The sequence below is a fragment of the Falco cherrug genome, chromosome 7, assembly GCF_023634085.1.
Source record: "Falco cherrug isolate bFalChe1 chromosome 7, bFalChe1.pri, whole genome shotgun sequence".
NCBI lineage: Eukaryota > Metazoa > Chordata > Aves > Falconiformes > Falconidae > Falco > Falco cherrug.
The window spans coordinates 32,266,342-32,471,157 of NC_073703.1; the positions used below are offsets into that span (position 1 = coordinate 32,266,342).

At 42.8% G+C, this 204,816-nt stretch overlaps 1 protein-coding gene and 1 long non-coding RNA gene across 3 annotated transcripts; one reads left to right on the top strand and one right to left on the bottom strand.

The window, feature by feature from the left end:
* Positions 1–54,384: 54,384 nt before the first annotated feature.
* RTN1 (reticulon 1) lies at positions 54,385–175,285 on the top strand. 2 transcript variants are annotated; one of them, XM_005439048.2, is made up of 9 exons: positions 54,385–54,935; positions 121,076–121,813; positions 126,205–126,987; positions 170,036–170,243; positions 171,307–171,445; positions 172,312–172,381; positions 172,767–172,813; positions 172,904–172,962; positions 174,486–175,285. In XM_005439048.2, exons 1-9 carry the CDS (start codon positions 54,746–54,748, stop codon positions 174,526–174,528), a joined length of 2,277 nt encoding a protein of 758 aa, XP_005439105.1. In that variant the 5' UTR covers positions 54,385–54,745; the 3' UTR covers positions 174,529–175,285. The 2 variants fall into 2 exon arrangements, with proteins under 2 accessions (XP_005439105.1, XP_005439106.1); XM_005439049.3 differs by lacking the exons at positions 54,385–54,935; positions 121,076–121,813; positions 126,205–126,987 and adding an exon at positions 158,102–158,464.
* A 20,930-nt stretch (positions 175,286–196,215) lies between these two features.
* LOC114015805 (uncharacterized) lies at positions 196,216–198,775 on the bottom strand. The gene is made up of 3 exons (XR_003559933.2): positions 198,370–198,775; positions 198,157–198,240; positions 196,216–198,011 (listed from the first exon to the last, which is right to left on the bottom strand). It is a non-coding gene; the product is annotated as an uncharacterized LOC114015805 (long non-coding RNA).
* Between the last annotated feature and the right edge of the window lie 6,041 nt (positions 198,776–204,816).

Here is a 204,816-nt window from a genome sequence, read left to right on the forward strand (position 1 = left end):
GCAGAGATGTGACTGGGAAACAGCCTTACCAAAGGCCAAGTGTTGCAGGTTGTGCTGCAGACAGGAAAGGCTAGCAATATTTCCCTATTTTAATATACAATGTTATTGAAAATGACAGGTGCTAAGTTATCTGAAGGGTGGACCATAATGGGTGGGACTGTGAGATGCACCACCTTCAGCCCTTTCAGGAGAAAGTCTAGGCCTGACATTCTGAAGAAGGAAACGCTGGAATAGAAATTTCCCAAGTGGAAATCTGTCTTTTTTCCTCGTAAAGAATATGACTGTTCTTGCCATTACTGGGTAAATTCAGTTTGCTTGACATTCTCCTGCCATTTCATCATCCATTTCATCAGCCCCATTTCGTTTCCCACTCTGTATAACCCCTTGAAAGCTGGTGTAAAAAATGTCGTAAGTGCAAAAATACTCTTTTCTGTCAACCACTGAAAACAGAGTGCATGACTGCACCATATGTACTAGGGCTCCAACATGCCCCTGGCTGCTTCTTTGCTGTGTTTCCAGCTCTTGCTTTAGACCAGAAACTGCTAGTTTATGGCAAAAGGAAGTTAAGGAGCATTTAGAACTTACACTTTCCACCTAATCGTCAAGGGAATATTTATGAAAACATACTGTATGTACTCTGTTTTCAACTGAAATTTAGAAAGCCACATTTTTTTAAAAAAACTAACAACAAAAAAAATGTTTGTTTTCATTTACGTTTGATGCTACTTTGAAGCTCACCAATGCTAAGATACTTAAATACACGAAGCTGAGATCCTACAAACTTCGTTCAAACACTGGGCCCCACTGAGTTCAACTTGTCCTTTTATAGTTACCAGGAAAGCCTTTTCTACTGTGTGAAAGAGTTAGCTGTCTTCTGCCCCGTAGCTATGTATTCGTAAAATCAGAAAGGCTAGAGTCTTCTTTACCGTGTTCTAAGACTTTGCTTCCAGGGATAAAAAAGGTAAACCAACAGTACTATGCTGAAAAACAGAAGCATGTCTGGAAAAAAAGAAATCTGAAATTTCCCTTTGGGACTTTTTCAAGGAGTGATGAGCAGAACAACAAAAAAATCGCTACTGAGCCATTTTAAAAATGAAATCCAGTATTTCAGAAATCTTTTAACATTCTTTGATCTTTCTTCACAGATCTGACCTGCTTTGGAATATTGAAAGGACAGCCCATCACTGCAACATAGTCACGCAAACATCTACATTTTAAATTTATCTTGCATCACTATGAAGAACCGTATGCTGAAGAATGAGTGCCTGCTGATCACAGTATGGCACTGAGACAGGCACAGTGAGGCAATGTGATCATCACGCATAGTATGGAGCTTTCAGCCTTGAAACAATAATAGCAGATACTTAGGAATGCCCTGGTTATGGAGAAATTATTAATAGGTTTAATGATTTAAAAAAGTAAATATTCAGTGTATAAAATGAAATACACATCTAGTTTGTTTGACAATGCAAACGAATATACTGACTGGATTTCCATGTTTGAGAGCACCTTTAGACTGGGAATAACTTCAAGTTTTTCTAGTTCAGATGATTCCTGTCCGAAAGTTAAAAAACGTGCCATATGTCAGGAGTTCTCAAAAACCTTGCAACTGTTATATATATTTTGGGGAAAATACTGGTAATTTTACACAGTCCAATCCATAGAAGAAAATGGGAATTTTGTCTGAAAACAGTCCGCCTCATTTAGCCCACAGAATCTACACAGAATTAACAAAAATACACTGTACTTGAATCCTGTTGAAGTCCAGAAAGAGTCTAATTTTAGCAAAGACTGTAAACTGTTCAGCCCTCATAATTGGTTTTGCTCCAGATGAAGAATCAGAAGACCAGTCTGTCTAGCAAGGAAACCTTGTGAAATCATTTTAATGCGGTTATGGTCCAATACCAACTCCTGCAGAAACTGGAGACCTTCAAGTCCTTCATTTTGGCTCATTTACTTTCCTAATACAGCAAAAGTACATGGAATCATCTTTAATGGATTTGGATTCCTTTCCAGCAAAAAATTATCTTAAGCAAAAGCAGTTCATAAACTTTCTGAATTACCTGTGTGCTGGTTTGGGCCACTTCAGTCATAGTGGAAGACAGCATGTTTGATTTCATCTATCTATCCACTGTCTCTAAAGGCAATTATCTTCCTAAACAAAATCAGGGCATCTTGAAGAGCAAGATGTAGGTCAAATGTAGGTTATTGCTAACTATAAGCAATAACCAATTATTGTTGGTATAGTTAGGAGGAAATTTCCTCAGTGTGGAACCTGCTGCTGGCCATCAGCTGAAAAATGCATCTTCCACATGCTGGATACCCTGCTCTGCCCCTTGAAGAGACGAGTGAGGCACAGAATTTCACTGTTCAATACCTGAAGGATCTTGGACCCAGGGCAAGAATTAAAGCTAAGGTATCATTCTTATTTGGGTCAAGACCAGAGAAGACTGTCCCCCACAAATCCAAAACACAGTGAAGACTGAACATAATGAAAGTAACTGTAAAATGCTTGAGTGCATGTACAGAAAAGCTGCTACCACCTACCCTGCAAAACTAGAAGTTTCAAGTTTTCTGTCCTGCTAAGCTATATATGGGCCATGTTACTAAGTCCATTATAGCCCAGATGAAAATCTTCCAAACTCTGCATTATGAGGGGCAGGTTTTCTCCAAATTCTGCATCCCTAAACCAATAAAGCACACAAGATGATGCCACTATCTTCCTTGGACAAAAGAACTTCAGCACTTCCCACTCCCCCAAAAAATATAATTATGAAGAGTATATGCAGATGACTGCAATCTCACTAATCACTGGTACAGGTTTCATAGGAATTAGATCTGTATATGATAAAAAAAAACCTGATGAAAAATGAAACAAATCTACTTGGATGTGGTAATACTACATATATACACTTCCACTATGTGGAAGCTAGGTCAAGTTTTCTGGATCCAGACCAGGAAAATCAAACAAATAAATAAACCCCCTCCTCTGCTCACAGAAGTCTGAGGACATGAAAACAGCTATAAACAGTTGTTTAATTAAGTAAAATACTTATGGCAACCTTTGTGTGTATTCCCACAACAGCTGAATGACAAACAGGCAAAATAAAACAACATGTACTGTTCTACTAATTTGCTTCTCAAAGCTTCATTTTTGTTACATCTGACCTGTAATTTGGTAGCATGAACTAACAGATTAAGAAAGAGAAGGGAAAAATGAGTTCTAATTTTAGCTTTGCCTCTTCCTTATGACCCAGCTAATGAAACAACATGCTTAGCAACCTCAATTTCCAAAAACCCACTGAATATTGGTGATTGCTGAGCAGGTAGTGGACTTGATTACACTCATACATCACAAACAAAACAATATCCAAACTGTATGTTAATATGTACTATTAATTTGTTAAGAGGTGTAAATGTGTACTATGTATATCTTATTCTTTACACAAGCTTACTTCACCAGGCTACAAAAATTAAGAGCTAATTCAACTTCCGGAGAAAGTGCTAAGAGGATCTGGGGAAGGTTTAAGACCATTTTTGTTCCTAAAATATCTCACAATTGAAAAAGAAGGCAGCAGTCATTGAGAAGACAGTATCTATTTAGTGGGAAATTAAAAGCAGTGTAATAAATGGAAAAATAATGAAACTGACAGTTAGAAGTAAAAACTTCCAAAAAACTGATTAAAAGAGCACATGCATGTAAGGGGACAGTGAGAAACAGTTTGAAAGTATATCAATAGCAAAAGTAATCTTGACAATGGTACTGGATCATTACTAACTGAAAATGGTAGAATTATCAATAAAACTGAAATGAAGCATAGTTGTTTATTAAATACTTTTGCACTGCACTTGTGGGGGGAAAAAAGGGTCAATGTTATTCACATCATACAGTAATAATAATTTCCATTCCAGTGTTGACTTAAAGGTTGTTAAGTAGCAGCTACTGAGCTAGAATCTGACATGTTTAAGTCAGTGACTCTAAGTAAGTCACATTAAGAGCTGGCTGAGAAACATCATGGAATTTTTATGTTGATTTGCACTAACTTTGGAAACATCAGCCAAGTTTCACTGGCCTGCAAGAAAGCTAAAATTTGTCATTATTTAAAAAGGGAAAGAGGAGGAAGCTCGAAGGCATTAGTGTAAAAAAAAATAAAAATCCCTCCCATCAACAAGAGGGCCATTCCTACAGCTACTGAACAATTATTTCAAGTCCTTTTTGAGCCCCTAGTCTGTGTAAAGAATGTCTATCTCTCATGAGGAAGTAGATAACCAAAATGAGCACAGAAATGGAAGCCCAGACAGCTCATATCCATGTGTGCTTCTGACAATGTCCCTTTCCCCCAGAAAATCTGAAAACAAATTCATATTTTTCCCACACTCCAGATGCTGAGCGTATGCAAAGAATGAAGACAAGAAGAGCTGGGTGAAGTCTTGAGAAGTAGGCACGCAACTAGGTTTTGCAGGATTCTCTGATGCTCTGTCACTGTTACTTTTATAAAACTTGACTAATGTATAGTGGGAATTCTGCACAGTGACTTTGCAAGACTTGTCTGATATGATAAAACTTAATTTGACTATAAATGCTGCCTCATATGTGCAGGAATAAGCAAATTAATCCTGACAGGTCATGGAAGTTTCAGTCCTGAAAGAGTGCACAGATGAGAAATGCATACTGAAAGGTAATTTGAAGATGCTCTTTAGGACACAGGCTGATCTAATGTTGACGGCAAAAGGAAGAAGGAAGTATGACAGTCTCCTTCAGAGGATGCTGAAAAGAGTATCACTTACGAGATGAGCAAAGGAGAGGAGATTTAATGGCAGGATAAATGACTGCTTAGACTACACACAACACTGCAGAAGAACTTTGGATGTATACACAAAAGCCTTCTTTACACTCATCAAAGGTACTGTAGTCTGAACTGGCTGAACTCATTGATTCTAACAAGGGGTTGTGATTGCCATCAGAAAATCATACAGTGTTAGGCAGCCGAATTGTCACAGGAGGGATTGAAATACTATCTCAATATATTCCTCACTATATGAATATATTCCTGAAATTTTGTAGTGTAATGTACAAATCTAAGTAAAGAAGGCAAACAGAGCATCAATGATCAATCTGATCAGAGATACATGTACACACTCTCAGAGATTAAACAGGCAGCCAGAGAGAGGCAGGTTTACTTAACCTTACTCAAAATGAAATCCTTTGTAGGAAGGTGAAAAAACTTCAATGTATGCCTAAGTACTTATGCAACAGGATCCAAAGAGCAGACAACAGCAGCCTGGTATGGTTAGTTTGATGAAGAAGTGGCCTACAAGTTGTTCACAAAGAATTTAGGAAAGAAAAGCCAACCAGATCATGCCAAACATACTATATAGTGTGCAAAATGAACAAACAAACAAAACTGATGTACTGGGTTTCTTCAAGCTAGGAGGAGAAAAAAACCAGGGAGATCCAGAGCTACTGACACCAAAGGGTCCTCTTCCTCCTCAGTGGAGTAAAGGGAAGATAAAAATGTTTTTTGAAAGCTGATGGCCCTTGTTTCCTTCAGCAAGTCCTTGCTCCATCGCCACAAAAGGCCACCCTTCAGTACAGCTGCTGCCTATTTGTTACCTGACTCAGAAGCTTTTGCCCAGGCAGTATTGATTCAATGTGACTGTAGTTTAGGCACAATATATGTATAAAGGAAACGTAAATAATCAAACAGAATGTTCCTCTGCTAACACATTAGCAAAACTGCCAATTACATTTTTCTGATTCAGAAATTTGATTTTTAGAAAGATGATTGGGCAGTTTAAAGTGCTTAAAAAAGTTCAGGGCAATTCATTGATTTTGGATCAGATTACTGCAATAATACTGTAAAATTGAAACAGTGGTTGCAATCAGCTTTGTGATGATTGATACTGTTATCAAAAAAATCTACAAGCAACAGGGTATTAAAGGAGATTAAAGACCATTTTCAATCAAAGGAAATCAGTTTATCATTAATATTATTATGGAAAACAGAAAAGACTGTGTCATGAACCCACCTTATCATTAGGAATGAAGATTAAACCACTGAAAGACATGAGATCGTTGTTTTGTAAATTCATGCTGCAGACATTTCTAAACTAGTCTGCTAGCACCAGCTCTACAACTCTAAATTAAGTAAAAAAAGACAAATATGGATTGAGAATACAAGCAACATGGAAAAATAAGATGGAAATGAAGTATGTAGCATGCGCAGATCCATAGCATGCTGGCTTGGGGCAAAAAAATGCAACATGCTTCTATGAAAGGAGCACCCTAATGAAAATCTCACAACAAATTTGCAGTTCTTTTTTCAGTAGTAAACAATTTATTTGATTCTGACACCAAAGGCAAGGGCTTTCAACAATCTGCTCTGTTTACTTCTATATCCCATTGCTGAAATTCCGGTTCCCCAGCTCTTAGGCTGTTTTCATTGCTTTCCACCAGCACTAGAACTGCAATTGCTCAGGTTCCAGAATTGCTCAGAATGGAGTATTCCATTCTCCACTTACCCTGGGGTCTGCCAAAACACCACACAGACTGTGATAGCGTACCTCAGCTCCATCAAAGTCTGCTTGCAAGGTAGTTCTTATTACTTAATAGTAGAAGTAGGATACTCCATTGGTCAGAGAGACATTCCTCAAGTAATTTTTAGGAATTTGTAACTGCTATTGATATATCTTCAAGAAATTCTAGGCTTGCAATTGTAATACCTTAAAAGGCACATAGCATTACAGTATTGCTCTACAACCTTTTACAACAAAGCCTACAAGGAATGAATACCCTTGCAGAAAATATTCCTGACGAGAATGTTTAAATACTTGTACCTGTCCTCACATCTTAAAACAGTTTCTTGAAACCAACAGTCAAACTAAAAGGAGTTATGATTTCTTTATAAGCCAGATCTACTCAATCCTACGAGAGCACTGACACAAATATTCCTGGCATACCGTTGCTGAAGGCCTTCTAGGCTATTTTAGATCAAGAGATGTAGATCATGGACTGTGCCGTGAAAATTGTCTTCAGATGTTACATCAGGTAGAGACTTTCACTGACAGATGCGGGATACTGGGAAATAATAAAATAGAAATATGTCTCTAAGAAGACAAATACATGCATACAACCCATAGAAATACATAGATTAATATTAGGGGTGATGTTTGCAAAAAAGCATGAGTAGTGCTGCTAAATATGCTAAATGCTGCTAAAATACATTTGTTGCAGAACAGTGACTGTCCCGCTGGGTGCACATACTAGTATTCAGTTAAGGATGCATTTAACGCAACCAATTGCAGGTTGCTCATTCTTGCTCTAAATTCCGGTAGATCTACAATGGACAAGGCAGCTTTTTCAGAAATCAGAAGATTTCAGAAGCAGCACTGAACATACATACATATCTGTTCTCACTTTGACTGAACTTGTTCTGAAAGGGTTTTGATCAAATAAAATCTCTCTTCTAGATATACTTGGTCTGGAGCCAGTACGCTATCTCTCCTAGACATTTTTTGTCCAACTGTGTGCATGCACCACTCCCTAAATGAAAAATGGAAGCATCTAGAGAAAGAGTATTTCCTCAATGAAACTGTGGAAAATAATCCTTTGGGATGAAAAGTTACACTTATTTTATGGATCAGCCAAGGGAATGTGTCCTACAAATGCTAGGGAATTAGCAGGCATATTTGCTAAATACAGATTCTAGCTTTAGATTTTCACATTCTATCCCACAGTATTAGATGTTATTTTTAATAAATAACACAATTCTGAAAATCACTGCACCCGATACTAGAAGCTGTCCAATTTAATGCTTGCATTTCTATGAATTCTGTGTGTCTACCTGCAATCATGTCAGAGGTGAGTTTGCCTCCAAATGAACCTTTTGCACTTTCTCCTTCTATTGGTTCCTGTTAAATACATTTGAAACGATGTTAGCTATATAAATGCAGATCTAGAACTATCATAGTAATACAGGCAAGAAACATTTTACAATTCAATGAACTAAAAATGTTTTAAATCAAAGTGACTTAAGAAGTGTTATTTTGTCTTTATAAGAGCAGACCTGGATACTGTTTTCTTATGGAACAGATTAGTGGAGATAGTCTGTGTACTCTCAGTTAGATTACAATATAGATTTGTCAGCAATGTCCACTAATTATATAAGTGTTGGAAATTATTAAGCTCCAAAATTACAGTTAAAGCCTCAGGAACCCTAGCAATGGCCAGGACACTATTGTGCTAGGTATATAGTCAGTAGTGATCTTGTTTCCAGACTATTCATTTTTTACTCATGTCCAAAACTATCAGATTAGTTAAACCCTAAGTAGAAAAAAGCACGGATTTATTAATATAACTTTTAAACAACCACATATAGGTGCATTCAGATTACTTTGTTTTCAGCTCCTTCTTCAGCCTTCATCTGCATGACTGAAAACTGAGAAATCACTTGAAGTCCAGATATCTTCATTTAGATTAACAGTACTTTTCAACACTCAAGCCACAAAGAAAGCCCTTACAGTGAGTGCCTTAAAAGCATTTGTGCTCTCACACGGTTTTACAGTCTGAACATAAATAAGAATCAGGACCTCAGCCTCCAATTAGTGTGTGAATCCAGCCAGCAAAGTTATAATATATACATTAGCATGCCAGGTAAGCTAAAAAGAAATAGAATGACTGCAGGTTATAGTTGTTTGTTATTTGACATGAGTTGCAGAATTATTCCATGGATTGTAAACTTTGATTTAGCCTACCTGGTATATGTGATGTTTATCTCTGCAGAACATTTTGAGCCCAATCCACCTGGAGAGTTCAATATGTCCTTTTCTCAGGAGTGAGTATCAATCCAAAAATGTTAGACTGGCGTTCTCATCAGCTCAGATTCCACTGTAACGCTGGATGAAAGCATCACCCACAGGCTGAACCTCCAGTTATGTTTAAGTAATAGCTTCCTCTATACTTGAACAAGTGGGGAAACGCTGTATTTCTAATGTAATGAAAAACAAATTGCTTTTGAAATAGTAAATATTTACCTTTAAATGATGTATCTCTTGGTTGTTATAAACAAAGTTATTACTTATGTATAGCTCTATTAGGAAGTAAGTTTTCTTTAAACCAACAAAAGATGTGATTCTGCTGTTCTCAATGAAAACATAATGAGGATAAGACAGATTTTTAAACACATGTCTTTGGAGGCTGATAAGATGGTTATTATTTAGACTACTTCTTGGAAGTTTGGTAAGCCTTGAAATTTCTGGAAAAATAAATGAGATGCACTTAGTATAAAGTGAACTGTAATAGAAAAAGATGGCTGATACAGAAGATAAAACAAGTAACAAGTGCCACACTTTGTGTTACTGGGTTCAACTGTAACTAGATCGGTGATTATTAGATCAATTAGATCATTAAGCATAGATAAATATGCACATTTTAATAAGAAATACTTATTTTGCTGGAACATAACTGTTCTGCCTCACTCCCTTTCTTCAGTTCTGCTAAAGATACACTCAGATTTTTTTAACATTTGAAAACTTACTCTGTTAGTAGTGATTAAAAAATCACCCTCCATAATATTTCATTATAAAGAAACATTTGTACTGTGTTCCAGCGTAACAGCCTGTATTATCACTACTATAATAAAGACAGTACCATCTAGTGTTGAAATGTAGTCTTCATCTAAAGTGAGTTCTTTCAGGTTAAGACAAGACCATCCCTTCTATTTGTGTGAGATATTTGCTAAATGATGCACATCTTAAATGTTTCCATTTTTCTAAGTTGGATTTGAAGAGTGTTAGTCATCCAGATTTAAGACCATGATCTGTAATAAAACTCAGTACTAGAACTGAAAGAAACCAACTAGTAAATTAATCTGTAAACTAATTCCACCTATTTACTCTGTGCTCAGTTTCTATGTGTACATTTCCTACTAATACCAATGATGACTCCTTGGATGCAGGATGTGGTATTTCCCTATTATGCAACAGAGCTACTCATTTTTAATAAATTTCACAAATATTCAGCTTCTCCTCCAAAAGCAAGAGCTCTGCAACGTAAGTATGCCAGCACCCAAATATACCTTTGCAGTTGAAGCTATCTGAACATAGACATTTCTTTCTTGTCTGCATTAGATCTTAGATAGTTCTGTGCAATTTAAATCCTTTTGCAACGCATGATTATTTGATTGACTAGTCTGCTTTACACATCCTCATTCTGCAACAGGACTTCAATGGAAACAGGATTTCAGCCTAACACCAAGGCTGGATATTTAGTCTAGAAGAGGCTGAGTGCAAAGTCAGAGCAGAATTTATTCTGACTCGATAGTTCTTCATGCTTTTTATATACAAACTAAGTACTCTTTTTTTCTATATCATAAATAAAAAAATTAGTAATTTTCTTGTTTGAAATATTCTTGGACAGAACCAAATAAATGTTGTTAGCAAACATGTATTTTGTTCCTCAGGTTGTGAAATGGCTTTCTTACACAGGATCTGACTTTAGACACCTGGCAGCAAGCTTCCTGTAAAAACAAAATTGTCAGTGATCCTATCTATAATCTGTTTCTATGGCTATGACTCCCCCTTTCCCAGAATACTATACTATGTTAGTCAATCATTATACAGTGGAGAAAATAAAAGATCAAAGTCCCAATAAAAAAATTCAAAATGCATTGTAGGGGCCCAAAATATCCAGTATTGTATCTAGGTTGTAACTAAGACAAATATATCATTTAAATATTCGGTACCATTGGATTGACTTTGGTGATGACTAAAGAACATTTTTGGGCTGTATTATTTTATTTTCCCAAGTATTTATCATACTCTTTATGAATCCTTTCTCTCTGGTGTCACAAAACATATATGACATATGCTAAATCATTAATTTTCCTGGCTATTTTTCTAAACACAAATTCCCTAATGCACACAGAATGAAACGCTATGCTTATCAGCAGAAATGTGTTTTCCTCTAGCTATTCTGTGTTCTAATAACAAATTGAACTGACAGAGGAGCTTTTAACCTTTCATACTGGGTAGATGAACACAATTTCAGCTGATGGATCAGAACAGGTTAGGATGACCTTGGATCTTCCTCTGCTGACTCTTGTGGCTTTTTGCTCATTCAGTTTCCTAAGGAAACAAGGCTAATGTGATTGTGCTATCTGTACATCCATCTGCCAGTCTTACCACTAATTTTTAAGGGTATTGGTGACTTTAGGCCCAATTTGTCAGACAAGCACTACTAAACTTCCTACAAATTCCATGAAAATGAGTAGTTGAATTAAGAGTTATAAACTGATGATCTCAGTGAAGAAAAGGCTGCAACATTCACTCAGCTACAATGTCCAACACTAGAGAATCCAGGAGAGACCTGTTCTGAATGATCTGAGAAATTCTGAGACTCACACCTGATTAAGACCTCGATAACACAAAGACAAGGCTCCTTCTTAAGGCAAACTAATTTCCTTCAGTTTTGCTGCTCATCAAGTGACTGCTTAATTAGTTTGTAATTTTAGCTAGCCTTTCAAGGTGAGAGATAACGTTCATAGGGTTATTCTCAATGTTTGCTGGTTTGAAATTAGCCCTACGATCTCTTTTCTTGCAATCTGTTTTTCCTATTGGTATTTAGTGGAACTCTGAAATTTTAATCCTGCCTGATCACAAGAAATGGATTAGTATAGAGAGTTCAATATGCACGTGGCAAAGCTCATTTGACATTAGACACGAAATATGCCTAAATCTCTAAATTCCAGAACAGGGCATATTTGAAGGGTCAGTATTAGAAAATTCTGTTGCTATATGCATTAGAGAATTTATGTTACAGAATTTGCTAGGAGAACTAATGTTTCAACATTATGCTTTTGTGACATCTGAAAAAGGTTGGGTTCAAAATTGGTAGAATAAATAAGTTAAGCATAGCTACTGAATTTTCTAATGAAAAATTCTCAGGGCCAATCTCTACTGATAAGGGAGAAAATGCAAAGAGGCTGGCTGCAACCTCCTAGATCAGTCTGGTTCTGTCATTATCCTTGCCACCAGTGTCCTTGCTCTTTAAAAGATTGCTCAGCATTCTTCACTGACACTTCACTGACACTCTCCTTTGAAATAGTTCCAGACCACTCGGAATCCCTGGAATCCTTAAATGAAGCAAGTAGATTAAGGACTTAGGAGGCAATTCTTCAAAAAACACAAGCAAATGTATCTCATAAGCACGTGCTTTATATAGTTTTCGGTGTTTTAACAAGGGCAATTTTCATATGCTGAAAGCACTTACGAGCAAAACTAGTGACACAAAAACTTAAGCTAAAAAATATGAAGGCTAGTTAGGAGAGGTTTAAAGATGCAGAAGGTTAAACACTAAACACTTCATCATTACGCACTTTTTCATTTACAGATAAATAAATCTTTACCCTTTTAAGTTTACAGACTAAATCAAATATTCATGAGCCCTACTGAACCAGGCCATGGCCCTTTTATTCCACTACAGCAGAAATGATTGAAAAATAGGAAAAATAATAGCAGTAAGAATAAAACAAATGTTAGAAACATGGATTACTGAAAATGAAGCTAAAAATGTTAATGAAAATTTGATGGCTAATACAATCAGAGATCATGATCAGGACCTAATGAAATTCAAGCAATGCTATAGGCTTGATCCTATCTAAGGATTTTAGAATAGTCAATCAGAATACAGAAGAGAAAGATAGTTTCAAGGTTATTTTTCTTTGCCTTTTGGAAGAACCATGAGAAGATGTTCATAATTTACATGGATTAAAAAATACTTTGTATTTTGTTAATAACTAAAAATAATCTAAACCTGGAACTATTCATGTTAACATTTTTAAAGCAGGCATTTTTCAATCAAGGACATAAATGAACCAGCTGAAGAACTTTCTGAGCCACCCATCAATTAATTTTATACAAATGATATTATGCTTGGGAAGTTCTGGAAGGTTATCAACAAATTGAATTATATTATAAATTATTATAATAATAAATTATTATAAAACAAATTATAATAGTATTGAGGATAAACAGGATGACCAGGATAGGTCAATTAGCTCGGTATCATCTTTAGGTATCACAGAATGGCTGATACACAACACAGTAAACAATTACAAGGACATAACTTCTGTCTTCACAAAAAAAAAAAAAAGAGAAAATGAAATGTTTTAAAAAAAAACAGGTACAGAACTATTCCTAAAGCTTTCCTTTTCCATAGAACTTGCTGTAAGCTACAACAAAACACAACATCAAACCTGGGTCATCTTTGATCCTGCAATATATTGTAATGTTTCTGCAAGGTCTTAATTAGAAATCAGAACTCCATCTGGGTTAGTGAGAGCCTTCAACTGGCCAATGACAGAGCTGAAGTGAGGTTGGCTTGAAGAAAGATTTTTTTTAAAAAATTGCCAACATAGTTTACATACAAGAAAGAGGCTTGCATTTCCTTTCTGTTTAGTGTACTGTCATCTCATGGATGTCAAGAGCTAGAGCTCTGCTATGATCATCAACAGAGCCACTGTGTCATCCCTGCTTACAGTTTGCCAGAAATGCATGAGACAAGGTACCTTTGGGCCAGTTTTGATTGTCCTGATTTTATGTGACATTGATGGTAATAAACTGCTCTGGAGTCACATGGGCCAACTCAGAACTTCACTAATCTTACAAAGCTCACTAATATATAAGGTGTATTAGCATTTGCTTTTACATCTAGGAGTTTCATTTGACCTAGAAATACTACAAAAAACAAAGAAAGCTTCATAGAACATGTGAGAAATGTTTAAAGGATTTAAAGAGGTGTCACCAAAACCTCAAGACAACACCACAGACCTATCCTGTACATACAGAATATATTAGACTGCCTAATAGTTTAAAATATAATATATGAAATACACACTTCTCACATGACGAACACTAACATCTTTGTGAACAGAATATAGATATATTTTGACAGCCAAACATGGCAAATGCCATCACTTACATAGATGGCAGAATACCCTCTGAGAGGCAGCAAGGATTTTCTGCTTTGCTCTGAACTGAACTAACTAGACATCGTGGCTGGATGCCTAAGAAACTCTGGGGAGGCACAGGTTTAGTGGTGTGTAATACCCAAGAGTCAGCATGTTGACACACAGAGCTGATGGCAAAGAACACAGCAAAATTAAAAATGTAATCTGATAAAACCCCAAGTAACAACAACAAAGAACCAGAGACTGGAACTGGTAGCTCTTACTATTTCTTTTTATATCTTAGCATGTACTGAGAAGATTCATTGAAGCTTAATTGATAGGCCAAACAAACAAGGTTTCCCATGTTGGCTTGTTGTTCACATTATTTAAGAGAGATATTCTGTTGAGATAATATCCGTTTGCCTGACTTTGACTTGTACCAAATATTACATTTAGTGTTAAATGATCATTAAAAAAGCTTTTTCAAGAGTCTTTCAATGCCTCAAATTTGTAAGGTTTAACTCTGCTGATTCTGACTGAGCTCTTTAAATAATGTTAAAATGTGCTGATTCAAAGGGAATAAAGAAGAGAGAGAAACATTTGTTCCAGAAGCTGTTTGGGCAATAGGAATGAATGAGAGGCAGTAAAAGGGCTGAGTATTGGCTCTCTCACCAAAGCTGCAGCCAGTGCAGCTGTGCTGCTGCAGACGGATACATGCAGACTAACAGTGTATATGCACATCACCAAGGCTAGGAACTGCCTCTGCTCCCACCCCTTGTTCAGTGCAGCTGAGACACCAAAATTAAAGCCAGGGCTTGGTTTCTGATATCTGGCACAAGCCATCAATAAATTTGATTCTTATGGGAAGCAAAAAAGAAAGGAATTATGCCTCAGAGATGTCTCTAAGCAAAAATGCCACAGAGCTTATTCACTTGGTTAGGCTGTGACTACAAAAAGAAGTGAAGGCCCTATGAGAACAAAGATGCCGTAACAAGATCATAAGGCTTCCTACATTGCAAGGCCCTTAAAATTAATAAAGTGCAGGACCAGATTTTAAGCCTTTATAACTGTGGTCATGGTTAGGGTGCTTTTACAGGAATTTCAAGTGCTGATACGTACTTTATGGTTGTGTGTAATGACAAGACTGACTATACTGGGACTGTGTTTATGTAAGATGTTTGTATCTTACCTGGACTTTTTCAGCAGATTCCAGCTCAGATTGAACTGCAGTTTGCTTAAGCCTCTAATGCCCTCAAAATCACATCGCTACGGCTCACATCAAAATATTCTCGGCTGGTCGGCAACACAATGCAGGTTTGAAAATAGTTGTATGGCCAAAAGTGTTCCAAAAGAAACTGGTTAACGAGACACATTTAATATTTAAACAGATTTAATTGCATCCAGTGGCTGGGACTCCGCTTGCTCAGTCATTTGGTTTATTGAGGGAGAGCTAGTGTGCTCAAGATAATTTACTCTATTTGTTAAAATGAAAAGACCATTATAAAGGTCAGATGGGTGATTAAAGTGATACCACTGTAATACTGTGATTCAAACTGGAGATAATATCAACAGGCACCAAAACTGTGGGCTGCTAATAATACTCACAGTATTCGTGATCCTAGTTTAGTCCCCCATTCTGTTCCCCTGTGTGCATCCTGGCCCAATCCTGTCTTGTAAGCACACCTCAAAATGCAAGAACATTCATGCTAGTAAATGTTCCTTGAAAAAAAAGAATTGGAACTTAATTTCTCACCAGGTTATAAATATTTAAGGAAGTATATTTATTAAAGCTGATGATAAGCTTTTGAAGGGTTTTTAAGTCTAGAGATGTCCTGCAGTGTGTTCAGGCTGTTCCCATTCAATTTCAAAACCTAGGTCAAACGTAGATCAGAAATAACAATTTTAGGGGACTTGCAGCCAAAATCTGTAGTACTCCATAGCTGCCTTTAAAATGAAAAAGTGTGTGAGATGGCGAGTGAGACAGTCAATCCACAGAGAAGGGAACAGATGCTGCTGATGCTAAGGAACTGGCAACTCTTCCATTATGAAAGAGCAGTATGGGAAGAGTGGAGCCAAGCAAAGAAAGACAGGCAACAAATCCTCAGAAAAAGGCAAAGTGAGACGAGAATTGCTAGTATCTCATTGCAAACACATGTCCTGGTTTCAGCTGGGATAAATTTCTTAGTAGCTGGTGTAGTGCTGTGTTTTGGATTTGGTATGAGATCAATGTTGATAAGACACTGATGTTTTTAGCTATTGATGTGTAATGTTTATACTAAGTCAAGGACTTTTTGTATTTTTGGGACCTGCCAAGCGAGAGGGCTGGGGGGGGCACAGGACATTGGGAGGGGACACAGCTGGGACAGCTGACCCAAGCTAGCCATAGAGGTATTCCATAACATATGGCGTCATGCCCAGTGTATAAACTGGGGGAAGAACGAGGAAGGTGGGGACATCTGGCATTATGGCGTTTGTCTTCCCGAGTAACCGTTATGTGTGATGGAGCCCTGCACTCCTGGGGATAACTGAACACCTGCCTGCTGATGGACAGAGTGAATGAATTCCTTGTTTTGCTTTACTTGTGTGCGTGGCTTTTGCTTTAACAATTGTTCTTACCTCAACCCTCGGGTTTTACATTCCTTTCTGATTCTCCTGTCAGTCCATCTGGGTGAGAGGGGAGTGAGCAAGCGGCTGCGTGGGTCTTGGCTGCCAGCTGGGGTTAAACCACAAGAACACAGATCACTGGGAAGGTGGTGCTGTGGTAAAATAAGAGAACTGTTATTGTCCCCTTTCTTAACATTGCCTCTAAATAAGCTCGAGGAAAAAAAAGTTTATTTGAAACTCTAATGTATACCATCAAGTAGAAGAAGTAACAGCATCTCACAAACTAGAGTTAAAAACAGGACAGTTCAGAATCAGTTTCATGTATCAGATATTTAGCAGAGCTACTTCATCAGAAAATGGGGCTAGTGAAGGTGTCACACAGTAGTTATCCATATGAATGCAATGCCAGAATTACGCATATTAATGTCCACCTGAAGAAGTGTTTTTTCTGTGCAGCTATTATAACATGTATTTCTAAAGCTAAAATCTGTAGCCTGCTACAGTTTTGATGTGGTTTTTTTTTTCCCCCAGGCTACATTCTTGTGATGTCAAATCTGACAAATAAAACATCTTTTCAAGAACAACTGGCATAATGGCATGGAGTCATGTATTTCATAAAATTCAAAGGAAAGGCTGATAGTTTAGGTCATGTCCTGTTCTCAGATGCATTCTTCTTAAACTGTTTTTCATTGAAGCAGTGTCTTTTAAACAATAGGAAATGCAATTAGGATTCAGCCCAATTATTGTAATTCACATTGCATAATAACTGATAGGAAGAGGAACACAAGTTCCAGTGATGTTAAGTAATGTGATCAACATTTCAGAATCAAGCCCAAATGGCAACCTTAGTTTTCAACTTTTGTGTTTGGTTTAGGTCATGAGTCAACCTGAATAACAAAGTAACAATTACACAATACATTTATTTTACTGAAAATTTGACAGCAATACTTCACCTGTACCTGAATAAATATGGGCCTTAGCTACTGAAAATACTGAGGTTTTTTCATTTAAGCAAGTAATATGAGGCCTGACCTTTACTGTCAGTTCCATGTTCAGAACTTCATCATCATGTTGCAAATCATGAGACAGAATAAATCTTTCTGTGCCTCTCTTTCCCTCTTCAACAATTATATTGCATATAGAAAACAGACACTGGTCTTTGAGCTATATAAAATAAAAGGCATTTGAAAATCATAAACTTTCTAATTTTTAATTAATGAGTGTAAAATTTGAGAGAAGTTTGATTAGGAAATTAATAGCAATCAAGTCAGGAAATAATCTTTCTGTAATGCAGATCTACTAGAAACTGGGTTTAATTGCCTCATAATCAAAGCACTGCATAACATTTTTGCTTGTATGGGTTGTTGTGTACCATGCAGAACTCTGGCTAGAGTCAGAAGAATACACCTGTGCACTGAAATTCCCAAAGTCCAAGAATCACAGTAGAGCAGCCTAACACTGGACCATGGGACCAGGCAGACCTGACTCATCAGTTTATTTGACTGGCTCCCTCCTTTCCTCAGAGCTGAACACCCCACTTCCCCATACTTTCTTGTTTCTAACAGAGTAACTTCGAGTCTGAAATGAGTCCTTCTACCCTGGCAGCAAGTTATGAAGTTAGATGAGTGAAACAGCCGCATGCTTGTAAAAATTAACAGAACAAAACAAGGAAAAAACTTGTTCAGAATACCAGCTGAGAATAAAATAATTTTCTTTTTTTCAAAACTGCACATCTCACAATTTAAGTTAAACAACTAAAGATCATTTATTCCTCTAAGACCCCATGAAAAAAAGATCCTTTGCATAGGCAATACTGTAAGTTTTACCTTGCATGGTACCTCAGAGAAAGTAGTTCTTAGTGAGAGAGGACCTAGTTTTCAGCTGCAGTTCACTTAATCTGTTGAAATTTAAGAGGACCTTTGCTTTCATTGTTATGCTTTCACAAGCACAAAGTAAGAGCCTCAGCCAAATCTCACTACAATTGAGTGGGAAGTTTCTTACTGACTTCCACAGAAGTTTTATCTGGCTCTGACAGAATGGACAGAAAGAGAATCAACCTTAAACCTGAGCTTGTTAGGTCATGTTAGCAGAACAGAATTTAGTTTTACCTACATTTATTACTTCTCTTGATATGTGAAATCCAAAGCTTGTCTTCTAGTATTGTAGTAGGAAAAACAAAGTTCACAACAGTGTCATGTACTCAAACTCAGCAACGTATTCTGTCAGGACTAGTTCATGGTCAAACACAAACCACTTGCAATGGCCAATGGCTGCAGTCACAATTCCTCCATTCCAAGGAAGCTCACATTTCTAAAGTGGACAAAACAAGGTAAATATATTATTGGGTTTTTAGCTAAGTTTGCTAACAATCTCAGAATATTAATGTCAAAGGTATCTCCTTCCATGAAGATGCATCAGTTTTATTCCTTTCTACCATTAGACTTTCTTTGCCCTACAGACCCACACAGGCTAGTAAAGGAGTTTAACTTGGCTCTCTAATAGCCTATGTAGAACAAGCAACTGTCAGATTCCAGCATGAAGATCATAGCCTGTCAAAGACTAGTCTAGTTCCTTGAAGCCTGGACAGCTCTCCTGCAGTGCTTTCATTGCTGCAATGCCCAAAAGTTCTCCATCATATTATAGTGTGATCACCTTCCAAATTAGCTGTCATTTCTTCCCTTCTAAGAAACCAGAAACAATCCCAGTTCCTTTACAAAGAGACAGATGTTGCTCCCAGCTAGCATTTGAAAGTTTGGAGGGTGTATCAGAGCTAACAGGTAAAACTATTACTCAATTCCCATTCTGTTCTTTTGCAAAAAATGGGGTAAAGCAGAATCTATCATACAGAGATTTAATGTGGTTACTTATAACAGTGTATTTCTCAGCAGTACTGATTTTTATTTTGCTTAAAGATGAAGTTTGTGGATTTTAAGGGTGAAGATTTCCTCTGTGGTATATGCATATTGCCCTTTGCAACACTCACTCAATCCCACTGTACAAAGAGTAGGTGTGAAACTGCATGAAACAAGCTATTTTTAGTGTGGACTAATGGCTAAATAGCAGTGTGGCACAGATAACTTTCACTCTGTGACCTAAACAAGCACAAATATTTATTCAAAGAGGAATCTTCTTGCTTGTTATTGTCTTTGAAAAAATGCACTTCAGCTGAGCAGAGACTGTGTTCTGAGGAAAGAAAGCTCTTGACATAACCCACAGTCAAAGATGAGTTTAGAATAAAAATATTAATTTAACTTTATGCTAACAAGTGCCTAAAAATACATACCATTGCCAGAGGTAGATGCATCACTTTCTAGGCATTTCCATGGCCTGAATACTGAATTAGATTCTGGATAGTTGACCTGATAGATAGGATTCATTGCGCAAGCTGGAGCACTGTGGCCAAGGAAAACTTTTGCAATTATCACTTTCCCTAAGTGAGGGAGAAAAGACAATTAATGCTTCTAATTCTAGCTTGGGGGTGCAGACAGGGTAATACAGCAGTGATGCTTAATGTAACAACAGGCAGACTACATCTTGGGCTGGCAAATGAATGCTCGAATATGTATTTAATATTATTAATAAAAATATGTATTTTAAAATATTATGATTCTGTTTCTATGGGGTTTATGAAACAAGTCTACTTTGCCAAAAAAGATTACACTATAAAATCTAACATTTAGAGCTGGCTAATATTTAAAGCCAGTGAAATCCTAAATACAAGTAATTTCATAATGACAATTAATATATAATTAATACAATTAAATTCATAAGCAGTGGAACCTGTGAGGCCAGGTATCCTTTGACCTTTGTGTCTTTCAACCTCTTCTACACTGCAGTAAACTCAGCTTCCCCAAACTCCTTATGACACCAAGGGCCAGTAAGAGGTAGTATGTGCAGTGCCTAGGCTCAATCTATGCATATGCTGACAAACTTGCCAGAAGTCCATGCTGACTGCCCTGGTGGATAGAGTGAACCCTAGAAAAGCTGAGAAATACCTTTTTTCTTTGTAGGGAGGAGAAGAGGGAGATGTCTTAAATTTATGTTATGCCACATTTCTATAAAAATCATAAATACTTAATTACCTTTAAGACTTCTGTATGTTTTTGAAATTTGGTTGGAATTATAATTCCTATGCCACTGCAATGACAGTCGCAGAACATGACTGGTGTTTTTCCCTTCCATGCCCTGTCCTGGACTGGGATCAATTGACTCAATGTATTTGTGTCTTTCCTCAAGAAGAGACCAGACATGCATAATTATTTCTCCCATGAGGACAACTCTCATAGACTCTTTAAACTCCTGTCTGGGAATTATTCCCAGTAGCCGAAGCCCTTTGTGGAGCTTCCTAATATACAGAAATGCCGCTGGGACAGATTTCAGCAGTTTCAGAGCTCTTTCAAGGCTGCATATGCCACCTCATGGCTATCTACAGTACTTGCAAGATGTCCTTTCTGTAACAGCAATTATACACGCCATACAGCACATACTTTACAAGACCTTTCCAAACTTTGAATTTCCATGCTTGAGTGACTTCTCAGGATCACTGCTCACTTTGCCTTCTGCCTTAGCTTACTGTTTCAGGCACCTTGTTCTGGGAAATTCACATATGCTTAGACTGTTACAGAGAAGAAAAGCTTTTTTTTTTATTCCCTTCGACTGCTGCAAAGATTAAAGCAAAGGCCAAGTATCTTTATTTGGCCAAGATTATCCCTTAAAAATGTAAACAAATTTAAGCGGTAGTAAAATATAGCTATGAATTATGATAAGGGATGTCAGGCAAGGAAAGCAAAGAATAATTAATAAGAAAATAGTTTATGGTGTCATTATTCCAACAGAATGAGAGAAGAAAATCAGACTGTTAGCTCTGTGGAACAGGGCCCATTGTCCTGTATGTTTATAAAGCATTTAACACCACGAAAAGGAACCTCAGTGAGGCCTCTCCAAACTAGCATTATATAAACAGTAAAAAAGGCAAACCAGGACAGTACTGCATTTGAAGATACAATCTTGCCACTCAAAAATCTGATCTCTTCTCAGAGTAAAAAGAGAAAGGCAGGTGTGCAAAAGGTTGGAAAGAAGAAAAGGAAAGCAATGGGGACTAGAGAAGAGTTGCCCTGAATTAATTTTCCTACTTTCTATCCTTTTCCTTCATAAGTCAGAATGAAAAGTCCCTTACCTGAAGTAACTCCATTCTTGGAGATATGCAAAAGCTGTCTGGACGTGGTCCTGCGCAGCCTGCGGTTAGGTGACCCTGCTTGATCAGGTGGGCTGGGCAAAGTGACCTCCAGAAGCCCCTTCCAACCTCAACGATCTGTGGGTCTGTGAAAATACTTCTTCTATTCATAATTTCTTACTCAGCATGAAATAATATATTCCATCTGCCTGGCTGTTTTACAATCCAGAGATGAAAGGGGTCACTGGGACATAACCTTTCTAGGGTTATGACTGGTCTGATGCCTAGGATCCATGCCAGAGGGACCCTACATTTTAGGATATACCAGAGATAAATGGGCTAGGATTAAATTTAAGATTAAAGAGAAAGAAGGCAATGATTTAGAGTTATGATGAGGCTTGCAAGCCAGGACATTGGATGCTATATTACTAGAACAGAGACTGAAAGAACTGAAACCCCATGCTATGCTTTGTGCTAGCACTTACAGGAAGAATAAAATAATAGCAAAATATTATGTTCAAACAAATACAAATGAAAATTATAAAATAGATGGCTGAAGAAACCACTGAGCCAATCTGTTCCACAGGCAGTAAATACAGATGCTGTTTCTGTGGAGGCTTCCAAACCGGTACTGCAGCAGTCCCCACAAACTCTAGTGGCGGGCACTAATGAGGTGTGGTGAGTGAGAAGAGAAAATTTTCAACAAAGAGAAAGGGCAAGGAAAGGACAAGAAGATCATGAGAAAAACTGGAAAGCACTAGTCATGCCTTTGCCAGATACCAAAGTATGAGAACAGAGGAAGAAAACAGGAAAAAGATGAATAGAAAAATGATGAAAGGAGGGAGGAAAAGACAGCAGCACTTTTCCACTTGCTCTCTTCTGTGCTATCCTTTACTAAACAACAGCATTCTTCTGTCCACAATGCAGCACATCGTATACACTTCCAGACCCTGGAAACTATCCTCCAGCATTTGTAGCATCTGCTTCTCCTCAACTGGCAATTCAGGGTTGCATATATAAGAGAAAAATTCATAAGAAACTATAAAGAAATAGGGAAAGACTCCAGGTTTTCATTACGCTGTTGCAAAAGCAGGCAAAAGACAAGAATAGACATTCTGACCATATAAAGTCAAATGTGAAAAAGAGGAGACAGTCCACTGGCCAGCCAGAAACCTGGGGGCAGAAGTTCACCTGTTCCCTGTGGTACAGGAGTCAAATAACTTTAAAATATGTGGCCATTTTCTTTGTGTCTGACTAAGAAGACAACAAACTCCCATACTTCCACCTGGTACTGTAAGATTCCTTAAAGATTACTGGGTAACCATATACCTTAGAAAGGGAACCAACCTAGAAATGCAGTAGGTTCCCCAGTTTTTCAGTCAATGGAAAGTTTTCTTAAAAAAGAAGATAACAGTGCAAATCATAAATACAACTAATAAAAATATTGCTCCTTCTCAAAAAGATTCTGTGCTAAGATTACTTATCCAAAACCCTTTGGTTCCCTACAAGAGTAATTTAGTAATTTCTCCTTGACAAAACAGAAAGATCCTTGGCTTGAGAAAGTGGTATTAAAAGTAAGCAGAATGCTATTTATAAACAACCTCAAATGGAAACTGTAAGTACAGGACTACCTGCAGCTCTAACAAACATCCCTGAACACAAAAAGAAGGCATACCTGAGGTGGACAAGCTTAGAGTACTCAAGCAGAAAACAGTCCTTGAAATACTGCCAGTCTAAATTTGAATCTCCCCTCAACTGAGCATCAAGGTTATTCATACAGAGATTATGTAAGCAACTTCTAATGTTTCTTTACAAGTAAAGCTGTGTAGGAACTTAGAATAATCATTATCATTGTCGTCAAAAAGCAACTGGACAACTTGCTTATTCTTTTATCTTCCTTTTTTTAAATCAAGGCCTTCATAAATAGGCAATGAAAAAATAAAGGCAGAAAAAATCCCCAGGCTTCGGGGGCTCAAAGCTTCAGCTTAGTACACCACCAAGAGAAGGAGGGGGTAGAGAGTGTTTCCTTTCTTGTCAGCTATATGCACAAGGAGTCTGTGGAGCACTGATACTTTAAAACACTCCAGAGCCTTGTAATCAATTTGTTTTGTTAGAAGTTATTAACCTGGAATCATAATAAACTGGTAGGCTCTAGTTCGAAGTATCTTTAAAAGTTTACCATGGATTATTTGATAAACCTTCTTAAAAGTGAAGTTTCCCACTGTTTCCAAAAACATCAACAAGAATTGCACTACTAAATCAAAACTTGTCTTCATTTTCACTTGGAAATCTTTTAAAATTCTGCCTGGAACAACATATCAGGACAAATTAACATAACTTTGATTCTTTTTTTAAACTACAAATTTAGACAAATGAATGATTACAAAATATTTTTTTTTTTTTCATCTGAAAGTGATAGATGTCAGACTACAGCTGTGGATACACTGATCTTAATATATGGATATACCGGTCCTATACTGATCCATAACACCAAGCTTCATCCACTTCACCCTCAGCATTGTTCTGCAATGATTAACTTGAGTTAACAATGAATCACCTCCTCAAGTAAAAGAAAGTCGTAGTTTGCTGTGTAGTAATCCTGATGATGTCAGTTCAAATTGCAGCACTAATGAAACCATGCTGGACTTGGGTGCAGTATGAGGCACTGCCATGAAACCAGTGGCAAGTAACAGCAACAAATTTCACAATATGATTAAATTCTCCCACACATCCATCAGTTGTTTCATCCTTCAGATGATGAACAGTCTTTCCCTCTCTTTATTAACGGGCTTGAAAACAGTTCCACTCAAATGCAGAATCTAAATGATTTGATTCTTTTGGGGCTTGATGGCTTAACACCCACCCTCCCCCCCCAAAAAAAACCAACCCTACCAACCAACAACCCCCCCCCCCAAAAAAAACAACAACCAACAGTCTTTATTCTTGGTCTTAGACACAAAAACAGAGCAATAACTAGCCAGATGAATGTTATGTCTTAGCTGTCCTACAGAAAAACAGAGAACAGACAGCTTTCTACTCATCAGAAAAGAGCCGTCAAATTCCTCCACCATAAAAATTCTGTAGAACGAGCTTCAGACCCATGCTTGCATCCAACACTAAGTCTATGGCATCACTGACATCCTCCACGTGCTCTATTTTGAATGATTCTCTGTATGTAGACTTTGTGCTAGCCATTGATTTCAGAGTGAATTTTACTCATTAAGTCCTAAGCCAGAATCAAGAATGGCAAGAAAAAGAAGCCATTAAAATTACGGGATGGGGAGGGGAGAGAAACGGATGACAACCCAGAAGCAAAAAAACCACAGCACAACACTTTGCTGGATCTCTACTGTTTAAGGACCCAGAAAACTTTTCTAAGCATTGGTCCAATATAACTACTCATCCCAGCTATTTTTGTTCAATCCTTTTCCTATTTACTGAGATCACTAGTAATGGGAATGACATCATCTGTCTACTAGAAGCTGGCCTGGATCCAATAATTCAGACCACATAAGAGCTGCCACTTTATTGATATTTGGAATACTTCTAGTTTGGACCTTATAAAAAACAGGTATGAGACAGACTTCAAGTCCTGTCATTAATCTCCCAACCACCAGCCACCACTATAACCAATTATTAATGTCTGAAAATATCAGCACGCTGTTCTTATACAATCCACTAGATACACTCATTCAGTTTTCTGTTCCAGAATGTTATTCTTTCCTGCAGGGCATTTACTTTTTGTAAGAATGCCTTTTCAAGACACGTCTTCTCTGATCTTCATTACCGTGAACTGAATTTTAAGCTTCCAGATTCTTACTCTTTAAGAGATTTATTTCTTGATATTTTACCCAACCTTTTCAGCTTGACAATTCACATTCCAGCTCATAAAAAGACCCCATTAGGATTCAGAAGGAAGCAGTTATGTTAATGTATGGCAGGAAAATAATCATACTTGTTTTTCCTCAAAAGATAATCGCTCTAGATGTGTACTAAAAAGCATAACTGAAAAAAAAAAATCAAACCAGAGTATTATTTGAATAAATTCAAACTCTTGATGCCAATAGAAAAAGCTGAATTACTTGTCCAAAGGGACAGCTCTGCTCTGAGCAACTGCACATACTCTTCTGTTGTATACTGGCTCATATCCCAGTCCTATTCATATAAATTAGACCATTGTTTCACTCAGGCAGGACCAATGCCTCAATGTGACTTCATTATGATGCAAGTCTCAGCAATGAAAAGAGTTAGAGGGTACAGTCAAAATGCAAGTGCAGCTTTTCTTCAGACACCTAAGGGCAGGGATCCTTTCTCTTCCCATTTTTGATCACTGTGTGGCATAGTAATTACTCTCTGTGGAAGCAAAACTCTTCGCATTTTTTGAAGTGGTTAATCTTTAGGATCAATCAAGTCACTGCACAGCTGACATTAGGTAAAGCAAGAGAATGAACTACTCATTCCTTTGGAGTAACAAGCAAGGATTTGGCTCCCAAGTATAAAAATTCCATAAAACTCTTCTTAAAGAAAGCAACTTAGCTCACTCTGCCTACACAGCCCAATGTGAACATTATTTAAGATATTCATATATGCACTAACTATAGGTACTTCTGACAAAGAGGTGAGGTGACTGAAGTGTATGTCTGCTTCCTAGACACTACCTGACCTATATACAGCAAGCAAAGGAGGAAGATACGATCATAAAGGCACAAGTCTGCACTGGTAGAGTCCTTGGTCTGAACACCTTTAATCAAAAGAATCTGTTGACTTTTAAGGGGTCCTATTTATGTAATCAGCAATATTTTTTCAGTTATATTTGTACAGACATATGTGCAGAGCTCGCACAAAGTACTTTAAAGACCTACCAGGAATGTTTACAAACTGCTGTACAGAAAATCTGGGACACAGGTCTTTTCATTTTAGAATAACTGCTGTGGCACCGATGCAACTACAGCCTGACTCTGATCCATTATGTTGCTTATACTGTTCTTAAAGGAAGAGGAACAAACAAATCAGTTGGAAATCAGAAAAAAAAAACACATAGTAACTTGAGATTTCGGTGAGAAAGAGCTTTCTAATCTCCAAAACACGGACCTTTCAGAAATGTTTAGAGTACCAACTAGAACAGGCAATAATCGTAACAATCTGGAAACTCAGTAGGAAGGTCCTCTGCAAACACCTGTACTAGATGACTAAAAGCAACAACTTAAACTGGGTTTACCACATTAGGTGAGCGTCTTACCTAGTCCACTGTTCTGGACTGGGTATCTAAGGCTTCCTTCCTGGTGCAGTTGCATTTAAGAGCTTGTTGGTCAAAGCACCCACCTAAGGCTTGAGACACCAGGTTCAAATAAGTATGAAACTGGCAGAACTGAAACTGGAAATGGATCCCCTGCAACACATCAAGTGTCCTAGAAACTTGGCTGTTGACTATTCTGAAGAATAATTACCACAAACAGTGACATATGTAATGTATTATTTTCTATTTCCACTGAAAGTGCAGGGATAGCAGTTGGAAGATATTTTTATTACAGGTAAAGATAAATAAGAAAAAATAATAGATTCTGTAGTATCTGCTTAGAAATGCAGTCATTGTTTACATTTCCTTTTATAACTGAAGAGGTTTGATTTAGATTTAATCTAAAAGCCCTTTATACTAAAGGCAGTGAAAATTAAATATATGCAGAAATCCTACTGATATCTATTTCCTGTCTTCTTTGACATGACTACATCAATGGGAAGGAGTTTGGAGTAAACAAAAATGAGCCCTAGGGAGTTTTGACACAGACTTTGGGATGACCGGGGCTGTGGATATTGGATATGACTCTGAACCATGCAAGATGTTAGGAAATCTTTATTAGAATGAAAGATTAAACCATGTACATAAATCCTTGGTAGTAATCAGAATAGTCACGCTAGAAATGCCAGACCTATACCATCCCCCTATTTTTTCTACTAAGTTCCCATTGAGGTTGACCTCTTGCAAATTCTGCAGAGTATGTAAGCCCTGTGAATGTTTTAAACAATACAGTTTTAATCTAATATAGCACTGCAAATGCTGAAGAGCCTGTAGGCTAAGAGGCAGATCATTCACATGTAAAACCAAATTTGACTGGAGTCTAAACAATGTTGGCCTCTGTGGTAAACTATAGCTTTCTTTTGACATGGAAAGAGAGAATGCATTTTGCCAAAAGCGAATTAGCTTGGAAAGCCTCTGTAAATGATACTGCAATGAAAATAAACTTAGTATCCCCGCCTTAGTTTCACAGCTGTGCATGAGAAACCTAACAGATCATGCCTCATGTCATGAGTACTCATTAGCTTTTGGCTGCAGCCCATGTCTTGGCCTTGGGATATCATGAGAACTAAGTCACTGATGTCAATCATCTCTCTCCATGATGACACTGCAGTTCTTTGCAGTGAGATACCGCTAGTGTGCGTAGTGTCCTTGCTAATAAATAATCATTTCTGGAAACACTATACTGCCTTTACACTTGTACTTTGTCAGCTGTAATTTCTGTCTTTCCTGTCATTATGCCCAGTTTCAATTTCTTTCTCCTCTTTTTTATAGCTTTGAAGGTTCACAATGATTTGGTCTCATTCATCCCTATGAGCATCTCATTCTGCTCTAACTACTTCTTATCTTGGTATCAGTATCTCCCTGTGCCTTTTTTTCAAGTACTCTCCCAGGGAAAAGGGAGTGAACTGCAGCAACTAGTCTCCCTGCTAGGGCATAAAGAGTCAAGTAATTCAGAAAGCTACACGGTCTTTTGCTAGAAATGGACATTTACATATTTCTTCTCCCTTTACATGCCAAATTGCTAATTACAGGGCTCTCACTGGCTCTGGGCTAACCCCTAACGCAAAGGTTAGCACAGGGAGAAACTAATTGGTCACAGGAGCCAATTTGATATATGACAGCATAAGAAAAAGCCAACATAAAGCTTCTCCTGAACAGCAGTCAATCTCTCCAAGTTATAAACAAATAAAAATTCCAAACATTGTAATAACAATTACATGGCAAGTCTTTTACATAATATCAAAGCACAGGCAAAAATCTGCAGTTGTAAGAAAACTGTAAACATCTCTTTTTTCATCAAGAATCTCAGAGCTCTTTGAAAATAAGTGATTTACTTAATTCTGCATATGCAGAAAACCTTGACAGCTAATCCATTCCAAATAACGTCTCAGCCTTAATTCTTAGAAATTGAAGTTTTCCTTTCTGTTATTTAATAATTCTACAAGTGAGCCCTACTTTTTAGACACATTTATATACCACACTATTAAAATACCATACATTAAGCAAAAAAGAGAAAAGAAATCATAATGACACCAGACGGCACCTCTATATTCTTGATCAGGTTATTATTCAACTAAAGTAGATTCAGCTTTGTTAGGGATTTCAGATTTTCAGTCCTGGAAATTTCATTGCAATAATGATAAAGCTTTTGCAAATTTACACATTCTTGTAGACCATCTATTTTCTATTTTCTCAGAAGTTTACTTTGCAGCACTGAACAACAAACTCTTTTTTGTCAAGATGCCATTAATTGCACAGAAAATTGTTAGATAGTTCCAAACAATTTGAGACCAAACCCTCTGTACAGAATACTGCTGATTTAGGAAGCTTTTCAATTAAGCCAACAAAGTAGTAGCTAGTACAAGGTTCATGATAAATGATTATGCCTTCTTTCTAACCAGTTTCCTGGGAAAGGTTTCAATGTAATTATTCTGGGTTTAAAAATACTGTTTCCAATGAGAGAGGAAAAAATCCAACAACAGGTTCCAAATTACAAAAATCTGTAATAAGTGACAGATGTAATTTGATCCATATCTAAAATGGGATTTTTGGATACTTAAGTAAAGAAATGCCAGATCCTGACTTTGAATAGTGCCTTCTTCCTTGAACAGACAAAAGGAGTGTTTGTGGAAGAATATACTCACCATTGTAAGGGACTGGAAATTGTGTAAAGTTGCCTAGAAAGAAAACTCATAGTTAACTTACCACTACACAGCATTCAGCAATCCACAACCCTCTGAGCAAGAGGCAGTACCCTTGGTCTAAAATCTTTTGAATACTTCGTCCAACAGGAATGAGAGTAGTTCTATTTGGGAAATATTTCATGCCAACAATTCTGGGATAACCTGAGAAAAACACCTCCAGTGCTGTTGTTTTTAGTCCCTCTTGATCAATGTTCTCTAAGACAATCCATTACATATGTACTGGAAATGAAATACAACTATTATTCTCTTTATGCCCATGCTGTAAAAAATACATTATGCAGTAGAATGTCTTACTGCCATTACAGTCAATTAGAGATAGCTGCTTAACATCAGTTATGTCTTTTAAAACTTCCTCTGCATAAAATGTGTTTGCAGTTTTGGCCATGTTCAGCATACAGCAGTTAAGTAGCTTTCTTCTGCTTGCAAAGCACATTTGCAAAGTATTACAAGAGTGCTTCGTATCACACCTCAGAATGCACCTTCAGTTTAAAACAGAATAGTTTTCAACTATGCTAATTTTAATTAAAATTAAAACCTAGAAATCCATAACTCTATCTATATACATATATATATGTATGAGGATAGATGGTGCGCTTTATCAGTTGTGTAGTTTTCCACTTCTGGAATGGTTGTATCAAGTAAATACAGTAATAAAAGCTTTTGGCTAGGAAAAAAAAAAAAGTTTACATGGAATTCCGTTAACGGTGAGATTCAGTTTGAGATTAAGACACAAAGCAATAGGTACCCACGTGTGCCTCTTCCCTAAGCCCTCGTATTAGTCAAGAGATTTAACCAATATAGCCAAAGGATCTTGGAAAGTCATTCAGATGACCATACAGGAGATGTTTACATTACACTTTATTGACTTATTCCATAGGTTCCCTTGACTATACTGACTAAGGATGGGATGCAGACTATCTGTTGCAATTTCAGAGACCTTAAAGATGCTGCAGCTGTTGTCCCAGTGTGGTGCAGTTTTCTGTACACCCTCCTAGATACGTGCGATGCCTTAGATAACCTGAGGCAAGTAAAATGCCATTGGATAGCTGTATCTGTGCAGCTGAATCCTATCCTTGATTTCCACTGACTGTAATGAGAGCCAAGAAATGAAATGCGTATGTACACAGCTACCTGTAGACACCTAATGAAGGTGTCTTAAACTGAAGTGGAATCCCATTTTAAAGTTCTAACCAGCTCATAATAGACAAAACTTTCACCATCTTAGCTAATTGACCAATTCTGCTCACAGATATCCATTGTCTACAAAAATGCCGGACCGAGTCAAAACTACAAAATTGATTTTGATCAAATTTCTATAACAAGCTGATTTGTTTCTACATACAAATATTTCTGCAAAGCACTTCACAAGAAACAGAAACAAAGCAGGGAATTTTACCTTAGAAGTAAACTACTCTGCAGGTACTCTCTTCAGAGATCCTCATTTCTACATCTTAACTACCAACATGTTTCCCCCGGTTTTGAAACGTTCAGATCACCACAGTGTCTTACTAAAGCACGAGCTACACCACGGCCGCGGCGGGGAAGACCGCCTCGCTCCGCCCACCGACAGGCTCAGAGCCAACCAGGGACAAATGCCTGAGGCGGTGACCTCTCACGGGCCAGGTGGGGCAGAGCAGCAGCCAATCGGAGGCGGCGGGGGGTGGGACGACAGGGCTCTGGTGGGGCAGCGGCTGCGGGCGTGGCCGTCACTTCAGTGAGGGGCGGCTGAGGGGCGGGGGCGAGTGGCGCGGCCCGGCGGGCTCGGCGCGGCTGGGCCTGGTGAAACGGGCCTGGTGTAACGGGCCTGTAGAAACTGGGCTCTGGCGCCCCTCAGCCCTGCTAGGCCGGCGGTCTGGCAGCAACGCACTGGAGACCTTCCCCATCCATTTGCTGGGCACCTGAGCCACTGCTGGTGATTAATTTAGGCTGCAAATTACTTTTCCTCTTTGGTAGTGTGTGGGGTGGTGGAGTGTTGCTGATAAGCCGGTTTGTGAAACGTCAAAAAAAGAGAGTTAGAGCATTTGGTTCTGGTTTGTGTGTCCCCTCGATCAGGGAGGGTGTCACGTCTGCGCAGCAGTTTTATCTTCAGGGGGCAATGTGAACTCTGCCAAACTGCAGCAGAGAGGCTTATTGTGGCCTAACTTAGAAATGTGAGATAAAATAGGCCATTCTTAAACCAAAAAGACCATGTTCACTGAGCTATTTGCAGTGGATTAGTTTTACAGTTTAATAACAATTATGAATAAATCACTATTAATTTTTTTTATGCAATGAATGTTTTCCAATGGTAGGATTGCTCAGCAGAAAGTTGGATCCCCACTGAAACAAAGGTCATCAAGGGTGTCTGATTTGTGAGTAACGAGGTTATTTTTATTGAAAATAGAAAAAATATCTGTTAAAGTTTTTGTATTAATGTTTCTTAACTTTTTTAATGGAGAGGGAGAAGTGCTTAAGCAGCTTCTGCAGTTCTACCAAGGCACATCAACCTGTCTGTTCCTCATTACTTGCGCTGCTTTTTCATGTCACCAGATGTCACTCCAAGTCCACATAAAGCAGACACCTTCCGTTTATTTCTATTCTGTAAAAGATGTTCTGGCTTGGTCTTAGACGTCCATACGCATGGATGCTACATTTCACTTACCCAAAGACAAAAAAAAGAACCACCCCAAAACCAAAAAGAACCACCAAAAACCCCACTGCTTTTTTTAGGAGATGTTTGTAACAAGGTAAATGTATGAGTCCAAATATGCCTTCCTGAATTTGCATATTATATCAAGTACATAATGGAACAATTTGAAATTTAAAAAGGCATATTAGTTCTCTGAAAACTGTGCACACTTTCTAATTCAAGGAAAAAAACCAAAGCAATCATATACTCTGAGCCTTCTCCAGAGAAATTTTTATGCATTTTTGCTTAAGGGGCGTGTTTCTGTTCTCTTTATACCAGATCCTGCAAGAAAGAGGGTCTGGTTTAGTAGATCAGTCCTTCTTTTTCCTTTTTCATTGACAAAGAACCTTAGGAGCAACCTTCTCAGTAAATTAGTTTAGGCAGCTATGCCAGCTGATACCCTTTTGTGATCTGTTTAATATTTTTTGAACAGTAATTGAATCAATAAGCATTAAAACTGGACATTGCATCCAAATTCAGTTATTCGTTGGAACTATCAGTAGCAAAATGCCACTGCTTTTGTTTCTGAGCATCTAACAGACTGACTGACTGACTCATTGGCCATGAGGAAAGCCAAATGATCTAGTTTGGGCATAGGGTTTTCTGTTCGACTGGAAAGCACTCCTCTCGTACCAGAAGGGCATTATTGTAAAAAATCAGCATTACTGTACAACACTTTTGGTCCTTTCTGGGTGATTGATATCTCTCAGAGCGACCAACTCTGGCAGCCTAAAATCTGTGTGCGTAATATTCCTAATCTCTTAAACTGCAGCAAACATGCAGGGCAGCATTACAATATTAGTCATGAACTCAGCTCATTAAGAGCTAGCTAATGCTACTGCTAGATAATCTTGTGTTGGTTTATAAAGCCATTAAAATGTATATTTGCATGTACAGTATTTAAAAAATGTCTGGCAGCAGTTGCCAAGTTTCTCTTTTAGTGTAAAGGATTTTCAAACCTATTTGAGACTGAATTAACCATTCCCAGTGTTATCTTTCACCTTCTGCTGTGGCACATTCTGCTCTAATTCTGCTAAAGCCTTTTAGTATAATTTGCAATCATTTCATAGCGTAGTTAAAGCAACTGTTCAAGTGCTGATGGTGCTTTGCATGCTGTATGATTTACTTTTGGAATTGTCCTTGCCGTTTTGCTGAATGCTGTAGAAACTTCTGAAACTAATGTTCATCAGATTCTCATGGATCACTGTGCATCATAGCTGTGTGTTTCTGCCTCTGCTTTCTACTGATGTTGGTATTTTTATAGTCTAGTAGATGATTTGGTTTCACTGGCATTGCTAAACAGTTGTCATTGTATTTCTTTGTTGAAGGGTCTCCATCCTTAAAAAAATACTGTATGTAATCTATGTGCAGCTTGTTGTCTGCATCTGCTTTGTTATCACTGGAATATTTCTGACTTCCATGGTAGCATTTATTAATCTTAAGTGCTTCTGGTATCATCTCTGCAAATCACTGCATGTTTAGATGAAATGTCAGATCAAGTGGCAAGAAGCAGTCATAATAGACCTTGTGTAAATGTTTAAGAGGGAATACATTTTAGAAACTAGGTGCTTTATGCTTTAGCATTAGTAAAACTGAAAGCACTTTAGCTGGCTTTAAGTATCAGGTAAGATACATGAGTAAGTAAACTGAACAGAAAGATATAGATGAGTATGTATGCAGTATTTTCTCATTGCTTTGGATGACAGGCCATAAAAAACTGGGGAGTGAACTCAGATGGGCACTGGGCGACTACATGAAATTCACTGTGGAACAGGGCAAGCTGCTTCTTACCTATCTGTCAATAACATGTGGGAAGGAAGACTGATACCTTATATGACTGTCATGGGGATAGCTGCTGAAAGTCTCTTGTAAAGAGATAAAAAGACTCAAACCAAACCAGTAAAATGTCATTAGTGCTTCTAAAAACAATAGGAGACATTACTTACAGAATTTTTTATTATTGCAGTAACTTCTTCAGCCAGCTTTGGACCGGATGTCATGCTAACAGACAAAAATGAGCTCAGCATTGATCTATAAATTAGCTGTTGCCTAGTGACTCATGATCTTGGCACGCTGGCTTTATGCAAACAAAAAATAGCACTATGCAGTAATGGTTATATGCCAATTTTTTGTTAGGGTCACTGTCCCAGAGCTTACAGCAATTTTTGACAAATTTTGACAGGGAGAGTAACTTGAAAGTAGAAAATGTCAGTGAAAGCAGACAACTGCTCAGAAACAATCAGCTAGGTGCCTACAAAGGAATGTTACTATAAATACACTGCAAGGGAAAAAAGCCACGCACACAAAATGGCCTGAAATATATGAAAATAAGCAATGTAGTATAAAATAGAATTTGCAGGGCACATACTAAATGGATTAGAAATTGGCTTAAAAGCAGATCTCAAAATGGGGGAAAATCATTTTAATGATATGTAATCACTTTATTGGCCATCCAAATGGTAACATAGGTCTCTGCCAATTAAATCTGCAGATGGCACAGGCTTGTTGAGTAGTAAGTAATGAAGTTACACCTACAAAATTATTTGAATTGCCTAATTAAATGGTGACAGACCAGCAATATGCACTTCAATACAGCTAAAGTCAAGCTGATACGCTGGGGCTATATGGGCTACAACTAAACTATAAGAAAACCTCATCTTCAAATGATTTGACTCAGGAAAGGGATATAGGATCATCCATAGCAAACTACTTCAGTCTGAGTTAATTTAACTGGGGCCCTGTAGTGCCCCAGTTAAATTAACCAAGATGATCTAAGGATTTATCAAGTAGATGAACACAGAGAATAAGACAGAGAAGGTTGGTTGGTTTTTTTTTTATATGCAGCACTGATAAAACAGCTCCTGTAATGATGTGTTCATTTAATATGCTTTCAGTCCAGAGAATGAGGCAACACACTTAGCCATGGACTGGGAATGAAGCCTGATCATACACTGCTAACAGATCCTCACTGATCAAAGGAAGGTTGAGGCTGAACTGAATAGTGGTATATGGATAGCTATGAAAAACTACAGTTGATAGCAGAGGGCTGTTGAGTCTGACAGGGAAAGGTGCCACCATATCCAGCCACTGAAGTTTTAAGTTGAACAGTGTATTGTAACATGCATCTACTGTGTTGCCAGCATTAGTGGGGTAGTGTTGTGTCAATACTGAATTATTCTGTACCATTCTCGATGGGATCCGGGTTAGGTTAGAAATCAGCACCTGTGAAACTTCATCCTGGTATTTTCATGGAAAATCTTGAAAAAGAAGTTGCAAGACTTGCTTTTTATTAATTTCAGTTTTATCCCTCCTTGTAATCTATTGGTAATACCCAACCCATTAAGCTCTTGGAAGTTTATAATCTATATTTTTCAATGCTTATGCATGGTAAAGTAAATAATTTCTCCAAGAGGAGGATCAAATTCTTCATGCTTTCTGAAGAGGATCTGCAGATACAGGAATCTGAATATGCTTCTTGTTTTAGTGGTGAATACTTCCAATTTTTGTAAGAGAACAGACTCTGCTTCTACCAGTACTTTGAAAAAAATCCCTTTTATTTGTCTCCATCTTTTTCTTTTCTCTCTATGCATCAAGGGCCTGAGCAAGCTCCACTAAACAAAGTAAATCTTCTATGGGATGTGATGTCCTTACAGGCTCATGAAGTCACAAGGAAAGTAATTTTGGCTGTAGTCTGCAGTCTCTGTGTACTCCTGTAGCTCTGCTGAATCCTATGGAATGATGCTACTTTTGTGCTGGCTGAAGGCCAGAACTGTTTTATAGTCATATTCTTGTCTGCTGTTGGCTTTATTCTACACACAGGGCATTAAACCCAACCACCAGAGTAGACGTGGAAGAATCATTTCAGTCTAGTAAAGCATCATCATGAATCATCTTTTCTCAGAGCCTAGTTACACTGAGATCAAGACCACTAGTTACAAAGTGGTAGGGAGGAGCAAATAAAAATATTCAATAAACTTCTTGAGCATATGTTGCAGTCCCACTGTAATGTCAGTTATCAGAGGCCTCTGAAACATGAACCTCAAAAAGCACCACAGAAGTAGCATTGGAACATTTTGTCTGATATCTGGGGCAAAAGACTTGCACTTGAAAGCAACAGTGAAACACAGTGAGGAAATTTCACCTGCTTTGCTTTTCTTGCCTTTTTCCATGGTGACTAGCACATCTCTCTGTCTCTGAGGCACAATGGAAATTGAAAACCTGCTGGACTGGAACAAGTACAGTCAGCTTTCGAGGATGAAATGATACCTTAATTGGTCTGTCTGCGTGGCTGAAAAAGAGCCAAGCCCTATCATCCCCATTTGAGAGATATAATGAGAAAAGCATCCTAGATCTGATACTAGCAAGTCTTCCTTGGGCTGTTTGTATCTTTTGATGAAGAGATCTGGTAACATAATTCATGGAAAAAGAATGCTGTAAGACTTATGTATCAAAACATTGCTTTGAACATGTAATGGACTTCTTACATAATCGCCTTAAGGAAACCTTAAAAAGTTTTGGGGTTTTTTTTCTCTTGCCTTTCTTTTTTTTCATCAAACTTTTTTTCCCTGAATTGCAGAAACAAGACTAGTAAGCACCTGGAGAAGTCACCTAATCCGCCCCTTTTCTCCAAGGTAGAATGGACTTTTTCCAAACCTTCCCTGTGTAGTGTGTATATAACCTGTTTTTAAAAGTAATGGAAATTCCAAAACCAAGGACTAATGGCAAATGTTAATCCAATGAGAAGAGAAGGTTAGTGAGTTCAAGAGAAAATAGTGGTATGCTCAATGGCACTTTGATGCTACATTACCTTTTAGATTTTGCTGCAGGAGAGCAAGAACTTGGAAGTGTCAAAGGCTCACCTATGTCAGGAGCTTCCGTCATGTCTCTGAACTGTTTGTACAAGTTTATATTCCTTTATGTTGCATAAGGAATAAATTTCTTGTTCCAATTCCTGAACTGAAGGTTAATAGCAGAAATGGAATGAATATGCTCTTGACTTATTACTGTTATAGAGCAGAAACCCCCTAATATATAGTTTTGAACAGGTTAATGTATCAAAACCCTCCAAAACATAAAGCCATTTTAAAAATCATCTAACAGGGAATCATATTTAGCTGTTACTAGGTGTCCACTGTAAAAATGTTATAACACAGTCTAAAGGACTAAAGTTAACATTCCAAGTTAATATTCTGAATAAATAAGTTAATGAAACATCCTAAAGGCTGCTAAACATTGTTATATTTTGTGCAAAGGAAGACTAAGTAATTATCGACTTAATTACTATAAAACATTTCTGCTTTTCAAAGAAGGATTTAAGGCTCTTTGTATTATAGTTAATTTTTTTAAAAGAAGTGAAGAACAATTCATGTATTTATTTTGAAAAGATGCAGCAAAAATGTGTCTTTAATTCTTCTTGTATTGCCATAGGTAAAAACGTTCTAGGGCAAGAACATTACGTATGAGTTTCTGTTATGGAAGTGACTGCGCTCTGACAGGTTGAGATACTGATATTGCCAAAGCAAAGGAGAATTTCGAGAAGCCCAAGTGACTTGAGTCCATCTGAAATGTTGAATGACTCTGTCAATAGACATGCCAGGCATGTGGAGCCCCTGAGTATCAACACTCCTGACAACTGGCTTCAGTTGCTCTGAGAGGGAAATTACGGTTTCAAAAATGCAGCTTGCAGTCACATTGCTGGGAAATTATTTTAGCAGTATAATACACCAGTCTTTCTGAATGTAATATAGAAACTAGGTATTAGGGCTCAGGACATTCTATTGTTTCATTTTTGGAGTGAGGAATGTGTCTTTCTCTGATGCTTCTGTTAGTTCTGTGACATCTGATGTTGAAAATTTCATGTACACATTCATTTTACCACCTCTCTGATCATCCGTAAGAGTCGCACTTGGAGCTGGATCTCCTTGCTCTTTTAAATGCAACTGGAAATAGAACAGGAAGTAAAGCACCACCCCCCTACCCCAACAAAAAGCAAAACAAAGAAAAAAGCCCACTGAAAAAGCAAAAACCACACATGAGGGCCACGTGGTCTAGTGTCAGTCAACATTATTTCCCAGAGCAAGGTAAATCTTGGGTGTGGGTCTCAGGGAATTGCAAGCCATACAACTGAAAGAATTTCTGTTAGGGGAGGAAACAAACCCCGATAGCATCAGATGCTTTGCTTCTTGCAGAAAAGAGGGAATGTGGCTCCCCAGAATGTTGATGGTAGTACAGCATCGTATTCTTGACCACATCATGGGCCGGTTGCGATTCAGATTATTTCTGTCACTAAACTAAAGTCCTTATAGAAAGCCCACTACAGCAACAGTAGCAAAGGCTGGTTTGCTATCTACAGCAAACATATGCATGGGAGCAGAAAAAGTGCCTTCTGGAATTCAGAGGGAGAGCAGACGTAATGAAGACAGCTGATGAGACTTGTTTCTTGGTTGTGCTTCCCACAGACCAAATTCCAACAGATGAGTAAAAGATGGAAAGACATGCTAATCAGCAGCTTTTTTTACGAACCAGTTCTGTACTTCAGGATCTAATCAGCTTTCTAGATAATGCTTATGTTGTCTGTTTTCTGAGGCAAAGGTGGCAAAGTTTCTGTTTCTCTGGTATGAGGGTTATGTTCGTGCATTTCCAATGCCTGCAGAGAACTGCTTCAGACTGACGAATATTTACTTCTGTAGTCCATATATGCCCTCTAGACGATGAGAGCCCTCTTTCACTACACCTCTGGGGAATTACGCAGCACAATAGATTCTACAAAGGCAGAGAAGGTGAAGGGAGCACAAAGGGTTAAAAATATGGGTAAGAGCATTATACCAGAGTGGTGGAGAGCAGTCATGGTTGTGAGACAATAAACAGAGGGAGAACAGAACAGGGGGAGATTCTGGGGGGAATCACAGTAAGAGGAGAAAACTCAAGAAAAATAGGCAAGATCTTATTGCTTTGTCTGCAGTTTATATGTTGAAGGAAGAAAAGAAAAAATATTTAATGGAAAACAAGGATGGAAGGAAAAGAGGAATCTAGAGAAATACAAAAAAGAACTTAGCTAGTTAGATTAAATTGGCTATGAAGATAAGATAATTTCCTGGGAAATGTATGTGAGTAGTTGTTTGTATCCCAGCTCTGTAAATTTTTGGGAAAAAGATACGTATGATAAATAGTTGTGCTTGAGACCTAATACTCTTCTGTTCACAGCTCAATACACTGAATTTACTGTCATGGCGTGTGTGCTTAAAAAAATTCAAAGCCATGCTGGCAAATAATATCTTCCCAATTTTTATGCTGCAGTTTGTGATCAATTAAGATGTTTGAAAACAATTAGGAAAACCATGAAGAAGGCTGAAATGCTAGTTCAGGGCCAGACTTGTACTAAATTTTGCATCAAGCCTGACTTTAGAAATACTCAGATATTTAGAGATAATGGGATGTTAAAATGTTCACTGACTCATGACATCAATTAATAAAGCCACAGAGGAAGTGTATGATACTGTACTGTAATGGTAGTAGCATGTAGTAAATAAAACCTTAAAGACTGTCTTGGTATGATTGGAAGGCAAGCTCTGAGCCTCAAGACCACAAAAGCAGAGGACAGAGGTTAATTAATTTGTTACTGCTACTTGGCTTTGGTACTGGTCAACCACAAAGGATGCGTTAAAAAGCCCACCCAACACCCCAGCAGCTTCTCTCAGTGTGACAGATCTTGGACTGTGCTGCCACAGAGGTAATAAAGACAGGCTCAAGCAGCAGCTTTCCTCTTCCAAAACTAGCTCACATTTCCAGGGAAATACCGAACAAAATACAGAGGAAAGGATGAGAAAGATGTTAAATTTGGCGATGATAATGAAACTCTGCATACTGAACTAGCATCAGGTTGGACTGATTCTCTCTTGCCAGGCAGATTTGATTGCTTTTTTAACAGAAATGGAAAATGTAATGGATAGAGGGAATTTAAGTGAGGAGGCTGTCACTGTAAGAGTGGTAACACCTGTACAGGATCTTATAATCAAACTGGCTTTCCAATAAATCAAAGAAATCTCAGCTTACTGTTTTGAAGTACTACTGAAAGTATAATGCAGCGCTGCCTCAATCAAATCAGTTACAGAGAGTACAGGACTATGCAGACAAATGCTGCTTCTACTGCAGGGGAAGGAATGGCCATGCTGATTTTCATACCCAGATACATCCTGTGAGGGGAAACATGAAATGCAGTCCACAGTGTCTTGATCAGTTCCACTTAAAGATATGGCAAAATTAATCTGCCTGGATGACATGTCTTTGAGGATTATTTTTGAGATTATGGTGTGACAAATCAGAAACCGGTGATGTGTGGATGGGGAAGCAGCAAACTGTGCAACATGCTCCTAAATTCTGGATCAATGGTTAAAACATTCACTACTCACTGACTGCAGTGAGGTTTGGCACTGGCAGTACTCTTGGCAAAACCAGTTTCTTCTTTCTGTCCCTTTCTAATGCCTCTAGAGTTTCAGTCACCAAAGGAGATACCAGAGGTCCAAGTTGGGTGGAAGCCAGGCAGAAAGCAACTTTTAGCTTCTTTTAGCATTAGTTTACATACTGTTCTTAGTTTCTAGTCTTCTGGGGTTGCAGCTGGACTCAAAAGAGGGTTATGTGGGTTAGATCCTGTTGCCCCTCTGCCTACTGTTTCACGAGAAGAGGAGGAGATGGGCCAAACTTCTGTTAAGACAGTTGTATCAAATACAGGCAGCCTCTCCAGCTGTTGGGATGTGCCTGCAAAGTTGCAAACCCTATGCTCCAGCCTCTCCCACAGGACCAAATTATGACTAGGCAGAATCAGTGAGAGGTGATCTTCACCCTTTTGTGCAAAAGGAGTTTGGTCACTCACCGTGCCACCAGGGAAAAGATTAATGCAGTGAGGCTCAGCTTAGCAGACATGGAGCTGCTTCATGCATGCCTGGATTTAGTGCTCATGTGATGTGTAGCCACATTTGCTGTACATGTGCAGTATGGTCTCTCTGCACAGTGTGCAGTCCATGACATGCCATTCCTTACTATGCAGGAGCAATGGCTGATGTGTATCCAGAGGGGTGTTTCCACTGCTGGGAAGTCAGGGTCTGAAGCAGCCTGATTCCGTCATGATCCCTAAAGGGCAGTGTCTCCAAAACCAGAGGACACAAATAGCTAAAATTCTCTCTGTTGCAGCAAAGTGCTGGACACAGATTTAGTGCTGTGAGAAGAATTAGCAAGCTGGCCACGAGGGAGGGGGGTGGGGGGGAGCCTTTGTGAGCTGAGGGGCAGAAGACTGGGGAAAGGAGGCACGGGGGGCATAGTGTTCAATGGATAGATCCTCCTGGTAATATTCAGGAGGGACGTGCTGGAAATGTGCTGCTTGTCATACTCACAAATGATGTGGAAAACAGAGAACAGTGATGTGACAAGGATTATAAATGATATGGAATTAGTCAGGGTAGTAAAAATGAAAGCTGTCTGCAAAGAGTTGCAAAAGGGACCTCATAAAATTTGAGCAACCGGATGGTGAAACTGTAGATGAAACTCCATGGCGATAACTACCAACCGCTGCATGTGAGGAGAAACGGCCATGACTACAGATATGCACCAGTGAGCTCTAAATTAGCTGTCACATCTCAGGAAAAAAGATCTCAGAGTCATTGTGGATAATTAAATGAAAATATCAGTTCCATGTTTGGGAGCAGTGAAAAAAGCAGATGGAAAGTTAGAAAGCACTGAAGGGGAAGACAGTAAAGCATCACTGCAGCAGTAAATCGCCAGTGTACTCATACCTTACTTACATCATACAAACAGCCTGGCCTCTTCACAGTTCCTCCTTCTGAAATTTTAAAAAAAATATTCCTAGAGAATGCTCAGGGAAGAGTACTTAACATGACCAGCAGTATGGAATAATCTCCATGTGAGGAGAGCCTACATAGAAGTGCTCCCCTTGGAAGGCAGATGACTAAATCGCAGATGTACATAATATATATATATATTTTTTTACATTAAAAAAATACATATAAAGTATGCCACATAAGTGGCATGAAGATGTAAATAGAGAACAATAGCCATTATTTCTTACTATACAAGCATATCATGAAATTGTCAGACAGGTTCAGAACAAACAAAAGGAACTATTTCTTCAAGCAGCATATAATCAAATTGTGGAACTCATTGCTACAGGATGCCATGGAAGCTGAAAGCATAAATGAGTTAAAAATGAGATTAGACAAATTTATGGATATACCTCTATCAAAGGCTGTTAAACAGAAGGATGCAGTTTCAGTATCTGGCTTGGGAAATCTTTCAGCAAAGATTGCAGGAAATCTGCAAGGGTATGTTGGGGAAGGAGAGCAGAGGATTGTCACTCCTGGTTTCCTGGTGCACATTCTCAAATCAGCTGCAACTGGACCCTGTCAGAGACAGGATCCTGTGCAATACTTCGGCTTGACTCGTTATGGCTTTTTATAAATCTTACTTTATTTCCTTTCCCTTCAGTTTTTATAACCTGTCTTCAGTTTTTATAGCCAAACCATTGGATTAGCTAATACTCTTAGTAGCATAGCTCCTGGCTGACCAGACTTTACAACCCTTTTTGACTAATGGGAGTGTGGGACAGTTTGCCCATGTCTTGTCTTAATGCTCAGCACCTGGCAAAATGGGGAGGATTTTTAATTAGCTCCTGGGTACATGAGCCATAGAGTTTGGTTTCCTTGATGCATCCTGGAAAAGTTTTTGAAGACGCTGCTTGGCAAGTGTGGGCAGTTGTCTGAGGCACACAACAAACCAGAGTTACAGTTCTAATGGGTGGTAGTGTGCTTTGGAATGGCTGTGATAGTGCACAGTGACAAAAGTTAGTGAGTTTTGCTAGGCTGAAAAAAATCTGTATTAGAGCTACTCTTCTTGAATGAATTTCTGTTACCTAAAAGAGCACTTAAAGGCACAATTGATCCAGCTCTGGAGCAGGATGCAGACACCAACTGGGGGAAAAAAAAGAGCAACTAGGAAATGGAATCTGGAAATTAGTTTTAAAAAATGACCTCTCTTTTGTAAACCGATACCTCTGGGAATCACTCTGCCCTTCCTCCTCCTCGTATTCCTATTCTCAATGGGAAGTAAAAATGTTAGTGGGTACATACAAAAGCAGAGGTTAAGTGAACAGCAACAGGAAAATGAAATTATGGTGGGATATTGAAACAGAAATGGGCATGTTCAATTTGATCTGCATATACAGATGCATTATGTCATGAAGTCTCTTTTGATTTAACCATAGTAAAAGCATGTCTACAACACTGCAGCTAATTTCAGAAGGACTGTTAATAATGAAACCAGAACAAATTGCACAAAATTTAAAACCTGCAGCAAAACGAAAACAGGGAGTGACTTTTGGGAAGCTATGAATACATCAGCAAAGAAAACACCAGGGAGGGGGAAAAGTTGTTTAAGCTAAAGTACACTGTTGGCACAAGAACAAATGGCTGTAAACTGGCCATGAATAAATTTAGGCTGGAAATTAGCAGAATTTGTCAAGCCCTAAGAAGAGTGAACTTTTGGAACAGCTTTCCAGTAGAAATGCAAGGGACAGAACACTCTACCTTATTTTAAAATGACAGTGAACAGTTGATATGGTTTTCTTCCCTGAAATGGAAAAGGACTGTGTCTGGCAAGCCAGAAAGTCCCTTATATTTGTGTATTTTTAGCAATTCTGTATTATAAGATGAAGGTAGATATGAGAACATAAATATTTGAAGGGCAGAGGGAGAAGTACTTTCTTGGGAAACTTCTTGAGAGTGAAGTGGTTATGTAATATTTACTCAAAGGAACTCATGGGTGACTCATCATTTGGGTTGCCTAAAATAGGACTGAATAAAGCAGTAATCCAGGTACTTTCAAGATGTGCCCTGTGGTGGCCAGTGTAATGAACAAGGCAATCTTAATTGGCCTGTCTGCATCGTGAGTCATGTTGCAGGGCATTGAAGGTTCAAACCCTGGAACCCACTGACAAAGACAGGATACACAGGAAGATGGCTTCTCTGAAATTGCTGAAAAGGAGGAAATAGTGACTTAAAGTCATGGTTGTTGGGCTGCAGGCCCCTACCTGCTCGCCTCTGCATCCTAGAGACAAGCCTGCAGGGAGGTATGGATTTCAAAGAGGAGCTTCCAGACCAACATTTCCAGCTACATGGTTCAAAATGTCATGAAAGAACCTCACGTTCTGAGTGCACGTGGCTTCAGGAAGTTCACATTAACTAAGGCAATAACCATGGAAGTCAGTATCTAAAAGATCAGACCTCAGGTACAAGGATTGTCCAGCACAGACTACAAAATTAGCTTCTAATTTCAGTTTTATCAAACAGCTTACCACATCTCTCTGAAAATGCCTTTTCTTTCTTTTTTTTTCTTTTTTTTTTTTTTTTTTAATATTAAGCTGCCATCTAATCTTGTGTTTCACTTCAGGGAAAGATGATGTTGGAAATGCTCAACAATCCCCTCTCCTCTTCCTCAGGCACACAGGAGGGACTTCTGTCATCTAGATGACAGACAGCAGTGGGTTTTCTGTTCAGAGCTGCTGGAACATTGTTTTCCAGATCAGTGGTGAAGGTGATGGTATGCAGACTGGAACGTGGAAGATACAGTAGGATGGAAAAACAGGTCAGAACATTTTCCTCTTACAGCAGGCATTGGTGCTTAGCTTTAGTGCATCTTTGAAATAATAGACTGGATCCTTTGTAGTGTATCACTGTGGCACTAGGCACAATGCATGTTTTAGAGAGTGTCATTATTACACCAACAGGTAATGGCTTCACAGTAGTGTTTTTAGTGAACTAGAACAGACATCTAACAGGAGTAAGATACAAATTCTAACTTCACTGATTGTCTGTTTTAATGGAAAATAAGCCATAGTAAAAGCAGACTTATTTGGGAAATTAAGCTCTCTGAATGAGTTTTCTGATTTTACTTCAAACTAAAGTTTTGATTCTTTACATTTTAAGACTTGTTCCCACGCATATCAGTATGTCATTTCATTGTCCTCAGAGATCTTTTAATCTGCCCCCTTGACATTTGATTCCTTGATTAAATAAATATGCACTGGGAGCATTTAGTATCTGACCATGCCCACTTACACAACAGATGTCAAGCAGCCCTTTTTTCTTAATACACAATCAAATTTCTAAAAGCATGGACATTTTGGGCAGCGTCCAAGACCGATGGATGAATAATTGAAGTAAAAAAGACTTGAAGTTCTCACATTTCTTTTTCATGAACTCACTTGATGTAACTTTCAATACTGAGAATACCAGAGCTGGACAAAACCCTTTCGGCAATACTTTCACCATTAAAAATACAGGTTCAGAATCAGGAATTATCTCCTATTCATTCTGCTGAACTGCTTCAGCTGGAAGATAGAAATGCAAATCCTGAATCCAAACCACTATTTTGAAATAGTGTCATTTAAAACATTTAACTTTCACAGAAGTTATCATGTTAACCAGAACTCTTTCAAAACTTACCTAGAATAGCGAACATTTAAAGATACAGGAAACAAACACATGTATCCACCATTAATGAACACAAAGGCAATTAATCTAGTAGCTTAGTACTGCTGCAAGTAGGAGATGCTAAGAAGGTTCTGAGAAGTCAGAAAGAAACAGAATCACAAATTATTCCTCCCTGTTCCCACAAGGTAAACCTCAAGCAGCCTTATCACGTTTTCTAGGTTTTCAACTCCATATTGAGTCATGGTCACTTACTATGCGTTTAGCTCATTTTGATGTCTCACCACTAGCTGGAGAGTCAGACTTGCCAAGATTCCTCCCTTTTTCAGAAGCCACCTTAGGAGTGTGGCAAAAATTGTGTATGTGACAGGGAGGAAGTAATCAATCCTCACTTCCACGTTAATTTTGTCCAGAACGGTCTTGTGAAGCCTGTTCTACTAGCAGCTGAACGGAGACATTGCTGACCTCAGATGCTTTCTATTGGCATCACAATCCTCCTTCCATTTGGAATTAGCCTTTCTCATGTTGTCCTGGGAGCCCGGTTACCCACCCCAGCACCTATCTCCAGTTTGCTTTGTTGATTGAGGTCCTACACAGCTCACAAAGCTCTTCCTGCCCCGGGGTAGCTGATAGCATTACATGAACATATGGTCTTTCCACCACTTGAAGGCAGGCCGATCGTTAGGAAGGGTTGATAAGATATCCAAGTGTAAAGCACAGAAAATACTCAACTCAGTTCCACTTGCTTGAATTTTTCCTCATAACCCCCCCAAGCTGTAAAAAGGGCAAGAGCTCATTTCCTCTTACAGCATCTTTCATTGGCTCTAATCTACTTCTGTTTTCTTATCTATTTCTCCACCACGTTCAGCTGTAATGAGTTGATAAGAATTCAGATAAGGAATTTACAATGAATGGGACCTTTTTTTTCTTCTTAGGCACAAGGGCAGATTCCTGTATGCCTTACTCTGGGAAACCTTGGCTGTAACGTTGCTTGAGTGGGAAAACCCACTTTGTTGTTACTGGTATGAGTTGTAACCTGTAGTTCTGTTTTCATAAAGATAATGTTGATGGGCAAAAGTTATATGTTGATGTATATTATGAACTTTACAATGCAGCAATTCATCTCAGCGTTTTGAGGAACTTTGAGGAACAGCGTTTTTCTTCACTTTCCAGCAGAGGGCCCTGGATCTGATGTTGCCTTTTTTTTGGCAGATTACTTTGTACAATGGGGCTGTTCCCGGAAAACCAGCAGAGCCCTGTATTCAGTTCAGGTTTTGATTTTTGCAGAAGTTTTAGGTTACATTAAGAGAAAGACATGCCACAAGCTATAAAAACAAGTAATCGGCCTTATTTACTTATCTAGCCACTCTACTGCAAAATGCAGCGAATAAAAATGATGATTTTAGGGGTTATTTATATCAGGGATTAATCCTGCCTGGTTTTGCTTTTTCAGCACTGACATCAGCTAGAGTTTGGGGAATGTAGGCTTGTGTTCATTGCAGACATCTAATTCACAAAATAAAGCCACAGATGAGCAGAGCTGGTAAGAATTTGCAGGTTGTTCTCTCCAATTTGAATAATGCGATATACAGAATGCACTACAAAGTGATTTTGAAATGTAAAGCAATAATGTTCCCTTTGAAGAGTTGATATCAAGTGCTAAATGATATATCAATTAAATGCAAAAACAAATCCCAACCCTGCAAATATTATACAAAAAATAGTTCTTTGAAGTCAATGGGACTAATTACAAATATAAAATAGAGCCTGGTTCTACAGCATTTCTGTTAGCTGGAGTTTAATTTCATGAATTTAATAAAAAATAGTTTAAAGGTCTCAGAACAACTCTAGCTTGGCTTCACACAGGCAAAATGCAAACCCTGCCTGTCTCCGCCATCTGTGGGTCTCTTCTAGCAGCCAAACACCTGAGTTATGTTTAACTTTGCACTGCAGAGCATTGCAGTTCTTATATCATAGATGAAGTGTGTGGGCACCTAATGGCAAAGGGTGATATTCAGTATTATAGCTGAACTATTCAGTAGTATAACACCCAGTATTTAGGCAGGTAGAGCCAGCTCAAAAGGGCAACTAGACACATCTGTTATTTGTTGTCTGTTTTGAGAGAGTAGCTGTGCTCAGGGTTGACTGGGCAACAGGCAACAGCCTCTTGCTCAGATAACTTATTCTCCTAAGAAATATTTAAATGAATAATTAGAAATGGGGAGTTATGAGCCTGATTTTGATTTATGGATTGGCCCAAGTGACTGCTGTAAAGATTATTTTGGTTCTCATTTGTATACAAAGCAAGAAAATTAGGTCTGTGCTATAAAAAATGGAAAAGGCAAGTATGTTGCTCGTTAGGGGAATATAAGTCCCAGCTATCAAGGTTACACTGAGGCAGCTATTGGAATATTCAGTTTTGTCATATGCAGACTTACCTGGCCTCAGACCTTTTACATTAAACTTGACCTCTCAGGTTACCTATTAGCACTGTATCTTTAGATGAGCCAGCGGCATGCAAGTAGATATCCTCATAGCAACCTCATAGCAAAAATTGAAGCATTGCTGATTACCTCCAGGTGACAATTGCTTAGAGGCATCTCTGGGTGCAAAGCATTGTGTGTATCACAAATGTGTTCACTTTCACTGTAGTTTTGCCAATATTTGCATATTGCAGGAGTTCTGGATCTTAAGGTGGATGTTCCTCTCAGTTACACTAAAAGGTGTAATCTCTTGTGTGTTTTAGAAGTGATTGCAGGTCTTTTCTCCACATAGGCTGATTGTTCAATAACCTCTGTGCCATGCCAAATGCTAAATGAAAGTTCGTCAGCCCATTTCTGTTTCTTTCAGCATGCAAGCTGTAATCTTTAGCATCTATAAGTTTCCAGAGATGTGCAAATGGTACATAATTGACAGTCTGATAAATGCATGTACTGTATCAGCATAAATCAGAGAACTCAGATGCTAACCTCTAATGGACTTGCTGGGGAGCTATGCAAGTGCACAGAGCACTCTGTGCTTAAATACTGCTGAAGTAATGCAAGGGAATGAGAGTTCATAGAAAACCTGTTTCTGCTTCTCTGGCAGCTGGCTGTACCTTTTGGGTACCAACCTAACTATCCTATGATGGAAAAGATTCTGGTTAGACCTTTATCTCACTTTCTTCTGCTTCTCCCAAAAGCAAATTTGCGGATATTTTAATTATAGTTATTTTTTGGTTTGCCTTTGCTGTTTTACCAGTATCAGAACCATTGCCCATATAAACTTCTGGCCACTGTATGATCTGTTCAGGGCTCACATAGACTGTCTTGTCTGATACTTTCTTTTCAGCTGGATCATTAACAGTGAAATTAAATAGCAGCAGACCCATTGGTGTCAGTCAGAACATTTTTCTCAGTGATGACTGGCCTCTGAAACTGCTCTGCCAGGGCTTAAAGAAGGAAGTCCTGTTCCATGCAGCTGGGAATCTCTGACAGGACAAATTCTAATGCTTCTTCTTTTAATAACTCTGGGCTGGGCTCCCAGGATGAGCACTGTAAAAAGAGAAAAAGATTACTGTTCTGAAGATGCTTGTGAACAACACTTGCAATAGCACACAGAGATCCTGCTGCCGCATGGAGGATGTACTTGCAAATAATACCACCAGCTAAGATCATGGGTTCAGGTTCAGACTCCTGGTCCAGTGTCCTCCAGGATAGGGAGTCATTTCAGTAGACATAGATTCTAGAGGTGAGTGCAGAGCCTTTTGGACATAGCACTTGGATGGCAATTCAGCTACCAAGTACTGCTGAAACTAGGCCACTACTGAATGTATCTTGCATGTGCAGAGCTCCCACCTACTCACCTGTCTGCTCTGCTCGGCTGTCCTTCTCTACAAAGGTATTGAAGCAGGGAAGAAGGGGGAAACAGACAGTGTTAGTCAGAGGCCTGGTGGGTATTCTCCTCTCTGACATCTGATACACAGACATACCATGGCTTTGCCTGCTGACGTGGTCAACAGTTTCACTGTTTAAGCCCCTGTCACTGGATTTCCTTGTAAAACTCCCTTTGCAGAGAAACAGAGGTAATCCTCACTGCTTCTAGAGCGGCTGTTGATGTGGAGGGGATGAAGGACAGAGCAGTCAGTCAGGCTTACCCGGGGAAGGCACCACCTTTAATCACATTTCATTACAACTGGAGGGCTAGAGATGCTGAAAGCTTTTGCATGATGTAGGAATTAAAGGGCTAGGCAGGGACTTTATATGCTGCTGTGGTACAGCTATAGCCAGGCAGACCTCAGAGCAGTGAACTGTCCACTAAAGAATGGCTGGAGCTTTGAAAGTGAAGGAAGGTTAAATTGCACAATATGCAGTAAAAATGCTACTATTTGAACTCTGGTATTTTTGAAATTGCCCTTACTAGGCACCCCAGTTGAACTCAGTCTCCCCATTTTACAGCATGTGGTAAGAGATGGTCCTTTCCAGGAGATCATTTTCAGAGCTGTAGTTTTGGACTGAGTACCTGTCTCATCTCTGCAGCTGTTCATTACAAAGGAGAGCACACCCTACGCAGCTGGTTTTCTATGAACTCTCATTCCCTTGCATTACTTCAGCAGTATTTAAGCACAGAGTGCTCTGTGCACTTGCATAGCTCCCCAGCAAGTCCATTAGAGTCTCCATGCTTTTTAGGGCAGGCATGTGCCTGATTTACCCCACAGCATCACTCCAGGGGTTTCCACCTTTCTGTGTCTGAACGAGTTCTGATTGCATGCTGTGGAAGGAAATTCATGCATGCTGACCAGGCCAGTGCTGTCATACACTCCCAGAGGTTTGCCTGTTTTAGGGGAGAAGATGTGAGACATGCAGAAATGGGGTGATCTGCAGTGCAGATGTGGTGAACTGAAAACCAGACTGTAGCTGCTACAGTGCCGTAGTGTTTTCTGTGGGGTGGGGTGAGGTTACTTATATTCATTTTCCTATTTATGTCAGAAGCTTCTTTTCTTTTTTTGCTTTTCTTTTTCCTATTGCATTTCATTTATTCTAAAACCTCAAAAATGCTCAAGGAAGAGGAGATGATTTTTTCTATTGCTGAATCAGTTGATATACCCTTCCAGGTCCTATGCTTTTTCTAGTAATGTTACATCTGAGACCACAATTCCCCTCAAGGTTCAAAGTCACTTTGGCCCGGCAGCATACATCAGCCCCAGAACACAAAGGGCTATAATGGAAAGAGAAGCAATTTGTGTATATAAGTTTTCAGACTTCATGCATTCAGAGACTTATAATTTCCAAAGGGAAGAGTGAGAGAATTAAATACCAATGAGCAGAGAGAGATGAGCCCTGCACAAGTCAGTTTTCAACACAATATAATACAAACTACTGGGAGTTTTTGTAAATTCATTGAAAACAGAAAGAAATCATCTTTGTGCCTTTGTGCCGAGTACTAAACTCACACCTCTCTTAAGCACACATTTGATTAAGTCTTCATCCAGCCTGATCTTCCTGTGGGGATCTTAAAAAAGCCTGTCAAATCTCTAGTGACTTAACCTTATACATGAAAGGCCATGTTGTGCCAAGTGCAAAGTTTTCTGTACAAGCATGCAAAATGGATCGATCAAGCTTTCTGAGTATTGGTGCTATTAATTTATTTTTTTTTCATTCATCCAGGCAAACCAGAGCTTTGCTATCAGAAACATATATACCACACCTGTGATGGTCAGTAGAGGCCCAGTATTTGGATCCAAGTTTTGAAATCAGACCTCTAGTTTCCCACCTGATATTACATGGTGATGAGCGGGGCTGATTGTATTGCATGAGACTGTTCCAGGTCACCTGGGGACTGTACAGGAACTGATGAAATAAAGCACTGGGTTGCACTACAATTGGGATCCCTGGAGCAAAACCCACTTTTTTTTGCTTTATTTATATACTTACCTCTGCTTGTCCTCATTTCTCTTCAATAAGCAGAGCACGCAGTCCACACTGTTCCCTCTAAGTCTTCTACTATAATAAGTCTGTCTGAGTTCGTGCCAGTAGCCCTCAGAGCATGGTAACCTTTTAGGTCTGTAGAAATGCATCATTCCTAGGTATGACTTGGTATATCTCGTAGGGGAGAACATGAGTTAGGTAAATTCATCTCCAGTGCTCATAAAGTGAGCTTTAGGTGTGGGATTTGGCAAAAACTGATGATGACTAAAATCGTATGCGACTGAACTGCAGCAAACGCCATCCTACCTTGATGTAAACAAATAAAGAAAATCCAGTGAGCCTGTGTATATAAGGCAGGTTGAGCACACTGGAGAGGCATGTTTTCACCATTGTTCCATGAAGAACATGGATAATGCTTAATTAATAAATGCTTTATGTAGGGGTTACAGGAGAGTCAGAATTCACAAAGAGGGGTTCAGCGGAGCTGCATGGTTCAGGAGCTTTTTCCATAGTGCTACCCTCAATAAAAAAATGGAAGCTGATACATTTTCTATCTCAGGTGTCTTTGGAGTATGGATTATCTAGAAGTAACTCACAAGTAAAGCTGAATTTGATAGACTTTGTTGTGTGACACTTAACTCTGTAATTGTTTTAACAAAGCAGCTAAATAGGAGATGCCCTGATAGTCTTTACCCTCTGGATAGCCATATTTCAGCCAAGTCATTTGGAGCAGTTTTCTTGTTCTAGCCCAGATGGTCTTGCATGCTGTGTTAAAGCATATGTTGCCCTGAAAGTAAAATGACCTATATAGTAATGTTGATCTTGAAATGGGGTGTGAAGCATAGAAAAGGGAGAAGTGGGGTTTAGGTCATTGTTTTTCAGTAATTAATCATACTAGGAAGCTCAAAACAAGAAGGAAGTTATTGTTGGTGAAGTCCATACTATCTGTTGAGACCTGCCTCAAGTACTAACTCACCAACCTATACCATAGGTTTTCAAGCGTAGCTGTCAGGGCAGGCAGAGCCTCAAGAGTCCATGGGACCTTGTGTTTAAAAGTGCAGTAGATGATGGTATGTCATGAATCATGTTTGCAGAAGCTGTCCCGCAAGACAGCAGAGCTTACAGGGCAGACAGAAGACTGTACACTTGGTTTATAGCTACTTCTGAAGTGTTTTTTCATGACAATATAGAAACAGTCATGTGATTTTTCTTTTTAAAGCCAAATCTTGCTGGTCTTAGCCTACAGTATCTCCACAATAGAACTGTACCATGCAACCCCAGCCAGGATAATGTCTTATTCTTTAAAATCACCCTTACTACTTAGAGCTTGAAATAGCAGAGTTTATCTGAATTCACAGCAGTCACTTCACTTCCAGTGTGATTTGGTGAATCTTGAGCATGTTGATCACACTGGCACCTTTGACTGCAGGCCTCTAAAAGGACACCCCCTGTCCCTGGTGCACCCCACCGTGCTGAGAAGCCCATCTTTGAAGGGCTGTGGGGAGCTGGAACTGAACAGCGTGGACTTCAGCAGCAGCAGGATGGCTCCCAGAAATTGAGCCTGGACTGGAGCAAGGATAAGGGTGGTGATTCCATGAGAAGATAACACACATGGAAATGCTGGAAGCTACTTCTGAGGCTTTTCATCTTGCATTGAGGGCTTACCCTGAATTTCTTCTCCACTTGCCTGGAGAGAGTAGGAACATGTTAAGTTTTCAAAGCCAAGCCATAAGCGTGCTGGAGCTAGAGTGTCCGAGCCATGCCCAGGGGTGCTGTGATCAAAAGATCACAGCTGGAGATCTTTTGCTGCAAAAGGCAAAGAGCCAAATGAGGGTAAAGTCTTCCAGCTGGGGAAATTGCTCTCTACTTTGTAGCTTGACTTGTCACATCACAAAATAAAGGTCCTTCTGCAAGACAGTAGATTCCTCACTTTGACCTGTCAGTGTCAGAGCTCTGTGCAATGCAGGAATGATCCCATACCACCTGACTCTGTTTCCTCATCTAAAAGGATGGCAAGGGTACTGGTTGCCAGTGCACCTGAGAAGTGTCACAGATCCTGCCTGTACTTTCACCTTTGCTGTATCTCATGCCACCTCTGCTCTCACTAACAGCAAGGATCCCTGGCAGTTCACATCGCCTTTGTAAGCATGCATTACCTCCATGAGACAGTGAGCAAGCAAATAACAATGGCACACCAAAAAAACAGGAAAGAAAGAAAGAAAAAAAAAGGCACACAGACACCTGCTGTGAGTTTATTTTGACAAGTGTCATTTAGATGCAATAAGCTGTGATCATCTCTCTGGCATGGCTGCGAACAGAAAGGAGCCAACTGGATAAACAAACCCAAGTGCTGCGGAGCAGAGTGTGGCTTCTTTCGCTGGGTTAGGGGGCTAGCAGAGAGGGGGAGGAATGGGGAGCTTTTAGGATGCGCTTCGCTGGGGGCTGTCTTTCTCCTCTCCATCAAGCCTGGAGGTGCAGGAGGAACCAGTGGCGCGCATAGTGCCCGGTTGCGGCGCGCTGTGGGATCCTCCAGAGGGGAGGGGATGCAGAGGAGGGGGATGCGCGCTGCGTGGGGGGCCGCAGGAGAGGGGAGGGAGGCGTGTGCCTGCCTGGAAGGGGCATTTCTTCCCTTATACACACAAGCTGATGCCTACCCTGCTGAAGCAGTTAAATGGGGGAGAGCAGCAGCCAGGCTGGCAGATTCCTGCCCTGTGATATGCCAGCCACAGGGTGACGCAAGGGCTGGAAGGCTCCAACTAACAAGCCATTTTCACCTGCGTAATAAGCGCTAGTGGAGATACAGCAACAGCAGCAGCAGCGGCTCCGAGTCCCCGCAGCCGGCCAGACTCCAGCACGGCCGCAGCACCGTCCAGCCCTCTGCGGCCACCGCAGCTTTTTCGGTGGCTCCCGCTGCAGCCTGAGAGCCGGAGACCAGCGGCCGCCTTGCAGGCAGCATGTCAGCCCCGCCGGACCCCCAGAACCTGCTGCTGGCGGGCGCTGGGGTGCACTGGGCTGCGGACGGGGCAGACCAGTATGCAGCTGGGGCTCCGCTGCGGGATGGAGATGGGGCTCAGCAGCGGGAACAGCTGGTTTTTGGCTCCGCCAGGGAACACCCGCCCGTTGCCATGGCGACTGCATCCCCAGGTAAAAGGCGAGGGGTACCCAGGGATGCTCAACAAAGGGGCCCTGGCCGCAGCATCTCCTGGTTGTCTCGTTCCTGTCCCTTCCCCGGTTCTTCTCCCAGCCTGACTGCTTGGGAACATTACTAATGAGTTAGTGAGCGCATGTAGGAAAACAGAAAATAACGAGCAATTGCGGCCTTTGCAAATAATAATTTTTGCTGATGTGGGGGAGGGGGGATGCAGGACCCAGCCAAGTTCCCTAAAGCCCTTTGCAGTTTGCTAGACACAGGACATCCAGATTTCAGTCAAATGTTGGAGGGCATTTGATTTCACCTGACTTGATGGGGCTCTGTCCTCATTTGTTGTACACCTGTACACATCTAGAGTGACAGATCTCAAAGGAGTTACTTCAGCTATTCCCCATGCACCTGGAATTCCTGCATGGTCTCATGTTATTTCAACATGGAGCTTTTAATGGTGTGCCTATTCTGAAGTGTTTGTATATTTTCTGCATGCTTTTGAGATATGTCCATTTAATTGTGGACTTTCTGGTTGCAGTTTTCCCCCCCTTTTGCCTTTTTAGGTGTATTTAACTTAAGGTACATTTAGTTTAGCTAAGGTCTGCAGGTTCATTGATTTTCAGTTTACTTTTGGGATGTATTTGATTTTCCTTGGTTTAGGGATCCTTTCTTTAGTGGATGTTTTAATAGCAGGTGTCTATCTATTAATGAACCCCAGAAGGCTTCAGCTTGCAGTAGCTCCTGGTAGAAATATTTTGGAAAAAATTACTCTGTTTCCTTCTTGGTGACACTTCCGTACTTTCCCATTGCTGCCCATCAGAGAACCCAAATAACCAAAGAACCCAGCCTGGGGGAGCTGGTGGATCCCATCTAGATTTCTCTTCACTGGGAAGTAATGTTTCCATTATACAGCCTGACAGCATTAAACTTGTCTTGAGGAAGTTGAGGGTCAGGGCTTGGGATGGGAATCGGTCTCCGTTATGCAATAGCTGCAGGAGCATTAGGAGCTGCGTTTTTGGGCTGAGTCCTTTCTAATCCCCTCCAGTCAATCAGCACAAAGAGTAGCTGGGCAGAAAAAACACAGTCTGCATAACTGCGTGTATTATTCCACTGATACCCATCTGTATGGTTTTTTCGGGGTCTGAGTGTGAATCTGTGCATGTGTATGCTCTCAACATGGATGTTTCCCTGGTGCTTTTCTGACTGCTTGATGCTACGGAGTTCAGTAGTAAAATGGGATCTAATGCCATCGGCTGATGTGGGAAATGTTTTGCTGTTTTGCAGCTTTGGGCAGGCAGCTAATCTGCTAATGTGCTGCTCATTCGCTGATCTGAGTGGTAGGTTGTGAAACGTGACTTTTTACTGGAGAGAGAGAGGCTGATGGCTTGTAATTTAAGGCTGTTCTAGGTGTGGCGTGTGTGTGTATGAAGAGCGGTAGGATTGGGGTCTCCAGGTAAGGGTTGCCTCAACGGTATAATGACATGAAGAAGGGAGAAAGATTGTATTGAGCTTTTGTTGCTCACTGATGGATAAAAATATGGCCATGCTGAATCTTAGCATACAGAACAAAGAGGGGTGGTCTCTTAAATTGTGTAAATCTCCATTAAGTTGAATGATTGTGATACTGCTTACATTTAATGAAGGCTCAGGCTTAACCTGATCTGTAGATTCAGGCTTATAGAATGAAGAATAGAAAGAATGAAAGAAGGAAAAGGAAAAGGAGAAAGAAAAGGAAAAAGAGAAGCAAAGAAATAGTTTTTGGCTTTTGGATTCCTCCGCAAAGGGGCTTTAACATGTTTGTTTGCATGTGTCAAACTGTGGTGAGGTGGAGGCAAAGTAAGCAATACAAACCTTTCTTGGTGTTCGCTAGCTGTGGATTTAGACTGTCAAATTTGCAGTATCATAAGAGTAGTAATGTGTTTTAAACATTTCCCATTTTGTTCTCCCTGTAACAGTAAAGTCACTGTTGTGTGGTTGTGTGTGTGTCTAGCCGACCATGGCAGACAGAGCAGCTTCCCAACCAGTGCAGCCCTGCACACGCAGTCTCCTTTTCTGTTTGTGGCTGCAGCACCTGTATTTCTGTTCCACGTTACCGAGGCAGCTACAGTTCCCACTCTATTCACTAGGTGAAGTAAATAATTTCCCTGTTCTCTCTGTGTGACTAAATATTATTAAGTAGCTGAATATCTAAAACTGTCAAATATTTCAGAATACTCTTTTAATTCTCCTGCTTAGAGGGGGATTCCTGTGTGTTCCTAAGCTGTAGGAATGGACCCAGTGGGAGACTTCAGTAACTTAGAACACTGCCATAAACGTTCAATACTCCCTGTACAATGGGGAACCAGGGGACACTTTAGACAAGGAACAATGCATCCAGACAAGAGTGAACTGTACGTTCTCCAATAGTTTCCCAACACATCCCGTATCTTTCTCCACACCTTTCAGAGCAGTCTCTTTTTGTCAAAAATATGGTTATGCTCTCTGAGGCAAGAGCAGCATTTGGAGACTGAGATTCGCCCAGCATGAAAATAACTGAAAGTAAATGGTGGGAATTTATTACAAGTTGTACAGAAGTTCTCTTATACAACCTAAAAATTTGCAAACTTTCCCTGATCTCGGCTTTTGTTTTAAGTTTGAAAGCCAGCCAGGGATTGTTGAAAGGTTCAGGAATATTTTCAAGCTGGCCATGGGCCCAGCTGTGAGCCAAACTGGCTTTGTGTCAAAACCTTGTGAGTGGTTTCTGAATGATGAAAAGCAATGGGTTTCACTCTCCGTTCTTTGGATCAACCAAAATTAGCAATGATCAGGACTGCAGAAAAAAATTCCCACAAGGAGTGGAGAGCTCAGAGATTTCTTAAGCAAAGATCCCACATCTGCTTCTTCTGCAGAGCTACAAGATCAACTCCAGTAGCTTCTGGGCAGGGACAAAGCAGTTTCTTTTGCTTTTATACTTGGGCCCTGGATTTTAGCAAAAATGTTTCTCCCTCTACTGGGGAGTTCCCTCCTTCCCAAAGATAAATTTGGTTCAGGGTGAGATGAGCTTGCAGGCAGCTCTTGCAAGGACTAGAGACTGAAGCAGTCCTGAAAGGCTGGTGAGCAGTTGCATGTTAGTGAAGAGAGCCCCATGTCACCAAACACACCATCTGGTTACAGATTCTGTTATTTATTTTCATACATCAACAGTGATTAAAATTATTTGAAAATAATTTTTACTAAAAATATTACACAGGCTACCAGGCCTTCCCCAGCATAAATCACATGGTTTCCTTCAGAGAAATGGCAAAATGTGAGAGTGGGCTGTACCTCCACGATGCAGGTGTGCTTGGGGAAAAAGAGGGGGAAGAGGGCAGGAGCTCATACAAATGGTGATTCCTGCGCCAAGGTCTGGGAAGTTTTATGCAGCCTTGTGCACCAATGGGTGTCTGTGGGGTGATTTACAGCCAGCAGTGGTACACCCCTGTGTCCATGTAGCTGAGATTGAGAGAGCTGCCAGTGAGCCCTGCCTGCTGATGCTCATACCAGGATGCTCTTTGCCTTCAGACTGGCCACAGCAGTCAGGACATCCGTGGCAATCCTGGCCTGTTTCCAGCTGCCTCCAAAAGGCAGATTGCTCGTGGGGTGCAGCTGCCCAAAGGAGAGGTGGCCAGTGCCACATGAGGTGGCATTAATAACTGGTACATATCTATGGGGACAGAATGGGATGGCAGATATGGCCTATGGGAACCTTCTGGAACAGCAGCCAGGAGCTGGTTGGGATCCCCTGCAGTGCCTCAGTGGCACCAAAGTCCTACAAATATGGGACTGAGCAGCACTCCTGTGGTATGTGGCAGCGAGGCAAGGTGGGAAGGAGGGACTAGAAGCTGCTTGGATGAGGCAGATGAGTTGAGGAGCAGCCTGTGCCTGCCAAGGAGCCGTGAGATACCAAATCCCAGGAGTGTTTCATACTCTGATGGGTGTAGGTGTAGTGTAGAAGACCATGAGTAGTCCTGGCTCGGGCTGCTCTGTGATGAGGACAAACTCCCTAGGCTCAGTGCTTTTAGTAAAGATTTTTTTAATTCACATGATTTGTAAAGGTCGAGTTTGAAAACATGTGCTGTGTACCCACATGCTCTCACCATGAACTAACCTACCAGCCGCTTGCCAGCAAGGGACTGCAGTGAGGGCTTCTAGCATATAAACCTGTGTTTGTACTGCTAACACTTCACCTGTAAATCTCAGTTTGTTGTTTCTCTCCGGTTACTGGAGAGAGTAAGTTACTCGCAGCTTTACACCTCAACATGAAAGAGGTTTCTGATGAATTTCAGGCAGCTTGAGGGCCCTGTGGTTCATCTGGGTGCAGAGAAGTGGGTCTTAGTATGAACGTCTGCACTGCTTGGGTTTGGCACTGATGCTTTTTGGGGATGTCAGAGCACAGCCAAATGCAGCAGGTTCCTCAAGGCAAACAGCTCAGCTGCCCTTTGTGGCCTTCCTACCCCTTTCCAAGTATTGCTTTAGCAAGCTCTCCCTCTCCCTAAGCATCCATGGCAATGTACTGCTCAAGGCCATGTGCACTGTAAAGGCCAAGATCCAAAACCTGTTTTTTCAAGTTGCTGTAGAAAGAGTCTTGCTAGTGTGGATTCACTGACCTAAGCATATACCACAGGGGAGCCTAAGCAGCTATTTGGAAATACGTCCTCAACTGCCAGGCAATCTTGCTCAGATTTAGCTGAGGCCAGATTTAATCTCACTTTGGAAGAGTATATATTCATGCCAGTTCTCTTATTGACATTTTAGTCCTTCCTGATTTAGATAATTGCATTATTTTTTTTCTCTCTGCTCCCTGGATTAGTCCCTCAAAACCTCTCACATACTGGTTTGAATGAAGGTAATAGAGGTCATTTGGTGGAGGCTATTCCCATTCCCTGGGGTTCTGTGAGTGCAAGCAGATTTTGCAGACAGGGACAGAAACACAGTAGATTTCTCCTTGTATCCTGTTCCTGTAATTCTCGTGAAGCTTGACGAAGTGGCCATTTCATCACAGCCCACAATCAGTCACCTAAATAAAATTCCTGTTGAAATACCATCCTTGATTCCCACTTGGGTAAAGTAGGAGCAACAGCTCCTATTGGGCTTCTCCAGGAAGTTGTCTGCACCTCAGGATGAAAAGTATTATTGGAGGTACATAAAATCTCCTGGTTTAAAATCTGTGTGGCAGTGTAGTTCTCAACTCTATTACAGATTAAAATGCAGCTGTCTTTGCCCTTTTCCCCACAGGGATGCAAGTGGCTCCATCCCTGCTTTGACTTCCATGCTGGTGAATTTTCTTCAGCCTTCAGGGCAGCAAATGGGCTGGGGAAGAGAATGAGGCAGATGAAAGAGTGGAGCAGTACCAGGGAGAGTGACTCACCTGCCTTCTTTAAATCTTCATCACTCTGTAATGAAATGTTTTATTTATAGGCAAGGAACTGAGGAGGAGAGGTTAGGAAGGAGGAGAACAACAAGGATGGGGAGAGGCTTTGGATGTCCCAGTTGAAGCAGGCATTGGGTTTTGCCTGTTACAGTATTTCCTGGGCTGTGAGTCACTACTGGTGTAAGGGTCCTGAGAGGTACATTTGCCTCCTTTTTTTCTGCAGCTCTGGAAATGTCATTTAGCGACATGATTTACATCTTATTTTTCCCCAAAAAACTGTTGTGTGCAGTACATGCACACTCAGTGCGTGGTCTCAGTCTGCCTGGTGACAGTGACCCCAGCAAATGCCTGGGTGCTGCCTCTGGCTCAGTTCTCCTGGAAACGTTTGGGCAGATCCCACAGGTCTGTTTATCATGTCTTGGCAGACTGTCCCACAAAAGGATGCCGGCCCAGCTGTGTGGCCTGGATCGACCCGCAATGCTCAGGACTAATGTTTGGCTCTGCTTTAGGCCCTGAGACCTGGTTTGGCCTGAAGACCTAATTATTTTGTGCATGTGTGTTTTGGCTCAAAGTTCCTGAAATACCCAAGTTGGTGCTGCAGGTCCACATCATCAACAGGGAATGGAGGTTTTTAAATGGATGCGTTCTTGGGAATTTGCCTCATTTTCCCTCCTGAGTAGTCAGTACCTCTAAAATGGGCCAAGTATACACTAAGCCTTTTTACTTTCTAATGTAGCGTTTATGTCCTTGTGTCTGCTTTTCTTGTATTCTCCTACTGCCAGATCATGGCTACTTAGAAAATTCTGAGTTCTTGTTTTTCTTGGGTTGTTTGTTGCTTTTTTCAAAAGAAAAGAAGGCCATCACATTACAAACCATGTTTCAAATAAAAAAACCCCATTATTTGTAATTAGTTTTCTAATTTAAGGAAAGTAAATATATGTGCTGCTGTAGACTTGGCATGATTCAGCACTCGGGAACACACCCTACATTTAGTATTCCTGTTTTTTAAGACACGTCTGATTTATGGTCAGCCTGTTCCTTCCTTTAAGAAACCCTGTATCTTCAAGAGTGAGAATAAATTCTTGGTACTCATCTGCAAGACAACACTCAAAATAGAGGGTACCTTAATCACCTGTTTCAGTCCTCCTTGTTTCAATAAAGTATTTAAGATCCTAATTACATGGAAGATGAGCGCATTCTTAACTGCTTAAAAAAATTAGGATGTTCTTAAGCATATGCATAAAAATGATCATATGTTTTGCTGAATTTAGGGATAAATGAAGTAGAAGATACATCATGGATAAACTGGCTTTATTACCCATTAGACCAAAGTGCTTCAGGTCACTTGTGTGTAAAATGGAGGCACTAGCACTTACTTCTCTCGTTATAGCACTGTGAAAATCAACATTTAAAGACATTGAAAACTTGGCATGAAAATCATTATAATGTTGTTGTTTATTTTGTTCTATTGTGTGTGTCCAGGTGAGACTAAAATGGAAATGACTACAGCCTTTATAAGCCTGTCTCTTTCAGCTATTAAGGTGTTATCTCATAAACATTGGCTTTATACTTTAATATTCCTCAAAATTGAGTTTTTCCATCGTTATTTAAATAGTAGCTGTTAAAAGAGTTCTTTGAGAGTATTTCTTTCACTGCTGTAATGAGATGTCTGCTCTTGATACAGCCTCTAATTATCACAAGATCTAGTATCAGAAAAGGTAGCCAGTTCTTTAGAGATTACTTTGACACAACTGCCATTAACAGCTGCAGCATTCCCAACATCTCTTTTGCGTAGCAGTGACTCCCTTACTGGATGTGGTGCTGCAGCAGGGTGTTTGCTTGGGTACAGGTGAGGATGGAGCACTGGAGGATGCTCACTGAAGGATGCTTTCTGCATCAGGGTGGCTGCAGACCTGCACAGTTATGTCAGCTCGAGGCTTTACTGTGCCATTCAGGACATGAATTATGTCTTATTCTTCACAGTGCTGAATTTATTAACTGCAGCTGTTTTATTGTTGGTAGCTTTAAAGACATTGAAGGGCTTGTTAACTGCAGCCAGTAAAAAGTGAATGTATGGGGCAGCCTTGTCCATGCTCCCAGTCCCTGGGGATCATTGTGCTTCTCTTGTCTTTCAGGGGTTTTTCTGTGCAAATACCAGTGTTTGTCTCGGACACACATGTGGGCATCCCTGGGTGAGCCCCTTGCCCAGGGAGGGGGAACTGTGGCACCAGGGCTCAGCCTCTGGCCATGGGACCAGCCAGGAGCCTCTTGCTGCCAGTGCTGGCAGTGCTCTGTCACCCAAATACAGCCCAGGGTGACTGTCCCTTACCCCAGCGAAACACACTTCATTAGGCGCATTGCAAAGCTCCAAATGTAGAAGTTACAGATCTGGATGATATCCCCAGCCTTTCCCTGCCTGCACTGCATTAGTCACTGGCTGTATGACCAAACAGCCTAAAAATCCTCACCCTGGGCAGGCTCTGCAGCACAGCAGTGCAGAGGGGGGCTGCAGACAGCCCAAGCTGTCAGAGTGTGTACTGATTTTCTTCTGCTGAGCCTGGCCCCTTACACACTGCTCCCAAAAGCACTTGGGGGCACCTGTAAAGGAATTGCTGGAGAGACAGGCTGTGTTTATGGCTTGCCATCAGCAAGGGAGTTTTACTATTTATAGGCCTAATCCTGTCCCACAACTTGGAGGTAGTAAGCCTGGTGCAGGGAGGATGCCTACACCCACAAAAGACAGCATTTTGCATGCCAAGGAGGTGGGGAGTCCCTCACCCCATATAGGTCTGACAGACACACATAGCCAGCAGAACAGCTCTGTTTGGAAATACTTCCAATCCCAAACTCACTGGCAGGCCAACGGGCTAGATCCTGAGAAAAGCCTAAAAGTTGCTTTAAGTCTGCACCGCTGCACAAGCGTTCACCGGTATTTGGGTCAGCTGCATCCCCCTCCATGTGCGAGGAATATGCACCGAGGCCACAGCTGGGGCAGGAGGTAAAAGCCCACAGCAGCAGGCAGACCTCGGGAGTACAGTGTGTCATCTCTGATCTACGGAGCAGCATACCCATGGGCTTTGTACAAGAGTGCAATGAGGTTTCACAGGTACCATCTCCACTGTCTAGTGATGTATGGAGGGGTCTGAATTCCAGTAAGTCTTAATTAGGTCTTTCCCTTGATGTCCTTAATTTAGAGGCAAAAGAGTTTTACTTGCTGCTCATGTGCGTAGGAAATGTTTCGCATTTCAGGGTATTTTAATTCCTGTTGACTTCAGCAATGAAGCGCAATGCAACACGCTGGAAATTAAATGTGTACTTCAGCTGAACTTGAGGCTTAACTGCACTGTGTGCAGGTGTAACTGCATGATATAAACAGTAATCATACAGTGTTTGCAGACTGATTGAAGTGAAAAGGGAAATGCCTTCTTCTGCCTCTTATAAAAGTTATAAAAATGTGTATCCCAATTTTGCTCACCATTTTTTCATCTTCTGGTTAGTGCTCATCTCTGTCTTAGGGTGTACTGTCTGCCAGTTTGCTGTGTTTTTTTCCTTTTTTATTACAAAGTTTTGTATCTTTGGTAAAGATCATTGACCAAATAGGTTGCTCTAAACTGCAGTATTGCTGTGCACTAAACTTTAATTGAGACAGTTGCCTTTGATGTGGGGCTGACTTAAAGCTGAGGCTGACTGCTCCCTTTTGCAGTTTTTGCAGTTCTTTAAAAAGTCATAATGCAGCATTCATGTTGTTACTGTTTTCTCCACTGCTGTAGCAAAAGTATCGCTATGGTTGAATATAGAATTGATTTCTGAGAACCTCCTGGTTGTCCTGAAAGTCCGTGTGTATAATCTGTGATTCTCAGACAGTAATTAGTTTGTAGGAAATTGTGTTGGGCCCAAAGGCGCAGCTCCAGGATGATGTGTGAGACTCCAGAAGTCCCAGAGGAGTCAACCTCCTCTGAACACATTGTTTATGAAAGAAAATAGGGGTTCGCATCCTCTATGCAGTAGCTCTGTTTATCACTTTGACTAAGCAGAAATCCTTATACCAAAATGGCTGGTAAGTGGCATCTTGATTACAGGCGAGATAGGATTTGTACATCACTGAGCAATTTGGAGTTAGAACTTCAGTAGGTGGTATCTAATTCTCTACTTAAAAAGTTTCATGTATGTTTAATGTGGGTATGTTTCATATAGGATTGAAAAGTCAAGCAAGCAAATAACTGGTCACATGCAGATGTGGAGTTACTAAGTAAGAACTGATTACTTTTATGTGAGTGAATTAGGAACTCTGCCTTTGAAAATGCATACCTATCTCTGCTGATGCCAGGAAAAAGGACCGAATTTCCTGAAATTAAAATTTTTGAGAAACTTGCCATCAGACAAAAACATCTTTTCGCAAGAGATACATGGATTAATATAATACTTAAAAAATAGTGAAATCTTAGAAATCAATGTATATATTTTCAAATGATTTCCATATCAATTCATGCGTTTCACCTGATTTGTCTAGCAGCAGTGTTTAGAAATGTTCCTTGTCTACATTTGGTTTTATAGTAGGACATTTATTCCAAATACACATACATTCCATTTTAAAAGTACTAATTCTGGTCTGCAAAATTAATTCTCTATTCTGTTTTAGAATTGCCATGTCACCCACATTTTTTCTGTTTTTGTTTTGTTTTTTTTTTTTCCCCTCAACCCTAAACAATACCACCGGAGATTACAGTGGATCATCCGAGCAGCTATCATAGTAAAAACAAGTTGCCATTTTGGGATTATTTTTTTTTCTTCAAAGTCTTTCTGACATTAGCCTTTGTAATTCAGTTGCTGTGTGGTAGAAGTTCAGGGAGCTAAGGAGAAAGGCTTGGGGCTTTATGTTGTGTGAAATATATGCAATCTCTTCTCACTTTGAACGTGGTAAACAGACCATGTATAATCCCTGGAATATTTGGTAGATCTGCCAAGCCATGAAGACGGCATTTGTAATATTTGTTTAGCTACATGTATTTTTACATAGTTGTCCATCCCTATGCCATCCCAACTGTATTCAAAAGCAACCTGAGGAGAGAGGACTGAAGAAAGAGTGAGAAGAAAATATATCATTCCCAATAGTTTGGGCATCTCCCCCTACACCCACCCCAGCCCACCCTGCTGTTGCTTTCTAATGAGTCGTTCTTCTAACCTACTTTAAATCAAGCATGTAGAATGCTAGATATTTTGCAGATGAATCATACTGTGCAATGTACTTATGCATATCTGCTGTGCAAGTACATTGTCAGCTTGTATTTGATAACCTATCAGCAAACAAGATTTTTTTTCTGGAAGCTTGGGGTACTAGCATTGTTCTCCAAGTGAGAATAATGCAACCACTGTTAATAAATCAACCTAAGTCAGAGGATGTCTCACCACTCTCACTGCCTCCTTGATTAGCATTATCCTCAGAGGTATAAATTAAAGAGGAAAATATATAATCTGGGAAGCCTTCCAGCATCATCTTTGAAAATGTGAGCTCAGTGCTTTGCTGAGATTTCTTTGGTAGAGGAATGCTAATAGAAGTGCTGAAGATGTGCTCTGATTGCACCGTAAAAAGAGTAGGAAGAAGCACAGAATCACTTAATTTCTTTTTCCTTTGTCATCAAGATAAATTCTAATGTGATCTGCACAGGATGAATCTCAAACTGTTTTTACACAGTTCTGTGAACTGATCCCAGAAGTGCAGCTTCAGTCACTCCCTTTTCTACTACTTGTTCTTTTAGTCTGACATCTGCATAAAATATGTTACATGTTTTCCCATGTCAGCCTGTAGATAATTGCCTGCAGCTGTTAGCAGTGAGTGGACATGGTCCCTCTGCTATATTGGTCAAAGCTTGAGCTTCAGCAGTAAGGATTTCAGGAATTTCTTCTGACTGTTCCTACAAGGTGTCATCACAGCTGGGTGGTAACTCCTGATGCCTCCCTCCCTGCCAAGGGAAGAAAAATGTGCTGCAGAATGTGCTGATTTGCAAAAATAATCACAGGGAGGGTTTGATTTTAGCAAAGTTCCAGCTGTGCTAAATGAGCAGAAAAGGGATTTTTCAGCGTATCAGCAACATCTTAGAAATGGAAATGCCACATCCTCCAGCACTTTCTTAAGGAGTCAGTTTTCCCCTTCCCCTGTCCATAACCCACTTGGGACTTTGGTATTTACTGGAACTAGGAGTTTAGCAAGACTGTAGTACTTGGAGCCTTGCTTCATAGAGTCTGTGTTTCTATCTGCTCTCTTGGCCAGCTCCCTGCCAACATTATCCTTTGCTTTCCAAAGAGATGGTGAAAAGCGCAGAATGCAAGACTAAACTGTTGGTCCTCAGGTTGCGTTTTGGGGAGGCATAAGGAAGTAGACACCTTTACTACTATTTTGCTGATGTGACAGCTGATGCACAGTGGCATGAAGGATCTTAAAGATAGTCCCCAGCACTTGCATTTGAACTAGGTCTGGGTCTGTGGAGGCCCAGGTTGTGCCAAGCTGCTCCAAAGGGGACTCGGCTTCATCATCAGTGACTCAGGTTGTGGGGCCTCTCGGGCTGAGACTCCAAAAAGTCATTCCTCTCTCCTAAAGAATGTAGGGCAGCTATTTTTACTTAGGTGCGTGAAGATAGGTTTGGGGGTTTTTTCTGCCTGTTTTTCACTTTTAAATTCATATTAAGGATCCTTAGTTATGTTTTACAAAGGCATTCACCCTTACAGCTGAACAACACAGAGGGAATACTATGCATTATTTGCTGTCTTTACTGACATTGCTAAATTTGCTGAAGTGATGTGTTTCAACATTTCCAAACATTTTTCCTGTGGAGCTTTCTCTTCCATAGAAAGGTTTTCTGTTTCCCCTTGATTTGAGATGAAAAGAAAATTGAAAATAATATGAAATTTTCCCACAGGACAGAATTTCTTTTGCAATAGCTCCACTTCCAGCTAATGTCAGGAAAAACACAAACAACTACAGTCAGTATGCTTAATTTCAACCCTGAGTTTACGACTTACTCTTTGCCATTGCTGTGTGCTTGAAAATACCCATTAAATCCGAGAGCTAGTACACTAACAAGTAGGATTTGTTAGCACCTATTTAATACAGTCAACAGGAGCATGACCTTGGTTCTCTGTCACTGGTGAAAATGAAGTTGCCTCCTGGTCCAGCCCATCTGATTACTGCTAAACTATAATACCAAGCAGGTTCTTCTCTCTTCATGGCAAATAACTTTGCTATCACTGTGGTGAAGAAGGCATGAAGCCAACAGCATTCCCCAACCTAGCAGCTTCCCAGCATCCTTGGATTCAAATAATTACATAGTGTGACTTGCCTATCGGTGCTGAGCAAGGGAAGGAAAGCCAGTGAAGACAGCAGATCTGCCTCTTTCTTCTTGGGTTCTATACAAGATAACTTATTTTCTAACAGCCCTTCCCTTCTCACTTTATGTGAGCAGGAAAGCAATGCAGGCTCCTCCATGAGCAAAAAGTGAAGTCTTCAGAAGCCATCATGTTCCCTTTCCAAACCCTGCACTTTGAGCTTCAGTGACAACTGCTTCCTCAACCTTGCTGTACTGTATATCTTAACGAGCATTTTAGAAAAAACTCAGGGTGTTCCAGAAGTTTTCAACCAGTTTCAGACTCATTTAGCTGGATGGTGGAAACTGCCAGAGCAGGTAGGATCAAAGGCTTCCCAGGAGTCCTCAGCTCCTGCCTGCACCCAGCACCAGGTGCCCCCGGCTTTTGTAGCTTTTAGAAATGAAGCAGCTGGATGTGAGCAAAACACTATGTTGCCTGCAGTGTTGTTCACTCAGGTTTCTGGTCACAACTGCTCTGCTGTGCTAGGTGCAAGCCAGTTTCTGAGAAGAGTTAGAGAAGCTGGTTTCTAACCTGGTTAGACAGAAAGTTGAGAGGGAAATGGGTGTTTGCTCCTGGTGCTTGGGACAAACAACCAGGAGAAACGAGCTACACTAAAAGCCAGTGTAGTGTTCAGGCTGGAGAGGAGAGGAGAGGAAGTCAGGATGGAGGGAAAAACAAATGGTAAGAAAAAGAAATCCAAGCTACTTTCTCAAGTGGTGGATTTCTCAACAGTTTATGATGTGAATTAGGTAGTGTCATGCTTGTAGTGGCAGGGGGTTAAGCTTAGAAACTCAGCAGGTGCCTTCTGGTCCACTTCTGCATTCATGAGCTTTGGAGATGGACTTTCCTAGCAAAACCATCTCCCTCCACCCTTTGTTTAGTTGAAGCTGTTAACATAATTTCTCTTTGAAAAAGTAAAATGCATTCAAAAGCTTTTTTAATTATTTCTTTTACTCAACTGGAAGGGCATAAAATCCCCATTCTTTGAGGCAGAGACAAATTTGTTCAACCTTTCACCATGCAAGTTCTACCTGGAGGAGTGCTGTGCCACAGCAGGCCCTGATGCACTGGCTTTGCTCTCTAGACCCTTGGAGACTGTCTGACCTCTCCTAGCTGCTACATCTCACACTGGGAAACTACAAGGAAGACCATGAAAACTCGGAATGATCTTGGCCATCCATCTAAATGGTCTGAATAAATAGGAATGGGTTCAGCAAGGGCAGGGCATCTCAGCAGGAAGAGCCAGCTTCATAAACACAGGATGGGAAACCACAGATGAGTCCATCAGAGTAGCATTGGGGTGTTGAGGGTCACAAGTCAAATGCAGGCTGCAAAGCTTGTGCTGTTTTACTGTTGCTGGACAGCGGATGCCATGCTGAGATTTGGCAATGTGGGTTTTGTGTGCATGATGCAGCAAATGGCCTGGGGAAGAGTGTGGCGTCCGGTCTGGAGCACAGCACTTAAGGAGCAATGCAGAAAGTCCTGAGGAGAGTAACCAGGGTGATCACATCTCTGGGAAACATGATCTAGGAGGGAAGATTGAAAGACGTAGGTCTGTTTATAATCTGAGGGAGAGAATTGCCGGGGGACAGAATAAGAGCAGTCTTTAAGTACATAAAAGCCCAAGCAAAGAGCCTGAGTTCATCTGATCTGCAGGTCCATGGTGGGCAGGAATGGATGTGGCTTCAGTTGCAACATAAGAGATTCAGATTAGTCATTTGGAAAAAACCTTTTGGAGAATGTAGACATATAGGATACAGAAACCCAGGTTTCAGGAGGGGATTGGTGGCTGCAGCTCCATTGCTGGAGGAGTGTATGGGCAGTGAAGAGGGACATTGCCTGGATGACATAGGAAGTGGCACTGCTGCCTGGGGCCAGCAGTGGAACTAGGTGAAGTCTTCGGGCCTTTCTGGCCCTATTTTTGAAGAGTCTGTAAGCTGGGGTGAGGGATGGCAGCAGGAAATGCACAAATTTCTTCTTTTCCATGTGAGTTTTGGTCCGTGTGCTGTTCAAACAAGCAGCTTCTTCTGTTAGCCTTTGAAAGTGCACACCAACCATGAGTCACAGAAAAGTAAGAATGGTTGATATTTTTGTGTTTCAGCATCTTTTGATTTATTTTTTTAAAGAAAAATAGTTTTTTGTTTCGCAGGAAAGCCTTGCTTTCCTTTCAGAAGATGAATTGATTTCTGCAGACAAATGCAAACATAGCATTCAATGGCTTAAGTTGGACAAACAGCAATCTTCATCATAAAAGAGTAACAACAAGGATTTTTAACAAATGCAGGCTTGGCAGGGAGAAATTATAGAAGATGAAGAGTGCAGTGATAGTTGGAGATTAACAGCATAGTGCCTGCATCCAAGGAAGTAGGAAAGGGAAAAAGATACAGCAAGTACAGGCTTTTTAATTTGATCTAATTAGTATTGTTAACATTAAGGTACAAGGAAAATGGGAAAAATGCATCACTGATTTATAAATGTGGAGTGTGAAGACAAACTTGATAGTTTACTTCAGTAAGATACAGTTGTTTTCTGAATGGGTTTCAGTGAGGTATAAAACCACGTACTACGTGGAAGATTTCTGGTTGAGCCGGAGAAGGTGGAGGGCACTACAACTGTAGCATGCCACATGTTACCTAAAGAGCAGACAACTCGTGCTGAAAGGAAAACACTCAGGCAGCATGGGAGCTGCTGCAGGGGCTTCTCAGTCAGTCTTGGGGCCTGTCTTATTAAATGCCTTTGGAAAATGTTTGGTATCAAAAGCCAGAGTGGATTGTGGGAGCATGCTGGGAGTTGGGGAGAGAAGCGGCTGAAGCATCTTACTGGGGAAACTGGTTGAGATGGACAGTTGTAAGCTGTAGAAATACACCCCAACACCCTGCAAGGGTGAAAAGAGATGTGTTTGTTGAAGTGTATCCTCTTTAGAATGAGGCTGTAATGCCTTTGTACAAGTGCTGGTTCAGCTTCTACTTTGACCCTGGGATCGCCACTGTCATTCAGTGCCATGCTTAACTGGACAGGTTATGTACAGAGTCACTGCTGCCCTCTGACAAAATGGTGAAACCAGTAAGAATGACATCAAAGAAAAAAATGAAATGTTAAATACGTGACACTTGGTTTTGACATTTTCCAAAACTAAAATCCAGTGGCTTGGAAACAGTTTTAATTTGACAAAAAACCCCAAACCAAACTAAAAAAACCCAACCAACATGAAAGAAAAGAAGTCCAGTTTTACTGAAATGACTTTTTCCCAGCCAGTTCTTTTAATTAAGATTTGCCATCCTGAAAGGATGAGGGAATAATCCATGAAAGTAGTTTTGAGAAATGTAGCACTTCTTCCCAGCTGTGTTAGTATCAGTGAGCAAACAGCATGTCCTCAGACCAACTCATGAGCCGAATTTGGAAATGATTCCCTTTATATTTGGGCTCTATGAACTGATCCATGAGTATTTGAAATGTGAGCTGTACTGCTTAATTGTAGCCTCTTAGATGAGTCACATGATCATTTAACAAGGATCCTTGACTGGAGGAATGAGCAAACACATCTTTTATACATACTTGATTGTGCCAGTTTCAGTGCTTATTTTCTCTTGATGCTGATACATACACATTTGTCATTGGCGTTGGCAAACATTACTTTGCCAAAAAAATAATTTCTCAAGCACTGACAGAAAATGATACATGGATTTAACTAATATAAAATCATTTACATGTGTAATAGCCACAGAAAAAATGTTTGAATTGTCCCCTCTGTACCAAAATTAAGAAAATAACATTAAGATTCACTTGTGAGATACATTTGGGTGGCAGCATTGCATGTGTCCTAGCTGTGGAAATTTTACCAGGTGAAGTCAGAACCAGCTTCAGGAAAGGCTGGTTCAGTTGCTTTCTTAGCTCTGCTATAAGTTGGAGGCCTGGAGGGTTTTTTTGCATTTCTTGTACATTTAGGTTTCTCCTTGGCATTAGGGTGGCTGTAATTCTCACCTCAGAACAAGAGTGGGTGTTGCAGCTCCAATATAGCTACTCCAACGCCACATCTGCTGCTGGTCTCTGGGTCTCATACTGCATGCAGCATCTATGGGGAATCACAAGGTCCTCAAAAGATCACTGTGCAAGGAGACTGGCAGTTTTACCGTTTGTGGTACACTTCTTGTTGCAACAATTTTTCATAAAAGTTTGTTTATTAAGCTTGAGGAAAAAATAATTTATCTTTCCTGAAGATCTCATTAAAGCATTCAGCTTCAACAGAGTTCAGAAGAGCCTTCTCTGAAGTATCTTTTAATTAGATTTAAAGCTGTTTCATGAATATAAAACACGACATATGTGATCTTCCTTCTGCTCAGCAGCAAAGGCTGCTGCTGATGTATGACAGTCAGTGAGCTGCCTGGATTGAAAAATAATCTCAATTTTTCACGCTGTAAAGGTCAGTACAGCTGCAACAGTTTAGGATACCAGACCTACTTGATCCCTGAGATTGCAGATATTTTTCATATGGTACAAAGAGTTCATGTGTTTGGAAAGTGACTCCACAGGTACAACACACTCATTTTCTGTCCCAGCAGAGATTCCACCAAATATTGATGAGTATTTCACAGTTCAAGTGAATGTTGTAAATTCATCTTGGTGGCATGGATATTTCCAGAATTCCTTAGTCTGTGTGTTGGTTCAAATTATTAACAAGCTGTCCTTTCAAATACCACTGCCAAGCTAGCCACAACCCCTTAAAGCACAACATAATAAAAGGCAAATTCTTTCCAAAAACACAATACTCTTTGTTGAATAGATTCCAGTCACTGACCGAAGGAATGACAGATTAACTAAGAAATAAGGGAAAAAAATAACAGGTTTGGAAATCTGAAGATGGGCATGGATAAACAAGAAGGGACCATGGCAGTCCTTTGAGTATACAGAAAACACACATTTGGGAAGAAAAAAAATGGGAGAATATTTAGGAAAACATCTGGAAGAAGTGGTGCCAGATGGTTGTTTCCTTTTTGATCGGACTAGTATTTTTCTCATAAAATATGAAGACCCAATTTTGGTGTTTGTCAATATTTACAGATCTCTATGTAAGGAGGAAAATAAGGTCTCAGATAGAGCTCTGTGCCTGCTTAAAATAAGTTTGATATTCTCTGCTTTGCTGACTCAACCTAAATGGCCTGATGTCTTGGAGTGCTGGAAATGCCTAACTCCTTTTCCAGTTGCTAGCATCTGAGAATGCTACACCCCTATTACAGAAAAGATTTTATTTAGGGGAGCAAACTCCAGGCATCCATGATTAGAAAATTTTACCTTTTGTTCCCGCCACAGCAAAATCATGCTGAGCTGGTAGCAGAGTGGCATTGACTCGAACCAGCTTTCTTAGTTTCTGCTTGTTGTTGATTGTGCAGTTGCTGCTTGAGAGTGATTTGTGTCCCTGTCTAGTATTGCAGAGCAGGGAGAAGCTCAAAGAAATAAAAGGAGGTAAAGAAGAGAAAGAGTATATGAAAATTGGCCTGTGCTGAATATTTCATTATTAAACATTTTCAACTGCAAACATACTTTCCCCCAGCAACCACTATGATAAGCTGAGGACAAAATCAATGTTTTTAACAGCTCCCTAGAATTTTGTTATATGGCTTTGGGGTAACACTGTTTTCCATACTTACAAGGGATCATATCCATTTTACATAACCTTGAATAGCTACAATAAGCAGTGAATATGTTTTCTACCAGGTATTTGGGTTTTCTTTCACAAATTAATGGTCTTAAAACTTAGGTTTATAAGACATGCTGTTGAAGTGGTGTTGAACTGCGGGTATTTTTTCATTTCATTGTGTGCAAGATTGAGAAGAATGTCCATCCAGTTTGAAATTCAAATGCTGGGTTTTGAGTGGGATTAACAGTTAATGTCATAATCTCATGGTGCAAAAGCACAGTTTCTGAGGAGTTTGGAGGAAGAGTTCTGCCATTTTCTACCTGGGGCCTTTCCCTGGCGATCTCTGGAGGATATTCCGATTCAGAATCACCAGGTGATGCTCCCATCCAGCTGGACATCATCTTTGCAACACAAGATGCTGCCACATTTCAGGGACCCCCAGGTACAATGCCACTCACCAAGAGACTCATATTTCGGCGAACTGGGGGGGGGTATGTGGCACAATTATGGGTGCATGACACCCAGGAGGGTTCCAGGCTCTGCTGTCTTGTTCTAGCCCTGAGTCACCCTCCCCATCACACACCCGGGTCAGCCCTATGGCATGTCCATGGTGCATGTATCCAGGTGTACCCATGTATCACTGAAAGAAGGGCAAAAATCTATGTTACAGGGTACTGAAAGCAAATCACTTCCTATACAGGGAGTGAATAGTATTAGAATTTTTTAGAGCCAGTCTTAGAATTTTATTGGACTTTATTAATTTAAAATTCATTAGCATTTTGCTAGCATAATCTGAATAATGCATTCATTCACACAAGCATACATGTGTACATTGCAAACACATGGTGCAGTTGTTTTGTCAGAATGATGTGCAAAGGTTGTGGTGTTCTGCTGGTCAGTAAGTTGAACTGGAGTGAGCTGTGTGGGCTGTACTAGCAAGAACAAAGCCAGCGAGTCCAGAGAAGTGATTATTCCCTTTATTCAGCCAAGGGTGGACAGAAGGAAAAAACTGAGCAACCTGAGCTAGCTTTGAAATACCCCCGCTCTGAGCAGAGGTTGGACTGGAGACCTCCAGAGGTCCTGTCCAGCCTGTTTTTTTCAGTGATTGTCTGACTTTTAAGATTGGCTATGTCACCTTTTTCTCTGCTGTGCTTCACCTTTTTCTCTGCTGTGCTTCTACCACTTCCCTGACCGCTTCCACCTGTTTTTGCATTATAAATATAAAGGTAATTAGAGCTATTGTAAAAGTTGGCTGCTGGCCCCCAAAGCACTTCTGCACCAGCAAAGGGCTTGGGTTGTTTCTCAGGCCCAGCTGGGTGTCCTGTTGCTCTAAGTCAGTCACTTCTCTCTTTTTGGTTCACAGACTGAATTAATGAAATAAAAATCTATGTATTTCTGCAGGTCAGCCTGAGACAAGGAATTATCACTTTCCTCAGGAAAATAAAAAACAAACAAAAAGTTGTTTTTATTAAATTCCAGGTGTTCGGTTCTCTCCATGCCAATTCCTTTCACTTCACTTTGGAAACTATTTACTATTTTAATGAAAAGTCAGCTTTGGCAAGAGACACTGTTTGAACATAAACAAATTGCAGTGCAGTTTGCCACAACCACTGTGCAGTAAATGCAAGCCTTTTCAACAAAATCTTTTAGCTAAAATTTGTGGCTGAATTTGGCAGAAACTACCAAACATTGGGGTCGATCAAGGCTGAGCTTTACACCAAATGAGCTGTCAAGCCCCAAAATCTCACCCATTTTCAATTCTGGCAATGCTGCAGGGAGGTCCTGTATCCCATATATGTGCTACAGACTCCATTTTTTAGCAGGGTGAAGCAGAGATTTGCACTGGTGAAGCTGTTTCTGGTTTCAAGGAGGAATAAGCTGGCCTGGAGTGGTTTTTTTTGTTATATAGGAGTGAAAAGTTGGACTGAAGCTAGGGAGAAATGTCACGGTACAGTGATGAGTTTTCTGTGAGGCAATTTGACCGGGCAACTGAAATGGGGACAGCTGCCAGATGCTCCAAGTGCTAACGTGTTCAAGGCCTGTGCACATGTCTTTTTTTCTGTCTTTTTCCCTCTTTTCCCCATCCTCAGAGATGAGTAACAGTTGCCTCTTAGAAGCCGCATTCTTTGCCAGCAGTGTTTTGTGCAAATTGGTGGTGATAACAGAGTAAGAGCAAGGTATTGACAAAAGTGCTGATGTTTGCTCAACTGCTGTGTTATCAGGTCATGGGTGGAAAACTCGATTAACACTTGAGAAATCTTGATTTCTCTAGAGGAAAAGGTGTTTGGCCACAAATCTGCCCTCACTGAGTGTTACTCCAGTTGCAAAGTGGTGGGACCCAGCTCAGACTGGCTGGTTTGGACCAAAGCAAAGGGAGGAGAACAAGTCTCCTGCTGTGGGTTAGTGTGTTTACTTTCTGGTTTAATTTCCGTGAGCCATGTGCAGTTCTCCTGCTGTTCTGCTCGCTGTGGGGCGGTTAAAACATTTTAGCAAGGCAGGAAAGAAAAAAAGAAGCACCATTATCTATCTCGGCTAGTAGCGGCTTGCATGAGGGGAGCCAAGTGGATGTGCTGGACCCCAAAGGTGCTGTGTGTGAGATGGTGTGATGCAGACAGTCCTTTCACCATCAAGTACTGACTTGCATTCCTTCGGCCTTGAATAGCTCAGGAGAAACTCCTTCTGGCAAATGCTGTGATATGACGACAAGGTGCAGAGTGTGACGTGGGATGAGTATTCGCAGGGAGCGTGGCCCCAACAGAAACACTGCAGTGGGGATGCAAGTGTGGTGTGGTGACACAAGCAGGGTCTCCAGTTAGAGAGTGAATAGGGAAGTGGTAAGAGAGATGTTACTGAGATGTAGAAGCAGTTGAGACCAGGCAGTAGCAAGCAGCGGATGAGCCATCTGTCCGTCTGTCCTGGACAGTGCCACGCTGTGATGATGCTGTGTTGGCCTTGTGAGCTGAGCTTCTGCAGTGCTCTGCCTGTCTGGACAAAATAAGCCTCTCAGCAGGACTGAGTAGCTGAGGCTCAGTGCTGCACTGCTGTGGTGATGCAGTGTGTTCTTGGGCAATGCAGATGTGCCCAAGGACAAGCTGGACATTTTCCACCATCCAGTTTGCAAAAGGTGAATGGGTTTCAGAAGACAGTCAGCCTCCAGCTTGTGATGGTAACTGGTCTACAGAAGGCTTGGGAAATAAGAGGACATTCATCAGGAGGTCCTGGTGTGGAGGACTGCATGGAGATTAAGTGCAGGATGGGATTGGCACACAAGGGTTTGTAGGACAGGGGATGGAGGTATTCTTGAAACCTCTACTGTGCTTTGCTGTTGGTTTAGAGAAGCTATGAGGTGTACAGCCCTTCTGTATAACATTTCATTCTTGAGTAGTTTTCCAGAAGTCAAGCTGTGCTTCTGAGCCTTAATTTTCTAAGTAACTAATACAGTCTGCCCCAAAAATAATCTGCTGTGTCATTTATCTGCATAAAATAGAGTATTTCCTAGTGACAGAAACTCCAGCAACCAAAAATTGGGTGGAGTGGAAGAAAACATGTGTTTGAATCCTGAAGAAAATATGAAGCCTATTGTTAAGCCCTAAATGTGTTTTGAAAGGAGGTTTAAATAAAGCAGAGATACTTACCACAGATACTTACCACCGCTTTTTGCACAAGACTGCATCTCTGTTGTTTCCACTAAAAATCGCTGCTGGAGTTTCTCCACTAAGACCATTGACACCCATAACACGGGCTGTGCCTTGCAGTAAGTACCAAGGGTGATGTGTGGGGTGGCAGACCCAGATCTTTGGTCACTGTAAGCCAGAAGAGTTTCACTGAGGTCTCTTCTCTGGTTCTTCGAGTACAAGCGGGCCTTGGATTTACAACGGGCTATTCCAAAAGCCTTCTCTGACCCTAGCCTGTCCTTAGGAAGGTTAAATCTGATCCCTCATAGCTGGCACACTGTTGTCTTTTCCCTACTACATTCCTGAAGAGAGAGCAGCCAAGGAAGAGAGAGGAGGAAGAAGCAGAGCGAGTGAGCGTGCCCTGGATGAGGAGAGACTAGGAGAAGGCAGCAGAGGGACTGGTGTGAAGAGTATCATGGTATGTGATGGTAGAAGAACTTGTTGCAGCTGGCTAGTTTGGAGAGTGCTGCGACACATTCCTATCTGTTTTCCCAAGAAGATATTTGGCAATTGCTTGGAAGGCTTTTGGTCCCCTCTTTCAGTTTTCTTTGGATTGCAGTAATGGAAAACTGTGTGCACAATATGCTAAATACTTTTATTAATTTCACACTCTTTACAAGTTACTCCGTCTCCTGACCTGTCACAGCAGCTGATTAGGCTGGGGTTGACCTTTGTCTAATCTGCAAATTGAGAAATTTGTTGGCTATATCTCTTAGTTATGAAACTCTGGTTATTCCAGCAAGGATAAACTCTGAAGGCCATCAACTGCTCTGGCTGAGCTCCTCACCAGCTGGGAGCAGGAATACATTTCTCCCTACTGTAAAATTAGCTGGGTGCATTGTGGGAGAATGTTCACCATCCCTTTTAAATGCCATGCTTAAGGCCAGGATGTTCTTTGTTTATGTTCTGAGAAGGAAAATAAAGCCCCTGGCACCATGCTCTGTTTACTGTAGGAGTTAATACGTGGTTTTGTATCCAGGCCATTTCCAAGGAGATGTGATGTTTGCAGGTCATTCCTAGCATCTGAGCTTGTCCTACTTGCAAGCAACCTTGCAACTCTGCTTCTGCTGGGGACTGTCATTTCATCAGGCTCATTTTTTCCTCCTTTTCTCTCCTGAGCATCCGCTGGAGATCCCTTCATGTGCTTCTGTAACTCCCCGCATAGGAAACGAGTTGCAGGGTCCCCACCGGTGCCTTCCTGCCGGCTGGTGAAGCCCCAGTGTCAGACAGCCCTCTACTCCACCAGCCCATCACAGCCAGCCCCTTCTGACACCATGACAGCATGTCTGAAATGCCTCCCTCTTCTCTCCTTTCCATCTGTCTCTTGGGGAAAAGCACAAAAGAGCATCATTATCTGCTGTGACAGGCAGGGTTATGCAGAGGAGAGCTCCTCCTTGAAAGCAGATGGGACAAATTGAGAGTGGACGGGAATATGCTCTAAAAAAATCTGGACTGGCCAGTTCATTGAGCAGGTGATAGGGAGGACACATGTGCCGAGGACTGAAAGGTAACCACCATCCACAGGCCCGATTTTCAGGTGTTACAAACCGGTTAAAGCTCCTGTGCAGGTCTGGGAACTTAGGGACATTATTGTATACTTCGTATTTACTGCTATCTCTACTGAATGATAAAGAAACCCCCAGATTGTCCTGCACAATGCCATTTCCCCTATGGGAGGGTGTTGGGGCTCTTGCTGTATTGAATGATTATACTGAACTCTGAAGCAAGTGGAAAAATACTGAAGAAATAAGACGAGGTTACGGCCAGAACAGTGGGATGAAGAAAAAGGAGCAAATTGCAGATGTTTGCTCAAAAGCAAGGCCAACGGGACGTGATAAGAGGAGCTGGGAAACCGCAGAAAGGAGCCTACGTGCCAGAGAAAGCAGAAACAGAAATCTTCCCAGTAAACAATTGTTAACCAATCATATTATTATACGCTTGTAAAATAGCCAACCACATTATTGCACGCTTATAGAATGCCTTATAAAAGTCTACCTGGTTTGTACAATAAACGGATCAGATCTTGAACTCTGTGAGTATTTGAATCTGACTCCCGCTCGCCCGAAATGCCCGCAGCAGGAGTGGCTTCGGCTGAATACATGTGCTGTTGAGTAGGATGTCAGGATTTCCTCTGCGAATGTGAACACAGTTTGTGTGGCTTCTCTGGCCCATCTGGGCAGGTACCTGGGGCTCAAGAAATAATAGATCTGCAAGATAAACTAGGGAAAATAAATGGTCCTTGAGGCCTGCAAGCAAGTTTCAGAAATATTTCTGCTGCTTACACTGGTCTGTTCAAAAGAGGAATTGGCTGCTGTTTCTGTATTTGGAAATAAGTTGTGGAAGGTGCCCCCCCCCAGAAGATACTGAACTGTGCAAGGAGGGCTCATGCTGGGATGCTGAAACTGAGGGCAAACCCCACTCCAGCAGGCAGAGCCGCACTCCTGGAAAAAGGTGATTTTCCTGACCCTCTCCTCTGTCCCTGCTCTTACACAAAGCCAGGGAGAGTCCCAGGTTGATACATGGCAGTGCCTTGTAGCATGCACAGGGTCACTGCCGTGGCAGTCTCCACAGGCATCAAAATGCAGTAAGGAAATATTTTCCCTGTCTGTAATGGGGAAAGCTCCTGGAGGTGTTTGAAAACCACATTATATTTGCCATAACTTTGTGTTGACATTTTCCACAACATTTTTCATGTTGTTTGCTCCCAGAAGCCCAAATCTCCAGGTATTTGTTGCTCAGAAAGTGGAAATCCTTTGATCTAGGGATGTTGAAAGCACACAGAGACACAGTGCAGGACAGGGAGAGGAAAGGGGATTAGAAACCCCTGTCGGGAAGGGTGACAGTCTTCCCAGAACAATTTCCATGTCATGTAAATGCAATTTCTTCATATTTGGAAGGAAAACCAAAAGGCTTTGACCCAGTAAAAACTCCAAAATTCAGCCTGAAAGGGCTTTTTTAAATGTTATTAGGTGCTTGTCTCCATCCCTGTTAGACTGTGAGCACCTGATAACGACCATTATGTGTCTGACTGCCCCTGACATGTCTGACTGCCTCTCCATCACTGCAATGCACAAGCAGGATACTGCAAGCAGACCTCGAAGGTCTGCTGGGGTTCAGGTCTCATTGTCCTGACCTGATCTGGAGCCAAAGGGTTATAGCAGCCTACAGAAACCCCTCAGCCTTCAGTTTTGTATCTCTCTCTATAAATAGCCAGGCATCTTTAAGGCAGACAGGGAAACCCTGCCAGGATGCTGCTATTTTTGCAGTCCTCTGGATCTGAAGCATTTGCTTTGCAGTTCACCTTTTATAGGACAAAAATGCTGATAAGCCTGAAGTAAAGCTGGCCCTTGGTGATCCTCAGGAGCCCTGTCTGGTGTTGATCATGAAAATCTGGCACGAAGGAGTAACGTGGTCCAGGCCTGCTGTTCTCTGTGCAAACGGACCTGGTCCCCTTGCAGAGCCCAGATGTGGGCATAGGTACCTGCCTGTGTAAATGAGCCTGCAGTGTTGGCCACTAACATTTATTCCATGTACTGCGCCTGTTAAGGTTAATGGGAAACTGTTCTTAAGGAATTTTTTAAAATACCTTTTTAAGGGAGCCAATTTTAAATCAACTGTTTTTCATTGTCTTTCAGGCTGGTTTCCTGCCATTCAGTGTAAAGGGATGTAGATAGGAAGGGACTTGTCCCATGGGGTTATAATCCTTCTGACTTTAAAACATGCCCATTGTAGAGTTTTCCAGGAGAGGTGGGAGTTACATGAGACAAGGACCCCATCAAACACAAAATCAGAACAGCTGATTATGAAACAGAGGGAAGAGGATTTTTCCACTCTTCAATTGAAAAAGTTTATTTTCCAGCAGCAGTTCTGCTTCTGGAACTTGCAAGGAGCTGAACAGCTGTAATAAAAAAAAGAACAGTGGAAATAAGTCTTATACTTTTGTTGTGGTTTTGCTCTCATTATGCCTTTTGACTACCATTCCTGTGGTGGGAGTTTCATTGCGGCTCAGGGGACTGCACAGCAGGGCCAGGCTTTACGGTGTGGGCACTGCTTTCCTCCTCCACCCACTTCATTGCATGCTGCATATGTGCAGGTGGCAGACCCCAGCTGCTGACTTCGTGTGGGCTGGGGGTTTGCAGAGAAGCCTGAGATGTTTAACTAGCAGCTTTTCTAGACCACTGAGGATGCCAAGCACTTTGCTCACCTCCCTAGTGGCAAACACCCTCAACTGCTCTCCTGGGGACCAGGAAGGGAAGGCTCGGTGGGTCAAATCTGACAACCCACCACCCTAGCCCAGGTCTGAGAGGACAGGAAATTTCCTGAACTTCTCACAGCCAGTGAGTGGCAGACATAAGCATGAAGGTTTTTGGGCAGTCTGTGCCAAACAGGACACTTTCTGTTGTCAGGAGAGCATCCTGCATGGTCAAGAGTGAGGGGAAGTGAAGCATCCATTTGCCCATCAGGAGAGATCAGCCCAGCAGGCTTGCTTGCCTCAGTGAGACGCAGGGATGACCTCTGCATCTGCAGCTCCTGCAATATTTATGCAGATGATCTGGTAAATGGCATGGGTTTTATTCTTTGTTGGGTGGATGAGTGCCCCTCAGTCCCTCAGCTGTTCCAGCCCAGTCCCTCCAGAGAGCTCTGTGGCTGCCTAAAGAGACATTATGAAGCATAATTTCCTTAGCCCTGTGCATACTAAGTGGCTTGCAGAGAGTTCATAGACAAGTAAGCGCTGGTTTGGGAACACACAGGTTAGCTATGTGGCAGCTTGACAAAACCTGTGGAGGCAAAGAGATACAAGTGTTAGCTGGAACTGTGCAGCAAGCTTGTTTAACTACCGAGGAAGGAGGGATCTGCGGTGAAGAGCTACAGTCCTTCCTTAAAGCAGAGGAAATACCTGAGAAAAGAGGGAAGTATGGCAATGAGGACAGAACCTGAGGCCTTTGCCTCCAAGCCATGATCTGCAGCAGCGCAGCATGGGCTCAAGACTGGGGTTTCCTGCAGGGCGGAGGAGGAGGAGGAAGAAATCTCCGGGGACTTCCCTGCAATGGAGTGGAAGGTGTGGGGAGGCCCTTCTTCAAGGGGATGTCCCCAAAAGGTCTCCTTCACCAATGCAACGTGCCTCTTGTGCTTCCCCTTTACTGTGCCGCACAGAAACCTCAGTTACATGCTAATGCTCAGTCACAGCCTTCTTTCTGCGTCGGCGTTAGCAGGAAATTAATGTCTGCCCTGTGCCAACTGTGTATGTGTGGGAGAGCCCCAGCCTTCACTCACTGGGCGGGGACTGAACTGCTAATTAGGAATCCAGGCTGAGGCTGTCGGACCACCCTGAAGGGGGATTTGGAGACATGCCTTGCATTAATTCTGGTGCTGTTAAAACTGGTGGAAGTAAATACCTGACACAAGACACCTGTCTGCACCTTAATCTTGGAGTTGGGTGTCTTAGTCTTGCCTCTCCACCTCTCCTGAGATTTCCCTCTGTGCCACTCTAGCATCTTGCAGGCTGCGCCAAGCACATTTAAAGCCAGCTTTCATCCATGGAGAAACTCTTGAGGTTATTTGGTGGTGAGCAAACTGACACACAGACACCATGCTCCTCCCAGTGATGGCTTTAATGGTGCACTTAAGGGAAGTGCAAGGAAGCGTGCTGGACTTTCACTTGTGTTTATTACTCTTCACCCATGGAAAAAAGCAGCTACAGGCCATGAACCAGTTACCTGCGTGTGCATTTTCCCATTTTTTGCAACCCGGTTCCACGTGACAGCTGTAGTGCAGGCAATGTTGCTGCAATAACAATTTCTTAGAATGTATTGGATTCCAAACCTGCTTGGTAGTGACTTTCTCTGGCAGAGGGAAGAGCCCCTTGTCAGCAGCGCAAAGAGAAATGATGTTGGAGAGTTTCTGTCCAGCGAGCAGAGCCCTCCGAACCAGAACTCTTATGTAATTATGTGGGGTTTTTTGACTTGAGATCCTAAGAAATTCTCTCTGGAATAGTATGTCTTGCTAGTTTGTTCATCTGTGAATTTCCCTGGCAGGTAGCGTATAAATAGCTCTGAGGCACAAGCGATTCACGAGTTCTTTTCAGAATACAGCATTGAGTCATTTTAAAGCCTCCTACTGTAGCTCTTTTAAAGATGAACTCATTATTTTAAGTGTAAGATTTATGCCTGAGAAAGAATGAGAAAATCATGGCTTAAGTTGTCCTTCCAACAAAGTACCTTGTTTAAAAACCAATAAAGAATAAAATTGCATGTGAGCTGGCCAGTTAAGTGAGCAGATGACATCGTCCCATTCCTGCTAGGGATTAATGCTGTTCGTCACCGAGACGTTATACTGCTTTCTAGAGCCAGAAATAGAAACCAGCGTTCCTTATTCCCAGGAGCCCTTTGCCATGTAGGGCAGAGCAATTCAGCTGGATCCCTCCAGCCATCCTTTCTGCCTGACCCCAGACACCATTCAGCATTCAGTAATTAGGGCAGAATTAGGGCAAGATCCCTGGGGACAGAGGCTGCCAGAGCAGGGCTTGCACAGAGGGCAGAGCTCATCTATATATTGAGCTGAGCCTCCTTTCCCACCTGGAAATTTTGTCCAAAGAGAATTAGGGGATTTGATACACTTGTGCAGGCCTGGCATCCAAGCAGGTTACAGCAACAGCTCTGTCATTGCCCTGGATATCTAGAAATATCAGATGTGTCTATAGTGCATATTCAGATAAACACAGGGTAGCCAAAGCTTCCACCCAGAGAGGCTTCAAGAACAAAGCAAATAGGAAACCAAAAAGAGATTATTTCTCTACTGCCACTGCCTATGGCGTGCAGTGTTAGTTGCCTGCAGAACAATACAATGTGGCTATGGTGCTGACTGCACACATAAGATGATTAATGTATTTCATTCAAACAGTAGGAGACCTCTTAAACAGACCAAAATGTAGTGACCTGCCATGGAAACCACCCAGGATGCTTCTCCCCTTGTGCAAAATGGCACGGCACTGCTCATGCATAGCTAGTTAAGGGCTGTTTCACAGACTGGTTTTTCGTATGTATGTACCCCAGCACAATTTTCAAGGGGTGGGTCAGAATTTAGTCCCCGTTAAGTCAGACCAGTATCCTTTTTGGTTTTTAGGGGGATCAGCACTGAGATTGTAAATCTGAATTGGGATATGTGAGCAGATTAAACCTGTGAAGGGAGTTTTAATAGGATATCTAGGTGGAATTTTCCTTTCTTTTGTCATCAAAACATGCCTGACTGCCCTGCCCAGAGCAGCTATTCCCTTTGCTAGATACATTGTGCATTAGTACTGTGTCTTCCATCCATCTTCCTGCAATGTGGCATCCAAATACTGCCCTGGAACACAGTAGTGGCCTGTCCCTCCTGTGGGGTCAAAGGAACACGGGCAAATCCTGTAAGCCATAAACATCTGTAACTTAAAGGTCAAGGTGAAAACTAAAAAACAGTCATTTGATGCCTGAGGCTTTTGATGCATCTTTAGCATGTGGTTCTGCTGACATGAACTGTGTGAGTCACACATGCTCTGCAATTTCCCAGTGCACTTTTAGGCGTCCTTCGTGGGGCGCTCCTGTCCCTGCTCTTTCACTGCTGCATCTGCTGCGAGCCAAGGACTGAGCCAGGTGCCACAGAGCAGCAAGATACAAAGGTGATATCCACAGGGATGCAGTTTACTTGAGGCTCTTGGGCTGGGACTTGACACCGTAAGTGGGAATAATCTGCTGAAGATCAGATGCCCTGTGCTGTGTTACAGATGGACAATGACATACTAAAGTCTGTAGTCTTAACGGCTGCTGATTTTATGATAAAGTAAAATACCAAATTAAAAAAATGTTCTTTCTTAAGAACCAAGTGAACAGATTGGAATCCATCTATTATTGAAAACGCAATAAGCAATATGCTGTGCAGAGACACCCTCATGCATTAGTGCATTGCTCTTTGGCTTGGGAGGTTACACAACTCAAACTCATAGTTATCTTCCTGGTGAGTTAAGGTATCCAGGATGGCTGAAAATGCATTGGGAATTGCTGTGCATGTCCACAGGCACTTGGGATACAGCACAGTTGAGGTGGAGGTGCAGGGAGATGAGCACGTGGCCTCCACTCACAGCTTAATGTGAAGAGAGAAAGGTAAGCATCAGTTGCATTTTATGGATGGAGGGTTACTGGTGGAAGGAAATGGTCCTTCATGGATTTAAATCAGAAGAAAACATTACATCATTTAATCTGACATCCTGCAGAACTCATGCTTAAAGATTTCATCTTATGGTGCTATGCAAGGTCAAACTCACTCTGCAAGTAATTACCTTGGAAGTTAGTGTGCGTTTCTGTGAATGTCCACGTTTAAAAGGGATGGGAAATAGAAGAAGCCTTTTCATTTCTTCCTAGCATTTGGTATATTTGAAATAAGCAACTCCCCCTGTTTTTTATGGTTCTTCAACATTTTCATATGAATTGTAATTCACACACGCTGCCTTTTCCCATAGCAGGTGTGGAAGTATCAGGGCCAACTGAATAAACAGATGGAGAAATTAAGTAGGACGCCCAAAGCCACACACCTCTCCCAAAACCAGGCACAGCATGAGAGTTTGCCGCCCTGCATTGTGTGCAGGCTTGCCTGACCCCATCCCTCTCTATACATTGCACGAGAGTGAAAACACGTGGAGACTTTTCTTTATAGAGTTCTCTTCTGCTCTGCAGCTCAAACCTGGAAATGATTTCACAGTCCTTCTTTTAATCTTCTTTAACAACTTCTTTGTTTAAAAGTGAAGTGATTAGGGCAGTGGGATAAAGCAGCACTCTCCCATGTTTGCCTAAGTTCTGATCAAGTGCTAGGTGGATCATCCAGACCACAGTGCACCAATATGAAAGCGATGCTTCTCTTCATTTGCACAGGGCTGTTCCTTGATAATAGGGATATTTGTTATTCATAATCTGCTGCTGGTTATTCTCATCATCAGCTGAAGGAGACGACATAATGTGAGTTAATTGTTTAGTTCCACAGCGGCTAATGAGAAGTGTATATATTCCAAACTATCAATTTGCCATAGCTCCACAGGAGAGAGTATTAAGTGTTTACTGACAACATGGAAATAATGAACATGTTTCTAGAAAGCAGAACTGAGGGACAATAAAAAAGCCCAGGTTTCTGGATAATTTATTCAGAACTAACAGTATGGTAGTAAAGGAGATCCAGATTAAAAACCTTCGTATGCCATTTGGAAACTCAATTCCCAGCTTTTCAAAAGCTCAAGCCTTTTGCAGGTCCTATTGAAAACAGTGGGAGGAGATCGTGAAAGATGTGGCTGTTCAGTGTCTGGTTAAAAGTGATCCAGCCTTTTTGTCTGGCACTGGTGATACTGTTCCCTTCTAAGCAGATTTCTTGGTAACATGTTTTCAACAAGGCAGTGCTTGATTCTTGTGTCCAGCCCTCAGAAAACCATGGATCTTGTGAGCATGCTCAGAAAAATGTCTGTCTTATTATTATCATATCAAGCTTATAACATCAATCAAGGTCACGGCACTATTGAGATTGGTACTCGACGGACATGTAGTAAGAGAGATCCTTCCTCTGAGGTGCATGTAACGGAAATAGTAAATGGTCCCAGTTACACTGACACAGCTTCTTTTGTGTTCTGTGTTTCTCCTTCACTTTCTGCCTCTGTCTTTTCAGATGGTAGCCATTTAGAATAAAACTATCTTCTTTCTTCAGCTTTCAGCATATAAGAGTGTAGGGCACCAGTGGGACTCCTCGGGTTTACTGAAATTCAAATAATTAGTAACAATTGTATGTATCCTAGAGTTAATGGCTTGTGTACTTGTGTGCAAATGGATGTTTTTATAGACTTCAGGTACCATTGCACCAGATGTGCACCAGAGTGGCAGATTACGTTTTTAGGAGTGTTTCTCTTTGGAAGCTATGGCTTGAAAGTCAGGTTTGTCCATTTGACAAAACCTATTTTGAACCTGTTTTGAGTACCCTACACTTATGTATCCTAAGAACAGTATTGTGGGGAGATAGGTGAAGCTTTTACATGCTGTTGGCACTGCATGAGACAATAAATCCACCTGTAATCCACAGTGGCTGAGCACGAGTGGGGAGCAGTTGTATCTCCTTACCTGGATCATCATCAGCAGCACCTCTCCTTTTAGTGAGCACAAAGGAGCCTTTGAAGAGCTCTTGAAATTCCCATGTTGCTTTTTAGGAGACAGGCAAGGCTTTCCAGGATGACTTTTTTAATGGGTATCCCATTGTAATTGTCTGTTACATCTAGATCATTAGGGGTGAGTTTCATTGACCTCTCAGCACAGAGATCAAAGGATGTTGCACACACTTGATGGGAACGATAGCCATTGACTTAAAGTAGAAGGATAAATTAATTAATTGGGTGATTGGTTTCTTTCTTTTAAACACCCAAACCAGAATCAATCCTTATAGTGACAAGGTTTAGTGTGCTAAATTCCCTTGGCATTACTAACTTGATTTTTCTTTCTCTATCCTTAAAAAAACACCCAAGCAGATATAGCTAAATGCTCTGTCTCATCCCACGCACTCATGTTGCTCCTGCAGTCTGTTGCTTTTTCAGATTCACACACATTTGCATTTGCAAGCGCCACTATTGCTTTGCAGTAAACACTGCTCATGCCTTTCTCCTAAGAGGATCCAGCTGTCTGCTTTCAGGATGGTGCATTTATTTTTTTATTTTTCTGCCCTGCATACGTTGGATGATCTTTGCTTTTGTGTATAACCCTTGGTACTCATCACAGACATTGCATTTTGGGGTGCAGCTGTGATGGGGAGTGAAAGACATTTGTCTTCCAAAAAACAACTTTTATTTTCATTCTCCTGATTCCATTAGGTTCCCACAGACAGGTCTGTGCTGTGAGCACTTTTCCCATACAGCTAACTGCCTCTGTCAGCCATGTGCTCTTTGATTACACATGGTATATGCAGGTATTTGCTGGCCTTTGGAAGCTGAATAAGAAAAAAAATTATTTGTTCAGTAGCCGAAATGAAAAAAGAAAAGAGATAAGACTTTCAGCTTATTATTTTTTTTTTAGCAAAGGAAGGAACAGTCTGGATGAAAGAAGGGGTCAAACCCCTCTTGCTGGGAAAGAAGTGATGAGTGAATCCTGATCACACTGAACAATGGAGGAGTTCCCAGCAAGTGCAATGGTCAGAGTATCATTCTGTGAACTTTTACTGCAAGTTCAGTGAGATCTGGAAAAGGGTGCATGGATTAGTTAATGTGTTTACTCTTCATTCCCCTTCAGCCCAGTCTTTGTGTCATTATTAATACCATCAGAGCTGTTTGACACAGTGTTAACGGTGTTGCACCCATGATGGCCTGAGGGTACCCCAGGCAGAACTGTTAAGGAGAGATAACAACTTCTAAGGGACCAGCTAATATTGGTAGGGAAAACAGACACTCGCTGTCAGCCACAAGTGTTTCCTCGTGTCTCCTGCTTGCCAGGGGCCCATCTCCAGCAGCATGGGCATTCAGAACAAGGATTTGCATCTTCAGGGCACAAAGTTCCTGCTGGCCAGGATAAAGGACCAGCTCCTAAGGTTCAGCTAAGACAGAGAGTGATTGTTGTAAGTGAACAATTCTGTTGTGTTCCTGGGGAGAAACCTTTGGTTTTTTCACATGGTTTCTCAAATCAGGACCCTAATCAGGTTCAGATAGCTATTAGGAGCAGACCCACAAGCAGCCTCTCTTTCCCCTGTTTTGCTGTACTAAATGAAAACAGAGGGATTTTTAGCAATCAGTAGGCTTTTCCTGATCATAGAATCATAGATTCGTTTAGGTTGGAAAAGACCTTTAAGATTATTGAGTCCAACTGTTAACCTAACACTGTCAAGACCACCACTAAACCATGTCCATAAGTGCCACATCTACATGTCTTTTAAATACCTCCAGGGATGATGACATAAATCCTTCCAGGAGAGAGGTGTTGGGACCGTATCTTCCTTAGTCCTGCTTAGTCTTCATGGAGGTCTGGAGTTACCACAGAACAGTGGAAGGTCTAGAAAAGTAGTAAAATCAACAGCATTATAAAAAAACCCAGCTGAGTTGTGGTATTGTGCATCATCTGATGTATACTTGAACAGAGTTATAAATACATGTTTATGAATGTACCAGCATAATGCCTACTAATGAGAGACATGAGTAAGGAGAAGATCAGGCCAAAAGATTCCACACAGTGGAAGCACTCAAGGACAGTTTCACCTGAGACAACTGCAGAAAGGGGGAGAGAGAAAAAAATATGTCCCTATTACTACATTGTTTGCTACATGCAACTATATACAAGCCTCCAGTGAAAGCTTAGTGGAGCCCTTCGGGTTATATGTGATCCAGTCATTGCATAGGAAAAGGCTTTTTAGCAACCTACCATGTGAATGGAAATGCCTGGTGATACATCCTACTATGTCCTGTGTGCTCTTTGGTCACAGCAGTATCAGAGAAGCATGTCTCACCCCTCCAGTGCTGCTTCTCCTGGCCCTGGCTCCCACACATCTCCGAGCTGGCTGTGGGGTTGGTCGTGCCACTAGCACACCTCCTGCTTGACTTGGACCCTCCATCTTCTCTCTCCATAACTTCTTGCAGGTGGGAAATAATCTATTGGAGTTAGGTATTTTGCTGTATTTTTATAGAGATGGGTGGAGAGGGGAAACAGGAAGGTGATTGGATTTTTGGTGTTCTTTCACCCTTTTGTCTACTTTATAACCTTGACCTGCAGGAGAGGAGTTCTTGTAGGAGGAGACTGGGAGGACTACAATGGTCAATACCGGGCCTTTATCAAGTGGTACTTGATAGATTAGATTATTAGATTGTTAGATTCATACTATGAGTTTTTATTTGGAAAATATTTATTGTCACCATTGAAGGCCAGTGTTTTCCATCCTGCATAGGCAGTGACTCAGCTGGTCTCATGCATGTGGAAGATCAGGGGCTAAATGGGGACTGCATTTAGCATATCTTGCTGTATCAGATGGCAGCTCTTACACATGGTTTCTGTAAGCTCACAGCTTACCAAAACATGTGCCTGGAGCTGGACAGAGGATTCACGTCTGATCTGTCACTAGATTGCTAGTTTGCAAGTGGGAATGCTGTTGAGGCAGTGTGGCTTTGGGTGAAGATTTATAACAGAACAAGTGCCAAAACTACCAAAAAATGGGGAGCTGATGTTTTCAATGCATCACTTGTGGATGAAGCTGCTGACAGCCAAATAGCAGATTCACTGATGCCTTTCACTAAGTCCTGTCATTGCATGGTGAGCCAAAGCAGAGACTTAACCTGCTGTGAATGGCCCTCTCCTACATATGCCCCCTTATTGCATATTGTACCTTAGTGACATACTCTTTCTTAGTGTAGATTCGTATCTTCATGTCTTAAAATATGAAAGCTTTTGCCAGTGCATTTGAAGTGCCAGAGTCAGGGCCCCATCCACCACCCTGAGCTTTCTTTGAACTGGCCCATGCAGAAGAAATTTACCCTGTTTCCCTGCACTAGAGCGTCAGCACTCCCACTCATGCTGTGTTTGGAGGGCAGACTCTGGGTCCCACAGGAAGGACATGGGGATGACAAGTAGCAAGGACAGGGCTCTGGGCTGGTCCAAGTATGCAAAGCCGTGCTGCCTTCTGTACTAACCAGGAGGAGCAGCTCCTTTAATGCCTGAAATGACTGGCTACAAAACTCGCCCTAACAGTTACAGAGCATGGAAGTTTCAAAGCTAAAGTCTGGAAACTTTTTAAAAAAGCATCTTCTTAAGTGGTATTGAGGATTACATTTGGTTACATAATAATTTCCCTCAGCCGGAGCTTTTTGTCAGCTAATTAGTCAGAGATTTGAGGGAAAAGATGTCTGAACTGTTGAATATTTGCTTACTGATCCACAGATGTACTCTGTTTTGTTGTAGCTGTTGTTCTAAAATTTTCTTTTAAAAATTGGAAAGATCATGACGTCATTTTGGGCTTTCATTTTCTGTATCTTTATTCAGTGACCACATGTAGGGAGGGTATGAGAACCTAACATGCGGTTAGCAAGGAGGACACCAGTGCTAGTGCCGATAGGTTACGCAGAGCCCCTTCCACCCAGCCAAAGGAATTCAGGTACTTTCCCTCACTGCAGGTCTCAGACAAAGCACTTCTGTAAACCTTGGTGTGGCTCCAGAGTTGCTCAGGGCTGAGGAGTATGAGAGATCTCCTTCATTCAGTGCCCAAAATCAAAACCATCCGGGTCGTTAACACCAGCCTCTAAGTCATATAACAACCTGCTCCAGCTGGGTCAGCCAGAGCCTTTTAAAGCTGCTGTTTCCTAACAAGCTTTGTAAAACCTTTGCTTCGAGATCTGCAGGTGAACAGTGCAATATAGATGCTTGTTTATATACTAGTGTTTCCCGCCAAAACCCTTATCACAAGGAGAGGAAAAATCACTGGGATTCCTTGGCTCAGAGGGGAAACCCAACTGTGAGCTGAAAACAGAGGATGTGCCCTGATGTTAGAAGTATCTACAGATAGGTCTTTCAAAACATAGCTGCATTTTTTCAGCCCAGTATATACTTTTTGAGATGTTCCTTATCTTTTGGATGATACTGTCACTTCTGTCTCCATCCCTCTCCTTTCTCTGTGCTAAGAAGGGCCATAGAGCATCTTTATTCCTAATACAGATATCGCTGAAGAAACGCTTCCAACTTTACGGGCTTCCCTTCTTATTTTTTGCCTTCAGACACCAGCTCACAGCAGTGTGATGAGTGGGTGCTAATTATGGAGAAGTACATTTCGACAACAGAGCCTTACTGCTGATGAATACAGAAAAATTGCTTATTAGAGCAGCATGGTATTTAGTCAGATTGGCTTCCCTAGATATTAACATTCCGATATTAATGCAGACTGGCAGTGTAATGCTTGAATAAAATGATCTCAAGATGATATAAGCAGAAGGACATTTACAACAGTTGTCCAACCTGCAGGGTTTGCTAGGCATTTCTGCCAGGGCTTCCCACATGCTGTTTCTGCAAGAAGCCTTATCCTTGGATTTCAGTAACTTACATATAATATTTATTGGTGCTTTTTTAAAAAATAAGATGCACCTCACAGGGCATGGTACATCATGCATACGATTTATTTCACTAGAATGCTGTGCTTGATTATTTTCCAAGACATCCAACTTTTAACCAATTGTTTAATATGACTGTGCTGTGTCTATGATGCAGGTGACATGGCTGTCTGCTTGATGGCTCTCTGTGCAGTGAGGTGTATGCAATGTTGAAGCCACCCTGGAAAATGCATTGTTTGTACGTGTTGCTCAGAATAGTATGTTAAAGGAAGCTCAGCAAAAGCTTTTGTTTGAACACAAAAACACTCTGGAAGCTTTAGGTGCCTTGTTTTAATGCAGGGAGGCTGTGGCCTGGCAGAAGACTAGCACCAGGGTTTCGCCATGCAATTCTATAAGCAACAAACACAGACACTGCAGTTTGGGTTCACAATGCTGCAAGCAGAGGTGCCTTTGCTTGGATGTGGCTCCCTGGTCCTCCCTCTGCAGCCACCAGGGCAGCTCCAGCTTGACTTCGCATCGCTGCTCACATCTCTAAAGCCATATGGAGGGAGCCAGCTGGGCACATGGGCTGCTGCCTGTGTTTGTGCAGCTCTGTGAGCTGCTGCAGAAGCCATAGTCACAGGGAATCCCTCAATCCCACATCCTCCCCACTGCCACCTCTGAGTTTACATCAGAAATAGCCACTCCAGTGGGTTAACATGATGTAAACATACACAGAAAAGACATAACTGTTCAACAGACAGCAGTACTCATCCATCCACACAAATTGCCAGTGTTTCCTCTCCTGTAACCCTCTGGGCTCCCCTTTGACTGGAACACCAGCTTTTGCTAATTAGCTCAGTTTTACCTAATTAGCACCCAAATGGATGTGCCTCCTTTTGCTGCCCCTGAGCCTGCAGAGAGCCTAGAGCTAAGGATTTATGCAGAGGAGCAGGGGAGAGCTCTTTGGGGTTTGCATGGTGTGTCCTCTGCTCTGCCTATGGGGAAGATGCATGAGTGTGTCCTTACACTGTTGTTACTCAGTTGGTTGATACGGAATCTGAGTAGTACCTGTACCAAATACCAAATTGTCACTGTCTCATTGAGCCTTTTCCTTTCCTGTGAGTTTATTGTGTGGTTTGGGTTGGGATTGTTTTTTATTATTTTTTTTTAGTAATGGTCATGGTATTTTGCTGGTGGTTTGCCTTGGGAAATAGAGTGTGTCCTACATCCATAGCTATTTTAAGATTCTCCTCTGTTGCCTGCTACCAGCTGGGGACATGGCTAGAAGGAGCAATGGTTTCATGTTATAAGAGAAAACATTGGATATTTCTAGTGAGACTGTAACTGTAGGATCCTATAGATATTTATAACCTAGAATATTATGCTCTTAGGGATGGTACTCATCTCACCTGACTTTAGTATTTTAAAAGTTGGCATTCTGGCTTAAGTTAATTGAATAAGATCTATTTGCAGACAGTGGAGAATGAGGTACACCTAGAAAGCAAGTTAGTGTGTTTTCAGTATTTGTATTAAGGAGAATATCCTTTTCCTTTACGTTAGTTTTGTTCCAGTTTGCTTGTGTTTTGGGATGCCAGTAGAGATTTACGTTACCTTAATGATAAGAAAAATTCTGTTTGCTTAGTGCAGAGGAGTGAAAAAGAATTGGGATTTACCCCTCTAGATGGTTTAGGTACTCTTTATGACTCTGCCTCTGCAGAAGTCTGCAGAGCCCAACAGAGCAGCGATGTTGCAGGATGCTTATGTTCATGTGTAGCAGATAATGCATCTGTATGGTTTCCTTTTTCACAGTGGCTTGAAACAACAATTTCGTGTGAAGGGGAGACTGAAGTGGGCTCGTTTGTTGCAGTAGGTGATGAATACCTGCAGTACAGTCACGTTAACCCTTATCACATTGTAAGAGTCTGTGTGGGGCTCGTACTTAGAACTGAAACTGCTCAAGTCCTCCTGACTAGTGTAACCAAATGAAGTTGTTTAATGGTGGTGTTGCATACCCATGTTCAGGTAAGTACTCAGTAAAGGTCGCTGTGAGTAGGAACTCATGCAGAGCAAATCAGTCCTGCTCTTACCAAGTCCTTGCAAGACCCAGTCCTTTAGTGACAGAAACTTTTTCAGTGGTCTGTCCAGATTAAAGTAGCTGAGGGTTACATCAGTTTTCTCCAAAACTAAAACAGGCAGACAGAACCACTGTCAGAAAAGCATGAGGATGAATTTCAGCTGGGTGGGAGCAAAGATCTGGGAGCAGGGATACTTACAGATGCCTTTCTTAGCATTCTACATCTTGAGTTCGTGCCTGTGAGGGTATCTTAGCCCACAGCTGTCTGGCTCAAACACTGGATCATTATCATCCTGATTGCTTAGTTGTGTTCTCACATGTGTGGCTTTTTGGGTGGGCTGATTCCATGGTTTTAGCTAAATTCCATTTTAAAAAGGAATATGGGTCAGAACTGGTTCCAGATGGGAGTCCAGGGGTGTGACTCCACCCTACACATGCATTGTCTCCATCCCAGAAAGTTTTGTGCTCTCCTGCTGCCGCTCTGGGTGCAGTCTTAGGTGATGTGCTTCACAAATGCTGCTCTGCTGTAGGCATGGTGCTTGTGCTTACAGATACAACCAGAAAACGTTAAAAAAAAAACCCAATCAAATAGCAATGAAAAAAAGACTCCCCAGAAAACCAACAAAAACTTTATGGCCAGAGACATGTCAAGAGGAATACCAGGGCAAATGCTGTGTGGTGTTTCTGGACTTGGTGGCTTGGTTTTTTTAGTGCTATGGCCTGGGTGCAGAGTGTGATAAGGGCACATAAATGTGACCATATAGCTCAAAGATAAGCTGCTACTTGGTAAACTTGGCATAAGTATATGCTGTTCCACGGTTCAGGGTGGGTTTTCTCTGAAGTGCTTCTCCTCTGTTAAACAAGAGCTGGATGGTCAGTGGGTCAGACCTGATTGTGAGAAACTGCAGTGTGAGATGGCTGCTCCAGTGCCAGGTTTGGAGGTCAAAAATGCCACCCCCTCTTTCCTTGCTCCTAGTTCACCTTAATATCTGGCGGCCCCAACAATTTCTGTGCCTGCACTGATGGACAAACTTGTCTTTCTGGATTTAAGCCAATGCACTGGAAATAATGCAGAATGTTCATACTGGATTTAGTGAGCTTGTCTTAGTGAGTAAAGAGAATAGAGGCTAGAGAGGAGTGCTGCAAGTAGTTTTGGACCAGGCAAGGTGACTTGAAGGGGAGACAGCCAATATTTGTATTGGCGTTGTCCTGTGCTGCATCAGGCTGGTGATGAGTTAAAGAAAGTAACACCCCTGTGTCTGCCCAGCGTGTGCTGTTGATGTATTACCAGGTAACACTCAGTGCTCTGAATGATCTTCCACAGTGTTCAGTGATACTTCTGTTTTTCTTCTCTGGGGAGGTCCAACACCACTTGCAAACCTGAAGCTCACCTCTGAAGAGGAGGGAGAACTTTCTCAGTTTGCCATCCACTTTCATCTAATATTTAAGATGCAGCATAAAAGTTGGTTTATGCGGTAGCACTGGGGAGTGAATTTTTTATTGATTTAAAAATTAGTTATTTTAGCTTACTATCTTGTGCATCAGAACATGGCCTTAGCTTCAGTAAGAATGCTGTATATTATTAATATACATCATTAATTTATTCTTGGCTTTGGGCTAGTAAAAGCACTTAGTTCATTTCCCTGTCCTTAAAGTCGTACAAGAAAGGTCTTAAAAATGTGATGGGGAGCAAAGCCATTTTGGACTAGAGCTGTGGTCCCACCCTTTTGTTCCTCAAACACCTCTTCCTTTGGGGGTCACTCGCATCTCCAGCTGGGTCAGTGCAACAGTGGTGAGTCTGTAGGTGCTGAACTTGCTGGCTGGAAGGTACAGGTCTGATTTTGGCACCCAGGCCACCTGCACAGATGCTGTGAAACCTAAATAGTTGATAAAGCATCTGTTTTGGGTTAAGGAAAAGGGATGGGATTGGTGTCTCCCCTTGCCTGGTGCCATACCCTTGTGTTCAGGAGGGCTGGGTGCAACCTGCACCCTGGCAGGGTAAGCGCGTGAGCCTGCATGCTGCCAATCGGAGATGAAAAGCGCTAATGCTTCAGGCAGACCTCCAAGGCAAAGGACCGCCGTTTCTGTCTCTATTCATATGCTGGTTTATTTATAAGCTATTAAAGATGTATAAAGTGATTTTTGGAGCAGGCAGTGAGCCTGTGTCTCTCTGTTTCCAAGTGCGTGGTCTGACTGACTGGTTACAGACTCCTGCTTACTTTCCTGCATGCTGTTTTGTGTCAGATCCTCCCATGTTGGACACTGTAGTTGTTCCATTGACGTGGAACCTTTGTAGGGTGTAGTTTAGCTAAAGCAATGAGCAACACAACATATATTTTGGTTTTTTGAATCTGCAAGGAAATGCACCCTGTTAAATCACCACCTTCTCTGTGCAGGGTGTCTCACATGACACTTTCCATGGAAACTGCTGGTAGTTTCATGCTGACTGGTGATGGCTTGGTCTCCTCTCCTAGCTTTGTGGGTGAGTGGCACTCACTATTTCAGTGCACTTCTGGTTCAACTCTTCATGGCAAAATAGCAGCAATTTCAGCACTAGATGCATATTTTTCCCCTCTAAAATTATTTTGCTGCTTACAGCCAGCTTGCTTAGGCATCCTGAAAATTAGCTTATTTTTCATTGGTCTGCAAATGCAATTGAAAGGAAAAATGTAAACAGAGGACCTGTCACATCCAAAGAGAGTACTTGTTCTCTGGCAGGAATGTATTTTACCCAAATGTATGATATTGTAGCAAGGCTACCTTAACAAAACAAAAAACCCAAAACCACAAACCCAGACAACCACTTAGTGGGCATCATGATTAATTTGATTTATTTGCTGGGGTCTGTTGTTGCGCAGATACTGAGGTGCGACATCTGAGTTGGACTGATGGTGCTTTCAACTATCATGTCCTTGATGTTAGTTTAAGAAATACAGCAATGTGGCAGAAGGCATTGTTTGAAAGGCTGGGAAAATGTATTGCACAAAATACTGAGCAACTCTGAACCTTAGAAAAGGCATTTTCTAAATTGATCTTTGAAAGTCTCCTTAGTCTGCTGCAGGTTCCTTAGCATCGCTTACAGCTGGACATACACGTCTAGTGCTGCAGATGTGCCATGGGGAACAGCCAACAATAGATCATGTTAAGCTCTTAGATATGTGAGGGTGCACGAGGCAAATAAAGTGTATTACCGTCATGTGGTTTTATTGTTGTAAAAGCAATTGTAGTAAAAGTTATGGTAATCCCTGGTGTTCTGCTCCAAAGCCCCTTGAAGTCTGCATAATGGCTGCATTGAATTTTAGCAGCCTTTGAATCAGGTTTCCCATTGTAGGATGGTACTGATCAAAACCTGGTGCTCTAAGGCTCTCTTTAGAAATCTCTGCTACTGCTCTCTTCCTATTCTCCTGGCAGTTAACAAACACTGACACAGCAGCATTTAGAAAGTTTTCTTAGATCTACTGATGAAAAGGACTGTGTAAGAGCTAGATATTATTATTCTGCCATCATATGTCAGGTTAGTGGGTTACAAAGTCTGTGCCACAGTGAGGAGCTTGCTGCCTTGGATGTTTGCATGAACACATTTACCTCCATTTTTAAGCTGTGATGATAGAGCTTTCCTTCTGGGAGGGAAAACCTATTACAACCACTCTTTGACCAATCTCAGCAAACCCCTCTCCATTGCTGCTGCTTTGTCTAAATGCAAGAGCAATGCCCTGAAAGAAGTTTTAAAATTTAAAATCTTGCTTTTTTGAAGACCTTGGGTGTGTTCTGAACATAGTGCCGCAATAGATACATGCAAACCCCCAGCAGCATTTGCTCTGTGGCTGTAAGGAGTCCTTCTGCTAAGTACAGCCACTTGCACACATGAGTGAAGGGACACGTGGAAAGCACCCATTTTGTGGGGTGAGCAGTGATTTGAGATGGCCATTTGTTTCCTTGATCTCTCAGTGTGGCTTTGGGCATATCATTTAGATTTTCAATCTCATGGTTTCCCCACCTGTAGAATGGGAAGAGTAACTACTTTTATGGGCTGGTGCTGTGCAGGGTCACTCTCTCCAGCGAGGATGTTCTGCCCAGCTAGTCCAGCACCAGATTGCTGGTGAGGCAGCGGATTGGAGACTCTGCTGTACCTGGAGCGCGTCATGTCTTAGAAAAAGGGGAGCAAACCTGCAGCACTGCCTCGTAGAATTGCTACTTTCCACAAACCTGGCGGCAGTTCTCTGTACTGTTCAGTTCTTGAGCTGTTTGTGTGCAGCCTGATGGAGTGCATTGCTGTCTATATTTCCTTCACTGAAGAGCAAGCTGTTAGCTTTTTTTTTAACTGACTTTCTTGCTAGCGTTGCCAGTGACTTGGCGACACCTTAAAATGCATTTTCCAATTTAATTGTTCTGACAAACCCTGGGTTTGGCTGAATGGGGAGCTCCCATCCTGTGCTTAGCACAGACACAGCATCGATTCAGTGCAGGTCTTCCTGAGGCTGAATTGAAAGAGCAGTGTGCCTCTGCTCTCAAGCAGCAATTCCTCTCCTTGTTTAATAACGTCTATGGGAAAATTCCCAGCACTGAACAGAGGCTTCCTGACTGCCAGTGCACTGTTTGGATCATCCCAAAGGGCCTTGCAGCTAGAATGTGGGTTTGTACGATTTCTGGGATAATTCCTGTAGAAACTTATTAATTCCTCCCCTGTTCTATTCCTATAGGAGATGGAGGTGACCTGACTAAAAGCTTTAGCTAAGTAGAAACAATTCAGACTGTCTTCATTGAATTTTCAGTGAGATCTCAAATATGTGAATACCTGCAAAAGTGTGATCTCCTTCCTAAAAATCGCTATAGGTAAAATACAGTTCATAGAAGACCTTGGCTCTGTTTGCTGCAGTCATGCAGCTGGGTGTGGAGAGCAGTTTCAGTATATGGGGAGTGGTCCGTGATCAGCTAAATATTGTGCTGAGCTATACCCCTGCAGAGACCCCCAAACCTATAGCATCTGTCTCTTATGTTAGAGACCTGCTGGTTAGGTAGCTCTGCACAAAATATACCCCCAATTTGTCTGCACTGCAAGCAGAGACCATGGGGGCTGCCGCTTCCAGAGGACGGTGCAGATGAGATGATACTGTGACTATTCTTTATTTACAGCTTCTCAGAGCATAGCAGACAGCATGTAATTAGAGCAATTGGTTCTGATGTTAGGGAAAGAGAGGACAACCTTGTCTACCGATGTGTCAGAATGGCAAGACAGTACATGTCTGATGGTCTCTAGAAAGAGGAGGTGATGCTTTCAGAGAGGGAAGCAGGATGTATTTGCATCTTGCTTTCATTATGGATGGAAGAGAAAATACTGCGTTAGTGGCCATTCATTATCTTTCCATTAACTGAAGCTTTTTAACCTGAAAGAGTTAGGAAGAGGATTGGCCAAAGAGATTTTTGGGGATGGGGAATGCTGAATTTGAACCCACTCTGGAACACAGAAGACAGAAAGGACTGGGAAATAAAGCAAACGTGGTGGTGGTACTTGTGGATAAGGTAAATGAAACAGGATTAGCCTATAGCTCGATGGACAGAGCGCTCTGGCAGCCCACAGGGGAGGTCACAAACTTGCTCTGAATTTTAGCAGGCAGTCCCTCAGTCTTGTCCTTAATCCTGTAGAGAAAGAAGAGCTGGCTGTGGTCTGGGGGCAGTTCTCATGGGTTCACATCCTGATGGCTGTGTTGCTGTGCTTAGTTGGTTTGCAGCTACTGCATTTAACAGGTCTGGTTTTGGCTGGCTGCTTCTGAAGGCTTTTTGCTTAGGATTTGTCAGTGCCAGAGGTGGTGTTGAGCATGAAGACCTGTGGACGCCTTGGAGTGTGAGGTTAGTGGAAAACATTATGTCAGTGGGCTTGGTGATCTCTGGAGCAAGAGGGCAGTGAAAATGGAAAAAAAATAGTATTTTGAGACCTGCTAGGTGTAGAAATAGAGGGCTGAGATAACCTGAGAGCAAGAAAATTCTTCAGGAGGGCTGGGAACTGGAGAAGAAAGAGCTCAAGTAGGATTGATTTATAGGTAGTAAAGACCTCAGTTTAGCTTGTGCATCACAACTTTTTCTGTTTGCTATGGCTTAGCAAAGCATGGCTTGTATTCTGGCTACTTCTGTGTTAAACATGCAGTTAAGAGGTCTGAGAAAAACCTGTGGGCTCTGCAGAAGTAAGCAAGCTGGTGCAGATCAAATCTGCAGAGGTAGAAACTCCAGCACAAAGGTTGGAAGCAAGAGCAGGGCAACGGAGACTGAGGACTGCAGCCCATATCCACCTGATCTTCCTGTTGGGGGTGCCAGAAAATACTGAAGCTTCCTGCGGTCTGAGCTTAGCACTTAACTGGTCCTGAGCTGAATAATCTTGATGGGGAAAATGGGCTTCAGTTCTATGGTTTGAAGTGCTAAAATCCAGGGATGGTGATAAAATAGGCAGCACCCAGAGGATGAGGGTAGTGGATGAGGGTAGGGTGCTTGCGGTCCCAGAGCTTAGGTGCCCAGCAGAGCTGAGGGCCTGATTTCCAATTGCCTATGTCCTGGATTTTATCAGGGTGCTGAAGGGACTCTGCTGGAGGTGGGCCAGGCTGCTTTAGCACCTTCTGAAGTCTGGGACATAAAAGTTGGCAAGAAACAGCCTGCAGCTTGTTGGTTATGGTAGTGCGCTGGGTGGTGGGAGACACTGGCTAGGTGCTGTTGGTTTGGAGCCGGATATGGGCTGGGGATCTTGTTGTGGGTGCTGGTGAAATACTATCCAGTATGACAGCTTGTCCTGAGATGTATTTAACAAAATGTAGCTGTGAATGTTATACTGATCCCCTTTGTCCACTGATGTAAGTGGCATAGAAGAGAGCAGGGGTGGGGGAGTGTCTACAATCTCAGTGCAGCAGTGGGTGGGCTCCCTTGGATCTCCAGGCATGCAGTGAAGGTGGGAGCAGGTGATGTCCCCTTGGGTTGAATGTCCCCCTCTAAACCCTGCAGAGGTGTGTGGGTGCATGCAGTTTGGCAGGAGGGTTGGGGGCCAGGCAGGCAGCCCCCACTACTGCCTCTGCACTGCACCCTCCTTGCCTGAGAGCTAGCAAAGGCACCTTCTCCTCTGCATGCCTGGGGGTGTGATGCTGGGGTTGCTGGGCCCTTCCCTGCAAATTAGGCTTGTGGTTTTGCCAGAAATGACATCACTTGTTAGGCAGATTTCTTCATTAGGAACCTTTCTAATCTCAGACACAAGCGACACAGAAGCCCTCCCCACCCCCTGAGCACTGAGAAAGCCGAGCTGCATTGCCAGTCTCTGCAGTACGCTTTGCTTATTTATCATTCATGGCATCATGTTTGTTTTATGACAAATGAACTTAATCACGATTTTCACAGTGGAATACACAGGAAAATGCGCAGGATAACCATAGTTGCAGGTATAGAAAACCAAACTTAATTTAGAAGGGACATAGAGGAGCAGGCTAAGCAGTGGAAGAATTGAATTAATCTAATAAAAAGACTCAGCTATATGTAATTCTTCATGCTGGAACAATAGCCCCATGAGATAGGATGTGCTCAGATTCTGCATTAAACTTTTTTCGTGTATGCTTAATGCTGAACCAAATCATTATCATTGTTTATTGCTGAAAAGTGCACTTGGGTGTTGGGAATATCCGCACGCACCCCCCGCAATGTTGCAAAATGGAGGAGGGTAGGAACTGCAGATCATTTATTAATGCTCTGCTCCATTGTGGTCTTAATCTCAAACAGATGGACCAGGATGCTCTGGCTAAAATTCCGTGTGACCATGTGGACTTGCACAGAGCTTTCCATTTCAAGTATGACAATTGCAGAGACTGGGCCACGGCAGTGAGTGTGATGGTCATCCAGGAATGTGATTCCAGCAGTTTTAGAGGCTGAGAGTTAATCACTTCAGCTTGGGAGAGAAGAGGGTATGCCTGTATGTGTGTGTGTGCGCGTATGCATGAGTACCTACGGGTGTGCTTTGGAGTACCTTGGTTTTGATTCTTTGATACAGTGTTTACTGTGTGGCCATGCTTGCCAGGAAAACTGCTTGCTTGACTCTGACAGTGCAGTATACTTCCAATTTCTGCATAATTTCTGACCCTTATCAGTATTTTTCTTCCTCTCATGATACCAGAGCAGAAATGATGTTGGTTGAACCAGGAAGAATAATGCTTCAGAAACTAAACTACTGCTGTCCGTGTATTTTCATGCTAGTCCAGCCAAACAAATAATGGTGTGAATTGTCTGCGCTGCACTAAAATGTGCTTCTCTGTGTAGAAACATCATTAAAGAGTGGCTTAAAGTACATAGCACTAAAGAAGAATTTAGGACAGAAAATAAAAGAAAATTCCCTGAACGTGGCACCAGACATCCTAGACTCTTTATGAGATTTAGTGTCAGGGGTGGAGAGCTTTCCTTAGGAGACCAGAGACAGTAATTTGTTCAGTCTAGCAAAGTGAGAGCTCCAAGGGAATGATTGCTTCCTATAAATATTTTCAAGGGGCAAAAGCCGATGCTGACAGAAGAACTAATGGGTATTGGCTGGTGATGAATAAATTTAGGCTGGAAATTTAGGAGGCTCCTAAACATCAGAGCAGTCATGTCATGGAACAGTTTTCTAATGTGTGTAAGGAGTCAAAAGTCAAATTGCTTTTTAAAGCAGAGGTTGATGTCCTGAAAAGGGGCTTGTGACAGTGTTCAACATCAGGGAAGGGGATGGGTCTACTTAGTAATTACAAAATGCCTCACTTAAGCTTTAAATTTTATTGAAAGCTGGTTCCTTTGCCCATGAAGCGTCTTTAAAATGTGTCGGAATGCAGCAGGCTCCTGTGTGAGTGTGCAGCTTGGTTCCTCCAAAAATCTGACTCCATGGTTTAAAGGTGTTGTAGCTGGAGATAAATAGGATGGCCTTGTCTCATTTGATGACTCCAAGTGCAGCTGAGAAACAAGATCATGGAGATGCAAGTCATGGTGGGGCTGGAGAAGGCAGGATTTTGCCACTTTGCACATCTGGGAGGCTTTTACCCTGCTTGCATTAGCCCCTTTGAACATGGATAACTGGACTCCTGCCAAATGCTGATAGGAAATAGATTTATTTTTGAGGGCTGAAGTGCTGGTGAGCAGAAGGGACCTTCAGCCGTTTCCAAGGTTCGCAGCAAGCCTCAGAGCTATCCAGCTCCTCCTTTACGTGTAGCATCAAGGCAGACTGTATTTGAAAGTCTGCAGCAGCAGGCTCCCTTACATCTCAAACCCTGTACCATAGAAGAAACTGATTCCCATCTGAATGCTTGTGTAGCCTTCACTTTCTGCACGTGCATGACCTGTTGGATTCTCCAGGAACATGTGCTTCTGACCCTCAAGCAGCACTTGTATGTCTTCACAGCTTTTGCTGCTGAGCCACAGCCCTGCCTGGAGTTCAGCACTGCTGTTGCTGCATTTCCCACCCAGCTTCACCCTCCTGACATCTCCCTGCATCTCTGGCATGCTCCTCTGGGCACAGGACACAGCTCAACCTGCTAACTTCGCTAAAGCCATCTCTGCTGCAGTCAAGCCCCCTGGGGCTCTGATCCCAGAGACTTTGGGAACGGGCCAGAAATGAGAAACCTACCAATTTTTAAGCAAGATTTTGTGTCTTCTGAAAGAGCGGTGAAGGGATTTGGGAGCCTCACATCACTCTAACGAGAATAAACTGTGCAGGCACTCAGACTCTGCACATTACCCATACTGGTAGTGTCTGGACTCTTAAGATGTATCTCTGTCAGCTCAGCTGGTATAAGAGGCAGTTGAGTAAAGTCAGATAGCAGATGGACAGAAGCTTTATGTTGTTTTTACCTCTCATGAAAGTGATGCCTCCAGTACAGTCTTATAAAATGTATCAATGTCCTACTTCATACACTTCCAGGTGAATAAGGGTGCATAATTAGGTAATCAGTAAGATATAGCAGCCAAAGGGAAGGAACGTGTGGGTAAATGGATAAATTGAAAGGTTGTTGCACAAGTACTGTCAAACCTTGTTTTAGATCCTCTGTCTCAGCTTGTGGCTGTCACCAGCCGCCTCCCAGGGAGGGAGGACAGATGCTTTTCAAAGCAGGCTGAATATACCGAATGGTATGGTCAAATTGCATGTGGTCTGGAAGTGGTGCTGGGGGGGGCAGGGTGGGTAGAAATGTCTTTGTGCATCTCCATGTGCTGCTCCTCCATGCAGAGTCACTCTCCCAGCATGGAGTTAGGGCAGCCTTGAGGCAGGGCTAAGTTATGTCAGCCTCAAGCAGCTCCAAGGGGAGCAAACTGGAGCTGATCTTTCCTTAGACTCAATCCCTGCCTGCCTTGTTGTCCTACCCAAGAAAGGCTTAGTGGCTTAATTCTTCCTCCTCTAACTGGTTAAATCAACCTCAGCTCATGCTTATAGTGAGGGGCAGAGCAGCTGTAATGTGCAGAGAACAGGACACAACAGCTTATTTGACTGATTCAAGCACAGAGTTGACACTGGGGGGAAGGTTTAGCTGTAAATCAGCACATTTCTGCCTTAAGCTAATCTGCTCCCTGCCCAGTGTTTCCCACTGCAGCCGTGTTAGCCAGCAATATTCCAGCCCTGGTGATGAGGATGGCAGCACAACAGCATAGAGCAAAGCATCTTTCCTCCCTTTTTCTTCCAGCAGCCGTCTGTTCCACCCAAGGTTCTCACACCTAAGGTGGCATAAAAATAGCATCAGACTGGTGCTGCTGAACCTGGACCAGGCTGTTGCCCGGCAGACTGGTGCAGAGGGCACGGCATGGCTGTGGTGCAAGAAGGAGCTGTCTGGTCCAGGCAGCAGGACCTGCACAACAGCTCACGTGTTGACCACGTTCCTCTGTCGTCGTGTACATGTTGCTCCTCATGCCCTTTGCTGCTCCAGACTGAAAAAGCTCCTTCCCTGCAGGAGGGGTGGTAAAACACCTGAGCCATGCAGGGTTCATGACCACCGCCTTCTTCAGGGCTGCGTGTGCATTTGAGAACAGCTCTTTGCCACAGACTCCTCCGCAGGAGCAGAGTTATTTATTCATAGGCATTGGGTGTGCTCTGATAGTCGTTCAAAATTTCTTCTAAAAAGAGATTCGCCTTGTGCCTGGCCCTTCCTTCAAAATGGAGTGAGTGTGTTTTTGTACATGGTTAAAAATAGTGTCCCAGAAATTTATGATGGATAAACATGAACGAGGGAAGTGTAGCTCAAATGTAGTAACCTTCACACTGTACATGCAGACAGGTATGTGCGTCTATCCTAGCACTTCTACAATTTCTTCTCTTTTCACCCATTTCATACTTCAGTCTCTACTTTCTTCTCTAGCTCTCTTGTCCTTTTCCCCATAACTTTGTTTTAATTCTTCTGCATCGCTCTTCTTACCTTTAATTCTTGTTCTGCTCTGCCTGTTTCTGTCTCTTCACATCAGTGTACTTTTCCTCCTCTGCTTTCCACGCCACTCCTGCATGCCCCATCTTTTTCCTCTCTCCCAATACCTCTCCCTTAGCAGTTCTTAGCACTGAGCTCTTCTCCATGTTCATCCTCTTGTCTCTGCATCCTTTTGTGCTTCCTTTCTCAGCTGGTTCCTTCTCATCATCACAACACAAAGTCTATCGGGGATGCTCTGCCCATGTAGCCCTTGGGGCAGACAGGTGCCAGAGATCTCTGGTGCAGTTTAGCTAGCTGGTACAGAGATGGTCAAAACCTTCGTGTGAGGTTGCATCAAGCTGACCACCTGTGGTTAAGATGGAAAAGCTTTTTCTGCTCTCCCTCTTGAAGACGAATCTGACCTTGTCTGTAGCTTGGGCAAGACCCACCTGGAGACACCCTGCGGCAGGTCCAGGCAGGAGATGGAGGCTCTTGATCCCCACAGACAGGGGCCTGACCTGGGTTGCCAGCACAGCCTTTGGCTGGGGAATGGTGATGGCAGCCAAGGAAGGTGTCTCGGACCGCCCTGGATGTGCAGACAGAAATACCTCACCCGAATGGCTGTTTACACTTGTGATCGTGGTCAAAAGCTGGCAAAAAATCCTTTAGCCTTTATCTGATGTATTTAATTAGATGAAAACACTAAAAAGTGAAGAGTTTGCTCATATATTGTGAGTGTCTTACAGTGACAGATCTGAATGTTTATCCACATGAAGGCCCTTTCACGCTGCAAAACAGTGTTAGATGGCTTCAGGGTAAATAAAAGTCAAGCCATTAAGGGTATAAATAACCAGTTGGAAATAATCTTAATGCCATCTCCTATCCTCAGCTTCTTGTATCTCTCATGTTTCCAGTTTTTTAAAGGAGGAGAACATTGGTTATTGTCTTTGAGCAATTTTGGGTCAAGCTGGAAGCAGCGTGGACCTCAGAAGCCCTTTCTGTGTTACAGCCCCGTGGCTGATGTGGACATCTGCTGGCCTCATGGACAGTAAGAGCTGCAGCACTGGAGCCATGTGGCATTTGGCTAAGACATCAAATGCTATTTTAAGCTTCCTGAAATTCCTTATTTATTGTGGAAGACCGTTACCTAATAAATTACTTGTATTTAATTTCTGAAACCCAGTTTGCCTCTAGGTAGATGTGTTTAATGGAAGAATGTAGTGACTTGTGCTTTAGAGCAAGGTGCAGTCTGGTTCTTCATCCAGTCCTCTCTGTCCATCCTCAGCCTTCTCCTGGCTTAATTTCTTGCTTGCTAAGGAATGTGCACTGTTTTAACATTCAACATCAGAAAAAAAAAAATGTTAATCGATCTTTTTAGTAAAAGGGAGATGTTCAGAAAAGTCCAATGCAAAATTTAACCTCTGCCAGGTCATACTTTTAATTCTTGTGAATCACGGAGGTGGAAGGGGGCTCAGGTTTTCCTTGTTTCTTGGGATAACAAAAATGCCCATTGTCTGCATTTAAATTGGCGCATATTTTGTTCATTCACTTCTGGAAAAGATGTAAGCAAATTGCTGTGAAGAAGTGGCTTTAAAAAGCAGCTGCTTTGAACAAGCTAGGCCAGTGGCAAGTGGGGTGCAGTTTGCTTTTTGCACTTCACAGCTCAGTGCTGCAACTGATAGCACTGAGGAAAGATAGGGCATGGTTAATCCACTGCCCAGATTGTCAGCTGTTGGGAGCTATGGGGAATGGAAAGCTGTGCAGGCAAAGATGGCTCTTACCTCTGCTGCGCAACTCCTTCCAATATATGGGATTTGGGGACAGTGATTTCTAATAATACTCAATAGGATGTTACTATAGCAACTGTACTATATATGTGGTGAATAATTTCATGGGCTTAAATCCAACACCCTGGAAGCTAAGATGGGTCTGAGTGTGATTTAGGACTGCCTGTGAACTTCGGTCATGTGGGTGCTATGCTGAAGTGATTGGACTTGGGAAGAACTTAGGGAAGAAGATGAAAGATGCTTCTCTGACTCTGAAGGGAGCTGCAGCCTGTTAGGTGCAGCTGGGCTGGGGTAGGGAAAATAAAGGCCACCCTGCAGAGTCCCCCTGCATGCACCATGTTGCAGGGACCCTGATGCACAGCATTTCCCTTTGATATTTGAAGTTTGCTGTAAACCAGATCTGACATTTAGCTTCAGGTCAAATTAAATTGATTTGACCTAGAATGATTTTTTTATTGGTTTGTTTTTGTGTTTCACTGAAAAAAAAAATCATTAAAAAAAATTATCTGTTACAGCTCAGTTCCAAGCTGAATTACTTCTCTTTAATTTTCTCTCTCTAACTTTCTCTCAAACTGAAGTCTCTTATTTGCCCAGATTTCATCTGTAGTGTTAATTTACAAGAGGCAAAATTGGGCTATCAACAGTGATGCCAGAAAAACACCTGGAACTCCCTCCCAGGGCAGAGCTGGAATTAATTCCAGATGTGCTGTAAAGGGCAGATGATACATGGGCACACCCTGTACTCCCTCTTCCAATTTTCTCCCCTGTTCCATCCAGAAACACACCTTAACATGTAGGCTAATCTTATATCTTAACTTCAAGTCACTGCTCTTTTCTCCCATCCTCTAAGACTGTGACTAATTCCTTCCCTTTGCTGATATTGGTACCATGAGAGTATTTATAGACTGTGACCCTGTTCTCCCCCTCCCATACAATATAAATTTATCTCTGTTACTCCCTCCTCCAGACCGGTCCCAGTACTTGCCCTCCAGTACTTATGCTATCACTGTTGTCTTCTGTAGCTTCTCTGCGTTTTTCTGTGCTTTTCCAAAGTGAAGAAAACAAACCACAAAAATACTTGGCTCCTGGTTTATCTGTGCCCTAGAGGACAAGCTACAGATGAATAGTGTGAGTCTCTTCTCCCTGTCCCTGTATGGGACCTCCTTTGTTTTACATTGCAGGGTTAGATCATGAGCCCTTATTTCTTTTGCTGTCTGTTTGTGGGCTGCCTCTTGCCTCCTTTAGCGTCCTGCCTGGGTACTTGGTCATGCTCAGTCTGCAGCACTGCTTAAGCTCTGGGCTTGAATACGCTACATCCCTGAGCACAGTGTCATCCACTGATGCATTTACACTACCCTGGCTGAGGTTTTTAATGCAATGAATGATTAGCCAGTATCTGATACTGCATGTGAAGAACTCATTCCAGGACATCTTAGTGTCTTAATTCCCTTGTTATCACTTTATCCATTTGCATGATTTCCTGTATATACATTGAGTTGATTACTACAGAGGACTGAATGCTAAAAATGCGAGAGTGGAGTTTCCCCACACTCACTACTTTTCCTTTGCTTCCTAAAACCAAGCTTCTAGCCAGGAAGGCTATTAGGTTGTGGGGCTGTTTTGTTTTGTTTGTGGGGTTTCTTTAAGCACAACCTAATGCTTAATCTTAGCTAGAAGTCATGCTCTTCCAAATGCCCTCTAGCTCACTTGCTGTGGTACTCACAAAATGGGCTTTTCCTGGAGGGCAGATTTCTTCACTTGCCCTAAAGTTTTCTGGATGTCCCTTTCTATCTCTTTGAAAACAGCAAAAAAACCCTGCTTGCCATATTTCTTTTTCTCTTTAGGCATGTTTATCATTTGGGCACAAACCTGTGAGTGAATCAGCAGTATCTGCAGAGATGTCCTGTCCAGAACTTGATCTAGAAGCTGCTTTCGTTTCAGTTGACGCGCTGTACCTGGTGTACCTGCTGGGATTGAAGGGTCCTTGTTGGTGATGATGGCTGCAAATTTGACTGTCATGGAGCTGTCTTACAAGAGTAGCTCATGCTAGAGCCTGAAGCAGGAGAGCTGCCATGGAGGTCCAGTATTTGTCCTGCCTCCCTGAGCAGGAGCACCTCTACTGATAGCATTAGAGAGTTGCTTGTGTAGATACTCTTAAAAACCTTCAGTCATTCAGGATCTGAGACCTCCCTGGGCTGAATAGGAAACTCAGTGCTTTCTGCCTCTCCTAAGGTCAGGATGGCAGCAAAGTCAGATTTTCAGGTTTGGAGTCTTGGATGTTTCACTTAGGGAAGGGGATGTTCTTTGGAGGAAAAAAAGACCTCCCTGCGATTGAAAAGGTAAATTTTCATTGCAACTTTTAATAGAAATCTTCCAGCAGATGTGGGTGAAGCAGTGGTGTGCAATAACCGCTCCACAAGAACTGCTTCAGCAGCACTGTCGGCACACGTATGGGAGATCAAGCAGAGCAGAGCGAGGGGAGAGCTCCCTGCTTCTGCCTTTCACTGCAGCTTCCACGGTTACCTGGCAGCTGACCTTTCCTGTGTGGCAGAGACTCTGGGAAAACTGCATGAGGCATCATGATCTGGGTAATTATCCCCAGCTTTTCACTTGTGAAGCCAAACACCAGGCTGTGCTGCTGAATGCGGAGAGAAGCGCCTGCCAGAGAGGTTGGTCCTGGCGCTGCTGTCAAGCTGCTGCCCCCCTCCTGCTTTAATAACACACAGTAATTCCAGCAAATGGTTGGTTTAACTCAAGGTTGCTCTGCCACAATCTCAGGAGCTTTCAGTAGTGCTTCAAAGGGCAGCCTCTACTGTCTTTAAATCTGCAGAAGACTGTGATTTAGCCACCGACTCTTGACTGTGGGGAGCTGGGTCCCCTTGCAAACAACAGAAGCATAACTTTGCGTTGGCTTTCCTCTGCTCTTCCAGAAAAGTGATGATCAGCAGCTGCCTGCCCTAGAGCAAAGTAATTGCCCTATCCCTGCCCTGCTGCCTGCAGCAGGACAGAAGAGGGCCAGAGCCAAAGATACCCATGTCCTAGGTTTCCTTATCCCAGGAAACAGTGGATGAGTCTGCAGCACTGCTCGTGGGGCTGCCTGCATGGTGCACATGTATAGAGGGGATTGGAGCTGCTCCTCTTCCCCCAGCTTGGGGGTATCCGGGAGCCAGGAGCTCATGGGTGACATCCAGGGTGTCTGTGAAAGGTGCTCAAAGACAAGCCAGCCTGTTGACCAGGCCCCAGCTCACCACAGAGATCCCACATCACCCCTGCAAGCCTTCAAGCTTTGGAAATGAGATGGAGAGCTGCTGAGTAAGGACGGAGCAGGAGCTTCTCCTGGGCTTTCAGGGAAGGCAACAGTCAAACTAACCTGTGATCCTCAAAATCTTAATTGCACCTCTCCTCAGAGTACAGGCTTCAAACTTGCTGGGTGAATATTTCTGGTGTCACGTGTTGATACACAGGAGGTGGAGGGGTTTGTAGTTGTATCAGTTCTTCACTAGAGTGTAGGCTAGGCTAAATCTCTAAAAACGTCCTTCAGGGAAGTGAGATGTCTGGGGAGGATTTTTTCTGTCTCTGCTTGGAGTAAACTCATCTTTTACTGGAGAAAAGACATAGTGGCAGGTAAATAAAAGAGGGAGCTTGAAGGCAAGGACATTTATAGCATTAGTTACAGCACATATGGCCTGATCCTCCTTAAGCAGAGGCTGGAGCCAGCAGGTTGATACTGATTTATGACTGCAGTGGCTCTGCCCCACATTCTGCACTACTTTGAGAGATTTAACTTTTAACATACTTTTGAAAACTTTTGACTGACTTTCAGATGCATCCTTGGTGCCCCCACCTTCTAGAAACAGAGAAATAACTTAACATGCAAGGAAACCACATTAGCACTTGGATCAGAGCCCACTGTCCCACCTGCCTCAGCAGAACCTACCTTCCCCCCGGCCCCCTCCCCATCTTTTCTGGAACTGCTCATATTTCCTCACTCCTTGATGCTCTTATGTATTCTGGATCTTATTTGATGCTGTACAGGGTCTTTTCTCCTAATGTTTCTATTGCTGCGATAAAGGTAGACACCAGGAGCCAGCATAGCATACGCCAGATCTTTGGTCTTTCTGGTGCAGGTCAGGTGATGGGAAAACCCTGGGTGAAAAGAGAGTTAGATGGTGACTTTTGAGCTCTGTCTCTTTGCCTGTGTCAGCCTCACACCACCATATCCTCTCTGACCTAGATTTCCCTGCTCTCCCTTGGGCATTAGATCTGATCCTGATTTGTGGCCAGTAATGCCTTGTCCTCAGACTCTACTTGTTGGTTCCCAGGGCTGAGTACTTCCTTCCCTGGTGATAGTTTTATGCAGGGTAACTCTCTTGCCTTTGGTGCAGTCACTCCCGATTTACCTCAGCCCTCGGTGCCTGACAGATAGTTTTCTCCCTGAATTACCATGCCTGACACATTGCTGTAGGTGTTACGCATTGTCACAAAATTAATTTTCCTCTCGAGAGACCTCAGTGATTTCAGCTGAACTTCATTGCAGTTGTTGCTCTGTCTCCCTGGAAGATTCATGATGCTGGGGGGGCTTTGACCTTGGGGGATGGGGAGCCAATTGCATGATTGGCTTTCTTCCTTTTTTTTCTCATTTTTAAATAGCTGGATTTCCATGAGATATTGTGGTCAGGTATGAATGGCATAGGGAAGACTCAGCAGTCTTCCAGATGTGTATCAGGTTCTTACTCAAAGACTTGTATTTCAGCAAAAGCCTTTCTCTGACACTGGCTTTTACCTCCCTGTGGAAGAGCCTGAAGCTGTAGGGTGATGCTTTCTGTCCCGTGTTTACTGCAGCATCAAAAGCAGCTGGTGCTGGCATTTTTCTCTTTTCCAGGCTGAGTTTGTATCTGCAGCTGCACGGCTGTTGATTGCTTTACAGCAGTTGTGAAAAGCTGAATTTGTAAGTAACTGAGACCCAGCAAAGGCGGGGCTGGATGGACAGAACGTGACAGGGCCCTGGGGTGGAGGCTGGGCAGGGGAAGAGGGTGTTTCTGTAGGGGATGTTGAAAGAAAACCTGGTCAGAGGTTGGAGAGTGACCAACTGCTGCTCTGTGGTGGTCGGGAGGTAAAAATAGTGATCAGCTGAAGTTGCTAAATCATGTTTGGAGTGGGATTTAGGTATTTTATATCTCAAAGGCAAATGAGACTTAGCCAACCACATCTAGATTTTGTGAGATACTTCGGTGTGTAGTGCTCTAAAGGGAGCTGGGTCCCATTTCAAGTCATTGAAAAGCATGGTTTAGGTGCTAATTCACTTAATGCTTTTAATATTTTTGTCGTGGGACTCAGTGGAGTTTGATTGTTCTAGGGGAAATGTGACTACAGTGAAATATGAATGAATTATTCTCATAAGCGTGGTTTAATTATCCTTAGCAAAGTGCATTTGATAGCATTTTAGGCAGTACCTTAGTGTTACTGAACCCTACTGATCACTCGTTACTTCTATCACAGGAGTGAAAACCTGCTTTTTTCCTGAACCAAATTTTCTTTAAAACTTACTAAATAATATTTTTATCCTTTTCTGAAAATTATGAAAATCTACTGCAGCTGCACTTCTAGCAGAAGCATTTGCAACTTTATGCACATTTTAAACAGTTTTGTGCTCCTCTCAGGGCTTTTTCTTTTTCTTTTTTTTTTTTTAATCCCCTCCAGTGTTCCTGATTTTTCATGCGTCTAGAGTGCTGGGGAGGGCTGTCACAGACCAGGGTTTTACTTCCAGGTCACATTAGAGCTCTCTGAGACCATTTATTGAAGCAGAAAGCCTGAAGGGTACGTGGGGGTGGAACTGCTGAATCATTTACTACGGGTTCACTTTGCACGCTGGCTGATGCTGAGCATCCTCTGTCAGATGCCATGAGCTCTGTGGGTGTCCATGGGAGCTGAGGATATTCAGCATCATCAAATCAAGCTGTGTTCCTTTGTTTCACTTGGCTTGGTCTGGGGTGCACCACAATATCCACAGTGCCTACTCAGCACGAAAAAGTGGACCCTGATAGCTTTTTGGAGTGGTGCTTGCAGGGAGATGATAGCTGTTGTGGTGCAGAGTCCACAACAACAAAAAAAGATGCTGTTAATAGCCTGCTGGGGTGGTGGTGCCAACAGCACAGCGTGTCCTGCCGTCCCCAGAGCAGATCTATCTTAATCTTATTAAAAGCTCATCAGTGTTCCCTACACATCCCTCCTGTAGACGGGGCTGTAGCACTCAGCAGCTGAGCCAAGACCTGATCTGTGCCTGCCCAGTTTGGGGAAGAAACAAGTCATCTGGGGCAACAGGAGAAACCCCCAGGCAGGGTCTTGGGGAAGCCATGTGGAAGGACCACGCTTTGGCTTAACACGATGGTGACCTGCCACCAGCTACTGGGGGGAGCGTCTCAACCAGGCTGCCCCCAAACTGAAGCTCCCAAAAGCGTTAGGGCCTCCAGAGGCTGGACTCTGAAAGCAAATTGTTCCCCGCTGCAGCCTCTGTGCTTATGATGAGATAGTGGGTTGAATAAATGATGCTCAGCACCAGCAGCCTAGGTTTTCTGGAGGCTGGAATCCCAGCTGACCCCCCCCCCCCCCACACACACACATTTAGCACATGGAGGACTGAAACGGGGGAGCCCAGGAAGTGGAAGCTGCAATACCTGCTTACAGTAGACAGCAAAAATGTTGGGACTGGAGGCTGTAGTAACTCGTATCTTCTATGAATTGACTTGGGGGAGGGGTTTTACATGCCTCAAAGCATATAATTAACTTGTCTGAGTTTAGGTCTTGCTTTCCATCTCAGGCAGGATGAAGCAGAAGTCACTCCAATGAAGTCAATGTAGTAACTAGAGTGTAAAGAGAATTAAGCCCGTTTTTTCAACCTTGTCCTTTTGCCCTCCTGCCTGGGCAGGAGACAGCACCTGCCTCTCTGCATGGCAGCATTTCCTCTGGCTGCTGCGGGATCTCGAGGGGAAGGATGAACAACTTGCGCAGCTGATGCACTGACTCACTCCTGTCCCCAGGAGCTAAGGCGCAGAGCTGTCAGCTGCTCTGAGGTGGCAGAAAGCAGCCTTCGTGCTGCTCTGAGTTTCCCCAAGCTCTGACTTCAGGACTCATGCAGAGAACCATAATAATAGAGTAAGACCATGTATCCTTCTGATACATCCAGATTTTGTATAGCCACTATCGTGCAGATAAATCCCAAAATTACTTTTGGAGTATTGCCATTCATGTTTGCAAATGCTATGACTTGTGGAGTTACATCTTTCCTGCAGTCGGAATCATGAGAGTTCTGGAGGAAAAGAAGTTGCTAACCTGTAAAGTGAGTTTTCAAATCCTGAGCTAAAACAAAGAGCACCATCTCCTGGCAGCCGGGAAGAGCTGGCACTGCTGCGAGGGATGCATGCCTAGTGCAGTTCTCTTGCAAGCAGCTTGCTGCTCTCTGCATCTAACCTATAGCATCTGGAGGTAGGATAGCTCAGGGCTGACAGCTGGCTCTGGCCATTGAGATGGGCTAATCCAGAGGAGACTGAGAGCTGATCCAGTGGTGTTACCCACAGCACAGTGATGCCTGCACTTGGCGTGAGGGATCTCAGCCATTTGGGTTTCAAGCTTTTCTTGAGTTGACACACAAATGCTCAAGTACTTTTGAGGTTTACATAGATATTGAAGTCCCTTGGGTTAGAAAATTCATGGAAGAAGGCTCTTGCAGAATTGAGAGCATGGCTCCCAAGTGGTACACTCAAACATCCCTGAGGGTTGCCAGCCTAATTTGAAGCATTGTGTGATTTGGGATGGGGCAGAGACATGCCTCTGCCACATGTGCAAGCTGCCCTTGCTGCTGCTGGGAGTGGTACTAGTAAAGGATGTTTGGAAATCTGGGGAGCTTTTCTGTGGTTTGAGTTGGACTTGAAATCAAGCAGGGAGGAAGAAGCAGCTTGATTGGGATCTAAGAAGACAGGGTGTGCTTTGAATTTGGAGGTAGACTTGGGACTGCTGGTCCATTTGGGTACTGTGAAGAGATGTGGAAAAGTGATAAAATGCTGAACACCTGGAGAAATATGTATATGACTACAGAAGAGAACATAGTAAGGCAATACGAGTTTTAAAAAGGACGGTAACTGAATTGGGAAACTAAAGAGAAACAATGACACATCGTGTATCAGGGTCAAAGGAACAGGAACAAGTCTTTCCCTTTTTTTCTACTTTTTTTTTTTAAGGATAAGTTATGAATAAAAAAAGCCAAGGTCAAGCACAGGCTTTTTCCTAGTAGCTGATGACAAAATTGTTGATTTGGTACAGAATAGACAGGACTGTTTAACAGCAGCTTTTGTGTTTGGAAGAAAGCAGGAGGATGCATCTATCTGATGGTCATGGATGAACAATAAAAATGAAGGAGAGACTGGAACATGAGCTGTTGTTGTGGGGCTGGGAAACATGGTCTGTGCTGGTCACCAGAGAGGACCTTGAGCTGTAGTTTGATCTCCAGATACAGATGTTTAGGTGGTGGCAAGGTCTGGGCAATGGGGCTCCCCTGCATCACTGCCAGGTGCAATGGGATGCCATGATGACTCCTTGGACAGACAGCCTTGCTATGAAATCAGCTTTTCTAAGTCAAAGGGTAATTATAAAAAGCTTGGCAAAGCGTTCAACCACCTCCTTGAGCCTTTAAGACAATATAGGATATGTTTTTAAGAGCCAGGCTTTAGTCTCAGTACTGAAAGAATGTCACTGTATATCCCTGAGCTCTGCGGTGCCTTTGTGAGTCTTGCATCAGAGCAAAGTTGCTGTGCTGGAAAATGCTCATTGCTCTTATCTAAAACCTCAAATCTCTGGATGACATCTAAAGGGCTGCAGTACTGGGAGTGTCATGTGGTCTCAGAGACCTTCTAGCATCATTTGGAGCCAGTCAAACAAGAGTACTCCCCTTGTTTATGGGACTTTGCTTATTATTATTATCTTTAGTCTATAAATTACCACAGTTCCGAACAGGACAAGGTGGACCTTGTCCAGGAGGCTGTGACCTGCATGGACATGAGAGATGCCTGGGGAGATCCTCCTCCTGGGAGCTAGCAGTCTTGCAGCAGTGGCATAGCCAGTAATGACTCCTGAGGCTCAATATCCAAAGCAAAATCAGAGCCAACTATTTAAAAGACTTACAGGAATTTGCTGGAAGCAGCTTGCTCACACTATTCTGCTTTTGTCTTGAAAAGGTTGCTGAAACCTTTACTCCTCCAATTGCAACCAAAAAACCTTCCTCTTCTCAGTGCATCTCCAGGCTGTAAAAATAGCATAATCTAATTAAAGATTAGACACCCCCCACCCCCCTTCTGAAAAATTAATAATTCTGACCTAATCACTGACACACAATAAATACCAAACCTCGCATTGCAGGGTTGTCAGCTGTTCTCTAGAACTGAACTTTCCCGTCCTCCTGTGGCTGGCTGGCTGTGCCATTGAAGATCATCAGAGTTGCACGTGAAGACTGAGAAAGGCAGAGTAACGTGAAAACTAGTTATTGTGTTGAAAATTCAACACAGGATTCTGAAGTGATCCATTTTAAGAAGCCTGAGCATACCGTAGTTGGGGGGAAAAATTAAAGTCGGTTTTATTTAATTCTTTTTCTTGTGTATTATCCTCAGCTAACTTCTGCTTCCCCTTCCAGTGTGCTGCAGCAGTTCAGCTTGCATTGATCCAAACTGGGCTTCAGCTGCCTTTCTTAAATTAAGAGTTACTCTGCATGGAACCAATGATTTCTAAATTATTTCCTGTGTCAGTTGCTAAATAGCTCTAAATCCAGTGCTGTAGGAGCAGATTTCTGGAGCGTTCACTTACTTATTCCAAGGAAATTAAACAGTCATTTTCAATTTTTTTTTTCTGTACAGTTGATGAAAATACATGTAACTTGCTGAGCATCTCAGCTGTGTTCAAATGATTGAATTAGACCCATTACTTCTTAGCTGGTTGCAGGAAGTGAAATTATTTCCCGAGGGCTCGTGTTACAAGAAAGCAGGACTGCTGCTCTCAGGCGCTGAATAGCTTTGCTTTACCTGAATTGGCAGGCGAGATTTTGGGCATATTTGAGGGAAATCCAGTTTTTTTAAAAACCAACCCTTTGTAACAAGGGTAAATTCAGATCTGATACTGCCATCCGTTACCAGTGCTATTCAAGGCTTCTCCTTCCCACGGATATTGAACTAAATAAACTTAAAGTCAGAGAGAGAGCATTGCTTAATCACCAGGCTCTGAATACAACTATTCTTCAGCAAAAATCTCAGCTATTACAGGTTTCCATGTCTTTAATAGCCAGCCTAATAGCTGATAGATTCACACTTCCCCAATAAGAGGCAGTTTTACCAGTGGCTTTAAATCATTCCCTGTGGAAATTGAGAGTTTTGTTAAATCCTAGTAATTAGGCAATTTCAGCTGTCTTCAGTGCTTTTGACTCAGCAGTTGCCTTGAGAGTTGGGATCCCTCTATGTTCTGTTAATTCAAACCCTATCTCTACTGGCCCTTGCACATGGACCTGCTTACACCCCCTTTAACTCTTCGTCTTCCTCCTGAACCCCAGTAAGAAATGCATTTTCTTTTTTCATTGTTATTTCCAAAATCACTGCAGAAAAAAAAAAAGGCTTATGATTGACAACGAGTCCATTTTAAATCAGCTCTTGTGTTAACATCTGCTTCAGCAGTGGTTTTGTACTATTTGAAAATGTGAAGCAATGTTTCTGTTGATGACTATTTCAGGGTGGGTTTTTTTCTTTCTGCTGCTGAATAACATAAAGAATAGGATGATATTTTCCCAGGTTTTCTTTATCACAGTGGCTCTCCTGCGAGCTCTCCTGGTCAGCTATAACTCCTGCTATGAAACACCTGACACAAATGCATTAGAAACCCTTTCACTGCTCTATTGATCAGCATTACTAAGTGCTGCAAATGCATATGCATCTGGCTCGCATATTCTGTGGACAAAGCCAAAATGAAAGCTGCAAACAGCATCTATGAATATTGGCTTGACAGCAACTTCAATCTCCTTTGACTATGTTTGTGCTCCCTCTTTACTAGCAATGGTGTGATATTTGTAGAAATGGATTTTTGCTCACTGATGGTGTTGTGACTGTGTATTTTTCATGAGCACCCAGAGCAGAAAGTATTGCACAGCCATCTTGAGCTGGTCCAAAGCACTCAGAATCGATGGGACTTTTCTAGTGAATTCAGTGGGCTTTGGATCAGGTCCAGTAGGCACTGAGGAATCATCTAATGAAAGAGCAGTCCTGAAACCCCATGATTTAGACAACCACTCAGCCAGCACAAATTGTAAATTACAAACAGCAGATACTGGCAGCAACAGGCATGAATAGTCCATAGTCAGCAATTCACAGCATGAAATATGTTGGCATAAAAAATGCATCAGGTAATTCCAGCTAACCAACACATTTGTAAAAATTCAAGCCTGTTTATGGATAATTTTCAAAAAGGCAAGTTCAGCAAGAAAAATACTTGCAAGGAAAAGAACCTATCCCTTTTTACTTCCTAATAATTTAGGAATGTTTTTTGGGCATGAGCTGGCCTTCTGAGGCACTGGATAACATCAGGTAGGACCTGATGTGGGTTCTGGGCAGCCCTGCTTAGCCCTTATTCTGCTTTGGTTTCACTGTGGTTTTCCACTTAGGCTCTGTTCTCATGTACCTTTGCTGATGAGTTGGAGTTGTTTGGAGCAGTGAGGATGAGAACTGCCTGCAGAGCGTTACAAAAAGATCTTGCAGCCCTGAGTGAGCTGGCAAGAAAATAGAAGGTGAAATTTAGAGTTAGGTAAATGTATTATGTAGAGGGGAAAAAAAAAATTCCAAATTCACATGTGTAGGAAGAGTCTCCGCAGTGACCCTGTCTGCTCTGAAACAAGATCTTGCTTTGATCATAAATATTTCTATGAAAAGTTCTATGCAGTGCTACGTAGTTGTGAGGAGAGCAAACTGGAGGCTGGGAATGACTGGGAATGGTGATAATTTTTCGCTTGCTAGCTATAGCACCCCTTGCTCAGTGCTCTCATATGGCAAAGACAGCTGCCACAAATCCTTAGCTGTGAGCTGTTGGGGTGTGGGGCTGGAGCTGCTGTCAGCATCATGCATGCAGTAGCAGATTAGCAGTGAGTGCTGGCGGGGGACCAGCAGCACCCAAAGTTAGCGAGGACGGACGCATAGGAGCTGGTAGTGTAGGTATGCTGAAAAGCAAGCTGTGGCACTTTTGCGTTGCTTTTTCCCTATGCTACCAGGTTTCCCCTTGTAAAAGGAGCAGCATGCTGTTTCCACCCTAAAGGTGATCCAGGGAAGAGAAGTTGCTTGCAAGTCATCATAGCACTGAGAGATGCAAAAATATGGTGAGGGAAATGGTCATTCTGCCTTTGTGCGGGGCTTGGGTTGTGCATGTCAAGCCAGCAAGGTTGTGCAGTAAAATCAAGCCAGCAGCTACACACTAAGCAGTGTTAAGGGGAAAAAAATATGGCTTCAGGGCTTACTAAATGAGCAGCACGTGCCTAATGCATAGAGGCCCATGGGGAAAAAGCAGTTGTGATGGTATTTAGAGATGGTATCATTATGTATGTGCAAGGAGAAAGAAAATAACCAAATGCAAGTAGCTCAGGAGCTTTCATGCTACATTGTCCGGCTTCTGGCTTTGCAGCTGAAGTAACGTCCATTTAATGCTAACTTTTAAGTTTGCATTGCATGTGGTAGCCCAGGACACAGCACATGTGGAGCACATCAGGAGCCTCACATCCCTTGCAGGGTGATAAGCAGAGGCTGGAGAAAGCCATCCAGCCTCTGAGATGCAGCGTGCATCAGCACTTAAGCAGTTAACAGGCTGCTGCCTCCCTATAGGCACCAGCTCCTACAGACATCAGCTTTGTTCCTTTAGATCCCCATTCCCTCAGCCCCTATAAAAATTTCCCTTCCCGCCTCCCTCATGGGGGATCTTGCTGTTCCAGTCATTGAGCTTTATATGAATGCTGCAAATTGAGACTGGCCATTGTTTGTAATTTAATTAGCATCATCCCCAGGAACTTAAAGCATGACAGAGGGAATTAGAGGTAGTGTATGAAAATGATGCATGGGCGTGGGTAGAGGTTTAACCACTACCATGCCAGCATGCTTTGTAGATGGTGTACACAGGATAAGGCTTTCTGAGCATGTGGAAATTGCTAAATGAGCATGTTTAGTCTCTGCCCTGGTATTTCACAAATTTGGGGTGCCTATTCTTAAAAGAGAAAATGAAATCTAAAGCTGCCTACCAATTTTCCATCTCAATTTCTGTCCAGCAGAATTTTTATTCCTTAATGAAAAGTTTCCTTAGGGTGAAACTCCTCCATGTCTCTGTATTAAAAAAAAAAATTACATATTTTTGCTCAGGATTGTTCTTGTATTGGAAATCAGTTTATTTTTAAGGATATGGGATGGTGAGCCCCTTGAGTCAGATTGTGAGGAAGGTTGTGGGATTGTCATCACTGGAGATTTTTATGCGCAGGCTGGGCAAACATTGGCAGGGAACTATTAGCAGTTATCATGATGGTTATAGCTATTTTAAGATAGAACAGCAGCTGGAAGCCTTGTCTGACAGATGTGCCACTATGTTGCCTGAAGGTATAGTGAGAGACAGTCCCAAAGAGCTCTCAAGCAAAGCCAAGCCTGGTGCACAAACCGAATCTAAAATCAGCAGGGAGTGAGTACAGCTTTGCAGACAGATTGATGCATGCAGACACTTGTGTCTTCACTGTGCATCATTTTTGTGTCTTTGCTTTAGGTGTTGCAGCCTCATCACACCTCTTTGACTATGGCTCCACTGCCAACGGGGGTGACAGCTCCTTCTACACCTCTCTGATCTCCGATATCCACTACACCACCCCACGGGACTCCACCTATTTCACGGGCATTTATCAGCAGGAAAACAGCCCCATTCCCTGTTCGGGCAGCACAGAGGGGTTTAACATGCTGGGGCATCCTGTGCAAGATGCGACTGGGTTTGATTCCCATGGCTTGCTTAGCTCAGATTCAGGAATAGAGATGACTCCTGCAGAATCTACTGAAGTTGATAAAACCTTAGCAGATCCCATGAAAGCAGAAGCTTATAAATACATGGACATAAGTAGATCAGAAGAGATAAAATACCAAGAAAAACATGACCCTGACTCAGAAGATGAGAGGCCAGGCCTTATCGATAAGTACCAGGGAATACCCACCAGGTCCAGCCACACTCCTGAACCTCAGCGGGTGGCTTCACAGAACATGAAGGCAGCCAAAGAGCAAGACCTGCTTGAAGACGTAAGGCCTGGAGATCAGCACAGTGCCTCTGTGGTTACAGTCCCCGTAAAGATCACGCTCACTGAGACAGAAAGCACTTGGGAAGCTGCCAGCAAAGAGTCGAGCCCAACTCCGGCAGAGAGCAGCCTGAAGCCGAGTCATGAAGTGGTACCAACCGTGACGGTGTCAGAGCCAGAAGATGACAGCCCAGGATCTGTCACACCACCATCCTCTGGCACAGGTAATGCTGGTGCATGGCACTGGGTTTTTTGGTATTCAGAGAGTGGCTGCAATTGCAGCCCTGCACGTTGGAGAATTACAATGGGTTTGTGGCCTTTGTCTAAGGGCATGTGAGCAGACATTAATGTAATGGGTCTCCATGGCTGGAGATGTTTCTGCTCTACTTGGGCACCGCTTTGCATTGCTGAACCAAAGGGGGATGCAAACTGTGCTGTCCATCGCTAACACCCTGCTCAGGATGGGCTGCCCTTTCTGTATTAACAGAGGGGAAGGCAGGGCTGGGGATCCACAGAAATAAATTGCTGAGAGCCGCTCAGGAGCACTGGGGTCGGATCCAGGCTTGTTGAGCCCGGTCCCCCCGGGGTCTCTTCTCAAAGGGAAGTTGTGAGCTGGCAGGTGTCGTTAGGGATATCATCAGCCAGACAACAGTTTGGACTGCATCCTGGTGTCTTTGGGGTCTCTTGGTCACCCTGGCTGGCCACACTCCCCAGAGGAAATGAGGTGTGTGGGACCAGGATGCTGCAAAAGACTGGGTTGATCGTTTTAAATTTTAATAGCTGTTTTAACACCTCTGCTCTTGCAGAGAATAAGGTTAAATTGTTAAAAATAGGTGCTGTTTTCAAGTGAGAGTGCTGCTTTTAGAAAGTGCTGAGGAGGGAAATGTCACCTCGTTTACAAAGGGGACTGGAGGGACAAAGGGCCAGTCTCTTTTAAAGGCTCCTGATTTCTGTTGGGGGAGCCACCAAAATCCTATGTTTATACATTTTCTTACTGTCTGATTACTGCAGTAGTACATAATACCTATTCCTCATTTTCCCTATTATACACTGCTAAAATATGAAAGTGGCGTCGTGTTTTAAAAAGGAATAGAGCTCTTTAACAGGAAACAAAATTTTCAGACTTGAAATTAAATCTCAGTGTCCTGGATCACACCCCCTTGACAATGAACATTTAAGATTTGACAGTGAACATCCCCAAGCTGAAATTTCCCTTCCTTTGATAGCATCTATAAATATTTAAAAATCAACTGGAATTTCTTTAAAATGGCAGTCTGGGATTTCCACCCACAGTAATGCCCACCCTTACAGAAATATAGTTCCTATCCAAAACAGAGTGTGCATTTGTACGGAAAAAAAAAAAAAAAGAAAGACCTAGAAAGCATCAACTGCAGCTGTGAGTTTATTCTGCCTGTATCAGCCAGAAACTTTAGATAATAAATAGACTTTAGACTCCCATTTTTCTTCTTTTATTTGACTGGGTGACATCACACGCTACTTCTGAGGCATGCCATGTTTTATCGATTTACACTTTTTGCACTACAAGGTAATTAAGAACTTCAGGCACTAATTATTATTTATTCAGCCTTTGGCGACTGTTCAAGGCTGCCTTCGTGACACTTGGTAACAGTTTCCCATCCAAACAGCTGAATAGTGTGCGGCTGAGCCCCATGGCTACTGCATTACTGGGAGGTACTGGTGTGGCTGGTGTAATTATCAGCACAGAAATGTTCTTTTCCGTGGGCAAAGCTGATCCCCAGTGCTGCCTAAACAGCCCTGGGAGGTCTCACCACCTTGCATTGGGCTGCTGGAAGGCTAGCAGCACTGCTTTTCTGTCGCATTAAGGAAAGAAGCAGGCATCTTCTTTTAGAGGCCTGGCTCCTGCAGGGTGTTTTCTCTGGATTTCACCCATTTCCCGCAGCTGAGGACACGCTGTGCCCGGGCTCCGCGTTCATAAGCAAGGAAGAAATATAAAACCTGCCCTAGGTATTTGTACTCAGTGACCCAGCAAAGCTGTCGCTCCTAGATACCCTTCAGCCATTCTGGCGAAGCCCCCAGTTCCCTCCTGCTTGGATCAGGACTTTGGAAAACTGCTTTTAATTACTGGCCATCATCGTTCTGGGGAAGGTAGACATGGTCTGTTCATACGCTGTGCTGGCACTGAAAGGCTGTGGGTATTTATATGCTGCCCCATGCCAGCAGTAAATGTGACACCCTGCTGGTGGCCACAGTGGACATTTTGTTCACAAGGTAAATGCCACGGCTGAGAGTTACTAACGTGCCAGTGCGGGCAGGAGTGGGGTGAAGCTGCGGGACTGTGCGTTGCTGCGCTACAAGGGCTGGCGGTCACATGCCTGTTTGGACATGTGCCGCATTAAGTCATTGCTCGGGGAGAAAATGTTCACATGCGGTAATGCAGGAGAGTGGCACAGCTCACGCGGGCTTCCTGCAGCTGGAGAAAAAGAATGCACAGGTTCCTGCTCAGCATGGCCCATGCAACAGGAACTTCCCGGCATCCAGACAGGAGCGTGTCATAACAGTCCCAAACACCTTAATCCTGTCTGTGGCCATAGCCTGAGTTGCAGGAGGACTTTCTCATGTGAGAGGGATGTGTTACAAGAGAGCTGTTTTGTCAGAGGAGCTGCAGACATGCCTACTATATGTGCTAAAAATTGGCGATGATGTGTATTGGCAGATGCACAAACCAAAATTGCTTGGAGGGGTGTGAGGAGGTTGTTTTTCTTGACCGTTTCCCAGCAGGACGCCATGGCTTGTGTGCTGTTGTTAAAGCCTCCCCTTCTACCTGATTCATCTTGGGGAAGGCATATGATCAAAAAGAAATCAGCTATGTTATCACCATGAGAAATTAAGTCAGGAAATATCCAGAAATAGTGGTTTTATCCCAGGTCATGTCTGATACAATCTCTTTCCCACCCTTTGTTGTGGAGGAGGTTCCAGAGGTGGCCAGTGCAGCTGGGTGGGCTCGGGGAGTCAATACCAGTGGCTGCACCCAAGGCAGGGCTGGGCTGAAGGCAAATACCCACTGGGAGCAAGTGCAGGTCAGCTTGGGGCTCCCCACCTGCAACCGAGGGGCTGGAAACCTTCCCCCGCTCTGCTGCAGTCCCAGACATGTGGATGCAGGTGGTATCCTGCCGTGGGCCTCTGCCAGCAGCAGGAGAAAACTTGGGGGTCTCTTTTCCTTGAACCTTCACCACGTGCAATACCACTGGGTGAGCCCTGTCATTTTAATAATGATATCAAATCAGTGAGCAAGCACTCAGGAGTCCAAAGGACACTTTTCCATGTGTGCTTGATGGCTCTTTCAATGTGATGGGGGAACTCAGCTCCACCGCCCCACCCCACCCCCTCCCAAAAGGGAGGGTCTTGCATGTGGATGGTAACGATCTCTGGGTCAGTGAAGGGCAAGGTGGAAACCTGTGACCGGGAGGTGGCCATGGCCAGGCAGCAGCAGGGGACTGGGTGCCAGCTGCTGCCGTGGTCCCCCTTGCCACAGACAGACTCAGGTGGCCTGCTGCCCTTGCTGCCGCTGCACCAGGTGTAGTCTGGGTTTGAGGATGGCTGATGCTCTGTGACTGATCTAGGGAAGCCGGTTCCCCATGCGGTAACTCAAACCAGCTGCTGATGCACCTCGACCTGCCTCTGTTGCCTCTTACGGTGAACACTTCACATGCAGTTTTACATTCTTTGTTATTTCATTACAAAATCCCACGTGGTGTAGTGATACACAGGGAGGCAGAACAGGTGGGAAGTCTGGTGCTGGGTTCCCTTCTAGTATGGGATGTGGGCTCCTTGCTAGCCCTGGGTGACCAGCCACCCTTTTCAACTGCTCATTTTCACTCTTCGAGTGTATCTTCTTCCAGCGTGAGCCAGAAAACGCAGAGAATTTTTTTGGTTTCATATTCTGGGTGACAAGTTGGTCAGTCATTATTTTGGTTCATGTAGTTCTCAATGATATTAAGAGCGGAAAAAAAATAATTTCATTCTTAGACCTGACTGAGATAAAAACAAACAGAGAATTCACCATCACCATCCACACCCACCCCTCACCAAAAAAACCAAACAAACACAAAAAACCAAACACCTGAGAAAAGTTTCTGACCTGGAACTTGCCACACCTGAAAGTTAAAGTTTGACAAAACTACTAGTAACTATGTAGCGGTCAGGAGCCCACCAGCCCTGTGTGCGTGTTTGTCCCCAGAGGAGACCTGTATCCACTGCTGACAGTCAGGTGCTGTCACATGTGGCCTGAGCCCACATTCCTTGTGACTGGTGGTTTTCCTGGTGAAAACCGTACTGCTGAGCCACTGGCCAAGCACTGACCAGCACTGTCTTGTTGCCTCAGTTTTTTCCTCAGTACATGATTCTGATGATACTGCTTTTTTAACGAGTACATGCATGGGAAATGCTCTGTAAGGACAAGCTGTTATTACTGTTAGTCATCCCAGACAGGGAGGCTTTCTGTCTGTGTTACCAGCCCTGCTAGAGGGATCTGTGCTGGCATGAAATCTATTGTGTTTGTTGCCTAAGCAGCCAGAAAATCTCATTCTTAACAATTTTTTTCTCTCTTTTTCTCCCCTTTCTTTCGGGGTGGCAGAACCGTCTGGCTCAGAATCCCAGGGCAAAGGCAGCCTGTCAGAGGATGAGCTCATCAGTGCCATCAAAGAAGCAAAAACCTTTTCCTTTGAAACCCCAGAGATGCAGCAGTCACCAGCCCTTTCCACTGAGAAGAGAGACCAGCGGGTGAAGCCTGGGCGCCCCGCCGTCTCCTCACCCCTGGATAATGAAGCCAGCAGTGCTGAGTCGGGGGACTCTGAGATCGAGCTAGTCTCGGAGGACCCACTGGCTGCTGAGGAGGTGCTGCACTCCAGCTACATGACCTTCAGCCACATTGGAGGGCCCCCTCCATCACCTGCCTCCCCCTCCATCCAGTATAGCATCCTGCGAGAGGAAAGGGAGGCTGAGCTTGACAGCGAGCTCATCATCGAGTCCTGCGATGCATCATCAGCCTCTGAAGAGAGCCCAAAGAGGGAGCAGGACTCCCCTCTGATGAAGCCCATGGTCATGGACATTATCAAGGAAGAGAATGGCTTGCGCACTGACATCTCAGACTATGAAGCAACTAAGATGACAGAGAGCAGGATGAACAGGGAAAACCTGGCAGAATCTACGTCCTACCTGAAATGCTCCTTTGTTGCACCAAAAGTAGGTGCTGAGCCCCCAACCTCCGCTGTCAGCACTGCAGAGCTGGAGGAAAGAATAGTCCTGAAGAAACCCATTGAAGAAACTGTTGTTAACCAAAGTAAAGTATCTTCCAAGGACTCTGGCAAAAGAAGTACCTTGGCTTCACCCCTACTGCCATTTTTAAATAAGCAGAAAGGTAAATGCAGATGTTTATGTTGGTTTTTGCAGTGCTGCTGAGAAGGGGAGGAGGGAGAAGGGAGAGGTGCCTGTTTCTTGCAGGGGAGATGTTAATAGTGCAGAGCAGGGGGAGCTGCTGGCACTGGATAACCTCAGCTCAAAGCTGGACACACCTGTGCCAATGCATGTGTCATCTCAGATCTTCCCATCTTCTTCTTTTTCTCTTTTTCCTATCTCTTAGGAAAAAAAAAAATACCTGCAACAATGATTTTTAGGCTTAAGCATATAGATGCTGGATCAAGCAGGAACCCTGGTAAGGCTGATTTGTACGTCAGGCATCTGGAGGACAAAGAGCAACAAATGATCATTTTTCCTTTGAAATACTACCTGCCTTGCCCCAGGGAAGGGATGCAATCAGCGAGATGGTCCTGCCCCTCCCAGTGATGAGATGCGAGGATCATGTTTTTGAGGATACTTTTAGGAAAAAAAATATTCGGAGGAGGAGAGGGGTTGAGTTTGCTGGGTCTGGGTGTTTCTGAAGCTGGTGCAGCTTAAATCTCTCATGGCGGCTGACACTCGCCATCCTGAATGATGAGGGGTTTGTGTATGCTTCCAGGCTAGTGCAGGGAGGTGGGCAGTTTGGGGGTGCTCATCTGGGCCTCCTGTGTGCCTCTCTGAAAGCCCCTTCCCTAATCCAGCTGTGGGAGGGAGAATGGCAGGACGCTTCTGTGGTACTCAGGTGAACTTAAGGGCACTTTTCTGCCTGTGGGATCCCTTCAACACCAGTGTAGATCCAGCCAGGATTAGGCTTGCTGTGCCAGGCACTGAGGTCGGACTGGACCCCCCCCCCCCCAGACCCCTAGAGCTGTCACCAGCTTTTGGTCTGAGCTAAACCCTGAGGACTAAGGGGCAGCATGCGGTCACTGCACACTGACACTGCCAGGGGTCCCTGCAGCCTGTAACTGGCTTAGTTCACAAGGTGCACAAGAGAAAAAGGCATTTTATTCTTTGCAAGATGCCAGATCTAACTAGCCAGGACCTTTGCATGCCTCTGGCTTTGTAGGCTGGCGTGGGAGGGAGGGACGCTAGGCTGCCCCACACCTGCCCTGCTCCCCCTTTGCCATCTCCCCGGCTTGGCTGGGGGGCAGCGGCTGTCTACAGCTCTTCTGTCGGATGTTGTTTTACAGTTCATAGAGCTGCTGCTTCCTTGCAAACAGCTGGATAGAGGTGGAGGGGGGGCGAACCCCAACCCCGCTTCTTAGAAAGCATCTGTTTCCTCTGTCCGCGTTTGTGCAGACATTTTACCACATGATGGCCTGGAGACATGGCAGAAGCATTTACGTGGCACACTTTTACAACTGATTTTATCTAGTGCAGTGAACCCAAGTGTGCGAGTCTAGTCAGGAACCAGTCCAAACTCACATGATGTGCCGAGGACAGCAAGATCTGCAGTGCAATAAAATATCTTAATGATTACATTCTTAGCAGTAGTGAACTAATGACATTAATAGGCTGAATAAGAAACATCATTATTGCTGGTGATATATTTTCCTGCCAGATTCTCAGAGCTCGCAATGTCACAATGTGCATCTCTTAGCTCCCTCAGAAGTAGGATGAGCTCCAACCATTTCTTTCTCCCTTCCCAGATTCCTCTTTTGTAGGACTGGCCCAAGCCTTGCCCAAACCCTAGAAGCTCTAGGGCTGATTGAATTTACCTCCCGCACCCTTCCTGCAGCGTCTGGCATTGGGTCTCTGCAACCATGTTGTGGTCTGTGTGTTGTTCTGGGCAGATGACTAACAATTTGGTCTTGGATTCTGGAAAGTAGTTGGGGAATATCACATGGACAGCTAGTTGCCTGTCCTTCAATGTTGAGATTTCAGGCCCTATTACACTTCCCAGTCCCTCTCGATTGTGTTCAGATTTTTTTGGCCTATCTTTTGTGTCTGATTTAATTTCTGTCATTGGCTAAACTGATGCTAGCAGAGGCTTGTTCTTATATAGCAATCAGAGAAAACCCCTGTACGCGTGAGCAGACTTTCTCCCTGCATTGCAGTGTGTCCACGTTTCCTGTCTGTATTCCCGTAGGACAGAAGTGGTATGAGCTTTTCCTCCGGGACAGACACAAGACAGCTAATTACTATTTGGTGGTGCGTAAAGGAGTATTTCAATACGTGCTTTCCTCCCTTGAGATGCTGCAGTGCCTAAGGCAAGGAAAACAAAAACATAAAACCTCTCAAGAAGGTTATTTCTAAAACTTGTGTAACTTTTTAAAGCTGATTTCAAGGTGGCATCAAGGTAAAATATGAATGATGGCAGGGTCCAGTTTACACTACCTTCCAGTCATGGGTATTTGCTGCAGGGGTTGCTGTCTCTGGGTGCTAGTTACATTTTTATATTGAAGGTGGAGTGTGGTGCTCTTCTGACCTGAGAAAGGAGAGCTTGTCCCTCAGAGAGTTCACATGAAACCCTTCAGTGGTTTTTCGGTTATCAGAGGTGAACTGGGGGATGTGTTAATTGGCAACCCCTGTGGGTCCTCCCAGGCTCCATCAGCCTGGAGCTGCATTGGCTGGCAGGGAGATGATGCGGCAGAGCACATCCAAGGGGTCAGAGACTGCCTTCACAGCATCAGCTTGAGTTCTTGGCAGAGCTTTACATCACATCATATGTGTCATATGCCCACTCGGATGTACCTGGCAGGCATTTGGCATGGGCCACGCTCAGCCAAAGTGATGGGAATAGAGGGAGATGGGTCAGTGCTGCACAACGGACGTGCAGCAGAACGATGTTACTCAAAGCAAGAACAGTGTCACCATTCATCAGTTAAAAGAATTATCTTAATTATAGCTATTTATAATCAAGAGAGTACTAACAAGATGTGTGACTATATACTTGTTAAACGATGGAAAACAGAAAAAACCTTCATTGTTTCCCGTTACCTCCATGTTACACATCACCACGAAGTGCTACACTGGCACTGCACATCCTTATTAAAACAGAATGGTTTTAGTGACGGTCACAGAGTCCAGGTGGGAACTGATTCCCTATGGCCATGGCAAGTCCCACCTGAGTTCAGGTCAGTGCTAGCCCAGCCTTTCTGGAGATTCATAGGAAACTGATGGATCAAATGAAGCTGTTTGACACGCCTGGCTGGTTTTTTGACACCCAGCGGTAGATCTTTCTGTGGCCCTCGGGCAGCCCGTAGCTAGGTATATGTAATTCAAAAACAGTCAGCCATCAGTTTCCCATGTAAGTGCTAACTATTTCACAGTGTGATACTGTAATTCCACCAAGTAGTTTTTTACTCATATCCATGACTTTAAATATACTTTGTATGGCTCATCAGAAGAGTTTGCCCTGGGCTGGCAAGACAAACGCTGAGTGCACGCTCCAGGAAATACATGAAGAAGCTGTGCAAAGTGAAAACCCAGCGTTCAGCCTGACCCCAGGAACAGCTGTGCTGATTGTGTTGCTGCCAGCCTGTGGTTTAATCCCTCTGAGACCTTTCTGGTGTGTCTGCTAGGCATGCTGAAATCACAGCCATTGCCCTAAATAACGAGGTGGACCGCAGCAAGTGCATGCGTGGTAACTCAATGTCTCTGCTTAACGTCTGTTGCCATCCAGTGGCAGTAACAAAAATGGGCAGTGACTTCTTACCTCCATTTTATTGGATTTGAAAGAGTGGAGCTATTCCTGTGCCGTTAACTTCTAAGCAGCCTCGCTTGCTTTTCTGCATGGCCAGAAAGACGGCATTGCTTGCTGCAACACAGGTTTTGTTTTGGCCAGAGTTGTGCAGTTGCTACCTATGTTAGTGTTACCAGCTCCTTTGCCTCCTGCAGAGCAAAGAGGGCAAGGCAGAGCTGTAGCAAGACATTTGCTGTTCAGCTGTCACTGCCCCTACATCACTCCTCCCAGAGGTGGACACAGCCCTTACACAACAGGGCTTAGAGCACATCAAGCTGTGGCTCTGCAGCGAAGGAGGTTGCCAGCTCAGTTTCCTTTTTTTCTTTTTTTTAATATATTCAGCTACAGAGGAGGAAGACCAGACACATTTGTGTTTTCCAGTAACCAGAGCAAGGAATGCAGATTTTTAGGTTTATTCTAAAAAACCCTGTCTTGAAACAGATTTTCACAAGCTTTGGAAAATAATACAAGTGATTGGTGTGGCCTGCACAGTGCTGTGACATTGTATAGCCGGGGTGACATCCAGGCTGGGCTTGCACATAGCTGGGGCATGCAGGAAATTTCAGAAAAGACCTGCTGTCCTGGAAACATGCATCCTTTGGCCTGGGGCAGTTTGTAAGTAGCCCAAAAGAAGCCTGGACCAAGGCAGGTTGGGAAGGAGCATTTTGGCTGAGTCCTTTCCTGTCTTCTCTTGCCATGCCTGTTGGTTGCTCTGTGCCAGGGTAGCCTGGCTTACCACATGCTGCTGTCCCACAGCCCGGGGACCTGGTCCTGGGTGGAAATTTCCCTTGCGCTGGGGCATCATGTCTCCCTCCAGCCTCTCCTTCAATGCCAATATTGGGAGATTCCTTCCGTTTAATAAAATGTGCAGCAGCTTTTTACCTTTCAGATCAGATGTCTGAGCTCAGATTTTTAAAAAAAGAAAAAGACTTGGACATTTATAGCAATGTGTACTTTCATTTTCTTTTTATTTTGTGGCAAAATCTAACGTAGGAAAAGGAAAACCCAGGTTCAGGTCTGTGGGTTTGTGCTGTCACTTACATGCCAGGTGGCACAACTGGCAGGACCCAGGCTGCAGGCAGGGTCCTGCTGGAAACACGGTCAAATAAAATTCATAATTTAAAACGCTTTATTCTGCAGCATAGTCCTATGCCATCCTGCTCTGAGGCATCTTGATTTTTATGCCTATTTGAAAGGCTTTTGCAGCATTAATCTGGTTAGTCCCCTACAAGAACCTGTCCTTACCACACACCCTTTATGGCTGCTGTGGCTCTAAGCACCCATGAGGGACACCAAGGTTCATAGACCCCATCTCTATGTGGTGGCCTGGTGTCTCTCAGGTGGTGTCACAAGCTGCAGTAGGGATCTTTCCTGGCTTTGGAGTGATGCTGGCCAATGCTCTGGGTTGAAGAACATGTTTTCCCTCCTCCCTGGTACCTCTCATGCCATCTCATGATGTCCTGGGCTGTCACACAGTGGACAAGCACAAAGCAATGTGGTCTTTTACCCTTTAAGCTCTCATTGTGTGTCATTGTCCGTTGTCGTTTCCGTGTGCCTGTCCACGCGCCCCCCTCCCCCCCCCCCCCCCGCATTTGGTGCCACAGAAAACTGATCTTACACGGCTTCTCAAGGAGGTTGTTTTCCAGCAGAGACCTGGGAGAGCCCTTAAGTTTTTGGGAATGCTTTTTGTTTAGCAAAACATTGTCTGCATCACGTTAGTGTGTTGTGTCCCTGCTGTTGGAGGAGCTGCTAGTGAGGCATTTTTCTGTGGGAAGGGGATGTTTGGTAGGGTGATTTAGCAATCTGAGGCTCATTTCTCATCTGCATGTTTTCACTAGGCTGGCTCTGCAATCAGCAGCAAGCCAGGCCACGGCTTAAGCATACGGTAATGTTAGTTTAATATTTTAGTGCCATCTGCTGTAAGTGCCTCCACACTCCAGCCCATCTGTTTTGTGTGCTTCAGTTTGCTTTTTATGGGCTCCGGTAGCTTTCCATCCTTTGGAAATCCCTGCTTGGAAAAGGTGCAGGGGGGAGGGATGTCCTGCCTGGGGCTGGACTATCTTCACCTTGAGATGCTGTCGGAGGAGTGAGGTAAAACCTGCGGGGAGAAGTTGACGTGAATCTAGGCCTGGCCTTGCCACAGAATCTTGGAATAGATTGGTGAACCTCTGAGCGCTTGCCTCCCACATGGAGTAGTTTTGGCGGTAAGGGAGCTATGGAGGTCTCTTGCCCAGCTCCCTGCTCAAAGCAGTTTGATCAGGTTGCTTAGGGCCTTGTCGACCTGGTCATCTCAGCAAAGGCAGAGGTTTGGGGGTAGCTGAGAGTTGGAGTCTGCAAATCTGGGTCAGTCCTGGGAAGCTGCCTCAGCACCGTTAGCTGCAGGCACACTGCAGAGCAGGATAAAAGAGAGATACCACTCAGTGCAGCTTCATACAGGGTAGGCTGGCATGAACTTCACAAGGTACAGAGAGCCCATCTCCTGGCCCACAGCCAGGATTCCTGGTGGAGCACTTTTGACAGATGCTTGTGACTCATTTGGAAAGGCCTCTGTTGGCAGATCCTCCACCAGCTCCCAGGCATCTATCAAAAACAGTTGCCATTCTCCCATCCTTCTTTACTTTAGGCTAGGCAATTCTAGCTTCTTCAATTTTTCCTCTCCGGCTGTGTTTTCAGGCTTGCTGAACTCTCTTGTTGTTCCCTTCATTCTTTCTACTATTGTGTGAGTCCTACTTGAAGCAAACCGGAGAGAGTGCTTGAACGGAGGCCATCCTCATGTCAATGATGGGTTCCTTGCCTGCCCTACAGGCTAGGGCTGGGCTTGTAGAGCCCACTGCAGCAGCACAATATTGAATTCCATGGCTGCAAGAGTGGTCTTCTCAGTATTGCTTGGAAATGTCTATTCATGCTTCTGTAGCATGCTCTGCTGGCCCGTCTTTCCCTAACTGGACTCATTTGACTCTGTTAGTTTTCTGCATAACAGGAGTGGAGGAATTTTTGAAGGATTGGGGAAGCCCAGTGGAAAAAAGATGAAGCTAACCATGATATTTTTGCCCATTTCAGAGAAACTGAGAACTTCAATAACTTACTGCTTAGATGGGTGAATGTCAGCTGAAGTGAGGCTTGCTCGGTTAATATAGAGCAGATGAATCTAGGAGGAAGGGTGTTTTCCGAGAACCATGAGCAGATACCGAGTGCAAGAGGTCCGGCAGGTGTGACATACAACTTTTTCACAAATCTTCTGGAATCCTCCCCTGAGCAAAACGGTTTCTTTTTCTCCTGGGCTGTCTGATCCCACAGCCCACTTTGGTTCACACATCTCCTCTTACTCTGCTGCATGCACAGCCCTTCCCCAGTCTGTCCTCTTTAGGAACTTACAGTGTGCACTCTCAGTTGCAAACCAGTGAAATAGCTTAAGTGTAGAGGGTCTTCGAGAAAGAAATGACACTGCTAAACCCCATGCTAGGGACACACCTGGAGCACTGGTAATTAGTCTGTAGTCCAGGCCAGTCTTCTCCTTTCATACCTCGACTTGACCATCCTGATGCAAGATCAGGGATGAATTTGAGACTAAGGTGGTGGGCAGGAGAAAATGAAGCTAAGGCATAATTCAGCCTGCTGTTAGCTCTCTGCTCTGATGCATGTTCTTCCTTGGTTTTGTGGCCTAGCAACCCAAAGTTATGGCGAAAAATGGCCAATTGGCTATTTATTGGCTAGATCAATCAAAAATGGTCAATAAAGAGTAAAAAAACAGTTTTAAATGAAAGCATCTGAGGCATGCAGAGCTGCAGCAAGGAGCGAGGGGCGATTTTCTTACAGAGAATAGTTTCATGTCAGGGATTGACCTTTCCGTGGTACATTCTTCGTATTTGGAAGGTTTAGCAGTAGATTGGTAGACCAAGAGGTCTTGACTTGCAGCTGCTTTGCTGTTCTGCTTCTGCTCCATTCAAAGAATCTAAAAAATGACTCTGAACATGTGATAGGACATAAAGAGTGAGCTGTGATGACATGGACTCTGCAGCCACATTCAGATGGCCTTGTTTCTCAGGGTCTCACTCCAGAAACTTTTGAATGACCAAGGTAGTGGGGCCCCAGACACCAGCTCCAGCCATTGTGACTGGAGGAGTTTCCCATCCTGGCTGAGCTGCCCCAACAGCAGCTCACAGGCATGTTCCTCTGTCCATGGAGGAGAGGGAACTTCACAGCTGTGCTTTTTCATTGAGGACCAAGCAGCTGGAAATGTTTCTGCCTTTGCAACAGGCTGTGGCCTGCCTCCCCATTTCTGGCCAGTCAATGCAATTCAGCTGCTATTTGACAGCTTGTTATAACCATCAAGCAGTGATAACTCAACCAGAGCTGAGCTGGAGAAACCTGGAGCTGTGCAGGTCATGGTGTTGGAAATGAGCAGTATGCACATCGACAGGTTTGTGCTGTATATGATCGCTTTTCCACCCCTTCAGACCCCTTTTTTTTCAGGGAGGGATGAGTGAGTTTAGCACTTTCTGACCTCAGGAGTAGCTGTAGGGTCACCTGTTCTCTCTGCAGAGGAGCCAAGGAGAGCTAATAGATGGTCAGATGTTGGCCTTGGGGTTCTCCCTGAAGTCATCTGGTGGGTACGTAGCAGTGTCTAAGTGAGGAGCAGTCCCTTAGAGGAGGTGCTTGAGCCCTGGAAAGGATCAGAGAAAAGCAAAGAACAGGGATTTTTCTCTCCTCTCCCCAGATGATGGTTTGCTTGGGCAGTGTCTGGGATCAGTAACCAATGATGCTCTCTCATGATTAGCACCATGCATATATACCAGAGCATAACTGTGATACGACCTTCTGAAATGTCTCAGTAGATCTCATGCCCTTCAGATCACAGCCTGTGTTGTCTGTAGCCTGAGCATTTGGCCCATTTCACCGCTGGCATCTGTTTCCTCCCCTGATTTCTGGCTGTGCTTGTGAAAATTACTCCCCATGTGTTGGGTAAGGTCAAACTTTTAAGGCTTAAGCATCAAAGCTTTGTAAACACAGTGTCTGAATGCTCAGAGGTGCTTTTAAAATTGGGCATAGCTTAATGTAGGAGGATCATACATCTTCTCTTGGGACTGCTACCCAGTCCACTGCCTGGGTGTGAGTTAAGTACAGAGCTATAAACATTTATAGGCTTTATCCTTCTGTTTTCATATATCTTCCCTTTAAGAGCAAAGGACTGCCTCTGAAGAGCTGTCATAAGTCATAGCACTCAAACAGATGTTTACAGACCTTTCTGATAGATATCACACAAGACTGTGTTTATAAAATATTTTTAAGATTACATCGTACCAGTAAAAAAAAAAAAAGGTACTTGTTTGACTGCTTACAGGTGCCTGATGGTTATGTCAAATGTTTAAATATCAAAGCCTGAAGGGCAAGTTGTAAGCCAAGCAGAGTGAGTTGGTGGGTATCTGTATACAAACAGGAACCTGCTGAGAAGAGCTCCAAAGATGTGTAATGTGGGAAGAGCTATCTCTGTGAGCTGGGCTGCACAAGCCCACTGCTTCCCCTTTCCCTGTCCATGTGCGCATCCATATCCATGCCCTGCCAAGCCAAGCACCCGAGGTCAGCTCAGTCTTGCTGCTGGAGAGGGCTGCAGAGAGAGCTGCTCTACTCACAAGTGATTTTTCTGTTCATGTGGACACCCCTCAGTTGCACAATCGCTCACAGTTTAAGCACATTTTAAAAGCCAAAATCTTGACATGGTGTCCCTTTCTGTGTCTCTTTGCATCAGTGATTAATGACTCAGCTTACAGGCAAGGCTGTGACACTGACAATCTGACGGTAGCCAGTTTTTCCCAGATGCCTGGATACGGGGATGTTCTGCTTGGATACTCCCTGCAGATCTGAGAGATTTGTTATTAACAAAGAAATCTAACACCTATTGATAGCTTTTCTGTGGCTGACACAATATATAGTAAGGAGAGATGTTTATTCTGAGCGTATAGAAACAGGGAAGAAAAAAAAGCAACCCATATATAATGAAGGGGCAAAGTTAAACCACCTGCAAGACTTTTCCATAAATGATATTAAAGAGCTTTCTCTGTACCAATTCAAGTTTTTAGCTCAGAAGGTCCTTAGGGAAGTTTATATACTATAATACAACTTAGGTGAAGGAAAAATCAAAACATTTTCTTTTATTAACACAGGATGGTTTGCCTCTTAATGCAGTCTTCTCATAAATGTAGTGTTTTGCAGGGAATTTCTGGAATATTTTATTTTCTGTTCTGCTAGAAATGCTGCTTCTGAACCTCTGTAGTGCTCCATGAGCTGGGGATCACGTGTTTTCACAGGTTTCATTGATTAAGTCAAATGAGGAGTTTGGTCTCATTTCAGGTCAGATTTAAATTTATGATTAAGGTCTGGTGATAAAAAATACATCTCTAGTTCTCAAGGAGAGGTGAAATACAAACTTTCAAACATGTCTGCCTGTTTCAGGGTGGCTCTAATTATTCAGGTCTTAAGCAGAATAAGGACTTCCCTGAGTATGGCTATTTGCATCTGGTAGATTGCATGAGGTTAAAATTAATGTTTCTGACTGTAGTGAAGGGTGGGCGTGTGATAGGAGATCTCCATTGGGAATAAAACCTGGAGGTGGGTATTGATTTTATTGGTGGGTTTCTTTAGCTTCTGAGAGTACACTGCTGATTGGGACATAATAGCAGTATTGACTGAAAAGGAGATATATTTTATTTTTTTTCCCTTGGGAGGCTGCTGTGTTCATGTCAGTTCAGAACAATATAAAAAATAAGGGACATGTAGTGATCCAACAATTCAAAAGGCTTGATTTCACCCCTGAAGAAAGTGTCTAGTGTTGTTGTCACTGTAACTCTTAGTATTACCGTGATTACTACTTTCTTTTGGTTTATTCCTCTGCAGTATTTTTTTTTAATGCTTTTGACTTTTAGACAAATTGGGCAATTTTGCCCACTGTTTTTTCCACCGAGGTATCCCAGGTATCCTCTCTTCCCCCTCTGTCTCTGACAGTGGCTTGGTGGTTACATAGGAACAGTAGCAGTGAGAAGTCATTCTGGTGTTTTGCTTTTGCAGCATTTCATTTGTGTGTGAAGAATGCAAATAAGCATGGAAAAAACCTAATGCTATAAGAGGACAGGTTGGTTTGGATGGCAGGATCTCCTACCTCTACCACAGGTCTGCCAGACGCTAGCCTGCCTGTGGTGGGGACATTTGGTGATGTCAAGGTTGCTCAAATCAGCTCTAGAAATGGAAGCAAAGGTTTGTCATTTTGGTAGTGATGGTGGATTTCACAAGTGCCCTGAGTCTGGGAGGCTCCAGCTGAGCATTGTTTATGAAAATGCGGCATACAAAGATCCTTGTGTTTCTGAAATAGGTGTTTCTCCATTCAAGAGGACTGTTTGTTTCCTGGATATTCAGGGCTCAGAAGACACAAAGCATGAGTGATTTGCAAGCCACATTATGCAGCAGTGAATATTTCTTGAGGAAGAAATGCTGCCAGTAGGGCTGCTTTTAGGTGAAAGGCTCTTTGCTTTACCAGAAACCCCACTTTAGGGTTTATCTTCCTTCCAGTTTCAGCTTGACTCGCAGGTCTATGCACTGAAAGCCCTTTCCCAGCTGGTGCCTTATGATTTTAAGTGGAATTGGTGATCTCTCCCAAAGGTTTCAGCTGGGGTTGGAGTTTGCTTCACATCACAGCTTCCCACAAAAGTCTTCTGCAACATGGGCTCCACCTGGGTGCTGCCAGTCCTTTGGTATTTACCTGCAGTTCTCTAACATCACTGGAAAAGATGTACAAACTTTCTCATAGTTCATTCAAAAATAATCCACAGTTCAGTTCGTTAGAATGCAAACTACCATGAGAGGTGACCTCAGGAGTCCTCTAGAGCTGGGGTAACCTGAGAGGCACAAAAAGGACAGAGATAATCAGTTCTACCTTTGCGAAAAGCCATGACTTCGAGAGAGAGACAAGGCTTCCAAGGCAGCAAATGTAGCTTGCATTAATGATTTGGCATTAGACTATCCAGATTACCAGGTAAAGTAGGAAGCTTAGTGAAGACTGTCCCCTTTCAAACTGGATCCTAAAGAATAATTTGCCAGGGAAACAGCTCCTGGTGTTGCTACAACACCTGGCTACATGTAAACACTGTTGGAGCAGTACATTTCATACAAATGAGTAAAAGTAATTTTTTATAATCACTTCTTAGCTTTTGAATAGAAAGTACAATGTTACTGCAAAATTTAAGGGAAAAAACAAATGCAGATTTCCAAGGTCCGATACCACCCACGGTCTGGCTGGTATAAACCCTCTGCCTTGCTTGATGTTACTTGGGTTCCACAGTGGTGTAAGATCAAAATCCAGCCTCTGACGATCCCAGAGATGCTGTTTTCACAGCGACTCATTTAAAAGCCGCCTAGGATCTATGCTCACTCAGTGAGTGCTGTTGGCAGAGGCAGGCATTGTACAGACAGGTTTTTCTGCTCTTTTTTAGAAATATAGACAGGTCCTTACAGAGGCAAGGGGGAGTTATTGCATACATCCTAATGAAATGCTGATAGCATCAACAAAACAAGGTCTGTATCTGGGCAACGAGCAAGGAGAAGGGTAGGAGAGCTTACAGAAAAGCCAGCAGAGATTAATAGTCAGGATTTCTGAAGGTTACATTGTCAGCTAATGTACCATTGAAACATGAGCAGCTGTGCTTACTTACTTATGTTAAGTGCAAGAGCTTTTCCAAAGGATGGAAGTTACTTCCCGAAGTGGGGGAATGGGCTGCGTTTGCTGTTCGTTCTCAGATGCCTGCACTGGAGCTGCTGTAGCTTTGCTGCTAGTGCTGAAACAGCAGCCCCATGTATACCCTTAGCTGAAAGTGAAAGGTTTATTGCACCAGCCAGGCAGTCATAAAATGAGTGGGTTTAATAAAAGCCATAGTAGCAATTGTGCCTTCTGAAACGAGCGCTCACCTATACACTTTATTTGCACAGACAGTTATTGCGGCTAGATATTATGTGCTGACTGTGTTGCCTGGTGCTCTCAGACAGGGTAATTGCACAAGCAAACTGGGTCAGAAATTGTGTGTGCAGTTATGTCTGATGTTCCAGAGAAACAGCCCTCGGTCCTTGCAGAGGCAGGGTCTGAGTAGTGCCATTTTGGGGGACTGAAGTACAGATGGTTCAGTCAGAGTGACAGGATTACTAGAAGCAGTGAACCTACAGGCTTTGCCCATGCTGAGAGCCCATTTTCTCAGCACTGCAGTTAGCAGCAAGGGACAGTGAAATGGTCCAAATCTCCAGGCAAAGTGAGAAACAAGATGGTATTGTCATCTTACAGATGGGATGCTGAAGCACATGCACACCTATCTTAAAGTCCCTTTGTCTAGAAAAGCTGGTGAAAAAGGGGCTGAAATTGGCTAATTTATCACATGAGTAATTGATTTGTTGAGTGTGATAATTGATTTCACTGCAATAACACCAGGAACACACAACAGAACTGGGAAATGACCTCTGTTTTTTATGAATCCTGGCTTGTGAGATAATCCTTATTGCCTAATTATTGACCCTTACATCCAATAGATGTCTGTAAAAAAATAGCAGGTTTCTCCATCATTCAGAGTGGCAGTGAGCAGGAGCAGTGAGGCGCCATGCATCGAGCAGAATGGTTAGGAGAGCAGCATGCCATTTCTGTCAAAGGGGTGATTTCCATATATATAGCTATATTTCCATATAGCTATGGCAATGTGCTTTCTACTTGTAGATCTTGCTCCTCCAGCAGCAATGAAGGGGCGATTGTGTTGGAATGAAGTTTAAATGGAGAAAAGGGCCAAAGAACTGATCCTACTAAGTGCTGAAGCGGCTCTGGCACGTGCTTAATGGTGCTGAATTATTCATTGAGCTGGCTGGGCAAACTGACTTTGCAAAAGGAAATAAATGAGGGTGCTGGAGAGAAAATGCAAAACGATGTGTTAGCCAAATGTCCCAGTGTCACAGATTTCACAGAGGATCTGGCCTGGGATCCCACCCCTTAAGTGCCAGTTGCTGCCGGGTGCGAGCCCTTTGTAAAGGGAAGAGTGAATGTTTTGGGCCTTGCACACAGGTGTGACTTCGGTGACGCCTGTGGGCCCAGATTAGCTTCATTTGTGATGGGAGACCTTCCCTTTGAGGGGAGGTATTGCAAAGAGCAGGGAATGGCCAGCAAGCAGCTGTCTAAGGCCCGAAGCATTGATGGGGCAGCTGTGACAGAGCAGGTAGAGCCACGAAGTCTGAAAGATTAACCCTTGTCAGCCGTATCTGTCTGGAGAGCGTGCCATCTCCTCTTATCGCTTTTAAAGGTTCTGTTCCTGCACCCCTGGTTAAAACTCAGTCACAAGTTTTGCAGTGTTTTCCCTCCGTGCTCCTTCTCCAGGTGAGAGCCCCTTTCCCTGACCAATCTGGGCAGCTGTCTGCAGGTATCCTTCCGTCTTCCCTCCACTTTAAATCCCATAGAAACAGGGGGAAAACGCCTTATCAAACTGTTCTGCATTATGCTACTGTGTTTTGGGGGAAGTGAGTGAACTGAAGCCTCATCTTTAGCATGGTTAGGATCTGACCCTTGTCTCAGGGACAGCCTGAGCAGAGGCAATGCCTTTGCAGTATTCACCACACTGCAACCAGCAGCAGTAGCTAAGAGGAGTACCTGGGATAGAATCATAGAATCATTTAGGTTGGAAAAAACCTTTAAGATCATCAAGTCTGCCTACTAACACATGCTTGATGCTGCATGGCAGGGAGCTGAAAAGATCAATGTGATAATCATGGACTCACAGGCCTGGCTATGCTGTGGTTGGAGTCCTGCCTGGGGAGCAGAATCGTTTCCTGGCACCTCTCTGTCTGCTAAGACTAAAAATGATGCCTCAAACACCATGTAAATGGCCCTGCTACATACAGCCAGGCTCTCGCGGGTATTCTGGAAGAAAATATTCAGAGCACTTGGCTTCAGCTCCTGTTGTTGTTGCTCTGATTTGGAGATGCTGGCAGCTGAAATTTTCAGGATTTATTCAGATGCAGCTTTGCTTTTGCCCTGTAGGCAAGGGTGGAGTTCAGATCTGCAGTTTCTATTAATGGATTTCAGGCACAGATATGTATTATACCTGTATGTATAATTCTGTACCTAAGCTTTCCCATTTCCTGCTGCCTGCGCTGTGCTTGCTCAGTAGAGACTCTCAGTGCTGCTAAATGGAGGTTTTGCAGAGAAAGCAAGGGGACAAACATGCAGCAGAAACACAGCAGGAACTGTCTGGGCCTTTGCAAAGCCGAAATCAGCATGTCCAGCTGTGCTCAGCTGCATCCAGATACCACGTCCCTGGTTTCTTTGGGCTCCTGCAGAGTCCAATGCTCCTTCCTTTTTCTAGAGCTGAAAGTAAAGCAAGCCGCTATGCCATCCCCACCAGAGCTGAGCCCCACCCACACCCAGGGATAAGACCATCCCAACCACTTCCAGCAAATGCTACAAAACAGTTGTGACCTTTGGGGTTCTTAGCTGACCCATTCCTAAGGATGTCCCTACTGGCGTGTGCTGTGGTGAGCCTTCAGGTCCTGGTCTCCATCACTCAGCACAAGGACTCATCAGAAGGACCCACAGCCACCGTCCAGCCTGTGCTTGGGTTTCCTCAGCATCTCACATCCAGGTCAAGCCAGGTGTGACCAGGCTTGTTAGCCAAGTTATCATTTCATCCCTGTCAGCGCTGGCTCAGGAAAATGAGGTGCAAACAAGGAAGCATGCATGAAGCACGTGCATCCTAAACCAGTAAGGTTTGTGTTTTCCCAGGATTGCTTCTCCCTTCCCCAGCAACAGACCCTAAGAAATGGGGAGAGTCCACCTCTGTTAGTGTATCTTGGGTAATCCCCACTGAACGGAGAAGAGATTTGAAAAACCAAATCACTGAAGAAGGTTCTGCCACATACTTTGGTTTTGTGCAGGTTTTTTAAACAAGATTTACCTGTAGGAGTTTGACTCTTTGCAGAAAGTGAGAACGCAACACCTTTCCGCTGTCACTCTTCCAGGGTTTTGCTTTGGCAGACCAAACTGAAGAGTGTAAAATGCTGAGGCACCCTCTGTGCATCCTTTTAGCATTTTTCAAACCAAAATAGGAAGAGAGAGGATGTAAATATTTACTGGAATTGTGTATTAGAGAGCACCCAGGGATCTACATTTGGATAATCTGCATTGCAAGGGAAATTAGGGGAATAGCAGATAACTTCAAAAGGCTGCAGTGCTAGATGTGTTTCTTAACACACACAAATTGATCCCTGATTTCTTAAGGAGAAAGCAAGCTCTGTGCTCATTGGTTTTAGCTCTTATTTTATTTGTAGTGCCTGGAGACCCGGTAAGATCAGGATCTTTTGCTGGCCGAGATAACAGCATGCAGTAAGGTCCTTTCCTCAGAAAGCGAAGGATGAATTTCAGTCTTAAGGAGAATTGCTTAATGCCTGAAACCAAGAAATTCCACCATTTTGTGTTGGTTGAGGGTCAGCCCTGCTTTGCTTGGTGCCCACTCCTTTTTTCGGTCACCCAATCACCTCGCCATGGTATTACCCTTCAGGTGGAGGGGTAGGTAGAAAGGCAAGGGAGAGAGGAGACAAGTGAGGGGGCTGAGGTCTGATCTCTTTGTTCCCAAACCTTTTCCCTAATTGGATCCATTTGAGAAGTGAGAATTGGTGAACTCTTGTGCCAGTGAGTCACCATGTGCCCGGCAATGTCAGTCATCCCCACTTACCCCAACTGCACCTGTCCCATCATGAAAAGGAAAGATAAGGAAACATGTCCAGTATTTCCTTTTAAAACAGACATACAGAAGTCTTCCCTCCTCCACTGAAAGATGACATGACTCTCTTCAGGAACTGTTTTGGCCCATTACTTGTAGGTGATGTGAACAGGGGTTGTTATCTCCAGTCCCTACTGTTGCACACGTTTGCTGCATGGTAAGATGAGGCTGCCTTTACACTCTTTACACCCTAGGTCTCTCATCAGTCTGATTCGAACCTGCTTCCATTCCCATTATATTTGAACTCAGCTTTAAACACAGCTCATGGAGAAGGAGACAGTGGGTTTGGTAGGAGATGAAGCACATCCAGTCCGTGTGAGCGCGTGACGTACTATAAATGATGCTTCTGCTGTACATTAGAGGAACGGAACTACGTAAGGGCTGGAGGACCAAATGGTCTGCTTTAATTATTCATCATTAGCAGTAGCTATTATTATTTAAGAGCTGCCCTTCTTAGCCTGAAATGCTAGCCTGTTTCTTTCCTTGATTGCTACCATCCAGTGTCTTGCTGTATTTGCTCTTGGGAGTGGACCATGATAAAGGTCTTCTCCATCAAGCCTGCTGCAATGCCCTAGTAACCCAGGCCTCCTGGACCTCCTCTTCAAGCTCTTGCTTGCAGTAATTCATACCAAGCTAGCTAGTGCTTTGCTCATCTTGTTGGTCCCAATGTGTGATGGGTTTCCCTTGCTGCACTCCATGGCTATCCCCCTGAGCCTGACTCAGATGCTGTGTACAATACGGTCAAGGGAAGAGTTCCCACCGGCAGTGCCAGCACGCCTTACTATCATCTCCATTTCTCCCTGAGAGGCGCAGGCCTTGTTTACTCTTCTTTTAATAACACAGATGGTTTTAATAGTTCTCTGCCTTCGCCCCCAGTTCTTTCTCCTTGTCTGTAGTCTGTTTAATGCTTCCTTCTAAGTGATGGCTTTGTCACTTAATCTCATTAAAACTTCTCTTCATTGAACTCCGTGAGCTGCTTATCAGACCGTAAGCCTAATCTCCCATTTGTAATTAATTTGTTCTGTGCCTCCTACTATTTGGCATCATTAGATAATGGCATCACTCTCAAGGTCACTGGTACACAGCACGAGGTAAACACACATGGCTCCAGCGCTAGCTGCCCTGCTAGCCTCCTCCTTCCTCCTCTCTTTGCCACACCGCTTGATTTTATTGACAGCTTTCCCCCTTTCCCTTAGCCCGTCTCCCTCGGATGCTCCCTGTCCAGCCTGTACTGCTGTGTGACTCTGGGGATCACTGTCCCGCACTGTTTAGAGGCAAATGCTTCTCTGGTATCTTCCAGACTCAACTGCACTACTTTTCTGCTCACTTTCCAGTTCATTCCTGCTTGGTCCAAGAATTTAGGTGCACCATTCTTCCTTTGTTGAGTTACATGTTTGTAAAACTTGCAGAACCTTGTCCTTGTGGGCTCAGGGTTGGGAATGGGATACATGACGCTTTCACCTTCAGACCATTGGGCCCAGTGGACACTCAATGGCTCGCTCATTGATGTCATAGGTAGAAACAAGCGACAAATCACTATTACGATTTGATGTCCATATTTTTTAAGAAGGAAGAAATCTTGGTTTATCACAGTTCATGTTACCAACCAGTACCGCCAGGCAATTCCTGTTGCTGGGATGAAGAAAGAAACCAAGCACTAACCAGAGATGAAAACCAAACCAGTGCTTCCCTGCAGGTCCTGCCAGGATGCTGGTACTTGGCACCACCGCAGACTTTGCCTCCAGCCTGTGCATAAAGGTGTTTGCTGGGCCCTACCCTATCTGGTCTGCTGGCTTGAACCCCCTTTTAGCAGTGAATTTCACTGGCCAGAAAAGGCAAGAATGATACCTTTGGTGATACTGCTGCTCGCTCATTAGGATTTGCTGGTATAGAGTTGCCTGGGACCTTTGCAAGTTCCGGAAATGGGGTCAGTCCTGCTCCTAGCTAAATCTCTACATTTTCCCCAGTAGATTCATTTTCATCTCACGTTTCCCTGTTCCCATGTAGTATCTAAAAAATTCATTTATTTGACCTATTCTTTCAATTTTTGCTTTTCTCCCCCTGAAAGCTATCTACTAAACTTAAGTAATAGATGCACCCAGAGCTGTCATTAGATCATAGGTATCGGTATTCAATACAGTATTGATCAGAGTATTCAGAAATTCAGCGTTCAGGCAGCTATAGAGAACAGCTCCAAATCCATTACACAGAGCTGTGGGGAGGAAATCTCAGAAGCACTAAAAACTCAGGATTTTTAACTCAGTAGAGTCTGCAACTATATTTTCTAATTGGCGGTTTTTGTAGGTGTGCCTCATTTTTCTTGGCCGGTAGTCAAGAAAGAAAAAACAAACCACCAAAAAACTACTGGTAAGAAATTCTGCTGCCTTTTGGGAGAAGGCAGGCTGCTGTAAAACAGATATTTTTCTGAGGGGCGTAACTGCAGGAAGTACATTTTGCATTTGCTCACGTAATGGCTGCACATATATATCAGCCCTGCTATCTTGCTGGGAGCTGGCACGAGGTGACTGGGTAGATCCAGCTCTGTCGCTCGAGAGCAGCTGTGTGGAGCAGCTATGTTCAAGTCACCGAGTGCAACGTTTTGGGTAAGAGGCAGCTCTTACCTGAGGATATATGGTAATTGCTCCCAGTGAAATGCGCCTGGCTCAACAGCAAGAAGATGTATTTGCAACATGCTCGCAAGCTGTAAGGAACTGCATGTTTTGTTTGAATGTGGTGATGCCTCAAGATGCTAGTTTAAGGCCAGGAGAACTTTCTGGTTATAGTAAAAAATAAGTTTATGCTCAAAGGACATGTTGATAAGAGCAACTGATTGACAGACTGATTTCAGGAGACTCACTCATGAGATCAGAACCAGGTTTGGATCAACAGATAAACCTTCCATTTTTCTAAACAGTCTGTATTTCCTAAACCATCCTTGTTTTGGTCACTCTCTGCAATACACTCCTTCAAACCATGCTGAACATCTTTTTAATCCTTTTATGTAACTCCCTTTGTGTGCTGCGCTGCCATTCTCTGTGCTCACACAATCACCGCACCAATGTGATCAACAAAAGAACAAAAATCATTTTATTCAACGCATAGTCTGTTTCCTCTGAGAATGAGCCCAAGTTCAGTTTCATTCAGCTGGGATGTGCTTGGATCCCAGTCCCTAAAAACATTACAGCACTAAATATCAGCTGTCTACTATCAAAAGGGATTCTTTTAATTTCAGTTTTGTTTTGTTTTTAATGATCTATTTGTCTCTCCAGACTTGGGAGCAGGCAGTGAGATAGCTGTGATTTGCAGCCGCAGGCTGCCCCCTCCCTCCTCTGCTTCCATGGAAACATGTGTTGGATGAGGCAAAACCAGGCATAGACTTAAAGTACATGATTTCCAAAATATTTGCTTTTCCTTGCAAGGAGGCCTTTACCTCCTGTTGTACAGAACTATGGCTGAGGAGGAAATCCCTTTAGGGAGAGGCAACTTTTTGAGGTCCCTGACTGGTGTTGCTGCAGGGGTTGAAAGCATCCTCCCTGAGCCCATGAATGTGCCCTTTGATGCTCAGAGGGGAAGTGCATGAGACAGGGCAGGGACAGTGGGTTTTGGAGCTGGTGTCACTGTGGCTGTGGCATTTGGGGTCAGAAGAGTTCAGCTTTAATGTAATCCCTTTGTTTTACCTTCATCTCCTTCATCTCCTCCCTGGAGAGGTGAAGATCTTACCCCTCCTCTGCACTTTGGGACTCCAAAGGTACCCAGCTTGCTCATGTAATAGCTCCATGTGTCTGCTGCGCAGCTGCCCTCCTCGTGGTAAAAAACAGATTATTTGCAGTTTGAGGGCAAAACAGGGGAGGGCAGGGAAAAGAGTGGCAGCTCACACAGACCTGCATGGCACAGGCAGGGCTCGATAGGGCTTTTTGGGTGGCTGACATGCTTTGTATGGGGAATTGATTCAGAAAGAATGAACTTGCAGGAGAGAACGGACCTTAAGCAACAGCCACCATCTCTTCCTGCATCTCTCATGCAGCAGTCTCTTGCTGGAAAGGCTCTCACCCTGCAGGGACACCAGCTCGCCCTGCCACCAGAGGCCAAGCTGGAAACCCACCTACGCAGACATGACTCCATGGGGCCTGATCCTGCTGTAGGAGCTAGGTCCTGCTGTGGTGGTCTGGTTTGCAGGATCCGAGCCTCACCCCTGGCAGCCGCACACCTGGTATCTTCTACGTGACCCCTCCTGTTTGTTGGTTGGAAGGAAAAAGCCTCTTAGATGTGGTGCCTCTAAGGAGGCACTGAGATAAACAAGTTGCTGGGTGCTACTTAATGCAGGATGTCTTTCATGGAAAAGAAGTATATTTTATCCTCCATCACTTGCAAAGCATGCAGATTTTAAAGGCTGCTTCTCTTTGTGGCATGCTAAGCACAAAGCAGGGCAGAAACTTTCTTTTCCAAAATAAACCCCAAGCCAAGCCCTTTTTCCCATTTGGGTGGCTGGGAAGCCTATCCATCCTTGACCTCTTAACAAAGCCCTGTCTCAGGCATCGAGATGTAAAAATGAGTGTCACTCCGCACTGTCTGAGGATTCCATGAGATTCATGCTGATCAGAGCTCTGCATTAATTATTTAGCTTCAGAGAAATGTGTGGAAGGGTTCTGACACTTCAGATGTGCAAAGTAATTGCCACATTTACTTCCCAGCTAATGGGGAGGCCAAAATAAATTGTACAGGGCTGAGTGGGTATGCGTGGGTGGGCAAGGAAGGGGGGGGCTAGGACCTTTCTGCCCTTACACGTGGTTTCAGCCGTACCCTTGGAGCCCACAGAGCTCAGCGTGCCTCGAAAGGCTCAAGGTTGCCCTTCTGTGTGTCAGTGTGGGCTGGGCATGTCACAACGCTCAGCCACAGCCACCTCCATCACCCTCTCCGTGCATCCCTATAAGCAGCCTGTCTCTGTGCATCACGCCTCCGTTTGCTTTCTGCCTGCTGCAGGGTTGCTCTGGCCCCTCGAGCCAGCACAGAGGCTGCTGGTCGGTTTGCCCCAAGTCGCCATAGAGCTGCACCCTGTGTGCAGGGCCGTGCTCCTCCCAGGTCGCTGAAGCAAGTGGTGACGAGCAGCAGTTCTCTCTGCTCCAAAATAAGTAGGTCTTGACTGCAGGTTTGCAACTTGAGGAAAACAAACAAATTCTGAGGCAGTGTGGCTATATTTATCTGAAACTTAGAAGCTGTGGTTCACAGGAAACTTTGATCACTTTAAATATTAGGCAACCTGGGGAAAAAACGGAGGACACCACCCCCACCCCACCCACCCCCAGTTAAAAAGCAAGTGTTTTGGAAAAGGTAAAAGCTGCTGCTTCCAAAATGGAGTACAGTCCCTTCTCTTTTGGCCCCCAGTACCAGCCATCCTAATCTAGAGGGCTGATGTCTCTCAGCTTCAAGCTGGGGGTGCTCAGAGGCTGATGTTTCCAAAGCCTGGACCTGCAGGTGCTGCAGACCAGCAGGACTCAGGGACCTGCCTGGCATTCACGTCTACTGTACCTGTGAAAGATAAGGTTCATCCAAAACAAATTAATGGCGTTTGGGTTTGGGGGTTAGGTTCATCTTGTTGGTATATACAAAGATTGTGGTTTTCTTGAATTTATCATAATTTAAAATTAATGTAATGCCATTATGTTTTATCTCTGATTCATTTGCAAGAAATTATTTGTAAGTATCTGGCATATGAAATGCAAGAGCCTTGGGACACAGGAATATTGTGCTTTTGGTCCCTGTATGTTTTTATTAAGAACGAGGTGTCTGATAAAGGGCAAAGGGTTATTTGGTGGTACCTGTCTCAGTCAGGAAGTTTCAGCAAAGCCCCATGTACTTAAATGTTTGCAGAGAATGAATACTTAGGGAAAGCAGTTCAGAAATCCCAGCAGACCTTTTGCAATGCTCCCCCAGACCTATTTTACTATTCTGTTTGGAATTCCCCAGTTTCTGCAAAAGCCAAACCTGTTGCAAGGGAATTCACTATTCATGCAGAGAATGTAGCATGCTGTCCTTCCACCTCGCATTGTTCATGTGCAGTGCTCTGGCATAACAGCTATTTCTGTATCTCTGCAAATCTACACTGTTACTCTGAAATTATTGCTACTTCCACCATATCCACATGCTATCCATTATTGAAGCAATGTTTAAATGTACTGTGACATAAGGAAAACATTATCCCTTCTTCATTGTTGTCCAGTGAACTTTCATGCTACTTATTAATTCATAAAGATGGCAAAATAATTCCATTTTACATAAATATATTTAAATTCACTTTATACCTCCTATTATATATTCATCCTTTTCCCAGAGCGGAGAGCTGTCATTCCTTTGCAGAAGCTACCAGGAAAATGTGGCTTATGAAGTTTAATGATATTGTCAGGAAAATCTGAATTTAGGCTTTTTAGTTTGGTTTTCTAAATGTGAAATAGTTTTGCTGATCTATGTTTAATCCTTTGGCCTTGAGAATGGGAAATAAAATTGTCTTTTCTCAGACACTCTACGTCAGCATCCAAATCAGGACTTTCTCATTGTGTGCAGAGAGGGGGAGCGAGGATACATGATATTCAAGTACTGAGAGCTGGAATCTGTTTTTCAGAGAGAAACCCATTTCCACAAAATCAGTGGCTTTATCTGGGTTCTGTATTTTTTTTCTTCTTTTTCCCCATTTTGCATCTGTATGCATGAGATACCAAGTTTTAGGGATGACTGATGTTAAGTTCCTAATGAGGTGGCTCCAGGGTGTGGATTTTCATTACATATTTTGCTGATTTGAGGATGGAAGCTTGCTTGCTTGACCTTGCTTATGGTATCTTCCATAAGATATATACATGTGATTCATCCTTTACTCTTCCCTCTGTGACCTGTGTGAGGGGATGTGCTGGGGCAGGGCCACCCCCCGCCCCCCCCCCAGTACTCAAGCCATCACTGCTTTTGTGTGTAGCTCTTCTGATGTCCTAATCTAGCTGATGTCCTAAAATGCCCCACAAAACCATTTTCCCCGCTCATTTCACCAGCAAACACAACTCTGACCACTTTCCAGGCAACACTTCTAGCGCATCATTTCCTGATCTAATTCTTCTAATTACCCTAGAGGCCCATAATAACATTTAAAAATCAGAGTGCTGCTTCACTGTCCAAAGCATTTCTCTACCCAGTGCTCATACTGGCTCTCACCAGAGCCCTGCTCATATTTTTTCTTTGCTTTCCCCCTCCTGCAGCCTTGCACTGACATTTCTGCCTTCCACACCAGTATTTTATGTCCTTCATTTATCTTTTTGTTGTTTTTTTTCCTCCCTTGGACAGTACTAATGCGCTTCTCGTTCATCATGCAGCACTGCATGCAGCACTGGTAGCATTGCTGCAATAAGCAGTCACGGTCTTTCCCTGCTCCATCACTTTTGCAAGTGCTGTAGGGTTGCATTTGCTCAGGACAGGGGCAGCTGCTTTCTTACCTGCCCCTGTCCAGCCTATCCCCCTTTCCTCTGCAACCTCAGCCGAGATTTTTCCATATTAGCAGCCGACTTCCCAGCCCAAGTATAATCTAGAAGTTGGTGAGCATCATCCCCCTTAAATACACTTAAATACGATTTCAAGAACTGCACAGACTCTTAGAAGAAGTTACTGTGACTGACTTAACGGGTGTAAGGTGTGTTCTGCTTGAATTTTACAGGTTAAGTAATTAGTAGCCCTCCAGAAGAAGTTTGCAGAGAGCATTTTGGTACCCAGGTGTCTTGCATCTAGGGAGCAGGCGGTTGTGGCTATTGCATCCAGTGGTGTATTAGTGATCCGTTGCTGTTTTCCAGGGAAGGCTGGGGTTGCCATGACAATTGTGTGTCGGTCGAGCCAGTACGTGCATGGCCACAGTATCCGCACACCTCCACCACTAATGCGTTTATCCTCCCGGCCTCCCTGCGCAGTGGTGGGGGGGGCAGTGGTGGGGGAGGCAAAGATGTCTGTGCTGAGATGCTTGAAGCAGCTCTCCAGCACGGTGCAGAGGGGTGAGCAGCTCAGGGCCTGCTGGGTACTCCCTTCCCCAAACAAAATTACGGATTTTTGGCAACAGGGGCTGGGGAGAGGAGCTTGGTCTGAGGTAAGTTATTCTGCACCTTCTCGTACCCACCTGGTTTGGGCTAGCGGGAGGAGTGCAGGGTACAGGAGCAGAGGAGCCAGCAGAAATGCTGCAAACCACAGCTCATTTGCCAGCACCCCTGGCTGTTTATGAGAATCCCAACCTGAATCAAGGGCTTGTGGCACTGCTGCAAATGAAACCTCGGTCTCCTGAGCCTGTGTCTGCAGGCTGTTGGTTTAATTTGCAGTCACATTTGCACAATTTGTAGTTGCGTTTTGCACTTGGATAGAGCATCCCAGCCCTTGAATTGGCACCTGGAACTTCCAGCCTTGGGCCTGATCCCAGCAGAGAAGGAGCGAGGGGTGGCCCTTGGAAGCTGGAAGCAAGGCTTTAGGTATTTCTGTGGGCATATCTTTGCTGGGGCTGCACCAGAGCTGCCTCAGCCCAGGACCTGGATGTGTGGAGGAGCAAAAGGCAGGACTTGACCGGGAAGGACCTGCCCAGTGCTGCTGTGTTGCAGAGCTGCGTTGGTGTGGTGCTTTGCCTGGGCTTGCAGCAGGGCTGCCCACCTGGGGCATGGCTCCCTCTGCACCACTGTGCCATGTACCTGCGTGCTTGTGCTGGCATGGTCCCAGCTCACACTCTTATTTCTGCCTCTTACTGCCTCCTCCTCCTCCCAGCAAAGCAGCTCAGAGAGGCTGTGCCTGCCCTGCACGCTGCAGGGTGTCAGCAGTGCAGGAGGAGAGCCAGTGAGAGCTGCTCCAGGGCCACCTCCTCTGCTCCCAGCACAGGACCTTGCCCTGGCAGAGACAAGGTCCCTGGTGCCTTGTGGCACACCCATGTGGCAAAGTCCAGGCTTTGTTTCCCCAGCTCAGGCACTGGGCTTCAGACCTTGCTTTGAGAATTTATTAAAAACATGTCGTCTTCATCTCTTCTGGGCATGCTTGGCTAAAGAGGAGGCTCCTCTGCCCCCCAGCATCCTTGCACAGCACGAGGCAGGATTTCACCATTTCTAAGAGCAATGCAATCCCAATTCATCTTTACAATCTTACTTGATCTCTCCTGGTCCAAGAATGACAGCCAGTAGCACCAGCCTGCAAGTTGTGTTGCAAAAATGAGCAAGGCTCCCTTACTAGACCAGCAGATGTTGTGCTGGGTGCTGCAGAAATGAAGCTTAAAAAGCAGATGATGCCCCAAATTTAAATAGACCAAGCAGACCCAGAGCTCTAAGAGAGATGATTCCCAAGGTCACATAGGAAGCCTGTGGCAGATGTGAGGACTGAACACAGATCTCCTGAGGCCCAGCCATGCTGTGGTCTCAGAACTGTCTTCTCTTTTGTCTTCCAGTCCATTAGGAAGATCAGTTAATGAAATGGAATTAATAATGCCAGCTGCAGCACCAGCAATGCTGTAAGAGAGAAAAATTTAGTAGTGCAGACTTGAAAATAGGGATAAGCTGCAAGTGTTGTAAGAGCCCTCTGCAATGGAGGAATGCAGTAGGTCAGCCAGTTTTAGGGTCTCATCAGCTTTACTTATCAAATCTTAAAGGTGGAATGAAGATGTACCAACTACCTCTCCCACTGGAGAGAAACACCCAATTCTAAGGTTCCCAGCAACTGAAAAAAAGTAGTCCCACTGGAGAGAATCAAAAGACTTTTCTAGGTCAATGGCAGGAATAGAGCCTTCATTTCTGTGATCCTCACAGTTCAAAAATAACATTAAAGAAACAAGAGAAATTATCTACTGCTGAACAGCCAGGAGTAAATCAAAACTGATTCTTATGTGTTACACTTGCTGTTGCCTGCAGTAGTTGGTGAGCTCAGATGGCTCTGCAGAAGTGCCAGCCACCTCTGGGATGGCTGGTGAAGAGGATCAGTGACAGGTTTGCTGAGGGACTGCACATTGGCAGTTCAAAAACCAAAATGGGAAACTGATTCTTAACAATCTAAGGGCTTCCCCTCAAAAGGCTCATTTATTAGGATTCAAGGAAAGGCCACCTCATTCCCAGTGAGGGAAGCAAATGTATCCCACTGATTCTTTCACCCGCTCATTTGACTCATGTCACATGGTTGTTGCTGAAGACCATATGATAATCTCAGACTTTGAGCAAAAATGGGCATGAAGAACAGTTCTGCTGAGCAGAAAGTGAAACAGAGGTATCAGAGCAGAAGCTTAGAAACACATCTTAAAACCAACTTCTTGTCCTTCTGAACTACCCAAATCTTTTGACTGATTATTTAAAAAATCCCTCATAAATCCAGGCATTTCAAGACTTCTACAAGAACTCACAGGGAAGCTGGAACATTATGTGGCATGCTGGGACACAGGGTTTCTTTTGTTATGAGTATTTAGCTCCAGACTTAAATTGTACCAGTTTAAGACCGTATTGTCTTTTTTACCAGCTTATTGATTCCTTTTGTGGTCTAAAGACCTAAGGAAAAAAGTAATTAATCACTGCGTTACATCTCCTAAGAGAAAATACCAAAGACCTGGGGCAAAAGACAGCAAGCAAGGACAGAGCTGTCTATGTACCACCTATACTGTGAACAGTGATGGATGTGAAATAGCCGTCAGCATCTCCCAGCTCATAGCCTTTTCACCTGAGCTGCCTCTTAAGTGATTCTGCAGCCCTGAAAATTTGCAAGAATGAGTGCAAGACAGTGGGAAGGATGAGAGCAGGGACAGGACCTGGCCCATCCCTCTGCTATTGACAGCCTCCTCACGAAAATGTAATTGTTGGCTGCCCTTGGCGTGGAGTACTCAGGCAAAAATTCCCCATTGCTCTTTAGAGCTTGGAGACATATTAAAACAACTTTTAAAATAGCATCCCCTCTATTTTTGTTGCTAATGCTAAGAACAAATTAGCTTAGAAGAAAAACCCAGCGATCTCCCTTAATGCTATTGTTCTCCTAAAGTGCTAAATGTCAGGATCTTACAGCACCATGCTGCAGATCTGGCGCTGCCCTCAATGTGTCCCACAATGCATTGACGAGGACTGATGCAGAGCGCTGTTCTGAAAAATATACTCAGTCCAAAGTGTCTTCAAAGTCACTGCACTTAGAGCAGAACTGGTGATGGCTTCAGCTCTATCTTTGAATTTGTTATTAAATATTCTTTGAAACCAATGCTGATTTCCACCCTGCCTTCCAGCCCTGCCCTTACGAACCTCCTTCAGGTACATCCCTGAAGTTTAGGGCCATGTGTGGTCTTTCCCGTGGTAGAACAGTGGGTACCGCTGAGCTCTTATGGACCATTATGTCAATTCAAATTTATTTACCTAAAAAGCCTTGCTAACTGTTGGCACCAGAGCTCATCAGTGGTGCACAGGCAGGCTGGGTCACCATGGAAGTGGGAGGGCTTTTGGAGGGGAGCAAGGCAGGACTGGGGAGTTAGTCCTGATGCAGGGCTTGTTGTGTCCCTGGGAGCACAACACTGGTGGCCCACGCACCATGGCAGGGTGCCTGTGTCCTTTGCTGAGCTGTAACCTGCACCTCATCCAGCAATCCCTGCTGAGGTTGGAGGGGTGGAAAGGAATGAGGGAGACAGCAATACCCTACTGATGTTCTTGGCCAGAGGTTTCCCTCAATGGGAGGTTAGGATGGGCTGAAAGCAAGCAGGTAACTTTTTTTACTGAGTCTTTGCCCCACACAGCCTATGTATGTGGGTCATTATCTCCAGCAGAGCTACTTAACAGGCAAATACTGAAGAGCCCACTTGGCTTGTGGCAGTGCCATCAACACTGAGCTTTAGGTGACCTTACTAAAACATCTTAAGATCTATAATAACTTCAGTAACATTCTGCGGCAGAAGGAGGCTTCTCATGGACACTGCTCTGAAGGAAAGGGAAGCAAATTCCACTTACTGCTTTTAATCCTGCTTCTATTCATCATCACAGGAAAACTTTCCAATGCTGCAGTGTCCCGCGGTTGATGCCAAGATCTCTGACCTGTGCATGTCTCACCCTTTTGAGATCCAGGCAATGCTATGCTTATTTGCACCTTCCAGCCTGCTCAGTAAATGTTTAGTTGGTGGTCCTGGTTTAGTTCTGTTCCAGAGAAGTAGTTCTCACCCTCAGTCTGTTGATGACCCACTGCTTCATCCTAATTCTGGCTTAGTAATTACTGTATACATAATTAAAATTCTCATTGTAGAAGTGCATTTTTTATCAATTGCCATTTTAGTCATGGATCCACCCAGTGCTGATTGGGATTTTGTTAGACTTTTTGTGAATGTCTGTGTAGACACACATACAGTGTTAATGCCAAGCACTGCCTCTGTCCATCACCTGACTTGGTTCCTGGGATAAGTGAGTGCACGCTGGAAGACCTTCTTAGCTTATTTGCATTTTCTAAGTATGTTCAACTCACAGTTCCAGTTCAGTTCTGTTTCTGACACAAATGTATTGTTCTTGTTACTGGTGGTAAAGTGACGGGGTCTGGTGCCCATGAATTAAAATAGCTCTGGAAGTAGCATGGGACAGTCCAATCACATGGGCCAGGCCTGAAGAGACACTCTCCAAGGGAAGGAAGAGTTTAAGCAGAAAAACTGATGGTATGGTTCATTTTGGTAGCCTGGGGAAGGAGCTGGAGACCTGAAGTCTGGGGCAAGAAAGATCCTTACCAACAGTGAAAGAAAGGAGAAACCATCACTGTTCATACAATGTTGAGATGTTCAGCGTACAGGGACAACTCTTCTGTTCAAAGGGAACTTGTCTTTTATACCTGACTGAGAAATGTGGGTTACAGTGAGACTAAGCAGAGATTTTGTGTCTTCCCAATGCTGTGTTGCTGGTGGTACATGCCCAATAGCCATGAGTTTAACTGGTGCGCTAAGATAAAGGTCTCTTTGGCTTTTTTTCAGGGACTCCAGGATTTATGAGTTTCATGTGAATGATGGCTCTGTTTTATATACACTGCTTGTAAATACCTTGTATTATGGATTGGTGCTGGGAACCCTATCACAGAGCTGCAAACAGCGTGCAGGGCAAAAAGTATCAATCGGGATATTTTCTGCTCTTGCAAAAGTTCTAAACCAATCAGTCCGTGATGAGAAATCATCCCTTGCCAACCAGTTTCCTGCTTGACATAGTCAGGAAGAACACAAAATCAAGACTTGTAACGTTATTTGTAGATTATTTAATCTTAATATATGCAATGACAATTGAACCCAGTTCCGTACCAATTAATTGTTTCCCTGTTAGGGGACTGAAGATGCTGGATTCAAGCCTAAGCAAGTCTTTGGGGGAATTTCAAAGATGGTTTTGAAACATGAACAATAGCTGTTGACCTCCGTAATCCCTGCAGAGTTTTTTAGGTAAAGGTTAAGATCACACTGTGGTGAATCTCTCCTTAAATTTTGACTTTCATCTGTGAGATGAGTTACCTGAGGGAAGGATAAATGACCTGCCGCTGCCGGTTGGAGGAGATCTCTGTTAACTCAGGTGTTAAAGACCGTTTGGTTTTGGAGCCAAAAAACCAGAGAGATTCAAGCTCTGTTCCCCATGCTGACGTGTACATGTACATATAGAAACTCAGTATAGCATGGCTAAAGTAAAATTGTTTCATAAACTAGCATTATCTAAAAGATTAAACGCAACCTCAGACCTGAGAGATTTCCCAGCTGGGATCATTTTGCCAGCGATGACTGGACCAAGTCTGATACGCTGTATCTCAAGTCACTCTTCAGTGAAATGGGGTGACTTTTGGAGGAGTTTCTTTGTGATTAATAGCCACCCCAAAATCTGAAAAGGCAGGCAGATGGGGTAGATGTAAAGCATTTTCTTTCCTGGTATTTGCCAAGTATGGCCATTGCTTAGTTATGATGTCTCTGAGATGCTACTTATAGTAATTTACTGATGGGGAAACTGAGGCAGGGGCAGTGTCTTACTGGGGGAGGAGTGTCAAGGGTGGTGTTAAAAGTCAGCTATTAGTGGGCTTACAGCTGCTACAGAGAGCATACTCTTTTTCACATAGTCCTGCATACCTGCACTCTTACACCTCGGATCCTGGTTTATACAGCATTTTGAGCAGGGAGAGGAGGCAGCACTCATACCCACACACCCTAACCTGGGTGCAGCTTGCGGTGCTCGGCATCCTGGTGTAGCAGGGCTTGGCATGAGGGGCTGGGGGCCATGCAGGTCTCCCCATGCCTGTGGGTGCTTGTGTTTGCAGGGGTAGAAGGGGGGTCCCTGGTGGTGTGGGTACTCTGCTATTTTGTTCTGTTTCTGAAATAGTTTTGGGAAAAAAGATAGCAAAATGTGGGTTGCTCTGTTAGGGTTGGATCCTGACTTTGGTTTTCTCCTGACTGCTCCCCAACCTCACCCAGCTGGGCAGAGGAGAGGGGGGTATCAAAACCTGGAGGCGTTGGGCAAAATTTGTCCCTTGCAAAAAAAAAAAAAAAAAAAAAAAAAAAGGGGGGGGTGGAAGAAAACACCAGATTTCATCACTGTCAAGAAATTTCTGGAACGTGAATAGTCACAGCCATGCAGCCACATAGGAAACACTGCTCACCCCCCCACCCCCCCTCCACCCACACCCAATTTGTTTTTATTTCTTTGCCATCAGGTTGCCTTAACCATTTCCATGGCTTAGGAGGCTAAGCCGCCGAGCGCAAGCTTTTGATTTGAAAGGGGACTGCATCCCCTTTTGAAAGGAGCCTGCTCCCTAGGGCAACCACATCACACTGCTGATTTGCTGCAGTGGAGACCGCAGCGCGTACAATATGCCCTCCCCCCTCCGCCTGTGCTGCTTACAGCATCAGTCCGGAGCCGAGCAGGGAGACGGGAGCGATACCCGCTAACCCACCCATGCTCGGGAATGCCTGACTGGTAACGCAGTGCCTCCGACGAAAGGACCGGCCATTCCTCAGCTCTCCGAGATGCAAGCCAGTGCCGATTCCACCAAGATGGACTGTCTTTGGAGCAACTGGAAATGTCAGGGTATTATATCTATTCTAGTGTTGCATGCTAGAAGGACTGCATGTCAGAGGAGGCAAAGGCAGGATCCATCCATTTTTGCATTGTTCACCTGTGGGCCTTTGCATGCTGTTTTCTTTCCCTCCCCGTGAAGCTTTTCGTGGGGGGTAATTTAAGAAAGAAAGATAAAAAGCCCTTAATTCTGTTCTTTGACTATATTTCTCCCGTCTCCAGCTGTCTCACCCCGAAAGCATCCAGGATACAGGACCTTCCTTCCCACCTTACAGCTCATTCCCAAAGCATCCACCCTTGCTGTTAGCCGTGTCATTTCTCATCCCCGACTCTCTCCGCCGGGCTGCCGCTGGCATGATTTCATACCTTTGGGGCTTTAGGAAAGCCAGGCGATGGTGAATTTGTGCCTGCTCGGGCTCGCGAGGGTTCGAGGCGGTTGTGTTGGGTGGCTGGGTGCATCCTGCCCACGGACACACCCATAGCGAGGGCTTAGCCTAGCGTTGACACAAAGAAAACGCAGCTTCGGCAAGAAGTGCAATAGCACCGAGGCGGCCGCGGTATTGCCACACACGTCGTAATTTGCTGTAGGATTGCTTTAAAAAAAATACTGAATCCTTTCGTTGTGCTTTCAAGCACTCTGCTGAACTGTTCGGGGGCAAAATACTGCGATGATGTCTTGTGGCCGAGTAGGTGAGGGGAACAATAGCTTCTCCCTTTTGGGCTTATTTTCAGCTTATTTTGAGCAGGTTGGTGTCTGTGCTGGGTGGGGCTGGCTACCTTCCCGGGTGCCTTGGACAGCTTTTCAGCCATTTTTAGTCGGCTTCACACTTCCCAGCCAGCATCCAGCCTTTGTTTTGATAAAAGACAGTCTCTGTGACGCTGCTCGGTGGGCAGATTAGAGGGAGAAAAGCTAGCGGCTGATCCTGCCAGGCAGGCTGCTGTCTGCTTTGGGCAGGCTTTGTTTGAATGTATTTTTTAATTTTAAGGTGCATGTTTACACTGAATAGACAGTACATGATGTCAATGCTCACAACAGGGTCCCTGAGAGAGAGATTTCTCCACAGCATCATCTCATTAAAGAGTCCAGGATGCGTGCAGACTTAGTTTCATAAACGCAGCTCTATGTAACAGGAGCCAGAAAACCTTCCTAAAGTGGTTTTTTTTTGGGAGGGGGAGATCTTGCAGACAGCCACTTGTCTCTAGAGAGCTTTGTATTTTTGCAGTCTTAATTCAGCACCTAACTGCATTTACGGTTTGAGGGCTTTTTTAAGGAAGATGAGTAGCTGGAAAGTAAACATGCACCTGTTAAATGCCAGCCTCCAGCAGCTCAGGCTTTCCATGCCTTGATCCAGGGCGAGGGTTTTCCATAGGATGGCACGATTTGTAAAGGCTATATGGGAGAGCCACAGACAAACTTCAGGGTCTTTTCATCTGAGCTTTGCAGATAAACTTCCTTGTTAGGTGGGGTTTGGGTTTTTTGGTTGTTTTGTTTCCAAAAAGGCTCAATGTTCTGCTGATCCTTAAAAAATCATTAATTTGCTGAGTCAGATTGGTGAACCACCTGTATTTCAAGGCAAACTAAATATTTTTCATCTTTATCAGAAAAAATATTCTTTTGTAAATTATAAAGAGGGGAATAACAAAGGACATGCTTCTATTGTTTAATTAATGATTTATAATAATAGCGGGATTTCTCTCCTCCTGTGCTTTCCTTTTTGAAACGGAGGTAGATTTACTGAAAATGAAATGATACAATGTGTCCTATGCTGACTTGAAAAAAAAAAAACAGATCTGAAAAAAATCAACGCAGCTAAAATAAATCACTTGCCTCACTTCCACATCATTTGCATATCTTTTTCTTTTTCTTGGGTGGTGCTTTATGATTCAGAAATGGTCCTGCAGAAAAAAACATGGAAGAGTCATAGAATATTATTTCTGTCGGCAAAATTCTTTGATCAGTCCCAGATAAAATAGAAGAAATTGAAAATTCAGAGGAATGAAAACTAAAGACTGGATTCATTGATTCTTTTAGTATCTATTATTCATGTAGTCTCTGTCTCAACCCAGAATATCAGTTTTGTGAAAACCTGGAGTTGTATAATTTTGCCAGCTTCGTTATCAATGGAATGATGGTTTCTTTCTGAAAACTCTGGAATATGTCTGTGAATGTAACAGATGCAGACACAAACCTCAGTAAATACAGAGCATATTTTTACTGAAATAATGGAGAGAGAACATTGAGTTTAACCCAAGTTTTAATTAACAAACAGCCAGGACTGAACTAGCTGTATCATTGCTTTGCACTTACAGTACTTATACTTGGTGTAAAATTGGGTGGGGATGTTGAGAAGGTGCAGGGCCGCTTGGTGAAGCTTTGGCTTTGCACCACTAAATGAGTGTATTGTTGTTTTCCTTGCAGTGAAGCAACTGATGCTTGCAACATTTAAAATATTGCAATATGTTTTACCTGACCATCGTGCAGGTCCAGCATAATCGTATCAGTGGTAGATCATGATACAGCCCCTTGGGGGAGCAGCAGAGGAATCCACTGCTGCTGGGCATATGCTTCGCTCAAAATGTTATCATAGGTGGCTTCGAGGAGTTGCAGCCCACTTTCACACACAAGTAATCTTTCACACTGGAAGGTGATGCATTTGAAGTAGGCTGGGATGTAGCCATGCATAATGCATGAGCATTCAGAGAAACATCTCCGACTGGGCGTGCTGGTTGCTGTGGGCCTTCCTGTAACAACCTATAGCCAGTGCCAGCCGCGTGACACAGCACGGTGCTCAGCTCCCAGAGGGAAGCTGCTGGATGAAGTGTGCCTCCAGGAGCAGGCCTCTACACCTTCCCCAGGGACTCGGCCCAGCTCGGCAGGACTCACCCCCGTGCCTTGCTGGAGAGGTTTCTCTGGATTAGGAAGATCTTTGCACTACAGCTTGGCGGAGCTGTTTGGTGTCAGTACACTGGTCTCCATGAATATTCCCTCTTCCACTGTTTTTCTTCACACCAGCTCTTGGGTGGTCATAAGTGACATGCTTGTTCCTGCAGCTTCAGCCTCCTGCAAGACTTACTAAAAAAGAAAATCTGAAAGATCCAAAGAAAAAAGCCTGTGACCCTTTCATAGAAATCGTCCTAAATATTATCCACATTATAATTAAAACTAAATGTGTAAAAGGACTGCAGACTTCATCTAATCCATCTAGCTGACATAATTCTGCTGGGACTGGATTATTGAGTAGCATTTTCCTGGCAGCTGTTCCCAGAGAACCAGCTTTCTTGCTTGCTTGATACATCAGTTGGTTTCCAAAGGGTGCTGAGAAGCTGCACCAACAGTTCATGGCAACGGTCCCCACTTTAGGACTGGTAAAGAAGTTCGATGGCAATAATATGGATGCATGCTATTTATCTATAATCTTATTGACAGTTCTGAAGTCTGTCTAATTACAGCTATTAGCATTAGAGTATTACTTCAGACACTTGGTAACTTCAGTGCTTTTCTGAAAATACTGTGCGCTGAACTCGCAGCTGGGATCCACTTGTCTTTCTTAAATGAGTTCTCCCTCTTTGCAGCACCTAAAAATCTGTCCTAGTAGTTGGTTCTTACGTTGAGCCTTGGTAGAGCTAAAATCTTGGAACCAAGTCATCATCTGATCTAACAATTTAGCTAATAGTTTCACAAAACTACACTAACTTATGAGGAATTGATTTCCTAATTTTACAGTTGAATTCCTGTGAAATTGGAATGAAATTTGTCAAGATTTTTTTCTACTTTCGTATTTACTTTCATTTTTTTGTCAGTGCTGCAGAAATCTTATCCGTCCTTCTTCAAGCACCTTCCTGTTGATGGCAATACGACCACAAGTTCAAGAGCTTAAAGTCAGAGGACAAACTCATTTAGATGAGCTTCACACTGTTCAACTGCCAGCCATCCCAACACACACCTTGATCTAGGTTATATCAAAAAATCAGTGAGATTTCAATAGCTCTGCCAAAATGTGCTCTGCACACCAGCTGTGCCGTGTCTATATGGGGTTTTTTCCCCCTTTTTTTGAGAACAAACGGACAATATGCTTGTATTGCCAGCACAAGGAGAAAATTCCCCAAAAGTAAGGTTATTTTAAGATACTACCTGAGGAGTAATTTAAACTCTAGCAAGTAGGCAATGATGGGCAATAGCTGAAGGCAGCATTGGAGGCCTGCTTTTGCTTTCATGAGGTCTCTGGGAAGTGAGTTTTGATGAGGCTTTTTTGATATCAGAAGGGATACTCTTTCCACATCATATTTAATTCTCACAAATAACGTAGGTCTGACCCATTAATTTTGAAAATCTACAGCTTTTCAAATGTTTGGGTAGAGTTAGGAAGGGGCCACTTCTGTTATTTAGGTGCAGGAGCATCTTGGGAAAATCTTAACATTTCCATAGCATTAAGTGCTTTCAGGGACTCTGCTTGGTCTCCCTGATTTCTGCTCACTGGAGGTGAGTGCAATAACACCCTCTGCAGAAACTGGCCAAGGCAGGTAGTGATATGGTTTGAAGAGCAGGAGGTGTGTGGAAGAGGCTTTCTCCTGCTGCTGTGTTAAATCCTGGTCTTAAAGCATCTTTCATGTGAAAACGGTGTTAACAATAACAGCAAAAACATCATGAATGATGGTGATGATGATAATAATGTGAAATAATACTACAATAGACTTGTGTGTGGCACAGCTGCAGGTCTGATTTTTTATTGCCAGTCCTTCTGAGTCTACCCAGACCCACTCTGGTGCCTCACAGAAGGCAGTCAGTCAATACTTTTTTTGCTCAAGTCTTGATCTCGTGGATAGAGCAGGATATAACATGGAGGGCATCCTCTGTCAAGACTTCCCTTCTCCCTGGTCCTGTTCCTGCTCCAGGTCTCCTCTCATCAGAGTTCGGGGACAAAGAAGATCCGAACTTTCAAGTTGGGTCTTGGGGCAGGTGGATGATAAAGATACAAAGCTGAACTAAGGACAGGAAGTTAATAGGCAAAGAGTTTACAAGAGGTAGAAGTATGGAGCAGATCCCTCAAGGTTGGAGATAAAGAATAAGGAGAGGTGCCTCATGAAAAAAGCACAGAGATTCTGTCTTGACTCTGCTGTTAATCACAGCTGTCACCTGAAAGCACCAGACTGCTCATTAAATGGTGTAACCACCTGTATTACATTTGAATCAGCTGTGTTGTGAGGAGGGGAGCAATGACCACATTGGATTCTTCACTGGAGAGAAGAGGGAAAGCCTGGTCCTACAGCCTGTGGTTAAAGCTGCAAACTGGAATTTCTTTGAGTGTGAGCAATATTTACTTCTATTCAAAAACTTTGTGCATTTGTTGTAAAGTATTGTTGCAACAATGCTATAAACAGGATTGCTCTTCTTAAATTACATTTCCTGATCATTTCACTTTCAGTAGGTCTGAGAAATGCCTTATGAAATAATTTATATTCACGAATCATGATATTACACTGTATACGGAATTAAAGGCTGTGTGTAGACAGGCTTTTCTCTCTTCTTATTAATACTAATATTACATGGGGAATGAAGCTGTAAACCCCACTGATTTTACCTTCTAAGGAGGCCCAATAGGACCTCCATTGTGGGGAGGGCAGCTTGATCACATCCAGTGGTGTTATTAATATGCTGAAGAGCATAAAACCTTGTATTCAATCATCAAGGCCCATGGGCCTCATTTGAAGGCTGGGTACGAGGGGTCTGCACACACTTCTTACGCTAACTTCCATGTAAATGCTGCTTGATGCATGTTCATTTTTCATACAGTTGTTGCAGTAGAGGAAAAACTTGCAAAGTCAGGAGAGAGCAGAGGTTTTCAGAGGAAGGGAGGGAGAAGCTGTGGAAGATGTGAAGTTCCAGTCTGTGCTCAGTTGATCGTCATTAATTTTCATCTTAAAATACTTGTTTTGTGACATGGAGTGCAGAGATCCCTGTTTCTCTTACAAAAGTATTTTTCAAAATCATAACCACGCAGGAGTCTGAAGGAGTGAGGACATTTTAGCTACAAGTTGGTTTGATTCCTCTATTCTCCCTTTGGTGTCCCTGCTCAGGAGCCTTGGGCTGCAGCTGCCCCACACCATGGTGCTTCTGGAGACCATATAAACCACCTGAACCCAGTCTTCATGTTTCCACCACGTCCCAAAGAGAATGGATTCAGGAGCATCACTATGTAGTCCGTCTTGGCCATCTCAAGTCTTTCACCTTTTGCCTCCTGCACTGCCCTTTCCAGCCCCCAGGCCTGTTTTCTGGCTTTTCTGATGCAAATATTGAGGAGCAGAAACATTTTCTGCTGAAAGCCATGATGAGAGCTGGGAGAGCTATTCAGGCACTGTACTTGGGAGCAGTTCCTTGTGGCGCAAGCATCGCATGCTTGCTGCTGTTACACTTGTGAGGTTACTTCTAGCTTGCCTTGCAAACATGGGTGCTTAACAACTACTAATATTAACAAGTTGTTGCTTGTATCATAGAGTTTACCTTTGTGTATAGTTTGTCTGGGGACTGGCCCCAAATGGGCCACACATTAGTTTTACGAGATGAAGTTATACCATAAAGTATAGCTGATACACTGATTTGACACCCTTGAAAACTTTTTCTTTCAAATAAAAGCCTACTTGAGTAATGCTGTCAATTAAAAAACATGGGCAGGCGATACTTTCAGGTAAATAGCTCATCAGACATGCTTCTCCAGAAAATTCTTCAAAGGCAGTCACAGGGACCTGCAGCACTGCTGTCTTAGAGATGGCTGGCAAGTGCTACTTAATAATACAAATACTTTTGAGTCTGAGGCAGTTCTGGCAAACCCCAGAGTCCTTTTATATCTCCACAAATGAGCCAGAGCTCCGGTGTGTTGTACTGGAAAGAGTGCAAAGTGACCGACGCTGCTTTCCTCCATCCAGAAGGCTAAAAGGGAGATCATGGAAAGCTACAGCTGAACAGCTTCTGCATGTTAATGGGCATGGTCAGGATTTTACAGTTGGGATTTTCAAAACGGAAGGAACCCAAACTTCATTGAAGGTGAGGCTGGTTTCAGTGCCTGTTTTCCAAACCCTGTTTGCAAATCCTAGCTGCAGACTTTAGGTGGTTTGAAGTTGGCATTTTGGCTCTCAGAAACGTGTCTTGCTTAGCCAGGCAGATTGACCCACTGTCCAATTGCATGCACATCACATATCAACCGGCTCAATTGGCACCAGGCTCCGGCTTCATGCATATTCAGCGTGCATTGCTCAGAATCGTGCCATTGTGGTTGGGTCTGGGCAGTGCTGTGCACGCGTGCACGCACACACACACACTGTCTACAACACACCCAGCACTTGCAGGACCCTTCACCATACTAGGACCTTTTATTCTTACCCTAGGGATTGACCAAAGCACTTAATTGTTATGTCGTTAACTCCCGGTGTGGGGGATCCCCTCTCTGTTAGTTTCTCTGGGTAGCGCAGTACCCAGGTAACAGCCAGACTCAGCGCCTGTCTCAGCCCAGCCCAGCATGGGGCCAGCGCCTGCTGGCAGTGGCCCTGCAGGGAAGCGTGTGTGTGAAGGTGCGCAGCTCCAGCTCAGCTCCTGGTCCCACCATCCTCATACTGCATCCCCATGTGCTGGGGAGGCTGGTCTAAGCCTGGATGATTGCCGCTTCAGTGTGCAAAGGAAGGGGCACAGGCGGGGGCAGGCAGCTACCCTTCATCTGAGACTCGGGCCACCTCTTACCTTCTGCGAGCTGTTGAAGGGCAGTAAACCCGTGGGGTCAGAAGTGTTTGAGGTGTTTGCTACCTTAATCGGTTTTATATGAATATAGGATGAGATGAAACTCAAAGCAGACATATAAATGTGGTGGACAACCTCATCTTTCATTCCTGGTAAGAATTTTAAAAAGGGCGTGGAGGGGGTTGATACACCCAGTTCTGGGTTCACCTGATGGTGAAGGAGCACATTTCTCATTTCTTTGCCCCTTGGTATCTATTAACACCACCAGACACTGATGTAACAGGTATTTTTGCTCTGGTTAAATGGTTACAGGAGAAAATGGCGCCCTGAGGAAGCCAGGCAAAGGATCCCAGCTAGGGGATTCTGCACCCAGCACACCTTTGCCTGCTTTTAAGGGAGATTTGTTTAGGTAGGGAAATGTTTGACAGAAATATGTTTGACCACTGTCTCTCTAAGGAAGCATTTCTTTACCAAGAGGGTGGTCAAACACTGGAACAGGCTTCCTAGAGATGTGGTTGATGCCGCAAGCCTGTCGGTGTTTAAGAGGCATTTGGATAACGTCTTTAATAATGTGTTTTAACTTATGGTCAGCCCTGAGTTGGTCAGGGAGCTGGACTAGGGGATCGTTGTAGGTCCCTTCCAACTGAAATAGTCTATTCCTATTCTATTCTATTCTGATAACGTAAAAAACCTTTGAAGTGACTGAAGAAGCAAACAAGGCTCTGACATGTAGCTCAGGTGTTTTCAGCAGCTTCTAAATTTCAGGAGAACTGATACAGCTCAAATCCCTGAGGCCTGTCAGCAAAAACAGTGCTTTCTCCAGGGAAGCGCATGGACCATGGCTGGACCCCACAAGTCTCCACTGATTTCTGGCTCTGAACTCTCATTCTCCCCCTTCCCTGCCCAAGGAGCCGTGAGGTTCACCTCCCTCCTGCACCGCCTTTTGCAGGGAGAGGAGTAGGAATGGCAGGGGAGCCCCAAATCCCACCTGAACCGGCTGGACATGGCAGCAGTGCTGCAGCTCCCTGTCCCTGTGGGGGAAATGAGGAGAAGACAGGTTTGGTTTCTGCCCTTGAAAATCCAAACTGACCTAGTGCAGGCTGTGGGCTGGGGCTTGTGTTCCTAGGCTGGACCTGGGCACCGGGACAGCCATGTAAAAATCATTCAACTGATATCTCCTGCCTCTGTGCTGAGATTTTCCATCGAGCAGTTGGCACATATTTTTTTCCATGCACACGGGAATATTTGCTTCAGGTCTAAAAGACACAGGATCCCTCTCTCCCAGGTCTCATTTGGCTGGCGAAAGAGGCCAGATGCCTTTTCATCTCCTCTCTCATGCATGCACATATCCCCCAAACTGTGTCATTTGGCCTCTGTCCATCTTGCTTTGAGTTGTAGCAAGCCTTTCCTTACTTGATAGAGCTTAGTAAATATCCCAGTCATTTCATGGCAGAAAGGGGCAAGTTTCAGGATATATGCAGACCTGGTCAAGCCTGTCTTGATTCATTCAACATCTTCCTTGTTGAGGGGAATGAGAAAATGCAGATTGGCATCTCTCTGCATGAGAATACAGCCCACTTCCAGTCTGCAGGAATATGAGGTGTGGCAGATCGTCGAAAGAGAGGGGACTTAATTGCTCATTTTGGGTCTTATCATCAATTTGGATTGACTCAGGAAACTCTATTGAAGTGAGCTTCTGTATTTTTTTTTTGCTCACATCTCATTTGTTTGACTGTCTACTGCCTGTGTCTCAAGTAGTGTTTTCCCCTGGTACATGGCCTTTTTCTTTCATCAGCAGATGATGTACCACTTACAGCATCCCGAGCAAGCTCACCTGTGCTTATTTCATGTAGTGTGAAGGTATTGTACAATATAAAATTTGAGTGTCTCAAAAGTGAGATTCACATACATTTCCAACACTGTCCTCTAAGAGAGGAATTTTTAGGCACAAAAATGATTGGGCTGTGAATACCTCCTGCCCAAATGTTCACTGTTGAAAGGACCCCAGTTGCTGTACTGTGCTGCAGAATTTTGCAGTGCCTTGACTGAAAAAGAGTATGAAAAATGGTAAAAACTGCACACTTGTGTTCCAAATGCTATCTTGTAAGGATGTTTTGCAAGTCACATACTCCAGCACCTAACACTGTAAGCAATTTGTGGAGCTTCAGCTGCCTGCATCAATACCACTGCGTCGGCTGCTAAAATCCCCAGTATAGGTGCATGCTGTGACTGTGCTGTAACTGCATTTTGGAGCATTCCTTAGTCCATGCCTCTGGTTTCTGCAGGAAGAGACTTGGGCATGTATCTGGAAAGACTCTGGCCTGGTCCTTGGTTTGTAAAATCAGCACCCAGGACCCCAGCACATGCCACTAAGGTCCCCTGTCCTTTGGCTTCTGTGCAGCCCGTAGATCTGTTAATGCGTGCTCGTGATCACAGGTCCAGTGCTGAATGCTGGCACTTAAAAGTATGAGAGAGTTATTATATTGTATATAGGATGGAGAATACAGTAGGGTGTGAATGTTCCATGAAGAGAAAAGAGCTCAGTAATACAATAGCAATTTTTGCGTTCAAGCCCATCACTTTGAGGAGCAATGCTAATACGTGTAATAGTAATGAGTAATATAGCTCATAGACTCAAGGCAAACAATTTTTGGAGGTTAGATGATAAGAACTACTAGGCTGGATTGATTTTGTTCCTTTTAGTATTTGTGAAATTTTTTTTTGACAGATTGCACTTTTCCTGAATTTACTCTTTGTTCAGAATGATTTGACAAGTGGCATCTATGAAATCTGTTTGGCTGATGGTGCGTTCAAGCTGTTCATGTGGACTTGTGCAGTGGATGAAATTAAAGCTGTTTTGTTTAGATTGTCATGAGCACGTTCTTTGAGTGGATGAAGAGTCATCTCAGAAACAGGTTATTGGTGTAGAGGAATTAAATTCACCTTTGTGGACTGGATATTCAGTGATATTTCATAAGATTTTGCTTTTGTGGTGGCTGTTCCTGATGGTAAGATTGTTTGGTGGAGGTGTTGGAACGAACTATACAAACTGAATGAAAAACACTGTCAAAATTAACTGCTTTACAAATGTAAAAATATATTTGTTGAAAATGGTTTTCTGCACTTGTGTTGTTCTAACTAACACCTCCCATGGATCTAGACAAGGAGTTATCTAACAAGCAGAAAGGTTTTTTTGGTTTTTTTAGTATTTCTGAGACAGTTGGATTTGAATAGCAGAAGGGATTTATTCTGTATTTCAAGGCCCCATGTGAAAAATGGTTTCCTACCCATGTAACTATTAAGCAGTGATAAAACCAGGAGGTTTTTTCCCTTCTCAAAACTTAGGAAATAACAAAGTCATATTGTCAAAAGTTTGAATGAGAAAGTGGTTTTATTGTGGCTAACTCCAAACTTTCACATTCATTTGTCAACAACCAAAACGAAAATGCTTTGATCAAGCATTTGGCATTTGGATATGTGACAAAAAACAGATCCAGTTTCCAGAGTAAGTAAATGCAAGCTAGGTTGAAACCTTCCATATGACCCTAGCAACAACACAAACCCCAGCTTGCATTTGCCTTGCTGCTGCAAGAGACCCACTGTGCTGTGGTCGGAGATACTTGTCCATCTCATCTAAGCCAGACACAGACTCGTTGAAATACAAGGATTTCAAGTAGGTCATCAGTTGTAACTTCCTCAGCGCATTGCTGCAGCCTCCTCACTGATCCTGTTGATGCTAACGTGAGCTCACTCCTTTTACCCTCCTGCAAGGACTCTTGAGCATCACAGTGGCCATGGTGGCCATCCTCAATGCCCTTCCAACTCCTGCCCTTAACATGTTGGTCTTCTCTCCCCAGCTATCGACCTGTTGTACTGGCGTGACATCAAGCAGACAGGGATTGTGTTTGGCAGCCTCCTCTTGCTGCTCTTCTCCCTGACCCAGTTCAGTGTCGTCAGTGTTGTGGCCTATCTGGCCCTCGCCGGCCTCTCGGCCACCATTAGCTTCAGAATCTACAAATCAGTCCTACAGGCTGTGCAGAAGACGGACGAGGGCCACCCCTTCAAGTGAGTACTTTGCAGTCATGGCCAGGGGCTACTTATCTTGCAAAGGATGCAATCCCAGTGGCAATTGATGTTTCTTTAGCTGTCGCTCTTGATACTGAATAAGATTCTTGTCTTGCTCATAGCTGGGGAAATAATTTTTTCTGTTGTCCAGTCTCTCAAGAGCTGCAAGGCTGTATTGGCTCAGGTCCTGGTAGGAAAAAAAACAGGACAAAATGCATCATCCTCTGAGACACGGGAATTTTTTTCCTGAAATTCAAAAGATGTAGAAAAATTTAAGCAGAGAAAAAGAGTTTAATTAGAGCTAATGATAATACCGTATCTCTGCAAGCAGGAAGAATATTGTTTCTGGACACACTCTATTTGGCATAGAGGGAAACTGTATCTTTTCTCCAGCACTGCTTGGCTGTGGTGTGTCAATCCATTAGGTGATGGTGCCAGTGCCGGTGCCCTCCCCCACCCTCCGCAGGGTCTGGGTGGTTTGTTCCAGGAGAGCACACACACTGAAAAAAAGTCTCTTTGGGGTGCTGCTTCTGTTTCACTTGGGTCAGTTCTGAGATGCAACTTATGCCGTGGGTGTAGCTCAGAGGAAGGTGCAGGACAGGCAGAAGGATGGGGGAGTGAGAAGTGGGCACTGCTGCCAAAGGTGACGCATGGCCAGACAGCAGCTTTTTTTCCTCCAGAGGCTGTCAGCTGGAAGAGATGTCCTCTTCTCTGGCAGCAGCATTGCACAGAAGTTTGTGAGGAAACCCTCCCAGCTAGGATTTGCATCCCCCTTGGGTGGAGTAAAGAGAGAGATCCCATCAAGATCAGGTTCTGCGTGGGGAGGGAGCAAGGCTGGAGGCAAACAGCCTCAGTGCAGCTCACAATTGTCCAGGGGGACTGGTCATGAAAGATGAAGACAGTGTGCTGGTGCTGGTGGCTCTGTGCCTGCAGGAAGGGGGACACTTTGCTCCAGTGCAAAGGGATGAGGTGTGGGGAGGAGGGAGTGATGGGGTAGACAGGCAGGAGTATGGACAGCAGGTGAACCTGCCTGGGTTTGTAACTGGACCTGTGTTTCTGGCAGAGCCTACTTGGAGATGGAAATGAATCTCTCACAGGACCAGATTCAGAAATACACAGACTGTCTCCAGCTATACGTCAACAGCACAGTCAAAGAGCTGAGGAGACTCTTTCTCGTTCAGGACCTTGTGGATTCTTTAAAAGTAGGATTCCTTTAAATATTTTTAACCCCTCTCTAGAGGATCAATCTACATTTCAAAGTGCTGTTTCCCATGTTGACACTGTTGTCGTAAAACCTAGCTTTGCGTAGCTCCAAATACAAAAGTTGCTCTCATTTTTGATTTCCAAACTTAATTCCTTCTAGCAGTTTAGAAATTTGGCAATCTGCATTTGAATTTATTGACACGTAATACAGCAGTTATAAAAGTTGCAGGACCAGTTTAGCTCCACTGCAGTTCTAGAAGCATCTCTGTGCTACGCTATTGCTTTGCCACGAGATGGTTTGTTCTCCTCTCCCCTCTAATACCTCTGTTAACCTGGATTTCCTCTAATGGTGGCATTTCTTGCTATGGAGGAAGGTCTTCTTTCCCTCCCTGCTGAGACAGTTATTTTTTTTCAGCCTTACACCCAAGCAGGTGTTCTTCAGAGCAGAGGGAAGATCATTAAGAGAGCAGGCATGGGTTAGGCTCCTAAATTACTAAAGATATTTAGGAAAATGTATCCATCTGCCAGCCTCAAGAGTTTTCAGTCGCAGGGATTATCACTGTGGGATGACCCTTACGATCAGCAAAACTGGATGCAGAAATCTGCTATGCCATGCTCAATGCAGAATCCTAAATGTATGCAATTAAGCCCTAAATATATGTGAAAGCTTAGCTAAGAGGGTGAGAAGCAGAAGTGGAGAATGGGGTTTAGACACCCAGAAAAAGTACCTAGTTTTTGGTATGCCTTACTTAACAACTGCCCTTACACATTACAAAAGGCTAATGTGCTATTATGTTAGCTAGTTAAGTGAACTGATTTCTTATGCTGACACTGGGGGTGATGTAACGATCCATCTTTAATTTAGTTTGCAGTACTAATGTGGCTGCTGACTTATGTGGGAGCCCTCTTCAATGGCCTGACTCTTCTGATAATGGGTAAAAATCAACATTTCTTTTAAAATCTACTTTTAACTTTAACTCTCTCATGATTTCTACATGGAGAAAACAGCCTATCCTTAGTGTGCCTTCCCCACAGTTAAACCATCAACTTTTATTTGCCTTTCCAGTGAATATTCATTATTCTTACTATGTTGTCCCTCCTGCTAGAGCTAATTTCTGTTTTTTGGTTTTGCAGCTACTAGTCCCAGAACAATGGGAAATTCCATATTTGGGAAGTCTGAGCAAAGTTCATTTTTAATACAAAGATCCCTGGTGGATCAGCTGACCAAGTGGCATGATATGTGTTTGTCGCTGAAGTAGGTCTCTTCTCTGGAGGAATCTGATCTGCAGGAATCTAACAGTGTGCTCTTTTTCTCCTCAGCTGTGGTGTCTATGTTTACTCTCCCCGTTGTATATGACAAGTACCAGGTAAGCCTGTCTGCACGGTGTAGTTCAGGTGCCTGGGTGGTTCTGCCTTGTTGATGCCTGATTGACTTGATCTCCTTTTGCTCTTTGCAGGCACAGATTGATCAATACTTGGGACTTGTGCGGACCCACATAAACACTGTTGTGGCAAAGTGAGTTCAGCAGCAGGCTTGACCAGAAGTCTTGCCGTGAGGTTGCGGTGCACTGGGGGTGGCTAAGATCTGGATGGTCCTGGGGACAATGTGCCCTGTGAATGATGTCCCTCCCAGCTCCTGGCATGCAACAGGCTGCGGGAGGGGGCAGATCCCTGGAGACAGACAGGCCTTCTCAGCTGAGTGTAGGCTAAGGCAGAGTTGTGACCCTGTGTCCTTCTCACCTCTCTCCTGCTGTTTGGGGAAGCTGTGGACGGAGCAGCCCGAGCAGGGACTGATGCCCATACTTTTATCTGTTTACAAACAGGAAGGAATGTGTTAAATCCCTTCCCCACCGACCACTCCAAGCCTGGGTTTTTGCATTCAGGGACTCTGTCCTTTAGAGTTAATAATACCATTAATGAGCAAAGTGGGAATTAGAACACCACCCTGTTACAGAAAGAAAATACCTGGAAGCACCATGATCTTGAGTATTTCAAACCACCATGAAATGGACGGAAGACCTGGATGAAATTTTTGGTGCAGTCTGCCCTAGTTCCTAATGTGTTGCCTGTATCAAAAGCTTCTGTGGGATCCCTAAGGACGCAGTGAGGGTCTAAGCATAGTTCTTGAAACTTGAGAATTACTGAAGCAGGATGGCTGGTCTGGAAGGTAGATCCATACATCTCAGCAGTTTGTATCTGTGGCTTTGCTAAAGTTGGCTGAATATCAGGTGTCCAATGGAAGGTTACAAAACGGTGAGGTACAGAGAGCAAGTGACCCACGAAGAGATACTGAGGAAACTGGGCTTGTTTAGCCTGGCAAGGAGGGAGCTAAGGAGCGATTTCATAGCAGCCTGTAAGTACTTGATGGGAAGTTACAAGATGATAGATCCAAACTCTTCTCAGTAGTGGGGGTTATAACAAGGAGCACAACATAAATCCAGTTTAGGAGGCTGATGCTGGACATGAGGAGAAACTTTCACTAGGAGATTAGAACAGCACTGGAGCAGGCTACACAGGGAGGTACCAGAACCTTTTTCCTTGCAGGTTTTCAAGATGCAGCAAGATAAAGTCATGACCAACCTGATTTAGCATTGGTGATAGTCCTGCCTTACGTAGGAAGCTGATTCAAAGACTTCCAGGGGTCCTTTCCAGCCAATGTTTCTGTGATTCTTCAAAACCCTTAGCCTTGGGCAGGACTAAAAGTTCACACTCAAAATTCTTTGTTTAAACCTCATTCTGGGCTTCCAGTAGACAGCAGACCATGGTGGAATAATGAAGCGGGGGAGACTATCACTGAGCGTATCCCACGGTTACATGAACCACTGAAAACAGGGCCATTTACACCTGGGGGCCCCTAAGAACACATAGATGGGCATCACCTCTTTTTCTTATTAGACTTTAGTCCATCTGTTGCAACAACACACTGGATGCAAGCTAGAGATTACCCCTGGGTAAGACTCAAGTGGGGATCCAGTGGAATGGAATAGTTGCCTCACCATGTAATCCTTCTTTCTTATTTTTTCACATCTTTATTTCTAGGATTCAAGCTAAAATCCCAGGTGCTAAGAGAAAGGCAGAGTAAAGCAGACATCAAGAATTCAACGACTACAGTAGTGAATAATGGGGGAATCTGGAGTGAAACAGCTCTGTTCTTACACTTTACTGCAAATTTATCGTTCTTTTTTTTCGCGACACCATAATCTTAGAAACATAAAACTCGGAAGCAGTGCTTTTCCCCTGCTGCTTCTGCACTTAGAATATTTGCAATCACTTGTGTCAAGCACTAAAGTATAGTAAAGAGAAAAGTGTACTAGATGTGTTTTTTTGTGTTGCTTATAAAGTGCATGATGGTGAGAGCCTAAATAATATTGACCTTTTTATTTTATTTTTTTAGTGTTTTTCCTTCTTCTATTGGCATTGCTTCTATAACTTTTAATGTTACATGTGGCTAGGGGCTTTCCTGCTTAGCGCACTGATGCAATAGTTAAAATTGCTTCTACGTCACTGGGTTGCTGGTTGGATTCATCTTTATTAACTATATAGAATTGTAGACTGATGTTTTAGTGTTTTCCAGCACAAATAAAATGAACAGTAATCGGTACTTATGGTAATCAGTTTTGTATAACTCAAAAAAATGAAAACAAAACCCAGTGCTTTTGTCGTAAAGGATTGACAGGCTGACTTACATGTATGGTAACTGGAAAGTTCCAGCATGTTAAATTTATTACAATTTGTATTACATTCTCTGTAGTTCCTAATGGACTTAATTATAGACTCTGAATATTTGCACTTATGTACTTGATACCGAATGCAGAAATAAATGTTACTAAATGTAAAAAGTTCTTCCTCTTGTTGCCACTGGGATTATCTTGACATTTGCACACCGGACACATACTATGCAAAAAGAAGCATCTTCTCTCTCTCTCTCTCCCCTTGAGATCCTCACACACTTTGCCCTTACAAAGTGGTGCAGTCCAACAAGATCATCTGTAGCCTATCTATCAGTTTCACATCTTGGGTGAGTATGGCAGTAAAAGAAGGATCTTAGCACATCGATTGATGTTCTTTGGTGGGGGTGTTAGCAAATTACAGGAACATGAATAATTGTCTCTTCCGCCATTTGTTGCATGTTGTGCAAATCATAAGCAACACACTATGTGAGGGGTCAGCACAACACAAAGGACTTATCAGTTTCCTTATCAACATGTTACTCTCTCATCCATTTGCTTTAAACTGTGGGATCAATACTGAATCCGGAGGCTGGGAACTGAAATAAACATTTGCTCTTGTTCAAAGGTGAAGGTTATTAAAAATTGGCATTTGGTGTTTGAGAACCAACTGACAAGAGAAACAGCTGTTGAACGTTATCTGAAGTGCTTCAAAACTAACAATTGGTTAAGTGCTGAATGATTTGCCCATTTGTGGGACATACCTGTGGGATACCTTTTTTTTTTTTTTTTTTGTATAAAAATGTGAACATCGAAACATTTTCAGCCAAATTGCAGGTTTTTCTCCTTTTCTATCACAAAAGTTTTTATGCGGAAACTATTTTTTTCTACTTTAAAAACTTATGCCAACTTTTTTAATTGAAATCTTCCTTTGTATGCATTCATTTAATTTACCTTTGTCTCAGTTGCACATGGATGTGGTGACATCTGTGCTAGGTCAGGCTGCAGTTCTGTTTGTGTACAAATGTAGAACTCAAATGTACATGGGGAGTTGGTAGAAATATTGGTATGGCTGTGGGCTGGTTAACTCTTGTGATGAGTCTCAAACACCCCTATTTTCATTTAAGGTTTATATTTAAGTATTATTCTTTGCTCTTATTTAAAAATACTGACTGTCCTATAGGTAGATACAAACATTTTTTCCCAATGAAAAACTGAATGGCTCAAAGTGATGAATGTTACTTTTGATCAAATGCAGTATGTTTGGTTTAGCATGTGTAGTTTGCAGCCAGAAGTTAAAATTCAACCTCAGCCCCCAGCTTTAACTGCCTCTTAGACCTTCCTACCAGTGCATTCAGATAGCCAGTGTATGCCCTGTATCTCTGAGGAAAACAGTACAGCCTGTACAAGTATCCTTGAGGGTGAAGACTGATCTTCAGAATTCTTATTACTTATAAGGTGAGTACGTGGGTCCAACGTGCTAATTTTGAAAATGAGCACAATTAATGGCCCATCCCACTGGCCCCATAAATGTGTTCTTTCCTAGCACCACCAATGCAGTTAGATCCAAGACTAGCCTCATGCAGTGCCAAAATCTGAGCACAATTTGAAGGCTACGTCGCCTGTGTGTTTGGAAATCAAACAAAACCTTCTGGCAGAGTTCCAAATATTAAGAGCCTAAATCAGTAAGAGACCAAGAACCTCATTCTTGACTCCCTCTCTCAAAACCCACAGCCCTCCACTGCAGGCCCTCATCACCCTGACTGTACTCCTCCTGCACATGCACCTCCCAAACCTATACCTTTTACTTCTATCTTTTCTCATGTCCCACCTTTCCAATAACCCAGCTCCAAAACTTCCTTGCAGCCACCCTGACTTTCCATATATTTGGCAGTAACAGCCTGCAAGTGGGCAAGTGCTGCTGAGCAGCTGGAGTGGGTTAATGTGGTGGATGGAATCAATTTTGCCAGAAACAGAGGACTTCAGCCCGGGCTTGGATTGCTTCTGCTGTCCATGGCCACTATTACTGGGATCACAGCAGTGCTTTTCGTGATAATTTTGAAGATGGAAGCTTGGAGAAAGCCATTGTGCCCAAAGCTCCCATAAGGCTTGTTTGCAAACCTCTGCTAACTCATGGTCCTACTATACAGCTTGCAGAAGCTTGTGACACCTTTAGTGCTCCCAGATGTCCCATTCCTAAAACAACACTGTGGGAGGGACTTCATCTTTTTTGGTTTTCAAACAAGTGATGGAAAAAACCCCCACAATATTCTTTTCAGAATATTTTAGTGTGATCACAGTAGGTGGCTGAAGACACCCCAATAACACACATTTGCGAGCTGAGCTGTGCTCTGAGGTACACAGGCTGTAAAGCGCTTTTGTTTCTGATGTTTGTGTTCAAAGTGAAAAGCAGCCATAGACAAGCTTGAATAGTAAAACAGCAAATGTGTGTTTCTAGCCAGGTGAAACCTGGGAAGCAGCTCACACTGCCTGGGTAAAATGCAGGGCAAGGCATTAAACCATTCTTTCCTTTTTAAAATGTTCCTTGCTAAAGGAACCTGGCCATCCCATCACTAGTGCTTCAGGAGTCAACTTGTCCTTCTGGTTCAAACGCTGATTTAACAAGATATGCAAATGTATGGGTGTTTTAAAGACCCACCTAACCAAGTGAGGTTGTTCAGGTGTTTGGAGTTAGGTGTGTGCTAAATACCTTGCCCAAGCAGCATCTCTTACCCTCAGTCTCTAGGTAGTCTGACATGCTGGTACTCCCTTTCTGGAGAGGAAGCTGAGAGGTTTCTAAGGTGGATATCTCAGCTGGGAGGCTTGTTTAGATGCAAGAACAGGTCTGGACCAGGCCTTTCCATGGCTGGGAACTGGCTGGCTGACGTAAAGAAGATAGCTGTGTTTTGATCTGCTCAATATAGTGCTTTTGAGGAAGATAACAGGTCTACTTGCTGAGCTTACCTTGGAAAGCCAGCCCAGATGACTGTGCTAATTTGAACTGAAGCCAGTTTAACTCTGACTTGAGGATATGAAATCAGGAGTGGTGTGCTGATGGGAGAAAAAAAAAAATTGTTAGAACATCTACAACTGTGTCTTTTTTTTTTTTTTTAGGCTTTATGACTTTAAAATACCTTCTCCATGGTTTCACCTGTACCTTCCAGAAACTTTGTAAGCCTTCTTCTAAGCTACTACCTGTTAAGGACAGGTTCAATAGTTACTGAAGAGCTCTGTCAGTACTTTGTCACTTGAATGTCTGTCAATGTACCTTGAAATGAATACTCCATTGGTAGTTTGATGTGAATACTCTGTAATGTTGGTTTTGATTCCCTGCTTCTTGGTGCCTCAGCAGTATTCCATTCTTCTTCTAGCCTCTGTATTTGCCTCTGAGCTGTTTTTGATCTCTTTTATGCTTCCTCTGCTCTTTAATATTAATCTAGTGAGAGTAGAATCATAAAAATCATCAGTGTTAGGAAAGCCCTGGAACTGGGAAGAGATAAGAATGATATAATATTCTGTGAGCAGCTAATCCAGTTAAAGAAGGTCTGTCTGCTTCCCCATAGCTCTTTGTTATCTCCCTGCACGTTTTTCACACGGCAGCTGGCTCCCGTCCCTGTCCTGGTGGGTTACAAGTCAGTCAGCTGTAAGCTTAGAGCAGCTTTTCCTTCTCCATATGGGCCCAGGGAAATACGTGGCAAGCCCACGCGTTTGCCCAGTGCAGCTTTGGAAACACAAAGTGTGATGTATTTCTTCCTGGCTCTTGATAGATTCTTTTTCTCAGGCACAGAATTTAATGCTGCTCCATCAGTGAACCTGCACACAAGCTTCCTGGGATGCCAGGAATCGGTGGAGTGAGGCTGCTGGCATGAAGGAGCCTGGTAAGACTGGCTGGCACATGCAGCCGCTGTGGGACATATGGTATTTGGATAAGGGTGAGACATGTCCACTGATAAAAGTCGATAGCTGCAGTGCCTGAAAATGGAAGGAGAAATGGTCTCTATTCATTCCTGCCAGGCTTTCTTGCTGCTCGGTGCCTTTAAAGGAAAGAGTGGCAAACCCTTGCTTTCTGTCACAGTAAGGGAAAGGTACCGAGAGCGGAAAATCCTTCTCCACAAATGGGAGTTGACTGTAAGTAGGTACAGGGGCTTGACCTGCTTCTCTCTTACCTGAACTGTTTATTTCCTTTGGTGTTTGCTCATAAGTGAACAGTCAGCTCACCATCTGTTGGTGCTCACCTCTGGTCAGCATCTAATCTAAGTAACTACAGGCTAGCAAGTCAGATGCCTGTGACTTGCCACTTCTGCAAATCTACTTACTTCTTTGGGTGGGTAGCTGTTAACGGGGGAGGATGAGCTCTGTAGAACCAGAAAGGGCACCTGACCGCTCCTGAACCTGGGGCAAGCCTAGTTATCTTCACCACCTCTGTAGCTCCCCTAGAAAGTGCTAAATCTACAAGTATGCCAGATTTATAATCTGGGGCATGCCACTGTGTGTGTGCAAGGCAAAGTAAATTTCCATGGGCAGGCAGGTATACAGGTAGGCTGCTCTGTCTGTCTGGCGAGCCCCTGTTGACTGGGCTGTACCCATCTCTGTGTTGCCAGTGTTCCCATCTTCCCTTTGCTCCTGCTCTGCCTCAGCCAAGATGCTGGGAAATGCTGAAGAGGCCAGGATCGAAATAAGAGGATGGGATAAAGCTCCAGGAGTCGTCTAAGAAAACCAAAAGACAAAGTAGTCCTGTAGTGACATGCTTTCATTGCTTTTCCTTGCTGTCTGCCCCTTAGCTAGAAAGTCGGGCTCATTTCTCATGTTCATTGAATATTGAAATGATAACGCTGCATTTTATGCCTCTTCAGGGCTCTTTTTGTTTAAGTTGAAAAAACAATTCAGTCCAGTGAAGCTAACAGTCATTCACAGTAGGGCCCCTCTGCATATATTTCCCTTTCTGAGGGAGCTCTAAAGAGGGTATTAGTTACCTTTTTACTTCTTTTGAAAGTCCTCTAATTTAGCTAAAGTGATGTAAAGTAGCCCAGACCAGTCAAAAAAATGTCTCGTAACATTTTATAGATGGGGGGGCGGGGGAGGGGAGGGGAAGTAACACCCAGGCAGCCGAGTGACTTGAATAGCAGATGTCTTTACACAAAATATTCTTCATTTGCCAAGTTAGGCATGAGGCCTAATTTCATTTCTCCTGATTCCACAGATGCTTGCTTGGAGAAACCACCATCCACACAATTATTAGCTTGTTAACTGCGCGAGAAAGTATTGCCTTTCACACAGGCTGAACATAATTACTGAACTGCTACCAGCAGAACTGCAGCTTAACTTGTCAGTTATCAGCAAATCTGCAGCACTTAATTAGGAAGAGGTGGGGCTGTAACCTTAGAAGAACCCATTTAAGGAAGCACTTCTTCTATTCCTTCTACTTGGAAAGTTTGAAGTCCTGGATACCTTCCTCACCTGTCTCTCCCCTCAAAAAGTAGAGTTTACAACTTTTTCAGCTGAAATACAGAGATGTGACAAACTACAGAGAGCAAAACTATCAAAAAGTATACTCGAAGTTTTCACATCAGCTTAAAAAAGCCATAGGGAGTATAAACTTCTGATACTGCTAGTGTCACTTTTGGACACCAGACTTTCAGAAATAAGTGTAAATTTTAATTCTGACATTGAGATGTAACCAAAAATCTCTCTTAGTCTCAAGTGTTTTATCTCGCCTACTTTCCCAACAGCAATCACAAGTCTATGACTCACATACTATACCAATAGCGCAAATGAAAAGAAAACATTTTTCCGACTGCCATTTAGCCAAAGGTACTCCTACAGCTCTCCAGTCACAAGAGACTTGAGTAAGTCTGCCTTCTACAGTGAACTGCTGGGCTCTCTGTTATGCAGGGTGAGCTATTAACTTAAGCTTTGCAAAAAAATCAGACCAAGTTGCTGCTATGGAGTTGTATACCTGGAGTCTCTGATACGGTGCCATGAGAGAAATTATGAGTGAAGCTGATAAAATTTTGATTAGCAGAAGATTCTAAGGAGGTCTTCGGGAGCAGATGGTAATTGGTAGCATTAAGGAGAGGTCAATACTGAAGTTTCCTAAATATCAGCCATATTTCAACTTTTCATACATAAAACGAAAATAAATAAAATACCCCAGATGCAGAGGATGCTAATGAGCTTTGCTAAAGATGCAAAGTGGTGAAATATTGGGAGGAGACTATTGGGATGCCATATGGAAGGAACTGGATAATCTCGAAGCCCATGAGCAATAAAAATTGGATGATATTTTGTATTACAAATGCAAGTTCTGTTCTCGACTGATAACTGAGAATTCTCTTGTTGGCTAGAAGGTTGCTGGTTAGAAACAAATTTTGACGAGAAAACCCTGGTCAAACAATATGAAAGTGCTTAGTGGGGCAGAGAAGTGCTATTAGGAGTATCTGAGGGAATGTAGGGGCCATTACAGGAAGGGAGACTGGCCAGAAGAGTTTGGCTTTGTTACTCTGGCTAAATGAAGGCTGGGAAGTGGGGATATAGTTGCTCCTTACATGTACGCTGGGGGTAAACACCAGGAAGGGTAAAAGCTGTTTAAGCTCGTGCTTAATTAAGCTGCTTAATGATGACACAGGGGAAAAAAAAATCCATTCCGTGGTTTTGGTTTGGAAATTAAAATTTATTATTGGTCAGGGAAATTAGCACTAGCTTGCAGATAGGAGTTGGAAACAAGCACTGTGAATCTCGGAGTCATTCAAGGTAGGAAATAGATTACATACAATGCTAATTGCCTTGTTGATAAAATTACATAGATGGCAATTCCCCGTGTGGCTCTTTTTGTGTGCTGATAGTGAGTTTACAATGAGTTTACAAGAGGTGGTTGAAGGTAATCACATACATTCCACTCCCTGCTGCCCCCACCCCTGGCCAGTAAAGTCAGAGTAGCTCTCCAGATCATATGAACTAAAATTTGGCTCATTCTCTTTGGGAAGGAAAGATTGCCCTTGTCATCGGTTATTAGCTATTAATCTTTGTGATCCCAAGAAAGGTATTCCAGGCTCAGCAAAGACATCTAGGCACCAGTGAGGCCATCATTAGGCTTGTGACAGAATTTTAAAGTCTTGTCAATTCTTGTGAATGCAGGTGGACCTTCATCCCTCCTCTTGTTTCATGGGAGTTAGGATGATGTTATAAAGACTGGTCCATGTCTCCCTCTGTGAATCCTGTTTGCTGTGACATAGTTTTGTACGCAGGGAAAAGGGTAACCAGATTAGATTCAGGCTGTGATGGATAAGTTAATAAAAAAGAGTGCAAACAAACAAGAAGTTGGTTTTTTTTCTGGCATAAGTAAATAGAGGAGAAAAAAATCTACTGGAATCACCTTCTTAGTTTTTACTCTAATACATTAGTCAAGAAGCAGATGATTTATGAGAGATGTAAATTTTCATTCACATTGAACGTGCATTTGCTTTATCCATGTTCAGACTGTGAGTTGTAGTAAAAGGAAGGAGGCAGCAGATCCTCCTACACAAAATTACCCCTGCTTACTCGGACCTAATACCCTGGTAGCTCTTGTAAGCTGGTGCTGCATTGCCCAGATACTCTCACAGAAAGCTGGGCAGGTATTTGACTTTCCCCGTTTGGTGATCAATGCAGTAGCTAAATTTTTCAGATACAGGGCAGCAAGAAATTTCTAGAAGTCTGGAGCTAGAAATCAAAGTACTTCTTCGCTTAAATATCCTGCAGCAGTTATAAAACCATCCCAGTTTATGGTCTAGATGTCTGTACCATATTTACCACCCTCAACTTTGGCAGGAGTTTGAAAGCAACATCTGGAGATAAGGTCTTACAGGACTTGCGCACACAGCATGATGGCAATTGGAAAGGTGGTTTCTAGGAGAGGACGTTGCTCTGCAGAGGACCTTTTGTGTAAGAGCCACTAAAAATTTCCTGTTAAGTGTTAAAGAGCTTGAAGTCCTTTGCAACTCTGCAGAAGTATTTTAAGTCCTACTGAAGCCCTGTCTTGACATACCTGATTGAAAAAGTTACAATTTCACATCAGAAGTCCTGATTTTGAGGGTGTTTTTGCAGGGGGGAAAATGGTTATATTTCTTAAGGAAAAAGGAAAATTATTATTATTTTTACATTAAAATCTGTAATTCCACTGATCCATTTCTACAAAGCTATCTGTTCCACTACAACAGTGGGACCACAATATTTCAAAAAAAACCAGGAAGAATGGGTAGATTTTCTACCTAGAAATGCTTAATTGCTTGTAAAGGAGACAACCTATAGTTTTTCCTCAAGTATAATTTCCAGTTGAGGGGCTAAGCTCACCAAGAGAATTGAGAAGTTGCCCCCAGTACTTTGGTATTATAGAAATCAATTTGTTTACTTGGGCCACACGTGGCTGGATTTCAGTCAGGCACAAAACTGCCTGTGCTCTGCAACTGCTGAGTTCGTTGAGGTCTGACTCCTGCTTAAGACTTTAAAAGATTTTCAGAAAAAAAAAAGGGCCCTTCTGTTCTTGCTAGCAAAGCTTTATCTTGTGGTTACCAAATAGGCTGTCATGCAAAGAACAGATGAGTATTTTTTATTTTTTAAAGCCATATAGGATAGGTCTGCTACTTGTCTGGGTCTATGAGCAGGTCTTCTAGTAGTCCAGGGATTACTATGTTCACCCAGATAATGGTATACTGTCTGCAGTGAAATGAAGACATGGATCCACCTGTTTTGGGGATTAACTGGAGATACTTTTTGTATCCAAACTGCAGAAGAGCATTACCACACTCTGAAAGGCAAGGGTCACTGATTGCTCCCATCTCCTGCAAGCATCAGGATGAGGGGAGGATGCTCATCTCACTTGGGATCGGGCCCTGTGTGAGTACCCAACATACAGGATTAACAGCAGATAATCTAACACGTGACTGTTCTTGGCGCAGTTCAATTTCCAAAGCAATTTCTTGGAGTGCTGGAGGTGAAGGATGGCACCACCTTTGCTGATTGTCCCTTGCTGAGCCATAAATTGATGTTGATTGTGAATGGAGGAGGTCTCCAGTAATAGCTTGGCAAGGTGGCAGCAGCCGTAAATATGTAGGAAAGAAAGGGGCCATCTCCCAACAAGCTGGTTATCTCCAGAGGAAAGTTGCAGCACTTTTTATTAGACTTTTTTAGATAATTAAAAGAGGTGATACTATCTTGCTGACTATTGGTCTCTGTGAGCTTAGTTCACATGGAAGAAATCAGCAGTGCCACCTGATATTCCCTCATACGATCACCATATTCAATTTTGAATAAAGGATATTTGTTCTTAGAGCCCCTGTTTTAACGGTGATAACTGTAAACCACAGATGGCTGCATTTAAAAAGGTCCATGGGAAAGCTTCAAAATACAACTCGCCTGCAGGCTTGGAAAAGCAAAAAAAAAAGAATCTAAGCTTCATTATTAATATTTTTAAATCTTGCATGTTTCAAAAGGTTGGGATGCCAGCACAGTCTCCAAGGCCAGAAATTACCCAGTTTAACTACTAGGACCTAAAAGTACTGTATGCACTGTGTTTTGTGAGAAGACCATTTCATGTTGGCCAAGACTCTTCTAGGTTTATTGTGATATTTTGATCTAATCTTGATGTGATGCGCAGTCCGTGACAGAGGAAAGCCTCAAACCAGCAGCACAGAGCTTGCAACAACGAGGAAAGTTCCTGATCAGTAATCCACTCCCCAAAAATAACTTCCACAAGGAACCACCACCTGGCCATTGTCCCCATGGATGTGATGGAGGCGGTGAGGTCATCTCCTGCCCAAGGCCTCCCCTGGATGCCTGTCCACATCACAACCTCCTCATCGGCACCTCTGGGAGGCTGGTTTGGGGCGGGGGGGGGGGGGGGGGCTGCACCCCCATAACCCTGGGAGGTATGTTGGGGACAGACCCTGCCTGAGCCCCCAGGAGGTCTGTCCCTCTGCTCCTGGGGTGAGCACAGCCCTGGGCCCTCAGGGCCTCGTTGCTCAGAAACATCAAAGCCTGGTCTGGCCACCATGTTGAGGCCTGGTCCATCCGCCATGGCACTTCTGTCCTCTGCGGTGGTGCTGGCTGCCCTCAGCCACCTGCCTGGGGGCGGCGGGGGGGTCTCCTGCTGGGGCATGGGGGCGAGGGCTGGGCTCCCAAGGGACAGTGTCCTTCAGCCCGGGGCAGGCAGAAGCAGGAGAAGATCCAAACCTTGTATTGTACATATATTTTCTGCTGTGGGAATGTGCAGAGCCAGGGCTTAATAGGGAAAATGGCTATTATTTTGTTTTACCTTTTTTTGCCCTTTTAAATATCTGCCTGAGAAAATATGGCTAACGTTATCCCTGTGGCTGCAGTGGCCATGGACTGGCCTTTCCTGTTAACCTGGGGTTAATGTAGAAGACATAAAATCCAAAGGGAAGAGTCACTGCAAGTATTTGGTGGGGAAGGACCATTTGTAGGCCATGTGTTTCTAAATGAGATGGCTGCCATGGTTATTAATGTATTTCCTCTGTGTCTTTTTGGTTTTGCTATTACATATGGGGCCATCTGGTTCCTCTGTGGGACTCCCAAGACTTTTTGGCAAGCACGTATGTGAAGATGTCTGGGGTTTTTCCTCTTCAACCCTTTCTACTACATCTTATTTCTGGAAACACTGCTTAAAGAAGAGTTTTCATGGACACCTGCAGTCTCTACCTGGAACACAAACCTCCTCGCTATCACCAGTGCTGACATTGTAGGGCAACATTGAGAAAAATCCTTCTTCAGCTACAAGTCTGATGGCACATTAAGAAAGCAAATGCACTTTGCATGGTGGTTCAGGTGCTGTGGCAGGTGGTGCGAGACAGATGCTCATGGTCCCCCTCAGCCTCTGAAGTGAGCATGTGGCATGGCATCTGAAGGCAGAAGGAAATTTCAAGCATGCCCAAAGCACAAATTCATTCCTTGCAGTCTTGAGAGGTTAAAAGCCCTTGAATTGTCTTGAATGTTAATTTTTTGTCTTGTGCCGTATCAGACAAGAACCTGCTTATGAAGCTGTTGGGCCTTCTTGGAAGATAAATGTGACCTATAGAATCACATTTATCATGGTGTCTCTTGTAAGAAATACAGCCTGCTTTCAGGGTACCTGGATGGATTACAGAGATGCAAAACTAGAATAATTCAGTAATCAGCAGCTTGGTGCAAAGGCCTTCGTGAAGGAGATGAAGCAATGACTAAAAACAGAATAAATTTGCTTTAGAAGGAAAGATTAATCATCATACAAGGGAAGGATTGGTTCAAGCATAAGCAAGGAAATTGCACTATGAGTAATCAAGTTAGCCAGAGAAAAAGCACCAAATAAGTACCAGGAAATATATTTCAAACAAGTTTTACCTGGCTCTAAAAGAGTCCTCTTTGAGAGGTAGGGGCAGACAGGTATTATAGCTGACCAGTCTCAAGGGATGGACTCCACACTGGGGTACACTGCCTCTGGTTATCATTTCAAACTTTCCAATTTCAGAACATTCAAACCTTTCCATCGCTGTCAAATCTGTTTAATGGTAATGGAAAGTTATTCTTGTCTAACAAAACTGGTTTCCTATAAATAGTGAGGATTGGGCACAGCTGGTGGTTATGGATGTATATCACAAAATATTTGCTTCTGGAGGCCTCAGCTGTCAGGCTAAGGACTGTATGTGACGAGAGCCTGAGCTTCCCTGCTGCCTTTCGGGTTGGTTGCAGGGCATTATCTCAACAGCTTGGTTTCAAAGGCTGTACAATTATAATGTCCCTCAAACAGCTTGTAACCTAGAGATCAGAAAAAGGCATACACAGAGGAGACAAATGGCTTGGGGTGACATAAGCTGTATTATGAGATCTATGATGATGTGGAAATACTTCACAAGTAAATGTCTGTGGTCTCAGTACTCTGCCCTCCCAGCCACTGTCAGGATGCAGTTCATCCTCTGCCAAAGGAGCCAGGGGCATTGAGAAGGGCTATCAGGTGGGACAAAGCAGTGACTATAGTTTTTGAGAATGTGGTATGCAAGTAATGCTCTGCTGTGCAGGGAGGATGAGCTGATGCTGTTCTGAAGCCAGAAGTTTGTGCCCGTGGCACTGAATGACAGAGGTAGGAGGGGTGGCAAATGGATAGCTGACATTCTCTGCGTATCACCTTGATTTTTATGCCACTTTTAAAAGGCTTAAAGGTTTAATTGGAAGAGTTTTAGCAGTGAAGCAGGTGAATTTCAGAGCAGCATGTATGAAAAAATGGCAAGACTTCTCAGGGGGATTTTCTTTCATTTTTTAAATAAAAACTCTGTATTTGGGGAACCTATACTTCACTAATGTTAGTTTACACTTGGCATTTAATTTTCATTTAATAACAGGCATAGAAGGATATTGAATATATCTGAATGTTTTACCTCAACTTTTTCCTGAAGGAGATGTTTCATCTAAGAAATATAGATTTTGAGAGAGGAAATGTAAATAGGAAAGAGGAGAGAAAATCAAACCAATATAAAGAAATCAAGAGGGGGTCTGGAAAAGGGAAGACCTAAAGGACTGGAAAAAAGGCTTCACAAGCAGAACTTGGATTTTAACATGGGTTTAATTTATGCACAATATGCCTTAAATTGTTGTTCCTGAGAAAAATTGCTCATAGTTCTGTTGATTTTAAGGTGGTAAAAAGACTGTGATTCCAAACTGCTATGATTAGAAAGAACTGTCTGAAATTACTACTAATTGGTGAAGCTGGGGCAAGTTCTGCTCTTATGCCACCCACTGTGCTGGTTGCTGCATACATAGGCTTGTTTTCTGACGTCTCTCCTGATGATGGTTCACAGCAAATGCCATACTGGCAGGTGAGCATCATCATCAGGCCTGAAGATGAACAGGTAGGGCAGAAGTAGTAGCTGCTCCTGGCCTTTGCTCCCACCAACTCTGGATAAAGATCCTAGTTAAATGGGACAGCTGCTAGTTTTCAAAGAAGTTAGCAGGTCAAATTAAAAACAGAGCTCTCAGCTGGCTGAGTGCCTTGTCTTCACTACAAATTTACTTATGCTTGGATTACGAATTTTCTTTTTCCCCCTCCTATAAGGATTTAGTCTCTGTTACAAAATCAGGGTATAAAAAATTTTCATGCCACTGTTAACAGGTACAATAATCTTTTGGATGAATTCAAATCCTTGCAATTGTTATTCCAGCTCAAGCTAAATTAATTTTTACAATACAAAGAGTAACTTCTGGAGTAGCGTAAATCTCACTTCAGGCTTTGATGAATCCGGATTAGTATTTTTGGTTGGAAAGAGACATAATGAAGCTGTGACTGCTTGGAAAAACTCTAAAGATTAGCTACACCCTGCTTAAAGGGAAATTATTTTGATCCACAGCTTTTACTTCAGTTTAATAACCTCTGTAAATTTCTCTCAATGATTCTTTTAAAAGATTGATTCTACAGAATTGAAGTTGGAAGAATTTTATGACTGTAAATTTTACCAGGTTCTGTGGACTTCCTCTGCCACTGGTGCATCTGCCTTTTCTGTGCACCAAGAGGAGGAGGAGCGTGAAAGATGCTAACCTACTTTAGAATAATGGAAAACATATTTAGCAAATAATTAAAAATAGAACCTTCCCTTCAGAATAATTCTTGCAGAACAATAGAACAATATTTGAAGCTTAAAAACTGTATGTTCTAATTTCACTGTATTTTTCATTTAGAAAAACTTTAAAAATGAAGACTGCATTCAGTGGAGAAATTGTGCAGTGTCTTGAAGATACTATTGCTGCTATTAAGAAATTGGTAAGAAAAATCCAATATTTAGTTTCAAATACTTGGAAAAGATTTGGTAACCATGAAATAATTTTATGGTTGTACTATTAGAACTGTTCTCTTGTGTGAGTTATATTCTGTCTTGAGAGAGAGGCAGTTTGGAGTGAAGCTGGTGGGTGCTGGCAGGCACTTTGCTGCCTGCAGAAGTCTGGCTATAATAAAGCAAACCAACCTGACTAATACAGATCACACAGCTGATCCAAGCCCTAGCTCACCTGCTGGTGTTTTAATGGGGGAACAGTAGATGCCATTTGTACTAGAGGCTAGTGATATTTGAGGCATGCCCAGACTTCTGTCAAAGTAAAAAGGGGAAGGGTCTTAAAGTAAAAAGAGGAAGGGTCTTATGCTCAGCAGAAAAAAATTGGGACTCAGGGTTGAAGTTTTGTTCAACCATAACTCTATGGTGTCGTCATGGTTTGCTTTTGTGCAAGAGGTGTAAGCTCTGAACCTACAGCAATTTAGTAGGAGCATCACAAAAATCACTTGAAGGCAAAGGTCTGCTCGTGTAGAGCTTTTTATGTTCTAAGAGCCTTAATGCTGTTGGTGCAAGAGAGAAAAATAACGCTTCCCTCTCAGGGCTGCTGTGAGGATACAGCCACTAACATTAGCGCATTCTGCAGGTGGTACAGAGTTCAGCAGGTAGGTGGTTTGCCCTACGACTAGGTGCAAAGGGGTTTTTTTAAACAGCCTGTCTTTCCTTGAAACAGTTGCATTGCATGTGCGAGAGATCTTACAGCAGTTGGGAGCTGAGGATGTAGCTATGTAGCTAACTTTTGCTGTAAGACCTCTGAAGCCATTAAAGCCAGAATGGCTTCAAGCAGAAGGTATTTTAAAGGTATCTCGATAATGCATTTGTCTAGGTAGGTGTAAATCCTGTAAAACTTTCATTTCTCCTTCAGCAGGCCTCTAAATCATCGATTTCAGACCAGCTCTGCATTAGTCTATGAGTGTTTTATGTAAAAAGCTGTTTTCTTTTTCACTGCTTCAGCTAATTGAGGATGTAACTCATATGAAATTAAAACCTTTTACACATTTATTTTGCATTTCGAAGTATTTCATCTTCACAAGGAAATGAGAGTTATTTATATATGTGCATATAGAATTCACTCTGTAGACAGTAAAATTCAACAGTATCTATTCTCACAGTGTCTCAGCTGGTGATTGTAACTGCTAGCAAAACTGAAGGAGAAAGATAGGACTGGTTTTCTGCATAAGCTGTGACACCAAAGTCAACATCCATTTAATAACTGACAGATATTCAGAGCTTTATCAACCCACCTACAATTCTCATACAAATTTGAGGGCTCAGTTGTTTGAGAGCTTCTCTATCTGTTTTCTCTTGCTCCCCCGCCACTCTAAAAGTGACCCTTCTCATACCATTAACCATGAACCAGGTGATTTTCTATTGTGCCTCAAGGCCAGCTAGAGCCCTTCCTTCTTCAGTATCGCTTCAGGCCACCAGGAAGTGAGGCTCTTATGTTGCTTAAGTAACACCTTCACACACAACTGCAGAAGCTGACAGCTAAGATCTTCCCTGCCAGCACAGCTCTTGCAGCAGAGATTTAGGCAACAGCTTCCTGAAGATTCTTAACAGTCAGAAACCAGCAGTTCCTGGAGATATCTAGGTTTGTGTAAAACAAGTTACTTGTTATTTTGAAGAGTAAAAGAAAGAGAGCAAGTATGAGCAAGGGGAATGATCTATCTAGGCATGTGAAATATCCATTATCAACTAACTAAAAAAAAAAAAAAAAAAAAAGAATGTTCTCTCAAGGAAGAAGTGTTTTTTCATCTGTTCTATTACTTTGTTCTCACTTGTGTATTTAATTGTCAGGAAGAAATTCGAAGGCATACCCATGGATGCCTAGAAGAGGAGACTATAAAAACCAACAAGCTTTACTTCAGAACGCAGAATTTTCCAGGAGAGATTATTGCAGAGATGACAGGTAGTACTGACTTAATCAGCTCTGAAAAAACAAGAGAATTGAATTTTCTATGCATTTAAATAATTTGAAGTATTCTATAAAAGAAATCTTGCTGCTAAAGGTAAACCAGTTTCAGTAACAACTCATTAATGAAAGATGTGTTTGCTGATGTATGATACTGTGAAGGATTATTCTCTCATGTAAGAGTGTAAATGAGCGATATCTTCACTGAAGACCATACACAAGCATTACAGGAATGACAGGAGAACTACAGCTTTTAGTTCTGGTCCCAGCCATGCCACAGCCTTTCGCTGATACTTCAAGAAGGAGCACTGGAGTGCTCTGTGCTGCGAGTCCCCTTGTGAAGTAGTGTTAACAACGCTTATGTGATGTGACATTGCATTTGGTCAGAGGAACCCCACCCAAAAGTTTGTCAACTGTCTCTTTTAGATGGTGAAGAGGAAGAGGCACTTCTAGGCACGATCTGTCTCATCCTAGAACAGATGTTTAAAGCAAGTCAGAAACATTATGAGCTGGAAGTGCCTCTCTCTCTCCACTGGCTATGAAGGGAGACTAAAGCCTTAGCCCAAATGTAGACCTAGATGAAAATAAAGTTTGAGCTCTATTTCTCTTTTTTCCTCAGGTATGGCTTGACTTTTAAGATACCCGAGGTGCATTCTGCTACTGCCCTTCTATTTGCACTGCAGTCGCAAAGCAGAGCGGTCAGGCAGTTATCTAGCTGAATGTTAGGATTTCTTCTTTTTGTGAGAAGCAAGGGCGTTGGAATTCTTCATCTGGCTAACTACGAGGCTGCATGATTGTTAGTGGTGGCACAGGAGGGAGCACGGCAATAGGGCAGGGTGGCCTTTTGGAGTACTGTGGAGTTAGGTGAGCTTAGGTTTATCATGAAACAGCAACCAGAGCTTTTATAGTGTTTCCACACACACACCCCCAGCTACATTCTATGTTTGTTGATTACTTTCTTATAGCCAGTTTCTGCCTTTACCTTCTCTCTGCCTATAGCACGTGGTTGCTGCGCAGCCAGTTGTTTATACTAGCTGTTCCCATTCTGCACTAAGTGTTTTTGCATGGGTGGATGTGCACTAATGTGACTTACCTCAGAAGCTGAAAAGATGCTGTAGTACAACGCCCCTGCACAGAGGAGCTTTATCCACAGTGCCTCTTCGTGTAGGCTCTTCGCTTTCACGCAGTGGTGGCTCTTCTGGAAGAAATGATATTGAATTGCAAGCCAGGTGATCCTGCTCCTTGTCCCTGGCAGCCAGAGCTGGTTGCGCAGAAGACTTTTTCTGGGGAAAGGGGTGATTTTTATCGGTTCACTATATGTCTAGAGAATTTCTTAGACAGATAGTACAAAAAAGAGCATTCTGTGAGTACACAGCAGGCTGCTTCTCGTTGATAAATGGTGGTAAGTCAGGGGAAATGTGTTAAGACTAAGCTACTGAAATAAAGTATGTGATTTCTGAGAAGTTAGTATCTTAGAAACACAGCTATCCCTTACCAGGTGACAGTATCAATAGCAGTCAACTAAAGATTATGGATCAATCCCTTTATGCATTATCTCATATATACCTTTTTGTAGCTAAGAGGTTTCTGTATGTTTTGCATTTATTTTTTAGCTCTTATTACTGCTGCACGTGAATCTAGTGCAAAGATAAATCAGCTGCTGTCTGCATTGAAAAGCATTGCTTATGAAATTGAATTACTGGCTGAGAAGCAAACCCTTTGTGAAAGACAGAACACTGTGCTGTGGTATGCGTTCATTTGAACATGGAAAACCATACCGGCAAGATGCTTAAGAAGAACTGAAATTTTATCAAAACGTGGAGAGTAGTGCTTGGCCCTCACCCCTGCAGCTAGCTGCAAATGTTCCTAGGCAACTCTTTTCTGCAGGAGCAAGTGTGATTTTTAAGATCTTGTTTCTTGAACACCAGAGCCTGCCTGCTGCTGCCTGCCCTCTGCCGTCCTGATAAAATTGCTTACAGAAAACTGTCTGCAGCTTTGCTTCTCACACTGGCAGGGAGAGTTTTCTCTTTCAACAATTCACGTTAAGGAACTACTACAGACAAAAATCACAATTTTCAGTTAAAAAAAGAACTGTGGAAGGAACTCTCATTCAGTAACTGTGCTAGAGATCCATCTTTCTCTTCAAGAGTTACCCTAAGAGGATACAGGATCTTGGGAGATATTTGTTTTTTCCCTGCCAGATTTCATGTTACTGCCACCTTCTGCCATGCTGCTAGAGTTGTTCGAAAATAAACCACAACGCATTTTCTTAGGGAAAGCCTGCTGTCTTTGTTCTTTCAGTGCTTGCAAGCAGCCCTTCCATTTTTAATGAAACTTGTGGAAAATAATCACATCAGAAAAAGTAAAACTTGTGAAAAAGTTATAACACAAATAACTGAAAGCCCTTTCATTGGCATGCAAGGCCTTAGATGGTCTTCATCACAGGTGCTGGCGCATGTCATGCTTTATAGTATGTATAGTGCTGTAGTAGACTGAGTTGCTAACGTATGGGTAGGCAAGTATTCATTTCAATGACCACCAGAACCAAGTCTTTGATCTGAATGAATAGTAGGAAATACCATCTTTTTTTTTTTCAGTGAAGAACAAGAATACTTGCAGAGATGCTATCATGAAAGAGTAGACTTGCTGAATGAAAGGATGGCAACAAAAGTTAACACAAATGCTCTCTTAATTGAAACTTGTAATAAAACAAAGATACAGAAAGAGACATAATCAGGGCGAAAGCAGCATTAGCAGAATTGGAAGAAAAAACAGCTGAAAAAATGAGTAAACTCGAGAGAGAGAAAGAAGAATACGATAAAAAGGTAAAGGTTTTGAAATGTACTTCACGGTTTTACAGATAGTTATATAGTGCCAAAAATGAAATTACCTTAGAAATTATTCCAGATATATCTTGCTTTCTTATAAGCAGCTAACATATGTCTCCACGGCAGCAGAAACAGAAAAGTGACTGTCTTGACATAGATGCACACATGCTGTTTTGACTTCTGCGCTTATGTGTGTGTGGTATGTATGCATATATGTCCACACATACAAACATGCACGCATCAAAATTGCATAGTGTATGAAATTTGTTTTCTGGCAGCACATCTCAGAACGTCATGTCTCTATTTGTGCTTCTTACTGACTGTGGGACAAATAGTTATGCACTGGGAATTCAACCCCTCCAGGCAAACTGCTTAAAATAAAGGTACCTATGTTTTCCAGCAGGCTCTGGGATAAGGTTTTACTGTTTTTTATATTCTGCCCTATTATATTTATAGCCATTGTGTATATTTGATATCCCTTCTGAGCAATAACATAAAAACAGATGATCAGAATAAAAGAAAACTTTAGAGTAGAAAATATGGTTTAATCAAGTTCCTACACTGGTATAAAATCACATGAAATTTTGACAGATCAGTTCCTAATTTGCATGTTATATTAATTAATTATTGTTTCTTTTTCTTATAGAATTTTGTTGTTTGGTACATCACTAAGGCTTCTGCAGAAATTTATTTTCTTCCAGTGCAAATTTTGTGCTTATTTTATTTTGGAAGGCTTCAGATGTTTTAGTATTATTTTTTAAACAATGCACAGTACATTGCCCAATTAATTGTATTACTTTTAATGTAGAAGACAGAGATGGAAAAAATCCTTGATACTCAGGAGGCAAAAACTTCCAAGAAAAAGCATGAATTTGGGAACTTACATACAAAAATTTTGGACCTACAGCATTTGATAAGTCTGAATTCAATGGTAAGTTATATACAAAATTGTTTTGGGTCATTAGTGCAAAGATCAAAATTCAATTTCATAATTGATCAAAGTAAGGGCAATTTACAGAGAAATGCAGTCCCTACCTTTGAAGAAGAAAAATAAGCTTGCATGATGTCTAATTGACTGACATTACTAACTGTTAGTTCCTCAGTTATAAAGTCGTTTTAAAAAATAGAAGGCCCATATAGACTGTTTTTACTAGCTTAATGGAACAGTTGGCTACTCTGTGCTAGTCAATCTATTTATCAGGGCTTTGTTGTAGGGAATGTTAAAAAAGGTCAGCGAGACCGGGCTTGGATCCCAGTCCTGCACATGCTTCTGGTGGAACCAGTTGGAGGGCTAGTTGAAAAAGAGAAAAGATGATCAATAGATATTTAGTATATCCAAACCGTGATATAAAGGGAAGAAACACAGAAGACCGTTCAGATATTATGAAAGTGTTTGTACTGGAAAAGTGTTGTAGAAACTAAAAACAGAAAGGAGACTGTATTATGCTCCACTGCCTGGGAATGCATTCAGCAGTCTAAGTAACTCCATGCTGGTGAACGTGACAGTTTTAAGGAGGCTCAGAATCTGGAAAGTCAAAGGTAAAAGACAACCAGGCTTTCCCTGTCTGCCACCTATCTGATACTGGCTTCCAGTTCAACCCTGCCCAGTCCAAAACCCCACTGTTGCTTTCCCCTCTTACACTCATTAAGATGTCATTCTAAAATCTTATTCTTTTGATGACTAAGATTATTTTTTCTGAGTTCCAGTCTCCATTTTCTAATAGACAAGCATGCCTTCTTGCTTTTGTAACCGTGTTGTCTTTTATCCTTTTCATAGTTGACAAACACTAGGGTTTTATGAATGTGAAATCTTGTCCCTCTCAGCCTTCCAGTTTGCTAAGCTAAATTAAACTAACTATTTGGTCCAGACTTAAACTAACTAATTTTAGGCACTTAAACGAGACTATCATCTTAAGACTCCTCCTCCATGTTCAGTAAAAACAAAGCAGCACTTCAAAAGGTTTTAATGTCTTTTTTTGCATTTCCTAGATTTTGTCAGCATCCCAGACTCCTACCTGAACCACTTTGATTGTAATCCTGAAGTTACAGGAGATAGGTCTGAGTCTTCCAATCTCTTAACTTAGGCTTCCAGTGCCTCTGGGAATGCTGTGTCTCCCTTATCTGTTTTTCTCCCTGTTTCAACTTATTTCTGCTTCTGTATCTGTCACCAGAGTAATACTTCAGTAGAAATTACTGTACTTAGCAAAGCAGAGAAAACTCTTTTTCTCAGCGGAGGAGAATGTAAACAGAAAAGTGGATGAAAGAATAGAGGCTGGTAAAAAAAGGCATGCTGAACTACTTGTGGAGGTATGTTAAACAGCAATTATTATAACCCGTTATATCCAGTGCTACAATATGTTCATGCTGTACATAACCAGAGTAAATTGGTACCTAAGTAACCTACCTCCAAGGGCCAGTTCTTTGTAAGTTATTAAACATGTTATCAGGTCTAAAGTTCATAAATAGCTGAATCTCCATTCTTGGAGATATTAAAAAATTATTCAGACATGGTCCTGGGCAACTGGCTTTAAGTGACCCTACCTGAGCAGGAGGGCTGGACCTCTAGAGGCCCCTTCCAACCTCAACCATTCTATGATTCTGTGATTTGACCTTAACTCCTATTAATAACAATTTTAAAGCAATTATTTATCTTGGAAGATGTGTTTTGAATGCTGATTGCTCTCATTTTGCTCTAAATGCTTATTTCTGAGTGGTCCATATAGTATATATTTCAGAAATTACTCACTGACTTTCATTTTGCTTTCCATTAAGGGATGGAAAACCTTGAGAAAGAGCTTTTTCAGTCTGAAAACCAAGTCAAAGTCCTGAGTCAAGAAGCAAGTAATGGGGAAAATGATTACAAGAATTATAATGAGTATTTTACTAAGAAAATAAAATGTCTGGAGGTAAGTTTTGTTGTTCTTTTATTAACCTTGGGAAGATTTCTAACGGTTGAATTAGCGATATTTGTTGTACCTCATTATGGCTATGCTCATTGGAGCTATGCTTAAATGTGATCTATCTGTCAGTAATCGTTTCAAGAAAATTCTCTGCTTTTCAGGTTGGTGGGTTTTGGGGGTTTGGTGGGTGGGGTTTTTTTAATGCTCAAAAAGACTTAAGACCCTCAGTTTGAGACACTGGAATCAGTACACAACCATATATGTACATGTACATACATATCCATGTATATACGAGTGTCTATGTGATAAGAATGCAGCGAAGGTGCTTCTCAGAAAGGATGCTTCCCATTTTAAAGTAAAAATATGTGCAGGACCAGATTCAGTCCTGAGATATGTTCTGTTTAGCCTTGCAGTGAGCCTCCCAATGTCTAACCTGTTAATGTAGAATGTTTCATCATTTTTGGGTAAACAGGCCAACGTTCATGGAGATATGACAGCTTGATTTTAGACACTGGTCAGTCTCCTCTGTATTACTGTGTTCTAAATCTATTGAAGTGACTTATGGTGTGCAAGACATAACCCAAGGCTACATAGTGTCAGTGTTCTTTAAAACACTGATGAGCTTTCTTTCCCAAAGAAAGTAGGACAATGAAATGCTGAATATGAACGATGCAGAGCTTTCAAAGATTTTGAGTGCTTCTCCAGTGTTTGGTATATAGCATGTGCTCTGTCCCCAGGGAAACTGTCTGACCCTTGGTCAACAGTCTGATTTGAGGTAGGATAAATCAGATGCCAGGAGTGTAGAAAATACCCTCTTTGTATGTCTGACCTTAGAAAGGCAGATTTACAGAAGGCATTGAGGATCTTTCTCATTTTGCTGGTGGACAGGTTATGCTCCAGTATCATGCAAGAGAGTTATAGCCATGTAACTGCCCAAGCTTCCCTAAAAATCAGGGCTGAGACTGTGACTGCTAAGTAACCAGTTGTGCTGGATTCATTCTCATATTCTTTCTGGCAGCTAAACTATGCAGTATATACAAAAGAGATGCTAAATATACCTTTATACTCTCTCTGTTTTTTCTTTAATATGATCCATACTAGAAGAGTTTTTCCCTCATCTGATATAATGCTGACGAAACTGTTATCAGAGGTTGCCCTTTGTGGCCTGACCTGGACAGAGCCAGGTTGAAAAAGTTATTCTGTTTATTTTCATTCAGTGACACACTTTAACTATTTCTCCTTTTTTAATTTTTTTCCTACTTTGCTTTCATTTCCTACCTTTTTGATGAAACAATTGAAGTTGCTTTGTTTTCTTTCCCATTTTTCTGTTGGAGCTTTCAGCATTTTCTCGTACTTGCTCTCACCTACGTTCATCTACAAAATGATTCTGTCTGAATGCTGTCTCATGGAGGTGATCTGTGTAAGGGGAATAGATTCCTAAGAGTCATGTCAGATCAGGTTCATTCTGCCCTGTTTGGAGCATCATGTTGATGGATGATATCAAAGGAGTCTGTAGAAAGGAGACTCAGATCACCTTTCTTTCTCTGCCTTCTTCACGTACCTGTTTCTGCCGAGGGAGCCATTTCATCTGTTCTCCATATTTTCCAGTTTTCTCATTCTTTTTGCTCAAGCTTCTGCTACAGTCCTAAAGAAAAAAAAAAAAAAGAAAAAAAAGAAAAAAAAAAGACTACAGCTCATGAGCATACCCAAATATCTATACTTTGAGGTTTTCTGATATTTCTAGTCATTAATCACAGAAGTGGATACGACTTACCTGACTTCAGAGTCCCAGAGCGAACAAAAACATGTAATGCAACATTTGATGTTAATCTCCTGTAAATAAGTGAGTTCAGAGTCCTGGTGTTACTTCATATCTTGGGCTCAGTATCATTTATTTGGCTTTATTTCCTGGGCATCGTCTTGTCTTTCTCTTAATATTGTTCTTCAAGTCTCCCAGCCCACATGGGTTGTTCCTGTTCTCCCTTTCTGTGTTTTTTACCTGTTGCAGCAAAAGAGCAGACATGTATTTGTCCACTGAAAAGTCATTTAACTCGTGCCTTGTGTTTCTTTGACGCTAACCAAGATGAGATTCCACTATGCTGAGAGATGCACACATGTAGAATTAGACTTTTTTTGAGCTCTAAAACCAAAGGTCAGATTTCATAAAGCTAAGGAATGAGACGGAGAAAGATTAGTAAAGGTATTTAGGTGATGATCTGCTTAGTCTTTAAGAGCTAATAGTTGCTCTTCCCCGTGTTGATGTTACAGAGTGCAAAGATTCCCAGACTGGTAAGTCTGTGCAGCCCTTTTAGAGAGGGATGCACAGCTCGGATCCAGGAGCATTGTAGTTACATTTGTGTTAAACAAATACTAGTATGGTTGAAAAAATATGCTTAGGAGCAACAATATGAGATGGGTCAAGCCACAGAATGACATGCTGATAGGAAAGGACATGTGGAATAATGTGAAAGCACTCCATATTTGTGGTAAGACAAAGAAATGTTTGTTTTGCCTCACTGATGGGTCAGTAGAATCAAATGCCTAATGTACTAATGCCATCAGAGAAGTAACACCTTGGGCAAGGACAGGGAAGGAACCAGTTAGCAAACATACCTAGAAAACTCAAAGCCTTCAGACTGAGTCTAATGAATTCCTTCAGGTATTTAAGTGCCTGGAGACATTTCAGAGCTATTCATGATTATATTTAAGTGCACATCAAGAATAGGTGAGTGAAACTCAAATCGACTTCAGTTCCCAAAATAGCCGTACAGGGCAAGACACAATGGTGGTCCTACCAGGATCTTGTCTTCTGCAGTGATCAATAGTCCTGCTTGGAGAAGTAATGGGACAACAGTCAATGTCCATGACAAATGAAATCTCAGGAACTTCTTTGGATGGAGATGCTATATACATTTAATAGCTTTATGGAATTTTATGCTATGCTGGATCTTCAGTGCAATATTCTTCTATCACCGATTGATTCTTTTAGCTCACATATATACATTTATCCTCCATAACAACCTATAACATTATTTATTTAATAAGGAAAATAATCTTCTTTTGTTTTAAACCTGTGGTCTCAAAAGTTTATTGGCATCCTGCAGCTCTTGCATTATGAGAAACAGTGAATAATTGTTGTCTTCTCATCTTCTCCAGCAAAGGTGTGTGATTTTTACACACCTTTATTGTATGTCCCTTCAATTGTCTCTTTGCCAGGCTGAAGAATCCCAGGTACAAAAACACAGTTGGAAAAAATCATCCTAGGTAATAGTTACCCGTGCTTTACTGACAAAATAGAATAATGGTCCCTGTTAGTTTGCAGGAAGTCTGCTTCTGCATACTGGAATTAATCTATTTTTTCCTGAATGACTCAGGTAATAGGATAGAGCGAATGCCTATCATAGCTGCAGATGACCAACGCGGTAAGAGTGGGAGCACCCTGTGCGGGGCAGAACTGGAGTTCAGAATTATTTTGGCAAGTCGGAGAAGTAATTTGGGGGCAGGGGAAAGGTCATAATAATACTAAAAAAATCCACATTTTTGTGTTTAGGTAGAAACAGTTGTCTGTACATCATGAGGAAGATATTTAGGCAGTGATAAATAGATCTATAGCAGAAAAGGTGAACATAAGTCAATAAAGATTAGTAGTAATGAAGAAGACAACTGTTCAACCAGTCTGGGGAGATAGTCTGGCAAGGCTTACGGTGCATGTTCTTTATTCTAGCTGGTTTTGATAGGACACAGCTGGAGTTTGTGATCACTTCATTTAAAGGAGGCTGTAGATTATTTAGAGATCCAAGAGGAGTTCAGTAAAGATTACCAAAAAAAGGTTAAAGAAATATGCATCTTTTCCATTTAAAACAGGTCAATCTAAGAGAAGACAAGGCAGTAACTACCAAATAAATAAGAATTCATAGCAACCTGATAAGTTTTTCTCTTTGCCCGCCTGTTGAGACAAATAACAGGGAACAGAACAGATTTAAGAAAAAAATAGGCCCTAAGAAAGCATTGACAGCACAGAGAGTAAAACCCTGGAATCGGTTGTCTGAGACACGGTATTTCTACCACTAGGGTTTTTAAGGACAAATCAAACATCTGGCATGTACTTAGGTCTAATTGATTCTGCTGTAGAGCAGAGAGATGGACTAAGATGATCTCTTGGGATCACTTGCAGCATTCTTTTCTCTCTTTGGTTTTTTTTTTCTTCCCTCTGGATATGTTGAATTATTAATGCATTAAATGCTTCTCATATAGATTATTGATTAATATTTTGTTTCATTCAAGAATAACATCAAAACTGCAACTGAAGATCTACTTTAAAAAGAACAAGAATTAAACATAAGCAGGCTAACCTTGGAAGAAACCCAGAGAGAAACAGAAGAGAAATATAAAAAATACGAAGAACTGAGGAAATTATTGTTGGGTAAGTATTAAGTAGCTCCACTGTATAGTGGGGCTTTCTCTTGTTGTTTCCAAAAATGGCGTGCCATACCCTGTTGTCTGCGTATGGCTTAGGTGAACTATGAAACACGTATAAATCAAGCTCTTTGCAACAACTGTAATCTATAGACACGGCCATAACACATATATAAAGCATTTTGTAAAAAATGCCTAACCAGTTAAACAGGTCACTTACTGGTACAACCTAGTTTTATTTATAACAGCTTAACTCTAATGTTCAGTCATTACGCTACCTAAAAACCCTTTCTCTGCTTTGTAGAAAAGAAAGATCAAGAGGTAAAAGTCAAAAGAGCCATTCAGCAGTCAGTCAGGACTACTGAGAAGCTCAAGGAGGACATGGAAGTAACTTAGAACTTCCTTCTGCAGTCTCCACCATTGTGGAACACAGTGAACTGCAGATTCAAGTTAGCGAGTATATTGGAGCTTGACAGTGTTCCTTTTCAGTATGATGTTCTCCCTGTTCGTTTCTTTGTCTCACAGAGAACTAGTTGTGGAACATGATGTAACATAAACAGCACAAGGCAAACCTGGCCTTTTAAATGAATGTGTGGGGCTGTGTTTAATTTGGAAGGAAACAAAGAGGAATACCCGAGGGCAAGACACCTCCCTGAGGAATAATCGATATCATGTATCTGCTCCATTCTGTCGGGGGTTGTAGAAAAAGGCCTTCCTGCCACGTGAAGGGGGCTGAGATGAACGTGCGATGCAGAATAGGCCTGTGCAGTTTGGAATATAGGCTTTTGAAAATATTTTGTACACCTTTTGGTCCCTAGGCTATCAGCATAGTAGAATATCCTTCCCTGTAGAACACATGAAGTAAAAGTGTTTTGCACGGTTTGCTGCCTGCAAGCACCGAGCTCTACTGCTGCAAGGGCAGCTGCCTGAATCTGCCCACGCTAGCGCCGCAGGTGCTAGGTACCAGCTACTCTGCAGCGTTATCCGATTATACCTTATGGAAACAAAGGCTTGTTTCGGGAAGAAAGCTCTTGATTAGGCTACAAAGATACTTCCCCTTATGTTCAATGCACTAGCAGAAGCCAAGAAGCTCTGATTTTGCTCATGCCTGTATTGCACAAATGCTTTTTATGGCGCCTGACCTGGGCTGTCTTCATGCATTTCAGCCAAACATGGGACAGTACAAGCTGGGTACTCATACAGCTGATCCCATGGAATGAGCCCATCCTGTTCTGGGGAGCGAGTGAGGAAGGGTTTCCTTGTTTGCGCGTGACGTGTGCTGCTCTGGCTGTTCTCAGCATCCTCATCCATTTCATTTGGTAGCACAGACATAGCTGGCTTGTGTTGGTTTTGGCAACTGTTAAAATTTGTTCAACAAGATGAAATGGATGCTGTTGTTGAAAGACAGCATGTCCAGAGAAATTCATTAACCTTTGTATTTCCATAAGCTAAAACTCAGTTTATTCTTTTAGAAACAGTGAAACTGTTTGGAAATCATTTTGAAAACTGTGGCAAGTATTAATTTGTAATTCTTTTTCACAGTGCAATGTGCAGATAAAAGAAGATATTTTTGCAATGAATTCTGAAGCAGAAAACGACAAGAAGCAACAGGCAAAATCCTGAATGACCTAACAAAGCTCCATAGTAACATGTTAATAACTACTCCAAAACAAAAAAAAGTTACTTTTTTAAAAAAACATCTTTCAGTCCTTATGATTTTTTGGCACAGCAATCCACCACATTTTAACTGTTAACTCTGTTGTAGATCTTCTGAAAGGATGGTCAGAGGAGAGCTTTCCTCAAAAGGTGAATTTTAGTTTTCTATTGTGCTTGTTTGCATAAATATAGTTCACTTACCATGTAAAAACTAAAATTGCATTTTGCAAATAAGGCACTACAATCCTTGAAGTCACACGGGGTAAGGTAATAATCATGTATTTTCCAGCATTGTATAAAGTCATGGCTATATAAATAATTTTTCTTGTTCCTTTTGCTGGTCTTATATTCAAGCCTTTCTTAAACCTCTACCTAATAATATTCTTGCTGTTCTAAATTGAGCTTATCAGCCTTGTAATATTTTTCCAGTGGAAGATGGCCTTCACTTTGAACAGGAATTAAACCAAACTATCGTGTAAGAAATTTTTACACCAGTTATTTCAGTAGAAAGGCAAACTTTGCCTTTTTTATGCAATGATTGTGCAATTAATGAAAAACTTCCTGCAGAGCTACAGCTCTGGCAGCCAGTCAAGCTGTGGGAAAACAAGATAAAACAAGTTTCTTAACATTTCGTGAGGGTTTTTTGTTTTCCTTTTAAGAAAAAAAAATTCTACTCTGTCTTTACAGGAATTTCTGGAGAATGAGCAGGAAATACTGAATGCAGTGATAGCTCTAACAACAAAAATTCGACAACGAGAGGAAAAGATTGGGGATATTAATAGCAGGCTACAACATAATCTGGAAGGTTTGGATTCTCTGTTTGCGAAAAAATCTAGAATGGATAAGATACACTAAACATTTTCTTTTTTTTAAATCCCAGAATATGCTAATGCTTTAGCAGTTTGTGATAAAACAGAAGTAGTACAGCTGTGCTGTACCTGATCACCCTGCTGAAGATCGAGACCTAGTGGTACATTTATTAGAAGAACTAGGAATGCTTTATAACACAGCCAGGATATTACCATCTTTAACTTCCACTTTCTAAAGTGTTGTGATAACAGCGAGGAAGATGTAAAATAGCCTGAGCATTGCTGATCTTTCCAGAAATATGTGCTTTTCCACAAAGGATAAATAAAACTAACAGACCCCCAACTCCTGCAGCTTGTGGTTGCATGGTTATTGCTGTGGGGATGATATGGTTAGTTAATGTTTATGTAAAATTAGAATTTTACATGTAGGCAATTTGTACTGCTGTTTCCATTCAAACGAACAACATTCTATACTCTTGTCTTGGGGAGGGGTGATATTACACAGGGGCCCTAGGCACATACAGATTACTTGTTTCAAAGCTTCCTTTTAACTCAAACCCTATAGGTATCTGCTTTACTTGTTGGTTTGCAGAGATCTCATTTGTAGTCACAGGTCTGCTCACTGTTTGACAATTGTCTTGTTATAAAATGTTGGGTTTATACATATTAAAGCTGAAAAGCTATGGCATATGGCTACGTGGAAATCATTGGGTTTGGGTGACATGACAAGAAACCAGGAAGAGGAATAATGAATTTACAGAGGAAGGGAATGTCCCTGGAAAGAAGTCAGGCAGAGAGGGTAAGGGTGGTGAACATACAGCAGAAGCGAATTCTGCTTCATCGGAAAGCCAGCACCCGTCATTATTTTCTGTGTGACATGCAGGGTGGGTTTCTTCACAAGGGTATCACATGAAAACATTGCTTTGTCATTCCAAACCACATGTCTTTATCTAGCTGCACCTACCTAACTCTTCGGCTGCTGTTACTTTTTTTTTTTTTTAATGCTAATGAGAGGATGATAAAAATACTTTATTAATTTGTATTTTACATTCCAGGTTTTGCTGAAGGCTAAAGCACTGGAGCCCAGCAGGAAGGTCAGTGTTTGGGTATGCCATGCAAGGTCCATGGGGTGCACTGCCTTCCTATAAGCTCTGCTTGTAGTAGTCCCTCATTCTGCAGCCTTCAAAATTAACACGGGATTTGCTAGACTTAGCAAAAGGTGTACTCTTTACTACAGCTAATGTTACCTGGTGGTGGTTGTTACTTTTGTTTTAAAAACAAGATAATAGCCCAACATTTAAACCTAATACATATACTCCATACATGGAAATGCACATAAA

Excerpts from the sequence above, each read along its gene's own strand:
- RTN1 (XM_005439048.2), top strand. The coding sequence starts at position 54,746 with ATGTCAGCCCCGCCGGACCCCCAGAACCTGCTGCTGGCGGGCGCTGGG. Across the intron at positions 126,988-170,035 it reads ATTTTTAAATAAGCAGAAAG|CTATCGACCTGTTGTACTGG; the intron begins GTAAATGCAGAT and ends TTCTCTCCCCAG. Across the intron at positions 170,244-171,306 it reads GACGAGGGCCACCCCTTCAA|AGCCTACTTGGAGATGGAAA; the intron begins GTGAGTACTTTG and ends TGTTTCTGGCAG.